This window comes from Sinohyriopsis cumingii, chromosome 3, assembly GCF_028554795.1.
Source record: "Sinohyriopsis cumingii isolate HCF-2022 chromosome 3, ASM2855479v2, whole genome shotgun sequence".
Classification (NCBI taxonomy): Eukaryota; Metazoa; Mollusca; class Bivalvia; order Unionida; family Unionidae; genus Sinohyriopsis; species Sinohyriopsis cumingii.
This window is the reverse complement of record NC_142963.1, coordinates 31,686,151-31,974,508: the sequence shown is the minus strand read 5'-3', so window position 1 is coordinate 31,974,508 and position 288,358 is coordinate 31,686,151. Positions and strand designations below refer to the sequence as shown.

The window sequence follows — 288,358 nt, the reverse complement described above, 5'->3', positions numbered from 1 at the left end:
TGTGTACCCTTCTATTTTGATTTTAAAACAAAATGCACCAAAGATATGAAAAATACACAAAAGTTAGTCGTGTCAAATTCCTTCCTTGACCTCTTCGGTGCCCTCTGCCAGAGTGTGATTGCAGAGGAGGAGGTCATAATTCAGTTTGTTTTGGATGGAGGCTGCAAGGCTTTGAAGACCTTAGCTGACATACCCAGGTGGGGGCAGTCATCCTGCTTTCTGGACAGTCATGATAGGTTAGGAACAGATGCTGGGTACCAGTATTTTTGGTCCCCTAGGTCATGAGAAGCCATAAAGGGAATGAAACCTCCAAAAAGGGTCTCTGACTCTAGTCATCAACACTCTGAAAGTTGTTAATATGCTTAAGACCTTGGAAGTGTCCAAAACAGCATCCCAGAAGAGGAAAAGCCCCAAAGATAAAGCCATGGGCATGGACAAGGCATGTTAAGCTGTCTTGGCCAGAAAAAGAGCATCATGTGAAGCTCTGGTCACCAGTTCCCTAGCCTTTAACTCTAAGAGCTCCAGCATCTTGATTAGAAGGTTGGCACAAGTCCCCAAAGAAATACCCACTTGTGATGATCCAGGATTCAGAGTAGGTGGTATAATGGATCACAAAGGAATGTGAACTTTATAGCTAGAAGCAAATACCAGAGGTTTCAGTGTAGATGGTGGGACAGACCACCCACTGCACTGCCTACCAAATCGTAGCCCTTACAAAATCTTTAAAAAAATTAAGATATTTCTGGAAGGCAGCAGAGAAAATTGTTTCTTCCAAGCCAAAGGACCAACACATCCTCCACCACCTGGGATAATGGTTGGGAGGAGGAAAGGGACTAGAAGGAAGGGGATCCCACTTAAATCTGTCCAGAGTCAAACTCATGAAAGTCCATGAGGACTGACATTGCATTATCATTATTCTTTCACTCCAGTGATGCAGGATGCTTGGGCCCCATGTCACACTGGTAGGAAATCTGAGGTAAAGGAAATCTTGTCCCACAACTCCTCATGCAGACCAATGGGAGTGTCCTTACTGAGTGCCTCTTGATCGTCCTGGGTTGTTTGGAAGAAGTGTGACAGAACATTTCCCTCTCTAGCATGAGGACAAGTGCCTGAAGTCTACTGAATCATAAAAGGGAAGGATCTATAATTTTCCTGCATTGGATGACCCCACATCCTCTAGGGATTGAGTGGAATAATAGCAGAGGGTGGATGCTGATCTGCTCCCCTTTCTAGTCTGGCACCTGATTTCTGACTCCCTTTCCTATTGCAATTAAGTGTAGTGCAGTGATTCAGCAATGGATACCTTAGTAGCTCCTTTAAGATGGGCCCTATTTGCCTTAAGAGTCTCCAGATAGACTGATTCAGTCCTGCTCTGAGCTCTGAGGGACTCACCAGTGGATACCTTACCAACTCCATTGGGCAGGGTTCTAGGAACCTTAAGTGTCTCGGAGAGACTGACTAATCTTATGCTGAGATCCAAGGGTTTCAGCAATTGAAAAACCTGAAAATTCTGAAGAGAAGGAGGAAGGTGCCTTTCTTCTCCTTTTGTAATGGATATGTTCATCTGTGTTTGGTGAGGTACCAGACCTCATCTGACAAGAGACAATAAAAATGAAAAAACTTGGCAAAGTAAAATGGACTACAAAGAAGTATTATCCTTTAAAAACAATAACAAATAAAAGGTGTGTGAATTACTAAATACAACAGAATATGCAACCTGCTGAGTGACCTACTGTAAGAAGAAGAACTAAGCATAAATGTACAAAATATAATGTACATTTTGGAGAGTAATATTCCAACAATTTAAATTAATGAAGGCCACAAAACCAGACCAGTAGGAAAATGGAGACTAATACCTACATGAAAACCAGAAAACAAAAAGAAGTCAGATGAACTTTATTTCTGGTATATAAGGTTACCTTAATGCTTATGGTTATGTTTAGGAGGGCAACCTAACAGCAAACTTAACAAAAACTAACTAAAATGTCAAGAACTCTCAAAAATTAATTCCAGCTATGAAAATACTTGCACTGGGGATAAATACAGTCAAGAATTATATTATACAATATGTACTTAAAAATGCTAAATTTGATCCAATACATACAAAGCAAAAGCAATTGTTCATGGAACATATATTTCTCAACCTTTAAATAAATGTCATCATCCAGAAAAATGATGAGGACTATTAGGCATCTGTTGAATCATAATGTCATCAGGTAGGTTTCTGGAATCGTCCAGAAAAATGATGAGGACTATTAGGCATCTGTTGAATCATAATGTCATCAGGTAGGTTTCTGGAATCGTCCAGAAAAATGATGAGGACTATTAGGCATCTGTTGAATCATAATGTCATCAGGTAGGTTTCTGGAATCGTCCAGAAAAATGATGAGGACTATTAGGCATCTGTTGAATCATAATGTCATCAGGTAGGTTTCTGGAATCGTCCAGAAAAATGATGAGGACTATTAGGCATCTGTTGGATCATAATGTCATCAGGTAGGTTTCTGGAATTGTCCAGAAAAATGATGAGGACTATTAGGCATCTGTTGAATCATAATGTCATCAGGTAGGTTTCTGGAATTGTCCAGAAAAATGATGAGGACTATTAGGCATCTGTTGAATCATAATGTCATCAGGTAGGTTTCTGGAATCGTCCAGAAAAATGATGAGGACTATTAGGCATCTGTTGAATCATAATGTCATCAGGTAGGTTTCTGGAATCGTCCAGAAAAATGATGAGGACTATTAGGCATCTGTTGAATCATAATGTCATCAGATAGGTTTCTGGAATCGTCCAGAAAAATGATGAGGACTATTAGGCATCTGTTGGATCATAATGTCATCAGGTAGGTTTCTGGAATCGTCCAGAAAAATGATGAGGACTATTAGGCATCTGTTGGATCATAATGTCATCAGGTAGGTTTCTGGAATCGTCCAGAAAAATGATGAGGACTATTAGGCATCTGTTGAATCATAATGTCATCAAGTAGGTTTCTGGAAATTCAGAAATTCAAATTCTCATCATACAGATGAGGGTAATTTCCAACCCAGAAAGATTAGCTACACAATAGCAACAAGTTACATGTTACTGACATAAAAATATATTTAACCTTTGCATTTTACTTCTGGATAAGTGGAATTCAGCTTCTAAATTAAACACTACTGACTTGAAAGCAATATAAGGTGGCAAGCTCCAATGCTACAACAATATTGATACTTGCAATGTGCATATAAAACATGCACTGGTGTCTAATATTGCAGTATGCGCTTAGAATCATGTATTTTAATTACAAAAAAGATCTATAACTGGATTAAGTCTTTCTTTATACTTCTGAACAGGTGGAATTATAACATTTTTATTTGTAGAATTGGTGATGTCATAAAAAACAACATGGTTACTTCATTTTTCAAAGTTTTTTTCTGCCATATGTTCAGCTGTGGTTTGTTTCCACCACTAGCTTGCAACTTATACATGGAATTTTCCTTTTATCTTAATTCCAAACATAAGCAGCATGTTGCTGTGAGGGAATGAAAAACCTGACTATAAACTTTGGCACACTGGTATTAGTTTACTAGTATACATTCATTTCCCTGTGCATGCAGTTTTATTCAGCACTGTGGTAATTATGTTGACTATTAAGTTAGTTATTACTAACATCTGGCATAAGTGCAGAGATCTGAAATAAAATGATGCAGACTTCTTTTTCCACATGTATGAGCTAAAACATTTAATACCACCATAATTGTAATCTTAAGTAATTAGGTTCTCATTTAATACCACCATAATTGTAATCTTAAGTAATTAGGTTCTCATTTAATACCAACATAATTGTAATATTAAGTAATTAGGTTCTCATTTAATACCACCATAATTGTAATCTTAAGTAATTAGGTTCTCATTTAATACCAACATAATTGTTATCTTAAGTAATTAGGTTCTCATGTGTTTTTAAAGACTGCTGTCTAAGCATAAAGTTCTCAACAGTTAGGGATTAAGTGCTTGAACAAAGCTAAACCTGACAAGCTTACCAACTTCACCACATGGGAACCCCTTTTTGCTGAGTTACCTTGATGTTGTGGTACAAAATTGAATCACTCAAGTTCCAGTGAATGGCGGTGTTATTAATACATGTATTGTGATGACTGACGTGGAATTTATTGTTACAAAATGTGACTTCATGAGTGGTATTCAACACAGGTGATTGATCAATTAAATGAACTGGAGGACAGTACAGATGTATATTAAAATCAAGTCTCAGATTATCTGAAAACATATACCCTTAACTTCACACAAAGTGGCTTATCTGCACACACAACATAGGAGCTAGCAATCTGGAGAGACCTGATTGAAATGAACTTTGAGAGAGAGGCTTTATTTATATTAACAACAATAATAGAATAAAGAAAATTGTATGCACTGTTAGTGCATCATAAATAAACATTACTGCCACATTTTGAAGTTCTGGATGCTAGCAAAACCCTTCTGGTAAATTCCCTCCTAACTGTAATAGGCTTAATATAAAATTTCTTGAAACCATGGTTATTATCCCAAGCAGGTGGCTTAAAGAACCTTCTAGCTGTACAACGTCAGTGCTGGCAGCTGAAACTGACGTGACTCTAGCATTATGTTGTATCAATATCAGACTTTCATAACAGCCTATATCCAGTTTTTTTATAATTTTTTGTTAAATTTCTGATGTGAGATGTAATCAGTAGAACAAGCAACATAGATCCTGATCTGCTGGTGAATTATGCTATGGCAGATCAGGATCTTTTTTGTTTTGTAGTTTGAGTCGATTTATGAATGAGTTCCAGCTTTCTTGCTCAATTCCATTTCTCTTGATATCACATTTTATGGACTTTCTGTGATGATATTTGTAGAGACAAAATAAAAGCAATTCAGTTCCTAGTGTTTCTTTTTAAGATTTTTCATTTCAGTCTAAAATACAAAATTTGATTGAAGAGAAATATTATATTGTGCAATGTTAATTAACCATGGAAACATTGCAAAGGTGAAAAATTAGGGCCAGCCATTTATTAACTTTATTTTACTGGCAATTTTAGATCTGTATTATGACTAGGTTATTAATGCATCATTTCCATATGATCTTTTTTTCTATGATGAAAGCAATTTTGAGCAAATAATAGGATGCAAGTGGAGACTAGACATCTATACAGTAGGCCCAAAATTCATAGGAAAATAAAATCTCAGAACATCTGAGATTTGACAGTTCTCCACATTATTATTCCCTTCAGCAATAAATTCAATTTAGGTTAAAGATGGATAAGTATTCAACTTTGATTGTTAATTGCAGGATGATAATTGGGGCCATTAAATATGATGCCCCAAGACAGATGGCTATGTGTCATACAAAAATACCTTTCCCCAAGCTGAAATTTACATACTTTTTTATGCTAACCCTTCGCCATATTTGTATACCTGTTGATGATGGTCATTGACTTAATTTCTGAAGAATATCAACTGAAATCACAAGTCTCTATTCAGATGAGACTATTTTATTTCCTAAAAGAGAAGAGGGACAACGAAATACTTGAAAACAATTTTCTTGCTCTGATTTGGAGTAAAAGCAAAAAAGATCTTCAATCTTTTCATTTACTTCAAGCAAAATATATCTTGTAATGAAATTAAAAAATATCTTGGTAGAAAAGATCATCCTATTTTCTATAAATGAAATGGTCAGTCCCCTACAAACAGTACAATAGTACTGAACTAGTTCAAAGTTTTGTACATTCAGCCTATTAATTCTAAAGGACCAAGAAATTGATTCATATTTCAGTGTAAACTCATTGTTTTCCATTTTGTTTCTTCTTAATTGGAAATAACAGTAGTTGTCATTTGGAATTGTACTGTCCATATTTCAGAAGATTCCCTTTCCTTTAAAGCATAAGAATAAATTAATGCTGTTCAGTAACACCCAGAAAGTATGCCTCATGTCAAGTATGTGTGCAACTTTGTTCAGATTTCTTTGAAAAAAGTAAGACAATAAAATGATTGGGATAAAAATCAATTAACCTTTGTTAAACACACATGAATATTATCATGATGTGGGATGATGTGGGATCTCCTACTCTTTATGATTTTTAGTTATTGTTATCTAGGAGATGATCGACCACAGTGTCATTGCCTGGACAGAGTAAACAATAAAATAAACTATGAAGTTAATGGATGGAATCACAGAGATCTGAGCAAAGACATAGAATAGAACACCACAAGCTCAATCATATAAATAAATTGAACATGACTTAAAATGATTCACCTTCTCTTAGAAACAGAGTCACAAAATTTATGTGAAATTTAATTAGCCATTCTGTCACACCAATAAAAGAAATTCATCATATAATGAAGTGACTGATTGAACTAAAATAATGGCATGTCAGCATCACCTGGTTGCTTCTGGTCTATTCCAAATCACTGTTGGTGATAGGTTGGTGTTGCCATATTTCTTTTCCTTCTCTCTCTCTCTCTTCCTCTAGCATCTTAGGGTCATCATTCATCTTGGTTATAGACTATGTTCTTTTCCACTGTGCAGTACAGGTTTGGAGCTATTTTTTCCCTTGTGTTTTATTGAGACTCACCTTTACTGTGTTGTTGAATTGCTCTCTTTCAGTGTCCTCAACTTTTTGACACACATCCCTAGGACAATCTAACAAAAAATACTTATTATTTTCTGGGTATAAATTCAAGCTTGCCTCACAAATTTAGACCATCTAATTTTGAGAGGGGAATTTCTAAAAAAATTGAATTCCATCTGGAACCCTCATTTAGCTTAGCTAATCAGGATTACTTCTTTAACTGCTAAAAAAAATTAACACTTCCATCAAAGCCAGAATAATTCTCTCTAGACCACCCTTATTAATAACTGTTCTGCAAAATATCATGCTATGACACGTGTTTCAAATGGCCCAAGATTTCCCAAAATTTGTGTTCTGGCTTTTCTCAGTTTTGGCATTCCCTCTATATGACCTTACACTGACGTATCTTCAAAACCATTATTGAATGGACTCTAATTAAAATTCAATTAATGCCCTAAAGAGAGCAGATCCATCCCTCACAGTCAACAATTTGTTGCAAGTCTAGCCCATATGTCAAACTTAAGGATTACATTTCATGCTGACCATGACTGAATGTTCTGCAAAAATCTAAAAAAAATTGTACCATACAAGACTGTTTTGAAATTATTTTTTTATTATCAAAATATGTAATCAATATGAAAAGATGACTAATTCTTCAAATGGTATCAATTGCAAATCTTTTTTCATGTCTTGTCTTTTCATGGGTGGTCTTCATGCTGTTGTTGTTGTTCAACCTTCAAGTTCAAAGATGACCATGATATCACTGACTGGTGATAAAGACAAATTTTGGCATTTATTACATCATCAATGTGGACTGCACATAACAGTGTGCTGCCATGATAGGTCAACTTGTCCACTGCCAGGATGGTTTGACCATTTACTGTGATAGTTTGCTCAATGTAAGCTTTTCTGGTACAGGTTAGTACATCACCAATCTTCTTGATACTAACTGGGATACAGAAATAATGTCACAAGTTTGGAGTTTACAATGACATGCCTTCTGATGTACAGTGATGATCTGTAGGTATTTATCCCTCCACTGCTGATCATAATCATGAAGCCAGTGTAGAGGGCATTATGTCCCCCATTGCAGCATGGAGAAGAAAAAAAATTGCACAAGCTGTACAGTATTGGTTACTTCTTCATTAGAGAACAGAATTTGGAATCCAAGCATCAGATATAGATTAACATTTTGTCATCCTTCCAGTAACTGACAGTATTTTGCCTGCAACAATATTACCAGTGGTATTGCTTATAGGACAAATACATGTATCTAATAATATTATGCACAATGCTGATGGGTTGAGAAGATCTTATTGATTATTTTGGCTGTTTGGGGAACCATCATTTTTGGTAGTTTTGATTCCAGCTGTGGTTGTCCTGACCTTGGAAGTTTCTGTTCTTGGAACATGATACCCATGACTATGGAAATGACAACTGATTTTGCTGCTCTTGGCTGATTTTCTTTCAGTTTCTCCTTTTGTTTCTTGCCAAACAGTTGTTTTCCAGTCTTTTGTGACTCATTAAGCTTGGTGATCTGCCAATGAGGTTGTCAGCAAATAGCCAGTCCATGAAAGGACTGAAGCAAATAGCCAGTCCATGATAGGATTGAAGCAAATAGCCAGTCCATGATAGGATTGAAGCAATTAGCCAGTCCATGACAGGATTGAAGCAAATAGCCAGTCCATGATAGGACTGAAGCAAATAGCACATCCATGATAGGATTGAAGCAAATAGCCAGTCCATGACAGGATTGAAGCAAATAGCCAGTCCATGATAGGATTGAAGCAAATAGCCAGTCCATGACAGGATTGAAGCAAATAGCCAGTCCATGATAGGATTGAAGCAAATAGCCAGTCCATGACAGGATTGAAGCAAATAGCCAGTCCACGACAGGATTGAAGCAAATAGCCAGTCCATGATAGGATTGAAGCAAATAACCAGTCCATGATAGGATTTGAAGGAAAAATGGGTTGAGACACATCATTTAGCTCTGGCTTTATGAGCTCAACAAGTCACTGAAAAGGAAGGACAATAAATTGAAAATGTCCAAAACAAATTCATGGATAAGATCTGTACATTGTTCTTATGTATTTTACATAATATTGCTTGGTAAATGCCACTTTGTCTCATCTTCTATTAGACCAGGATGATTATTTGTCTCTTGCTTACTTAAGCAATCATTGGACTCAATTTGTGGAAGCAGGAAATTCAAATTTTTGATGATATCTTAAAAGAAATATTTTGGTGGATAAACTTCTTGCCCAGTGACAATGGAATCTCTATGATGATACTAGAAAACTGTTCAATTCCGAATTTATGTGATGAATCAGTTTCAGTATGTAGAAAGTTATGTCCAGAAACTAATAAATTATTTCACTCTGTATTCCCAGAGCATACTTTAAACTCAGTGTATGCATTAACTGCTTGGAACAGCTCACTCTTGCAGTAGTTTAGGGAGCCATTGTAACTCAGTAGACACTCACCCAGGCCAGCATAAATTTATCCCATTACATGTATTACAAAGGAAAAGTCATCCTCTGAGATATAATCAAATAACTTTCAAATGACAACCACTGCCTTAAATAAAAACAACAAAATATGAAAAGAACAGAAAACACAAAATTTGCACTGAAATGGAAATTAAGTGTTTATAGTCCTTATGCAGTCCATGTGATAGCATCTAATTTGTGAGGTGATGTAGCATGGGGGGGGGGGGTCTTTTCAACTGGGATATTTATTTATATTTATCACAAGATAAAAAAAATTCAGCCAAAATGAGAGATAGAACATGGTCTTTTTCTACAAATCAAAGCAACACAAATGTTTTAAAACTTTTCCAAAAAATCCAGCCTTTTCCATGCCTAAAATAAAATGAAAAGGTCCGTTGTAATACAGACTTACCTTTAGTGGATGTTCTAAAGGAATCTTTGGGCAGCAGTTAATTCCAATGCTGTTATAAAATATTGAAAAGAATTAGCAACAAAAGAGGATGTAAATTTCCTTTGGGGAAAGGTGTCATTTATATTGCACAAAACCATCTGGCTTGGAGTATTGTATTTAACAGCCCCATTTATAAACCAGCAATTACCAGAAGTTTGATAACTGAGTGCAATTAAAGTGAATTTAGTGCTGAAATGAATAATAATGTGGGAAATGACGCCAAGACTAATCTTCAAGATAATTTCGACAAAGAAAGAAGAAAAACTCACAATATCAATTCTTGTTTGGCTACTGAAAGAAGAAAAAAAACTAATGCCTCTGAATAGTATTTGGCATAATTCTATTTGCTTTAATTGCCTTATTTGGCATTATTCTATTTGCTTTAATTGCATTATTTAGCATTATTCTATTTGCTTTAACTGCCTTATTTGGCATTATTCTATTTGCTTTAATTGCCTTATTTGGCATTATTCTATTTGCTTTAATTGCCTTATTTGGCATTATTCTATTTGCTTTAATTGCCTTATTTGGCATTATTCTATTTGCTTGAATTGCCTTATTTTAAAAATTGAAAGTTGGCATTGAACAGGGATGGGGAATTAAATGCATTTCAAGGCAGATAATGTCTATGAGGTATAAAAGAAACATACATATGACATGTGTTTTTCCTAAATCATTTATGTCAATAACTGATTATTGCATCCATTTCAATTATGTACCATACTGTATGTAGTCATATCAATTAATCCTTAGCTATTGATTTCATTGTATATGGGAGCCATTGCACATATGAATACATGTAAGTAAATCAGGTTAAAAATCTTTTGGGGGGATAAAACTGATTTTAATTATGCAATGGTTATCCACAGCAATTGCACAGGTTATTTTCCTTCATGTAGAAAAAAAACCCTTGTCCATTCAATGTGAATACACCCTCCCTCAGAGTGGAGAATTGTCATTAAGTCACAATCCACTCATGCATCTCACACATACATGCATAAAACATTCATCTTTTTCATAGACAACAATTACGAAAGGACATCAGAGTGGAGTGGGAGGAGGGCATTCAGCAATAACAAAGGGTAAGTGTTGCACAATTATAATTAATTTTACCCTGTTCCCTCCCCCTGAAAAGACTACATTTTAATAGCATCCCTAGCTTACCCATTGCTATTGCACAGCTGAATCATTTTAATAGCATCCCTAGCTTACCCATTGCTATTGCACAGCTGAACCATTTTAATAGCATCCCTAGCTTACCCATTGCTATTGCACAGCTGAATCATTTTAATAGCATCCCTAGCTTACCCATTGCTATTGCACAGCTGAATCATTTTAATAGCATCCCTAGCTTACCCATTGCTATTGCACAGCTGAATCATTTTAATTGCATCCCTAGCTTACCCATTGCTATTGCACAGCTGAATCATTTTAATAGCATCCCTAGCTTATCCATTGCTATTGCACAGCTGAATCATTTTAATAGCATCCCTAGCTTACCCATTGCTATTGCACAGCTGAATCTCTGTTAGATGGGAAGGTTGATGTGTTAGACTGATAAAGAAAAGGAAACAAATGGAAAGTACTGACCATTAAGGTAGAGATCAACTTTACCAAATTTTGCAGTCTCTCTAAGCCACATGTTGTGCCACAACTGTGGGTCTCAGACGGAGAAGGTCAATGCTTTGTTGTGCTAACAAGTAGAGGTCAAAGAAGGAGGAGAAGGTCAATGCTTTGTTGTGCTAACAAGTAGAGGTCAAAGAAGGAGGAGAAGGTCAATGCTTTGTTGTGCTAACAAGTAGAGGTCAAAGAAGAAGGAGAAGGTCAATGCTTTGTTGTGCTAACAAGTAGAGGTCAAAGAAGAAGGAGAAGGTCAGTGCTTTGTTGTGCTAACAAGTAGAGGTCAAAGAAGAAGGAGAAGGTCAGTGCTTTGTTGTGCTAACAAGTAGAGGTCAAAGAAGAAGGAGAAGGTCAATGCTTTGTTGTGCTAACAAGTAGAAGTCAAAGAAGGAGGAGAAGGTACTGTGGGATCATCAAAATGCTGCCTTCAAGACATCTTCTAAGGAAGAATGATTTATATAGGCCCATCACGCTGTGATGGCTCCCCTTCTGTAGCTTTTAGTTTCATAAAAGAGAGGTCTCTGTTGGTAAGGGATTGATAATCTCTTCTTATTGTGATGACATTCTACTGTGAGATAGTTGATTGTGATGACAATCTATTGTGAGACAGTGGATTGTGATGAAATCTACTGTGAGATAGTCGATTGGAATGACAATTTATATTGTTAGATAGTAGATAGTGGATTGGGATGACAATCTACTGTGAGATAGTGTATTATGATGACAATCTACTGTGAGATAGTGGAGGCCAAATTGTCCACAGAGCCCTTAAAAGGAAGAAAATTATGTTTCCCAAACTTTCTTTTTCCATCTGAGGCATTTAAATAGAAACACAGTGCATTAACTGGTCATGAAAGCATACCAGCTCCAGTAAAGATTTGGCTGAGACTGGGAATCTCTATAAGTCATGGAGTTACCAAAGGTAGCTGCCTTTTGGCTAACAATCCCAGTTGATAAAGGAAGGAAAGAGAGTTGCAACTGTCATTAAACCAGTGTCAACAGACACTGCATGAATTTCACTGCAAGTTCTGAAAAGAAGCCTCACTCAATTGTTCATAGGAGGTTCTGGCAAAGGACCAAAAAACACAAGGTCAATTCCATTTGAGGATAGCAGAGTGAGAGATGGATCTCTGTAGCCCAAAATACTTAATGAGGTCAGCAAAATATATTTCTGAACCTATTGCTGAGGCCTAGAGAATTTAAGTTTCTTAGAAATTGCATCTCTATTGCCCATGATAATGAATACTGAAAATATTAAAATATTTTGTTTGCAAAAAGGAATAAAAGGGTGCATAATAAGATGGACAAAGGGAACCAGATCCACTGCAGTACTCAAGGTCTGCAATAGGGATAGGTAAAAGTGAGCAGACAATGATGTTTATACTCATAGCATATCTAGAAGTGCCTGCATTTGATTTATGTGATCCATTGGAACCCAAACAAAGTTCAGGTTTGTGAGAAAGTTCATTCCAACATAAATTAAGTTCAGGTATGCAATGAGTTCTGACTTTTCATGGTTTAGTAAAAGACCAAACCATGTTACCATGGATCAACAACTACAGTGGAGCCTCATTAATCCAGACACATTCATTCCCAGCGAATATGTCCGGATTAACGAGTTTTCCGGATAATTGAATCATGCACATTTTTTATTTTACGATATCATCACACCATATATATGTACATGTATATGCTAGCTTTAAATGTAATGTACTGTATATTCAATAATGGTTGAAATAAATTAATGAATACATCTATTAATTTGTGTTTATTTCACATTATTATAACATGTGCTTGTACGTACATATACAGTAAATAGAAGTTTAGACAATTAACACATCGAACACATCACACTATGTTCATGTACATTTATGTACTGTACATACATTTATTATGTCAATTTCCTGAAGAAGTCTGTAACCCTTGTTTGCCTGGATTCTTTGAAGCCCTATACTGTCCACAGCTTAAAAATGTCAACTGTATTTGCACAGCAAACAATAAACTTTGATTGTTACATACAATTGGTAAACAACAAAGAGGCTTAATGACACTTTTAATTTATTTACCATATGTTATGTCAAAAAGCAATGGACGATTTGATCCCAGTGTGTTTATTTAATTATTAACACCCCCGTCGGCGACTAACTAAAACAGACATTGTTTATACAATCGCTGGTTACAATATGGTCACGCTACTTAGTTATTGATAGTGGCCATAGATTCTTAAGGGCTTCACTACTGTGTTTTATGCATTATTCTTCTGATTGTATTTTCACATACGATTTTTCGAATTTTCTTATTTTTGGACAGATTATTTCCGGATTATCGAGACAAGTTTTAATGTAATTTTACACTTTGGTCCCTGATTTTGATTTCCGGATCTGGAACGCGGATTTCTTGATTAACTGAGCAAATTAACATTTAGGAATTCCGTTCCTGTTGAATTATGTCTGGATAGTGAGGTTTCCGGATAAATGGAGTCCGGATTAACGAGGCTTCACTGTAAATGGATCTTTTTAGAAGGACTGAACCTGAACATTTTGGATCAGCCATTCGTCAAATAACTAGAGAATTGGTGTTACCAATATGCATAAATATATGGCTCCCATAACATGAGCAAAGATTCTGGGTACAAAAGCATTCCAAATGGCAAAACCCAGGATTTAAAAACCTCCTGGTCCAAGCAAAACTTCCAATGCGGAGGATAAATCTGAATATGCAAATAGGCATCCTGAAGGTCAGTAGAGATGGCACAATCTGAGGGACACTTCACGTTCCAAATTAAGAAAGTAGTTTTCATCTTAAAATGTTCCTCCTAATGGGAGAGATCAATTATGATATGAAATTTCATCCTTTTTATGGTGACTGGGAAATTTAAGCAAAATAATCTGGTAAATTGATCATTCAGGAGCCTCTCAACTATCCCTTTCTTGGTTACTCATTCTCTGCATGCATTAATCTTCTATAAGTCTAAGTGTAAACCTACATAAATCTAATCAGATATTTTTGTGATCATTTGTAAAAAAAAAGGAACCTCCATTACTTTGAATGAATTTTCTTTTTTCTCAATATCATGAAATTAAATAAGATAATGAATTTAAATTATTGTCATTATATTTTATGTGCGGTATAACTTCATGGAATAAATTTAGCTTTTATATCTAGCAACAACTGCTAGAACTACGCTTTCTCAAGTTTTAATAGCCCCACTATAATAATGTATTTGGATATGTCAAAAGAAATCAATACATTATCTTAATGAGAAAACATTGATGAATGGTGTAACTATCAGAACCTATGTGATTTTGTTTCAGTTCATTAAGGTGTGACTGCAATTTCGTTCTTAAATTGCTCAATATAAATTGTTTTTTTAAAACCAGGAGTACATGTTGTTGTTGTTGTTGTTCTAGAGCTTAACGCCATTTTTCAGCACAAGATAGGCTATACATGGCGGCCAGTATAACTGGTGGAGGAAGAACCCTGGAAACCCCAGGGAAGAACCATTAACCTACGAGAAGCTACTGGCAGGCTTTCCCACATACCCACGCTAGCACAAGATGTTAATGGCTTTCATAAAAATAATAATAATGATGATGACAAGAACTAACAAATCACATGATCTAACAGAAATAAAAGCATTGATGAATCTGTACAATATGATAAATTAGTTTTCAATTTAAAAAGAAATTGACATTTTGATTCTTTAGCCAAAATTGATAATATATTTAACAGTATTAGCGCAAACTAGCAAATATTTCTTAACATTAACTATATGATCATATTTTAAAAATATATATAAACAATTTCCAATTGTGCAATTTTGTTTCTGAAGCATGAATACAACATTAAATAGAAATGTTTTACAAAATTTCAAGGATGCAACTAGTGCAACATATCACTGATGTTCTCAAGGCTTTTCAAAAATAAATATGCATACACACACCAATAGAAATAAATGTATTAAGCATGCATTCCAATAATAAAAAAACCCTGAAATTTTGATGCATTGTGCAATTCTGAGCATTAATAATAATAATAATAATAATAATATAATAATAATAATAATAAAGACTTTATTTAGAGAAGGCAACTCAATTAGTTACAGAGCTAATCTACCTTGAGGCCTTCTATCTGTTATGCACAATATATACAGTATATACTGGTACGACATGATGTGAAGAATCGGGCTTGACACTAGATAATTAAGTGATTTTAAAAGTCAAAATATCAAGCCTAGAACACATGCACAGGCATTTGTGAACACATAAACATATAAAATATAAAATATTATACTGCATGGAAAAATTCAACTGTGAAAATTATGCAAAATTACAGAAAAACAGGTGTTATTTATTGTACTAAAACTGTTCAATTGTCTAAAGATTTCATCCATTTGAGACATTGATTATGAAAAGAAGAAATACTAGGAGCCTGTTATATGTAACTGGGAATGTTGTTCCATACCAATGGACCAGTATATAAAAACTTTTTTAAACAATTCCTTCTTTGGCCTTGGTGGGGGCCCCGAGTGGCCGAGTGGTCTAAAGTGCTCACCGTTCCGGATCACTGCCATCTCATCTCTGTCTGCGTGAGTTCGAGTCCAAGGCTCGGCTAGCGTGGATACGTGGGAAAGCCTGCCAGTAGCTTCTCGTGGGTCGGTGGTTCTTCCCTGGGTTTTCCAGGGTTCTTCCTCCACCAGTTATACTGGCCGCCATGTATAGCCTATCTTGTGCTGAAAAATGGCGTTAAACCATAGAACAACAACAACATCAACAACTTTGGCCTTGGCATAATGTAATTTTTACTTCTTATGGACCTTAAATTTGGTATACCATCAGAATCTCTTTGGTGAAAGATATTGCTTAGATAGACAGGAATGACTTTTCTGGATACTTTATACATCAATTTGGCCTTTCTAAGAAATAGTCTTTCATGCATTGTTAAAATCTTTATATTATTCATTGCATGCTAGAAATTGTCTATACACTGATCTAGAATTAAATGACAAGCCCTCTTTTGGAGTCTTAAAAGTGTTGTTATGTTTGAACTAGAGGTATTATCGCAAATTACATTACAGTAGTCCAGATATGGCTGAATATAACTTTTATAAAAGATGACCCTATTACTAAAGAGGAATGTATGTTTTGATTTTCCTCAGTAGCCAAAGATAAAAATTAACCTTTTGTGAAAGATATTTAATGTAAATAGACCAAGTAAGATTGTTATCTATGAATACACCAAGAATTCTATCTTGAGAGGTCATATTAAGGCTCACATTGTCAAAAAGAACATGGAGTTTGTTGCTATCTAGCCTTGCTCATTTTTGTTGTGTTGTAACTAATAGGGCTTTCATTTTTTCTGTATTGATGATCATACTGTTTTCCTTGCACCATACTTTAAGTCTGTTGAGAGCATCTTGTAAATTATTTTCAAGTGCCATTTTGGTTTTACCCATCTCAGACAGTGTAGTATCATCTGCATAGAGGTCAGTGGAAGAAATTGAAGTTCCAATCTTGAGAGATAAGTTGTTGATAAATAGAATGAATAATCAAGTTGACATCTCATTGGCATTATATTATCAAAACATTTGATGTGGAAAAACAAAAAAGAATGTGTCTGTTAATTTTTTAGGGTAATGATGCAAATAAATTAGTGTCCCAACATGCACACATGCTATCTCTTTTTCAATGAAATTCTTTAAAATGGTGTTAAACCCAACAACAACAACAACAATGAAATTCTTTACAATGGCGTTAAACCCAACAACAACAACAACAACAACGAAATTCTTTAAAATGGCATTAAACTCAACAACAACAACAACAACAACAATGAAATTCTTTAAAATGGCGTTAAACTCAACAACAACAACAACAATGAAATTCTTTAAAATGGCGTTAAACCCAACAACAACAACAATCAAACAAATTCTTTAGTACATGGGGCATAAACAGTAAACCATGCCTATTTAATATCACCACCTCAACTCTGCAGTGATCTGTGATTGCAACTCAGTGAGAAAGTGTGCTTGCATCACAAAAGCCAGTAATTCAGACACACATTATTTAGTACAAAAGGCATTAAAATAATAAATAAATAAATAAATAAATAAATAAATAAATAAATAAATAAATAAATAAATAAATAAATATATAAATAAAAAAATAAATAAATAAATAATAAACCTAGTCTTACTGTAAGGTATTTATTAGACATATAAGAAAAACTTCATCAGAAAATCTGGACCCTGGTGTCTGTATAAAATCACTGTACCAGTAATATATAATTATTGAGGTTGTAGCCATGCAAGAAATAGTCTGGCTACCTGTGGTGTTGGTTGAAAGATTTTCCTGCTTTTTACCTTTTGGCATGGGAAAAAAGGAAATCCCTGAAGATATTGTTTTCCATGGTAACCCCTCACTCTTAAACAGGAAGCTTTCTTAGAGTCTGAAGTATTGATTAATTTACAACTAGCCATATCACTCAAAGATATGATACGTTATTCTTGCTATTTTCATTCCTAATTGGTAAAATCAAAAACATTAATTCAAATGCAATACAAATCAGAGAAAACTGAAAACGTTTTTCTACTAAGTCAGGAAATCTTCAAAATATAGCTGATTGTGCACTACTGCAGAGCAAAAACAGGAAGAAGCATGTCTGATTTGAATAGATACATGTAATTCCTTTACTCCTACAAATTATATTGCTTAACAACATTATAGTGTTCAACAACAAAATAGCTGAAGATATAACTTTATTTAAGGTCACAATCAGATTTTAGGTATATGGGTGTAGCCACATGATCACTTCATACCTTACAGACAGCTATGGTCTCAAACTTTAGCAAGATTTTTGGTCAATCTTCAAGAAAATAACACATCTTGCCAAATTAGGAAATCAGACTCATTCATTTTGGCACTAAAGTTTTGTAGTAGTTAAAAAAAATTGTTAAATAAATGTAAAACTTTGGGAGCCATGCCACATCTGGGATACATCTGAATTCATTTCATAACAAAGTGTATTAGAGAGTTTCACTGTACATCAGTGGAGCTGATAAAAGCTCACATTAAGGCATGTCTCAAAAAACAATAAGAATAAACCAATTTATTGAAATTTAAACTAAAATATACATCAATCTCACAAGTGTGTATCAGATAAATCCATTATCTCTAGCTTTATTGGATCTTTGTTTTGAATGTAATGTCCTTCAACCATTAATTTCTCAATATGCTCCAGGCTGGTGAAAATCTAAGTCAACAACATCCATGAAGCAAAATCAATAATTCCCTACCGAAATGTCAACAATAGTGGTCAAAAAATAGCAAAATAGAATGAAAATGGAAGGAATTCACTGCATAATGCTGATCTCGTATAAGTGTGTCTGAGATAATTTCCTTTCAAAAACTAGGATCAGTTGCATGGATGAAAATTGGACGGCATGTTTTTAGCATAACTAACAAGAACAAACCCTGCACAAATTATTCTATAACTGTAAAGGGCTTTGCTACAATGTGCTGCTCATTCATTGTAACATCGTTATGGATGCCATTAATGTGTCCTGTATTATACCATGCTCCCTCAATATAATGCCCCTTGGTGTACTGTTTTGCTTCTCATAACAAAGGTATGGATCCAATTCAAATGATTCAATTTTATCACATTTGTAACACCTAAGATATTTTTACATACCATATATATTCACTTATAAGTCAAGACAAGCTACAAACAACAAAGATCATGATCTGCCATAGCATAATGCATGTGAAGATCAGGATCTATATTGTTTGTTCTACTGATTACTCCTAACAAACTGCATAGACCCAGATCTGCCACTGCATTATGCAATGGCAGATCAGGGTCTGTGCAGTTTGCAGTTGGACTCATAAGCTAGTGGATGTGGTATACATCAATATATAGTGAGTTATGTTATTAGGAACTCCCGTATGCAGGAGGTCATGGGTTTGATCCCTGTCTGAGTCATACCAAAGACTTATAAAAATGGTACTAACTGTTGCCCTGCTTAGGGCTCAGCATTAAGAGGTTAGAGTAAGGAATGGTTGGCTTGGTGTCAGGATAATGTGACTGTGTGGGACATCATGCTACATGTCCCAGGGCTAGACATCACTAAAAACTGCCACAATGCAGACATCGTAATGATATGACTGAAAAATTGTTAAAGCTACTTTAAAAATCCAAATCACACACACACACACAGGCACGCACGCACGCACGCACGCACGCATGCACGCACACACACACACACACACACACACACACACACACACACACACACACACACACACACACACACACACACACACACACACACACACACACACACACACACACACACACACACACACACACACACACACACACACACACACACACACACACACACACACACACACACATTAGGAACTCCATGTCTAACCTTGATTACCCTGCCAACTTTCAATTTTGTTGCTATGCAATGGGTAGTGAAACACACACACACACACACACACACATTAGGAACTCCATGTCTAACCTTGATTACCCTGCCAACTTTCAATTTTGTTGCTATGCAATGGGTAGTGAAACCTGAGCCTGGGGAAAAAAAATTAGCGAATTGAAAACAAGTTACCACAATTTTGGGTCATTAGGCAGGGCTGCAAATGTTGACTAAAATTAAATAAAATTAATAATGAAAATAAAAGATGCCTGTTCATGTGTTTAAGAAAAGTAAAATTAATCTCAATTGGGAAATATGTTGTAAGAAGAGCCTAGTTCTATACAAGCCTATTGCCTTAATCACATTATGAATACCATGATCTCACAATTATGACCTGACAAAAAGATTGATGTCAACAACCCTCAAATGAGAAACAATATTTGCCATTTTTTAACTCAAACTTCTATATGCAAATTTTCCATGTAGGTACAATCTATGTTAGCCAAGACTAGGCCATGTCTTAATATGGTATTATGTACAAGAAAGCCAAAAATGAGGGTATTTAACAACCTGACACCAGTTCATGTTTGGTTTTCATCAGTCAATAACTATGAGCGATATGCATTTAGTAACAGTGAAACCTGTTTAATTGACATCTTTATTTAAAGGACACCAGGAAACATTAAAACCTCATAAGAAATTTTCAAGCAACTTTCACAGGATTTGATTTTAAAGGTTTGAATTATTTAGACTAAATTATGATGCTGCAATTAGAAGAGTAGAATTCCAAATCAATGTGAGCCATCACTCTATCATTCTGTTATTAAACGGTGGTGAAAATTTCATCTGACACAGAGCTTTATAATGTAGCCTATTTATGGGTTCAAAAACAACCACTTCCTGAATGGGTGGCAAGAACTTGGCCAATCAAATGTAAGATATTCTTATTAATATGTATAGTTTCAACTCCGGATAAAATTCAGTGGACATATTGATGTTTTATAAGCCATTTTACTAAGTTTGAAGACAAAAAAACTAAAGCATTGACAATGTCAACCAATCAGGTGCAAGCTCACTAATTAATGTATGGATCCTGCTCCTTTTGAAAATCATGTATGATCCTGATCAAAAAGCCTATACTCCAAGTATAAAACAAAAATGGAACAGAAATAGGTTTTAGAGTCCAAAAGCTCAGCAAATCAGATGCAAGATGAACTCATTAAAACAAATGAATTTTGCTCATTACTGAATTTATTAAAAATCATCTTGATGATAAACCAATAATCAAAGTTTAATCACAATCAAATCAGAAAAATGGTTTTCATAGTAGTATACAATCTCAACGAATCGGATGCCAAATTAGATCATTATCATCCATGGATCTTCTTTATGACCTAATGCATCTTAGATCTTGGATTGACATAAACCCAAATTCCATGTTTGATCAAATCAGGAATATGACCTACAGAATAGAAACAAGAAAATGATGATGGACACATGATGGACAAAGCATGACAGATGCTGTGCCATATCACAAATTTCAAGCAAGTTAAAAGCTGCTTTCTAGATGGTGTTGTTAAAAACACCATTGCATTTATTCAGTTCTGATGAACAATGTGAAATAAACAATATATTAATTTACAATACATAACGTTAGACATGATTTCTGAAAAGTACTCATTACTAGAGTCCCTTGAATGGACTCACACTTTACTGCAGAGGTTGGCATGCGAGACTCTTGAAAAAGACATGCAGTGCAAGTTGTAATTTTGTATCATATATGTAATAAAAATAATAATTAAATTAAAGGGACTAATATGAATTGGCATGCAGCATTTCAACAATTGATAGGACCTGGCATAGCAGTTCTGAAAGGCTGCCAATGCCTGCTCTACTGACTGAAAATAATTTCCAGCAATCCAAGACCATTTCTTCTGTCATTTATTCATTTTAACTTGTGAGTATTGAAACTATGTCTTTAGACAAAACCAAACAAAAGGTCTTCATAATTGGTACATTCTGTAATGTTAGATCAAATTATATTCAGTAATTTGAAGAAAAAAAACAGCTGTTTCAATTTTTTTTATAGATATAGCAATATTGGCCATATTTGATGTTGAACTGGAAATGTATGTATGTATGTATGTATGTATGTATGTATGTATGTATATATATATATATATATATATATATATATATATATATATATATATATATATATATATATATATATATATATATATATATATATATATACTTGAAAAGTCTTCAAAGTCTTCATCCAAAGGCTGCTTTCTGACAAGATTGGTAAATTTATAGTCAGAAGAAGTTGTCCAAGTTTTTTCTATATTTAGTAATGGTGGTCATATTTGATGGTAGACTGGCATCATTTGTACAAGTCTTCATGCCAGTGTGTTTCTATCTAGTTTTATCAACCTTTGATCAGTGGTTAAGGAAAAGAAGTCTTTTAAGTATTTTTCCATTTTCAGTAATCATGGCTATATATGATGATGGATTGGCATTATTTTGTAAACTTGAAAGTCTGCTGATGCCAGAAAGCATTTTGTCAAATCTGATTAATTTTCTCTTCAACAGTTTTCAAGAGGTCATTTAAAGGTTCTTCTATTTTAAACAAAGGCAGCCATATAATTAGGGTGGGATCTGCATCATTTGTCTCAGACTGAAAGGCTTTTATGCCAGGATGCTCTCTGCCAAGTTTGACTGAAGCTGGTCTAGCGGTTTTTGAGAAGAAGTTGAAAATATCAATGTTTGACAGATGCTAGACACTGGATGACACAGAGATTAGCTAAAAATTGAACTTGTCTTAATGTCTAATAAAAAAGCTTACTGGAAGTGCAAAGGGCTACATTTTCATTTAACTAGACATAAGTAGTATTGCAGCAAAGCCCCATGTCAATATGATCATCAATTCATCGTGACCATCAATTACAAGAGTTACAAGATGGAGGCCATAGAATATCAGATTGGCACAATTTTTATTTAAAACCAATGTAACTTCTTAAGAAGTCCAAGTGAAAACACCCCCCGTCAGTAAGATATATTTATTTTTCCTTGTATCACACATGAGTCTGAAGTTTAGTCTAAATCTTTGAAATAAATCTTTCTTAAAGAGATTCTTTTCTGTATTGTAATTTTCTGGTTACATTACAAAACTTCTGTACAGTTTTCAAATCAAGTCATGTTGGTCCCATTAGGGTTTTATTTAAGTTTGCTTTTTTGTACTTTACTTATGTTCTTACAAATTGTGTTTTTTTTTCTTCATGTATAGAGTGAAGACTAACAAAAACCTACCAATTCCATAACACTTAAACAGACTGGCTGATGAATCCTATACACATCCCACCTTGTAACTTGTTGCAATTCCAAAGCTAGCTAGCATGCTACATAGCAAAACTAAGGATCATAGAGACCCTAACAACCACCACAACTGAACTACCAGATATTTGATCCTTGTACAACTGAATGATGTCAAGAAATTCGTTTTTAAAAACAACAAAACAAGCTAAGTCAGTGAATTTTTTGTCCCATCCCAGCTACTGGTAAGGTCACCAAAAGTATACAATGAAGTCAAACTGTGGCGTTTTGTGACATAGCTGTAGAATTATTACTGTATATACTCAAGTATAGGTTGAATCCAATAGCAAACAACATTAATGGAGACCCTAATATGCTGGTGCATTATGTGATGGCAGATCAGGGTCTATACAGTTCACAGTTAGATCATACTTATAAGTGAGCATGTATGGTAGGTGGACAGGGAAAGTAACCAGATAACCATGAATTCAAACTTGACCATGCCAAAAAATAATTGATCTAAGTTTGCAACCTTATACATAGTTATAATCAATTATATGGGATAGTGGTTTTTCAGTGAAGTTTCATTCATTTATTGTAGGTTTTTTGAACTATGCATATGGTTTTTGGACCCATGCAAGCTAACATAAACACATATTTTATCTACAATTGACCCATGCAAGCTAACATAAATACATATTTTATCTACAAGTGACAGTCAAAATAAATATCTACTGAATGAAAATCATGAGATAAACTGCAATTTTCAGAATATTGCAAAGTATTGACATACCAATTAAATGCAGATTTTTCTCAAGAAGTGATGGATAGGACGAAAACAGTATGATACATCATTATAGTTGAAATATATCTCAATGAGTGATGAAAAATCTCACAGAATTTTCGACTATCTCAAGGTCTCAGCCCTTAAAGCAATTTTAAATAGATAAAAAGGTATGCATCTTTTCATATGGTGTCTTTGAACTGAATTTTACAAAGACTATTGGCATGACTGGCATTCACCCACTGTAGCAAAATATGTCTGCATGGTGTCCAGTGAATACATTTGGGATGAGTCCAAATACTCAGAATGATCTTGCATCTGGAAAATGAAATTAATAGATAAAGGGATGAGGGTGTGTCCAATTGTGTCATGACATTATTCAAGGTTTGGATCACCCACCCACCCCATTTGTCATTCTATTAAATAACTTTCTTAACCGCAATTGTAACAAGCACCTGTGAAATGAAAGAATGTCACACTACCAGTTTTAACTAGATGGACTTGCAAATTCGGCATTAAGGGTACTTGGGGGCAAAAATTAATCTATTTTTATGGGACAGTAGGCTAAATGTATAATAATGTATAATAGCCTTGCAAAGTAAGTATGTATTGATAATAATGAACTTGCAAAGTAAGTATGTGTAGATAATAATGACCTTGAAATGCAAGTATGAGTTGATAACGACCTTGCAAAGTAAGTATGTGTAGATAATAATGACCTTGAAATGTAAGTATGAGTTAATAACGACCTTGCAAAGTAAGTATGTGCTGACAATAATGACCTTGCAAAGTTATTATGTGTTGATATAATGACCTTGCAAAATAAGTATGTTTTTGATAATAATGACCTTGCAAATTAAGCATGTGTTGATATAATTTATGATACAAGTCACGATTAGATAGCAGCAGTAGATTTTACAACAGTTTTCCTAATTTTGTGAATCAGTTTGTCATGCAATATGGCTGCAAAGTAAGGATGTATGAAAATTCTGTCAACTTAAATCTGTGAAGTTGATCATTTTTCATTTGCAGTGTGTTTCATATACTGTAATGAAAGAGAAAAATTAACATCCTGTTAAATCACCAGCCAATTAATGATTACAGTGTTCATATACGAATTTAATGTTCAATATAATAAAATAGATTGTTTCTTAAGTGTCTCTATTATCACACAGCCAAAACACCAACTGGATATTTTCATTTGAGAAACTTGTTTGACAATGATCCCATTGGTGTCTTATGTTATATCTTTTTCTGAACCCCCAAATGGGTATAAATTTTTTATGAGGAACTATCTACATTTCTTACAGAATTAAGTTGCCCTTAATCTGATGCTTTGTATTAAGCAACATGGGCAAGTTAAAATTAGCGTGACATTTTTTTGAAAACCTTTTCTAGGAGGTAACACATATTCTATGATACTGAATTCTGTTTCATATTGTGATTCAAGAAAATGTTTGCAACTGATTATTACCTGAGTATATTGCACAATTTATCTGGTAAAAGGCACCACACATCCTGATAAAGTACTATCCCATTACCAAATCACAGACGTGGTATGGACCTGAGGACAAGAGCTGGGAGATTGTGCATGCTGGTATAAGCAATTTGGAATCCTGAAAATTAATATAACTGAAGAAAAAAAATAAGAAAAAATATAGTATAAAATAAAATATTTTAGTATTAGCTCTTAGGAATTATCTTTGAAAAAGGAATTAATATGATCTAAAGAAATCAAAAGCACAGTGGCACTGATAGAGTCACAGTCATGAAAATTGTTTGAGCTTAAATGGATGGTTGCCACGACATTTTTACAAAAGGGTGAATCAGTTTTATTTAGGAATTTGAATCCATAAGTAATACCTTTATTTTCCCCCTTAAATTTAGAGTTACAGTAAAATAAAGACAACATCCAACTGACTATGATAACAAAATGTTTTATTCAACATCAATTTTCCAAGACTCTGGCTGCATGCAATGACCCCACCCACTCTTTCAGTCATAAAACCCCATTTTGGAAACTGAAAGGTTGAATGTTGGCATCAATGGGACACATCCATGTAAGAGAACATCTGATGATAATACCTGCTCATGTTTTCACAATATGCTAAAGCATGAGTAATGATAATAATAATAATGAGGACTATGTATAGCGCCTAATCTTTAGAAGCTCTAAGTGCTTTACAACATTAGACAACACCTATAAGATAAATAACATATATAATGATATGATTACAAAAACAAACACCATGAAATTAGAAAACCTATAAAACATGCTGAAATATTTCAGGTAGGAAATATTATTATGTCTTTAAGTTTGTTCTTGCAGTTGAAATAAGTGAGTTTTGAGAGCCCTCTTGAATGTGATCACCGTGTCTTTGTGTCTAAGTTCAGTGGGCAATTCATTCCACGTTGCTGGGCCATGGTATGCAAAAAAACACTGTCCATATGACTTTGTTTTCATAGTGGGAATAATGAGTATACGATTGTCAGAAGAGGAGCGTAAGTTTCTTGCTGGTGTGTACACGTGCGTGAGGTTGGATAGGTATGTTGGACTAGAAACGTAGCACAGAGAACAAATTTTGTGTTTGATTCTGGATTGAATGGATAGTTAGTGTAGAGTACAGAGCAGCAGGGAGGTGTGCTCTGATCGTGGCACTCTAAGTATGATCCGAGCAGCTGTGTTTTGAACTTTTTGAAGTTTCTGGAGTAGATATTGAGATGAACCAGACAGAATTGAGTTACAATAGTCCAGTCTTGAAAGTACTAATGAACACATAAGTGTTTTAGTGGCATCAACTGAGAGATATTTGCGAATGGAGCTGGTGCGTCTCTACTCAAGATATGCAGCCTTGCATATGTTCATGACATGTTGGTGCAATGTGAGAGTACTGTCCAGAATAACACCTAGGTTTTGTACTGATTGTGTGAATTTAATGTTGGTGTTGCTGATATTTATTGTTTGAGGTAAAGGATGTGAATAAGAAAGTCTTTGTGTTGTGATCAGAATGGCCTCAGTTTTATCATCATTCATCTGCAGCTTGTTACATGTCATCCATGATTTCACATCAGAAATGCACCTCTCTACACCTTGGATGGTAGCATCAACTTAGTTGGGTGGTTAGATTTGTATAATTGCATGTCATCAGTGTACTATTGGTGAGACACTGGATGATGATCTATGACACTTGAGAGTGGCTGAGTGTACAGAATGAAGAGAACAGGTCCAAGAACAGACCCCTGTGAAACACAACATAGATCAACTGGGCTGGAGTGTATTCCATTTCCAGACACAATCTGTGTCCTATTGACCAAGCAGGACTTGAACCACAGTAAGGCTGTATCATGAATGCCAAATACATGCTGGAGACGGTGAAGTAATATATCATGGTCTATTGTGTCAAATGCTGCAGACAAATCAAGAAAGGTGAGGACTGTAATCTTTCCACTATCCAAAGCAGAGAGAATGTCATTAACTACTTTTAGAAGAGTAGTTTAATGATAACCTGTAGATAAATGAAACATGATATTTACTTATAAATGTGAATCCCTTTGCACACAGAAGCACAATGGGAACATTCAATTAAATATGCAGACCCGTACAGAGAGTTGATAGAGAGGCAATGGGAGTTAGGTACTTTGCACATGTCAAATATGCCAATGCAGGTTAGTTCTATATGTCAGACATGCCAATGCAGGTTAGTTGCATATATGACGATGTAGGCTAGTTGAACTACATGTCAAACATGCCAGTGCAGGCTAGTTCTACATGTCAGACATGCCAGTGTAGACTAGTTCTACATGTCAGACATGCCAGTGTAGACTAGTTCTACATGTCAGACATGCCAGTGCAGGCTAGTTCTACATGTCAGACATGCCAATGTAGACTAGTTCTACATGTCAGACATGCCAGTGTAGACTAGTTCTACATGTCAGACATGCCAATGTAGACTAGTTCTACATGTCAGACATGCCAGTGTAGACTAGTTCTACATGTCAGACATGCCAATGCAGGTTAGTTGCATATATGATGATGTAGGCTAGTTGTACATGTCAAACATGCCAATGTAGGATAGTTGCACATATCAAAATATGCCAATGTTGCAAATGTCAAATATGCCAATGCAGGCTATTTGCACGTCAGATATGCCAATGTAGATTAGTGGTACATGTCAAATCTGCCAATGCTGTACATGTCAAAATATGCCAATGTACAGGCTTAGGTTAGTTGTATATGTCAAATATGCCAATGAAGGCTGGCCTTGTCAGGAATCAAACCCTGGTTACCACTGGTTGTGAGTCTAAGCTAATGACTTGGACTCTATATACAGGAGAGAAATATTAATGCAGGATATCACTTGCAAACAACAAATGAGATAATATTTAGTGTACTTGAGAAAGTATGTAAAGTTCAGACAGAAAACAAATGTGCTCCTGAACATTGTAGGATGGTTCACAGCACTATAATGGAATAAATAAACTTGACACAATCACATACACTAGTAAATAACTAAAACATGATACCTATTTTTCAGTTTGTTTTGTTTGGTTTCTTCATTATGAAATTTTTCAAAAACTTTGATTTGTACAAAATAGTTTTCATAACATTCCATTTGGCTGCCATGTTGGCATATATGAACAACATGTCCAACATGTGATTAAAGGATGATAAATACAATTATATTTGTAATATTAAATATTGATTTGTGACACTGATACCAGTAATACTGTGCACCTCAAACCCACATATTGCTAACTTTGGTTAAATTTATAATTCATATTTGTGGTGAATAAATGAAAGGTGTGATGGTGAAGGTACAACAAGATCAACCTCTATTGATATTTCTAGAACTGACCAATTAGCAATTGGGTTTACAATGTGGATATGACAAAATAAAATGTATGTAGCCTATATAGATATCTTTGATTTATGTGTTTCTTTTTCCAAACAAGAAAATACTTATATCAAACAAGAGTTCCTCAACAGGAATGACACTCAACTGGCTGAAGAATTTTCATGAATTCAATACCATTAACTGCAGAGTATTGAAACCATTTCTGATATTCTTGAACAACAAAAGTTTCAATTTAGCTATTGTGGCAGCAATACTGGATGTAATTTCAGCACCAATTTCATTTTGGGCAAACTGGACACCATTAGAAAATCGTTGGAGAAAAGCCAATGTTGATATGACCATCCATTCGGAAGAATTAGAAACAAGATTTCAGTATGTTCATTGTGGCACCTTTAATTGGTCAGAATGGAAGCATTTTCATTCAGAACAAACTAGATATGACAATTATTCTGGCAAAAACCCATGTTGATACGACTTTTTATTTAGAAAAAGTAGCAATAGCAAGATTTTCAAGATGGTTACCAGGATGGCCATACTGGATGTTAGAGCAATACCAGTTTTATCTATTGCCAACTTCATATGAAGTCTTATGGTGAAAACCCAATGTTGAAATGACTTTCCATTAAGGAGAAGGAGCACAAAGATTTAATAGATGACCACTGTGGTAACCATACTGCATATCAGATTGGCAAAGTTTTTACTTATGAAACCAGCTAATCACCATAAATAGTTTTCTGGTGAAAGCCGTAGCTCATTTGACTTTCCATTCAAGAAGAGTCAACAAACAAGACTCACTGAAAGTTGAAAGTTCATGTTCATTTTTTGGTATGTAGTTTATCATCATATTCAGGTCTATCATAGCTGGCAATACTAATGCTTGGCAGATTTTGTTGTAGCTGTCAATACCAGTGCTTGGCAGGTCTTGCTGTAACTGTCAATACCAGTTCTTGGCAGGTATTGTTGTAGCTGGAAATACCTATGTTTGACAGATTTTGTTGTAGCTGGCCATACAAATGCTTGGCAGATCTTGTTGTAGCTGGAAATACCTATTTTTGGCATACATTGTTGTAGCTGACAATACCAATGCTTGACAGATCTTGTTGTAGCTGGCAATATCAATGCTTGGCAGAACTTATTGTAGCTGGCAATATCAATGCTTGGTGAGTATAATTGGTGGATAAAATACAGTACTGGGAAGATCTTGTTGTAGCTGGCAATACCATGCTTGGCAGATCTTGATGTAGCTGGCAATACCTATGCTTGGCAGATCTTGTTGTTGCTGGAAATACCATGCTTGGCAGATCTTGATGTAGCTGGCAATACCTATGCTTGGCAGATCTTGTTGTAGCTGGCAATACCTATGCTTGGCAGATCTTGTTTTTGCTGGAAATACCATGCTTGGCAGATCTTGTTGATGCTGGCAATACCAATGCTGGGCAGATCTTGATGTAGCTGGCAATACCTATGTTTGGCAGATCTTGATGTAGCTGGCAATACCAATGCTTGGCAGATCTTATTGTAGCTGGCAATAAGCTCTGATTCATCCACAAAGCCACTGGTTCACTGTTATGACACTGAGAGGCAGAAATTCTCACTCCTTAATGGATTAGTGAAGGCTGGGGTTTTAGTGATCCATTGGCTGAATCACTGACTTTGGATTAGCAGATTAGCATTAATTTTGAGTCCTGCTATTTGTGGCAGACATATTGGATGTCCAGAGGACAGCAATTTTGTTATGTTACAGCACTTGCTGTCTGTTCCCAGAACAGAAAACAAGTCCAGTTTATTGTGCATGACATAAATAACTAATGACAAATGTTGTATTTCTTGTGCTTTCTTTAAACCTGCAAATACAATAAAATACACTTAATACAAAGAATATCTGTGTGGGTTCCACCTTGTGAGAAGGAGAAACTATAGAGGGCACTGTTAGTTTGTATTGTGATTTACCTTTGTCCATAATTGAGGGTAGGAGTTGGGCCTACCTGACTAGTGTAATTTCTTTTATAAACATCTTATTAATAGCCAGTTTGTATCTATGATTGTTGATTATATATCAAGATTATTATCTGTAGGTAAACATGTTTACCTGGATTTAAGTTCAGAACATTGGTTTTCCCCTTAGGAATTCCTGGTGTAATTCCTACTATGTCAGGGCCTGTGCTGTTTTGTACCTTAACACAAAAGACTTGTCTGAAATCAATTGTAAATTATAAGAATATGAATGTACCCTAACACCTAAAGGATGGGATATCACATGGTAACATAAGAGTCCATTAAAAAGCTCAATTCTAATGGATAGATTTAAATTGATAAACACATGTGGTTAACACCAATATTGTACTCAAGCTTATTTATGCATTTCTCAGCATTATTTAGATTGTGAATGTTTACAATGGTGCTGTATCTCTGAAACCTGTGAAACTGCAAAAGATGTTTTGATATTCATGATGTTTGGTCATTTATTTAGTATAATGTTCAATATTCATCTGTTAGATAAGGCATGAAGAAAAATAAAAATCAATCTGCTTGAAGATGTCTGGATGGACCAAACAATGATTAACCGTATCTCTCTGTTGCATATAAACTGAAAACAAGTTATATACCATATACACCGATAATAAGCCCATCCAAGAAATTATTTTAAAAAAATAAAACAACTTTTTATTAAATTAAGTCTTTTCCAATAACTCGAGGCTACCATTTTTTCAAAAACTATAAAGTATTTTTATCGGGATGAATCACAGATCATGATAGAAATCATTCATATCAGTCTGTCTATCAATTTTTATATTCCATATGGAGAGAAAGAACAAATACTGATGAAGGAGAAACAAGAGATTCAGGTGGGTTGACAAAACTCACCTATCTCACATTGCACTCTGTCAGACTTGTGAAATGGTCTCTTCAAATGCCATGGATTAAACATTATGCCTTTAAAATTCCATAATTTGTGAAGTATTTAGTATAAATATATTGATCTCAATAAAGTTGGAACATCCATTATCTCTCCCAGATTCCAGATACATGTGTATTGGTCATGCAGCAGTGGAATGGGCTGGAATAATTGCTAGAGGTTCAAAAACAAATACAAAATATATAGTGATTTTAAGGAAATTGAAGAAATTTAAATATATACTGCAATTACATATAAACTACCTACACACTACATAGCAACTGATGGCTAAGACATAAAATGAACAAGCAAACAAACAAAAAATCTAGACTCGTGTTCATTATTGGGAAGATACACACTGGTACATCAAAATAACCTTGACATTTACAAAGTGTATTTTCTAGCCTTTTCATTAGTAACAGATACTAGGCACATTCAAGATCCAGTCTGGTCAACAATTTGAACAACATTTGTCGGGATAAATTGCTTCAAGCGGGGACAGTAAAATGGAGAAAAAACTACGACATTACACACTTCTTACAACAATTTTTCACTATGTTCTTTAGCTATTAGGTAATGCAAGAGCAAAATCATGAAAAAGTCTGTTTTTTATTTTCAATTTTTAACCTTTATGGATGGTTGCAACTTCTTTGCCTTTCCTAAGTTCCATTAGCTTCCAATTACTTTTTCATTTTTCACTTATTATCTGCTAATAGGGTTTCTGTCATTCACTGCATATATATATATATATATATATATATATATATATATATATATATATATATATATATATATATATATATATATATATATATATATATATATGTGTGTGTGTGTGTGTGTGTGTGTGTGTGTGTGTGTATGTGTGTGTGTGTGTGTAATGTGCCTTTATTCCTCAAAAAATTATGTAAAGAAAATAAAACACATTTCTTGCTTACAAGTTTTGACCTAATACAGTATGTATATATATATATATATATATATATATATATATATATATATTTATACACATATATATATATATATCCTTTCATTTTTTAATAAAATGTCAAGTCTATCATTACACTGACTACACTGCTTCACTTTTCTCTACACACAAATTTTCATAAGATACCTCATGTGTACCAAGCCATCACAAATTTTGCTGAAGGTAAATGGTAGGCAACTGAATATATGAGCAAAAACATTTTTATTATTTCATTAATGAAAATGATGGCCAGCACTCTGACCTGAAACATTGGTAGGCTTTTTCCTTACCCCAAAAAGTCATCCACAAAGTTTGTCCAAGTATGTGATGGAGAACAATAAATCATTTTTCTTTTTCAGTGACCTGACCTTCGCCCAGTGCAAACAATCTGCATAGTTTGGTAAATATTAATGATAGAGAATACAAGTTATGGTTCAGAAAATGTTGAGCTACTTTCTATAAATTATTTTAACTATGACCCCAAAATTACATTTTGTTTTCCTTGCCATAAACACAAGCCATGCACAAAGATTGGAACCTAAAGATCATGGAAAACTTAATTTTTTTCATTGAGAACCATTTTTCTTCTTTCAGTCCTAATAACTAGGGCAAAAGATAAAAGGGTTCTTTCTTACTCAAAATGGAGCTGTCCACAAATTTTGGAAAATGTAAATGGTGGACAATTGGAGTTATTTTTCATTTTTCAATCCATGACCTTGACATTTGACCTTTTGAGTCCAAAATCAATATGTTTTTATTCTTACCTAAAGTGTAAGCCAGACACAAAATCTAGTTTTGGTCTCTGATGTAGAACTAAATGATACTATGCTGAGACTATTTTTCCTCTTCAGTCACATTTACTGTGACCTTTGACTTTTCAATTCTGAAATCAACTGAGTTCTTCCTTTCCCTGTGTGCAAGCTATTGACAAAGTTTGGTGGAGGTACATGATTTACAACTGAAATTATCATGGAGGGAGATGGAAAAGTCATATTTTAATAATTTAATCTTACGTCTCAATGAGACTGATAAATCTGTCTCTGTCACAAAATAAATATTTTGTTGTCAAGACAAATGTATTGATATATATTTCGTCCTGCTTGGCAAAGCAAACAAAAAAATGTCAGAAAATGAAATGTTGAATTTTGATATTTATATGTAATGTAATACATGAATGGGCATTTGCATGCATTCATTACCAATTTGATTTTTCATGAAGAACACTTTCATTAATACACTTTCAGATAAAGTAAAGTCTCTTTGTAAAAACAAAACAGCCTGCATAACTTGCATGCTCCAATACATCTTTCAAAATAACTTTTTTCTGTGTGAAGGAACAATTTTTACCACGAAGATCTGTCAAGTCAAGACTTTTCAAAGAAAGTAAACCCTGGAAGAATATTAAGACAATGATACAATTTGTCATGAAGAAACATGTTCTGATGTGTCTTTTTCTGTCAAAAAGTCACCAATCTTCAAGAAAATGTTACTTTCACGTTAGAAACGTTGTGAATTTTTCATGAAGAATGAACCTTTGTTCACAAAAAAGCAGTGTTTGAACCTTGAATGCAGCGATTGCCTATTCCCTGTTATTAATCCCATAATCCCCAAATCTTTACTCAAGCCTCTGTGCTTCTCTGCAGCACTCATTTTGGACCACTGCATTTAATGCAAATAATTATTTGTCCATTTTAAATTTTTCATGTATCCCAGAATGGGGGGGGGGGCAGGGAAGAACAGTGTCCCATGCCCATTGAATCTTACATACAACACATAAAAAAGTGTTTTCTTTGTGAAAAAATCTGCATGAACAATGAAAAGCACATGTGACATTCTTTTCCACCACTAACTTTGATAGACAACATCAATAGAAAATGAAGGTGAAAGCAGCCATTCATCAATGAATCTGGATCCAGGCAATACGAATATAAGGGGTTAATGTAACTCCCGATTGTGGTTTACTGGCTGACCTGCGGCTGAAGAGATGATGACTGTTGATAGAGTTGTCAGACAGATCTTGGTAAACTATTAAAAATAATTTGCAATAACACCTTCATTTTTGTCACTTTCTACCACTAAACTGATTTCTGCTCTCAATATTTAAAGCGATCAACTTTTTGCAGACTATCAGCCTAATATTAAAAAAATTCCTGCTTACATTTTTAGAGTTGCCTATAGCTACTGGAGTTTTGATAGGCGCTTGGATCGTAAGCACAAGTAAATACGTAATACTAGCCCCACCACTAACAATAGGAATTCAAGGGAAATTGCTCACCATTTGCTGTGAGCGAGAAATCTGTATGCACAATTCCAATGATAAATGGTAGAAAAGATAAATAGCAGAAAAACAGTAAATTAGTTTAATGAATGCAAGACATGCAGATCATCTCACTGCAATCTGTATTTCATACTAGTATTAAAAAAAGGCACACCGTGCTTGATCGTAATATATATGTTGAAGGATTTATAAGCATGTGTATTTACATCATTGAAATATCGATGATCTCTCACGTTCAAATTAACATAGAAGATTGCTTATCGTCTCAAGGAATAAGCGACATTAAATTATATTTTGTATATGTTGACAATTTGCCAGGAGCCGAAGAAAATTACAAAATAATGAATTTCCCTTTAAAAATGTCCCGGTTCACACAATAAAAATACTTCTGTCGTATCCTCATTCAAGACGAGTACGAGTACCTCTATTCAACGTTCAGACCAGGAGCGCACGCAGAATTAATTGGGAGTGTTTAGAGATGAAATTGGGGGTGGGGTGGGGTGAGTGCCCCCTTGCCCCTATGTGGGGATGCCCATGGTTCAGATAATGCTAAGCAAGTCAAGGCCGGATCAGGTTGGGGGGTTGAGGTTCCAAAGTTTTCAGTGGGCCATGACTTTCCTCGAAAGGACACCAAAACAAACGTCAGTGTGTATATTTACTCAAAGTGTGCATAGTACACAATAAACGTGCGCAAGAACAAAACTATGGTCAAATTTAAAGTGACAAGTGACTGTACGTTTGTGTATGTGTACAATTTTCTGTTGTTGTTTTGTTGGGTGGTTGGGGGGAGTGGGCCAGAAACCCCAGGACCCACCCCCAATCCGGCCCTGGTAGTCTATCAACTACTGCCAACGTCACTTCACGTGCTACCTTGCATCTTTAGAACTTTCTGTACAGTTCCAATAAAGATATGACTATTACTTGCTTCATACCAATCCTTCCAGTGATCATAAATTAAACTAGAGACAACTTTGTTTTTCAATTTTATGGCTAATGTTATTTTCCAGATTTTAAAAAGTCTTTACTATCCTTTATTTGACTCGAATCACCGCCCTTTCAATACAATACATGAATAAAATACTTTACAAATATAAGCAAGGTTCTTTTTAATTAAATAATTGTTTTGTGTTGATTTTGAAGCAATTCGCAGCTCATTTTTTGTGTTGCATTGATGTCAAGTATATTCAGTACAAACCATTTGCATAACGTTGCAAGTCAGTGGCGTCACTAGGGTTGGTGTCACCAAGTGCGGTAACTTATGGTGTCACCCCCATGGACCTCCTTCCTGCAAAAAAATTCAAAATGTTATAGACAGTCATTTTAGTGTCACCTCCTCTGATGGTGCCACCCGGTGCGGTCTGCACACCCCCGCCCACCCCCCCCCCAGACGCCACTGTTGCAAATGAATCTCGTACTCGGCATCTAACATCTTAATTGATCGAATTTTAATCGTTCGACATAAATGGTGCCCGATAATATTAATAATATTCGAATACATGAGTTAATAAATACGTCCGGTAAAAAATGACATAAGACACGAAGGCACGCGACTAAAGATGCTGAATTTTCCCGCCAATCAACGCTTGTCTAAAATTACAGTACAGACCAAAATTCTAGAAATTAATGCCCAAATATGGATACAACTTCAGAAAAGTATTTCACATTTTATAATTAGATTTGAATTTATTACATATTCTCGTTAAATCTGACTGAAAAATAAACGTCTTCCGTCTGTTACATCACTTATAATAGGTGACTTCAGCTTAGAGCAGAATCTCTTTAACGCTCTACTGCACCTATAGATTATATTAAGAATATTATAGTATATTCTTGTGGGCAACCTAGAACCCCTTGTCAGATATAGTACACGACACAGTTCAAATTTGATTGATTTTAACTTTCTTAAGTAATATGAAATATAAAACTCGCTTTGTTTGTATCCCCCCCCCCGCCACCATCGATTTTAAAAACCAAAAGCATAAAGGGTATTTTAAAAATGGACAAAACCCAGTCATTTCGTTCGTGTATTTATAATTTCTAACCTGACCTGGCCAGGAGGTCCCTAACACTCTCAGCTTCCGCGCGTTTAAACCAAACGGAGTTTTTTTTCTATTACAGCGCTATATTTGCGAAAGCGAGTCTTCTTTTCTTGTCAGAAAAGATACTTTACGTGGTTGGCTGTCTTCTACAAGTTCTGAATAATTCTTTACATTTCCGTAACTTTGGGAGTAAATCCCTTGGAAAATATAATGTAACAGCTATACTTTTTAATTTTATTAAATTCCTTTTAACATACGAAAACCAAATATAAAAAAATATTGGATGCAGGCGACATTTTTTCAATATGGACTGTTCTAGAAACTGGAGAAGGACAGCGAGCAGTCTCTCTGGTTGTTGACACCGATGGCGTCCATTTGATTTTAAACGTGAACAGTATGACAGTGTATTGGACCGCCTTGCGAAATGACTAAGTTTTGTGCATTTTTAGTTGTTTATTTATATACTTGCTGCTTTTCCCTTGTAAAATGGAGGGGGTTGGTGTACAAACAAATGGGATGATAAGTGAATACCATAAAATGACGTTATCTTTCAGAGAATAAAAACTACGTTCATTATTTTAATTTGTATCATTATTTAACTCATTGCAAATAAACTGATGAGAAAATGTGCTTATTCGTCTTCCTGCATTCGTTTTTAGATCGTGTTATTTTATACTTTTAATACTACTCTTAGAATCTTTTTGTTGTTTATTTTTATAATAATGTACTTGTGCATCTTGTATAATGTCAATAGAACTTAGAAGGCTGTGCTTGTGTGTGTAAGAACTCGTTCTCTTTTCTGTCTATTTCACTCCATGTACGATGGTGTGTACGTAAGTTTGTCTATCAAATATTTTTCTCTTAAATTTGCATATAGGGAACATACGCAGAGGAAGTGAAACTCATCTTAACAATATATGCTCTTCTATCTTGACAGCATGGTCAGTATCTCTTAGTTCTTTCAACTCCTTAATGTCGACGTTGTTTCATATTAAGAGGACAATTCTAACATATAATTTAGCTAGTGATTGTCTTAGGTAAATTGACAGTATTTAAGTCTTTGTACATTTGATAGAGGTTTAAATTGTCTGCTGCCAGTATTTTCTGGATATCAACGTATGTAGGCATGCCAGTTCTGCATTATATAATCTGGCTATAATTGCTTAAAACAATTCCAAAAATTTCCTCCTAAGCCTGATATTGGAGAAGAATAAGCGTTCACATGTATTTCAAATAACATAATAATTAATATATTCCAAAATATCGCATATCGTTTTAGTGCTAGTACTAGTAGCAAAAGTATTAAATGCTGTTGTTGTTTCTGTTGGCGGTGTAGTATTGATGGCATGATGATGATGATGACAATGAAGACAACGATGAAGATGACGAAGACAGCTACAAAGTCTTTTCAACTCAGGCCTTGAGTTGCATTCATACTGGGGATAGACCATTTAGTATACATTTCTTGTTATGTCATCACGTGATAAAATTCCAGCTCTGATAATGAGGTCGGTAGAAGGGCGGTGGAATAGATAATGAATTCGACACGCTTGAGAATCCAAAAGATGTTTAAAATTATATGTTTAAAGAAGATAAAATTCTTCATTGCAATGCTGTATATCGTATGCAACATTTATAGCTATTTGAATCTCTGAAAAATAGATGAATAAGAAATATGCTCCAACTTTGTACCACTAAATAAGAAAAGCACATCTCTAGGCTTGATCCTTCGACAACTGGCTCCAGAGCTACATGTCTCGTCCAACTATTTAATCTATTACGCTAAGAATTATTACATATTAATTTAAGGTGACAGTGACATGTATATTTTACTCTCCAGGAGGGTTGTGGGGGATACGCAATAAGCCCAAAATAATTATCTACAAAAAAGTGATATGATGCGCTTGTATTTCAAATTACTCATGCAACATGTAATATGAATCGTATACGCATACAATGTAATTAAAAAAATCATCATGACACGGTTATTTTTCTTTTTAGTTTAGACAAATTCATTGGTTCTGTATTGTAAATTCAATGTTCTCATTTTACTAAATGATGTTTCGTTGTTTTGTTAAACGCTAGATTGGCTAGTGGTGTATTGAGGGTAATACGGGAATTAGCATTAGCCATTGTGTTGGTGGGGCGATTAGGATCATACGAGAAATCATATATTTAAATTGTCCAAATATTTTAAATGGGGATAGTATTATGGTGTCAAACGTTTTAGAAGGACAAAAGGTGGAAAGTGTATGGGATAACAGAAACGGTAACGTTAATTTGTTTTTCTTACAATCCAATACACGCCTCTGCTATCCAGCATTCGCTTTTTATTATGATCCAACACACACCTCTACTATCCAACTAAAACGGCAGGTGTGATTATACAGACTCGCTACATTTACATGCATACAAACATACTATCACACAAGAAGAAAAGCCAGGTGTGAAGGTAGGGGGATAAAATATACACCAACTCTCGTACAAGCATATTATACAATCACACAAAAGTAAGAAGTGTTTATAGATATACTCTTATACACTCACAAATACAAAACGTAGAAATAGCAGTAAGCGAATTTAAGTTTTAGAATTCTTGGAAAGACATATACAAAACATTCATTAACACATACAAACACAAGTTTTTAGCAAATGAGTAGCATAAATTTTATCTAGAGATACTGATGTCCCTAAAATGGTCGGTCGGGGTTTGCTACCACTGCAAATAGTTTAGGCTGCAGTTGCGACACAGTATCAAATTCTACGAATTGGGATGCTTGCATCGTCATCATCATTGATGTTGGGGTAGGGAAGGGAACAAAGGGCATTTCCGATGTTGCAGATAGGCATAACTACTCGTCACAAAATAACAGCTAACTAAAACACCATTTCTGTGTTATAATTGCGGTTTACATGAAGTTCATCAAACAATAAAGAATCGAAATAATATTAAATAAACTAAAATATTCTAAGGAGTCTTTGTGTCAATCTATGCTATCAATCGATCGGTCTCGCAAATTCTACGCGTTTTATTAAATATTTCCTTGTTTGAAACCGAAACGTACGAAATCGGCTTACTAAAATAATATCAAACTTCCTTTATGATTAATAGACAGAAAAATAACCAAAAACTATTTCCCTCTTAGATGTATTTGCAATACCAACAACATACAAAGCAAGTTTGGTGAATTTCCAGAAGTAATTTATAATTTACAGACGGAACGTATGGATCATCAGAAGGAAAGAATCATTAAATCTCCCGACACTAAAGCGTGTCTATATCTTGCAATTATTCGAATTTGGTGAGATTGCAAATAAACAGTCCCTGATTCCCGATCAGTCTGCTAAGAGTAAATAAATAAATAAATAATAAATAAATTTTAAAGAAAGTGTATGCCATATTGCTAATATCGTTAGACTGATATTGCAAGTACGAAAAAATAATAAAAGTACTCTCTCTCTCTGTCTCGATAGATAGATACGGCAAGTTAACTAATGCTTTTTGTTGAGCAGGGTGCAGCCACATCTACGAAATTACGAATTCTGAAATTAATATCAACGATACAAGATATTTTATATTTTTTATGTTTTAGACACGTTTTAATGTTTTTCAAAATTGTAACAACAATAGTCCAAAAAATATATTTACATATCAGAGTACTTAAATTAAAATACGGAAACGCAAATTAGGCATAAATGATTATGCACGTCGATGTGGCAGCTGCATATAAACAAATAAGTGTCCGGCAGTTCCAGCTTTATTTGTGTCACATTGAATCTGAGCACACGCTCTAGCTGGCATCACTAGAATATATTGTCTCTAATCTCTCCGGGAATGTTACTTCTTCCCTCTTTATCTCTCAACAATACAACTGATACTACTAATCCGTGGACTTGTAGTATTTAGTCATCTATAGTGGGTTCTTATTAATCTGGCCATGTTTCTTAAATTGTTTTTAATTTTCGCTTCTGGACTGAAACCGCTCCGATGGCCTAGTCACAGTGGTTGGAGCATCCGCCTCGGATGCAGAAGGTCGCGGGTTTGAACCCCGGCAAAGTCATACCAAATACTTACAAAATTGGTACTAATAGCTGCCTCGCTAGGTGTTCAGCATTAAGAGGTAAGTGTAAAGACTGGTCGGCCTGGTGTCAGGATAATATGACTGGGTGGGACATCATGGTACTTGTCTGCGGTATGATACCCCAGTGCTAGGTATTACTATAAACTGTCACACCGCAGACATAGTAGCGATATGATTGAAAAATTGTTAAAGCTACGTTAAAAATCTAAATCACACACACACACACACACACACACACACACACGGACGCGCGCGCGCTTTTGGCTTGTCTTTCACTGACTCTGAGTCAATTCTTTCTTCGATCAGTCACACGGGTCTTTAGCATAATGAGCTACCTCTGGTATCCAAGCATCGCAGCCAAGACTTGTCCAGCCACGTATATCTTTCTAGTCATGTCTCTTTTGGTGTAGCCACAGACACTTCTTGGTAAGCATGAAGCGTTGATAAAAGTGTGACGAATCTTTCCTTCACAAATAGGTAGATAGAAGGTGTTGATCAGAAATCATAAAACGTTTAACAGAATGACTGTCGCGCACACATAAAGTTTGGTGGCCATGTCTATGCTGCGTTTTCTGTTACAAAATTGCCCACAACGAATATGCTGGTAGAAAAAGTTAGAGAAAAGTAGTCGCTAACATACACACACATACCACACGTTGTCCAAACTTCAGTGGAATCATACGTTGAAACTGTTCTTCTACGAGTTGGAAGTCCTCTAAGTCCAAAACACTTTCACTGACTTCCTTCAATGGAACTTGGTGCAACACTAATGACAAAAGACGTGTCATGATAAGCTTTTATATTTGTCCTTCACTGGAATGTGATTCATTTTGAGGAAATAGTCATACGTTTGCCAAACGAAATCTGGTTATAGAAGAAGTCTGTACTTGAGACGATAGTTCTAACGTTTTATATAACCTCTATGTCTACGTCCTCTGAAATTCTGTATGCAGAAGTAGTAGCATCTAAATTCTACTAAATTATGGGTATTTTATCAATGTCTGACGATTTGAACAATTTAAAAACAGTTAATCATCTTAAAACAGCCAGGTACCACTGGTAAACGCGTCTATGTCGAAAAGGATGCAGATGTTCTTTGTGTTTCACCTGAATCTTTACATCCTCGTAGCAGGATGTAAACTACGAATTCTGACTTTTAAGGTATCGATGGGAATAAAAATCACGCCCCACCAAAGGAAGGTAGTGACAGCAAGGAGACCACCTGGAACCTGTTCGTGGATCAGCTCATCAAAACTGAATCACTTTCCTTTGTCTCCTTGTCCCTAGCAGACGATACCGGCTCTGGTAAACATTTTGGTAACACATCTTTTGGCTATTGTTTGAACGTCTTAAGTCGACTTTCAATTGTATTTACAAACCTAAGGAACACACATAGGTGTATTTGATTTACTCCCTTTAACATTCGTCTACATTGTACAGCAGGTATGTCGCATTGGTTAGTCCTCCAAACAAAATTTACGTGGATTCATATGTTCGATATCCACCAAATCGTAATATTCAGCAAATCGTCTAAATTCTGAATCTGTTTTGTAACGTTTTCGCGCATTTCTATCACTTGGTATCCTTCACATTCTAATTTCAGGTGTTGTTTCTTCGTTTGCTAGGACAGCTCTTCAACGGTCAACTCTTCTAAAGGACTTTTCAGGTTTCGTTGAGGAAAACAAGGGGGGCATCTGTGAAATAAACATCATTGGAAGTAGTAGACAATCGGGATGGTTGGGTGAGGCTGACTCCCCGACATCCATAGAAAGGCTTCCAATTTTTTTCTCCACCGTTTCTGGCATGCTGTATCCATTTGCTTCTCGTTCTGTGCGCATACCATCCGGGTCACAGTAGAGACATTCTGGCAAATGCGGGAACACAACCTGTTGATTTACTTCGGTACTGAAAAAGGATGGAAAATAACCTCTGGCCATTTCTCTTATAGCAAATTTTTAGGACATCTACACAAAGGCATTGCTAAATAACTGATATAATCTTTAGATTGCACTTGCCCTACTTTCATGTAGACGATTTTAGCTCCATTCATAGTGACTATACGGTATTATGTACTTTGTCCGGAATAGTGTTTGAAAAGAAATTGTCCGTCGTATTCTGAGAAATTGTGAGCCATGACAAATATATATTGATGGCAGTCCCCTTAACGCTAAATATCCTCTTCGCTCTAATGTTGTCGGTTGCGTGTAAAATCCACTCGCCGAATTTATTAGGAGTACGAAACTTTGCAAGATTGTTCCTCGTCCTCTTGAAATTTGACTACAATGAAGACATTGAAAAATATAGGTTCTTGTGTATGCTTCTCACAAGCACATTGAGCTGCGCAATTTTTTTTATTTTTTTTGATGTGAATGCCAGTCTCTTGTGCACATTCAAAGTGAAATAGACAACGTCTTCAGTTTTGTCTTCCTTTAAATCTTCCTCGAGTTCATTCTCATACATAGATGCATACATACATACATACATACATACATACATACATACATACATACATACATACATACATCCATCCATCCATCCATCCATCCATCCATCCATCCATGCATGCATGCATCCATCCATCCATCCATCCTTCCATCCATCCATCCATCCATCCATCCATACATACATACATACATACATACATACATACATACATACATACATACATACATACATACATACATACATACATACATGTAACAATTATTCTCCAAGGCCATAACTTAGTCACAACAAGGTATCTTTTCTTTCCAAAACGTGTTGAGGTTTCTGCGTTTCAGGAATGCCACATAATGTCTCTTTTGGAAATAATGATTTTGATTCTCTTCGTTTCTTGGTTCTGTCCAGTTGTCAAATGCTCTCTCATATTTCACTTTTGATGTATCTTTCTTCTCGGCATACATTCAACACATGACGATGGCAATGGCATACGCTTCTGATCATGTGTGCTGATAATCTTGACAATAGTGAGTTTCGGAGGTGCGAATTTCACACACTAATAAGTTTTCTGCCTCCACCATCGGCGCCCCGCTCTGGGTTTCACCTCTAAACATGTTTTGGCCTACATCCGTAAAACTTAATAGCTGATCACTACTGCCCCCCCCCCCCCCCCCCCCGAAAATAATTCTACTGGCGCCCCTGGTGTCCTCTACTTTTAGGAGTTGAGGCGTAGGTAATTTAAAGAGTTGCTTTCCGTTTGATCATATTAAAGTCTACATTGGATTCCTGAATGTGTTGAATTTTTTTTCGGTAAGTTTGGAATCGGTTAATTATGCCGTGTGCTAAATTCGATCCAGACACGAGACTTCAAACTACCGATTGAAGGAGAGTATGAAACGATCGTCCTTTTTAGCTTAGCATTATCATTACAATGTCTCTGACAATGAATCCCACGAATATATAATGAAACCTGCAGCTTTTTCTGATGACACATGAGATTTGAACTCCATAAATTTCACAGTGTACTGTAAGCGAGATTTTCATCCTAAGAGAAAACATTAACTCATTTTTCAGTATGCGAAAATGGATGGGTCAAAACAAATCACCCTCCTTGTCAGAGATTGACAGAATCATTCGAAATTGATCCACTTTCAACAAGACTACGAACTAATTCACTCGAGAGAAAAGTCTAGATACTAACTGTGTCTGTCAAAAGAAAGGACGTAAAAGTATATAATGTTCACAGCGTCGTCGAAAAGGAAAGACAAGGGGAAATAAAGACAAATGTAGAGATATCTACTGTCATTGTCAAGCAAAGGGACACAGGTCTTCGTGAACTCCCAAGAAAAAAGAAAACAATGAGAAGGATGAGGAACAGAAATACGTTAGTGTATCTTGTCTTGAAATTTGTTGCTTTTAGTATTGGCAAGATATCGATGGAATGGCGAGCGATGTTGAAGGTCAGTAGAACTCACATCAGTCTGCTGATGAAGTCCTTATCGTGAGGACGAAAGCTACAGGTTAGCTTTCTCTATTTTGTGTTTATGTAACTGAAAAGTTAAATACATTGTTCAATATGAGTATTACTACATAGTTAAGCTTTCACTAAACTGTACCACTTCAGTTTGCGTTTTTTTCACAGTGTTCAAGAGGTCTTCGTAGGGTATGATGGCTCGTTGGATCCTGTTATGGACCTCTTTGTTGGTTACATGGTCAATGTATGCGATGCCTAAGATATTGCTGTATCATCTCATTTCGAAGGTTTGAATCATGTTTTGTAGATCTGATGTGTGCTTGATTCTCTCACAAGAATACAGAAAAATGAATATGACAATAGAGCGAATCAGCTTTATTTTTGAACCAAGAACAATGTTGTGTCCTTCGATATTGGTCTCAACCTTGTTATTGCTGTTGCTCTCTCGGCAATCTTGTAAAGTAGTTCTGATTTGGAACCCTCGTCTGTTATAACTGATCCCAAGAACTTGAAGCTTGTGACAGTTTTCAGTTTCTGTCCGCTGATCTTTATTTCTGCACTGATGTCATTGGTTTTCTTTCTCATCAGTTTGGTTTTTCGGCGCTAATCACTATACAGTATGCTGTGCAGGTTGTGTCGAGACGCTCAAACAAGTCAGCCATTTCTTGTTAATCTCCTGCTTAGCCCTCAATATTATCTGCAAAGCGAAGGCTGATGACTGTTCTTCTTCCAATGCTGACAGTGCCCTCGTGATCTCCGAGGCATTCTCCGTGAGCCTTTCCAGAAAAATGTTGAAGAATGTTGGTGACATTGTGACTCCAACTGTTGTTCAAAATCGATCTCCTTACTGCCGTTGATGAGGACAGCGCTGATGGTTTTGACACAGAGGTGCTCAGCAACCTGCACCAGGTTTGAGCTGTACTTCCTTATCGTTACTCAAAATGCCGCATGCCATACCCTATCAGAGGCCATCTTCTTATAAAGACGTGATATAGATTTTGCTGATGCTGAAGGTAATTCTCGCAGTGGAGTGTAAGATTGATGATTTGTTCTTTGGTGCTCCTTCCTGCTCGGAAGCCTGCCTGCTCTTCATTAATAATTTTCACTGCTTGATGCTTTAGTCATTGAGAATTATCTTCAGCATGACTTTGCTTAGGTGGCTGATCAGACTGGTGGTTCTGTGGTTTTGGCATAGCTGTAGATTTCCTTTCTTGGGGAGTACAACGACCAAAAATTGAGTCCATGTGGTTGGCCATTCTTCTGCTTGCTATATCTGGTTTCACATTGCTGTAAAGACTGTGACCAGTCCATCTTTCTCGTCCAGTTTGAATAAGCTATGCTGGTATGTTGTCACCTCCAGCCGTTTTTCCTTTCTTTGGTGACCTAACTGCAGTCTCTGCTTCCTGACAGATGATATTCAGTTTCAATGGCAAATAAAAATGAACTATTTACTCTTAAAAGTGAAGAGTCTCTTGGTTACGCATTAACATAAAGCAGAAGGATTACAATGAGGGATCATACGAAAGACGATGATGAACAAAAGAAAGAAGCTACAAGAGGTTGTCAGTTAAAATGTGAGCAGAGAGTTGAGAAAATAGAGAGAAGGGAATGGGAGAGGGTCCCAAAAATACATAAGGAGCAATAAAAAATAAGGTAAAAGGTGAAAAGGCTTCATTATATAGCAAGTTCCTGCGGATGCGATTGCGAATCATAAAAACAATAGGAGAACTTGTTGTTTGCAGCTGTTCAATGCACCGTGGAAGTGCATGCGTCATAGTAGCATGTGCGCTTACGTAAATCTTTATGACTCTTCAATAAATTTATGAACGGCAATGAAAATACGAATATTTACTTCATAGGAAGTGTTGTATCACCAGACAAGACGGCATTTAAAGTTAAATTACCATATGGTGTGAGGGACTGAAAGAGTTCAATTAGCTGTTCTAGATAGTAAATACACGAAGAAAGACGAGTTTTGTACTTGTTAAAAATTACAAATTCACATCATCAAAGAGATGATCCAATAAAATTTGTTGTATTCCATTTTATATTTTAATAGTTTGTGCTACGAGAAGTTATTTGAGAGAAAAACTTCAAGATAATTTATGTGCGTCGACTTCTTTAACCCTTTAGTTGAACATGTATCGTGGAGGATATAAGGGGTTTATTCATTTTCCTATAAACTGTCAATGATTCAGTTTTAGAAGGGCTGAAAAATGTTAGCCAATTATTTTCCCACTAAGATTTCAGAGTTTAGCTTATTAGATGCAACGACGGGATTATCTACGATTAGAATAGACTTGAATCATCTGCAAATAAACGTATATCATATGATATACATTATCATTTATGTACACCGAAAAAAGTAATGGACCTAAAACATTAAATCTATGGACAAATTTAACATAGGATTTCCAATATAACCCTCAACAGCCTCACCAGTGTAAGTCATGGGGCGAAGGTTAATTCCCGTATGATGACACCTAATACCTCCCATAACAGTACTAAAGCTTAAATATTTTTGACTTTTTGGCAAAACTCTGATAAAATATCGTTGGCTTATTAACATGAGATAAAATTAGACATTTAGAATACAAATGACTTTTAAAATGTGAAATTATTAACATAAGAATTGCAATTATAATAATAATTTGTCCTTTTTTAAAATTTTGTACCTACATTTCGTCTTTCGTTTCTTTGTTCGTATCTTTCCGCGTTGACATCGTTATCCGTTATCAAAAGTCTAACATACTCTAAGCGGAAGTCACATCTGGTCATGTGACTTTGTTGTCAAACGGCGGTAAACTTAGTTAACGAAATATTTATATAATGCGTTTTATGTAATTTTGACCATGATTTATCAATGTAAAATGATAATGGTTTTTGTTATATATTTGACTCAGCAGGAGATATAGTACAGTCAATACCAACAGTTTATTGCAACGATTAAGTGCCCTCCCCCAATCATTTTTTTCATAAAATACCATAATGACGGGTAATACTGTACACAAGTAGAAATTATGTTTTAAATTACTGCATAATCATTACAAAATTCTTATATACATACATGCATATATATATATATATATATATATATATATATATATATATATATATATATATATATATTCCCCATCTGAAATCACAATTTAGTAAACAACTGCTTTTTAGAATTAAATTGTGATAAGATAGTTTTGGTCGATTTTCATAGCTTTAAAATTAATGACAAAACGTAAACAAAAAATAACTTACATTGAATACTTCCACAGTTCTACAAAGGATGTCAGTCACATGGATACACTTCTTGGAAAATTCCCCATTGACTAGTGGTTAGAGCCTCAGATGTGGGAGGTCATGGGTTTGAACCCCGGTCAAGCCATACCAAAGACTTATAAAAATGGTACTAACACTATTAACAGCTGCCTTGCTAGGCACTCAGCATTAGGAGGTTAGTGTTAGGACTGGTCGGCCTGATGTCAGGATAATGTGGCTGGGTGGGACATAATGCTATATGTCTGCAGCATGATACCCCAGTGCTAGACAATACTATAAACTGCCACACTGCAGACATCATAGCGATATGACTGAAAAGTTGATAAAGCTGCATTAAAGAAACCAAATTACATATACTCATTCACTTTTTTATATTGTACAGGTTTTCCACTAATTTATTTTTATTGTAAATCTGCATTTCTCTAGTTTAAGTTGTGTATGTAATGCAACATTAAAGCTTGGATGTCCATTTGTTAATGCTTTCTTAATAAGTCTGATCAATTTTGAGCAGTATTATACAGTTCATGAAGTAGTATTAAATTATGAAATCAGAGAGCAAGAGGAGGAACTGGCACTGAGTTCTCACCTAATATTTATGATTATTTTATTTTTAAAATAAAGTGATTGTATGGTACAGGTTGTTTGTTCTTTGCAATGTCAATATTCAGAATAGATTGATATTCACAACAAAAACTATGACTTGGTTTTTGTTTCTTCAAAATAATTTAAACTTTACCTCTTTTTGCCTAAACTAGTCATGAAAGTTTGAAATCAAATAGGCATACATATGCCTCTAGATATCACCCATCATTTGTAAATACCAGTCCGAGTCTAACCTCAAAAATACATTACACACCAAATGTATAATAAATGAAAATGTGTGTTTAACCTGATTCCTTGGTATAAATGTCCATATTGTCATAAATAGAGCTTTTGTGTGTTTTTGAACTCAATTTATGCCATGTTGCTGCCATTATTTACATTTTTACAGACCCATGTGCTGGGAAGAGTTACTGTTTTTGCTAGCCTGGGGTGACCTATTAAAAGATGTAATTCAGAGGTTTTACGCAAATATCCTCACACATTGTAGCATTATTTTTGTAAAATGATCTCCATAGTATTTAGAAAGCAGTCGTAGGTCAGCATATATATTCGGTTATTTAGTTTGACAGCATTTTGAAAAATTATATTCTCGTTTATTTATGTTAATATTTTGTACAAAAGGCCCAGTGTCATATATGCTAAATATAGACATTATCTTGCATTGTTTGAATTGCTCTATAACATATATAGTCAACTACAGTGTCTTGATATACCAGAAGAAAATGACTGGATTGAGTACAGCACTCAAGGGTACTTGAGAAACTATCTTACTTATAGGCCATTTTTTTAACCATTTTCCACCTCGTGGGGCCCCGATTGGTCTAAAGCGCTCTCCATCATGAATCACTGCCATCTCACCTCTGCGTGGGTTTGAGTCTTGGGCTCTGCCAATGTGGATATGTGAGAAAGCTTGCTGGTAGCTTCTTGTGGGTCGGTGGTTCTTTCTAGGGTTTTCCCGGGTTCTTCCTCCACCATTAATACTCGCCGCCATGTAAAGCCTATCCTGTGCTGAAAAATGGCATTAAACCCTATAACAACATTTTCTGCCTCATTGTTTTCAGCTGAGAGTTTTTGTGTACAGTACCATAATGAAACTGATCTGATGTTAAAACAGAAACCTGCTAACCATTGCAGATAGCCATTAATTTCATCTAAATATGGACTGTGACGACTAAAAAATAATTTTAATGACAAAAAGATTTGAAGATATATATTTGACCCTCATCAGTACAATAAGTTATAAATTATCAAAGTATATAATGTAAATGACTATTAAACAGCAGGCATGTACCGCTTTCCAACTTTGTTTTTATTGTAATTTTTGTTTGTCTTGAAAATAAGAATCTCGTTTGTTTAGTGCAGTTTTCAGATATAAATGTGAGAAAAAAGAATCAAAATCATTGTCATGCTATTGCATATTTGTATAGTCTTGATAGTACAGAAGAAAAGTAGTATTATTATTGCAGATATCATTATAGCAGTACTAATTTTGTGTTCATTCCGTCTTTTTTATGACTGTTCGAAGATGTGATGATAATATATGTCTCTGGTGTGACATTAAAATTTTTTTGCAGAGTGATTTATTTAAAACTAACTTCTTTAAGAGGAAGCAATGTTAGCTCAGTTGTTTGAGTGTAGGGCTCTGTAATGTCCTTGCAAAGGCACATAACTCCCATTTTCTCTGCATGATCGAGCTTAATAAAGTGAAAATGATACAAAATATGACAGTGCAAATCTGCATAACCTAAACACTCAAAAACAGTGTTGATGAGCACATTTAATTTTTTTTTTCTTTTGCTCTTATGTACTAGGGTTTCCTTTCTTTTCGTTATTAAGATATTGTTCACAGGTGAGATAATGTGTTCCAAGGAACCATTGTTTTATGAACTTTTGCCATTTTATGAATATATTAAGATTGCAGAAGATGAAGAATTGGGATAGAAAACAACACAAACGCTGCAAATTCTGTGCAACTAGTTTCTCAATGAGGTACGAAATGTTTTGAAAGAAAACAGATGACGTCTTTTATTTTAAAATAACAATTACATCATTACATATCGTCATAAATGATATAATGAAGAGATATATTTTGTGATTGAAAATTATTTTCTTAATTTCAGAGTTGATATTGATTGACACGATGCATTGGAGTGAAATCTTCCAAAAATAAAACCACTCTATCATAGAGTTGACAGTTATGTCTGTTGAAAGAGAATTTGTGGTATGTATATTGATAATAATGATAATAATAATAATAATAATAATAATAATAATTTATTTTAAGAGCAATGTACTGTTAGTAAACACTAGTCTCCTTTGAGGCCTTGAACAAAATTGCAAAACATGTTAGTAAGGAAAAATATCACATACCACAATGCATGCTTCACAAATAAAATAGTTTGCTGCTACATGTAAAAATGTCCTAAATAAAATCTTTAAATATAAAATGTAATTGATGGCTGCTGAAGAAATTTACTACAGTACTGACTTAGGGGATAGCCAGTATGTGTGTGTTAGATAATGTGTTTACATGAAATAATGCATATGTTTACAGGAGATAGCTAAAGTATTTATGGGGGATAACTAATGTATTCACAGGAGATAGCTAATATGTTTGAAGGGGATAACTGAATGTATTCACAGGAGATAGCTAATATGTTTGAAGGGGATAACAACTAAAGTATTTATAGGAGATAGTGATATGTTTACAGGGGATAGTTTATAAATGTTTAAATGGGATAACGTTTTTTATTTTTAGATGGTATATATGCTCAAAAGAAATGGCTCATTTGTTTATATGGAATAACGAATGTGTTTATGGGGGATGACTAATATGTTTACATGGGATAGCTGATGTGTCTACAGAGGGTAGCAGATATGATTAAAGGGGATAACTATTGTGTTCACAGGAGGTAACTGATATGTTCACAGGGGATAGCTAATATCTTTATGTTTACAGGAGATAGTAATTTTGATGTAGGGGCCATCCATTTAATATGTGCAAGAAAAATTAGCCATTTTTGACCCATCCTCCTTTGTTCCATAGTTTATTTTTTCAACCACCTCCCCATACACGTTTGCCTAGTACTATAATCGGGACAGTTGATGTGATTTAACTGTTGCTAAATTTCTAGTCTTGTACGTAGTCACATTGTATAGAATCCACCTTTCAAGAAATGTTCTGCTTCTGCAGTCTAAAAAAATACAAGCAGAATCTTTACAGCACACTCACCCCATGGCCTTATGGACATTAATCATTTGGTCACAGAGCTCTGTCTCTGGCCTTTATTGCAGAAATAAGAACTGCTATGTGTGTTTATGTAGATTAATTAATGATTATTTTCAGTTCTTATAATAAACTTTGGATCCTGAAATTGCTGATATTAGGACAAGATAGTGGATTAAGTGGCTGTAATTAGCAACAGTAACTTGTATAAAGTTTTAAAGGAAATATATATTATGTTTGAACTCTTACAATCTTTGCCAGCACTTTACACATAAAATATATTTATTTAACATTTTATATTTTGCTATGGAGGTTGAAAATTAGTGTGAGTCCAATCAAATATGTAGAAATCATTTACATGTTCACAAATCAAATTCTGGATAACTCGTTCATGTAATAAAAATATAGTTTAACATAGGAAACAGATTTGTGGATCAGGAAAAAAATCAAGCCAGTTGGAGAAATTTGATATCAGGATGTCTCAGTGAAGTCCACTAGGTTGATATGTATATATATATATATATATATATATATATATATATATATATATATATATATATAGAGAGAGAGAGAGAGAGAGAGAGAGGTAACAGAGGTTATGAGAACTTTTGAATTTGAGGTGTAGTGAAAAGAAACCATTAAATATGCAGCCTAGAAGTTTGTTTGATCTACCTGCTAATTCCCCATGTAGCTGTCCCCACCCAAGATAGGTACAACAGTACCTTCCCTGCACACTTCATAGTTTTACAGTTTCAACTTTACAATCGGTGGTCATATCCTCAACTGTCATCAGTTTTGTCATGTGCACTTCTCATGAGGTGTTTAATGCCAGCTTGGGATGCATAATAAGTGCCACATACTAAGCATGTTATTTGAATATAACGGACAGTACAGGTCAAAGGAAGATTCCATTGGCACTTTTGCAGATAAATATCCTATACGCTGTGCCAGAGAACAAAAGTATGGACTGTTCTGGAAACCAGAACAGTGAGCATTCAGTCTGCTTATTTACTTCTAGGATTTCCATTTGATCTGAAATGCCACTAAGTTGAAAGTGTTATTGATCCCAGGGAACAATCAGGTTAAAAACTCTAAATTGATGAACGAAATGATGAAGTTTTATGCATTTTGTATATCCTTGATGCATTTTGTTTTTAAATCATAGGGGTATACAAACAGGAAGGTGTGTGAATTATTATAGGTCATTTGTTGTTGGCTGAGGCACATAGGTTTTACTTGTAATAGTAATAGTAATATATAGTTTCTGTTATTGTCACTGTATTGGTCACTTATTTCCAGACACACTATTCTGTGAATTTCCATGGAAATTCTTAAGCACTACCTGAAAAGTTAAAAAAGTCCTGTTTCATTCTGTCAGTGTGAATGAGTTCATCATGGTCTCCCATTTTCCCAGGCCATTCACTGATAATCTCCAAGTCTTGCTGTCCATGAATTTTCCCAGGCCATTCACTGATAATCTCCAAGTCTTGCTGTCCATGAATTTTCCCAGGCCATTCACAGATAATCTCCAAGTCTTGCTGTCCATGAATTTTCCTGGGCCATTGTGATTTAACAGTTCACAAATACATCAAATATATCAAAATTATTCTTGCTCGTTATTCAGTCTTCAAGTAATTCCAAAGCATGTTATAAATTATTGATGTTTGGTAAATTGTTACTGAATAATGAATTAAGAGAGACATTTTGAAACAGTTTGCCAGTTTAAGTAAATTAATTGCCCATAAAACACAATTAAGTTGGTCCACTTAGTTTTGACAACTGGCTCCTTGAACTGCAGTATTTTACAGTTTTGTCAAATTAATTATAATCTGAGGGGAAATGAAACAAATGCTGATGTTTGAACAAAAGTTAATCCAGTCATGTCATAACAGCATCTTTTTTAAAAACGTTTTGATGCTTGAAGCAAATTATTCACCAGTAAAACACAATTCAGGTTTGCCCACTATCTTTCACAACTGGCTATATGAACCACCATATTTTCCAGTTTTGTCAAATTATAATCTAATGGGCTGTAAAACTAATGCTGATATAGAAGAGAAATTAATCCAATCAAGTCATAATAGATTTCCACTTCCTCTATCATTAACATGAAGGATAATCTTAAAACAATCTAATCGGGACTCAATTACGCGCATGTGACTGTGCCATTGGTGACCTTTGCACTGCCTAGCAAATATTGATTTTATTGAAATAACACACAATGCATAGGTTCAATAGAAACTTTATTGTACATATAAAATAATCTTTGGCATAATTGGGGGCAAATCCTGTCACAGCACACTGCACCAGCTGAGCTCTGAATTTTCTTCTATAAGAATACCTCAGGAAGAGAGACTTGGGGAGTTTGTAGGATTGTGAAGAGCGTCTGATACCTCTATGTGGAGCCGCAAGGGGCTTATACAAGGTACATAGGGACAATGATAACCCAATCTGATTAAAATCAGATCTCCGCTGTCCTACGTGTAGATCTGATGATGACCGCTTAAGGGTCATGTTCTTGTGACCTTTGAATTAGCCAATGGAAATGCAGCTTTCAAATATCTGAATGTGAATTAAATCGTTCGATACAGATTCATGCTCTTCATCCACACTTTTTTGTCTCCAAATGCGAATATATAAGACTTCATCTGATTGCTTGCTAAATTTAGCGACTATGGTAGTAACATAGGTTACCAGAACATGACCCCTAAGCGGTCGCTGTCAGATCTTCATGTAGGACAGCAGAGATCTGATTTTAATCAGTTTGCTGATAACGAAACTCAGCAAGTCTGATCCTGAGGATTGCTATGATAACAAACATCAGCTGAAGTGGGTATGAAGTATATGGGCATATTAGTTGGGTATATTTAAGTACTGACACAACTTGAGGGTCAAAAGCAAAGTCATGAAACAACTCATGAAATTTGGCAAATTGATCCCAAAACAGAGCTGGAATGGTATGCTATGCAAGCATTGTCCCAAATAAACAACATGGTGGAAGCAGGGAAGGCAGGTGGTTCTTTCTGCAATCAATGTTAAGTTAAATGCAGCATCTACACTGAAAAGAACACATCTCTACTGGTGCCCCAGTTGCTGTATGAATGCAGCCCTAACTGACATAATGTTTGATCACATGCTCCAACTTAGTCATCTGATTGGTTCAATGTATCAAAATTTAGTTATTAGCTTATTAACATATATTGGCTGCAATGACATCATGTCTGGGCAGAGAAACCAAGGTAGACAAAGAGGGGTCCAGCAAGGGGCCAGAGAAGGATGCATTATGTATTACTTAAACTTCATTTAATCAATTAAATTATAACATTGGTACTATATTATTGGCTGATGAGGTGCAAACAGTAGTCTAGCAAATGTTGATCATGGGCACATACAGAAGATTTTTTATGGACAGTGCATGTTAAGTAGGAAGTTATGCCAGAGAGAAAACAAGGGTAATTAAGTCTGATGCCACAGTGGAAATCAGCTTGTGTTGTAAAAATGCTTATGTTGGAATTTCCATGCATCAGGAATGGGTCAAATTAAAATTCCAAACATCAAAACCAAAGGGTACAAGCCATTGAGCACCCTGACACCTGCATGATCTTATTGAAATACAACATTCAATGATTTTCTTTGTGTCCAGTCATGAATTTTTTTAGACATCTAATGTTTCCTGGTCTGTCTGGCCATCTAATGTAACATCATGATTAAGTTTTGCAGTAAAGTCATTTCAGGCACTGTGGTGGGGCATCTTAATTTGTTCCATAAACACTTTCTTACTCATTTTCTCTATGCTTTAATTGGAGGATGTTGTAGCATCCTCTGCCTATTAGTCCATCTTTTGTCAATAACTGCTTCTCCTAAACTGCTGGGTGGAAATTCACCAAACTTGGTTCATATGTTGCCCATATGTTGAGTGTCTGTGAGAGTGGTATGGTGGCCCCTACCTTGGGGTTCCTGTGCTGGGGTCAGTGGTCATATAAGCAAAAATTGAAATAACATTTGTGTCAGGAGGACACATGTGACAAATTAAGCATTAAAGGCACTAGGTCATTGAATGGGGATGGGGAGGTTATGTGTGTTTGGGACACATAATAAAAAGTGTGGGGATTTCCATGGAAGTAGCTTTTGTTTCATAATTTTGATTTTTTTTCAGGTTCTTTATACTCATCAAAAACAGAAGAAAGCTAAGACATGGCAGGATGGAGTCTTATGTATTCCTTCTCCAGGGAACAGGGTAATAATCCATCTATGACATGTTTGAATATGCTCAGTTCATTTTGAATAAACTAAATCTGACTTGTTTTAACACACTTGTTATGACTTGTTGGTCTTTAACTAAGGAACAGAAAAGAGACAAAACCAAGTTTTGTAAAATTCAAAATATAATTTATTTCCCTAAAATACAAATTGAAAAATTAAAAATAACTACAGTATGATGAATGACATCCTAAATAGTCATAAATGTTATATCACAAGTCCAAAGGTATCAGGTAATCCATATCAGTTCCACTGGTATTCCAAATGAAGTTTGGTCTTTTTTTATGGTCTTTTTTTTATGATGTGCCAATAGTTTTGATGTATCAAAATGATGCAATCCAAAATGTCTCTAAATGAATTCACAGTAATTCCAATACACCTACTAAATCCATAAAATCTGAGCATTTTGTGATTGAAATGAGTAATTGAAATAAATAAATCCTTGCAAATGATTACTGTTAAATTACTCATTTGAGGCTGGTGGATCTGCTAGGAATAACTAATTCTCTAGTAAACATATCTTATATAAATGACTAAGGTGTAGTTTCAGAACCAGAATAATGGTCTTATTCATTCTAGAACATTGAAACTTGCAAACAAGGTCAGGTACTTTAGCATTTAACCAATCAGGAATTAGGTCAGCCTGATTTTTCTTGAAAAGCCATGACCTATACTCAAATAACATAAAATTATATCTAACTATCTTTGAAACTATAAATGTTTTTACAAGAATGACCTCATCTTAAAGTACAAGCCCTTGATCATAGAGAAAATTAGTGTTTAAATTGTTATTAACTGAATGAACCTCACAATCTATTATCATGAAGATTAACACACATAATATAGATATGCATAACACATTAGATATAATGCGAATTAATGAAGGTCCTGTTCTGTTCTGTTGACTTTGAAAAATTCCTTTTCTACATATTTGTACTAACCAGTCAAAGTGTTTTGCACATTGTCAGAGAATGTCAATGACAGATTTTGTATGATTAAGTACTAAAGTATACCAAAAGATGCCTTTCACTTTCAGGTATGTGGAAGCCTTAATTTGATTAATAACAAAATCATCAGAACAAGACTGTTTTGCTCATCAGATTTCCTTGCTTCATAGGTCTGTGGAAGTGAGATTTTAATAAGATTGGGTCCAGTAGCATCTGAATAATAAAACATGCTTAAACAATCTGTAATCAGTCACATCCTTCATTTGTCCATGTGAAATCTATTCTTGTTAATTTGGCACTGTTGTACAATCATCAGATAAAGATAACTTTTAAATTAGCAGGTTTATTTTCAATGTTTTTCTTTAACAAGAAGCTCACCTTCATAATGGTATATTAAAGAGATTGTTAAATACAAGAATGTAATTCACATTAGGCTTAATGTTTGTGAGGAATAAATGTATATTATTCAAGTATATTTATGGATCAAATCAAGATACAGGAGCTTGTTAGCAATAACTTTTTCCATCTGTCTTTTCAATCTGTCAGTGGTAAGTTATATAGGTAGAACTTGGCAACCAGTTGACATAATTCAGTATAATTTGGTATGTGAACAGCCTTATACATGAACACGCATGTTTTAGAGGTTTCTTTCCATCTTAGTTTTTGACAGTTTAAATATCATTTAAATCAAATTTATGATGTATTTCATATCTTTTCTGACAGAATTTGGTCAGGAACGATTCAAGATATCTTTGTTCAATTCAGTGTGAATACTATCTAATAGATCTGTCTTTTAGATTTGCTGGATAATGAGCTTTTACTGCAACATATATCTTTCTGAAATACCTCAGTTTTTATTCCTCTTAGTTCACCTGGCCATAAGCCCAGCTGAGTAAATGTTTGCCCCTGCATCATCCATCGTGTGTCGTCAATCATTTTTCTATCCATCAACAATAGAGGCTACATTTCTGATCTGATTTTGTTCCAACTTAGAAAATAGGGTTCGTATTATCAAGATCTCCTACCAGTTCAATAATGAGTAAGATTCATGTCAATGAGTTGGTCTTGCATCCAATTAGCCGAGTTTGTTCTGGATGCCATATTTCTGACACTATTTTGATTAAACTTGAAATATGGGTTTATATCGTCAGGATCTCATATAAGTTCAGTAATGAGCAAGATTCATAGATATTAATTAGATATTCATGTACTTATCTGACTGACTGAGCATCTGCCATTTTCCAGTCTACATTTCTGATCTGATTTTGATTAAGCTTTGAACTTGGACTTATGTCATCAAGATATCAGGCAAGTTTGGAACATGGACTTATGTCATCAAGATATCAGACATGTTTGGAACATGGACTTATGTCATCAAGATGTCAGACAAGTTTGGAACATGGACTTGTGTCATCAATATATCAGACATGTTTGGAACATTCACTTATGTCATCAAGATATCAGACAAGTTTGGAACATGGACTTGTGTCATCAAGATATCAGACAAGTTTGGAACATGGACTTATGTCACCAAGATATCAGACAAGTTTGGAACATGGACTTGTGTCATCAATATATCAGACATGTTTGGAACATTCACTTATGTCATCAAGATATCAGACAAGTTTGGAACATGGACTTATGTCATCAAGATATCAGACAAGTTTGGAACATGGACTTGTGTCATCAAGATATCAGACAAGTTTGGAACATGGACTTATGTCATCAAGATATCAGACAAGTTTGGAACATGGACTTATGTCATCAATATATCAGACAAGTTTTATAATCATTGAGTCTATGCATATTAATGATTTGATCATGCACATTATTAAGATGATCTTGCATCTGATTGGCTGAGCTTATTAACACTCTGAAGCCATATTTACATTCCAGTTTTGATGGCCAAGTGGTCAAAGGCATTCACCATTACAGGTCACTGATATCTCACCTCTTTCAGCACCGCACTGGTTTGCATATCAGGCTCGGCTGAAGTAGGTATGTGAGAAAGCTTGCCCCAAGCCTCCCGTGTGTCAGTGTTTCTTTCTCCACCAGTTATACTGGTCACCATGTGTAGCTCATGATGTGCTTAAATATGGCATTTTGCCCACAACAACAGCAGCAAACATTCAGTTTTGATCAAGCATGGAATATAGCTTATTTCATCAAGATCTTTGGAAAATTTGATTATGAATGAATCTACGCTGAGTTATGATGTGATCTTGTACATGATTGGTTGAGCATACTACATGAGGGCGTTGATCGGACTTTCAGTATATGCTCACATCGTCAAGATCTTGCATGAATATAATAATGAGCAAAATCCAAGCTTATTACGAGGTGATCTTGCATCTGCTTGACTGAGTTGTTGTCACTCTTGAGACTGTATTTACAATCCACTTGTGATTAAACTTGCTATGTAGACTAGTATCATTAGGATTTCAAGTGAATAGATTTATGAGCAAGTATGTATGTATAGGTTTTAAAGGCGCACAAGCAAAATCCTTACTTTATAGAAAATTTTAAATATCACAAAAAAAACTTGCAAAACAAATGTAAAGGTGAGAAAATAATAAAATCCTTAAATTAAAAACATCAGCATGCACAAGATGGGTAAAAGGTTGCCTCTATTAGTAGCCTGTTACAGGAGGGTGCATATGAGGTGATCTTGGATCTGAAGGACTGAACATGTTAACACTCAAATGACTCTTATTTCTGATCAGATCAAATAAATAAGCTTTGATCATCAAGATGTGTAATGTGCTTTATTGTAAGCAAGATTTATGCATATTAATGATGTTACATTTAATTGACTATGCTTCTTACCACTCTGTATTTCTAATCTAGCTTTGGTAAATGAGCTAATATCATAAAGCTGTTGGATGAGTTTTCTTTTGAATGAGATCTATGGACATTAAAGTGGTGATCATGTATCTAATCAGCTGTTACATTTTTCCACTGTAGGGCTTTGATCAAACTTGATAAATAGATTTATATAATTTCAAGATCTCAGACATTTAGGATTATGAGTGATATCCATGCATATTAATAAGGTGACCTTCTGACTGATTGACTGAGCTGATAAAGTATTTAGCAACTCTTTGAGCAGAGTTGTTTAAAAGTGTTTAAATGTCTTGTATCATCAAGATGATGGATGAATTTGATTATGAGCAAGATGTATGCATATCGATCGTGTTACGTCTAGGCTCTTTAAAATGCAAGAAGAAAAGAGTGAAGACAACAAGCTTTGTAAAATTTAACAAATAATTTATTTCCCTAGAAAAACAAGATTAAAATGAGTAAAAGATCTGAAGGTTTTATGAATCTAATCCAAAAATAATCCAAGAATTAAAAAATAGAAGTCCTAGTAATAAAATGTCCTAATGAAACTGAGCTCGAATCTCTATAAAATCCAAACTGGAAGGCGATGACATATTCTGTGGTCAGCATCATACTGATGTGTCAGTAGTTCTATGTTGAATCACGGAAAACATATTCCAGTGTTTGATAGCTGTCTTTGTCCAAGAATTAATTTAGAGCACAAGTATTTGCAGGAAAGTCTCTTGGAATCCAAATAATTCGAAGAAAAATTAAAAAATTCAACTCAAACTGGTCACAGCAAAACACCTTTAAGTGTCAATGGTTTAAAGCCCATCTGCATTAATTTCATTTTTGGACTGAGTAGAGTGCAGATTCGCTCTTATAACCTATCAAGCCTTTGACAACTTATAATTGGAAACATAATTTAGAAGATTAATTTCAGTATCTTCATTAGAAAGAAGTTTCTCTTTAAACAACTTCAATGGTCCATGCACAGTGAGTCCAAAAAGCAGTTCAAAGCGACTGAATCCTAAAGATTCTTGAACTGATTCCCTAACAGAAAACAATACTAAATGAATGCCTTCATCCAAATCAAAGCAATATGATCAAATCATATTTTTCAAAGTCTGATGGCATCTTTCTAATGCCCCTTGGCTCTCAGGGTGATAGGTGGAAGATTTGAGTTGGATGCCTAATTTGTACATAACTTGGTAGAAAAATTCAGACATGAAATTTGACCCTTGATCAGATTGGACAGATTTGGGAAGCCCAAATTGAGTAAAAAACTTTATCAGAGCTTTTACTATTGTTTTAGATTTAATATTCCTCAAAGGAATTGCCCTGAAAACCTTGTTTATGCACACATTATGGTCAATAAGTATTGGTTACCTGACTTGGTCTTAGGTAAGGGACCAACACAGTCTACCATTATTCTGCTAAATGGTTCATCAAATGCAGGAATAGGTTGCAGATGAGCCTTAGGTATCTTCTGATTGGGTTTTCTACCATTTGACAAGTATGACAAGATCTACAGTATTTAGAAACATCACTTTTAATTTTTGGTCATTAAAAGTGAATCAAGATCTTGTGATTAAGTATGTATGATTTTAGAACTCCAGTTTGATAGTTCACTGACCACTTGTCACCAGCAGGTACCTTGGGAGGTCTCCATTTTCTCATAAGAATCCCATTTTTAATGAAATACCAGACAGGTACTTCAGTGGCTTCAGTTTCACTAATGGCCCTTTGAAACAAATAGGAGATCTCAGGATCTTTTTCCTGTTCAATGACAAGTGATTGTTGTTTGTCACTCTGATTCAGGGATGGTCCTGGCTTTTAAAAAGCTTTCGCCAAAATAATCGCCAACCTCAATATTTTGTCGCCAATTTTCAAAAAGTGTCGCCAAAAAAAGTAGTGTACATTTTTCCAAGTGTTAATTTAGTCTGTTAATGTAACAGGCAATGAAAATTACAAAAGATGGATTAGTTAATACTTTAATTACAACAAGCATTAACAAAATGTTACAAAGTGTTACATGAAGATCCGTCGCGATTTTAGGGCTGCCCACTTGTTGAATGCAGTTTCAGAGTCTGATTTTTCGCATCTGTACATGCTGATTCTCATTAAATTCTCGAGAGATGAGATGCAGAGCTTATTTCTGATGTCAGTTTTTATGAGGTTCATCTTACTGAGTCCACGTTCACAGTCCTCAGTGCTGACAGGTGACACCAGTAGTCTCTCAGCAGCCCCCCCCCCCCACCTTTATGGCTAGCTTCACAAAGCTTGTAGCGAATTGCTTCCTAAATCCCAAGAATGATCACTGAATGCTGTATAAATTTTCTCGACAAGAAAAATAGGATCTCCATTCCCACGAATGAAACTTACACGAGTCAACACCTGGCAATATTGGACCATATATATAAGCGTAAATTCACACCCAATTTAGGGATTCTTTCACTCCTGTATTTTGAGAAATAAATAATTATTATTAATTATGCAAAACTGTTTTTTTTTTTTTTTGCTATTTCTTGCTGCGGAGTTTAAGTCTCTGCAGCCGTAACACGGGACTGATGGCAAAAGGAAAAGATCAATGAGTAAAATGCTGCACTGGCGACAGATGTAATTGTGATTGAGATTTTTTCCATTTGCTTTGTATTTATACACAGTAGTCGGTACTTCAAAGGTTATCAGTTTTCTATGAAGGTTCAGCAAAACTATTGTATTGGTATATGTATAAAAAAAAAAAAAAACAGAAGGATTAGCCATACAATTAATTGTATCTGTTCTATTCGCGTCTTCAGAAGTGGGTCAGTTGTAGGTATAGTGCGGTAGCATGATTGACTGTATCGCAGCATACAGTACTCAGCCCAGATGTCAGCATAAGCAGATTATGATGTAACAATGCACTGTAAAGATAGGGTTGTCAATAAGAACAAAGGATCGTTTGTGTAACAGATTGATTCCAATGCATTGCTTAGTCAAGTTTATGGCTTCCTTTCGTTCTGGCTTTAAATTTATTCAGTCCAAATCCATGATTGTATGTACAAATTAAATAACCAAAAAGTATGTCGCCAAAAAAATTGCCAGATGGGATATTTTTGTTGCCAATAAGGAAAAGAAATCGCAATTTGCGACATTGGCGAAGCCCAGGACGATCCCTGTGATTAGAATAGAGAGAATGAGTAGTTAAAAGAGGATCACTGTGATCAGTACCTTCTGAATGATCCAAACAAGCAGTGAAAGTGACCTCATCTAAAGCCTGACCAATACATGTGTCAGCTAAAGGAATACTTTCCTGATCAACATCATTCTCAAGATCTTTCTTTGTCATAGCTCTAGTAACTGCACAAGCTGGGTATAAATCAGGGAATTCTTTTTCAGTATGACTGACTTTCTGATGCAGACTTCGTTTTTCAGTTACAAGTGGATTATCCACATCCTTATCTCCAGCTATGTTGTTGCCTAGTAATAAATGAATGCCCTCAACGGGTAAAGCAGGCGCTATTCCGACTGTCATGGGTCCTGAGACTAAGTCTGATGACAAGTTTACAAAATGGAGAGGAACATTAACAAAGCTGTACTCTACTCCTTGAATAAGAAGACTCTGAGAAGCTCCTGTGTCCCTTAAAATATTAATAGGAATGGGATTGGCTGAATCACTCAAGAGAACCCTTTGACATGAATGGTTCATAATTCAAAATAATAAAATCAGACTGGGGTTTATTAGACCCAACAAATGTATTGCTTTCAATACATGATTATGACCTTGACCTCTTAGAAACAAGAGCATTTGGAATAGGTCAGTCTTGATTCTGATGCTTATTTTTCAACTTGTAGCAATCAGAAATAATGTCTTTCTTGCAATAGGTACATGTAGGAAGAAACAAGGATTTTTTGATCAAGCTTTACAGAAGCTTGATCAGACATCCTTGTCTCTTCCTATAATACTCATCAGCAGCATGAGCAGCATTTTCCAAGGTTACGACCTTATGCTCATGAAGATAAGTTTTAATGTCAGCATGGACACAGTTCTTGAACTGTTCAAGTAATACAAGTTATCTAAGACTTTAATCTTGATCAGATTTTTTGGCTAAGCACCATCTGTCAAACAACTGCTCTTTTTCTTTAGCAAATTCAACATGAGTTTGTCCAGCTTCAGTTTTATAGCTTCTGAATTTTTGCTGATATGCCTCAGGGACTAACTCATAACCCTTTAAGATGCATTCCTTCACCAAATCATAGTCAGCACTCAGTTTGTCTGACAGGGATGCATGGATATCTCGGGCTTTGCCAAAAAGTGCACACTGTACTAATTGAGTTTAATGCTTTCTTGGCCATTTTAAATTTTCAGCAACTTTTTCAAAATAAGGAAAATATTTGTCTACATCTTTTTCTCTGATTCTAATTTGATATTCCCTCTCTTCCTTCAATATTTGCATTTGCATCTGTCTCTGTCTCTCCTCTTTCTCCGATTGTAACTGCATTTGCATGTTTCTCCTCTTTCTTTATCTGCATTTGTTTCTCTCTCTCTCTCCGGTAACTTCATTTGTTCTTTTTATAACTGCATTTGTCTTTCTCTCTACTCTTTCTCCGATTGTAAATGCATTTGCTCTTTCTGTAATTGCATTTGTTCTTTCTCTTTTTCCAGTTGCAACTGCATTTGTTGCTCTAGCTTCATTAACTCTAATTCCATCTTGTATTTTAATTTTAATTTCTTTACTTTTATGTCAGAGTCTGATACAGACTTACTGATTGAAACCAAAGCACTTTTACCCAAAACACTAATTTCTGGACCAATTTTTTAATTTTTTTCTTGCTTTGTTAAGGAAACTTTTGCCTCAAAAAGATCATATTTTCTGGCAAGTTGAATAAATTCATCTTTTTTCAAAAGGTATATTTATTCATGGGTAGGATTTGAAAGAAAGATTTCCACTTTTGATGACATTGTGAAAAAAGCTTGCTGATTTCACTAAAGATTTCTAAAATGTAAAATAATACTTGGGATTTAAAAATTTCAAAAACTAGGGGAATTAAAATTTCAAAAACAAAGTTTTCTGAAATATTTTAGCCCAAAATTTGTATATCCCAAGGATGAGTGCCTGATTTTCCTTGTTACATTTAGGCTCTTAGAAAACGCAACAAAGAGTGAAGACAACAAGCTTTGTAAAATTTAACAATTTATTTCCCTAGAAAAACAAGTAAAAATGAGAAAAAGAACTTATGCTTTTAGGAATCAATCCAAAAATAATCCAAGAATTGAAAAATAGAAGTCCTAGTAATAAAATGTTCCATTGAAACTAAGTTCGAATCCCGATGAAATCAAAAATTGAAGGTGATGATGTATGCTGTGATCATCGTTGTACTGATGTATCAACAGTTCTTTGTTGAATCACAGAAAATAATATCCCAGTGTTTGAATTCTGCGTAAATTTTGATAGCTGTTTTTGTCCAAGAATTAATTTAGAGCACAAGTATTTCCAAGAAAAATTAAATTACAAAATTCAACTCAAACTGGTCACAACAAAACACCTTTAAGTGTCAATGGTTTAAAGCCCATCTGCTCAAATTCTCTATAGAAAACAGTTATACACTAATTTGAGATGCAAAACAGATTCCCGTATGAGGGTCACATGATCACCCTTCTAGAACAACATAGAAGCTTTTACATGCCTAACATCACGTACTCCTAGTATGGCCATGACTAAAACCAATGAGTTTTACTCTGGAAAAGAATTTTTAAAATGTTGTTTACAAGAGCCCTAAAATGGTTCTGAATCAAGGTCAGGAACTAAGTCAACATTAGATACAATGTCTCTATAAAGTTGTTTACGTCAAAAATTTTTAAAAAAATCTGAACTCTATTCTAGACAACTTTAGAATAGCATGTAATGGAATAAAATTTTGTTAAACTAACCAACAAATAATTAAATCAAAAATAAATTAAATAAAAAATGCTTAACACTCATACATGGGAACCTCCTGAATGGGAGGATATTTCTCCTGACTTAAGGCATGTTTCTCATCCCTCCTGTCACCCACCAAAATCTTCAGTGTATGCAGAATTGTTATTGAAAAATTTAGTTTGTTTTATTTTGTCACACATTGATTTCAGTGTAGTATATATATATATATATATATATATATATATATATATATATATATATATATGGTAATGCTGTTTTGATCATGTGACTGGACTAACTTATGCAAGACAATTAATTTGCTAATTTAAGCAGCATCATACAATTAACATCCCTTTGATTCTCTCAGCAGAGTTGGTTGGCTTCAGTGTTTGAGGTTTATTGAGATGGATTATACTGTAGTTCCAAAGGATTAAAGATGCTAATTGATTAGTGTTGGGTTATTAAAGAGCTCAGTCAGCATAAATCAATTAACATTACTTTGATTCTATATGGAGGGTATGGTCTGCTTTGGAACTTAAAATTGCTGAGATGGATTAGTGTCTATACTATGTATTATCAAAAGTAGTTTGGACTGGATTGATGATGTTAGTTGATTATGGTTGGATTATTCATGAGCTTAGGTGATATAAAACAAGGTCTGTATCACTTCTATATTTAAAGTTTGTTGATATGTCTAAGCATGCATCATCTCCCAGTGCCAGTATGACAAAATCTCGGATGAACTACCCTATAGATAACACAAGGGACCATAAATAAATACCCCATTAAAATTTTAACTTAAAAATTTTTTTGGTTAAAATTCTTTTTATAACAATAACAAACAATACACTTTTGGGGGAAACATTCACACATAAAACACCTTTTCTTTTATTTTTGGCAAGTGGGGGCACTTCTGGCTGGTGCCACCCCCCCCCCCCAAGTTTAACGAAATCTAAGCAGCAGAAATATCACGCAGAATTCACTGATGGAAACAGGAATTTCAGTTGTTCATATCAAGTTTGAATGGACATGAATATGCATTCAGCTCTTCCTGTAAAGCTGATTTTAAAATCTGTTAATAGTGGCAAGAATGACATCACTTGTCATGCAGAAACCCTGAGTAATAAAAAACATATTACCTGCGGCAACAAATATGCCTTCACTGAAATCCATATTTTTTGGGGGATCTGCATCAAATGTGGATTATGTTACATGTACCGAGATAGTTTGCCAACTTTACAGCTGAACATAATTTCCTGTTACATGTACTGGTAGCAGATACTTTTTCAGATCTAAGACCTGTGATGAATGATGTTTTTGTCTTCATCTGTAATACTGGCAAGTTTTCAGGATTTGCTTGTCATGATTAACGAGTGGTAATAGTGATAATTGTGAAGACAACAAAGGTGTCTGCTGCAAATTAGGCTCAGGATACAACGGGTATGCTTGTATCATGTAAGAGTCTGTGCTTCATTTGGAGAATCTTCTGACATTGAAACTTTAGACCCAGACAGTACCAGTCTTGAGAATTTCTAGCAGTCCGTCAGCAATCTGAATCTACCCACAAGCATGAAACAATTTCAGCCTCTTGGTAGATTCACTTGAGTTGTACTAACACTGCCACATTCCAATGCAGACACTGAAAGGACATTTTACTGGTACATTGATACAATATTCTAATGCAATAATTCTTAAACAAAGAATAATTGAAGACAAAAAGGGATAGGTAACTGTTATAAATGCTTGCAGCAATCCACTAATACTCTTGTCATTGATCAGATTACATAGATTTGAATTGGTTAGAAATAATAAGGAAACAGTTGAAAAATAAATATATTTATTGACTTTTCAAACAAGTTGTATAAATTTATAACATTCCCATGTAATAATTCATGAATTTAGTCCCTTGACAACCATGGTCACATTTTCTTTAATGTTGTTATGATCAAAACAATACATTGATCAATTAATATTAAAAAAATGTTGAAGGTGTCCCAAGACTTATAGTACATGAAAAATTTGCTTTAATTTTGTGTCCCAATAGTTGTCATAAAAAATTACTTTTGAAAATAATTTAAGGTGTCCAAAGACTAATAGAGTCTGAAGATTTAGTCATTAAGATAATTGTGTCTCAGTTGTGATATGTTCAACTGATGTTGTTTGAACTAGGTGAGCAATACAAGGACCACATGGACCTCTTGTTTTTCATGATATTACTATAGTAAAAGTACATCTGGAAAAAAATACTTTCTTAAAAATAATCATTAATAATGGGAAGATTAATATTTACTTCTACAAAATCACACTTTAAAAATATGTTTTCAACAGTCATCCAATATGTTAAAGTATTCTTCCACTTTATCTCATTTCTTTGACGTTTTTACATTAATAAACCAATAGAATAATTGTTGGCTCTAACATCATGTAATAAGACGTTACAGAAGACATTATATTAGGATAAGATGTTATATAAAAAAAAACATCCACTTGCACTTCTTGGTAGTATCACTGTTCTGCAGTTGTATGCAATAAATAGATTCTTAAGGTTTTGTTTTCTGAAGCTGAAACATATGAAACTTGTTAAATACAATTTATTACTTGCCAAGTTTTGCAATGAAAGATAAATTTATTCTGCTTATTATATAAATTTCATTTGAAATTAACACTGTATGTAATGAGATGGTCTTTATATGGAGAACCATGTCAGTATGTGCATTATGTTCGTCAGTTATAGACATACACTAGGAGAACCATGTCAGTATGTGCATTATGTTCGTCAGTTATAGACATACACTGCTGCAGCTGATTTATCTACTGTAGATTGCACTGTATTAGAAATATGGAACATGTACATTCTATCCATTTACTTATTGTCTGATTTATTTGTTTTGTCTTGATGAGAATAAATGACTTTGATATCTGAACTGTAATGCTCGAGTGTCAGAATAGCTGTGCTTGTCTTGTCCAGTCTGATATGTACATTTGCATGATGCCATTCCAGTCTGATTTGTACATTTGCATGATGCCATTCCAGTCTGATTTGTACATTTGCATGATGCCATTCCAGTATTTTTGGCATGACTCTGTGACTGAAAAATGTTGGCAGAGAATTAGACAAAGTGTGGGTGGTATTTGGATGCAATGCTTTCCAAATATTCTAAATTTGTATTGTTTACAATAAGCAGAATGATGCTGTTTAATTGAAACAATTAGAACCTCCAATTTTCTCCCAATTTACCTCCAGGGCTTTTTGATCAGCCAGCAGCTATAATAATATTCAGGCTGTACCTTACTCTGTGTGTGATTGTTTCATTTGCTTTACATCTTTTACTTCACATGACAGGATTCACTTTGTAGGATAGATGTGTCTTTGATGAATATTTCTGACAAGCACCCTTGTTGGTTGAGTGAGGGAAAGTGCTTGGTTTCACTGGTCACTGCCATTTCACCTGTGTGAGTTTGAGTCTTCTGCACAGCCAGTGTGAGAAAGCATGCCTTTAGCTTCCTGTGGGTCGGTGGTTCTTAATGGTGTTTTCCTTTGTTTGTACTCCACCAGTTATACCGGCCACCATGTATAACCTATCTTATACTGAAAATGGCATTAAATCTACAACAACAATAACAATTTCAGTAAAACATCACAGGGACTGTAGTGATATTATTTTTTACTGTTATATATATATGATGAAAAAATGTATATTGAATCCAGATGTACACTCAGAGTGTGGGATGCATTTGTAAGGTCTGCAGTGACTGAGAAGTTGTTTACAAATTTGAAACTGTTTCCGTAAAATAAATGTTAACTAATTAAAGTTGCTGTTACTAAATATGCTGTTTAAAGGCAAATACTATATTTTAAATAAATTTGTATCAGTAAATCAACTTGATGTGTAATGTTGTGTAAGGAGTGCTATAACCAGTTGTTATATTCTCTTTCCATGTAATGTCAAATTTTATGTCAGAATCATCAATAAATACTTTAAGAAAAGATTTACTTTAAAAATCCCAATCAATAGTCCTCAGAAGCAAAGAAATGTATATAGTTTAATTGGAATGGCAAGTACCTGCTTCAGTGACAGTCATATGCATGTTAGTTTACATGTTTACTGATTTTCTAAATATTTGTAGAAAGTAAACTACACTAAGCATTTTACATGTGTAAACATTGCAGCCTAGTGTTGTTTACAGACTGTAACTGTGTTTTGGGTTCGAATTTGGACACTAACAGCTTGGATTTTACCCATTTGTGACTTTTAAAGAGCTGTAGGCTTCAAATAAATGTACATATTTCATACAGTTTATTGTAGTTATGACTTGTAATATGTAGATTACACCTTTTATGGTCAGGTTAATTTTATTGTCCATGTAGATTACACATGTACTTATCTGGCCTTTGGTTAGTATGCTACCCTCCTGCCATTCATGCAAGGTCAAGGTCATTTGAAACTGTAAACATCCTTCTCACGCAGGGTAGCATTAAAGACGTTATTCCTTTGAATGTCTTGTCCTTTTTGCAGGCTGAATGCAACTAATAAAATAGACAAAATATACAAAATTATCCTCACTTCATTTGTATAAATATCATAGGGAGGTATGGCAACAAAAGACCAAGCTGAAGATTTGTGATTTTTGGTTACGTGTTGTGCTGCTTTTAGTTACCTGATAACACAGTACCTAGCATGTCTTCTGTTTCAAGACACCGACATTGAATAGTTCTAACTGTATCATTAGATGTGTAGTTTTAAATGACAGTAGTGTGCTTTTTTTAATGTCAATTTATTGTTTCGTTTTACAATTCTTGTTTGCATTTGTTTTCAACAGAAGTTAAAATTTAAATCTGTCAAACCACAAAAATTGAAATTGCAAATTAAAGTACACTTTATCAAACAAAGAAAGAAAAAATCGAAAAGCAAAACCAGGCCATAGTGTACGAAAAATGTTGTCTTTTTATTACCCAGGCCATAGTGTATGTAAAATATTGTCTCTTTGATATCCAGGCCTTAGTGTATGTTAAATGTTGTTCATTATCCAAGCTATAGTATATATAAAATGTTGTCTCTTTGTTTTCCATTCTAAAGTGTATGTTGGGGCCCCGAGTGGCCGAGTGGTCTAAAGCACTCTCCGTTACGGATCACTGCCATCTCACCTCTGTCTGTGTGGGTTCGAGTCTTGGATTCAGCCAATGTGGGTATGTGAGAAAGCTTGCCAGTAGCTTCTCGTGGGTCGGTGGTTCTTTCCGGGGTTTCCCATGTTCTTCCTCCACCATTAATACTGGCTGCCATGTATAGCCTATCGTGTGCTGAAAAATGGTGTTAAACCCCACAACAACAACAACTAAAGTGTATGTTAAATGTTGTCTTTTTGTTATGAAGACTATAGTATATGTAAAATGTATTCCTCTGCTATCTAGGCTATAGTGCATGTAAATTGTATTACTCTTTGTTATCTATGCTATCGTGTATTTGTCTTTGTTATGCAGGCTACATTGTATGTAAAATGTATTTCTCTTTGTTATCCAGGCTATATTGTATGATGACAAGAAGACAAAATTAGATGCATTGTATGTAAAGGCTGAGGATGTCACCTCAGGAGAGCAGCTAGAGAGTGATAGATACCTGATATTAGTGGAGCAGGAGAAAAAGACAGACTGTAGTGGGAATCAAGATGGTATATGCCATAGACGATCACTATCATGTTTTTGCATATTGAGCTATTTAGGCCGTTACACCATTTTGGTGTTTATGAGGAATTCTTTATAAATTTATTTAAGCAAGATTTTCTCCTGTTGGGTACTCTTATTATTACTCGCGTATAAGCCTGTTCGCGTATAAGCCGATCCCAGAACTGAACAGGTATAAACACTAAAAAATGCATGACCCTTGTATAAGCCGACTTACCACTCCGGGCCGAGTGGTCTAAAGCGCTCTCCGTTACGGATCACTGCCATCTCACCTCTGTCTGCGTGGGTTCGAGTCTCGGATTTGGCTAATGTGGGTATGTGAGAAAGCTTGCCAGTAGCTTCTCGTGGGTCAGTTGTTCTTTCTGGGGTTTTCCCGGGTTCTTCCTCCACCATTAATACTGGCCGCCATGTATAGCCTAAGCAGCGGGGGGGGCGAATCGGACATTTTGTCCAATCGTTATTTTGCTTAATTATTACTTTCTGCACTCAACGATCTAGTGTCGTCAGCGCCTGGTAAAAAAAAAACGACGTCGGTCCATCCTACACGATGGTGACGTCATTTGGTTTAATTAACACCTTCTGCGCGCCGATCCCCAGCGTCGTCAGCGTCCGGTAAGCACATCGACGACCGCGTCGATGTCATCGCCCCCTCTGCTGCTAAGTGGTTATTTACAATGAAAATTATTTACAACTAACCGAATATTTGGTCAAGTCCGATACGATATCGTGTCCGAGGATCATGTAAATTTATCGTTACAAATCCATGTGGGGTCGACTGAGCATGACTAAAAAAGTTTCGAAAAACATTAAAGTCCATGTCACCGCCGCACCATGTCTGCCAAATATTTCGTAGCGTGTGTGTATCAACGCCGTTGAACACAGCAAGAATATTACAGTTGTCTCTAATTACTTTTGGAATCTGAGTGTATCGTTGAGTGACATATATCACGTCAGTGTTTTTATGCCTGCCTCTGGAAAATATCCTAGCTGGGTTTTTTTGATTATCTAACATAACATCATCGTACACGACTAGATTGTTAACGTCGCCATCAATATCATCAATACCCGGTGCATCATTGATATCCGTAATAAACTCAATAACATTTTTTTTAGCGATCGCTGATGCATTCTCGTTGAAATCTTTCAACACCTCGTAGCATCGTTGATCATCCACGCTAGGAGCAACCAAATACAACTTATCCCACTTCATCCATCTCATTATTAAATTGAGTAACAATTGCGTCTTGCCGGATCCAGATGGTCCGATGATAATCATCCGGATCGAGTTTGGTAACGCTGCAACATGCTTAACTGGTTCTCTTGTTTTAGTCGCCGAAAAATCAATTATATTCATATCTCTATACATAAATTATGGATCTATATTGTGTGAAGTGTAGAGTACGTACTGGCACAAATGATATGACAACCGCTACAACAAGAAATAACAGATCGGCGCTTACTGGCAAGTGTGTACAATGCGGTACAAAGAAATTTAGATTTATTTCTATTAGACCCGGAGATGTTTTAAAAAAAAGCGAGGAGGTGACATCGCAGCCAAATTGGCAAAACTCCCCGGAACACCGTGGGCAAAGTATCCAGGAGAAAAACACCTCCCAGGATATAGCTACTGTGGCCCCGGAACACGATTAGATATCAGACTCGATGATCAAAATCAGCCCAAACCCGGTGAGTATCCAATAAACGCTATCGATAAGGCGTGTCATGCTCATGATGTTGCTTACAAAAGTAGCGATCTGCAACAGCGTCATATCGCGGATGTAAAATTAATTCACGCATTAAATGCTATTCCTGATAAATCCGTCAAAGAAAAATTGGCCTCATGGTTGGTAAAATCGGCTATGAAAGGTAAATTAATGATTGGAAGCGGAGCTTCTCGCGCTGGTAATTGAAAACGCTAGCGTTTATAATAACAACATGGAATCCATCTATTATTCTCCGAGAGGATACTGGAAGGGGAAGGCCGCAATTGGTAAGCTTGCAAGCGCTGCAAAGGTAACAAAGACCACTGCGGCTAATTGGTTATCCAAACAGGCTATATGGCAAATCTATCTACCACCGCCTAAACAAATCAACTTCTCGCGCTTTGATGTCAGCGTACCTAATGAAGTTCATCAGGCTGATATATTATTTCTGCCGCATGACAACGGTTACAAATACGCGCTAACCGTAGTTGATGTTGCGAGTCGATACAAACAAGCGGAGCCGTTAAAAACAAAGTCGGCAACTGAAGTAGCCGCTGCGTTTGAAAGAATTTATCGAAGAGGCCCTCTGCGCTGGCCAAATCTATTACAAGTTGATCCCGGTAGTGAATTTCGCGGCGCTGTTTTATCAACGCTGAAACATCATAGCGTCGCGATACGACGAGGTCATACTGCGCTACATCGTGATCAGGCAATTGTTGAACGATTCAATCGGACTCTCGCTGAACGGTTATTTGGATATCAATACGCGAAGGAATTCATCCAAGAAAAACGATCTCGTGAATGGGTCAAAAGGTTGCCAGGCGTAATTGCAGCGTTAAATAACGAGATTACCCGAGCAATCAACATGAAGCCCAGCGACGCGATTAAATACGAGTATATACCCGGAAAATCAAAAATAAATAGCGTTTCCAAGCCGATTCTTGGCGATGTCACTGTTAGATATCTATATGAACCAGGAGAGCTTGAAGGCGGTAAAAAAAGAGCTACTGATCCTATTTGGAGTGTTACCACACATAACATATCAACGATAACACGATCAACTGGTAGACCACCGATCTACAGACTGGATTCAACTGCTCCTCAGCGCGGATTTACACGCGAGCAACTACAAGTGATACCTGACGATACTCAATTACCCCCGCGTAGTCTTAACTAGCGCCGTTGCGTCTATTGCACTCAAGACATGTCAACCTCACATTGTTTTTAACATGACCGAGACTGTTATCGATTCTGTCCACGGTAAATTGGCGAGCGTCTTTATCCGAATAACGCCAGCGCATTACACAATTACAACTCGCGCAGTGATTATTCTGTTGTTGTCGTAACGCAATTATTAATTCGGCATCAATATCAAAACGCCGCTGTTTTTTTTTATCCTGTTGGCGGTAACCCGAGAGTTTTCTATCAATGACGCTTGCATCGATAATGTCGTTGTCGTTGGTGACTCCGTCACTGGCTTCGTCAATAACAATTCTTCGAAGCTGATTTATTCTCCGTACTCGGGACACTGCAAGATAGACTAGATTCGACCATTCGATGCGATTATCAACCATCCAAACAATTGTGTCCGTGATGGTTAGTCCCTGCGAGGAATGTATTGTTGTTGCGTATCCTAGCGTCCACGGGGATTTATCAGCACGTATCCTAGCGTCCACGGGGATTTATCAGCACGTAGCGCGTCCTCGACGACACCGATATCAACGAGCACGATATCATTCAGCACGAGAATTTGTTTTTTTGAATTTCAACTTCAATGTTCTGCCGCCGTGTGTCCGCGGGTCTATAACATAACGGCACTGGACGCGTTGGAAACTTTTCCTTATGCAACGTAAACAACTTCCGCTGAAGTGTGTCTCTGACTATCTTTCTGCTCGCTACAATCAAATCGTTTGGTCTCCATGTTTCCCAGAATTCATTTAACGGCGTTTCCGGAATCACCTCGCGGATTATTTCACATTGAATTCTATCCGGCTGTAATCTGATTAATTTCTTAACCTCGCGCAGTTGTTCATCAAGTGCTCGGTAATCAGTATCGGTTTCTTCATAATAGTCCACAAAACCCCTTAACCAATCATGTGGACCCTCGCCGACAAATGGTGGTGGTTGGCCATGGTCGCCACACATGATCACCGCTGTATTCGCGCGCAGCAACCACTCAAGAAACATTTGTAAAGTATCTAACGAAACAGTACATATTTCGTCCCAGATGATAACCCCAGGAATAAATTTTTCACCCATTCGATCAGGAGTCCACTCACCGCCGCTGTATCGAAAAAAGCTGTGATAAGTAACGGCGTCAACATTTCGTTGTTTTATCTCTCGCGCTAGTCTATGGGTCGGTGTAAGCACGATTATACTTGCCCGCGTACGAAATAATTCAATTGCCCGAGTCGTCTTTCCTGACCCGCCACAGCCGCTTAAATAAACTGTTTTGTGTCTACAAATTGGATCAGAACACGATGGTGCATTAGACCATTCTGACAATTTATCACCGCGTAAGTAGTTGTTTTCAACGGTGACATCTGCTGACGGGGAATAATCGCGTCGTATTTCATTTTTAATTCTCCATGTACCCCAACTCTCGTCCGGACTAGTAAACTCGGCTACGTTTCCCTTATACGCTACGTCAACATAAAACGAATCAACGGCTACTCTAACCGCGGTATCGGGGAATCTATTTATCATCGAGAATAAATTAATAGCGGCGTAACCCAGCATAGACGCCCTCAAATGTGGATACGCCGGGCTGTCTCCATCGCTGTAGGTAACAACTGTACCCAACCTCGTTCCATTGGACAAGAAAGCTGTTTTGCAGTTCACGTATCTGTTTTTTGCCACTGCGTCCTTGATTACGAAATCATATTCTGCGTCATCTATAATCAGCCGTGAGCAATATCGTTTGTAGTCGTAGTTTTTTCCACCTTGTGTGAACTTACCGATTATTCTTCTACCGAGATCTTTTGCCTCGCGGTTTCGTTGGTTAAATATCCTCCTGGACCATTCGATGATATATTCCTCGTCGGCATCAATGTTTTTTCTGGACTTGTCAATTATGCTATCTAGACGCTCCGGTTCTGGTAACCAGACTTCAGTCTGTGCCCGGTATGATATAATCGCGTCACTGACAATCAACGAAACTAGCATGCTACAATCAATCATATACCGTAGCAGCGCTATTGGCAGCCACTTCTTTTCAGCCATGTGTCTACCGATCCAAATATAGCAACAGCGATGGAGTCCTGCCGCGAATTCAAATGATACTATGCGAGCGAATCCGGTTAAATCAAAATCAGGCAGTGGTCCATTAATAGCAACACGAGTCATTTCATGACTGGGGTGTCCAAATCGTCTAAAGTACTCGGCGGCGGATCCATACCCGAGAAAACTCGCTGGATAACAGGCAACCATATCAACCGAGATCATAGCGTCGCGGTTGTATTCAGTGTTCCATAATCCACCGTGATAATACTCCAAACAACTGGATTGTACATCCGGCAGAAATTCCTTGCGCGTTGGTCTCCACGCATTTTTCCTTGCTGCAACATGAGCTACAACCGATGGAATCGTAAAACAATTTGTTAGCAGTTGTTCATCATGCTCCTCAAATTCTATGGCGGTTTTTTCATCCTGTTGTGAAATGCTTCAGTGCGATATAATTCGCCGTTTGGTCTTACAAACTGATCAAAGGTATCCACATCGTTTTCAGCGCTGCGAAGTAACCACACTGATACAGGGTCGTTTTTACACAAGTAGGCAATAGCATCAAATAGTTTCCTCTCCGCGAGAAAACCATCCCTGGAGAATTGTTCTCCCAGGAATTCTTCGGGTATATACTTTACTGTTCTATCCCGTGGAAATATTGTGATCGCGGGCGTCCATGCGTGTTCGTTATGATCAATAATTTTGATTGGGGCTCCCTTCGATTTATACTTCGATTCGTATAATACTTCACCGGTTATCGTTGTAACGGTTATTGGAAATCTCAACGACGTTTCTAATCTCGCTATGTCGCTGATGGTTGCTCCACGCTCTTTTACGGTTAGTTCCCACTGGTTGATTTTGCTACGTCGTAAATCAGTCAATTTGTTTCCTCGACATGCATTTGTAAAATGCTCTATTATTCGTTCTGCTACACAATTTATCCCCGTTGACTGTTTCATCGGTTTCAGTTTTCCGATATCAGGTTTCTTATTTAACAGGTATATTCCATAAACAACTGCTGTTTCAGGATACGCTCGTTCATAGTATGGTCTGTCAATTCCGGTTAACAACCCCGGCTTGGAGTCGCGGCTGACAGTGACTGTTTTCTTGTCGCTGAAAACTGGTTCAAATTTATCACGTATGATCCAATCGCCTGATTCCACCCGGACAATGAATTTTACTCTGAAGAAATACCTTTTACCGTCAAGTTGTGATATTATCATTGCTGCGCGGTTGTCGTTCATGGTAGCATCAACAACACCATCAATTCGAAATGTTGACCAACTATGAGATGCACCATCACGTTTGAATTCATTGATACAATCGCGCATTTTATTCAACAGGGTTTTATCGTTTATTAACGCTTTTGGTGTGTCCTTGAGGACTCTATCGAGAATGAACTTAATATTTTTCCAGGGCTTAATTACTGCTAATCTCTCAAACTCATCCATATAATTAAAACAAGTATTTAAATAAAAGAATATAGTATAATGAATAAATGCAAATGGTTGATGATTGGGTCGACAACCCCGTGCAATAAATCATGTAGAGGTGAATTCTGCGGATATCATTTACAAAGCGTTCGTAATGGTTCTCTTGGCCCCCTCCCGTGCTTGGTTTGCCACGTCGGTGTAAGAGGAAAATCGCAGTTGTGTATTAATTGTGGCGGAAAGCGATACAGGGAACTAAAACGCTATTATGACAAGCGAATTAAAAACGCCGTCATTGACCCCACCGCTGACTTCGTCATCAAAACCCCCCAAGACTATGTTGAAAGATTCATAATTAAACCAAATAATAAATTAGACAAGTAGTATTATTATACAAATGAACCAAGAATTTCAGCCGCATCCTGTGCTCGTTAATTACGAGGCATCTCGCGATGGCATTGTTAGAAACCGCAAACTGAAGAAGCCGGTTGGTACCGTAAATAATCACGGGTATTTGATGTTTGGTGCCGGGGGAAAAATTTATCTTGTTCACAGGGTGGTATTTGAAGCATTTAACGGATTAATCGAGAATGGGCTTGTGATTGATCATATTAATAGTAATAAGACTGATAATTCTCTTACAAACCTGCAAGCCATCTCTCAGATTCAAAATACCAAAAAAGGCCAAACCGGTAAATACCCAAAGAAAGCAAAACCCGTAAAGTCATTTGATACAACAACTCACGAGGAAAAAATATTTCAGTCGATGAATGAAGCCAGTAGATACTTTGACATTTGTATCGCCTCAATACGAAAAGTAGCAGAACGAGTATATCAAACAGCGATCTCAAAAAAGACCGGGCATAGAATTCGATTTTCATATATAACAGAAATTAGCGAGTGACGAAGTCACCGTGACAAGGATATCATGACCGTGTGAAACGTTATTGTCTGTTCCGGAAGAAAACAAAGTATGAACACCTCGGAATTGATACACGGGGTTTCATTTTTTTTTTATTTAAAAACAAGATGTTCCATAAGAATAATGAATATCGAAGACATCAATAATATATTAGCCGAGATTTCAAAATTAAAAAATCAAGGAATTGAATTATCTGATGGTCTCGACAGTGAAAAAATATTATCTGATTATGAAATTATTAACGAACAATCGAAACGGGGGCGTTTTACCCTGGCCCGCGAGTACTTTTTTATAAAACGATTACAACATACGATCAATGAAAACTTGTACCACAATGACGCAAATGCATTCATTGGACTATTTACTGCCGTTGAAATAATACGAAAAAAACTTGGACGTGTTTATGAACGACGCCGGGAGATTTCTAGCAAGATCAAAAACATTAGAAGGATTATAGACGAAAACTTCGGCGAGAAATTAGAAATTGCTTTGCAATTGCAATAATGGTAGGCGAATCACTTACTACTCGGCTAGCCAGAGAGCGGCTAGCAGCGCTTAAAAAGTTCATACCGTTACGAGACAGGGTCCGAGAACAACTTCAAACGCGACAACAAATGCAAACCGATTTTACTGTTGGAAGCGAACAACTCTTTGCCCCGGTAACTAAAGCGACCAAAGATGTTACGGCGGCAACTGTGCCCGTCCTCGATGCGCTTGAAAAGATAGCGGCAGAGACAAAACAAACAAAAAGGTCTTTAGAAACACTCCCTGCAAAAATAGCGGCTGCTACAACACGGAGGCCACCACCACTCGCTATAACCGAACCACAAGAACCCTATGTTACAATGGCCGATGAAGAAGAACTAGGTGCTACTGCGAAAGAACCAGAAGAAGAAATACCGGAAGAAATACCAGAAAAAGAAACACCGGAAGAAAAAAAGAAAGAGGGGAATATACCCCGTAATGTTCTTAAAAAGTCCGCAATAGATCAAATTAGAGACATCGACGACGATGAAGAATTAGTTAATTTTGTTGCTACAACATCAACTAAAAGCATTCGAGATGAGTATATCAATGAAGGTTACAAGAAAAAAATAACCTCGACGGAGAACTGGGCAAGAATAGTGTATTTAGCGAGTAAACATAGAGAAGCATTACCACATCGTGGTGATCCCGATTACGATAAATTCCTCGAGAAAGTTAAGAGTAGAACACCAAAAAAAGGAAAAGGATACCCTGTTGGTAAAGAATCCTACGGCGTTACCTGCCCTAATAGTGTTCTCAGTGATATATCACGGCTGGAAGTACTAATTGGAGGAAAACGAGCCGGAAATAACTCTACGGAAATAATCAATGAGGCCGCTGATATTTGCAAGCGGTTATTTGCAGGCGGTATTATGGACATTAATGCATATCGAACGCTCATAGACGAACTCGTGGATGATTAATTGGAAAACTGGTGTTTTTAATAAGGATGATCATACACTACAACCATGATAAACCAGTACTCGTCTACGTGGTAAACTCGCAATTGCCTGTTTACCGCGCGTACTATGGAGATGGTCTCGGTAGCACCATTGCGGGGTTATTTACAAGAATGGCTCCAAAAGTAGCGCCGTTAGCCAAACAATTAGGAATGAAGGCTATTGATGTTATTCGTGATAAGGGTATTAGTGCCATTGGAGATGTTGCCGGAAGGGCGTTTTCAGCCGCGCGGGACAAACTAATGTCATTGGTGAAATTCAGGAGAAAAAAACAGAAACCACCGGTAATGCCATCAACGACAGTGATGCCTGCAAATGTCAGTAAAGTAATAAATAACGCCGTGGAAGAAAAATTAGAGTTGTTGGCGACGACTTCGCCATCCGCCGATGCGGCAACCAACGCGCTCATGAACGCGATAGCGGGGAGTGGTTTAAATTCAAAGAATTTACGACGAAAAAATCGCAATTGAAAACATCAACATGATAAATAATAGAATGTTTGCGCGAACCGCTGACCCCGCGTTTGATATGGACGCCCCAGTGCGCAGGGATGATTCTGTCCGTGATTATCAATATTATTCTTATTATGCAGCGCAACCTGACCTACGATCGCGAATTGAACTTCAAGTCCAAGATACCAGTAAATATTTTTTGCCGTGTGAAGCGTTTATCGAAATCGAGGGAGAACTCGTGACAAATGCCGCCGATAATGCACCATACGCAGATGACCATCGTGTTCGAGTTGGCTTCGTCAACAACGGTATCATGGCGTTATTTGAGAGCGCCAGATATCTTATTGACGGGCGAGAAATTGAATCAATAGAACGCGAGGTTGCAACGACGATAATTGGGTTGGCGAGATACTCGGATGATTATACAAGATCGGCGGGCCCATCTATAATGTTCGCAAAGGACTCCACCGATAACGCTGACCATCTTCAGTACGTTAACGTGCTGGTGGAAAGAGATACTTCAGTTCCTAATCAAGCTGAAGCAGCCAACCCAGACCGCAGAACAAGACCGGGTGCTGAGTTCAATATCATAAAAAGTACTAACGATAATTTTAATCTAGGGTTTGCAACACGAATAGGAATGTTGCAAGGACCACGCCGAAAGTTTTCATGCGCGATTCCACTCCATCACATATTTGGATTCTGCAGAAATGTTAGAAAAGTCATCTATGGGGCCAAGCATACAATCGCGCTGACGCGAAGGGGCGATGATAACAATGCAATATGGCATGCTGCTGGCGTCGCTGCCGGTAAAGTCATTTTAACTAAAATGGCATTGTGGATGCCGGTGCTGACTCCATCAGTTACCACGGAAGCACGATTGTTAGCATTTATGGAACAGGGGGGGAAATCGTTGTTGAGTTGGCTAGCGGTAACAACTGATGCTAAAGAGGATAACGTCGCCGATACGTTTACATGGCACTTGGCATCAAAACAGGGTGTTTCAGCCCCGCGTCATATATTCATAGCGCTACAGAATAGGGAACGATTGGGCAGTCAAGAACGCAGCCATATGATATTTGATCGATTAGGAGTCATGGAGGTTTCGCTGAGAATAAACGGACAACAGGAACCATCCGAGGATATACAGCTTAATTACGGTGACAACCATGTCGCACGTGTGTATCATCGATTGCTGTCATATATGGGTCGTGATCAAAACGTCGACACTGGTTTGCAAATATCACAACTTGATTTTAAAAACCTGTATCCGATTTATTACTTTTCGTTGGAACATCTTGATTTAACGAGACAATCCGTCGTTGATATACACTTCCGAGCTCGTATAGCCCCAGCTGGTGTTAATTACAGAGCGGTCGCTGTCATTCTCAGCGATAAATCAATGCTGCTAGAAGGTGTTGGTGGACGAATGAGAATCGTTGATGCGCCAGTGGAAAACATGTAATTGAAAGCATAAACGCGTTTACAATAAAATGTCGTATAGTGTCGTCAGTGTAGAGTTGACTGATGGTCAAGTCAAGAAATTACGATCAAAGTCGGCTAAACAATGCGGAACCACAATAACGCTGAAGCCGTCGCAGATGGCGGGTGGTAATCATAAGATATCGTTGACGGCGCGTCAAATAAAACATTTCAATGATGCGATGAAGAATAAAAAGGGTGTTCAAATAGATTTCTCGGCCGCAGCAATTAAAAACATGGAAAAGACCGGTGGGATATTTCCGCTGTTAGCTGCGATTCCGGCATTGATTGCCGCGGCCGCACCAGCAGTGGCTAAGGCGGCGGCGTTAGGAGCCGTTGGTACTGAGGCGGGGATGGCATTGAAGAAGGCAACCGGGAAAGGCTACAAAAAAAAACGACCCGTGGCCGGAAAGGGTCTAAGACTACCGGGAACCCCGTATTCATGGTACTCGGGAAAGGGTCTAAGACTACCGGGAACCGTTTATTAACGCAGGAGTCAATGACTCCCATGTCTAATTTTGATTTAATAGACGCCGCAAACGCGTTAGCGATAAAAAACTTCAGAGGTGTTTTTATGAGGGACCAATTAGCGGCACCAAGGAATATTGAAACAGGCATAATTAACCTCGATGGGTCCTCCGGAGCGGGAACTCATTGGGTTGCATACGCGATTGATCCGCGTGCAATCGTCTATTTTGATTCATACGGGTTAGCCCCGCCAAACGAGTTCATGCGGTATATCCGGGCGTGTTCAGCCCGGGCGTTTTATTCCACGTTGCCAACACAGCGATTAAGTGACCCACCGATATGTGGCCGTGAGGCATTGAACGTACTCGCGGCGATTTCATCATCGCGAAAACCACCTCGTGTAGTTGTAAACGAATACACTAGTGGGGTCGTAGAGGCCCGGCGGGTTAATTAGAAACGCTGGTTTTTTTTACAATAACGATGATTGATATCTGGGGACGACCGGTTTCGGCGCTGAAAAAGCCCACGGAAACGCCCGCCACCGATGACATAAAAAAACTAATTGAGGATGAAATCGCTGATACGTTGAACTTAACCAGTGTTGACCCAGATGAAATAGTTGTATTTCAAGACCGCCAGGGTAAATTGAAATCCAGTAATGTGTCGCTGAATGACGTTTTAATACGACAGCGTGATGCCGCCGAGGGCACTATCGCGTTGTATACCGGCGACGGACGACTCAAACCGGGTGAATCCATCTTGACAATAAATGGAAAAATAAGTACACTTGGCGACAATTATATAACCATGTCAAATTCGTTAAAGGGTTTACGTGGTGAATTTAACTTTCATGGAGAACAGTTCAGGTCGATGATAACGCACGTCAGCGAAATGCGAGACATTGTCGAAAGATTTTTTCGGGGATCCACGACGGCAGACGAACCAAATCTTGTAAAAATAAAAAATGCTATTTCGGATCTTATGGAGATGTCGGCCAATTTACCCCCGTTGCGAAAAAATGTTAACAGGATCGATGACAACTTTGATAAATTCTTTGGTAAAAAAAATACCAAGCCGGATGAGATTACAATAACTATAAATGATATCACTGCGTATGGACAGGAAATAAAAACAATCAAAACTGATGTTGCAACAAACAAAAGGAGTGTAGACGCGCATGAACGGGAAATAGAAATAATCGGCGCTAATGTTGCAACGATCATAAATAATGTAGACTCGCATGGACGGAAAATAGAAACAATCAAAACTGATGTTACAACGATCATAAATAATATGGACACGCATACACAGGAAATAGGAACAATCAAAACTGATATTGAAGCGAACAAAAAAAATATAGACGCGTATTGGCGGGGAATAGGATTAATCAAAACTGATGTTGCAGCGAACAAAAAGGGTATAGACGTGCATACATATGAAATAGGAACAATCAAACTTGATGTTGCAGCAAACAAAAAAAGTATGACCGAGAATACACGGGAAATAGAAACAATCAAAACTAATGTTGCAGCGAACAAGAATAATATAGACGCGCATTGGCAGGAAGTAGGAATAATCAGAACTGATGTTGAAGCGATTAAAGATGGGCTACCGAGAGTAGCAGAGCAATTCGAAAAAATAAAAACCCCTCATGAGAACATCATCAACACAGTATACACAATTCGGCATGGATCATTCGATTGGACTCCTACACAGAATACAGTAAATATCACCGCAACTGTTAAGGGTATTTATCGACTGACACTGGTTTCAATGATGCAGTTTAATATATTATCGTCGAGTTCATCCGGGTTTAACAATACAATATCAACAATTATAGACAAGAACGCAACTGAACTGTTTACAATTTATGCCGTTGATAGAAATCTAGCCGGGGCAAACATCACATGGTATGTGGAATTTGTAGCGAATCTAAGTAATTAAAAACACTAGCTCTTTTAAAATAAAAATGACCACCAAGGAAATTGAATCAGAGGTATCACCGACGTCACATCAATATCGATTCGATACCGCAAAAGAATTTTCCGCGAACTTGAAAACGCTTTCCGAACAATACCGTGCAAAAATAAAAAAATACCGCAGAAAAATAACCGCCATCGACGCGGTCGTGTACTCGGTGTCGGGTATAGTGGCCGGTACCGGCGTCGTTTTATCCACGGTGACCACGATAGCCCCGATCGCTGTTCCAATCGCCGTCTCCGCGATGACAACAATTGCTGGAGTCGCCAACGCAATCACTAGGAAGATATCATCGTGTTTTCAGAAAAAACTCAACGAGTATACAGTAAAACATCAAATAGTATCCGACGCGTACTCGAAATTATCCGGGTTGATCTCGTTGTCAATTGATAATTTGTTCGTATCCGATGTTGAATTCTCCACGATGGTCCAGTTGTATAGCTCCGCGATGTCAAAAATTGAGGATTTTCAACTGGAAGCCGGAACCACCTGGTTGTTGAAATTAGACACTAAAGACAACAAATAATAATAATGTCGCTGAACCCCGAAGGGTTTCAATTACTTCAGCGGATCGCGGAGAACACCACTCCGGTACAAACAAATATGATATCGATAACGTCAACGAAACCCGAATTCAGTGTGAACTTCCCATCGCCGGTTCCAGTGAAGGAAATAGCGCTGGCAAAATTGCGAGTATATCACAGTTGGCCTAATATTCGAGCGGACGCATTTAACGGACAACAACCTAATAACTCGCTGGTTTTTGCATGGACAAATAAACCCGATGGGACCCCAGACTGGGAGGAGGTTACAATACCAACTGGGTCATACCAAATAGAACAAATCAATAAAGAATTTCAACGCAGGATAAAATCGATCACAGGAAAGGAATCAAAAATCGCTATTACGGTTCATGAACCGACGTTATCGTCGACGATTGAAATAAGCACACCGGGGTATATGGTTGATATTTATAACAGTTCAATAAGAACCATACTAGGATGGCCTGAGAATCCACCTCATAAAACCCCCGCGGACAAGCAATCGTATCATGATATTAATCCCAATTATCAAAATAAATTGTATAATATGAAAAACGCGTTATTACCCAGTATATTTGCATTTCAAGACAGGAATAACATGCAATGGTATTTTCAGCATGGGGAAACTCCTAAATTGCACACCACATTCGTAATTAGTTTAAAGAATATCACTGATATGTTTACCGAAATTAATCATTATTACCAATTACAACTAGAACAGCTACGAGAGACAAAAGCACAAAAACACGTTGAGGTGTTAAATCAACTTATATCAGACATGGAATATATCAATGAACGAATCGTTAAAGTAATATCCGATAGCAGCGATGATAATAAACAAAAATTCCTAACCGAGTATAATATCACAGAAGCCGATTTACCTGATTTCAAGTTTCCAGGATACAACGCGCCAGAACTAAGAAAGTCTCTTAATGATTTTATCAGTTCATCAACTCATATCCTCAGACACGATAACGGAGATGATGGTAGGCATATTGCTCCATACAACGTAAATATCGCATCGGTGATAGCAATTAATCTAGTGTGTGATGCTATCGAAGGGAGTTACCAGGTGGATACCAATCAATCAAATCAAGCTCAACAGGGATATATCCTTTATTCATTTTCACCAACAGCCCCTCCGGGATATTTAATCGTTGAGAATCCGATTAATCCGGTCTATATGCGATGCCATGATCGGTTTTTAACGAGAATTAATTTTAAACTCACCGATCAGTCAAATAACCTAATTGATCTACAGGAGGAGGAGTTAGTGATCACTCTGTTTGTAAGATCATTGTAAATAACCACTTAGCAGCAGAGGGGGCGATGACATCGACGCGGTCGTCGATGTGCTTACCGGACGCTGACGACGCTGGGGATCGGCGCGCAGAAGGTGTTAATTAAACCAAATGACGTCACCATCGTGTAGGATGGACCGACGTCATTTTTTTTTTACCAGGCGCTGACGACACTAGATCGTTGAGTGCAGAAAGTAATAATTAAGCAAAATAACGATTGGACAAAATGTCCGATTCGCCCCCCCTGCTGCTGCCTATCGTGTGCTGAAAAATGGCGTTAAACCCTACAACAACAACAACAGCAACAACTTACCACTCCAAGGCATCTCAAGATACATGAGGTAAGTTCTAAATGCATTTATTTAGGCAAACTTGTATTTAAAAAAATTACATGTCTGCTTATCTCAAGGTTGGCGTGCAGGATTTTTAAAAAGAAATGGTATAAGCTTGTTTGAAAAGTAATTTAATTTTCGATCTTCTTATTGTTTCTGCCTGATTTAGATTTGTGTATAATTTGATCGAACAATGACAAGAATTTAGCAATCAGGAGTTCCTGTAACACTACCTCTCCCTTTCGACTTGATTATTGTTTGTTTATGCATTATTGCATTGGACATTTTATATCAGTGCACTGATAATTATGTTTTGCTTTGTTTGGAAATTAGAAATACCTAAACTCATTAAAATGTAATCCCAGTATGACAACACAACGAACAAACAATACGTTTAATTCAATGCTTGTAGTTAGGCAACTGAATGTATTGTAGGTTTGATTATGTGCTGAATTAAGTACAACCCTTGGAGTCGAATCATGGGCACTGTTGTTCTCAACTTTTATGATATATCCAAAATACAATAATAAAGTTTTGGAAATAATGCTTCAATAATTATGCTAATTCCGTAGAAGCTGAGTTGTAGTTTGTTTTGATGTAAGCGAGCTTACACCATACCTGTCAACTTTCATGCCAGAAGGAGAAAAAAAACCTCCCGATTTTTGGGGTCACTCCATGCCTACCTCCCGATTGCATAATATCTTCTGATTTTTGCAGAGAACTCCTGATTATTACATTGTCTTCGATTTTCATTTCTTCTAAACAAGAAAAGTCCTACATGTTCTGTTGTATCACCTGTGAATTATTGTTGTGACAAAATAATTATTTTAGTATAAAGAATTCGCTTCTTCACTAAATAGAAAGTTTAAACATTATTCACGTAAATTAATGATTTTTTTTACCTCTACAATAAACCAGAACAAAAAAATAAACCACAACAATAAAATCATCCACAATCAATTTCAGTTCCAAGAATGATCACTACGAATGCTGTAACTCCATATGCTATAGCTCCATTCCCATGAAAGAAACTTACACGAGTGAACACCTGGCATTTTTGTACCGTATATACCAATGTTAAACTGGTATAGTTACCGGTCAGAAGTCACTCTTATCACAAGCCAGTTTCAGGGTTTTAATGATTAACTGGCCTGTACTGCTGTTGCAGAATGGAAGATAAATTCGCCGACTATCAACATTGGAGATGCCAAAACATCAAGCTTTCCATTGTGTGGAAAGTTATGTTTATTCAGCTAAAACACAAAACTAAAATTGATTGATGTTGGTCTTAGTTGATCTCTATGAGAATTTTAGCCTTTATTATTACCACTCTTCATGAACATGTAAATTATGATGGTTATGTGTCTTGTACAAATAAACGTGCGTACCTTTTTAAAAATATTACCATAATTTGTAGGATCACTTATATCATTGAAAATGAGGAACTCATGAGCATGTGATTCAATGTAAATGAAACAGCTATTAAGGACTAGCTGAAATGTTATCTGGAAGAATGCAGTTTGGTCAAAACAATGAATAATGCCAAATCTGCTTCTATGTTTGGGAATAAAGAAGGATTTAAGTGATGCTATGCATGCTTTGTACTGTGTAAGTACTGTACATTATAGTTCAGCATGGTCACCCTGGTAAACTCAACTGGCATGCGAATTATGAAGTCTGTATTTACCTTTATTTAAGTTTTTGTCTTGGAGAAATAAGAAAATATGCACATGCAAAATAATAAAAAAATCAATCATAGTACTTTATAACAGTTTAATAATTATTGGGTCACTGAAAGTTACTTTTTTTTACATGCCTATGTCTTAGGACATGGAAAAATTATTGTTTCGTGTCCCAAGATATACATCCATTACAGTAGTCAACAAAAAGACCTAAAAACTGTAAAGTTTACACATTGGCCTGCATATAAGCCTAACCCCCCTTCTTCCAGGCATTTAGTTTTTCCTAAATTATTTGGCTTATACGCAAGTATATATGGTAAGCAGTGTTTTTTTTGTTTGTTTTATGGCTGTGAAAGGATTTCTTCTCCTTTTATCGACCTTCGAAAAGAGCTATTTATTTTCTTTTTAAATTAAATTTAATGTTGACCTCCATTGATATATTGTTGTCAATTGCTAGACTGTTCTCTTTGTATTTAAAGTACAAAGTATGATATGTAGATAAGCATGATGACATAGATACATAACAGATGTATTGGCTTTGTCCAGTTATCTTATATAGACTATATGTCCTGTGAATCCATTTATATTTAAGGGAAACCAGTTTTCATGGATTTTGTGGCTGAGGCAACAAAAGTGACCAACTCTGGTTTCATAGTGGAGAAGTCATGCACACTAAAAAAAATTCTTGCATGTTTGATATAATGATGCATGATATTTACAATAGAAATATTGTGAATTCTCTCTCAAACATAGTTAAGTCCCCATTTGTAAGCCATTACCATTCAGCATGGTTTATAAAGCTCTCCCTTTGTTATAACATGGCAGTCAGTTTCCATACTTCTTGGACTGTTATATACCAAACCACATTATAATGAGAACCATGGTAGGTTCAGAACTGTGATATATTGAGAACAGCATTATATACTGCTTTGTGGAATAATACAAAAAATAACTTGTTAATAAATGGTGTTTTGAAAAAGAAAAAGATATGGCTCTAAGCTTTACATTGTTTTTCTTTCAACCCATGTTGTTATACTTTGGTATAGTTGTGGTAATGGGGTCCATAGTGGTGACATACTATATACAAAATCATATTATAACGAAGTATGTTAAATTGAGCTGTATTTAAAAAGTAGCCAGTGTACATGTATGTAATTGTGCCTAGAGGGGTATTGCAATTTCTGCTACATCTGGGACTCACCAGTGTATTTACCTTGTACTTGTCAAGTACAATAACTCATTAAATGAAATGGATTTTATCTGTCAGAGATCTGACATGGGGTAGGATATGAATGTCCTTGTGATAATGTTGGTGCCTGTTCATTAAAGTAAAAAAATTAAGTTCATTCAGAGTTTTAATTAGCATGAATTTTCATATTTGAAATTGAACAAAAAAGGTGGCAAGACATGATTAGAAAGAAAAACATTTTCTGCTGATAATGGGTGTGTACTTTGCTTGAAATCGACATTACCTTGCTTGAGAAGAACTCCTATGAAATGTAACCTAAGAGAAGCAGTAGCAGTTTAGTGAGTCTTCCTTCTGGGGGATTTGCAGAGTTGTTAATTCCTGGATGTAGTACTAAACAATGAATTTGGCTGTATATACTCAATTTAAAAAGTTATTGCCATGAATTCCGTTTCTAAGAGAAGCATATTCTTCACTTTCAGTACCAATAAAACTTAAATGTAATTCCCAGATAATAAATACATTCACCATATCCACCACTTGTTAATTTATGACCCTAACTTAGAACCCATGATTCCAAATGACAGTCACAAAATCATTCAAAACTGCTTTGTTTTAAAAGGAAAGGCAAAGTTCATACTGTGGCCAAAATGTGAAAAATCAGTTACATTTGTTAAAAAATAGCTGTGAAAATAATTTTATGTGTGTGGTAAGTATTCATAGATAATTACCCTATTTGTTTGAACACCATAAATTAATTTTTAAAGTAATTTTGTTGTGCACTGTATGCTCTGGGACACTTGTTGTTTTTTCCAAGTCTTAAGTTGTATTACACATTTTAAATCATTAGAAAATTATATGTCGGAAAATGCACTCCAACATAAATTATGTTTTAAAAAATATAAAACTGTACTTGAGAAAAAACTCTTTAATCTGCTGTACCAACATCTCATCAACCCAACCCTTCTCCTGCACGTGTACGATCCATCCTTTTGGTGCATGAATATTTTTTAGCTTCCTCATGCTGTGAAAAATTATCATTGGAGGCATATGTATATATATTGTCACACTTAAAAGAATCCAAAGTTGGCTTCCAAGGTCAGCTTGCTTTGTAATAAAATAACCTTTGTATTGGATATCCTGTCAGTAAGTTCAAACAGTGAGTTTATTGCACACTGCTGGTTGCGTTTATTCACCACCTGGGCTTCTATTTGCTTGCTTGCTATCTGTAATCTTAACTGATACAAACAGTCATTAACCTGGATATGATACAGTCTTGGTTATTTACAGCTTACACCATGTCATGCATGAATGGCAGGTGCCATAAAGCAGTCAGTTGACATTTCCCTCTCTCGCTTTCTTGTTTGTTATTTCGGTGGCACTCTACAGTTTCGTAATTTGCATCGGGTTAGAATTTTAAAATTAAAGAATTTCCCTTGGTTTCCTCACTGGTTATATTGGCTATTTAAAAAAGACATTGCATATCTTAGGTATTGTTCCAAGAACCTTTAATTCCCATTATTTTGGTGTATGTTTGATGGGTGTAAAATAGATTATAGAGTGTACAGCTTGGCCTTACTCCAGATTTGCACCTTTCAAAAACCTGCTAGCTCCACTTGGTCATTTTCACTTCCTGGACTTCAGAGGTAAAGTGTTAAATAAAAGCTGATAACTTTTTTTACATTTTATATATTTGGTAATTCATCCTTTGCTCTTTCAGAAACTGGTATTCATTTTCCCTATATCAATAGATGCTAAGGATACAGTACTTTAGACTATTTCAGGCTGATTTTTGTAGCACAAGGGAGCAGTTATTTTAGTAAGCAGTGTGCTGAGATCATGTACAATTTCCAAAAGTACAGTATCCAAAGAAATGTCAGCCACATTACACTAAAATAGCATAGAGGTATGCCATCATTCTCTCCACTGTGCATGTTTCAAATGCAAAGAACTTCACCTTAAATATATTACTCTCTCAAAAGCACATAATAACTGGTGAGTGCCCCCTCTGTTTTCAGTCTGATACAATATTCAAACCTTTCAGTACAATCAAACGTGATTCTTTTCTCTATATTCATGTCATTGAACAATGTGTCATGTGTTATCTGACATATGTGATAGTATGGATGCATACGCTACATATATGAGTTTGTGGATATATATTTTTTTTAATGCTCATGTTGAAATAAGAGAGGAATAAATTTTTACAATGCAAGGTTAGATTCTTTCATTTTATAATCAAATAAGCATTTTGTTTATCTATTTTACTGCACCATGCAGTTGTGGGTGGTGTGCAGATTCAACACAAATTTATTTCATTTCTTAAATCATTGGACATGTGACCAAGGTGAAAAAATGTTCACCATAAGTTCTGGGACAGGAAAAAGAATTATTATTTTATCCTGTCTCAATATATGCAGTAAATATGGCACAATATATTTCATAGACATTTTCAAATATTTTACATTGGCAAGAACTATTTGATATTGTTGATTGACCTGTATATGCATGGTGAGACGCATATGTTATTTTCTGGTCATGATCATGGTATCAATGTTAAGGTTTGTGTCAAAGATTTTGCCAGTCAGAAATGGGGGTTGGGGTGGGTGGTGGTAGTGGTAGATGCAGGTGAAGTACTATATTCAGCAGAACACTTATGAATAGATTACAAACATATGATGAAAACACTGAAGGTGGAAAAATGGCATTAAAAAATAGAATTGAATAAAAAGACCAGACAACATAATACAGAATACTGTATTTTCATTTATTTTCATGCAAACAGTTTATCTTGTGTCAAAAATGACATTTTCATGTTTTTTTTGTTCAGTGCCTCAATAATAGTGATTTTTATTATTTTGATTAACTAAAGATAAGGTTTGTATTTCGGCTTTAATTTTCCTGAAATTTTGTTTCTCCTGTTTCTAGTGAATACCTAATAAATATTGATCTTGAAATCATTTAAAGAATTTAAAAAAATAATTGAGAAGTAGGAATTTTTGGGAAAATGCTCTAAATATTTTATCTGTGAAGAATCCATTTGTTATTGGTTTACTGTATTTTGCAACAACCCCCCAAACAAGTTGTTTAATTAATAAGTGACATTTTTTTCCATGTTTAATTTAGTTGTTTTTGCAAGGGAAACCATTTTGCACCCTGCTTATTTATATTAGTATTTGAACTTCTCGCACTGGACCTAAAGAAGAATATTGTATTACTGGTATTTTTTATAAGGAGTAGTAGTTAACATTAGTGCACTTTGCTCAGCTGTTCATGGTATTCAATTATTAGATGGTTCTTCATTGTCCTTCAGAACAACCATGCGGACTTTTAATGACTTTGCCTTGGTATCAGGTGTTTAGTGTAATAATTTTAAATCAAAACATCATTGGATAGGAAATTTATGATGTTCAAAAGAAAACTAGAAGTTGAAGTAAGCCAAGAAAATGCTTGACTGGTGGAATAGATAAAATGCTTGCATGGTGAGATGTAGGTATCACTTTTCTGTTAGTGAATGCAGTGGCATCAGTGTTAAAATTGTGTTACTTTGATAAAATACTTAATTTTGCATAAGCTCATTCATCTTTTTCAGCTCTACTAAATCCTCCAACTCATGGAAAATGAACTGAATTAAACATTTTTTCCAGTGTATTTGGGTCAATAAAACTGAAAGAGTTTTAAAAAACTTAAAGCTTTTTTTTAAAGAAAGGGGATTAAATATTATAGGGGTTCACTGATGTGGACTTTATTGGTTATACAGTTTCGATCCCTTCTGTGGCATGGGGCAAATTTTCAAAGTAAAGCATAAAGAATTATAAAAGATTAGAAGGAGTCCCCACCAACCCTTGAAAATTTTAGCTTGACGAAACGTTCTGCTTTACTGCAGAAGGATGGTTTCATCTTTGGGTGACCTGTTTTTAGATTTTCACCCAAATGCCAATTACATATTCTTGGATATGCACATTCAAAATTGCCCTAACAATGGAAGTTAATCTCAGAACAATAACTCTTGCACATGACACTTGGAATGATCTGGCATCTTTGTTCTTGTCATGCCCATTTTAGACATGGTGTGGGTTTCTCTGCCTGGAAATAAAGTTTGTGAAAAGTATTAAGAAGCTCAAAGATGACCATAGTTTGCTAACTTCAGATGTTTGCTAATGGATGAGAGAATGCTTTCCTGAGGGAACCAATTTATTTAGGACTTCGATCAAAATCGACACTTCACATGCCTCCTTGTAAGGGGCCATCCATTTAGTACATGTGCAAAAATCTGGCAAAGCTTGACCCCTCCCCCCTCTCTGTACAAATGCATACTTTTTTACACACCCCACCTGTGTACGTATGATTGATGCACCCCCCCCAATTCTATAGAATGGCCTATATTTAATTCATGCAGAAACCATGAAGGTTTAATAATATTAACGTGTTTAATAAAACAGATAGTCCACCGGCATTGAATGTCTGGTTGCATCAAAGAAATAAACTGTGTAAGTTTAAACAGTTTGTCTAGTGTCCGCTAAAATTCTAACGCCAACTGAACCCAGTTGAACAGGTTACGAATCATATTATTATTGAGGTTTCACCCCCCCCCCATTGCGCACATACATTATCAGTAGACCCCCCCGCCATACACAAGCGTATGCATTTGGGTTACCCCCCCTTCCCCCTCCATGTACATGTATTAAATGGATGGCCCCTAACTGTGCTAAGTAAATTTTTTAAAATAACCTGCCCCACATAATGTTTACATTCAGAGTTGTTGCCTGAAATAAAGTTGTACAAATATAATGTTCTCATTACATGATGTGATAGATGTATGACTAGATCTTGTTTTACATCCATGTTGTCTTGAGTTATCTACTTATATTACATGGACCATTCAGCCATGTGTACAGCAACAACTCTTGTCAAATAGCATGTGGGAGTTTTAATGTTGAAAACGATTTTTTGTTTATGTCTTGTCTGTGAATGGTGCAACATGAGCATCACTTTTCCAGTGGCAACTGCAATGGTTGACATCCTTTGTTATAGGTTTTAAAATCTGATATCAGCAAGATGAGCTGCTGTTTTCTACTGAAATATTACAGTAAGATAAGAACATGCATCAAGTTTATACCCTGATATGCTAGGATTTCCTGTTGCATGTGCTTAAGCAATAGCTGTGTCATCATAATACACAGGTGAGATGTCACCTTTAACAAAACTCTTTTATTTATTTCAGGTGAACTTAAAAGCAAAGCCACATTATCAGATCAGTATTTTGCTGGTTCTAAAACAGCAGTCAGCCTGAATTCTGTTTGTCCCTCGGCACATTCCCTTCCCATGTCAAGGGTCAGGACTGGATTGAAGAGGAGAAACACAGTAAGACATTCCTCCCATATTTTGTCCTCACAATGTAAATACTATGCATTGTTTTACTATTACAGTATTTGTATGCCCTCACAATATTCTCAGAAGGGTCATATAATGGCATCCCAGTAACACTGGAAATACTGAACAGATTTAAAGCAAATTTAGCATGAATATTAACAGCTCGTATATCAATTTTACCTCATTATTTTATTGTGTTATGGCTTCTTTTGGACTTCAAAGTTTGCCTTTGCATCATGAATTTTATTTCCATTCTGTCATTTTCAGAGATTTGATGGATTGAAATCAAACATGATAGAAGGCTTAACATCAACAAGATGTTGATTAAATTCACTATTCTCTTATTTCCATGAATATTTGACCCTGTTTAACCTTGAGGCTTGCTTTTGCATCTTAACGTTTCTTCAGTTATACCTTATTTGTAGCAGCATCCTTGTTATGTGCATGTACATAGTTTGATTAACTTTTCTTTTCTTGGAAAGATAGTTCATTTTCAAAAATTGAATCAGAAGTTTAATTTACTTTTCTTTTCTTGGAAAGATAGTTTATTTTCAAAAATTGAATCAGAACTTTAATTAACTTTTCTTTTCTTGGAAAGATAGTTGATTTTCAAAAATTGAATCAGAAGCTTGTTAACTGAAAAGATGATGCATATACAACACACACAAAACTATATATATATATATATATATATATATATATATATATATATATATATATATAGACACACACACACACAAAGACAAAACAGGCATTAAAATAAAGTTTTGTTCCATTTAGTGCATATACTTCAAATGTTATAGACCCTGATCTACTGTCACATAATGCACCAGCAGATCAGGGTCTCTGTTGTTTGTTCTGCTGATTATTCCTACAAACTGCAGAAATTCAGATCTGCTAGTGCATTATACAATGGCAGCTATGGGTCTGTGCCATTTTCAGTTGGATTCGACTTATAAGCTTGTGTGTGTGGGGTGAGGTTTAGGAGGTAGCAAATATTAGCTATTTCATTTCCAGCAGTGACAAGGTTAGTGTAAAAATTGTATGGTTATGTCTATTTGAAAGGCTTACTTGTGTTCAGAGGTGAGACAGTGCATTCTGAGGACCATTATGTTGGTTCTGTCAGGAAAGTACTCGAGTCTCATAACACTTGTTTCCTTGAATACTTTTACCAGGGCAGAAGACTCCTCAAAGAATTCACATCCATTCATAGTTACAACTCTCCCTCAATAACTTGCACACAGTGTGGTGCAAAAATATAGGCTGCACTAAAAGTGGGGCACAATTTGCTGAGGGGCATAACAAGAAGGGAATACCATCCCTGCAGGAATCAAAAAAATCTGGGAGATTGTAACAGACTGTCAAATGGCTGAATACTCTTTTTATTATTGCATTGGGAATAATTGTCAATAAAGAACTTTTTCTAATGAAGTTGTTGACTTTTTTTTGTATAAAATTACCTTTATTTTAAAGATATCCAACATCTAAAGATTGTTTACAATATCACTCCAAGAATATAACAGCCATAATGTATGTGTGAAAATATTGTATACTACATCACTACTTTTTCTAGTTGATTTACAACAAAAACATGATTCCTTTTTTTTATTTGACTTTTTTGTATAAAATTACCTTTATTTTAAAGATATCCAACATCTAAAGGTTGTTAACAATATCACTCCAAGAATTTAACAGTCATAATGTATGTGTGAAAATATTGTATACTACATCACTACTTTTTCTAGTTGATTTACAACAAAAACAAGATTCCTTTTTTTTAAAAACTGAAGACATTTATTTTGTTAATTAACCATCAGTGTCGCAACTTGAATTTTTAAAAAACAGTTATTCTGGTAGTAAAGTATTGATGACATGATTTCATTACAAGCAATAGTGAAATTTCTGCTTCTCCTTGAGAAAACTACCGAGTTCCAATTTGGAAATTTTAAGTCCACTACAAACTCTTGAACTTGCTTCTCCAAGTCCTCATTTTGCTTAGTTATCTTGCTGTCTTTGATCATATCTATGAATTAATAGGCTAAAGTTAGGTAGTTGAATTATATTACTTGCATGATAATATTTATAACTTTTCAACTGATCTGTTGAAGTGACTCGACCTGACACACGACCGTGACCGTTAGCTCTTAAGCAGGTAGGATTTTCATGCCTTTTAACTTTCTTTTCTTCCACCCATTTATTTGATTTGATACAAAAGATGTAATTAATGCGATAATACAACACAGATCTGCTTTTAGTTGAATGTAGCAATGCAACAAATACTTAAGCAAGTCAGTGATCAAAACATTGTCGGCGCTTAAATATGTTCTCACAGAAACACTTGTTGACATATTTGTGATGGTAGATTGATATTTTTCACATTTGAATGCAAGAGGGCATATTGCATTTATAATGAATACGCTGAAAGCAAATTAAAAGATAAAATTAAAATATGAATTTCTCTTGACCAAATTTATTTAATAGGTATTTAATTATTAAAGTATTGCCACCATGCAGTAGGCATTAGTGACATTTTCATTGATCAAATTTTTTTGAATATTGTTATTTACATTAAACTGATAAACAAATTTAAAAGAATATATAACTTATAACTAACCGTCGTTTTCATTGATAAAATGAGAAATATATTTAGGTTTTATTTACCATCTTTTATTGTGAATATCTTCACGTCCAACAAATAGGGACAAAATTTCTTATTTGAATATGTTCCTCAAACACATTACATTAGGAATATCAGCCTGCTACCTCGCAAATCCAGCCCTACTAAAAGATGAAAATTGATCTTTTCTGTCTTTTTCAATTGACAAATGGCAATGACTCTTGCCCATCATCTCCACTTGAAACTGTCTGGTGTCACTACTTCTCAGCTGAGTGAGAGACTAATGAGGATGCTCGCATGGAGAAACATAATTTACTTAAAATTTTGCTTTCTTCTTCCAATATGTTCCCCAGTCACATGTTATGTTAATAATTAATAGGAGGAGGAGATGCTGAGCATCTGACCTCTACCTCTGTATCTTTCTAGAGAAGAATAGCTGGATTCCCCATTTGAACAATAATAAACCATTCTTCTAATTATATAAGCAACACAGCCTGGGGTCACTTGACCTGTGACCCTAAGTATGTTAAGAAGATGAATATTGAAATCTTCTTACTTACAAAATTTATTTGGCTAATTCGATGAAGCTAACAGGTTGTGTTGATAGATCTAGTTGGGTCTGTTGGCCATCTCTTCTGCTGCCACTGGACCTACCAGATTCAAGGTTTGACTCTGCAACCCTCTGATCTGAACTGAAGGGGGCCCCGAGTGGCCGAGTGGTCTAAAGCGCTCACCGTTCCGGATCACTGCCATCTCACCTTTGCCTGCGTGGGTTCGAGTCCAAGGCTCGGCTAGCGTGGGTACGTGGGAAAGCCTGCCAGTAGCTTCTCGTGGGTCGGTGGTTCTTCCCTGGGTTTTCCAGGGTTCTTCCTCCACCAGTTATACTGGCCGCCATGTATAGCCTATCTTGTGCTGAAAAATGGCGTTAAACCCGAGAACAACAACAACAACAACTGATCTGAACTGAAGAGATTTCCGGTTGACATAAAGGGCTTGCAGCTTGCTTACCCTCATGCAGAAGCTAAAGCTATCAAGAAACATGATTGTATGATAGTGATTTAGTGAAGTGTGGGCTAGAGGTTCAATTGATTTTTTAATCGAGCCATGTTAAAACAAACGATTGGTTACATTTGGAAAATGTTTGAGGGATTTTGGTCAATAGAGACCATAATGGGCTAAAATATGCAATTGGTCTACTTCATGCCCCAGATTATGTCTGCCATGATGCCAGAAAGTGTTCATTCTTATGGGATGGTAGCCTTTGATAAAGATAGGGGCCAACTTTTTTTCCTCAAAGAGCTATACAAAAAAAGTTGGCAATTTGAGGGATTGGTGCACGCAGAGAGATGACATTTGTATGGAAACGGTCTCTAAAAACATGCTACATTCCAGCTTAAGCCATCAGAGAGGAGGGCCTTCTTGCTTTTGAGATTCTTACCACAATGAAGGCTGTCCTGATCAGAGCCAAGCATGTAGAAGAACAGTCCAGGCAGGGAATGACCACCGATGACCATGGTTGTCGGAGAAGATTCAGGATTGCCAGAATCTTTCTGGGCAGATCTGTTGTTAGAATGAGTAGATCAGTGACCAAGGACTTGTCCCATCTGAGAGGGGCTGTCAGAATCATCTTGCAATTCTAACCGTGTAACTTCTGGATTATTTCAGTATCAGCACCATGCGAGGGGAAACAAACGCCCACAACCCCCACCAAATGATTGACAATGTAGCCATGGCCCAAGCTTTTGTGCCTGGAACTGGAGAGACAAAGGTGGTAAACTTGTGATTTCACCTTGTCGCAGAGAGGTTGATCATTGGATGGCACCCAAAGTGCACAAATTCGAGTGAAGGTCAATTGATGGAGAGACCACTTGGTGTGAAGGACTTCGACTCTCCTGGATGAGTGTCAGCCAAGACAGAGTATGCTGGGAATGTGTCTGATTTGTACGTTGATATGGAGACAGTTGCACCAACATAGAAATTGCCAAACAGTTGGGTGATTTGGTGTCTCCATGTTTGAGAACCTAATGAGGACCATTTTTACCTGAGAGTCAATCTTTTGAAAAGCGAAAAACATTGTTGAAAGCTTTCATTTCTGGGTTGTTGATGTGTAGAGGCCATTTTCCTGGCTCTGAAATGTCACTGATAGTAGTGAAGGCCGGCAACAAATGGGTACCCCAACCATGCACACTAGCATCAGTATCTACTGTTATTTCCACTTGGGGCTTCTCCAGTGGGGTTCCGATGGTCAGCCAACCTGGGTTGCACCACAGATGCAGGAATGATTGCAAAAGCTCTTTTGCTGAAATCCAAGGCCTATTGGATATGGATTTGGCTACTTGTCGATTCAGATTACGTCAACATGAGGAAGTTGCACCAGATTCCGGTTAGTTAAAAATTCCATATCCAGATGGACAAAGTCTTGGGATGGACAGAAGTCTTGGGATGGACATAGTCTTGGGATGGACAGAAGTCTGACCTTTACCAGTTCACTATAAAGCATATATGATCTAATATATATCATTCCTGCCTTGGGGTAAAATAGAACTTACCATATATGTTTCTGGAGGCTGTCATCCAGGTACACTGTCGTCGTTGTAGATGACATCGGTCAGAACAGGGTGACAACATAATCCATAATCTTGGTAAATGCCCAAGTATTGATGTTGAGGCCAAAGGGAGAACTTTGAACTGATAAACTGTGTAGTGGTAAGCAAAACGGAAAAATGTTTATGACATAAGGTGGATAAGAATGTGAAAATATGCTTCTGTCAGATTGAGACTGATGACATACTTATCCTATCGAGCAGAGAGGCAGATTGAACTCACCATTTTCATCTTGAATTGGTTGAAATGACTCCAGTCAAAGATGGGTCTCAACTTGCTATTAGCTTTCTGAAAAAGAAACAGCCTTGAATAAAACCTTATGGATTCTGATCTTTGCTCAAGCTCTACTGCCTGTTGTTTCTTTTTTAACTGAGTAAACATAAACATTTTGCATAGAGTATTTCTTCTTAAGCTATAAGGTGTCTTCTGTACAGCTGACTGTACATGGATATTGAATAAATTGGCAGTTTCAGTTTTCAGTCCACCTGCCAAGGATCCCATCTATAGTATATTGTGTATATTGAGGCTTTATCTGATAACTGGCATGTGGTAGTACCATGGGGTGTTGTTATGACAGCTCCAGCTTTGTCTCCATCTTTTGAACAGTCTGTACACTGGAACATATGGTTGCAGTAGGAAACTCTGATTTCATTGGATTACTCTGAAGAAAAAAACAGAATGGATTTTTTGAGAACTTTTTAAATTGGCAAACATCAGATGTACTTAGGGGAGTATCAATGCTCCCCAAACTTATGTTTGATCTTTGTCAATTCAGAAAAGGGTGGGTGTCAATAGGCTCTTTAAAAATGAAGAAATAATCTCCTGTTGCGATAAAACATTACTGTTTATTGATCTCTAACACATTTAGACATCAAGGATGAGGGTTATTGGCCACAACAAGGACCTTTAGGACTTGCTGGTCAATTTCAATCTGAATGGACCATGATTACTGACCTTATTCCCCAGATGAAGCCTTCTTGTTGTTCTGACTTGGTTTAACTCTGATAAGTTAGAGCCTTTTTCTAGAAAATTACTTAACTATTTTCATACAAGACTTTTATCATGCGTCATTGGACCCAAACTATCTTCAGTTAAGATTGGATGGTTTGGTAATTCTAGTAACACATCACTGCTTTGTAGCTAAGAAAAATTGACAATTCACTTGCTCTCCTCAATTGATCCTTCCAAGACAGCAGCTATGCAAGACCCTATCCATTCTCCCAGGTGCTACTTGAAACACAGAAAACATTTGAGGACCCATCAAAGAGCCTTTATTCTAATAAAGGCAGGGAAGCAAAACATAACCTTAGCAGGTGGGTGATCGGCTCAGCATTCTATGTAATTTAAAAGATCAGATACGTGTTTGAAAAAGTCTGCTCATGAGATTTAAGCCTGATCTTTGAGACTTAATTTTGAAAGCAACATTTTGATAAATTCGTCATGGAGTCTGTTGGCTTACATGTGCAGATAACCTTTTCAGACATCTAACTTCATGATCTCGAGTCTTAGAAAAGGGAACTGAATCTGGTGGGACAACTGTCTTTGCCCAAGCAGTTACCATAGAGATCAGATGCTTTTGCATTTCTTCTTATTACCAACTCTCCTATTGAATGTGATTTGGTAATGTATTTAACAAAGGAAATTTTATTATGCCTTATGTTTCTTAGAGAATACTTGTCAGGTCGTACAGTGAAGCCTTCTCACACCATCCTTCAAATGGTAGCACTGTCATTGAGGTTTCTTTCAAGCTTAGACTGAAGAACATCAGTTAGACGGGTAACCACCTGTTGTTGCAAGGGGAGTTAATGATGATGGTATTTTGGAAGAGTATTTTCCCATAAATACTATTTTTATAGTCTATATGGTATATAGATGAAAAACATGGCATTTGTTTCTGGATTTGAGAGATAGCAGAGTTTAATTGCTAATGTTAATTTGATTGGGTGAGTAGTGTCTCAGAAAGATAACTTATAAAGAAAATTTCCTCTTTATACCAAGCATGCAGTGTAGGTACATTCTAAGGTAAAAGTGGGATTTCAAGGAGTTACTAGGAATGGCTTGTAATTTGTGTTTGGACTATATTTTCCTTGCCTCTTCCATCTTTTGCCACAAAACATACTGTGTAGATGCATTATAATTGGGTGAATGTGTGTTGCATATATCATTGAGGGTATGTTTTTGGTCTATCATTTTCATAATAATCCATATAAACTATTAAGCATAAATTTTTGACCTTTTTCAGATTAAATGTACAATATGCAACAGTAACTGTTAAATATTAATATCCTATTTCATTTAGGGATTTGTGCCACCAAGAATGGTAAAGCAGCCAAAACAGGATGAAGAGGACAGAGCATTATTATTACAGTTTCCGCCTATTTCTGAGAGGGAACAAGGTTTCGCATTTGCACAGCCACTGATTTCAGGAAAGTTCGAAAGCCTAAATATGTACCCCTCTAGAAGATGGAACTCAACATATTCTAGTCCTGAATGTCAAGATTCCAAACCAAGTGTTCAAGATAATTCCCAGAAGAATACATCTGCACAAGATTTCCAGAAGAAAAATGTACTTGTTGCAGATTTAATCAATGAACGTTGTAATGCTAGTCCGACTGGAGCAAGCTCTAATGTTTCTCCAAGGCAAAATTCTCCATGGACTTCATATGGTTCAGGACTTTCCTCTATGAAATTCAACAGTCCAATGAGACAGACATGTCTAATGGACAGACCTGCTCTTAGTCTTCCGCAGAGTTCAAATTTAATCAGTCTGTCTGAAAGTTCTCAGACATTTGATCATATACAAAGTGAAGGTGATGGTGGAATTGTTAATAACAACCACCGAATTAGTGATGTTTCCATTCCAAAGGATTCTTTTAATGATAGCTCATATAGCCATGAGGTGCCAATTCAGCAGAAGAGGACAGCTTCTCAAATCATGGCTTTATTAGGAGGTCAGAAAGCCTCTAAAAACGCCAACCTAACATCAAATTCTCAGAGCAGATACCCACATTATGGACATAATTCCGACGACATTGTGCCAAAGGATGAATCCAGAAATGCCCATATTAATGTATATGGTCAAAACAGAGATAAACTTGAGATGAAAACTTTGGGTAAGGTTGCCATGGATAGAGAAAGAATTCAATTAAATTACATTTCAAACAAAGTGTCTTATGATGTGCTACCCAAGTTGGGCAGTGGATCTGTTTATGAAATATCAAACTCTTGTCATAATACCTTGGGCTCAAAGCTGAGTGACAATTCTTATTCCAAGAGCTCTAAACAACTCTGCAATGAAAGTGATATTCCTATACAGAATCATATCAACATTGAAAAATTTCACTCAGGAAACACAGATTGCGATATGAGTGGGAATGGAAGATTATACAAGGAGCCATTGAATAAAAGAGAAGTAGATAGATTGAGAATTGAAACTGGAAACAAATATTTGAAGCCAGACAGTAGTCCAGAAATTACCAGTCAGACAGATATTGAAGATGTGAAGGACATTATCAGTCATAATGAAGACAATTCAGGCAAAAGTATTAATCAACAGAGGTCTGCTTCTGTACATCAAAACATCGAGGAACATTTATCAGATGAAATTAAATTGGATATATCAGAACCAGTGGTTAGGACTGACTTAAGTACAGCAATTAGCAGTCAGAGTGACAGTTTTGTAAAATGCAAGGAAAGTTATATAGATTTTTTAGATGCAAGTGTCCATAAAGAAAAGGAATATTGTGAGAACACTGAAATTGATACAGAGTTCGTTAGTGATGGAATCGGTCCAGATGAGAGAGATTTGTTCACAGCAAATTTTTCTATCAGTTTCTCGCCACTGTCTCAAGGAACTGACAGTGAGTCCGAAACTGAGAGCTTGCAGTTGTGTGGAATTCAGAGAAATGAAACAGGTTTAAAGGCAAAAACGGCAGAGCTGGATGAGAGTTTGAAGATTGGACTAGGCCTCATGGATGATAAAGTTTTAATACAGGACACCTTGCAAGTTGAACATAAATTTGAAGCTGGAAATATATTTGAAAGCAACAGTTTAAAAAGTGAACAAGAATTCAAGACAATGAATGCACAAATGAGTGATAGTTCAAAGATTGAAGAAGAATTTGCTGAAGAAAATTCGGGTATTTTGGAAAACATAGCACTTGTTAGAAACAATAAGGAAGAGAATATCAAAGCTATTGACAAATTAAGAAACTGCAGTGACCCAAAGTCTGAAAGCACTCATATTTGTCTCCCTTTAAAAAGGGAAAATGAAACAGAAACTGAAAATTTGCAAGTAGGCGAAATTTTGAGAAATGAAATTAAATCAGAGATCAAAAATATTCCAAGATCTAAAAACCCTGGATTTGATAATAAGGAAGTTGACAACACAGTATGTGAAATCATTAGAAATGGAAAGGACATGGAAATACAAAACATACAGTTACATAGTGTTTCAAATAGTGCAACAAAATTCAACATCTTTGGAACTGAAATTAAATCGGAATGTTCTGCTGAAAGTTATTTTGTGGACTGGGAAGATAATAAGTTACACAAGAAAGATTTGGAAACTCATCAACCAAAGAATACATTTGAAGAAAATGGTGAATTGCAGAATGTTTTAAAAGATAACATTCAGCTAAATGATATGGAAGTTTACAGTCAATCTCAGATAATCATGGAAACAGATATTCAATTGGAGATCAACGTAGAGGGCAGTTGTCAACAACAGAATACACTGGAAGCCTCAATGAATCAGTCGGGAAGTTCTGTGACCACTCCTGAAGGCCAAGATGGCTTGTTTAATAGCAGCTTGGAAAATAGCAGTCAGTCCAAGAACAGCTTCAATGGTAACAATCATCCTGATAACAATAGAGACAGTAGCAGTCAACTTAAAAACAATTGCAATGAACTGAGTAAAAGTAGTGCAGACTACTTATCTGGATTTACCAGTAATGTTTCATATTCGAATGAAGATTTGACAGGGAATGAAGGGATTTCAGCAGGTATTAAAAATGTCAATACACCGGACAATCTGGCTGGTTTAAATCAGAGGTGTACTGTGTTAGAAGGGCTAGAATTTAGTCAGGACAGCTGGAAATTATTCAGTACACAATCATCTGTCACAGAGGATGTTTTTGGTAAAGAGTTTCCTCTGATGAAAAAGTTTGATGATGACACATTAATGTCAGATTGGACCAAAGAATGTTCCCCAGGTATCGAAGATGGCCATTCAGAAGTTAAGGAAATTGACATAAAAAAAGAGGCAGATGCGATCAGTAATGGAAATGATAAATTCATGCCTGATAAGGAATTGGGTTCAGTTATGCATTGTTTTGGTTATGATTCAGAAACACAGCATACCATTGAAACACAGTCTTTAGTGCATACTGATGAGTCCCTATGTTCCACAGGCAAGGTCAGCAGTTCTTTAAAAGAGGAAAGAGTAAATATGAAATCCAGTTTGTTTATACAGAATGAAGATGTAGGCAATAGAACGTCTTGCACAATTGATGATGCATCTCAGTCATCAAGTCTTTTAGAGAACTCTTGGTTAGCCATTGGTTCACAAAGTTCTGTTCAGTCTGTTGATATGATACCAGAGCTTTTTGGTACAAGTTTTTCTTCATTGACATTTGAATCAGAAATGAGAGCAAAGTCAATGGATTCTTTATTTAAATATAACTTTCCAAAAGAATCGACTGAACAAAGAAAAGAAACATCATTTTCTGATTGTATTTCCTTGAAAGAAATATCCATAAAAAATGTATCTCAGGACTCCGCCAATGATTCCTGCAGAGACACAGAGGTCAGGAGACCAGCAAATTCCGGTGAGGAGTTGAGAAACATTTATGTCAATGATACTGATGATAGTAAATTGTCATCTCAAGAAAGTTCATCTACAAATGCCAGTGACATTCTCTGCCATCAGAGGGCACAAAAATATGATGAGGCAAATGATCTGGGATGTATTTATACAGATGATAGAGAAAGTTCAGTTTCATTCATCATCAAAAATCCTGATTTACCAGGAGATCCCATTGAAGATCAGACAAATGCAGTAGCAAAATCATCAGATGACAGGCAGGGTAGAACTGGGTTTACTTTGTGGAAAGAGGAAGATGTTTATGGCCTTGAGGCTGCATTTGCTCACAAACTATTGCATCAGCAAAATAGGAGGCCACCTAAGTTAGGTAAAGAGCATGATTAAAATTTTAACAATTTTGGTATAGTCTGGGAAATTCCCTATGTGTAGGTGTATACAATTGAATGTTAGTTTTGGGCCCGTCTCATTTTCAGACAGTTAATTTTGGACTCTCTCCCCTCTCTCTCACACACATACAAAGTAATAAGTCATTATTACAGCTTTCTTCAAAGTTGTCAAGCAAATGCATATAGAATGAACACAAAAATTGCATGATGCAACTTTTCTCATAAATTTGATCTTGCTACCTTTGCTAGTGCATATAATAGTACAGATTGATTCCCACTGTCCTGTGTGCAGGTAGGTTACATCTTTGAATCTGGTCCAAATTTGGGATTTAGGTACATGACAAATTAGAGAAGACAGCTCCTGCAGAAAATTTGGGAGACGTGTTACTTGATTTGTCTCCTTTAGGAAAATTTGCCTTACACTTTACAGCAGTCACATGGAGTCTAGTTCTTTCTTTGAAACTAAAAATAGATATCTTTCTGTAGTACTATAGATTATGACTCTAAAGCTTTTGATTCAAGTTTTCATATTGTATATATTTCCTAAAACTCCCAGCTAGATTTTCATCATTCTTGGTATGAATTGTTATGAGGCTGAGACAATCCATTCTGTGACAGACTCTCTCTATGAATTATTATGAAGTAGAGACAATCCATTCTGTGACAGACTATCTATGAATTGTTATGAAGTAGAGACAATCCATTCTGTGACAGACTCTCTATGAATTGTTATGAAGTAGAGACAATCCATTCTGTGACAGACTCTCTATGAATTGTTATGAAGTAGAGACAATCCATTCTGTGACAGACTCTCTATGAATTGTTATGAAGTAGAGACAATCCATTCTGTGACAGACTCTCTATGAATTGTTATGAAGTAGAGACAATCCATTCTGTGACAGACTCTTTCTATGAATTGTTATGAAGTAGACAATCCATTCTGTGACAGACTCTCTCTATGAATTGTTATGAAGTAGAGACAATCCATTCTGTGACAGACTCTCTCTATGAATTATTATGAAGCCGAGACAATCCATTCTGTGACAGACTCTCTCTTTGAATTATTATGAAGTAGAGACAATCCATTCTGTGACAGACTCTCTATGAATTGTTATGAAGTAGAGACAATCCATTCTGTGACAGACTCTCTATGAATTGTTATGAAGTAGAGACAATCCATTCTGTGACAGACTCTCTATGAATTGTTATGAAGTAGAGACAATCCATTCTGTGACAGACTCTCTATGAATTATTATGAAGTAGAGACAATCCATTCTGTGACAGACTGTCTCTGTGAATTATTATGAAGTAGAGACAATCCATTCTGTGACAGACTCTCTATGAATTGTTATGAAGTAGAGACAATCCATTCTGTGACAGACTCTCTATGAATTGTTATAAAGCCGAGGCAATCCATTCTGTGACAAACTCTTTCTATGAATTGTTATAAAGCCGAGACAATCCATTCTGTGACAGACTCTCTCTAGGAATTATTATGAAGCCGAGACAATCCATTCTGTGACAAACTCTTTCTATGAATTGTTATAAAGCCGAGACAATCCATTCTGTGACAAACTCTCTATGAATTGTTATAAAGCCGAGACAATCCATTCTGTGACAAACTCTTTCTATGAATTGTTATAAAGCCGAGACAATCCATTCTGTGACAGACTCTCTCTATGAATTATTATGAAGCCGAGACAATCCATTCTGTGACAAACTCTTTCTATGAATTGTTATGAAGCCGAGACAATCCATTCTGTGACAAACTCTTTCTATGAATTGTTATGAAGCCGAGACAATCCATTCTGTGACAGACTCTCTCTATGAATTATTATGAAGCCGAGACAATCCATTCTGTGACAAACTCTTTCTATGAATTGTTATAAAGCCGAGACAATCCATTCTGTGACAAACTCTCTATGAATTGTTATGAAGCCGAGACAATCCATTCTGTGACAAACTCTCTATGAATTATTATAAAGCCGAGACAATCCATTCTGTGACAAACTCTATGAATTGTTATGAAGCCAAGACAATCCATTCTGTGACAAACTCTCTATGAATTGTTATGAAGTAGAGACAATTCATTCTGTGACAAACTCTCTATGAATTGTTATAAAGCCGAGACAATCCATTCTGTGACAAACTCTCTTCCCTTTTGACTTTAGTCAAGGTAACAAATAAAAGCTAAATGTATGTTATGATTTGATTCAAGTTTTATTTCCATTTGCTTATATCTTCTAAACCACTACATGGATATTGTTAATACTTCAGATGAGTCATTATAAAGCTAAGACAATTCACTTCACAAGCTTGCTTGCCCCATTGACCATAGGTCAAGAACATTTATTTTATCATTTTGTATGAAAATTATTTCATTTGTTTATATTTCCTGGATTTTATTCATGCATACTTTAAATAATTATGAAGCTTTGAGAATTTATTCTTTTGCATGCATGCGTGTCCCATTACCGTCAAGGTCACCGTTATAGAAAATATTCTTAAGGTTTTGATTCAGGCTATTATCATTTGTTAATATTTAGTAAACTTTTTGATTGATGTTCACATTTTGGATGAAGCGTTATAAACCTAAGGTAATTCATTGAGTGACATGCCCCATTAATTTGTGCTCAGGGTCACAACAATAACAAATTTGCATTCAGATTTGGGTTGAAGTTTTTACATTTGTTTATATTTCTTAACCTCCCTTATTGATTGTGTTTATACTTGGAATGAATCATTATGAAGATATGACAGTTCATTGTGATGCAGTTATTTGCCACTTTGACTTGGCTGAAGGTTATTGGCATAGGAAATTATTGTCTAAACCTTTTGGAGGATTTTGTTCATACTTAGGATGAATCATTACAAATCTAAGATGATTCATTTTGCAACATGCTTGCACAACCTTTTGATCTTGGGGTCAAGGTCACATGTCTTATCAATGCTTCAGTCATGGGCTCAACATGCAGGCTCTGGTCTTGTTATTTCTTTAGACACTGATAAGACCAGGGTAAATTGCTTTCATGTTGAATCAATGAAACTAAAGCTTGGAAATTTTGATTCGAACTGTAATTAAAATATTCTCTTTTTGCAGAGTAATTGATTAAATTAATTACTCTTTATTAAGTAATAATTCTTTTTGATTGCTTTTGATCATCTTTCTATAATATGTGATAGTAATAACTTTAACTTCAAAACTTAAGGTATTTTAACTTTTTGAACTTTATTGAAGAGAAACCCCAGACATAAATATACTCCAAGTTTTGCCAGCTGTAGAGATTTATCACTGTGTTTGTTCATCGTTCATTTCTGAAGGAATTTTAAAATCAGTTCAAAGTTTGCATTAAGATTGTAATCATGCAGTGACTGGAAAGTACTCTTGATTGCACTATTGCACAGGTTTTTTAAAATTTGCGTAGACAGGTTGTTTATTTTTTAAACATCATATAAAGTGAATGTGATTTGTTTTTTACTATGATGAAAAAAGTGCTAAGGTTGGCAATGAGAAACACAGATGGTCAACTGACCCGAAACAAATATTTTTTTGGTCTTTCCAGGATATTTTGACTAATGGATTAAATGTTAAATTGTTTTCAACAAAATGTTGCCAGTTATTTAAAATCAGTTGACAGTTACAGATGACTGTTATTTCTGATTATGTTTACCCTAGGTCTGGCAATGAACTTCACAACTGGCTAACTTTGGAATATTGGAGTTGTTATTTATTGTGTTATACTCCGTCTTCTTACTTTTGGGTGTATTCATTTGTAATGTTTATAATATTGTATTAAAACGAGATACCTTGAGGAGATACAGTGTATTCGTTTGTAGCATTTATATATTGTATTAAGCTGAGATACCTTGAGGAGATACAGTGTATTCATTTGTAATGTTTATATACTGTATTAAGCTGAGGTACCTTGAGGAGATACACCATGTATGTTTTGTGCTGATGACAAAAGCATCAAACTTAGTTCCAATGTACATTTTTTCTTTCAGGAATCTCATGGAATTAAACATAACTGACAGTGTAGTGATCATTATATTGGCAGTGAATTTTATCAAAAGGCATGTAGCTATTCAGTAACACCTTTAATTAGTCTCATAATTATCAAGCCTCAGAGATTGAGGATATTTTTCTAAAGATCTTTAAAAATGAGTTAATTTATGATAATGATTTATAGTATTTACCTACTATAAATTAATGAAAGGCAGACTGATCTGCTAGTGCATTACATGCAGAGTCTGTTCAGGAGCTGAAAATTGGTACGAGTTTGGGAAATTACATTGTTTTTGGAAATTTCCAAAGGAAGAGGTTTTCCAAATATTTTAACATTCCTGGTGGTGAAAACAAATATCACAGTATGATTTGGTAGAAGTTATTGTGTGTCTTGCAGCTGTGCATCATGGAAAATAGACTGTGCATCATGGAAAATATGTCTGTGTTCATAGTTGATGATCATTATAACCAGAAAAATGCATGATAAGAAATGTTACTATATTATATGGAAAATAATGTTTTCTTCAGAGTTGGAAGAGAAAATCCAAAACAGAGACAATGTTTATCAACTGGTAACCAGTCTGCTACATCCATCAGAACTGCTGGGATCACAATCCATTGCTGGGGGCCAAAGACAATTCACAGTAAAGGACAAAAATATAACAGAGAAGGTAGCTTATTTTAGTGAATTGTGAGACAGCTGTCAATATCAAGCAGCAACATTTTTGTAACAATAATACAATTTTGTGTTAAATATTTTTAAAGGTCATATAATATTATAACATTGTTTTCAGGCATGAAATAACATTGCACAATGTACTGTATATTTATACAAGAAGTTAGAAACAGTATATCACTCACTGTCTGTATTGTACAAGTATGATAAATTAGATGCCAAACCAAATTGTCTGTCACAGTTCTCGCTTGAAAGAAGTCTGTGTTTATACTAATATAGTTGGTTTAATAAGGCATTGTGAATATTATACAGTGGTGCAAGTGTATTAAAGCAAAATACTTTAAAAAAAAGAAAATGTAAGTTCCTCATACATTTAATAATTCCATACTATTCTTTCTTCTTTTAGCACAAACGGCATGCATCCAGATTATTGTCTAATGATTACAGCACTTGTAATTTTAAAACTGTCCCTAAGTTGTTTCTCTGTGCAAAAATAAAATGATTGCCAGTAACAATCTTGTATAAAAGTGTAAATCTTATCTATTTCCAAAGGAAATTAACTTTTATATTTAGTTTTGTTTTTGTTAGATTGTGACTCAGTTAGAGGGGTACAAGATGCGTGGTAGCATTAGCGGAGTTGCAGCTATGCGGAACACATCAAGCATGTCAAAAGATTTCCCAGTTTTCGAACCACATCAAGGCTTTCAAATTGATCATTCTCCTCTTGCACAGAGTCCAGATGGTACCAGTATTAATTTTACTGATCTTTGTCTTCCATTATTACATTTTACTTTGATCTTCGAACCATTATGTTTTGTCTTTATTTGTTAAAGGTAATTCTTGCTGTTACAAATATTGTTGAATTATAATGATATTTTTTTATTTGGTATTTCTTGATTCATGTGACCATAGGGGTTTACAATTTATGTTCCATACCTTTGAAATTCATAAAAAGTTTTTAATACTTTGAGATGCTAAGCTTAAGAATTTACATGCATCTTTAGATTAGTCACCTTTACTTGTCAAGAGTTGTCAACCTTTGGAATATGCAACAAGCCCAAACAGTATCAAAACAATATATACTGCTTCACTTTTTCATTGGATGCTGCTTAAAGAAGCTAAACCAATCATATTGCTCATTGTATTTATTTAATATAATAGCTTAAATAATCAGTGTCCACTATAAACAATGATGCATGTCCCTCTGAGTCTTTCAATTTCACCTTTCGCACACAAGTTTTTATTGAGTCAAAGAACGGGATACTATATATATTGAATACCAAACAGATCATGTAAAGATTTCTCTCACTGGTCAATTGATTTTTAATGTTACAGGTAGTAATAGTCACTCTTTTTTGGTTCTTGCATATGCCAAGGGTTGATATGGAATGCAGTGGATTGATGACCCATGACTAGCAAAGATGTTGGTTGATGTACATTCCATCATATTGATAGATATTTACGATGGAATAAATTTACTGTATAGATTGTGTGCACATAATATCTTCATATCATTACTACTTGGTTGTGTAGGATGATTTCAAGGTTGGTTGCTGATGCAGTTTTTTTGAATGCTTCAGAAAACTGACACCATAACATGCAGGTGATGCTGTCATCAATGTTGAGTACATCATCAAATTGATTCAGCACCATAGGATATTGTACATACTGGCAGGTTAAGTAGCCATTCCATCTTAATATGACAAATGTTTCACTATTCTGTATTTATGCCATGCAGTGTTGCACCTGGAGTGCAGGAATTGTGGATTTCCCGCTGTATTTAGTTTTATATTCGCCAAAATATTTACTCTTCTGAGCCCTTAGGGTTGTCTGTTTTCATCACCACCTACAATTTGATTTGCTAGACATTTATGTTGTTGTTAGTAATTGCAGAATTTGCGGAAAGCAATCAAAATTTTCAGATGACAGGACATTTAGAGTAAAACTAAAAAAAGTAGTTGAATTATTCAAAGTTTTCGAGTTTTAAATAATGACACATGGACTAAGTTTTTATCAGAAGAAACTTGCAGAAATATATACTTGATCAATTAGTTATTAGCTTGGAAAGAAAACTAAATTGGAGCAAAAAGGGATTAATGTATAAAACAGTTGTAGATAATGGGTGAAGGTGAATTTAATGAGAGCAAGATCTATAATTGAAAATTCCTGTCTTTTTAGGTACACTAGATATTGGAACATGTTGATGTTTTTGGGTTACATGAATGCTTGTTGAAACTTTTAATACAATAATGGAAGTGTTCAAAGAAAAGATTTTAGTGCAGTGCAAGAAGCAATGTTAAGATGGCAAATTGAAGCTGCCAATGCATAACTTCATGGCACCACCTCAAGCATGTTACTGGATAAAGCCTAATCATTACTGCATAAATTATGGCCATACTAAAAGCTTTGAAATACATTGAAACCTCAGAAAAAACAAATGTTGTCATTTTTTCAGATTCACTTTTCAGGTTGAAAACCCTGGAAAACCTTAAATCTGACAACCTTTTAATATGAGAAATTACATAAACATGGTTTGCTCATACAGTTGGGGAAAAGTATTCTGTACTATTGGCTTCTTATTAGTTATATAAATGGTAATGGAAGGGCAGATAAAGCAGCCCCACGATCACCCATTTCTGAATAGAAGATTCCGTAGACTAACTTCAAATATTGTATGAATTAACTTGTTCATCATAATTGACAAAATATGTGGAATGAAAACTCTACAAGCTTTTAAAGATCAAACCCACTATAAGAGAACGGCATGATATTGAAAAAATGGCAGATATGATGTGGTATTGTGCTTGTTTTGTATTGGACACACCTACTTGTTTCATGAATAAAGTCCTGAACAGTGAACTATGACCAGAGTGCATACCATCCTGTGTCCATTGACAGTGGAACACATTGTATATTATATCTTCTTCCTGAAGTTATTTTTATTTTCATTTTTACATTTTTAGAACTTTACTATTAGTTGGTACTATACAGCCACTATTGTGCTGTGGTGGCATGAGATCACACACACACACACACACACACAATAGCAAAGCCTCCATAGCAAATTAAATTATCTAATTTTTTTGCAGCTCTTGGCACATCAAGTATTCTCTAATATATGTATTTTTCTTTGTCCCTCTGAAATGTTGTGTCTTCCAGATTTAGAGAACAGGGTGTTACACTGTCCCCATTGCCTGGCATACTCGGCACAACAATTCCCTGTCAGCAATAAATGACTGACCAATGGTCAAAATTTGTTCACACCATAGCATAGGAAAGAATTCAAAAGTATTTCTTTTTTTTATATCAGATGTTCAGTCTGTCATTGGATCCCCAAGTTTGTTTGTTGATTGGAATGAGGGTAAACCTAAGTTTATAGAAAAGAGAGACATCAGAAAACTACAAACAGAAGAGGTAGGTATGAAATCAGCTATAATAGCTTTATTTAAAAACCTGATTTGAATTTTATTATGTGGTTTTGTTAGTTAAAAAAAAATGCTCATATCAGTATTGTGAAAAATATTGTAAATATACTTTCAGAAAATGTTGAATTTTTTATTTTATCAGAGTTTCTTTTTGTTGATGTATAGAACTGACAGACATAAGCAAATATTGACCTAGTTCCTAACAAATTGAATTACATTTTAATCATTAACCCCTGGAGATTCTTTTAATTTTCTTCTGAAATGGGGATAGGAAACACATTTTGGGGGTTATTTATGAATGCTTCCAAAAGATCTGCTTCCAAGTCTTTTCTTTTAGCTAAGATACCTAGGTGTATAAAAAGATGTTTTCAATTGACTTGTTTGCTTGTGCATGTGCAGAATGGAAACAATTGGGCTTTTTTTCTTCCTTTTATTTTTTTGTGTTTAATGGACCGATGATATTCATGTCCTGGATTCATTGTCAAAGAGTAGTTTTATGAGTTTTATCATAAACATGTCAGTGATATAGGAAAATAGTGGGGTGGGAATGGTTTTCTTGTTTTAGATCAATTCATTCTGATGTGGCCAAAATTGAAACAGTGCCGTACAGTAATTTAATAATTATAGATCAAATGTAATAATAAAAATTAAGAAACATAAGCAACAGTAAATAAAAATATTTTAACTTTCAGTTACCTTTTCAACATGTACCAGAGCAGCACTTTCCTAGTCCTAGGGTTTCAGGTAAGTTGAAAATATCATCCTAATCTAACATATCTATGAAATGCAATAGAAATGTTTTGGTTTTAACTGCTGTTATGGTTAAAGAAAACTCAAGTTCTTTACACCCGGAAATTTTGGTCATAAAAGGGGGTAAGGTTTACAGATGTTGTTTTCTTACTGTTGGCTCTATGATAATGATAATGAAACCATCTTGATTAGAGTTAACATCAGATATATTGCGATTTTGACCAAACTGAGACATTTTTGCACATTTTATATATTATATTCTGACTTTTCAAACAATTTGCAGACATATCTTGATGGACATAAGCTTTGAAAAAGATAAATTCATAGGTCGCTATGCTTGAAATTAACCTACAATATTTTCATGATGAACATAATTCATTGTACATTAAAACCTGTCTAAAGAGACCACCCCTTCTGCCAACAAAAATCAGACTCACAAGACATGTGGTCTCTTATAACAGGGTTGTGCAAAATTTAACACTCTTTAAAAAGCAAAAATACCCACAATCACTGTACATATAATGTATTTTTTATTAATAGTTCTTGCTAAAATATCGCTTACATTCATCTGAAAATAATTTTATATAGCAGTACATCTATCATAAAATATTAACATTTATTTTAGAAGATGACATTTACATGTATTTAGCATACAAATTACAGTATTAAGGTAATATTTATTTATCATGTTTATAAGTTAACTTTGCTTTTTACATTAATTCTTTCCTCCACTGTGTTAGAATGTTTCTATTTTCATTGATTGTTCTGCTGCTGTTATCAAGGTATTGATGTTATTAGTGCATGACTGGTGGTTTTTATTAGGCTCTGGGTAAGTATAGAATATTCCATGTATAAGTGAATTAAATCAAAAGACATGATGAACTCATCCAGAAACAATAAATTTATATAGCAACAACAGCTGAAATTTTTATTCATGAGCGACATAAATGGATGAACTCTGTAACTCTATAAACAAGATGTGTAACTGGCTTTACTAAGGTGCACAGTTGATGACTTGATGTTTAATCATTGTTACATTAAAAACTGCAACAAAGAACACAACCCTTTGACAATGACAACCCAGTCGTGAAAACACTTATCACTAGTATTAATGACAAAGACGATGTTCTCATTCATCCCAGGCATTAGGGATTAATACCAAAGACAAATGATGTACTCTGCTGCAACTTTGAAGCCCTTTTAAAAGATTCATTATTGCATTCTTGGCATTGTGCAGATTTTCACAAAAGATAAAGAAACGGTACAAACCTTTGAACTATGTATGTCATGATTATTCCCTTTAAAGAAAGAATGGTTAATCTTAAAGGGTATTCACATGACTTTGGCACTACAGTAGCAGTTAGTAACATGTACTTTAGTCTGGTATACAATCTAATACAAATAAAACCACCTCTTTGACCAATAAAATTTAGGAAACTAGTTGCCAGCCTCATTTTTGTGTTTTGTTTAGTTTGTATTTACTTTTGAAGGGGTCATGGTAATATAGGATTAAATAAAGGTTAGTGGTGTTTGTTTCAGATTTGGCAATACAGTCAGTTGTAGCAGTGTTGTTTAGAACAGTCTGCACTTTTCATGTGAACCCTCCTAAGCAGCCATATGTACAAAGGATTGAATCAAGGTCAATGATGTTGATATATAATTTTGTGATGCAGTCATTCAGTGCCATGTTGAAATGCATATTTCAACTAAAATACAAGGTTTCTGCTCACATTCTTCAGTTGGTCACTCACGAGGGTACATTTATATTTTTTTTAAATCAATGTATTATGATTATGGTTGCAAATTACAGGTGGTCGCTCATAGGTGAGGTTGCTTAAGCAGGTTTTACTGTATATGTAGAGTTATGGGCACATAAACTTTATCATTTAATTGAATTCTATAAAAGTTAAATGGTGACCTTCTTCCTCCCCACCCATTTGTGATAGACTTTGATAGAGAAGAAGCATTTTTCACAATTCCCTTTAAATATATTGAACATATTTAGAATTATGGGCACATAAATGTAAACATTGCTTGCACAAAAACGTAAACTTGAGTGGACACTGCCACTGATGGACAACATCAAACTTGCTGTTTCTTATATTTTTCTTCTAAAAAGGCAAGACAGAAATGACACTCTTTAAGCACAGATAGAACGTTAAAAGGAGCAAATAAAATTTGGTGAGATTTGGAAAACATTTACAATAAAGATAGTTTTTATCAGTTCACGTGGGAATGGGAATTTTAGAATGTGATAACAAATAAACATTATATTCAGATTTATTATTTTTCAAAATGTTAATGTACTTGTCCATGTTGATGGCATTGGAATACCTTTTGTAAACAATTTATACTGGTATGAAAACTGTCAGAACTTGTGTTATGATAATAATGTTCTCAATCAACATACATTTGTATAAATACTGTACACCATGCACTGTTATCATGAAAAAGAATCTTATAAACCAGTAAGTTTTACCATCCGATGAAAGTGTCAACATCTGTTTGCAAGTACCAGCCTGTGGGTCATTTTCAAGTCAGGGACAGTGGTTTCACAAACCACTGCACTCTAGTCACTGAGCGACTCAGTTCATGATGTTATGTCTTTTTTTTAAATCTGTCCTTTTGTTATCTGCATTGAAATTTTGTATTCAAGTTTCTAAGCATATTCAAGTTTCTAAGCAGTTTCTTGGTCTTTCTATTGAATGATTACGGGAATCTTTCCATATCTGATTGCCCATAACAAATTCTGAAGACTTCCCTCTACTGCTGATTACATACTGGAAAACATTCTGTAAAAAAAGAATTTGACAATGTCTGGCTTAAATCTAGATTCCTTACAGTTGAAGACATAACATATACATTGTTGGCTTAGTGAGAGCTTCATACAAACAGTCTTGTAAATAACCTGAGCTTTCTACGTATTGTCAGACAGAGGTTTTCCAAAAATTTAGATTGGTGATTTGAGTGGCTGTATGAGTTGAGATGATGTCATTGTATTAATGGGAAGACATTTTTTGCATAGCCATAGACATTTACATTGGGTGATTGAGAGACATCAGCATTGGTGTCTGTTTACAAAGTGGTCGTTAATAATATCCGTTTAAGGTTACAATATAATTTCTCTTGAAAGATCACAGAGAATATGTCAGGATAACTTTTTAGATAGGGAATAATGTCTTTTTAGTTTCATTTCTAAACATTTTGATCAAAGCATTTTCTCTCTGTAACATTGATCCATGAAGTATTGTATCGTATTGTATGGTGGAGATGTCGCTAAGTGATGTAATAGTCTGTCTGAATGAGACTGATTAATATCATTTCATTGGCTTTTAAAGAAAATATAGAAATATTGCAAAGATAATGCCAAAGTAATACCTGATTTGTTACCTTTTTGCAAAGCAGTTCTAGTTTTTGGATTGTTGACTTCCTGTGTCTGGTGTTAACACTCAGGTTATGGATTCATTTAGGTTATTTTCTCAGACAAGTAAAACTTGTTGTTATTTAGATGTGTCATGTGCATATTTTAGTAAAAAGTTTAGAAAGTGATATTGGTTAACATTTAATTTAGCTCATTTTTCGTGTCAGTATACAGTGTAATGTAATTTTGTTTACTAGGAATTTGATATTTTCAAGAAAATTATGTTTGACCTGAGTTTTTTCTTAGATACCTAATAATAGAAACACTTGTTTTTATTTTTGACTTAGTTCCTGGCCATAATTGAGGGTCAAGTAAACAACTTTTTCTAGGAGTAAAATGATTGGCTCTTATCAAGGACATACAGGAGATATGTTACTTTAACCCTTTACCTCATAGAGCATAGTGACAAAGTGCAGCTCGCTATACATAGAACACAGGTTACCTAGTCGACCGCATACGCATAGCTTGCCTGTGAACTATTAAGCAATGTAGTGTATGTTACGTTTAACAGCAATTTTAACCATTTTACATTTTTGGTACACATCTATTACATGTGGAACAATTTAAGAGTAAAGTCCGATTGTTATAGCTGTGTAATTATTTATCACGGAAGAATTTGTTATGTGCTTTAAAATCTGGAGAGAATTCGTTCACCGTCATGTCAGTGCGGTCGTGTGACCAACCGTAGAGCTGCCATTTCTCATACTCGAAATTTACAAGTTTTTCATCTGTGTTCTACATCACTAAGTCATCTAAATTTGATAATTTATAAAAACTAATTGCAGCCTATATCAATATCAGAGCCTTTACCTAGGTTATTGAATCTTTCATTGTTGTGATTCTAATCATGAAAACTTCGTAAGTACTGAATGAAATCCGCGACCGCCATTTTGGAGAGTGGAGATTACGACCCAGTTACTTTAAATAGCAGATATCGACCAGTACATAAACAGTGACCATGTGATCTGACGTAATTGTCAGTCACAGAAATGAATGTAGTATCTAATAAGGGGTTTTCCCCGAAGGTGGCGCTACGAAAACCGGCTTAAAATGGCTGATATTTACAGCAGACGTCAAAAGGCGCTTCTATGGGACTTTTGTAGAAGCGTCAAAAGTCGCTTCGATGCGACTTTTGTAGAGGTGTCCAAAGACGGTTGTATGAGGTAATGGGTTAAATGTAAACATGATCACGTCATCCTGTATTTTACAATTAGGCATTTCCGAAATTTGGAAATACTTCGTATTAATAGTGATGTTTAGAGAGAGAGATCTCAGAGTCTGGGTTTATAAAGCACTTGATGTCAAGTTGTTTTCTTCTGCTGTGACCAGCATTGAAGCTTTGAGTTTTTGAGTTATTTGTTAAGTTTCTTCAGATTATTTGGACTCTTAGAGATTAATTCGTTTCTCAGGAATAATTATTGTATTCATACAGAACTCTTGAACAAGGACCTTTCTTGAGAATGTTATTTGTATTTCCAAGACTGGAGGATTAATTGTTATGTTTCTACAAGGAACTGTAGACGTCAGCACAGTACAGGCTACAGCATACATCATCCCCTTCCTTCTTGGATTCTTCGTTGGGACTCGAACTTGGAATCATTAGAACATTTCAATATCAGGACTGCAAAATTTTTATTTGTGGATTATTCTTGTATTATTTTTGGATTTGATTCTGGAAACTGTAAGTTCTCATTTTGTTCATTTTTACAGTATTTTTCCAGGGAAATAAATAATTTGTTATATTTTTTAAAGCTTGTTATTTTCACTCTTTTCTTGTGTTACTGTTTATTCGAGCCTAAACATGTAACATAAGAATGCAGCTACTTAACTTCATAAATTATTGTTGCAGAATCATGTAACTTGGTATGTATACACTACACTCTTCAGCTTAAACTAAGTCACTGTGACCTATACTTCATGCTGTAGTGATCTGCATTATCCTTTGTATTTAGCTCAGTTTTAGACAATATTACCTTAAAGTGATGTAATTTGAAACATAAATGCATCACAAAATGTTGCTTCACCACAAAACTTCATGATCTGGCCATTGATCGTTTTTCATATTTGTAAATCCTTCCATGGTCTGCAGAAATTTTCATGGTCTAAAATAAAAAAATAAAAACATGCTATCTGGATACTTTAATCAACTTCCATCATTCAGAATATTGCCCTTCTTGGAATTCATGCAGTTCATTTCTATTGTTGATTATATCATTTAATGTATTGTACTTCATATTTTTCTTTGCTAGTCCTTCCATAACTTTCATGTGTCTCTTTTAATCAACTTATTGAGTTCTTTTTTAGTATCTTGCTGGCTTCTTTCTTTTCATTTCTTTTGTAGTTAAAGGTGTTAGGTAAGTATTATCCACCATTTTTTGTTCCAGGTCATTCAGCATGCCTCAGGGTTTAGATAAATCAGTCATAATAGGCTCCCTGCCCCCCCCCCCCCCATGTCTTTTAGCAGACTATATGTACAGACTTTTGTACTTTATGTTTCCTATAGTCTGATGAAGTATGGAGGGGTCTACAACACTTCCCAGTTTAGGGTAGTTGCTAGCTTTTATAAGGAGGGGGTCCATAGCTATTTCTCAGGTATGGAAACTGCTCCCGCAAGGGTGGAATCACTGACACATGGAAGGAAATGGTCTGCACATGCGATTCAGGGATCCTCTGCACTTTCCAGTGTCACTATCATCACCCAGTAGTGTCTTCCTGCAGGGATCTTGTTCATTGGAGCCTAGTTTCCTGAATGGTGACCCCTCAGTAATATCTGTTTCATCTACTGGTCATTGTCCAGTAACTGGCCACCAGAAAATGGGTGCTGATCACTAGGTAGTCAAATGCATCAAATGACAGTCACAGTGTCTGTCACCAGTCATTGGGCACTAAAGACCATGCACTCAGCCACTGGGCACCAATCACCATTTTTTAGTGTTTTATACTGATCTACTATTTTCTGTCTCTGGTCACTGAATACTGTGCAATAAACACTGGCTTTTGGATGTTTACCTGGTTTTGACCATCAGTTTAGGGAAGGAGATCAGGTCTATGCCCCCCTTTCTCTTTGTTTCTTTTTAGCCCCAGTGGGAACATGTTCTGAGTTTTAATGAACCATCTAGGGGAAGTGATTGGGTTGACACCCCACCTTGTTTGATGTTCCCATTCAATCCTTATATAACTTGAGAAATCACACCACCTAGTGGTTAGTTGGCCATGTCTCCATTCCCTGTTTTGACACCATCATTGATTTTGCTGTGGCTCCATAGATCGGAAGACTGGGCAGGCTATACATCATCTGTACCTCCTCCAGCCATGTTAACAAAAAAAATGGATTGGGACAACCACTTGCCTCCTGCAACATAAAGAGGAAATCATGAATCCTTTTCTCCAATGAGAAAGGAATGATGGGTGAGTCCTGTCATCCACCTCATGAGTGAAGTCAAGATGGTGAACCCTCAGTCATAGAGTTCCTTTCTCGAAGGAGGGAGATAAGAAGGATCAGTTCTGCCTCACCCATATACCAAAGACAGGTCAACAACCTGTTAAGTTTGGTTCATGCTCATGATTTTCCACAAGAACCAGTTCAGTCAGGCCATTCTCTTTTTGGGTCTCCATCTTTGTCACACCTTTGGAAGCTTCAGATGCTTGTGTTCTCATCAGTTTGGAGATGCTCTCTGGGGCACAGCCAAGAGAGAGAAAACAAAAGGGGTGGTTGGTCCTCTTTTATGCTTCAAGCTTTGGTTTCAGCCCTCAGTTACAGGGTTCATTTTCCTACTTAGTTCCTTAAGCCACCACCACCGCACTTTTGACACAGGAGCTTTCCACAGTGGGATTATGGCAGTGACCAGGGCATGTCTCTCCATTTAATCTCTTGAGACTTTGGAGCTGATGGTTTGCACACTAGTTACTCTAGCCTCCCATGCTGATCTTTTTTTACTGCCTTATTCTGTCTGTCAAAGGAAGAATTGTTGTCTTTTGCTCTTTTACAGAGTTTGTCAGAGGCTGTTGCCAAAACATTGAGACAGATACACTTGATACAGAGATATTATTCAAAGGGCTAATCCATCTGGTGGCATTGCAAGACTTCAGGGATGAGCAACCCCAATCCCTGACTGCTGCACCAAGGCCCAACTGAGGTGGTGCTCTACAGTTTCATATTTTGCATAGGGTTAGAATTTTAAAGAAAAAGAAATTCCACGGCTTTCCTCACTGGTTATACTGGCTATTTAAAAAAGACCTTGTATGTCTTAGTTATAGTTCAAAGAACCATTAATTCACTTTATTTAGGTGTATGATTGATGGGTGTAATATGGGTTATAGAGTATACAGCTTGGCCTTACTCCAGATGTGCACCTTTCAAAAAAGTGCTAGCTCCACTTGGTCATTTTCAATTTCTGAACTTCAGAGGTAAATTGTATAAAAAAGAGCTGATAACTTTATTTACATTTTAATTTTATATATTTGGTTATTCATTCATTGCACTTTCAGAAGCTGGTATTGTCTAGTCTGGCAAAATTCATTTACCCTATTTTAATAGCTGCTATGGATAGTGTACTTTAGACTAATTTAGGCTGATTTTTTAGCACAAGGTATCAGTCATTTTAGTTAGCAGTGTGCTTAGATCATGTACAGTTTTCAAAAGTACAATATCCAAAGAAATATCATCCACATTACATTAATGTAGCATAGAGGTATACCAACATTCTCTCCATTGTGAATGTTTTAAATGCAAACAACTTCATCTTACATACATCACTCTCTCAAAAGTACATAATAACTGGTGAGCACCCCCTGAACTGGCTAAGAAATGCCTTCATTCCACAAATTTTGTGAGTCTCCCTCCTAAATGGTTTGAGCTGATGAATCAGCAGAACCATCAGATTTAGTTTAAAACTTATTCCACCTGTCTTTCTCAAAAGGAGGTGGCTGGAGGGGCCAGGTTTGGAAATCTGTAAACCCCTTCCCATCCCATGATTTCCTACAAAGTCCCCATGGAAATGGCATGTACACAAGTCAGTAGCATATACACATTTTCATCAGTGGAGAAAGTCAATGACAGACTTGTTAGCAGCAGTGTTGAATAAGTTCTCTCTTTATGTTTCTCCAGAGCAAGAGCAGAAGGGATGTGCATTGGATACCTTCAGTTTGAGGTGGAATCAACTGTATGCATAAGCATTCCCACCTTTCAGAATAATCTCCCAGGTTCTTCACAGAGTTAGGATGTCCAAGTCAAAACTCATTCTGAGAGCTCCCCTGTTACCCCATTAGTTGTGCTTCAGTGATCTCAGTTTGTTGATCAAGAATCCCAGGGAATTATTGGGGAGGGATCTGCTATTACAGCATAGAGGGTTCCTCTTGCATGATACTCATCAACTTCAACATCTTTGTGCCTCACACATATCAAATGATCTATCCACAAGGATCAGTTTTCAAGCAAGGTTACCAAAAACATCACTCAGACTAGATGGCAATTGACATCCAAAGTTTACAGTGCCAAGTGGAGAATTTTCTATAATTGGTGAAGAAGGAAACCCATTGATCCTATCTACTTATCATTAATTGCAGTTGCAATCTTCCTCTTTTTTTTTTGTTTAAAGGAAAAGATTGCTCAGTATTTGCCATTAAGAGCTATAGAGCATCACTGTCTAATACTCTTATTTTCCAATAGGCTCCATTATAGCAGTGAACCCACATCTTTCAGAATAGGTGGTTACTTTCAGCTCCTGAGATGAGTCTATCATAGTTTAATGACTATCTGTAATGTTTCTTTCATTATCTAAACCTCCTTATGAACCCTTGTGTGAAGCTTCCTTTGACAAACATTGTTTGAATATTTGACAACATTACCCATAACATTTGAAAATATTACCCTAGAATCGGTGATTTGTAGGAATGACATTCATGCCTTGTCAATGGAAAAGGGTTGCTTACGTTTCAGTGGTAATTGGGATTTGGTCTCTCATCTTGGCCAATGTGGGTTTCTTGCCAAAGAATCAGCTACCTTTGATAGCTCCAGTTCCTATTGAAATCTACAGCCTCATATGTGTATTCTTGATGATCTGTCTGTTAGATTCCTTTGACCAGTTGTAGTTTTATCTTTTTTCTAAATCAAAAGTGAGAAGAAAGAATACGAACCATCTTTTTCCTTTCAGAGGTAACTTTCTGCAGCTGCCAATTCATGGTGGATTGTTCAGGCTACTAAAAGAGCTTATTATTTCTCACCAAGAGAGATTGTTCTTTCATGAAAATTTAAAACCACGAGGTCGCAGCTGTTGCTGTATCTTGGGTTATTCTTAATTATTCTTCATCACATGATATCATGAAAACTGCATTCTTGCTGTCTCACCCAACATTGGTGGCACTTTACATTCAATCAATTTCACACCAGGGTGAAGACACATATGCATGGGGCCCAGTTGGGTCAGTCCAGCAAGTTGTCAAACCATCATCCAGTCTAGAGTAGAGCAGCACCCTACTGACAGCTAAACTTAGGCTCTCAGCATTCCACTGGGCTGGCAAATGTTACAGTTAAAATATTGTTTTTTGAGGAGTAAAACTAATTTAAGTATTTATTACTTATTATGGCCCTATTCCCTCTCTCCCTGCTCTAATAATATCCTTTCATTCTTGATTAAAGCCCAAGAATGATGATATTCTAATTGACAGAAACTGACTAAGGTATCAGACAGGGATAACGTTTTTTTTTTCTTTCAATTCTAAACCTCCAGTTACTAATTGAAGGAGATAGTGACAACCTTGGACTGGGAACTAACATCAGGAAAAGATGCTGCAATACAGTAATTGAAGGTAGATGTTACATAAATTAGATTTATCCTGAAATATCAACGTGTCCACACCTTTTAGTGAACTTAAACACTATTCCTGGTATTTCATTTGTCTGAATTCATTTTTTTTTTCTCCACAGGAGATGATGAAAACGATGACCAGATTTATCAAAGAATATTCCAACCCCGACATCTCCTCAGCAGGGATGAAGCAGATGAAATTGAAAATAGTAATACAAGGAGTTTCCACCAACGAATCTCAGAGCAAGTATGTCCTACACTGAGGAATTTGGCTGCATCAGGCAGTCATGATAATGAGGAGTCACCAGACCTTGGATTTAAAAACCAACAAGAACATTATTCTTTGGATACAAATATCTTTAACCACTGTAGCAAGTCTGTTGACAACAGGCTTTTTTCACCTAATTTGGAATGTGAAGAATCACCAAAATTTCACTGTAAAAATAATAAATCACATTTGCAATTTGAGCATATTGAATCAAATTTTCCAGATAATGAAAAATTGTTTCAGCACTTTAAAGTTAATTCTTCTGATGAGGATGCATGTTTCAGATTCAGGAAGCCTAGAGAGCACCATCTAGAGAGGAACCCAATAGTTACTACTCCTTTTGAAGTAGGAGCAGCTATTATTGTTGGGAATAATGATAGGATTTTACTTACACAATCAGATTCTCTGGTTCCCAGTGATTCCTTATTCCAGGAAATGACATTAAAGGTTGATAAAAATGGTCTAGATGAAGAAGGCAAATCACAGTCAAACACAGTTTGTGATAGAGATAATCATTCAGATGAGGCTTGCATGGATGCTGCTGATAAAATCCAGTTAGTGTCAGCATTACCAAAAAAGAGTGGGTTGCAAATGCAAATGTACCAGGGGCAGATATTAAGAGGTTTGCATGGTGCTGATAGAATCAATAGCAATAAAAAGTTGGAAGATTTTGAATTTTCATCAGGTTCTACAGAAGACACCTTACAGGGAATCAATTTTGAGCAAAAGTCATTTTTTGGGAAACTTTTCACATTTCGTGATTCACAAGTACAGTGTTTGGAACAAAATTCTTACTTCAAAAAACCGGCTTTAATCTCTGGTGCAGTCAGTACTGATTTTGATGAATGCCCCAAACAGTCTGAAAAGAACTCAGTTCCCGGTTCAAGATGGGGAAAGTACATTCCAGAAGAACCTGATGATGAGGTGGAGTTTGACAGCTTAATAAAAGAAGACAGGAAAGCATCAGCTATTGTGTCTTCAGACCACAGGAGTGCTTTAGTCAGAATTCTTTCACAAAGACCTGAGTACTGCAGTGGGCTAGATCAAAAGCAATTCAGCCAAGAAGATTCCAGAGTGAAGTCTTATCTTGATACTTCAACAGATTCTGTTGATGCAGAACTGGATTCTTTCAATGAGGATTTTCTTAATTCTTATCCAACTGATGTGCAAAGGGAGGAATTATGTTATAAAGATGATTTTGCTCATTGTACATTAAGCCAAACCCAGATATTTAGAAAATCATGTATATTTTCTAAACAGACTAGACCGGTCATAAATGACTTTCAAACTAGGACTCAAAGGCCGTTGGATTTCTTCTCTGATTCCAGCAGGACTTTAGATGTTTCAGATGGAAAGGGACAAAATTCTGTGACTCCAGAAGGTTCATACAAAATGTTACTTCAAGGAGGTTTGAATAGTACTTTGCCACAGGGAGGTTCAAAGGAAACTTTGCTTCAAGGAGGTCTGACTAGTACTTTGCTGCAGGGAGGTTCAAACAAAGCATTGCTTCAGAGTGGTTTAAATAGTACTTTGCCTCAGGGAAGTTCAGACAATGCTTTGCTTCAGGGATTTTCTAAAAATGCTTTGCCACTGGTTGGTTCAGACAGTACATTGCCTCAGGGAAGCTTGAGGAATATTTTGCCCAAGAAGGATTCAGATGATATCTTTAATCAAACAGAAGGCAGGTTTGAGGTTATGTCTAGACATTTTACTCCAAACGGTCAGTTTAGGAGTCCCATACTGTGTCATTCACCATATGATGAACAAAAGAGGGAAAAGGGGTAAGTTCAAATGTTTATTATCTTTAAGCACCGGTCGTTGGTTAAAATTGAAACTTGGTTACTAATTCCATGAACATGATTACAAGAATTAATTTTCAGAAAATCATTTATATGGGCATAGTTAGATCCTGAAAGTGAAAAGCATGTGTTAAATGTTGATGTGTTGCACATGAAAATGGCAGATGTAAAAAAAATTATTTACAGTTCTACAGTTACCCCCCAAAAAAGCTCAAACTAAAGTGTGGATATTTTAGCTTTAATGCCTGAAGTGGTTATGGGATGATTTGTTGCTTCATGTCATGTCCATTAGCATAAATATGTTATTGCTAATTCTCCTGAACTACTTTGAAGATTACCTTGAAAATTTACACACATTGTTTCTTGATTTTTTTGTTCATTCTCATGATATATAACTACTTTGAGGATTGCCTGACATTGATTTTGCATGTATGGCCACATCGCTTAACAGGCTTGAGGCAGCTGCTCCCGATTTTTGTGTTCTTTCTGATGGTATATGTTCTTTGACTGTCTTCGTCAGCATTATTGTGTTCACCCTGCATTGACTGTTCTGATAGAATATGTTTCTTCATCTACTTCATTCACTAATACCAGTACTGGCATTTAACTATCATTACCATGTTTTACCAATATTATCTGTTTGCCTGCACTTACTTCCAGTATGTAAATGTCACTTTTTTAATTCATATTTTGCAGATTTATAATAGTGGAAGTGATCAGTGCAAAAGCTATATCTTTGTCTTCCCAATTTAATTGTTCAACATTAAAATTATAAATTAATGTGAGTCATTTAAAGACTGGCAGTAGGTTATAGTTATTGTTTAAAACAGACTCTATGGGGTCTACATTGAGAGAATGGATCTTGGTCAACAGAAAGGGTCTCAATACCTTGATTGTAGTAAATTGTTTGCTGTATTACTATTCAAGGGTGGGGGGCCACGAGTGGCCGAGTGGTATAAAGTGCTTGACGTTACGGATCACTGTCATCTCACCTCTGTCTGCGTGGGTTTGAGTCTAGGATTCGGCCAGTGTGGGTATGTGAGAAAGCTTGCCAGTAGCTACTCATGGGTCGGTGGTTCTTCCGGAGGTTTCCTGGGTTTTTCCTCCACCATTAATACTGGCCACCATGCATAGCCTATTGTGTGCTGAAAAAAGGTGTTAAACCCCACAACAACAAGAACTATTCATTGGTGGACAAATATACTGCCAAATGTTTTAATGTCAGTAATAGCTTACCTGTTACTTTTATTAAACTTTATTAAACTTTGCGCTTCGAAAGACCTTGAAAATGTTTAATGCACCAACTCCATATGCCAGATATTTCTTAGAACATGTGCATTGACCCAGTCTGATCTACATCATCAGCCTGTGCTCTATAGGATGTCCTCTTTCTTTTCTGGATGATCACTGAGTCAACACAATGAACACTATGAAGAGAAAATGTCTACAAGTGCAATGGTTTCATGCTAATAACCAGGGCTTGTCATTAATAGTTCCTTATAGTGAACTTTAAACCTCTCTGCATATTTATCAAATTTGTAAAATTGATAAGATTAACATTGATAATTTTCCTTCTTGCATTGTTTGCACGATGAGTTATGCACCCTTTTCCCCCCCAGCATAAAGGCTTCCTACATTGTGATAGTAATAAGTACTCAGTAATTTGTGTTCTCAAAAATTATCCAATTATCAGATTTTACTATGATTATTGTTTATTAATGCAGTAAAGTGGTCACAACAAGAAATCTCATAACAGGTGTTTATTAAAGGCTCATGGGACACTCATGTAACTTGTTTATCATGTACAAAATGTACACGACTGTTTGATGTTGCATGTGTTGCCTATGGTCAGATTACACTTAGGACCTTGCTGAAAGTTGTAACAAGTATCTAAAGAGGCATGTTCTTCCTTCTGTATCAATTAAATTTCACGTAGACAAGGCAGTCTGGGCAGTTGATGCCTTCAGTCTAAATTGGGATCAACTCTTTGCTTAGTCATTCCCACCCTTCCTGTTGATTCCACAGGATCAGGATGTCCAGCTATTACTGACATTAAATGTTGTTTTTTTTTGTGGGGGGTACTAAAACTAATTTTAATTAGATAATACTTATCTGTCACTATTGGATGCCCTCCTCTCACCCCACACTGATGTCCAACATTAGCCACGTTTCCTGAATAGAATGAGGACACTAAAGAGCATGGGCAGATGATATTTATCATATTGGGACGATGTGATTGTTTTAGACAAATCTCTTGAACATGGAGTTGGTGCATCTAGCATTGAAGAGGTCTTTCCATGTGGAAACGTGAAGCTCAATAATATTGAGAGGTAAGTATTACATAAATTAAAATTTTACTCTTCCCCAAAAATTTACATTTTTAGATTACTTAACTACATGATTCTAAAGCCCATGGGTCAACTGGCCACATCTTATGCTTTTTCTTTAAATATATTTTCTAAGGTACCCCACCACCAGTTTGTTTGTACCTCCAGTATAGCTTGATGGATAAATTAATGCACAAAAATACCTATTTCATTTAGCTGAGTTATTCATTAATTTTGAATTATTAACTGATTCTTGGTAGGTTTAATTGTTTTTTATCAGTGTAATCTCATTTGTGTTCTGCACCAAGTTGAAGTATCCAATGCTAACGACCAGTATGCTGGAGTTTATTTTGCAGTTCAGGTCCATTTTAGTGAAAAGGTGGGATTTTTGAATAAACAAACATAGAAGCTAAACACTGTCATCTATATACAATATTTTCAGTTTCTAGTTTTAGTATTTTTCCAAAAAGAATTGGAAAATAGAAATTGAAGAAAATAAATGTCCTCAAATTTGAAAATATGCACAGTAATTAGTTTGAAGAATTGTACATTTATTGTACAAATTCATCAAATTAGACTTGCCCACACAAATATCAGTGCAGTACTAACCCATTTGGTTTGAAATAAAGTTAGCAACTGCCTGATATTAAGTAAGTTGGAAATTATGAATGAATGAAATGACTAAGTTTTACACTCTGTTTACATCCTTCAGGCTTTTCCTTTAACTCTGCCATTTATATCCAGGTTAACATTTTAATTGCATTTCATTTTTATTAAAGCTACACAATTCATTTCTCTTATTTATTTTACAAATATTAGATATTTGTCCTCCCTGGTTGAGATATGGTATTCCATAAATCTCTGTTTATTTTGGGTTTTTTAAGATTTAGTCATGGTACGTTTATTGAAGATAACAAAAGCTATCAAGATGATGATTCTGTTCAGGCTTTACCTTTTGGAAACCAGAATAATTGTCATGGTTAACTATAATGTAAAGTTGTTGATGCATTTCAGCCTTTTTTCCCTTTTGGAAACCAGACTAATTATTATGGTTGTAACATCAGTTGTTTGATGCACTTAAGGCTTTTATCCCATTTGGAAACCAGACTAATCATTATGGTTGTAACATCAGTTGGTTGATGCACTTAAGGCTTTTTTTTTCCTTTTGGAATCCAGACTAATCATTATGGTTGTAACATCAATTGGTTGATGCGTTTAAGGCTTTTTTCCCATTTGGAAACCAGACTAATCATTATGGTTGTAACATCAATTGGTTGATGCACTTAAGGCTTTTTCCCTTTTTCAAACCAGACTAATCATTATGGTTGTAACATCAATTGGTTGATGCGTTTAAGGCTTTTTTCCCATTTGGAAACCAGAATCATCATTATGGTTAAAAACATCAGATAATTGTCTACTCATCTGAACTTGGTATTTTTTTGAACTCACACAAAAATAAAAAATAAAAAATTCTATCTATTTTATAAAAAAATTCTGAGCATATTTTGGACTTTTGGACACAATCTTATTTTCAAGCCTGATCTTTTGCATTATTGATGTTTCTTCTCAGATTTCCCCTAAAGAGCCCGACTTTGAGGACAAGTTCAGCAAAGAGTTTTAGAAATCCATCGATCAGCAATTTATCTTGGAAGAATTCTATGGCTGGAACAGAGGTAAGCTGACTCAACTGAGTCACTGCTCCACCATACCAACAAAGTAGTGGCAAATGAAATTGGCCACGCTTATGGTGAATGTAAATGATGTGTTGGACATGAGCACAAGTTACAAAGTTATAATAAAAGTGGAAATGTGAACGCCAAGTACATACTTGACTAAAGTATCAACAGACTTCATGGCAGTAAGGAGTTGTTCGCACAAGATTTGGGTCGGTACTATCCATTCATGAGAGTAATTATAATCATTTGCATCTCTTTGACAGGACACAATATAATTTCTGTCATTGATGTTGATTGAGTCAGCTGAGAAAAGTGAGGATTTCTTTAGTTTACCATAAGGCCATGTGAGTTTATGGTATGGTTCTTAGTCTGCCTTGGGTTTTCAGTCATTCATCATCCATTTACTGCTCCCCGAGTGGCCGAGTGGTCTAAAGCGCTCACTGTTACAGATCACTGCTGTCTCACCTCTGTCTGCGTGGGTTTGAGTCTCAGATTCAACCAATGTGGGTATGTGAAGAAGCTTGCCAGTAGCTTCTTGTGGGTTGGTGGTTCTTTCCCGGGTTTCCCCGGTTCTTCCTCCACCATTAATACTGGCCGCCATGTATAGCCTATCTTGTGCTGAAAAATGGTGTTAAACCCTACAACAACAACAACAACAACCATTTACTGCTCACAATTACTATTTACAAATACTTGGTAACCACTTAGCAAAATTATACCAGATTTGAAAGTATCCTGGCATGAAACTCTTGAATTTGTTCACATGGTGCCAATCTACCATCGGATATGGCCATTGTTGCTAAAAATGGAAGGCCTTTAAATGACTTATCAAAACTGGTTCAAAAGAATTAGACTAAAGTTAAGGAAAAGAATCTTGGTATAGATTGCTTTCAGTTTTATAGTTATGGTGCTGATCTACCATCAGATATGGTAGCCATTACTAAATGTAGAGAGAAGCTGAAAAAATACTTTTTTATCAAACACTATTCAACAGAATGTCATAAAAATTGACAGAAAGAATCCCGACATAAAGGGCTTTCAAATTTTTACAGATGATACGAATCCACTATCAAATATGGCTGTCAGAACTTAAAATAGACACAATTTTAAATGACTTCTTTTTTTGAAACTACTTAGCAGAAATTTACCAAACTTTTTAGAAGGCATTCTGGTAAAAAAGGCTTTCAGATTTGCACAAATTATGCCAATTTGCCATCAATATTGCAACCAGTACTGAAAATGGAACATACATTAAATGCCTTCTTTTCAAAATGAAATCAATAGAAAAACCTTAAGCAATTTCTGAAAGACCATTTAACAGACTTTGATCAAATTTGATAAAAAGATTGAATACTTTTCAGATTTGTACAAATGATGTTGTTCACTTAAAAAACTTTATTTAAAAGAAAAACTGCTAACAGAATTTGGCCAACTTTGACTCAAAGTTTCATAGCATAGGGCCATTTTAATATTGGACAAATGATGTGTACCATCAATGTGGATGATAAACTAGAGAAACCTTGAATCAGTTGTTTTTATAACATTTGTAATAAACAGAATCTAAGTTATGAAACAGGGCCAAGTCCTTTGGCTGGGATAGATCCAGGGCACAATGCTTGTTGTATAAATAAATGACTTGTCCTTTTATGTTGACAGTGACTTTATGTGCATGGTTTAGGAAAAAAATCAATTGCACTGACATTATTAAATAGTGTAGCCTAATAAATAGGGTAGCATCTGTGTGTTCCAAGTTTTTCTTTTCCCTGAACAAATTCAACGCATGTGTGAATTGCATTCACAACCTGACATGTTTCATCTTTCCATGTGATCAGTTTCAGGTGCACTTGGGTCTCTTGGTTCACATAATGATTTTCACATCCCTTACTCTGCAGAACTGATAGTTAAGCATGTCCTTTGATAGATATTGAGGAGTTACAATAACACACTGATACACAAGAAGGAATATGAATACCATATGAATGGATGTCAATTGCCAGTCTGTGCTTTGATAATATGATTTCATGATGCATTGATTATTTTAGTCATTTCCACTTTGGCCATATCTTACTGACTGCATTATCAGCATCCTCCTCCTCATCATCATTAACAAGTGATGAGTGACTGTCTTGCCTTTATTTTTTTACATTTTTTTTTGCTTTAGCCTACCACTTTTCTGTTGGTTATTACAAGCGAGCTATGGTCTTGCACAAGAACATCTGTAATTACCAGGGGATAAGCAGTAGACCGAGGCCAGGAAAGTGAATTCAGTCATAAATTATCAGCAGATAGGTGTCTTCTGTGGAACCTTTTATAATAGGTGGCTTAGACAGTGTCTTCTGTGGAACATTTTATAAGCAATAAAAAATTATTGGTAATCAGATATTTTTAAGTACATGTAGTCATAATTTTATTGATTACAGTCAAAATAGCCCTGTAATCAAGTATACTTTATGCAGACTGCAAAATCAAATGTTAATGACATTCACATTGAATTTTAATAGTGATTTAAATTACCTTCATAACTGAATTAAAAAATGACATAAATTGGAGCTTTTTGCATTTTTTGATAATACAGAGATAGTTTTTTTTGACTAAATTTAGTCGTAACACTTTGCTGTTTATTGCAGTAACTTTGCAGAATGGTTTTGGAATCCATGTGAGGAATGATTTTAAAATTTTCAGACGAAACCAAAGAATTACTTTTATAAATGTTGGATTGAGACTTGTGTGGTCCTTGAACAACAAGTAAGATGTCTAAAGATTCAAACAGTACATATAACCTTGCTTAATTTTGCACACTGCAGATTGCATGTGCATGTACTGAATAGAATCATCAGATTGTAATAGAGATATAGTTGATAAAAACTAAATCCAGTATTTGCAATACAAAAGTATCAATCTATTATTTGTGTTAAACAAATGTAGTTTCTACTCAATAAGAATACACACACACACACACACACACACACACACACACACAGAGTGTAATCCCACTGTAATACAGTGGTTGGGGTCCACAGAACCAGGCTGTGTTATGTACCAAATCATGTTTTAACCAACCAAGTCGGGGCCCCGAGTGGCCGAGTGGTCTAAAGTTCTCTCTGTTACGGATCACTGTTGTCTCACCTCTGTCTGCCTAGTTTTGAGTCTCGGATTCAGCCAATGTGGGTATGTGAGAAAGCTTGCCAGTAGCTTCTATTGGGTTAGTGGTTCTTTCTGGGGTTTTCCCGGGTTCTTCCTCCACCAATAATACTGGCCACCATGTATAGCCTATCGTGTGCTGAAAAATGGCACTAAATCATACTACAACAACAACAACAACAACCAACCAAGTCAGCTGAAGAAAATGATGCATGTACCAAAAAACTTACCCACATGGTGGTGGTAATACAAAATTTGTGCTTTTGTTTAAATGAAGACAAAACTAGTTTGAAATACACATATATTGACAACTTACATTTGTGTAATACAATCCATAATGTGTTAAGTACTGTCCATGTATGTGAAAAATCCATGAATTTGGGTATTGATCACATTTTATACAATTCCTATATTAGCCACATCCCATTAGAAAACACAACATGTATAAAATTGGTAGTCCTCATTTGATCTATATCCCATTGTCAACAAGCACGTCAGTAAACAATTCACTACGATATTCATTGTTGACTGTAGCACTTGGCTATAATTGATTACATGCTACATGTACATGTACTTAAATTGGCCTAGATTTTGGTCAGCTGGAGACGGCTTTCATCTTGCCAAGGCTAACCAGGGGATGAGGCTATTCATAAGGAAATCAAAACATGAACAAATTAAAAGTTTAACAAAGAACTTTGTGAGATGCCTCACTTTCAATTAACTTGATGGCCAGATATTTATGAATTCAAAAGATTGGAAATTTAATTTATGTTTTATGTCACCATTAGTACTGATTGTAAGCATAAACTTTTTTCCTGCCAAAAGGAAACTTTCTTGGCATAATAAACATGTTCCAGTCACTTTGGAAAGTGCAATAATCCATTAGATTCTATTGCTTTTATTTAAGTTTGGTGTTGACTTCCTTTAATGAAAGATGCTTTAGGTTTTTGTTTTAACACATTAATCCCTGGAGCTTTTTGTCATTTTTGCCTGAAAATTGAGTAGGAAATGCATTTGGAAAGCTATTTCTGAATAGACTTGAAAACACCAAATCCCCAGTCATCTTTCAATAACATACTGCCTAGTTGTGTTAGAAACATCGTTTTTCGTTGGCTATTTGACTCGCGCATGAGCAGAAGGGTAAAAGTTGGACTTCTTTTTTTTGTTTTTTGCTAAACGGAGCCATTATTTTTGTATGGAGACCACTCTTTATTCCAAATGACCATCTTATCTTACTTTTTGCAAAGGCTCATCTGTCTGTTTGCAGTTCATACCGGTTTGCCTTAGATCTGAGACCAAAAGGTCTAAAATCCGGACACAAAATCGGATTCTGACCACGGGCGAATTTTGGGTAAAAAAAGTCGGGTCCAAAAATTGAGGTTTTTCTATCTATATTTTGTAGTGCAACTAGAAATTCCAGATTATTTGGTATTATTGTATAACTACATCTACGTTTCTATAATGCCACCCACTTTAGTGTATAATGCATGACCATGATGCTACAGAGCTCGGCAGTAGGCTACTACCTCCTGTTCCTTAAAGATGTTGATAGGGGTTAATGTGTTAAGATTGTACTTGGTTTGCTTTGAGGAAGGGTGAACATGTTATTGAAACCGACTTTGGAGAACCAAACAAATGCCTATTTGTTATTGTGGTGGCAGCATATAATACTTTTAGAACATTGATTGAGACTGAAATGTTTTTATATGCTTTGTATTTATACAGAATGATCATTGCTTCATAGGTTATCACTTTTCTTTGAAGTTTCAGCAAAACTATTTTTTTCTGGGTACATTTATAAAAAAAAGAATTAGCTGTCATTTGGTCTTTCATAGCCATTCTAGTTCCTGCCTTCAGAGGCTGGTTGATTATAGCTTGCCTGTTTGCATGACTGTATCACAGCATATGGTACTCAGGCCAGATGTCAGCTTAAGATTAAGGTTTGTTTTTTTTGCACAAAGGATTTGTTTATTTAACAATAGATAGATTCCATTGTTTTTTATATCCACGTTTGTGACATCTTTCATGGTGCCTTTGAATTTCTCCACTCCAAACCCAAAATTATCTATAAAATTTTAAGCAGCCAACAGTGTTGTGACACAAAAATCGCCAGATGATATATTTCACTGCCAGTATGGAAAAAAAAAATCATAATGTGCATTATTTTCAAAAGCTGGAGCGATCCCTGAATAAATGCTGTACCTGTTATTTTTCATACACTTAAAAATAAAAATATGTTTTCATGTACAAGAAGATTCCATGTATATGAAATTTCAGGAGCCACACCACACTCTTCTTATATTGGAATTCATACGCAATCTCTTCCCCAAAATGATAATAAACCTTTTACACATTTTAAGTACTTTTAAGAAGAAAAATGTATTATTTTGTGTACAAGAAAAATACATGTATATGAAATTTTACGGAGCTATGCGATGATCATGTTATATCCAAATTTGTGTTATAATGGAGTGTTCTATAGCAGTCGCACTATATATATATATATATATATATATATATATATATATATATATATATATATATATATATATATATATATATATAATTTAGGAACTATTATCATACATTCTTGTGGAGAGTAGTTGTAGTCAATCTGCATATCATTACCCCACTACCACGATCATCTTATTTTACTCTTATATATTTTCACATTTTGCCCTTTATTCAAGTTTAAATGGAGCTGTGGTATTACCAGTATGCTTAAAATCAGACACAACTCTTTTCTTTATTTTCTTAACATGTAGTCTGAAGCGTCTGTTATTAAGTCAGCAGAGCATTGGTCTTTGTAATCCAAGGATTGCAGGTTTCATACATGTCCAAACCAGCCCAGGTTGTCTGCCTTTGTATTTCCATTGGAACGGCACTTAGCTTCAATTTCCTCCGCATCATATGGCCAATAATGTGCTGGAAGTGCCATTAGAAAAAACAACCAATCACATTAAAATACAGTTGGTAATGTAGTTGTTGGAAGTTTTCTATCCTAAACCTTTACATAATGATGGATTCTTTTTATTCTGAACAAAACGTGTGGGCAGAAGTCAGAATAATGTATTGTGAATATTGCTTCAAAAGGCAAAACACCCATTGAAAATTTCCTTACCCTAAGATAGTGTAAAAAGTTAGTTTTTCATGCTGAAATATTCAGTGTAAACCCGAGGTTTCATTTTAAAAGATTTTAGCTTTCATAGAAAAGTAGTTAAAATTGCTATGGTCAGTGCAATACACAGCATTGAATTTTGTACAGATAGCTTGCACGATGATAAAAATGTAAACTGAACAGGTACAAAATAAAGTTAATTTTTTGTTTTCATAAGTAATTATGTAAGTACAGTAATGTTTATCTTGATTATTGTGAAAGACTGTTTAAGTGATGATTGAAATTGTCATGGTTTTGCTACTTTGTTTACCCTATGCTTGTAGAAGAAGGTCAAAATTGTCCACTAGTGAGGATAAAGGTCACATGTCAGGCAGTATAGAGCTATCCCACACTGGTGTTCCATACTGGAAAACATGATCAGACACGTACAGGAATGTGTGAAGTAGTGTTCTGCAAACCCTTGTGTGAAACCTAAAACATATGAAGCAGAGTTGGACCAAGCTGTGATTGTTTTATTTAGTACTTATAATCCTAGTGAAAGAACCATTATATTGTAAGTCCTGTGGTTGAAACCATGTTCTTTTAAGCAGAGACACATTCATACATGCTGTAAAATTCTGCTGGCAGTGTGAACATTGAGTATGAACAAAGAGCGATTGATTATATTTTGAAAAGTTCTGTAATAAAACCAGTTACTTTGTCCAAAAGTGAGTTCTGTAAATTATATTTGTGATCTTAATTCAGATTTTGTACTGCTGTTATAATTCAGTTGATTCAGTTTTCAAAGTAATTTCTCTTGGGTCTGATTGCAATTGGGAACTGATTTTTAATTTAACTTAATTAAAGTTTCATCAGTCAATTGTATGCACGGTACAATTTTATTGGGAAACAACAACACAAATTGGGCTTCTAATGTAGCTTCTTCCATGCCTTGATTAGGATGCCTCAGAAATTTAATCACATTCGATTTCATTTTCAGAAACTAATTGAAGCGTTAGCACTTTGCTGAATATTATTCAAATTGAGCTGACAAAAAGTACTGTTGATCAAGGACTTGGCAGCCTTGATGAGAGCAGGACAAAAATTTGTACTGTAAAACTGGGAAAAGTAGCAGAACAACAGATTAAAATTTGTTTTTTGGCTCCGAAGGTGACATCATATATTTCTATATTAGCTTTAAGATTTACAGCTTTGGAGGTGACACTAAACTACTGTACCAATGTACTGGGTGCAGTTTTTACAGTTTTGAAGGTGACATTGTAAACCACTTTCCTAGTTTTTACAGCTTTAAAGGTGAAATTGTAAATCACTTTCCTAATTTTTACAGCTTTGAAGGTGATAGTAAACTAAGGTACCAGCTGCAATTTATGCAGCTTTGAAGGTGGCATTATAAACTGCTTGACTAATTTCTACTGCTTTAAAGGTGACATCAAAATGGTGTATTGGCTGTTATTTTGATAATATTTTCATGACCGAAAATTAACTTGTTTCAGTAGCAGCATCATTTTGATAGTTGTAATATTTTCACTTAACAACGTTCAGGCTATTTCAGCGTCCACTAGCTTATCAAATAAAACTGAATTACAAAATATCACTAGAAAGATACTTTAAAATTTTCTAGCTAGCATTAACTGATTTGAATTAGCAAAATGCAAGCTAGCTAGCGTCATTTTGAGCCATGATTTTGAAGTTGTCATTGTAATAGTTTATTTTGTTGGCTGTAGTTTTGACAGCGTCGATGGTGACACTGTAAATTACTGTATTGGTTTTTTTTCATACATGTTTTATTATTTTTTTGGTGTGTATGAATAATTATAGATAATAAAATATTGCTTGTAATTTCATATGATTTTTAAATACAAGTATATTTTTTCAAAACTAAAAAAGATAATAGTTTTATTTTAGAGAAAGTAGAAGACAAAAATATATATTTATGATTTTATCAAATAAATTGTAGAAAAATTAAAATGCTGTAAAAATTACAGACAATGAATCATGTTAAACTCTACTTGTAATAAACCGGTGAGTTATGAATAGCATCAATTCTAATGTACTGTGACATATCAATTCTAATGTACTGTGACATATAATTTCTGATGTACTGTGACATTAGTTCTGATTTACTGTGACATATCAATTCTGATGTACTGTGACATATCAATTCTAATGTACTGTGACACATCAATTCTGATGTACTGTGACATATTAGTTCTGATGTACTGTGACATATCAATTCTGATGTACTGTGACATATCAATTCTGATGGACTGTGACATCAATTCTGATACATGGTGTCATTAATTCTTATAAATGGTGACATTAATTCTGATACATTGTGGCTTTATGTGTTTTCATATTTGGATATTCATGACACATATCTCCATTTCCTCTATTTTTTAAAGGATAATTTGTAGATGTTGGGCTTTCAACATTTTTTTGAATTCATATTCATAACTCAACTATAGGTATAGAGGAATGCTTTGTTCATTGTGTCTTCTACAAAGTAAATTGTTTATTTTAAAAAGGTAGTGTGAAGTTATTTATTTTCAGTAAGGGTGTCCTGTTTACATGCACATCACTGGTGGATTAGGGAGTCATTTATTTCACAATTGGATAAGGTTGTCCTGTTGATTTACACATGGATTGTTCTTGGTGGGTACTTTAATTTTGTGGTCCTGAGCTACTGTAATCTCCATAAAAATTGGTACCCTGCAGAATAAAATTAATTAAATGCAGTCTGCAAAACATGATCTGTATGGGCCTGCCTTTGTAGGGACAAGGTTTATTTTAATCCTCGTAACCATTCTTCCATCTGACACTCATTAGTCTTGTAGTTTTTGGGTTGCCATAAAACTTGATCGCTACACTCTTCCCTAGATAACTTGCACCTGGATAACTAATGAACCTGCTCATTATGTGTGTGAACCATGGATCCCATTTTTGTCTGGAAAATGCCCCCCAAAAATTACCCTTATTTGTTGAACATGAAGAAAATAACAATTGGTAAACATCACCTTTCATAAGTTTTGCCATTGCTAGCACCAGCAGAGACATGGATGGACATGGCATGTTTTTCGATTATTTTTTGACAACAGTGTCAAGTTTATGGGACATGTGGGACATACAGTTGTGAGTGCAACAGAGCTTGTTATGAATTGCAATGAAACTTGGTACCTATTATCTAAGATGTACATGTTGACACATCTTTTTGCATCCATGATTTTGTTTAAAAGTTACTGCACTTTGTGACTAGCATATGGATGCCCATGTGACATAATTTTCTGAATGCATCTACTTTTGGGATTTTTAGTGGATTGCTTTGAAACTTAGTAAATATTATAGCCATCATGCATGTTCACAAATCATTGACCTAAGTATTTTCTGTTTTATTCTAGATGCTTTGCATTGTTGGTTGGGGTTGGGTGCAGGAGAGGTGGGGATATATTTATGTGAGAAACTTTCTCACCATTCATTGAGTTCTTTTCATTGTTCAAATGAATTTCCCACATGATTGAAATTCTTGAGAGATCTGTTTATATTACATTTCAGTGATAAACTAATTAGAACTTGAACAATACTGAGTCGTTGTTTAACAAGAAGGCAATTTCTCATCCTTAATACTTTCTCTTTTTTTGTTGTAATTTAGTTTTTTGTGTTTGTTTTTTTAGTTGATTTATGCATCTTTCTAAGTGTTACTCCCCAGCTTAAATTGTATGTTTCCAGTAGTTTTTTTCTCCCTACAATTGTGAAGTAATTGACAGATTTATAGTTTTTGGAATTTCCTGTGTATTCTCACCTCATTTGGAGAAAGTTTAATGAAGCATTGCAGTTCTTTTCTGAATCTCAGTTGTTTTTATTGCTGACTTGTTATTTTGTGGGATTTCAGAAGTCACTGATAGCTGAACTGACTTGTTATTTTGTGGGATCTCAGAGATCACTGATAGCTGAACTGACTTGTTATTTTGTGGGATCTCAGAGATCACTGATAGCTGAACTGACTTGTTATTTTGTGGGATTTCAGAGATCACTGATAGCTGAACTGATTTTTCCCAGTAAATCAGAAGTTGAACAGAATAGCTCCTTGCTGAGAGAAATGAGAATTCCAGTTTCTTTTCCATCAGTTGCTGTGTATAAACAGGTCCTGACAGCCACAATCAAAGGTATTTGTGTTTTTATGCCCCCAGTGTAATAGTTAAAGAGGGTATTTTGTTGTGCTGCTGTCCATATGCCTGCATGTCTATGCATAAGTCTCGAATCCAATTTTGTATGATAGCACAAAAACTAATTCACTTTGAGGCATGAAATGTTATGCACTTTATCATGGTCATAAGTATCTGATAGACCACCTACCTTGAGAGACCATTTGTGGTGGGGGCAAAAGGGACATTCTTGTAGGACAGGTTCTACTGTGTTTGACTTGGACTTGTAATTTGTCAAATGTACTCGCTGATAAGTTGAGTCCAACTGCAAACTGCAGAGACCCAGATCTGCCATTGCATAATGTGCCAGCAAATCTGGGTGTATGCAGTTTGTAAGGAGTGTAATCAGTACAACAAACAAAATTGACCATGATCTACAGGTGCATAGTGCTACAACAGATCAGGACCTTTGTTGTTTGCAGTTTGAGTTGACTTATAAGCAAGTATGTATGATATTATATTTCACATCAAATAATGTAAAATTTCCAAGCGATAATTACTTAAATAAATGTTAAGATTTGTCTTTATTTACTAAAGTATCTATCTAATGAAATTCTGTTTCTTCAGAACACCTGAATCTTCTACTGTTTGAAGTCAGCAAGAAGTATCACTATAGCCTTGCTAAAGTGGACACCTCAGGTTACCAGCTTCAAGATTCAGGTAAAGTTTATGAGGTGTAACCTACTGCCATAAAGCTAATTGTTTGAACTGACCTCTTGACTGCATTATGGCTGTCAATCAATTATTGCTTAACAGAATTTATGTAATTTTATTTCTGTTTTGCTATGAATTAGAATGACATCACAGTGGAGTTGTTTTAGTAAGACAGGAGGAAATTGGATCACTTATTTAGTTTTCACTTTAAAACATAAAGTATTTTTGTTCCATTTTTAGGAAATGTTCTGTATATTTAAAATCCTTTCTGACTCGTCACATAATTTGTAAATAAGAATTTTTTAAAAATAGTTATTCAAAAGACATACAGTGCGACCCCGCTATAACAGGGTAGTTTGGAGCCATAGAACCCAACCATTTTATAGACAGAACTGTGTTATAAGCAACCAGGTCAGTTAGCTGAAGAAAATGATGCCTGTACCCCACAAAATTTGCGGGGGGGGGGGGGGGGGAGGTAAAAATCCGGGCAGTAAAATACATGCTTCATTGGCACAGTAACCATCTTAAATTGATGCATATTAAATGAGAAATACACCTGCAGTGAAAACAGAGAAGGCACATATAATGTTTTACTTTATTTAGAGAACCACTGAGTGGTACATATACTTGGATACTGTTTACAGATACGTGTCTAATGTATAGCATGAATAGAGTATCAACACTGTCTAATGTATAGCATGAATAGAGTATCAACACTGTCTAATGTATAGCATGAATAGAGTATCAACACTGTCTAATGTATAGCATGAATAGAGTATCAACACCATGTACTCACCCACAAATCCAATCACATGCACAGAAATCCACAATACAAGTGATTCCATCAAAAATATGCACACACACAGACTAAAATTATTCAATAATTTTGTCACAGGTCATATAGGTCAGGATTCAGTGGAAAAACAGCACAGTCATGTAATGAATGATGAAGCACATTTACTTGTCAGTATCTCCCAAGTCAGTCAAAGTTAGTTTGCATTTTAAGCTGCTATTGGTAGCGTTTGTAAGCATAAACTTTTTCCCTGCAAAAGGAAACTTTCATGGCACAGTAATTGTGTTCCAGTCACATTGGAAAATGAAAAAATCCATCAGATTCCATTGCTTTTAAGTGTGGTTCTGACTTCCTTTGAAGAAAGGTTCTTATTGTAGATTGTAGTTGGCTTTCTTTGATGAAAGGTGCATATGTTATTGAAGTCAATGCTAAAGGACAGCTTTCGAGAACCAAACAAATGTCCGTTTCTTATTGTGACGGCAACATTAAATAATTGTATTGCATGATTGATACTGATTTTTTTCCATTTGCTTAGTATGTTTTCATAACAATCGGTGCTTCAGAGGTTATGTATATGGATTACACTGGTACATTAAAAAGTAAATAAAAATAAAGCAATAAATAGTATTGTTTGTCATTTTATTATCCAGCTCATCATATAAATTTGAGAATATTCTAAAAAGAAAGATGCTGCATAAGAATAGTTGAGTTACTTTGTCCATCATACACCTACATGTACTTTCCTTATTTTCTATTTATAGCCACTGTATATGATCCATGTCCAAGAAAATAGACATGCTTCTTTAATATAAAGCTTGGCCTCGCTGATACATTATATAATCAAGTTAGTTAATGAACCAGTCAAGTTAGTTAATGGACCAGTCTGTACTTTTAAAGGAAGTGATGCCAGATGTTAAACGAAATGGGCTTTATGGTGTGACTTGTGGATGAAAATTTTAAGATCAGATAGATCTTATTAAACTTCAAAACATTTGACTGATCAAAAAATGGACAAATCAAAAATATAAGAGTGATGTAATACAACACTCAGATTGAGCACATTATCATGCTCATTGCAGAATTTATGGACTTCATGATTATCCAGAGAAAGACATGTAGAGTTCAAGTGAGTGCTGAATATAAATAATTTGTTGGTGTATTTTGTTTTTGTATTCCGGTTCTAATACACATTGAGTTTGCCCATGTTTTGTCAGAATTTGTACCAGATGCAAATCCAAGTTAGTAGCAAAAATAAATACATGTTTTTCATACAGTGTGCTGTAATCCCTCTGACCCTTGCCACCCCATTGTTGATATTTGGACATTTATTTTGAAATGTAGGGTCCCAAAGAATCCTTTTGTGAAACACACAAACAAATCCAGTGAATGCGCGTGTTTAGTTCCTTACAAATATCACATTATGCTGTCAGATGGGTCTCTGAAACTTGAGTGGATAAAGGCTTTAAAGAGAAAAATACTACTCAAAAAGGTTTTTGTTTGTTCAGAACAATTTTTGGATGGAAGGCCGACTGCAAGAAATCCATTTCCAAAGCATCAATACATTCATTTCTCATGCAAAAGCACAGCAGACGTTACTCATCCCAGTTAAAGGTTCATGAATATTTTCAATGCTTTATTTAGCATCATATGATCCTGTTCAAGTTCACTGACTAAACGTGGCATCATCATCTTCCTGTAATAAAATTCACAAAGGTGCAGGATCTGATTTTTCACAAAGTAATCATCATATTGAACATTTTACAAACTTGTGGCCATCTTCATTATGCCACATAAAATGTTTACACTTTCTCAACCCTGTGCAAAACATAGTCAGTTGAACTTGTAAATAAAATCCTCTGCATCCTTTAACTTTTAATACAACATTTCCATTTTCACTCTTTACATCATATTTGCCCTTGCAAAGAGTTGCTCTAACACTGTCCATTTAGAATAAAAAAACAGACTTTTAATTTCTAGCAAAGTATCTCCATTTAAAATCCCATCATGACTTGCACATAAACATTTTGTCCCCCACTGACACATACAATCCACAGTCACTTACAGTCTGTGTTTTATAAATTTGTTGCCAATAAATTTTACATGTAATGATCCCTTATGAAATTGATGCAATCAGTTGTCTCTTTAATGGGTACTTTGTATGCACTGCTAGTTGTAATTCACAGTTTTTGAGTCTCTCCACAAAGAACATTTACACTGACTGATAGTTTCATTTTGCAGTTTATTAATATGATCTGCATCCAGACATACATATTTCTGAAAAAATGTTAAACATTTCTCCCAAGAAGATAAGCTTCCATGATGGCTATGATCATGAAGTGATATATATCACCTGTACAGTTCAAAGGTTCACTTGTGAAACTTGTATTCATTGTTGTTCTTTAATTTGAAATAAAGCTTTAAGTGGTGAGTTGTCAATAGCCATTTTAAACTTGGCCTTTGTCAAATAAACTGGTGTATTTCGGGCAACAGGCACTACTTCTCTGTCATCTTTAATGGGGCTGTCACCCATTTTGGGTTTTTTGAATGTAATATTTGCAAGGGGTTTCGGTTCAACATTTCTCTTGTACCTCTGTTCCACTTATCTGTCTTGTCAGTACATCTGACCCCAGTAAGATTATTTCTCCCAGCATGATCAGTTTTCCACAACAATGCACCGACATGACTGCGTGAGTGTCCTTTCTCTGCCATATATGTACACCACCCATTCTCAACAATATGGTACAAATAACTTAAGCTTCATATACTTTTTTTACTGACTATGATGAGTATTTTTTTTTTCATGATAATTTATTTCTCCAAATTTGATGTATTGTGCAAAATTGTATACACATTTCCACTCTAGAAGTAGTTTTAACTTTGTGAGCTTTTAAAGTTCTTCATTTCTTTTCCATCTACTGCTTTTGATGAGATTAAATAGTTGTAAATATCACCATACATGACGTCTGGCCAGTGTCTCATGTCATCAGTCCATTATTTTATATTGCAAAATACATCAGGCATTAAACATCTTGCATCAGACATTTCACTATTCCATGTAAGTTTCAGTTTGATTATGGTGCTTCGCAGTTACGTAATGGCAGATGCAGCAGAGGCGCTCCAAGCGGACTCAATCGATTCAAAGGATTATAACTGAAAAAAAATCTGTTACTCTGGAAGGTATAAAGGTAAAAGAAACCTACTGTGTTTAGAGCCTAGCTGTCCAAAGACAAGGTGACTTGATTAAAATATAAGGGATATTGCTTCTGCATGATAATTTTAAATCTACTGCACCTACCAAAATTTTACAGGTGGTTTGCCTTTAACAATACAAAGAATCTTGTAAATTTTAGAATAAAAGTTTTAATAACAAGATCTTAATGATCCTGAAAAGGCAGGTGGAAAAGTATTCTGTACTGTTTGCAGTGCTTTATTTTCATCAGTCTCTGTTAAAGCCAGACAGCATGGTGGCAAGAGTTTCAAACAGAACCCTCCCTGTAACTGTCAGACTCCATCCAAAATGGTACAGGTGAAGAAAGAGGGGCCCAACAAAGGAAAATACTTTTATTCCTGCAGTGCTTCCAGAAATCAACAGTGCAAGGTAAGTGTATGAATACAGAATATAAATTGTTAATTTAGACTAGATAACCACAATCATAGCAAAATAACAGTACACCATGTAGTGCCACATTTTTAGTGGTGGAGAAATTTTAATGATTGAAAAGTAGGGCTGTGTGAATGTTCCGATAAACTGTATATAATAAATATTGCATGCTGTTACAAAAACAGGCAAACATTCTTAATGGTATTGATTCCATAAAATGTTTTAAAATTCAAAAAACACATGTTTCACGTGTAATTAAAAACTATGTTCACTAAATAGAATGAATAAATTAAACGTCTTCCATATGAATCACTGTATCACTCACAACAGTGAGGACGAAAAGAAGAACTAGGTACTTGGTCCTAGATTCTATTCTGTCTGTACACAGAGGGATGTAAAATATGTCTGATGTACACTGATGGATGTACAATAGGCCTGATGTACACTGAGGGATGTAGAATAGGTATGTTGCCTGATGTACACTGAGGGATGTAGAATAGGTATGTTGCCTGATGTACACTGAGGGACATAAAATAGGTCCGATGCCTGATATACACTGAGGTATGTCCATTAGGTCTTTTGCCTGATATACACTGTGGGATGTACAATAGGTCTTTTGCCTGATGTACACTGAGGGTTGTACGGCAGCACTGATACACTCTTCTGCATGTCATAAGCGGTTACTAATGGAAGCAACTTTTTTGCCCTTGGATGTATCCCATAATGATATTCATCCTGAAAAGGTTGTGAAATTTTTTAACGAGAGTAACTTACATATAGAACTGATTTATCTTTACCTTTTTTGTCTTTACTTTTGTGTATTGTGTCACTTTTTTAAAAACCTAAATTTATTTGGTATTTTGTAGCCAGGATTGTGCTGATGTGCCATTAAACACTACACATAAATATACTGTCTGCATAACTAATTTTTAAGCTGTGCAAATAAGTAGATTTTCATTTTCTTGAACATATGGTAGAAACATTATACCATTTATGTTTTAGTATTTGTTGGTTTTGATTAAAATGGCTGAGGGTTTTCCAAATTAGTGTTAATCCTATCTTTAGTATAATGCTGAAGAAGCTGTCTAAAAGTCTGAGGTGGAATATTCCAGTGTAATATGCAACATTAGAAGATGAAACTATATCTTTGCAGCACTCAAGGTTGCAACTAAAATGGCTGCATTTGCAACTGGCAATTAAGAATTGGCAAGCATAAATTTTCAACTGGTCTCCCACTGGCAACCTTCAGAATCATAATGCAGCAACTTAAAAAATGACAACTTTTTCTTGCAGCAGCTTAAAAAATGACAATTCTTGTTCTAACTACAATTATCACCATGTTTTATGCTAAATTATATGGCATTTGTAAATTTAATTCACAGCATAATCCCATGCTGATTTTGAGATTGCCAGTTTTAGCAGTAAGTTGTCATTTTGATATATGAATAGTCTGGTTTACAGTCTATAAGTGGGCATTCTAATACATGATCTGAGCAGTCAACCTCAGCTTATTGTATGGATCTTAAAAGGTGTTGTCATGGAAATTTAGTCATCAGTAAAATTATTGTCAGTGGAACTATCATAAATGCAAATATGACTACCACTTTATTATCATCAACTATCAGAAAAAGAAAATGATGGTTAATTCCCTTTATCACTGACTTTGAGTATAGGTAATGTGTAGAGAGATAACATCCTGGCATGAAGATGTTTCAAATTTATACAAGTGATGGTGATTCACCGGTCAAATATGGGCGTCATTACTAAAATCAGAAAAACCATTAAACAACATCTTCTCCAAAACCACTGAGCAGAATCTGATAAATTTTGACATCAGGTATGGTCACCATTATTAAAAATAGAAAAACTTTTCAATGACTTCAAAACTACAGAAATGACTGTGGGAAAATTGGATAGAAAGCATCTTTGCATGAAGACCTTTCAGATTTAAAGAAATTATGCCAATCCACTGTCATATATTGGCCACTTTTCCAAAAAGTAATACACCCCATTTGGACAACAAAAAATTTGACAACATCTGGGTACTGAGGGCATTCAGTTTTGTACAACTGATGGTGACCTGTCATCAAAATATGACCATCCTTACAAAATCTTCAAGCAGCTACTTCAAAATCACTGAACAGAATTTTATAATATCTTACAGAAAGCATCCTGGGATGAAGACCTTTCAAATTTACACAAATGGTGCCTATCCACCATCAAATCTGGCCACCATTACTGAAAATAGGCAAATCTTTAATGACTTCTTTAACAAAACTTTTGAATAGATGTTGAAAGCATCCTGACACAAATACCTTTTAGAATTTTTACAAAATACTGCTGATCAGTCATTAAATATGGCCACCACGGCTAAAAATAGAAAAACCTTAAAACTCCTAGCTCAGAACACTAAAGAATGTCATGAAACTTCATGGAAAGCATCCAGGCATGAAGACGTTTCAGATCTATGCAAATGATGCCAATCTGCCATCAAATATAGTTGTGTTTTAAAAAAATAGAAACTTCATTAAATGACTAATCAAAAACTGCCCAACAGAACCTGACCAATTTGACTAATAGCATGCTTGCATAGAAGGCTTTTAAATTTATATACAGTTAAGTCCACTATCAAATACAGCTGCCATTACTAAAAATAGAAAAACCTTAAAATGACATTTTATCCAAACTGCTTAATGTAATATAAGTGACAAAGCTTGACAGAAAGCATCCTGGCATGTGGATCTTTCAGATTTAAACAGATTATGCTAATTCACCATCAAATAAATATGCCCACTGATACTTAAAGTAGAAAATCCCCTTTTGTCAACTTGTCATAAAACACTCAACAGAATATGACCAAATGTGACAAAATATCCTGGCCTTGGGGACTTTCAGTTTTCTGTAGTTGATGGTAATCTGCCATCGAATACAGCTGTCCATATTAAAATATATTAAATCTCTAAATAACTTATAGAGTACCACCAGGCAGAATTTGATAATATTTGACAGAAAGCATCCTGGCATGAAGGCTTTTCATATTTACACAAATATAAGATTTGGCCCCTATGACTAAGAGTAGAAAAAGACTTCTTTTTCAAAATTTCTGAATCGAAGTTGACCAAATCTGACAAAACATCCTGGTATGAAGACCTTTCACATATTTACAGATGATGCTTATTTGCCATTCAATATTGCTACTATTATTAAAAATAGAAAAAACCCAACTAAAAATGACTTCATCAAAATCTTGGATAGAATTTCATAAAACTTGCCTTCTGGCTTGAAAACTTTTCATTTTTGTGCAAATGATGCCCATCTGTCCTTGAATAGCACTGGTTACTGAAAATAAACAAAATCTTCATAATACTTTTCAAAAACCACTAAAAAAAATTTCACTGAATTTGACAGAAGGTATCATGGCATAGAGGGCTTTATACAACTGATGGTGATTTGTCATAAAATATGCTGTTATTTATTGCAAACCCAACACCAGCTCCACATCGTTCTTATTTACTTGGTGCCATTCCAGAAGGTGTAGCCAGCTCCGACTTAAGTGAGTTGTCCTTTCTCTCCTATGCAAGTTTCACTCAGGGCTGTTATCTGGATGTTGAATATGGCTGTTTCTCTACCAACTGGAACTGTTCTATCTGTTGGTCTATTTGTTAGTTTACTGCCCATTAGTGTGTGTATGTTCCTTCACTTTTGTCTTCTTGTTAGGTTCTTGGCTGCTAAGATGGGATTCCCATCAGCTGCAGTGTGCTGATCAGGATTAAGGTGAAGCAGGCAATGTTTAGGGCACCTTTTCTAGCCTCTTCCTTAAGCTATGGAGGTGGGCATTGTCATCCTAAAATGGGCTGCTTAATCATGGGAGGGGGGCTGCCAAGTTCCACTGCTGCTTTGGTCCAGTGAAAAGTGACCCTATGCACTAAAGCTGCCCATGTGAAGGTCTGCAGCTTCAGCTCCCAGTGTATCCTCATCTGCTGCTTTAACACTTACCCGTAGCCACTTGACTTGAATGTGTCTTGTGGTGGGGGTAGGGGAGTAGTGTCATGACTTATGTGTGAATCCAGTGGTATATAACATATGCAATGAACAACACTGAAATATTTTAAAAGAAAGCATCCCAATGACCTAGGTTTCATGGCCAATTGCTCTTGCATTTGGTTGTTACATATATATCAGCCAGGTGATCAATCTCAGGCTCTCTTGGATCTCATGCTTCTGATTTCTCTTTTATTTGCCGTAACTATAACCTTTAGTTTCTTCATCTTCCATCATTAATTTCCCAGTAAAGTGACTTCCACTCAATGTCTAAGGTGATCGAATTAGGGCTTACTAAAATTTGGTAGGTACTTGGAAAAGTGTTATGTATCAGCACAATAAAATATAATACATAACACATCCATACAATGATTTGACACACTGGTTGACTGAATATCAAAGTTTGCAGCACTATAAGCTGGTAATTGTTAAAAGCTGGCTGGATATGTGACCTCATAATGTTTATTGTGACTTACTCCCAATAAAAAGTTTTTCTACAACATTTACATAAATATACTAAAATGTTTTAGAATTGTGAAACTCGCCTTTTAGACTTTTGGAACATCCATATTGCTTTCACTGTCATAATTATTTTATCAGCTCTTCAGAAGTGCTATTGTTAAATATTAATTTGCAAGCAGCGAAACATGGACCACCTATGCAAGACACGAGAGGAAACTCAACAGCTTCCACCTGAGATGTCTGCGGCGCATTCTGCACATCCAGTGGCAGGACAAAGTACCCAACACAGAGGTTCTTGAACGCGCCAACATGAACAGCATGTTCTCCATACTCAGCGAGAGGCGCCTTCGCTGGCTCGGCCATGTCAAGAGAATGGACCCAGGTCGCATTCCCAAGGACCTGTTATATGGGGAGTTAGCAGAAGGTGCACGACCAACTGGACGACCACATCTGCGCTACAAAGATGTTTGCAAGAAGGATATGAAGACAGCAAACATCAATGTCAACGACTGGGAGAGCTGTGCAAACAACCGTTTCAGCTGGCGTCTAGCTGTCAGGCAGGGAGTTCAAAACGCAGAGGAAAAGAGAAGAATAAAGCAAGCTGAAAAGAGAGCTAAAAAGAAGGATAAGCAAAAGCGTACTTTGGAGCTATGCCATCGTCTCTCGTAGACGGACGGATGCCAAGAACAAGAAATTTGCAACTGCAATTATCTTCATTCAGCTGTCAAATATGTGATCATTATTTTCTAATTTATTTTCATGTTAATGTTTTTCACAATGTGAGCTATGTATATTTTATGTCGACCTCATAAATTTGAAAGGGTGCATTACCAAGAGATTAATAATACAGTCATACCTGCCATAGTGGACATAGGAGAAATAATGTACCAATGTATAAAGGTCACCTGCTTACAAAGGCCATGTGGATGATGTTTATAGGCAGGTTTCACTGTATAAGAAGTATTGAAGACAACAGGATGAGTTATGTACAAGGTACACTGGTGAAAATCATATTTTGCTTTACTTTTCAGTTTTTCCAATGGGTTGATCAAGTTATTGATGGAAAATCCAAAGGATTAAGTTCACAAACCAACAATAAATTGCAACTCAGTGATGCTGAAAGTCTGATGACCTATTTTAGGGATCATAAAGTCATTTTCTTCTCTGAATGTATCTTCTTGAAAAGAGTCAGGGTGAGTATAAAACACTACTTCAAGGGAGTTCCAGTAAGTAAAAATGGCAATCATGTTATGATTTAAAGTTGCTTATAAATAAGACATTATTATTATTATTATTATTATTATTATTATTATTATTATTATTATTATTATTATTATCATTATTATTATATTATTATTAATATTATTATTATTATTATTATTATTACTGTAGGTTTAGTAAATGCTGCTTATTTGGATTGCTTAGTAAAGACATGGATTTAGAGACGATGATTGGTCAGTATGAAAAATAATTATAATTTATCACTGGCATTAATCTATTTCTAAAAAGTGATTAGTTATAATGGTTTGAGGAAAACTAAGTGTTTCATGTATATTCCTTGGTGAAACATAAATGTAATCAAGATTCGTGTCCCAGATTTGTTTAAAAGCTACTTTGACTTGCTTGGGCCCTGAGTAGCCGAGTGGTCTAAAGTGCTCACCGTCATGGATCACTGCCATCTCACCTCTGTCTGCATGGGTTCAAGTCTCGGGCTCGGCCAATGTGGATATGTGAGAAAGCTTGCCAGTAGCTTCTTGTGGGTTGGTGGTTCTTTCCGGGGTTTTCCCTGGTTCTTCCTCCATTAAAACTGGCCACCATGTATAGCCTATCTTGTGCTGAAAAATGGCGTTAAATCCCATAACAACAACAACAACAATAACTTTGACTTGCTTGAAAATGTCTGGAAACAAGAACTGTCAAGTTATTGACTTTTGTTTCTATCAAATATTTCAATACTGACTTTCTTTAACTCAGATTTTTTTTATAAAATTATTTTTCTTACAACTTTATTTTGTTGCCTGTGGTCAATCATGGAGTTTCATAATAGATTGTCAAAATTGATGGAATAAACAGTGTAATATTTACCTTTCTAGTTCAATAGTTACATGCAAAAAATTGAGAGGAATTGAACATTCTTGCTAATCAGCATTATGACTGACAATGGGCTTTGTTTACTGTTTGCCACTGTTCATCATTATGATGAACCATACACTGAATATTCCCTCATGTAATTATCAGCCTATTTGACCTTGAAACACAAATGTATGGCAATACATCTTTCTTTTTCTTTTCAAGATGAATGACAATTGTATTGTCTTGGAATCATTTGTTACAAGAAGAAATTAAATCAATAATAGTATTGATAATAGACTATCACATTTTAGATGACTCACCATTGCACATTCCTACCTGTTTTCCATTTTATATATGTGTTAGCCCACCCATTCCTGATTTGCGACACCAGGATTTTCGGTGTTTCCACAGCCATGGAAATTCCTGGAAAAAAATGTTGTAATGAAAAAGTCATGGAAAATGATTTTATCATGGAAAGGAATGCAAAAGTCACAGAAAATTGGTAAATAAAATTGAAAAGTCATTTAATTTCACCCCAGACAGCCATTTCTTCAAAGGAATGGATTTTCAGGATCATTGTTATGGCAGTCTTCCAGTTTGCTGATTCCTCTAGATCTGGAATCTGGATTTAAGCGCACATTAATCTCCCTTGCTTGTCAGTTTATTTTGTTCAAGTGGGTGGATCAGATGCTGTAAGAGGAGGAGGAGGAGGTCATTTTGACAAAATAACCTGTATATGGTTGTCTTTCCTATGACGTTGATCAATATTATCATTATTCCCTTTATAGCTTTTGAACTTTCTAGCCTTTTTCAACATAAACATTAAAGAATTTAGTTGTTGAAAATCAGAAATTTGTCATGGTGAAGTCCTAGAAAAGTCATGGGAAAAAAACAGATTTATGTAAGATCCCTGGGTTGTAACCTTCAATCCATCAAATATATTTTTATGTTTTACTGATATGACTACATGTATAAAGTTTGTTGACAAATATACTAAATGGCACTAATTAGAATGTTTGTGTGTTACACATTTTAACTTCCGATGTAACAGAAAGGGAGGAAATTTCTTGTGAATTGTTACAATGTACTCAAGTAAAAGACTAAATTTGGTGAAATTCTATGAAGTGTTTAAGAGATGGAGTAATGGGGTGGGTGGGGTAGTAATAATATGCATTATAATAGTGGTGGTACTGATGATGATGACAAGGATGATAACGACAGTATGACAGTGTCAGTTATGATATTAAGAACAACAATGTGAAAAAGTGTCAGTGGTTAATTGGATGTCAATGCCAGTGAGAGCAGATCAGACAGAAACATACTGACTGGTATTATTTAATAACATTTTCATTTGTACTGGCTTTTTTGTGTGCATTGGTCTTGCATTGGTGTAAACATGACACAGTTTGGCCTCAGAGTGCATGTCCATTCATCTGTGTACACCCTAGATTAACATCAAGGTTAATTTTTTTTAGATTAAACTTAAAGTTGGGGATTTTTCATTGAAGCTAATTAACAACAGGATTTACAACATGGAAATTTCTAATATCTTTTTCCAGTCATGGGTAAGAAAATGTGCTAAAGATAACTCTGAGCAGAAACCATGTATGTTAATCAAGCTACCAAAGAAGGACCCATCATCATTTTATTCAAAAGGTACTCTTTTATTATTACTGTATGACTCTGTATAACACATACTCTGCTATGAACATTGTAGACCCAGGACTGGTCTCACATAACATGCAACCGCATCAGTTTTTACAATTGATTCTTCCAATGAGTTCAAGCAAATATAATAAGTGATGAGAAAATTTGTTGTTTTCATGGAAAATCACAATTGGAAATTTCGCTTTCTGCATCTCTGTCTTTCACATATCCATTGTATTTGTACTCCATTTAGAATTCAGTCTAGTCTGTTCCCCCCCCCCCCCCCCAATGGCATGTCAGTCACAGCAATAATGGCGTTTTTGGGGAAGTCAAGCCAGAAAATACCTCAGATGTATGAGGTGGATCATGTCATGTGAAAGGTTCATTTTCATTAATGAAATTTGTTAAAATGTCCACATATTCCTACTTTTTTTTTTATTGCATCCTCTATTTTTGGCAAGACATTATCAAAATTCTATATTTTTGTAATCAAAAGACTATTACTGCTGGTAGTTCTTAAATACTCTTTCAGACATACAATGTTCCCTACAGAATAAAGGCTTGATCACCATTTCAAAAGCATTTGAATATCTGTATGACTGTGTTGGTCTTCTAGAAATCCCTCCATTTACTTCATAATGTATTCTTCATCAATACTTATTAATAAGTTTGGAAAACATTCATTTCCTTTGAATGCTTGTCAAAAGTATTTATTTCCAATGAAGAGACCTACCTGAGTGTGCATGTTCTTTACACATATATTGAAACAGTTCAAGACATATTTTGCAGTAAAGAAAGAAAAACAGTTTTGATACATGTCATAATTTAATGGTTTGACTTGCAGTCCAAGGAGAAAGAGAGAGATGTTCCATTGTCATATTTTATTAGATAATCCACTTTCGCTTTAAGTAGATAACCCACTTTAACTTCAAATAAATAACCCACTTTAGCTTTAAATAGATAACTCACTTTAGCTTTAAATAGATAACCCACTTTTGCTTTAAATAGATAACTCACTTTAGCTTTAGGTAGATAACCTACTTTAGCTTTAAATAGATAACCAACTTTAGCTTTAGGTGGATAACCCACTTTAGCTTTAAGTAGATAACCCACTTTAGCTTTAGGTAGATAACCAACTTTAGCTTTAGGTGGATAACCCACTTTAGCTTTAAGTAGATAACCCACTTTAGCTTTAGGTAGATAACCTACTTTAGCTTTAAATAGATAACCAACTTTAGCTTTAGGTGGATAACCCACTTTAGCTTTAAGTAGATAACCCACTTTAGCTTTAAATAGATAACTCACTTTCGCTTTAGGCAGATTATCCACTTTAGCTTCAAATATATAACCAACTTTAGCTTTAGGTAGATAACCCACTTTAGCTTTAAATAGATAACTCACTTTCGCTTTAGGCAGATTATCCACTTTAGCTTCAAATATATAACCAACTTTAGCTTTAAGTAGATAACCCACTTTAGCTTTAAGTAGATAACCCTCTTTAGCTTTAGGTAGATAACCTACTTTAGCTTTAAATAGATAACCAACTTTAGCTTTAGGTGGATAACCCACTTTAGCTTCAAATACATAACCCACTTTAGCTTTAGGTAGATAACCCACTTTAGCTTTAAGTAGATAACCCACTTTAGCTTTAAATAGATAACCCACTTTAGCTTCAAATATATAACCCACTTTAGCTTTAGGTAGATAACCCACTTTAGCTTTAAGTAGATAACCTACATTAGCTTTAGGTAGATAACCCACTTTAGCTTCAAATAGATAACCAGCTTTAGCTTTAGGTAGATAATCCACTTTAGCTTTAGGTAGATAACCCACTTTAGCTTTAAATAGATAACTCACTTTCGCTTTAGGCAGATTATCCACTTTAGCTTCAAATATATAACCAACTTTAGCTTTAAATAGATAACCAACTTTAGCTTTAGGTGGATAACCCACTTTAGCTTTAAGTAGATAACCCACTTTAGCTTTAGGTAGATAACCAACTTTAGCTTTAGGTGGATAACCCACTTTAGCTTTAAGTAGATAACCCACTTTAGCTTTAGGTAGATAACCTACTTTAGCTTTAAATAGATAACCAACTTTAGCTTTAGGTAGATAACCCACTTTAGCTTTAAGTAGATAACCCACTTTAGCTTTAGGTAGATAACCAACTTTAGCTTTAGGTGGATAACCCACTTTAGCTTTAAGTAGATAACCCACTTTAGCTTTAGGTAGATAACCAACTTTAGCTTTAAATAGATAACCAACTTTAGCTTTAGGTAGATAACCCACTTTAGCTTTAAGTAGATAACCAACTTTAGCTTTAGGTAGATAACCTACTTTAGCTTCAAATACATAACCCACTTTAGCTTTAAGTAGATAACCCACTTTAGCTTTAGGTAGATAACCCACTTTAGCTTTAAATAGATAACCAACTTTAGCTTTAGGTAGATAACCCACTTTAGCTTTAAGTAGATAACCCACTTTAGCTTTAAATAGATAACCTACTTTAGCTTCAAATACATAACCCACTTTAGCTTTAAGTAGATAACCCACTTTAGCTTTAAGTAGATAACCCACTTTAGCTTTAAATAGATAACCCACTTTAGCTTCAAATATGTAACCCACTTTAGCTTTAGGTAGATAACCCACTTTAGCTTTAAGTAGATAACCTACATTAGCTTTAGGTAGATAACCCACTTTAGCTTCAAATAGATAACCAGCTTTAGCTTTAGGTAGATAATCCACTTTAGCTTTAGGTAGATAACCCACTTTAGCTTCAAATAGATAACCAGCTTTAGCTTTAGGTAGATAATCCACTTTAGCTTTAGGTAGATAACCCACTTTAGCTTCAAATAGATAACCAGCTTTAGCTTTAGGTAGATAATCCACTTTAGTTTTAAGTAGATAACCAACTTAAGCTTTAGGTAGATCTGGGTCTGTGCCATTTGCAATTGTACTTAACATATAAGAGTGTATATATGGTATGTCCATGATGCCTTAGTTGTACGTTTTGATTAACATTGTCAAAAATGCCAGTTCTTTATTTTTACAGATAGAAACATGATTAACTGAATATTTCTTGCATGTCAGTAAGATTGTGCATGAAAAATAGTTTATATAATTTTTTAATACATTATGCACTGTCTTAATTTAAATGACATGTTTTATGATGATATTAAAAAATTAATACAAACTTTCAGGTAATGGTTTGATTTCTGGTAGACAGTCTATACAAATGGCATGTTATAACCATTCTTCTGTAGGGATTTGAAATGGTTATGATTTGTAGTAAGAGTTGAACGAGGTAAGGATTTATAACTTTGCTTCATAAATTCTGAAGTTTTTTTTATATACTTCCTCAATTAGCATGAAGAAGCATGAAGACCACCTACATGCCCTGTTATTTAGGTTTGTTTTTCCTGTATTTCCCTGAATTGGTAGAAATACCCCTATATGCTCATATAATTTGGGTATTCCCTAGTTTTACTGCTACATTTTGTCAAAATAAGCAGTTGGACACAATACAGTGATGTGATCAAACTAGATGCTGAAATCAGCAATCCCAGCTGATGGGAGATGCCAGAGAAGCATGTTGATAGCTATGATATAACCCCAAGTGATATTTTGGATATGTTGAGGACCCCATTGATGGAAGAGGTATGGGCACTAATAGTATCAGTTGATAGTGTGATATGAAAGACTGTGTTCAAGAAAACTGACAGTATATTTTTAGGGTAAAGCTTGCTAAAAAATATGCTATATTTAGAGAATCTGTATTATTTGAAATCTTTTTTTCTTTTGCAGTATTGAGTATAGTTTTTACTGGAGTAAACACTTTTTTAACATAAATTCCCTTAATTCTGTAGATAGCATACTTTTTATATTTAAGAGATTAAAGTGAATATTAAATACTTGTTATTGTCCAAATATTGTTTAAATATATTTGCTGTAATGTTTTTGGAAACATTTGTATTGAAAACTATTAGCAAATGGCATTTTATTTAGTTGAAAAGCCCTAAATTCAGTTAGAGACCCTCTACTGGAGCATTGTCTCTGGACCACTACTCTTCCAAGATGTAAAATAATATCATGTTTTTCCCTGGATGACTTCTTATCATGTCTAATTGGTACGAAATGAAAACGGTGTCGATCTGATATCCAATATGGCCACTATGACAGTCATCTTGAAAATCTTGTTATTATTACTCTGCCACAGTTGATATTCATATTGAAAGTTTTTTCATCAAAATTACTTCTTATGATATCTAGTTTTCCTGAATGAAAATAGTGCCAATTCAGTGTGTCTGCCAAAATCTTATTGCCAAAGTCTATCAGATATTGTCTCAACACTCATCTCTTCGAGGGGCTCTTGTTTATTTATGGTTTATGAAGAAAAGGTTTTACTATAAAACTAAACAATTCAGACTAGTTACTTTGGTTAATAAATTTCTGTTTGTTTTCTCTGCATACGACTTTTGATCATGTTGTAAATTTCAGATGACCTTTGGATTGTGTCCCAGCATCTAGAATTTGATCCTAACTATACATTTCTGGCCCGCAGCAGCTACTTTGGGCCAAATTCTAACAGTGAGGTGGAGATAGAACCACTCGCAGGATTCTTGCCTTCTAACTGGCCCAAAGATGGTATGTTCCAGAAGTATTTTCCTTCCATTTTAATGAATAGAGTAAATACAACAATCTTCCTCAGCTAGAACACAATTCGATATTACTGTAAATTAGTATATTTCTGTGGGTATAAATTATTGTGCCTTTTATTGAAAAATGACATTTTCATCAGTACATAATTTGTGGATTGGTGAACTGGTTGTTTCCACAGAAAGATAAAAGTACTTTTGGTCTTTTAAGTTCATGGTTTGTAGCTACCATGGAAATTTTTATCATGAAAAAAAATAGTTATGTCAGATTATTACATAATATCTGGTCACATTTAAAATGGATGTCAGACATAGTATCTGTACATGTGGCTGAACCTGGATTTCAAACTAGTAGATTTACAAATTTTGATCAGTAGATTGACTTATAAACCAGTTGATTTTTTTTTATTGGCTAAACTTTAGGTTCTTCAAGGAGATTGAAATCGAAACAAGTACAGTATTGCCATAATATGTATTCTCTTCGTAGTATGATAAAACAGCAAATTTTGAACTTAAATCAGATTTAGATTCTGATGGCACTGTTGCAGTAATGATTAATATGAGTCAATAAATAAGAAAGAAAGAGTTATTTAACTTATATATTTTGCTGCAAATTTAAAAAAACAAAATATCCAATTACATTTTTAGGTTCCTTCACAAGATCTCTGTCTGGTGACCATTGATGACATCCACTGTTATTAATAAGCTTCACATTTAACAGGGTTTCAGTAGTTTTCTGGTCCTCAGTTTTCCCTGAAGTGCTTTGTATTTTGCAAAGAATGGAGAATGTCCTCTCTGTATCAGCATTAGAATGTTGTAATGACAGGACAATGATACTCAGCCTGCCTAGAAGTTCTAACTTTGGTTTCTTATTGCTGGGTTTGTAAGGTTGTTCACTTCTCTCTATTACTCCACATTATGTTCATCCCACAGAATAAGTCTCATCTTCAAGGGATTCAATCTCTTCATGGCTCAGATCCAAAATCTGATGGCAGATTTCACCACTGTAAATTTAAAGAAAGTTTGATTTGGACTTGAAACAAACAATCAAAAAATACATTATGTATTTATGCTTTTATGAATAATTAATCCCAGAAATAAAAATCTTTTAAGATATTGTTAACTGATATTTGTTAACTGTTACATTGTATCTATGGATTGAACTTAATTTATGTTTAGTTTATGAAATACAAAAGATGTATTCCTTTGAAATACATTATAAAAACTTAAATTATGATATTCAAGCATTCTTAAACTTGTAATTTTATATTTCTTGGCTAGTGGTTTCTTAGCAATGAGAGAAAGGACATGTTTCGGCATTTTGCTATATACTCAACAGATATGTAAGAATTGTCTTAAATATTCCTCTGAAAACAGCTTGAACACTACAATAACAATTAAACATGACATAATAACAAAATGCTTATTCTAGTGTGCCTGGCAAGATCATTTATTATTATTGGTCTTTATCTGAACTCCCTACGCCAAAGGTCTGCCAATTTTTATCAAAGGATCAGAAGACATAGTGACCATCTTTTATTCCTCCAAAAACAGCCTGCATTTGGCCATAAACTCCTCAAATTCCAACACTACTGTAATGAATTAACAGTTTGTTGTGTAACACAAGTCAGTTGTTCTATTGCTCTGTCATGCATCATTACACTGGTCGATGTACTGGCAGAAGATTTGCAGTCCCCACCAGACTGATTCTCTCTGGTTTCTCTAATGTGTTGATAGGACTTGTACAGATACCATGTTTGTAGGAGCAGATAGTATTTTGTTTAAAATTCTTTTTATTTTCAAAAGTGCTAGATTTCCATTATTAAACAGTATGTGTGGTAGATGGGCTTTAAAATGGCATTTTTAGACTACCACATGTAGAATTACATGTACAAGTATCTTATATAAATAAATATGAAATTGCAGAACTGTATGTAATAATTTGTATCCTTTGGTAATAAGATGGAAATTTGTTATGGAGTACAAATGCAGGAATCTGTTTATGACAAAAATTATTTATGATACCATTTAGCCATTATTGTAATGATGTGCCATTAAATGATAATACATACATATTAAGCTTTGAAAAATGAATATTAATGTAGGAAATTGCATTCAGATATATGTATCCTTTGGATTTGTATGATATCATGACATTCTGTCTGGCACTTTTACAATTATTTTTCTCCGAAACATATTGAGATTAGGAAATAAACTCACTCCCACTTGAATGCAGCTCTCCCATAAAGATAAAACAGTCTGGATTTTTGTCTATATTTTATGTAGACAAACATGAGAAACTTCCATCGTTACATCCCCTTAACACCACTAGGATGCCTTCAGTATATCAGACATTACTTAGTTGATGTTTGAAAGCAACAATAAAGATGTTTTTATTTGATGGGTGTTGTGGATGGGCTTTAAGGTAATTCAATAAGGTAATTATTCTTGGAGAAATATAATTTACTATAAAATTCCCTTTCACTAATACATTACCCTATTACATTAATTTTAAGAGAATAGGTCATAGGAGGAGGAAATGCACAAACCTGCAACTCTTTCATGCATACCTTTCAAGGGAAATATGGCTGGAGCCCCTTTATGAACCATTTAATGCAAAGGCAGCCCAGCTGATGTGACACATAAAATCACCACACTGGTAATAAAAACTAGTGTCATTTTCTTACCAAGAAAAAAATCTGGTTGGATCAAGTAAAAGCTATAAAGTGACACACATGAGGAGGTGCTGTGATTAATGGGGTCTGATGGTCAGTTGTTTAACATCCATCAGACCTACCAGATTTAATTCTTTTCTACATGATGCTAAATGTTGAAGATAGAAGCTCAAGAAGGTTGATTATACAATGCAGAGGAGAGTGTCACAGCTTCACTCAGGTTTCACATTGAAATGTAATGTGAGGCTTGCAGAGATCAGTCGAATCTCATGTGATGAAATTGTGACATATCTTGTCCTATGAAATTAAGATTACACTGAGCGTATCATCCACATAAGCCTCACTTAAGGGGTTATGTCATATTTCCCAGCCTTTTCCTGAAGGAAAAGGTATTGTTGGCCCCATCATTGTTTTCCATACATTTCAAGCAGTGCCTGAGATTGCTGTCCAGATTTTGCAGCACTTCCTCACTTTACATAACGATTGAGCAGAACAAGTACCACCTTAATGTCCACAAACCTGTTCTTGACTATGAAACTTGCTTGTGTCATTAAGACAGTCACACCATCCAATCTGAATATTTATGTCCAAAGACATATTTCTTTAATTAGGTGTCCAAAAACAGCTAGACAAATACGATGCCCTGCTCCTCCCCCCACCCCATAAATAAGAAGACACAGTCACACATGTTTTAGTGTCATGATTTTATGTGTATTTTCCAGGAAAATCACCATATTGGTAATTGATCACCCACTGTTTAACTCTGCTGATCAGAAATGGTTAAAATCTACCTTACAGATGCACGCGTGCATGAAATCTGTGTAAATAAATGATAACAAACTGAATAAATTGATTCCAGAATTATAATTGTGAGGACATTTATGACAAATTGCATACATTTTGATATCGAGAGTGAAAATCCATGCATGACTGTTACTAAGGAACAAGAGTCAGAGACCAGTTAATACAATTGGGAATCCCACCTGTTAACCTACTTCACTTCAGTCATTTGCAACTGGAGCCCTTCATGTAAACCTTCTGGAAATGAAGGCCATAATAAAGGTCTTTCATTCCTGAAAGGATCTACATGCCAAGGAAGGGTAAATAACAAGCAAGAAGCAATATACTATTACTGGCTCATGTGTAAAGTCTACACTGACAAAAATTCACTTGTATGCAAACTGAATCAAGCTATTGAAAAAAAGGCTAGAGATGGAAGAAATAATGCATGATTTGGAAATATTTGGCAGTTTTTTGGTAGAACGTTTTAGGATTAGGTATGAATTCTGCAATCACACATCCTAGATTAAATCTGTACAATCTAAAATTTACATGTACTGCTGGTGGTAACTACACTAATACTTGTAATTTACTCTGCAGCATATGACTGCATATTTTTGCTAGTTTTTACACCAATCAAAAGATGTTTACTTCTTGAGTACCAAATTTAAGTATCAAGTAAGTAACAAGTAAGATTCATTTTATTTAAAATGTTTTACAAATTCTTGGCTAGAAAACTTGGCACTTGTTAGTTTTAGAAGAGAAAAATTTACATGATATAACTTAAAGATTTTGGACATCATTGTGCATAGAGTATCATACACATATTTGATCCACATTGTGGGAATTTTTTCAAATGAAAATTGACAAATGATTTAACAAAAAAATAGATGGAACATGAAAATACAATAAGCTATTTTCATGCGTTTGGTTGATTTTTCACCTGTATTTTTTTATGTATAGAAGTAACAAAATTTTTTATGACATTTGACTCAAGGAATCTAAAGGTAACATTAAATATTTACTGCTGACAAAATGAAGTAAACTTGTGTTTATTAAATTAACAGCAAACACACTGAGACTCTACTTGAAAACAACACAGCAGGTCTAAGATTGTGTCCACAAATTAAGTTCTAGAAAAGAGTTATAGTCAAACATTTTCTGCAAATTAAATGGCATTTTTTTAAATAAAAAAATTGCCAAAAAATTAAGGTGTCCAAAAACATGCCAAAAATGCAGTACTATGTGTTTCTGAAGCATATCATTTCTATATGCTTCAGTTGACAAATCGGACCTGAACAGGGTGATGACACAGTCAATAATCTTTGTAGAACATTGTGTGTTGAGCTCAAAATTGAAAGAGGTGCATGGAGTTTTACATCAGCTTTTGGCACCAAGGAAAGCCTGGAACAAAACCCCAAAGAGTTGATAGGAGAATAAAGAGCATATCTTCTGTAGAATTTCCGCTTTCTCATATCAGTCATAACCTCCGTCATGGAAATGACAGATGAAGGTGAAGATGAGCAAAACCTGAAACCCCTCAGACACAACTTGGATCACCCATTCATTTTGTGGAAAAAGGATTCATGCTTGCCAGAAATTGACAAAAGTCTGGCAGTTACTTGCTGGATGTTGGTGGAGAGTCTTTAGCGGTTGTTGGGGGGCCTAGGGAATGAAAACCTTTATTTCATGTCCCCTTGATTACATTGCCTCTTAAATTTGGGGCCTGTTACTACCAGAAGTTTGATTGTGAGCATAACTGCTGTTGTAGAGAAAGATTCAGTCTTCTCTTCTTCTGCCTGGGATCTTTACTGCTTTCTGGCTGCAATTGATGTGGACAGAAAACTGCAAGAGTTATAAGACCAGGTGGAGACATTGTTTTTGTGTTGACTGCATCCTCAGTACAACTGTCAAATCATCATTGGCAAACCAAAAGACAATGAACACAGGGTCAGTTAGCAATGTGGGTTGAATAAGGACTTAGTGGAAAAGGCATCTTATCTCACAAAGTCAAAGTTTTATGTAACTGTCAAAACTTTTTCCATGGAGTGATATGCAGCTTTGTTAGTTACCTTGGCAATGCAACAAGTCGACTCCCAAGCATGCTCAATGACTGATTTGTGAGCCAGAAAAAAAATCAGGCATCAACAAAGTAGCCACCATGTTCTGCACAAGTCTGAATGTCAATACATTATGATCAACTTGTAAAACTGCAGGGTTGTCATGTTAATCACTGCAGTCCCTTTAGCTAGAATTTGAACCACCATATGATATATGTCTGTCAGAGTATGCATGGTATCAGTTGAAGGAGAATGAAGCTGGCAACTGGCAGTCTGATAAAAAGGCCTTAGAGTTTCCAAGGTATCAGATTTTCTCTGACAGGCTGTTGGTGATCTCCTGAATCTTTGCAAACTGAAGCAGTAGATAGAAGGAGGGGTACTCATCATCATCATCAACATCTGCAGAGGCCTTCACCAGTCAGGCCTGATGGTAGTAGTGGGCACTAAGATTGTGACAAACTACATTAAACTCTTCAACCTCCACTTTAAAACTCCTTAACCACCACTTTAAAACTACATTAAACTCTTCAACCACCACTTTAAGACTACATTAAAACTCCTCAACCACCACTTTAAAACTACATTAAAACTCCTCAACCACCACTTTAAAATTACATTAAAACTCCTCAACCACCACTTTAAAACTACATTAAAACTCAACCACCACTTTAAAGCTCCTCAACCACCACTTTAAAACTGAGCTCATCTGCTCAGTCATGGAATTGGAATGAGCCAACTGATCAAGGTTTTCACCATGTCGCTGGCATGGAAGAAGTGCCATGGTCCATGGATATGTTGTGGTTTCTGTCTACAGTTACCAATCGGTCTATGCAATTGCTGCTTGAATGCAATAATGATCCCAGCATATTGTGATTTCTATCCACAGGATATGCCATAAACATGATATCTGCTGGCTGGAATAGCAGGCAGGCAACCAGCATGGTTTGTGTTGCCAGTACAAAAAGATGGATGGTTGGCTGGATGGTGAAATAGACTGATGAATTATGTGGTTCCCTATAAGATGCATTATATAATGGTACAGTCAGTCAGTATGCAAGTCAGTCATGGTTGTGAACATCAAGCAAGTAGTTGGGATGGTAGCAGATGGCAAAGATGACTGGTAATACAAGCCAGTGGAGTCTGCATTAAACCCCATGCACCAAGGCTTAAAGGCTCTGACCGAGCTTTTATTGGTGGGTGAATTTAATACCATCAACTCCAGGTCCCTATATGGAGAGACTTAATTAAAAGTGGGATACAGACTCCTCCATGAATCTAATAACTGTGACCCTCCCCCCTCCCGCTCTGGTCAGCAAATTTCCTATATAAATGTTTTGTATGTAACAGACACCTACCTGGTATAGACAGTGGTCAGGTGTTTCTTAAGCAGACAGTGGTTTCTTTCCGCCTTAAGTGGTCACTAGTGTTTATCTATACAAGCTAAAATTTTGCTTCACGAGGAAGGCATTATTTAAATAAAGGAATATGGTGTGAGTTGATGTTCAGACATTTCTTTTCTCAGATGTACTTACTACTTATATACTCCAGTCACAATGACAGTGTAACTCAAGATGTATGTACTAAGAAATATTTTTCCCAATTATATATTGGCAAATTTATTTTTTTTGGGGGGGGGTCATTCTAACAGATCCATGCTGGATTTCAATTTTAAGTTTGTTCGCTTAGCAATTTCATGTAGCTTTGTTAGGGGATAAGTAGTTTTCCTTAGTGTTTGTGTCTTTGAGAAGTGACTTCTTGCTTTTTCACCAGCATATTGACCCACCATGCTGAATAACTTTTTTCTGTAAAATAAATGTTTGGTAACAGGAAGCAGTTGCACTGACAACATTTTTTTAAAAGTTAAGATTTATTCCCATTGATATTTTTGAAAACTTAACACACTCAGTAAGTGGTTTTTAAGTGTGTCGAGTACATTTCAAAAGTATATGTCCATCACATGTGTATTTTTGAATGGGCCTGTCTTGCTAATCTTTCCTTTTTCATTTTTTTTAATGCTAGTAATGTGCCATGCAATATTAGCTGGAAATGCATCCACAGAGCTCGGATACCTGCAAAACATCCAGGAACATGTCCAGACTAACTGTCCACCTGTTTTGCCTTACCTATTATGCAGGTATGATGCTGTATAAATTAGGTGTAAATATTATTTACTTTACATATGCTGCTAAAAATAAACCTCTTGAAGTTTGGGAGCAATCACAAATTCATATCATTTTGTACAACCTCATCTGATGGCATATATCAAGGGTGGGCAAAATACTACCAGTGGGCCAGATCCAACCCCGACTGGGTTGTACCTATCAATTTACATCATATGATGTGGCTTTAAAAATCACTTACCCAGCCCATGCTGGAGAAAGTTGACCATGCCTAGTGTATACTGTTGTATAGAACATCTGTTGCACATGACATATTAGAAGTGGGTAATTTGCATTTATGTATGCAATCATTGACTGCTAAAGGGCATATTTTAGAGCTGAAAATTCAAGGAGGAAGACACCCCTATTTATTTTAAAACAAGGACAGTTTTTCAATGTTTTTCATTTGTGGGAAGTACATTGTGACAGATTTTATTGGTATTCATCCCACTCCAACTCACAGACTTGTTTTGGATGAGATTTTTCTTGCACAAGGAAATTGCACTATTTCTTTTGTTTTGAAGATAACACTACAATGTGTCTTCCAAGTTTAAGTGAAGACATACAATTGGTAATAACATGTTTTTAAAGCATTCATGCAGTGCTAAACTAGGCATGGTGGGCTAGATGATTCATGCATCTGTTGAAATGAGTCAGCCTGAAAAGACCGAAAGAGGTTCAGTTAAAATCATTGACAACTAACAGGTAGTCTGTCTGAAAAAATTTTTCTTATCTTGTCACAGATGAGAATGGCATTGAAATTGATGCTATATCTCCATCTGTCTGTAATCTTCAAATTGGAAATCTATATCAACACACATAAAGGGCACCACCTATAACTGACAGACCTACTAAAGATGAAAGCACCATCAAGTTGATATGTGTATTGATGATGTATCATGTCATTGGCTATGTATCAAATCAATATGTGGCACAAGTGTATTGTTTCACCACTAGTTGCTACATACGTCATGGTCAGTTCACCTGGTTCATATTAAAACTCTAAATTTCTTAGATATATGTCAATGATGAAAGTCATATCTTCACAATGTTTAGGAAAACATTCCATAAGCAGATTTAGTTGTTGTTGCTCTATATCACTATGATGGGAGGGAATATAGTCTTTTGTCTGTTCATTCATGTATTCATTCATACATTTCTTCCAGCATTCATGTGTTTATTTGCTACACCACAGTATGCAGTACTGCTCATGTGTATTTTTGGAGTACAATGGGGGACTTAATCCCCTCCACTTTCACTCCTCTATAACACTCCACAACAAAAATACTTACAAATTACCAACACACCTTGCATCACCAACATGGAGTGGCTGATCGGCATTACTGATTGACATATGATCAGCCAGTCACTGAAAACCACCCATGGAAGATCGAGACATCATGAGTGATTTACAGTCAAATACCATTTCAGCAATCAGTGATCTTTATTTGGATCATATATATGGGCAATAGAAATTAATTTTAAAAGTCTTGTATATTTTGTACATCTAGAAAGCCTATGCACATGACTTGACGAGAGGTCCACCTTGTGCTTCTGTTGCATATTGTAAATTTATCCTACAGTTTAAACATGGAAGGTAATCCTCAGAGGTATGGACAATTAAATTCAGATGCCACGGCTTCTGTTTAAAAACACAAACAAGAAAAAGAAAACACTGAATGTCCACTTAAATGTGAATCACATGTTTAGTCTCTAAGCAGAAATGGCCCAGTTATGAGACTGAATATTCATGTACTGTAAGGGACTGGCCATTTAATTTTATGGGGCTAAGTTATTATTTCCAACTCTGGTATTTTTTATTATTATTTCATTTATCAGAACGTAAGTTTGTTTCACATTAAGCAAGGAATGGCATAATGCCCTTTTTTATACCACAAATCAGAATAAGACAGTTTTTAAGGATTTCTCCTCCTCTTATAGAAATTTAAATGGTATCTCCCTAATAAAGACTTAGCTTCAGCAAATGTTCAGCATAATTCAAGGCAGTGGCCATTGTAAACACTTATAAAATGTTAACATCAGAAGAAGGTGTCAATTCCAGCACTTGCTACATGTAGCTCATTAACAATGGATGTTTTACTAATTGACATTTGAATAGTCAATGAATGATGACCACCAATGGAAAGACTAAGATGTCATTCATGATTTACAATCAGATACCATTTCAAGAACCAAGTGATGTTAATTTCTATCAAATATATTGGGACAATACAAAATAAAATTAAAAAAGTCTTGTATATGCTGTACATTTAGAGAAGGTTGATCAACTTCTTCCGCAATATGTTTACACTTTCACTATTAATAAAAATCTGAACAAACGTACACAGACTTGAGGAGAGGCACACTGTATTTAACTTCTCTTGAACAGTGTAAATTTATCTTGCTGTTTAAACATGAAAGATAATCATCTGAGGTTGAAACAATTAAATTCAAGTTGACAGCTCCTTTTGTTTTGTTTTTTTAATAATGAAAAAACTCACAACAGAAACGAGCAAATTCTGAATTACAAATCATGTAATGACCCATTTACAAGTCTGAATATACATACATGTTCAATTTTAACTACACATGTAATGCAAGGTACTGGCCATTTAATTTATGGGGCTGAATTGTTTTTTCTAATGGAGGATATTTTTTGTTGTTTTATTCATCACAAGATAAATTTATTTCAAATAAGAAAAGGTGTCCCTTTTATAGTACAAATCTCATGTTTATACAACCCCTGTGATAGGATGTCAGAAGAAATGGTACAATATATTACTGAGAACTCATCAGGGCCATACCAAGGCCCCAGCCCTGACACTAAAAAAAAACAATAACATACACATACATATACACAAACGTTCAGTCACTTGTCGCTTGAAATTTTACCATCATTTTATTCTTGTACACGTTTATTGGGTATAATGCATGCTTGGAGTAAATAGACACATAGATTTTGCTTTCGAGAAAAGTTAGGGCCCTTTGGGTATTTTGGACGTTCTCCAACACTTGACCAGATCATAATAATAATAATAATTAATAATAATCAGGACTTTGTATAGCACCTAATCTTTAGAAGCTCTAAGCACTTTGCAACATTAGACAACACCTATAACTTAAAAAACATATATAATGATACGATTACAAATAACAAACACAAAAAAACATAAAAAACATGCTGAAAATATTTAATGTAGGAAACATTAGTAGGTCTTTAAGTTTGTTCTTGCAGCTGAAATAAGTGAGTTTTAAGAGCACTCTTGAATGGGATCACTGTGTCTAAGTTCAATGGGCAATTCATTCCATGTTGCTGGGCCCTGGTATGCAGAAGAACGTTGTCCATATGACTTCGTGAGTGGGTGAGGTCGGATAGTTATGTTGGACTGGAGTCTGTGAGTGAAAAGTAGCATAGAGAACAAATGTTGTGTTTGATTCTGGATTGAATGGATAGCCAGTGTTGGGTACAGAGCAGCGGGGAGGTGTGCTCTGATCGTGGTACTCTAAGTATGATCCAGGCAGCTGTGTTTTGAACTTTTTGAAGTTTCTGGAGTAGATATTGAGATGAACCAGAAAGAATTGAGTTAAGTAGTCCAGTCTTGAAAATACTAATGAACACACAAGTGTTTTGTGGCATCAACTGAAAGATATTTGTGAATGGAGCTAATGCGTCTCAGCTCAAGATATGCAGCCTTGCATATGTTCATGACATGTTGGTGCAATGTGAGAGTACTGTCCAGAGTAACACCTAGGTTTTGTACCGATTGTGTGAATTTAATGTTGGCGTTGCTGATATTTATTGTTTTAGGTAAAGGATGTGAATAAGAAAGTCTTTGTGTTGTGATCAGAATGGCCTCAGTTTTATCATCATTCATCAGCAGCTTGTTACATGTCATCCATGATTTCACATCAGAAATGCACCTCTCTACACCTTGGATGGTAGCATCAACTTAGTTGGGTGGCTAGATTTGTACATTTTGATGTCATCAGTGTACAGTTGGTGAGACACTGGATGATGATCTATTACACTTGAGAGTGGCTGAGTGTATATAATGAAGAGAACAGGTCCAAGAAGAGACCCCTGTTTGTGCTTAGGGTAACTATCAAAACTTGTGCAATATTATTTCACATCAGTCAAGTATGAATGTGATTTTGTTGTAAAAATGTTTGATGTCTGTTGTTCGTTATCATTCTTTTCACTGTAGTGAGTGCAGTATTACTGAATTTCATATGATACATAACAAAGTATATTGCTCAAACTGTAAGGGAAATAAGGAAATGAATACGTCTATATTCCAATAACATAGTATTAAGAATTTTTAAAAAAATACTATTGAAAGAAATCTGTTTGCTTGTTTTAATTTTTTTTGTCTCAACAGCAAAATGCTCCAGTAGTCACAAATAGGAAACTGCATTGAAATATTTAAACGTCTTAGATTTGTATTACCATTTGGGTATTGTCACATCATTTCCTTATGACTGATTAGCTTTTTCTATCATGATAAAAATTTTGTTTTTATATTTTCTTAAAAGAATGGACAAATAATAGGACACTTGGATACAACCATGAAGAATGCCTTAAATTTGTTGAACATTTAAGATCAGAAGATTTTCCACATTTATAATTCATTTTAACAATACATTACAGTCAGATTCATTACAAACAATTGCCAAAATTCCTCTGGAAATGATAGGGTCATACATTGAGCTGCAAAGTACAACATGCCATGTCAGATGGCTTCATGTTAGAAATGCACCTTTCCAGGCTGAAATTAAAAGGAAAAAAAATACCCCAATCAGAAAGAACAATAAATTAAATGATGAGTCCCATACAGTATAAATGCAATCAGAATTGAACTAAATTTTGTAGCTGTGTACATGTATATTCAGCTTCATGACTGGGTCATTACTTTTCAAGGACTAAACACATGGTTTGCATTTAAGTGTAAATTCAGTGTTTTCTGCTATGTTGTTTGTTATTTAAAGAAGCAGTTGTCATTGAGAATGTAAGTGTGCACAACTCTGAGGATTACATTTCATGTTTAATGGTAGGATAATTTTATACTGTTCAAGAGAAGATCAACAAGGTCTCATCAAGTCTATGCATATATTTGTTCAGACTTCTTTGAATAAAAAAGGCATAAACTTTACGCAAAAGGTGTCAGTCAGCATTTTGTAAATGAAAAGAGTACAGTAGTATTAATACAATTTTTGAGGCATTGTGACTATGTTGATATTGTCTAAAATTTGATTTGGCATTATATTTTACCTGGTCTTCATACAAACTAGAAAGTGTGTATAAACATCTGATAACAATGTAAAGTAATTGGCGCCTCTCTATCGATCCATAAATCTCTAAAAGCGTGCTTATAGTGGTCACACATAGTAAACCATGCCTATTTGATAGAGACCACGTTCACTCCACAGTGGTCAGCCTTGACAACTCTGTGAAAAAGCATGGTGTGCAGAGCAGTTCTTGTTGAGCCACCATGGCAACTCTGTCAGGATGCGCAGAGAGATGTTAGAGGATCTTTTCCTTAATCCTGTAGGCTCTCTGTCTACCCCATTGTGATGCATGGGGTTCTGAAAATACATGTGAGCTGTACTGTAGCATACCCTATTTCACTTACACTCATGAAAATTGGTATGTTGATTTAGTAAGATTAGTATTGTCATTCCAAAACTAGGTCAGGGTCACCCAGTTTTCATATTTGAGTTATTTTTATTTTTATTTTTAGTGACTTGTATTTTCAATCTTCTGTTTTGTACACGAAAATTGGATTATCTCATCAACAGTAACTCAGTCTTACAAAAACTAGATCAGTGTGACAGATTTATTTTGTTTGAATTTCTTCATTTTTTTCAGCTATTTGTCCACAACATCCTCACAGTATTTTCAAACCTATTTCACCTTCACTTAGGAAAATTGGGATGTGGATGTATCTCAGCAAGTGTAACTCAGCCAGAGAAACTATGTCAATGTGACTTAGTTTTCACAATTGAGTGTCATTTGTATTTTCAACTTTTCTTTCATGACACTCTCATATCTTGGACACTATTTCAACCACACTCATGGAAATTTGTATGTAGATAGCTCTCATCAAGAAAAACTCAACCATTTCAAATTTAGGGCAATGTGACTTAATTTTCACACTTGATTGACTCAAGAATTTTAAGCTTTCAATTGACTTTACTCCCTGTCACAGATGAATTTTTTAATACTGTAAACATATTTTCCTTCCTCATATGAGATGCCTCTTGAACTAATGTAAAAAACAAACCTGGATTTAATACAGATCATGGAAAACTCAGATTTAAGAGCAAACTAGAAGTTCTTACCAAGGTTGTATGGGACTTTTGTAAGATCTGAACTTGACTTGGCTTAAATGTGTACATCCTGCAATTCTTACTGGCAGATTCTTCATCCAATATATGATCAGGGACTCGGAATTTATCTGAAGTATTTAGAACTTCCACTTCAGAAAGCTTCTGTGTTGAGGCAAATGAGCCAGCACTTTGTATCAGACAAACATAATTGGCTTTTCAGTATACTGCCCAGTCAGGGTTCAAAATTAGCATTAATCTTAAACCCTGAGGCTAATAAATTTTATTGGACTAATAGTCTAATAGTGATATTGCTGATATAGTTTCAGTTGTTGCCAGTCATGCTGTCATAGGTAACTTTTTAAAATCAAAATGATCCAATGAAATCCAAGTTCTCTCAAGCCTAATTGCGTAAATCCCTGTGATTTATTTGCTCCACAGAGGAGTAGAACCATTATGATTTGATTTATTATATTTCAAAACTAGACTTTATAGATCTTTACTAGTTTTGTTTGATTTATAAGGTACAGTTGTATGTCAAAGACTGCAAACCAGGCTTGATTATTTGTCAAACTGTTATTGTAGTGTCATGGTCACCAAAATCCTGATTATGTTTAACCATTCTCTCCAGTCTGGCTTGAGGGAAATTAATGTTAATTTCTAGCCTGAACATTATCTTGTAATAATCTTTTCCTACATGTGATATTGTCTTTAAGCCTAAATAACAAAGCCTTTATGCTCAAAAACCAAACTTTGTTCCACCTTTTGGTAAGCAAATTTTTCCTCATCTAGAAAACAGCAAAAATCAATCATGCAAATGCTGCAAAATGATATATTTCCAAATCACTACCTTGGTCATTTAAACACCTAACAGTAATATTTTATCATTGCCAATTCAAAAAAGCCTCAGCCAGTCTTTTCAGTTTTTAGAGAAAACAGCCTCCTATAATGGCCATTCATGCCTGTATATAGATGGTGCAAATGTTGAAGACAGTAGTGCAGCTGCTGTTGCAACAATCCGCAGCACCATCTTGATGTAGTTCCTGATAAAGCAAACATTTTTAAAGAAAATAATGGTTATTGTCATATATTTTAACAAAATCAAAACCTCTGAAAGAAAAACAAAATCATCTTTTATGATGCCTGTTCTGCAATGAAAGCCTTATAAAGCCCTAAATTGTACAACCTATTAATTTCCAAAAAGCATGATTTGTTTATAATATCTTGTGAATACTTTGATGAAAGAATCATGATATGTATGCTGTTAAAGCCAACAATGAACATTTTTTGAACTGGGGTTAGATATTATTAGCCACCATTTTTTAATAATAATTGAGAATCTTTAGCTTGGCTATAGGTTTAAAGAAATACTGCAATAAATGTATTGTCTGTAATTTTACTTCACATCCTTCACTGGAAACGAAAATTCATCCTGTCTGCAATTTGATGATAGTGTTCTCAATTGGGAATGGTATGACAATATGTATTGCTTTCATCACACCAGCAACAGCTATTGTGGCATCAACAATGCTATTTTTGTTAAAGTAGCTACTGTAGCATGAATAATGGCATTTTTGTTCAAGTAGATAATGTGGCATCCACAATGGCATTTTTGTTCAAGTAGATAATGTGGCATCGACAATGGCATTTTTGTTCAAGTAGATAATGTGGCATCAACAATGGCATTTTTGTTCAAGTAGCTACTGTGGCATCAACAATGGCATTTTTGTTCAATTAGCTACTGTGGCACCCACAATGGCATTTTTGTTCAAGTAGCTACTGTGGCACCAATAATGGCATTTTTGTTCAAGTAGCTACTGTGGCATCAACAATGGCATTTTTGTTCAATTAGCTACTGTGGCATCCACAATGGCATTTTTGTTCAAGTAGCTACTGTGGCACCAATAACGGCATTTTTGTTCAAGTAGCTACTGTGGCATCAACAATGGCATTTTTGTTCAAGTAGATAATGTGGCATCCACAATGGCATTTTTGTTTAATTAGCTACTGTGGCATGAGCAATTGCATTTTTTGTCAAGTCCTGTGTTTTAAAGACAATCTTAATAAATTGCTGTATTCAACTGAAGTTTTGGCAATAGGCATCGACATTGTACCTTAATATGCTATGATTCCAGGCATCATGTTTATTTTGTTATATAGCTGTTCTCAAGTGAGAAACACTTTGTCTGTGGAAGTCCTGTGATGGAATTAAGGGTAACAGCCTTTTATTTGATGATCAGAGGACATTAATGGTGGTTTACTGTCATAGATTACGTTTTAACAACAACACATCAGTGAAACCAGTAAAACATATTTGTGACAGTAAATCCTCAAAGCCTCAAGTACAAAACAGTTATCCTTATTCTAAGACAACATTGAAAATTTTGTCACAAGGAAAGCAATGGCATCAAACTGGCATCAAAATCTACAAAAGTTTATTGTGCATTCAGCCATAATTATAAAATGATTGGTTGTGAAAAAACACCACAGAACTTATCTATTATTAAAGAATTGTACTTAGCTATAATTTTAGAATGATTGGTTGTGGAAACCTCCACAGAACTCACCCATCATAATTAAAAATGATTGGTTGTGACGGCCTACACATAAATGAGCTATAATTATAAAATGATTGGTTGTGACAGCCTACACATAACTTAGCTATAGTTATAAAATGATTGGGTGTGACAGCCTACACATAATGTAGCTATAATTATAAAATGATTGGTTGTGACAGCCTACACATAACTTAACTATAGTTATAAAATGATTGGTTGTGACAGCCTGCATTAAACTTAGCTATAGTTATAAAATGATTGGTTGTGACAGCCTAGACATAAATTAGCTATAGTTATAAAATGATTGGTTGTGACAGCCTACACATAATTTAGCTTTAGTTATAAAATGGTTGGTTGTGACAGCCTACACATAACTTAGCCATGTATAGCCTATCTTGTGCTGAAAAATGGCGTTAAGCCCTACAACAATAACAACAACAACATCAAGCATTAAAAAAATTCAACAGAAAATACTTTGAATTTTCTTTTGATCATGAGTAAGTGTACTTTCATCTTATTTATAATATGGATTAGTAGTATTCCAAAAGGTTATTAAGAAGCTATCTACATGAATCTCATCTAGTCAAACATTAACTAGTTATTATTAATGTCATGCAGGGACCAAGCTGTAGCAAGGGCAACTAGATCTGCAGGCTTCCAGGTTCCACGCATGGTTAACTCCCCATTGAATAGAAATGTCCATGCTCCTGAGGAGTGTGTGGTAAGTCTTAATAATTTTTATAAAAGCTTTATATGAGAGAGGTAAAAGAAAATCATGCATGTTTTTATTCTGATGAGTCTAATTGACAAATTGTCGATGTAGCTGATTTAGAGAACTTTACAAACTTTACCTCCAAAATGATTAGATAGAATCATTGATGTTTGAAGATTTTCTCATCCTTGCTTGTTCAGTTTAAAGTGTAAACTTGGTAAACAAGTGAAAAGTTGAAAATTTTTGTATATGGAAAACAAGTGCACAAAGAACTTAATAGTTTTTATAGCAAAAATAAGGACGTGTGTCTATAAAAGAATGGTATTTTCTCAGTAATGATTGGTCATTTTAAGTGTATGTATAAGTGGTCAGTGCAGTTATTTATCATGTTCTGATTCTGTCTGTTTCTTCTTGCTATCCTACTTTCTTTAATATATTTAATCAGTTTGTCTTTAATACATTTCATGTCAATAAGTGCACAGAGAAAATCATACATATAGACCAAATAAAAAATGAGCACATACAGACCAAATAAATAATCAGTACATACAGACCAAATAAAATAATCAGTACATACAGATCAAATAAAATAATCAGTACATACAGACCAAATAAAAAGATAAACACATACAGACCAAATAAAAAAATAAGCACATACAGACTGACTAAAATAATCAGTACATACAGAGCAAATAAAATAATCGGTACATACAGAGCAAATACAATATTCAGTACATACAGACCAAATACAAAAATAAGCATATACAGACCAAATAAAAAATAAGCGCATTCATACCAAATAAAAATAAGCAGTACATACAGACCAAATAAAACAATAAGCACATACAGACCAAATAAAAAATAACCACATACAGACCAAATAAAATAATCAGTACATACAGACCAAATAAAATAATGAGTACATACAGACCAAACAAAAATATAAGCACATATATACCAAATAAAAAGATGAGCACATACAGTCCAAATAAAATAATCAGTACATACAGACTAAATAAAAACATAAGCACATACAGACCAAATAAAAAATAAGCACATAAAGACCAAATAAACAAATAAGAACATACAGACCAAATAAAATAATCAGTACATACAGACCAAATAAAAAATAAGCACATACAGACCAAATAAAAAATAAGCACATATCAAATAAAATAATCAGTACATACAGACCAAATAAAAAAATAAGCACATACAGACCAGATACAAACTAACATACTGACCAAATAAAATAATCAGTACATAAAGACCAAATAAAAAAATAAGCACATACAGGCAAAATAAAAAAATAAGCACATACAGACTGAACAAAATAATCAGTACATACAGAGCAAATAAAATAATCAGTACATACAGAGCAAATAAAATAATAAGTTCATACAGACCAAATAAAAAATAAGCACATACAGACCAAATACAGAAATAAGCACATACAGACCAAATATAAAAAACACATGTATACTAAATAAAATAATCAGTGCATGCAGACCAAATAAAAAAATAAGCACATACAGACCAAATAAAAAATAAGAACATATAGACCAAATAAAATAATCAGTACATACAGTCCATATAAACAAAATAATCATATACAGACCAAATACAATAATTAGTTCATACAGACCAAATAAAAAATGGGCACATGCAGACCAAATAAACAAATAAGCACCTAAAGACCAAATAAAATAATCATTACATACAGACCAAATAAAAAAAATTGCACATAAAGACCAAATAAACAAATAAGCACATAAAGACCAAATAAAATAATTAGTAGATACATACCAAATAAAAAAATAAGCACATACAGACCAAATAAAAAGATAAGCACATGCAAACCAAACAACATAATCAGTACATACAGACCAAATAAAAAATAAGCACATACAGACCCAATGAAAAATAAGCACATACAGACCAACAAAAAATAAGCATATACAGACCAAATAAAATAATTAGTGTATACAGACCAAATAAAAATATTAGCACATACAGACCAAATAAAAAAATAAGCACATGCAGACCAATTAAAAAATAAGCACATAGAGACCAAATAAAATAATCAATACATACAGTCCAAATAAAAAAAAAAGCACATACAGACCAAATAAAAAATAAGCACATACAGACCAAATAAAATAATCATTACATACAGATCAGATAAAACAATAATCACATGTAGACCAAATAAAAAATAAGCACATACAGACAGATGAGGATGTGCTATATGATGCACTACATGCAGTATCAATAGCCCTGGGGAAGGAAAGAAGAATTTATGTCATTTCTTACAAGGTCTATTGAAAGATAGCTGTTAGTGATGATTATTTTGTAGTTCAGGAGGATGATATATCTGCTACAGCTGAACCAAGACCATCAGCTTCCAGTGTTAATGCAATGTGTGACTTTCATTTGAATGAATCAAACCCAAAACTTTCAGAATGACATATTCCCATGGACCCAGAAATCCTGGAAATGGAACCATCATTTTTCCCAAAATAAAAGTTAAATCAGGGGTGTCAGACTCATTTTCAATGGAGGGCCAGATTTGATATAAATTTACTTCACTTGGGCCATACTTATTATGAATAAGACAAGCATACAAATTTGACACTAACAAAAGACCTGGTCTGCAGGCCAGACTAATGAGTAGGTAAAGGCCATATCTGGCCCGTGGACTGTATGTTTGATACCCTGAGTTAAATTGTCTCCAATTTTTGGGGTGATGTGGTTTAAAAAAATGTATAATGCCACCCATGTAAGACTTCAGGAATGTTTTGTTTAATAAAACTACAGCTGTTTCTAAAAATGTTGCTATTTTACAGAAAAGTTTAATAAAGTTATATAACTGCTCATTTTACTGTAATGTTAAGCTTCAGGCATCCTTACAAATTTTTTTGTCATTTTACAGAGCAGTTTGATAAAAGAATATATTGTGAAGCATAAATTAAACCCGGATCAGGCAGAGGCAATCAGAAGAATGGCTGCCATGTTTACTGGTACAGACGGCAGTGCTGAACCTATCCTTTTGATTCATGGTAAGCTAATAATGTTTATTGATGCCAGAATAATTTAATTTTGGAACAAATATTTAAGAGTTTAATGTTTTTGAATCATTAATTTATCATATTATAGCTTGTCATTAGCAGAATCTTGTCAGAAAATCATCAGTGGGCATTGAGTAACTGAAATGCTTTATATTTTCATACCCTGTTGTTAGCCATATACTTGAAATCTGAGATGTACCTTTATGTCCAAAATTACACCAATTCTTAGATTATAAAAAGGAACAGTTTATGCTTCAAGAGAAATTTGAAATAGAATTAAGTCAACTATAGCTGTCATTTGGCAATGGACCCCTTTCACAGTACGCAGATTGGACAAGTTGCTGTTCTGATATCGAGCTTTAAAAATCAAAACAGGGCTGTCAGTGCTGAGTGAATGTTCTTTATGTTGACTTGGAAGTGGCGGTTGGCATTAAAAAGTGAATAATATCATGACATCATATACATGTACTTTAGTGTTGATAAACCGAAAACTTAATATGAGCATTCAGAATATCTAACAATAATAATAATAATAATAATAATAATAATAATTAATAATAATAATAAAAATAATAAACCCTTTCCCTGCTATGTTTTTAAAAAAAAATAAATGCACACTCTGCCAAGCGAATGAAAAATTTCTCTTGGAAATTGGTTTTATACAAAAGATTTGTTTTAGAGTGTATTTTATCTAATTTTGTGCTAAACCAATTTAAGCAAGTTCTTTTTAAGGTTTAACGATATTTTTCAAATCATGTTTTTATCTATATACATTTTAGCTATCAAAGTATGTTTAGAAGTATGTAGTTTAAATAAACTGTCAGTGGAAAAACAATCACTGTCCGTGCAGATTCAGAAAGCAGCAGTTGTAACCACCCTTTCTTTTGAATTTAAATTTAAAATAAAATTTTCCTTGATACCATTGACTAATTGTGATGTACAGATTTTAGTCTTTAGCAAAGTCTAGTTGTCCTTCACAAAGGGACTATTGTTAGCTTGAAACCCTGAAAATTTCTACGTAAACCCATTTCCAGAATCCTGGATCTAAGTCTGACAATGATCTAAACATTTTTAATTAAAATAACTTATTCTAATGTTTGGTATTTTGAATTAAAATAACATTATTCGTTAGTGTGGTATTTTAATTAAAATAACTTATTCTAATGTTTGGTATTTTGAATTAAAATAACATTATTCGTTAGTGTGGTATTTTAATTAAAATAACTTATTCTAATGTTTGGTATTTTGAATTAAAATAACATTATTCGTTAGTGTGGTATTTTAAGTAAAATAACTTATTCTAATGTTTGGTATTTTGAATTAAAATAACATTATTCGTTAGTGTGGTATTTTAATTAAAATAATGAGATTCAGTATTTTGGTATTTTAATTAGAATAACATATTTCTGTTGTTTTATATTTTTAATTTATCTATAGTTTTGGTATTTTAATTTTAGATAAAATTATTCTATAGTTTTGGTATTTTATTTTAAATAACATTCTATAGTGTGGGTATTTTATTTTAAATAACATTTTTCTATAGTTTGGGTATTTTATTTTTCATGGATGCAATCACCTTTCAAGATACAAATAAGGTCTGTTCCTTATAATTTTAATCTCAATGACATGCCTTTCAGCAAAAAATGCAAATGCAATGTCATATTTTCAAAATTTGTTCCTTTCATCTCAGTTTTTGTTTTTCCGACTAAATAGTCATAAATCTTATATAAAGTCATTACTGCTGATTTTTATAAAAATCTACAGAGACAGTTATAACAGATTGCAAAATGATGGATGTCAACATCACACTTAACACATATTTTTTTAACTGTGAGAGATCCTTTTTCCTGCAAATTAGGGCATAGGTGCAAGATATGAGCATGGCTGTTTGTCTGTCTGTCTGCTGACACTATGATTGTTCAGATTTAAGATTTCTTTTAATTGTTTGACGGTTAAACACTGTAAATCCTCTAGGCTGTAATTGATATGCTTCTCACATTCTGAAATTTTGATTATAAATCTCCCAGTCATGAGCACCTCATTTTGGAATTGCGAGATAACTCAAGAGTGTTATTTTCAGGTATTTTGAAACTTGACCATTATACCTGGCAGCTATCAACTGTGACTCAGTGACCAACATCTGTTTGTTATCACCCCCACCACCCAAAAAAAATTCAAATATGCTAATATTCTGAGATTTGAAAAAGAATCTAGTAGAATGCTTTTTTTTTTTTCGCAGGAGTTTTTGGTGCTGGAAAAAGCTTCCTCTTATCTATTGCCATTTTGTTTCTTGTCCGCCTGTTTGAGATCAGTGACTCCTATTCACCAGGTGTTCCCTATCCATGGAAAATCCTCATTTCTTCAACCACTAATGTGGCAGTGGACAGAATATTGTTAGGGTAGGTGTTGACTTTAGACTTTTGATTTCATCTTAATTTTATAATTTTTTAAAAATCATTTTATATGATGTAGTCTGAAAGGGTTCAGATGCTGGTATAAGATGGTTTATCAGACGATAAAAATAAGAATATGGTAGAAACCACCATTGACGTGGAAGGGAGCCAGTTGTGTATCAGGACCAGCACAGAATGAATGACTTTCAATGTTACTGTATTACTTTGCTTGTAGATCTGGGTTTTGCCAGTCATATTTTATCACAAGACATATCATGACAGTTGTCTTCAATACAAAATGTTGTACAATATTATCACATAGATAAACTGGAGAATATATTGTTGATTCCACATTTTAAAAACAAAAGTTGTATCGTTTCATGAATCTAGTATAGTCTATGCTTGATTCCCAAATAAACCTAAATGAATTTTTATTTTTAATTTTTTTGTCTTTCTGTATATACAGTAGAATTGCAAAGGGCCAAATGGCATGGCACTTGTAGATATATTGCATGACAAATTTGCCAGTTAAAGGTTGTAAATTGTGCTTTCTTTGTTTAATTTGTCTTATTGTATGTAACTAATTTAAGATAGTTGGTTATATTTCAAAGTGTGTAGGTGTGGTGGGGGTGTTATTGAGATATGTGTGCTTATTAACTCATTAAGCCCTGGCGCTGTGTTTATGTGGCAGGAGGTATTAGCCTTCTGCCAAGCTCTGTAGCGTCAAGGTCATGTATGATACACTAAAGTGTGTGGTATTATAGAAAGGTAGACAGATATAGTTCTACAATGATGCCAAATAATCTGGGCATTTTAGTTGCACTACAAAATACAGGGGGGCCCCGAGTGGTCTAAAGCGCTCTTCATTACGGATCACTGCCATCTCACCTCTGTCTGCGGCGGTTCGAGTCTAAGATTCAGCCAATGTGGGGGCCCCGAGTGGCCGAGTGGTCTAAAGCGCTCTTCGTTACGGATCACTGCCATCTCACCTCTGTCTGCGGCGGTTCGAGTCTAAGATTCAGCCAATGTGGGCATGTGAGAAAGCTTGCCAGTAGCTTCTCATGGGTCGGTGGTTCTTTCCGGGGTTTTCCGGGTTCTTCCTCCACCATTAATACTGGCCGCCATGTATAGCCTATCGTGCTGAAAAATGGCGTTAAACCCCACAACAACAACAACAACAACAACAACAGCCAATGTGGGCATGTGAGAAAGCTTGCCAGTAGTTTCTCGTGGGTCGGTGGTTCTTTCCGGGGTTTTCCGGGTTCTTCCTCCACCATTACTACTGGCTGCCATGTATAGTCTATCGTGCTGAAAAATGGCGTTAAACCCCACAACAACAACAACAACAAAATACAGAGGGAAAAATCTAATTTTTTTGACCCATTTTTTTTCCACCCAAAATTCGCCTGTGGTCGGAATCCAATTTTGTGTCCGGATTTTAGACTTTTTGGCCTCAGGTCTAAAGCAGACCAGTCTGAACTGCACACAAACAGGTGAACCATTGCAAAAAGTAGGATAAGGTGGGCATTTGGAATAAAGAATGGTCTCGATACGAAAATGATGAGCCCCCTCCAAATAAAAAATACAACTAATTTTTTTGTGTGCAAAACCTTAAACTTTTACCCTTCTGCTCATGCGCAAGCAAAATGAACAATGGAAAACGATGTTTCTAACACAACTAGGCATTAGGCTAATGGAAAATCTCGTGGAAGTCAATATATTCGGATATATTCAGAAATCGCCCCCAAAATTTGTTTCCTACTCGTATTTCATGCGAAAAGGACAAAAACCTTCAGGAGTTAATGAGTTAAGTACAATACAGTATACATTTTTGGGAAGGTAGATTAATAATAAGTCTAATTTAGAGAAATTTATGAAAATGTTAATGGTTTGTGTTGCATTCTGCTGAAATCCTATATCAGTAGTCTGTATAATGATGCAGTATCCCCAGAGTAATTATTATTGCAATTTGTTGATGAATTGATAATATTGAAAGACCTATTTGCATATGGATGAAATCTTTGTCAGCATTTAACCTCTTCTTAGCCTTCATTTTGTTCTTTCATTTCTGAAATAAATGTAAGTCAACATATTTAAATTTGCAATAATTGTCACACTCAAAAACCATATTTCATTTATGCACAATCTTCTGATGCATCTTATCAATGTAGTTCTTGCTCATCATTGTAGTAGAGGTGCTTTGGTTCTGTGGTTAGTTTGCTGGATTGGTGACTGAAAGGGTCCAGGTTTGAATCCTACTATCAGAGAAGCTTGGGTTGATGACTCTTTTGTGTCTTTGTGCAAGGCACTTTAAACCAGTTGCTTTTGCACTAAATAACCTACTTGTGTTGTTTCATAAAACACCAACAACCAGCCAACCAACCAACATTTTAGAACAATAATTTGATTGGTTGGTTGGTCTTTAACAACAGTCTCACCACATTAGCTATATCATGCAGATGAAATGGGAGCTTAGTGCCTTTCCCAAAATGACACACAGAGACAGGCGACCTGTGCTGGTATCATGCTTGCAACCCTTTTACTTGGATGAAATGAATGACACGATATCAGCTTGTTTCTATGAAAACTGCAGGGATAATAAGTGCAACATCAGATTAACACCATGACATATAGGAGAATTTGGTTTTCTCTCAGACAGCTGCTATATGGGCATAGTTTGCCTTGTTTGAAAGAGACAAAACATTGTTTTACCTTAAAAGACCATGGACAGTGTTCTAGGGAGATTTTTTTCTTTTCTAGTTTGGGAGCTATCTTGTAAAATTTGATATATGATGATTGACACAAAATTCAGTAAGATTGTTTAAGTTGTAAATTATTTACATGTGTAAGTATATAAACTAGACTAGGTTTACCAAAACTGAACTTTAACATGTTTATGACAATAATGATAATGGATTAAATAAAATCCTAATTTAAATTGCAGATTGCTGGAACTTGGCTTTGAAGATTTTATTAGAGTTGGAAGTATCAAAAAGATAGCAAAGCCAGTTTTGCCTTACAGGTATGTTGGCTGGTGTTTCATTACATTGTACAGCATAACCTTCCATTACCTGCTACTTAAGAAATGAAGCATATTTGGCTGTTCAAGGGCGGTTGTGAAAACATACAGTTTGGATAGTCAGACATTTGCTGCATATGAGTGGTAATTGATAAAGGGAGGTAATTGCTTTGGATGTTGCTGTATATACTTGCTTATAAGTCGAGTCAAAATACAGATAACAAAGATCCAGATCAGATCTGTAGTGCCAGCAAATCAGGATCTGTGTTATTTATTCTACTGATTATTCATTACAAAATGCACAAACCCAGATTTCCTGGTGCATTATGTGATGGCATATCTGGGCCAGTACAGTTTGCAGTTGGACTAGTCTTATAAGTGAATATATTTGGTACCATTGATAACTTTAGTTCGTTTTTTAACACAAGTTAAGAATATCATTTATATTAACTTTATTGAGATATTTGCATCTTGACAGAACTGAATAGATAGTTTATTGAAAAATAGACTCGGCTTTATCTCCTGCTATTTTTTATCTATGTAAACACTGTATTTCCTGATGTTAATCATGTGGGCCAGTGAATCTGTAATTTTCATTGTAGAGTCAGTGTTAAGTGAATTAGAATAATATATACCAGTGAGGTGCATATATGGATGGAATTACTGTGTATGCCTCTGTAGAAAGTGCTTATTCATTTCTTTAAGGAATAACCATGAATTGGATTTAAATCGGCCGATGAGCTAAGTTGATCAGGCTTGGAGGTCACAACACTGAGTTCAAGCTTGAGGTTGAGTTATCACACTGACCCAATCAGCAGCAAAGTCTTGTATAATTGGTTGACATAATCTCAAACTTAACCTCAAGCTTGATAGTTTATGATCTCTAGGACTGGGTTAAAGATCTGAAACCAAGTAAATGTCCATTGTTTATGGTGTGTCTTGGTGAAATTAAATCACAGTACAAAATTTAGCATACTTTTACTAGGATTTAAATTATGCATTCATGTTTTTAAAAAAATCTTCTGTAATTTTTCAAAATAGTGTCCATGCCACAGGCACTGATAGTCAAGAGTTGCAGGAACTACAGAACATGTTGCGCAGTGGAGATCTCACTCCAGCTGAGAAGCAGTAAGTATGTTTCAATGTACCAGTATATAGAATCTTCAAAACTTCAGCATGTCAAAGACATTTCAGTGCATTTACTTATGTATGTCTATTTCTCTCTCTCCATGGTTACTCATGGCATTTATTCCATCTTCTAATTGAATTGTAAATGTTATATAAATTTTCTTTTGAGTATTGTTTGGTGGTTTGATACAGAGAAAAGCTTGTATAATGAGGTATTTGACTTAAATAATTTGTTTGAATGTATGTTCAAAGACTTGATTATAAACTTGTTTTGCATCTCTATCAATTTATGCTGCTTCCAGAGACTCCAAATTAGCAAACATTTTACATGTTAGTAATTAGTAAATACTAAAATTACTTTTTTTAAATACTGGGTATCTAATACTCTTCATGTTAAAAAATGAGAGAATTGTTCTTTGAGTAATTGTTCCTAACTGAAAGCATCTGCCCAGGGTTACAAATATGCTTTACTGAAACAGTCCTTAGTGTTATGGTTTTAACACCATTTGTCAGCACATGATAGGCTTTACATGGTGGCCCATACAGTAAGTGGAGGGAAAACTTGGGGAAACCCCCAATAAGAACCACCAACCCATGGAAAGCTACTGGCAAGCATTTTCACATACCCTGATTGGCTGAGCCTGAGACTCGAACCCACGTGGACAGAGATTAGATGACAGTGATCTGTAAAAGCAAGTGCTTGAGGCCACTCAGCAACCGACGGACCCAGAAAATGATAGAGGACTTTGTTCTATACTTTTGATGACATCTTGATTTGAAAATTCATGAATCTGTAACGATTTACTTACAGAAACACTTAATTTATTAATCTTAGAATCTGTTTATCACCTGTTAGACAAGGCATGTGCTACATATGGAGTCTGTGTGCCGAATCCAGCCCACATCCTGGTTTTATTGACTTATTTACATCATAAGGTGTGGCTCTAAAAACACAGCTTGCACCCAGGAGGAAGTTGCACATGCTTCTGTTAGACAAAAAAATGGTGAAAAATCTGTTCAAAATGGTCTTCAAGTTCATTTTTCTTAATAGTTTGTATTATTGTTTGTCTTCATACTTATCAATTTTTTTAATTAACAGCCATGTAAGACAGAGTATTGACAAGCACAGATTGGGAGAAAATAAAAAGGTAATTTAATATGTAAATTAGAACCATTGAAAATTATTATTTGTGTAATCAGATATCAAGATATGTATCACATTTGAGCTGATGTGGTAGCTGTAACAGTAGCAGCAAACTGAAGATCTTGTTTCAGATTTTTTTATAAAGGTTTTAAATAGTCATATACAGTGTGACCCTGCTATAACAATGGTTGGGGTACATAGAACCTGACTGTGTTGTGTATTGAACCATGTTATAACCAACCAAGTCATTTAGCTGAAGAAAATGATGCATGTACCCCAAAAAAATGGACCAGGGTGGGGTTGGGTGGGTGTTTTTATTTGTAAATCTAGGTTTAATGCTTAATTGGAAGGTTGGTAAATAAAACTGGATCTTAAAAAATGTACAAGTCTGTATCAACAGAGTCTTTCCACCAGTAAAGTTTAATAATGTTAATTTATAAAGTTTCTGTAACCTGGACATTTCCTCTCTCTATCTCTCTGTCTATCTGTCTCTCTCTCTCTCTCTCTCTCTCTCTCTCTCTCTCTCACACACACACACACACACACACACAAAAAAAAAAAAGTACTTTTAGCAGTTAGTTTAATCATTGGTCAAGGCCTGAATAAATGTGTCAGCTTAATACCTATTTCAGCTGGTGTAATTGATGCTTTTATTTTTTTTAAAAGGCTTTGATCAGAAATCCAGTAAACATGAATGCACATGGTGGCAGGAAAATTGCATCATCTTGCCCAGAATATAAAAATGTCAGTTTATAGGTCACTACTAAACTTTATATAAAAATGTCAGTTTATAGGTCACTACTAAACTTTATATAAAAATGTCAGTTTATAGGTCACTACTAAACTTTATATAAAAATGTCAGTTATAGGTCACTACTAAACTTTATATCGACTTTGATCTTGATTAATGTACTAAAAACCTAGCTTTATTTGTGGCAACTAAATTTCATTGTTTCCTGAATGTCAAAATTTTGCTGCCATTTAATTTTGTTTACCTATGTAACTAGCTTTGCCCCACAAACGTGTATTTGTGGTTCTTTCGTGGATATCATGCTAAGGTAGGATTGCAGTATTTGAAAAAGGAATGCAAGAAATTTAGTGGTACGAAATTCCAATTCTGTACAAAATCTATTCTGGTTTCAGAAACTGAACAGAGTGAGAGTAGTTGGTGTAACCTGCGCCTCCTGTGCATTTTCCTGTCTTGACAAAATGAAGTTCCCAGTAAGTAATGTAACAAAATACAATGTTTAATGTGCTAGTCGTTAACTAAAACACATTTAACAACCAGAATTTCATTTTCAGGTAAATGTTACCTCTCTTTAATAACAAATAAGTATGCTATCTGTATTGATCACAAAGAAGCATGTATGTTTTGTTAGTTTCATTGGTTATAGACCATGTGAGCATATGGTATTGCCTGTTTTATATAATCTGTGATATGTTATATAGCACTAATTGGTTATCACTACTCCTAAGTTAGTTGTAGAATCACCATGAAACTATACATCTAGATGGTCCTAAATGAAAATGGTGCTTCTTAGACATTCAGTATGGCTGCTTCTCAATGGATGGTCATATCAGCATGGGGTTTTCAGATACAAGACTTGTGATGTTTGGTTGGTCTAATTAAAAATGCTTCTGATCAGACATCCAATACAACCGCTGTGGCAGCCATTTTTAATATCTTGTTATTGCTACTCATTATTAATGGATGGTCATGTCACCATGGAGTTTTCTTTCAATGACTTGTTGTGATTAAAATGGTACCATTTTGTTGTCCAGTATGGTCACCATCTTTAAACTATTTTATTGCTACCCCTCCTAAATGGAAAGTCATATCAATGTGGTGTTTGTACCTATTTCTTTTTATGTCTTGTTGGTCTTGAATGAAAATAGTTCCACTCAGACATCCAGCATTGCCTCCACAGCCACCATCTTGAAAATATTATCATTACTCTTGAATGGATGCTTATATCAACATGGGGTTTCACCATCTTGAAAATCATATTACTACTCCTCAATGGATGCTCATATCAACAATGGGTTTCACCGTCTTAAAAATCTTATTACTACTCTTGAATGGATGCTTATATCAACATGGGGTTTCACCATCTTGAAAATCATATTACTACTCCTCAATGGATGCTCATATCAACCTGGGGTTTCACCATCTTGAAAATCATATTACTAATCCTCAATGCACACTCATATAAACCTGGGGTTTCACCATCTTGAAAATCATATTACTAGTCCTGAATGGATGTTCATATCAACCTGGGGTTTCACCATCTTGAAAATCATATTACTACTCCTGAATGGATGCTCATATCAACATGGGGTTTCACCATCTTGAAAATCATATTACTACTCCTGAATGGATGCTCATATCAACATGGGGTTTCACCATCTTGAAAATCTTATTACTACTCCTGAATGGATGCTCATATCAACATGGGGTTTCACCATCTTGAAAATCTTATTACTAGTCCTGAATGGATGCTCAGATCAGCATGGGGTTTCACCATCTTGAAAATCTTATTACTACTCCTGAATGGATGCTCATATCAACAGGGGGGTTTCACCATCTTGAAAATCTTATTACTACTCCTGAATGGATGCTCATATCAACAATGGGTTTCACCGTCTTAAAAATCTTATTACTACTCCTGAATGGATGCTCATATCAACATGGGGTTTCACCATCTTGAAAATCATATTACTACTCCTGAATGGATGCTCATATCAATATGGGGTTTCACCATCTTGAAAATCTTATTACTACTCCTGAATGGATGCTCATATCAACATGGGGTTTCACCATCTTGAAAATCTTATTACTAGTCCTGAATGGATGCTCAGATCAGCATGGGGTTTCACCATCTTGAAAATCTTGTTACTACTCCTGAATGGATGCTCATATCAACAGGGGGGTTTCACCATCTTGAAAATCATATTACTACTCCTGAATGGATGCTCATATCAACCTGGGGTTTCGCCATCTTGAAAATCATATTACTACTCCTGAATGGATGCTCATATCAACAATGGGTTTCACCGTCTTGAAAATCTTGTTACTAGTCCTGAATGGATGCTCATATCAACATGGGGTTTCACCATCTTGAAAATCACATTACTACTCCTGAATGGATGCTCATATCAACATGGGGTTTCACCATCTTGAAAATCTTATTACTACTCCTGAATGGATGCTCAGATCAGCATGGGGTTTCACCATCTTGAAAATCATATTACTAGTCCTGAATGGATGCTCATATCAGCATGGGGTTTCACCATCTTGAAAATCATATTACTACTCCTGAATGGATGCTCATATCAACATGGGGTTTCACCATCTTGAAAATCTTATTACTACTCCTGAATGGATGCTCATATCAGCATGGGGTTTCACCGTCCTGAAAATCATATTACTACTCCTCAATGGATGCTCATATCAGCATGGGGTTTCACCATCTTGAAAATCATATTACTAGTCCTGAATGGATGCTCATATCAGCATGGGGTTTCACCATCTTGAAAATCATATTACTACTCCTGAATGGATGCTCATATCAACCTGGGGTTTCACCATCTTGAAAATCATATTACTACTCCTGAATGGATGCTCATATCAACATGGGGTTTCACCATCTTGAAAATCTTATTACTACTCCTGAATGGATGCTCATATCAGCATGGGGTTTCACCGTCTTGAAAATCTTATTACTAGTCCTGAATGGATGCTCATATCAACATGGGGTTTCACCATCTTGAAAATCACATTACTACTCCTGAATGGATGCTCATATCAGCATGGGGTTTCACCGTCCTGAAAATCACATTACTACTCCTGAATGGATGCTCATATCAGCATGGGGTTTCACCATCTTGAAAATCATATTACTACTCCTGAATGGATGCTCATATCAACATGGGGTTTCACCATCTTGAAAATCATATTACTACTCCTGAATGGATGCTCATATCAACATGGGGTTTCACCATCTTGAAAATCACATTACTACTCCTGAATGGATGCTCATATCAACAATGGGTTTCACCGTCCTGAAAATCATATTGCTACTCCTGAATGGATGCTCATATCAACATGGGGTTTCACCATCTTGAAAATCTTATTACTACTCCTGAATGGATGCTCATATCAACATGGGGTTTCACCATCTTGAAAATCTTATTACTACTCCTGAATGGATGCTCAGATGAGCATGGGGTTTCACCATCTTGAAAATCATATTACTACTCCTCAATGGATGCTCATATCAACAGCGGGGTTTCACTTAAAAACTTGGTATGATGTTTTGTTGGTCCGAAATACCACACACCATTTTCATTTAGGACTTAATATAAATGAAACTTGTGCCACAATAAATGTATTGAAATCTTGTGATTTATACCAAATGTATTGTAATGGTGTCTAGTTTGCTTTACATAAAAAAACTGATGCCAGTCTTACATCCAGCATGGCTTACACAGCAGCAAATTTGAAAAACATATTTTTGAAGAATATCAAAGATGGTCTCAATACTCAATAGTTAAAAGAGTGAATAGTCTTATCTTGAATTCCTGGACATTCTTTTTGTTCAGTAGAGTACAGTCCCTTTGAGGGACCCTTGTTTTTTCTTTATGATTATGATAAATCAGTCTTTTGCAAAAGTAAACGTCATTAAAATTTTATAAAAGTAAAATATTGTAAGTTTAAACCAAATAAATGAAATCCAACAGGCAGCAGCACAAAATTAAAAACAATGAAAAGTGTAATAACGTTAGAAGTAAAAGTTGTTGTGCTGCAAAAATCACAGCTATAAAGTAAATAATGATGTAAAATCTGTTAAAAAAGGAAACTGTTTACATATTTATTTCCACTATCATGACTACTACTTCCATATTCACACGTGTGTACCTTATGCATGTAACTTATTGATGGAATACCATTCAGCTTTTGTTAGCTTTACAAACAGCTCCTGATTTATTATGCCTCCAGTGTAAGCAGAGGGGCATTGTGATTAGGGCCAGTTTGTATGCTTTTTATGTATGTCTGTACATACATCTGTCTCAAGAAACTTGTTAGCAGGAAAACACAAAAATTTAATGGAGATAAATCAGATATTGATTGGCATGTTTTTAACCATGTAGATGTTTTAGCAGCCAATGAAAAAAAAATAAAGAGTTTTGTTTATCCTTTTATCTGTTGTCATGTACATCAACCCCAAAATGATTTGGGAACCATGAAATAATAGGTTAGACCCTGATGTGAAATCCAGAGTTATTACAATTCAAACCACTATAACCATATGACAATCTCAGAGTAGCTTTTGATGAAAAGGAAGAAAGGATGGATAGAAAGGGTTGTGGAAAGGGAGACAACTCAGTGGATACTGGATCAAATTTACCATTATTACTCAAATGATAAATATATATCAATAACTCAAGTGCTGTCCCTACTATTCAGTCCAGTAAAGATTTTAGAACTTGTATACATTGTCAACATTTGATGAAATTTTGAAACACAATCTTGTACCACTAAAGCACGGGATTCATTTTGAGTAAACATCTGTTATACACCTGCCATGAGGGTTTATCTTGTCCATCCATCCACCTGTTTCCAGTTTTATTTCTGCATAATAACTTCAGTTCTCTACCATCTACAGTTACCAAGCTGTGTATAGCTAGCACTTGGGGTAAGGAAGAAACCCATTGATTTCAGGCTAAAAAGATCAAAGGTCAATGTCACTGTGACTGAAAGAAGAAAAATGTTTTATGGGGAATATCAAGATGCTGCCCCCAGCCCCAATGAAGATACCTAAAATAATGCCTACAGTGATGATTTCTTCAGTTGAACCTATGCCAAGCTATACTGGAATCTTTTATGATGTGCATGCTTTAACAAGCTCTTTTGACAAGCAGGAAAAACCCATGCATGGAATTAGTTTTGTTGAAGCCATGCATACAGAATCATCTTCTGACTTTTCCTAGTGGCTGGGCTTCAAATCAACATATGCCAACTCAATTGCTGACCAACTGTTCTAACTGTGTAGCCAATCAGTGTATTGTTTCATAATACCCATCAGATTGACTATATCCATAATACCAGTACAAGGTGCAATGGCATCACAATTAGAGGTGTCCATCCAGCCTTCTGGCCTGGCCATAACCGACCAGGCCAGACTGGCATTCCCTGGCTTGACCTCATTCTGTACTGGACATGGCTCGGCCAGTGCTACAAGCATATCTGACAGTTGGAGCCATTTTTATATGTGTTGATTCAGCATCATCACTGCAATGAAAAGAGCTATAAACGTAGATGCAAAGAATGCAGGATGAGGATGACTCCCATTTAACAAGGTGAGCAATACAAACTTACTAAACATTCCAATCCAACCACTGAAAGTATGGAATTAATTTTTGTGGCAGAGATATTCAGAATTTTGCCTGCATCTGAATGCCCTCCTTCACCAGCAGTTAACACTATATACAAGGTCAAATTCTTAGTTGATGTTGAAGAAGATAATGAACATTGATCCTTTATGATATTATCAGTTTGAAAATATTACTGGCAGTTTATCTGACAAAATACTTCATCCTGGTAATTTGAGGGCCTTTTTTCAGTGCCTACAACATTCTCACCACACTGGTACAAATTGCATACCAATGTCCATAATTCGGATGTACCTGGCCTAGAAAAAGATATTACTGCCATTAACATGTCTGCTGCACTCAGTTATAAAAGACATGGCATCTCTTGCAATCTTTCACCTAGCCAAAAAGACTGGAAGCAGTCATGCCTGGGCATGATTTTGCAGCTTTCACTGATGTGTTTAGGAAGTTAATGCATGTAAGTCAATAGCTAGGTGTGGGATCCCTTAGGGATAAACTTTGCACATGTTTCAGAGCATAGTCTTTGGTTTTGTTTCCTTCATGTTAGAAGTTTGGCCATTCATGAGAGCAGTCATCATGCTTCTACAGGGTGACATGGAGAGATGCTCAGTCATTTCCTCCTACTCTTGCCTATTCCCCTAATGATGATGTGATCTGATAAAGTATTTGACAGCTAAAGGAAATGTTTCAGTATATTATATTTATCTGAAAATTCTTATCCAATATATTACTATCAATCCCTCCCACTCTTATATGCAACTGCACACATCCATGATAGGTTTTCCTCAAGCTCCAACTAATAATATGGATAGCCACCTTGTGGGAACAAAGGGAGTAATCTGTGAGTTATTCCCCTTTATATGATATTTAGATAGAAAGCTGTTTGTTGTCTTTCAGTTAATGTGACCTGGCAAGTATCTTCAGAGAAACCAAAATGGTATCTTCAGATATGGCATCCATCTTTTAGATCTTCTTGTCATATCATCATGGAGTTTTCATCAGAAAACTTGTTATAGGGTCTAGTTGGTCCTGAATGAAAATCTTGTTATCTAATTCTACAGAATTGATGGTCATATTGTCGTAGTGTTTTCGCAAAAAAGATGGATATCTAGTTGAAAATGAACGAAAATAGTGCACTGCAGACCACCAATATAGCTGCTACAATGGACATATTAAAATTCTCCTGAATGGATGGTCATATTGGCATGGGTTTATCATGAAGTCTTCTTAAAAAGTCTTCTTATGATGTCTAATTCATTCTAAATAAAGATAATGCTGATCTTACATTCAGTACAGCTGCCACAGCAGCTAATTTGAAAACCTTATCATTGAAGAATATCAGAGCTGGTTTACATTTACTGCAGAGTATTCACCCATGGATACAAATTTAGAATTTGGTATCATTTTCATGTGATCTGAGTAAAGTAAGTACCCTGGCATATATTTTTATTTAAAACTGCCCTCCATGTGCACCATGTATATTTAGATGGGACAGCCCTTATCTTGAATTCCTTTATACAGTGGAGCATCAGTCCCTTCAAGGGACTATTCTTTTAATTGATTTTTCAACTCATTTACCTTTTGAACTGCAGTGGGCATATTTGTTTTACAAAAACAAATCTAGTTTTGTGTATATTTTTAGTTTGTGTTACTTGATGAATGCAGCCAGATGACGGAGCCAGCTTCTCTGCTGCCTATTGCAAGATTTGAATGTGAGAAGCTGATCCTAGTTGCAGATCCCAAGGTATGCTGTACACCTGGAAGTTTTTGTCATTTGTCAAATTTTAATTGTTTTATTTATCTATCAGAAACAGAGAAAAATAGCACACCCCCCCCCCCCAATATCCAATCCATAATAAGGCAGAGCATACTGTATATCATGTCCATATACAGTTACCAGACTTTGTAGATTCCTTGTTCTTGTGGTATTTTCAGTTTAGGGCTCAAAAGGGTTAAGAATGAGAACTTTCAGTTGGGGTCAAAACTGAAGGTCACTATGACTGAAGGAAAAAATATGATTTTGCACAATAACTCAAGTTCTCCACTATGTACAGTTACCAAGCTTTGTGGATGACTTGCACTTTGGTAAGGAAGAACACTATTGACTTTGGAGTCATGCTGTTAAAGGACAAGTTCAGTGACTGAAAGAAGAAAAATAGCTTCTGCATAATAATTTGTGATCTCCGCCAGCTCAGTCTCCAAACTTTGTGGATAACTTGTACTTGGAGTAAGGAAGCACTCTCATTGTTGGGGTCAGAAGGTCCAAGGTCAAGGTGACTGTGGCTGAATGAAACAAAAATGGTTTCTATAAAATATGATTAGTTCTACATAATAGATCTGGACCAAACGTTGTGCATAGCTTGCACTTGGCATAAAGAAGAAGCGTATGCATTTTGGGATCAAGGTCAAGGCCACTTAGACTGAAAGAAGAAACTGGTTTCTACTAAAAAAAATTAAGTTATCTAAATAGAGGACTGTTGAAAATGGAGATGGGTGTATAATGTGGCTTAATGGTACCTTGTTTTATGTTGTAACAGTATACTGATAGCAACTTGGCCATCAGTCGTATACACAAACTATAGAAGTTGCTGTTGACTAATCTATCATGTGTCTGGAGATGACAGGTTTATATATAATGTGTGCAGAAAGAAATAAAATCACTGCTTAACTAAATGCACAAAAATAGATCAACCCAAAAAATACATAAAACTTGTCAATAGGATCCAATGGGAAATGGCCATACTGGCCCCTGTACACAGAATACCGTTGAATGCAGGTTCACCTTTCAAACTGGGTTTTTGAACAAATGCCATTTAATGAATACCAATTTATTTATTTCTTTATTTATTTTTATTTATTTATTTATCACCATCATCATTTTTGTTATTATTATTATTATTATTATTTCAAGCAACTGACATAAATTCCTGTTAAAAGAATTCTCAGTATAAATTTATTATCCTCCCATTGTTTATCATGTTGCATACTATATATATATATATATATATATATATATATATGGAGGTAGCTAGCTCAGCTGCTTGCATAGTGCAGCTGGAGTATGCTGTCTCAGAAGTAACATATTGAGGTCAGATAACGAATTCACACTCACCTTTGTGATGACCTCTTCACTTGCTTAAGTGGTTAGCGCATCCACCTTGGATGCAGGAGGTTGCAGGTTCAAACCCCAGCTGAGTCATACCAAAGACTTATAAAAAATGGTACTAGCAGCTGCCTTATTTGGTGCTCAACATTAAGAGGTTAATGTTAGGACTGGTCAGCCTGGTGTCATGATAATGTGACTGGGTGGGAAATGACATCACTATATACTGCCATGCTGCAGACAATGTAGCGATATGATTGGAAATTTTTTAAAGCTATGTTAAAAATCCAAATTACACACACACTCACCTTTGTGATGACTTATGTTAAACACTGTTCCCATCTTGTATTTACTATCAAATGTGTATGTGTTTTCATTCTCAATCCTGTTGTTCTTGCAGAGCTTGGCATAGCATTCAGTGACAATTTTAAACTTATATGATATAGTGACTGTAATGTTGGACCACTGTTGGATTAAAAGGAGTATCCTAATGATTAAATGCCTGCTAACAGTTTCATCTCAAATATATTTAATGAAGATCTGGCAGGTTTATTATGACTATCAGTACAGTTTTCTTGAACCACAATGCATTTCGTGCACACTGATTTATGCAAACTTTTCCATATTCTTACAATGCTTTAGCTGTTTTTTAATTGTGATTTTTCTTTTCAATAATAAACAGTATGTAGAAAGAGGTTACCACAGTCTTGATCCCCAAACAATATGTATGCAGTAAACACTGACATATGCAATAAACACTGACATAATGCAGTTCAAAACTGACATATGCAATAAACACTGACATATGCAGTAAACAGACATATGCAGTAAACACTGACATATGCAGTAAACACTGACATGTGCAGTAAACACTGACATATGCACTTAACACTGACATATGCAATAAACACTGACATATGCAGTAATCAGACATATGCAGTAAACACTGACATATGCAATAAACACTGACATATGCAGTAATCAGACATATGCAGTAAACACTGACATATGCAGTAAACACTGACATGTGCAGTAAACACTGACATATGCAGTTAACACTGACATAAATTGTTTTATAGAATCAAATTTGATTAACTAAAGCAAATTTAGGCAAAATCTGTTCTCTATTAATCTTTTCTAATGAATGTATTCAGTATGGTAAATAGTGTATCCCCCCTGCAAGAAAAGGAGGAGGGGGCCATAAGAATGACAATATATCTTGAGTATTTACACCATCACAATTAAGCAAAATTGTTGCTGTATTCACATTCTTAAAATAACACTGGAGGAATTAGACAATTCAAAGTTAAACTGGTAGATTGATTTGAGTATGGGAAGAGATGCAAAATAAGGTATATTTAAACGTCAATTCACATATCTTTATCTAAACATTGCCTTTCTTGGGAGGGGAAAAAACTAAGTTTGCACTGTCGATATGCTATTCACGAGTTCAGATGTTAAGAAACCGCTGTTTTATTAGGAGATACCTCGCCATTTAAGGCATAGCTTTTATTGAGGACATTTCATGAGTGGGAAATTGGAATGGCCAGTTTACTGCTGTGTAAAGGCATAGCTTTTTATCGAGGACATTTCATGAGTGGGAAATTGGAATGGCCAGTTTACTGCTGTGTAAAGGCATAGCTTTTATCGAGGACATTTCATGAGTGGGAAATTGGAATGGCCAGTTTACTGCTGTGTAAAGGCATAGCTTTTATTGAGGAATTTCATGAGTGGGAAATTGGAATGGCCAGTTTACTGCTGTGTAAAGGCATAGCTTTTATCGAGGATATTTCATGAGTGGGAAATTGGAATGGCCAGTTTATTGCTGTGTAAAGGCATAGCTTTTATCGAGGACATTTCATGAGTGGGAAATTGGAATGGCCAGTTTATTGCTGTGTAAAGGTATAGCTTTTATTGAGGACATTTCATGAGTGGGAAATTGGAATGGCCAGTTTACTGCTGTGTAAAGGCATAGCTTTTATTGAGGACATTTCATGAGTGGGAAATTGGAATGGCCAGTTTACTGCTGTGTAAAGGCATAGCTTTTATCGAGGATATTTCATGAGTGGGAAATTGGAATGGCCAGTTTATTGCTGTGTAAAGGCATAGCTTTTATCGAGGACATTTCATGAGTGGGAAATTGGAATGGCCAGTTTATTGCTGTGTAAAGGTATAGCTTTTATTGAGGACATTTCATGAGTGGGAAATTGGAATGGCCAGTTTACTGCTGTGTAAAGGTATAGCTTTTATCGAGGACATTTCATGAGTGGGAAATTGGAATGGCCAGTTTACTGCTGTGTAAAGGCATAGCTTTTATTGAGGACATTTCATGAGTGGGAAATTGGAATGGCCAGTTTACTGCTTTTTAAAGGTATAGCTTTTATCGAGGACATTTCATGAGTGGGAAATTGGAATGGCCAGTTTACTGCTGTGTAAAGGCATAGCTTTTATTGAGGACATTTCATGAGTGGGAAATTGGAATGACCAGTTTACTGCTGTGTAAAGGTACAGCTTTTATTGAGGACATTTCATGAGTGGGAAATTGGAATGGCCAGTTTACTGCTGTGTAAAGGCGTAGCTTTTATCGAGGACATTTCATGAGTGGGAAATTGGAATGGCCAGTTTATTGCTGTGTAAAGGTACAGCTTTTATTGAGGACATTTCATGAGTGGGAAATTGGAATGGCCAGTTTACTGCTGTGTAAAGGCGTAGCTTTTATCGAGGACATTTCATGAGTGGGAAATTGGAATGGCCAGTTTACTGCTGTGTAAAGGCATAGCTTTTATCGAGGACATTTCATGAGTGGGAAATTGGAATGGCCAGTTTACTGCTGTGTAAAGGCATAGCTTTTATTGAGGACATTTCATGAGTGGGAAATTGGAATGGCCAGTTTACTGCTGTGTAAAGGCATAGCTTTTATCGAGGACATTTCATGAGTGGGAAATTGGAATGGCCAGTTTACTGCTGTGTAAAGGTACAGCTTTTATTGAGGACATTTCATAAGTGGGAAATTGGATTGGCCAGTTTACTGCTGTGTAAAGGTACAGCTTTTATTGAGGACATTTCATGAGTGGGAAATTGGAATGGCCAGTTTACTGCTGTGTAAAGGCATAGCTTTTATCGAGGACATTTCATGAGTGGGAAATTGGAATGGCCAGTTTACTGCTGTGTAAAGGCGTAGCTTTTATCGAGGACATTTCATGAGTGGGAAATTGGAATGGCCAGTTTACTGCTGTGTAAAGGCATAGCATTTATCGAGGACATTTCATGAGTGGGAAATTGGAATGGCCAGTTTACTGCTGTGTAAAGGCATAGCTTTTATTGAGGACATTTCATGAGTGGGAAATTGGAATGGCCAGTTTACTGCTGTGTAAAGGCGTAGCTTTTATCGAGGACATTTCATGAGTGGGAAATTGGAATGGCCAGTTTACTGCTGTGTAAAGGCGTAGCTTTTATCGAGGACATTTCATGAGTGGGAAATTGGAATGGCCAGTTTACTGCTGTGTAAAGGCATAGCTTTTATTGAGGACATTTCATGAGTGGGAAATTGGAATGGCCAGTTTACTGCTGTGTAAAGGCATAGCTTTTATTGAGGACATTTCATGAGTGGGAAATTGGAATGGCCAGTTTACTGCTGTGTAAAGGCATAGCTTTTATCGAGGATATTTCATGAGTGGGAAATTGGAATGGCCAGTTTATTGCTGTGTAAAGGCATAGCTTTTATCGAGGACCATTCATGAATGGGAAATTGGAATGGCCAGTTTATTGCTGTGTAAAGGTATAGCTTTTATTATGGACATTTCATGAGTGGGAAATTGGAATGGCCAGTTTACTGCTGTGTAAAGGTATAGCTTTTATCGAGGACATTTCATGAGTGGGAAATTGGAATGGCCAGTTTACTGCTGTGTAAAGGCATAGCTTTTATTGAGGACATTTCATGAGTGGGAAATTGGAATGGCCAGTTTACTGCTTTTTAAAGGTATAGCTTTTATCGAGGACATTTCATGAGTGGGAAATTGGAATGGCCAGTTTACTGCTGTGTAAAGGCATAGCTTTTATTGAGGACATTTCATGAGTGGGAAATTGGAATGGCCAGTTTACTGCTGTGTAAAGGTACAGCTTTTATTGAGGACATTTCATGAGTGGGAAATTGGAATGGCCAGTTTACTGCTGTGTAAAGGCGTAGCTTTTATCGAGGACATTTCATGAGTGGGAAATTGGAATGGCCAGTTTATTGCTGTGTAAAGGTACAGCTTTTATTGAGGACATTTCATGAGTGGGAAATTGGAATGGCCAGTTTACTGCTGTGTAAAGGCGTAGCTTTTATCGAGGACATTTCATGAGTGGGAAATTGGAATGGCCAGTTTACTGCTGTGTAAAGGCGTAGCTTTTATCGAGGACATTTCATGAGTGGGAAATTGGAATGGCCAGTTTACTGCTGTGTAAAGGCATAGCTTTTATTGAGGACATTTCATGAGTGGGAAATTGGAATGGCCAGTTTACTGCTGTGTAAAGGCATAGCTTTTATTGAGGACATTTCATGAGTGGGAAATTGGAATGGCCAGTTTACTGCTTTTTAAAGGTATAGCTTTTATCGAGGACATTTCATGAGTGGGAAATTGGAATGGCCAGTTTACTGCTGTGTAAAGGCATAGCTTTTATTGAGGACATTTCATGAGTGGGAAATTGGAATGGCCAGTTTACTGCTGTGTAAAGGTACAGCTTTTATTGAGGACATTTCATGAGTGGGAAATTGGAATGGCCAGTTTACTGCTGTGTAAAGGCGTAGCTTTTATCGAGGACATTTCATGAGTGGGAAATTGGAATGGCCAGTTTATTGCTGTGTAAAGGTACAGCTTTTATTGAGGACATTTCATGAGTGGGAAATTGGAATGGCCAGTTTACTGCTGTGTAAAGGCGTAGCTTTTATCGAGGACATTTCATGAGTGGGAAATTGGAATGGCCAGTTTACTGCTGTGTAAAGGCGTAGCTTTTATCGAGGACATTTCATGAGTGGGAAATTGGAATGGCCAGTTTACTGCTGTGTAAAGGCATAGCTTTTATTGAGGACATTTCATGAGTGGGAAATTGGAATGGCCAGTTTACTGCTGTGTAAAGGCATAGCTTTTATTGAGGACATTTCATGAGTGGGAAATTGGAATGGCCAGTTTACTGCTGTGTAAAGGCATAGCTTTTATCGAGGATATTTCATGAGTGGGAAATTGGAATGGCCAGTTTATTGCTGTGTAAAGGCATAGCTTTTATCGAGGACCATTCATGAATGGGAAATTGGAATGGCCAGTTTATTGCTGTGTAAAGGTATAGCTTTTATTATGGACATTTCATGAGTGGGAAATTGGAATGGCCAGTTTACTGCTGTGTAAAGGTATAGCTTTTATCGAGGACATTTCATGAGTGGGAAATTGGAATGGCCAGTTTACTGCTGTGTAAAGGCATAGCTTTTATTGAGGACATTTCATGAGTGGGAAATTGGAATGGCCAGTTTACTGCTTTTTAAAGGTATAGCTTTTATCGAGGACATTTCATGAGTGGGAAATTGGAATGGCCAGTTTACTGCTGTGTAAAGGCATAGCTTTTATTGAGGACATTTCATGAGTGGGAAATTGGAATGGCCAGTTTACTGCTGTGTAAAGGTACAGCTTTTATTGAGGACATTTCATGAGTGGGAAATTGGAATGGCCAGTTTACTGCTGTGTAAAGGCGTAGCTTTTATCGAGGACATTTCATGAGTGGGAAATTGGAATGGCCAGTTTATTGCTGTGTAAAGGTACAGCTTTTATTGAGGACATTTCATGAGTGGGAAATTGGAATGGCCAGTTTACTGCTGTGTAAAGGCGTAGCTTTTATCGAGGACATTTCATGAGTGGGAAATTGGAATGGCCAGTTTACTGCTGTGTAAAGGCATAGCTTTTATCGAGGACATTTCATGAGTGGGAAATTGGAATGGCCAGTTTACTGCTGTGTAAAGGCATAGCTTTTATTGAGGACATTTCATGAGTGGGAAATTGGAATGGCCAGTTTACTGCTGTGTAAAGGCATAGCTTTTATCGAGGACATTTCATGAGTGGGAAATTGGAATGGCCAGTTTACTGCTGTGTAAAGGTACAGCTTTTATTGAGGACATTTCATAAGTGGGAAATTGGATTGGCCAGTTTACTGCTGTGTAAAGGTACAGCTTTTATTGAGGACATTTCATGAGTGGGAAATTGGAATGGCCAGTTTACTGCTGTGTAAAGGCATAGCTTTTATCGAGGACATTTCATGAGTGGGAAATTGGAATGGCCAGTTTACTGCTGTGTAAAGGCGTAGCTTTTATCGAGGACATTTCATGAGTGGGAAATTGGAATGGCCAGTTTACTGCTGTGTAAAGGCATAGCTTTTATCGAGGACATTTCATGAGTGGGAAATTGGAATGGCCAGTTTACTGCTGTGTAAAGGCATAGCTTTTATTGAGGACATTTCATGAGTGGGAAATTGGAATGGCCAGTTTACTGCTGTGTAAAGGCGTAGCTTTTATCGAGGACATTTCATGAGTGGGAAATTGGAATGGCCAGTTTACTGCTGTGTAAAGGTATAGCTTTTATTGAGGACATTTCATGAGTGGGAAATTGGAATGGCCAGTTTACTGCTGTGTAAAGGCGTAGCTTTTATCGAGGACATTTCATGAGTGGGAAATTGGAATGGCCAGTTTACTGCTGTGTAAAGGCATAGCTTTTATTGAGGACATTTCATGAGTGGGAAATTGGAATGGCCAGTTTACTGCTGTGTAAAGGTATAGCTTTTATTGAGGACATTTCATGAGTGGGAAATTGGAATGGCCAGTTTACTGCTGTGTAAAGGCATAGCTTTTATTGAGGACATTTCATGAGTGGGAAATTGGAACAACAGTCTACCTATTTTCACTTTTATGTTTGGCTTATCTCAAGTGATCTAAGTAAAGTTTACAAGTGCATTGTTCAGGCCATACTCCACATCCAAGATTAATGACACTAATTAATCTTTTTATTGGTGCAGTTTGAAATAAATTGATTCATGCAGTTCCTCTGTGAGCACAGTGGCTGACTTCTATACCTATTTAAAATACGAGAGAGAATACTCAGTTGCTAATATTAAGAGCTATAGGGAAGCCTTATCCAACATACTAAATAATTTTAAAAAGCCTGGCCATTGGTTTGGATAGTCAGTTTTCTGACAAAACTATCTTGAGCTGCAGAGACTAGTGTCTTACTCACTAATGCCCAGATGAAATCTTATGTGTTTTAGTCTTTGACAATGCCTACTCCTTAGCATTGGATGAAGTTTCTTTGGAGAACTTTACCCTTAAGTCTGTTTTTCTGATCTCCTTAGTGTCTACAAGACAAAGTGAGCTTCATGCTCAGTCAATACCAGAAGGTTGTTTACAGTTCAGTGGCAATTATCAGTTAGTTTCTCTCTATGGCCAACCAGATTTTTTTATAAGGCCAAACATCAGCTTGCTTTGGTAGCTTTACTCTCAGTGGAGTTCCCCAATCTCAGTCATATCTGTGCTGAGGCTGATCAAGATTGATTCTTATGCCCAGTTTGGGCTTTACAGTTCTATCTTACTGCTTCTTCGGACGGTCCAGGTAACTAATGCATTTCCCTTGGAACTTAATTTTAATATAATAAAAATTAAAATGGGTTCTTTGTTAGTTTTGAATACAAACCACATGGTTCCATTCATTCAAGTTAGAGTATTTTTTTTCAGCCGTCATAAACAGGTGCTTTACAACACATTTTTTTTTAGCCTTTTGCTGCTGTACAGGGGACTGCCTGCTCTGCACTAAATAGCATAACCTTGCACCTAGAGTCTTTGTGCTATTTTGTATTGAAATTAAATACAGGATTTCAAAGTAAAAATAAATATTTTGTTGTCAGCTACATAGAATAAAGTTTATGAAAGTTTTTATAACCAAAATATCAGCAGAGCTCTATACAGAGAGGAACAGAAAATTATTACCATTCCTTCTGCCTTGGTATCATACCACTAATTAGTTTACAGTCTAAGAACCAGTCTACTAATGTGGGAATAAAAAATAGATCACTAAACATTTGGAAATGCACCCATGAAATTAATTTTTCCATTATAAATTGAATACACTTCATTCCTAGTTTGAGCCTGCTGGTTGGACTCCCAATGTTCATAATGAGGTGGTAGAGGGTTGAGAGGGGGGAACTTGGTCCAAAACCTATCCCCATACCATGAAGCCTTAGTGTGATGATCAAAGGATACAGGATCATCAACTAATGCATCACTAACGAAGGTGTGTTGTTCATCCCTTGCCATGGGAGGGTGCAGCACACTATCTCTAGGGTGGTGGTGTGGTGCATCTCCTGCTCAATGGGAGGAGTGACACGCTGTGAGAGGAGTGGTGCATCTCGGAGACAGCTCAGAGTGTCCTCATTGATGCTATCTCCATTGTAGTAGACTCGAATGAGTTTGACATAGAATAGACAGAAGTGATGCCTGTTCTTACACCTGCTCCTTCATCTTTGTTAGATGTGGAGGGGGTGGGGGGACAGCCCTAGGGATTTGAACCCTCTCCTGCCGCACATCCCTCCCTCAGGCATTCCCATAGGTGCTCACATATTCCTTTTTTCCATGACCTGGTCAAGCATTATGGACAATGGTTAGGTCTTTTCTATAGTGAACAAGGGGTACCAATTCCAGTTTCAGGAACTGCCTCCTCTATTCAGGACCCCAATCATTTTTCACCAATCTAATCTGGTGAAACTGAGGGAGGAAGTGCAAAAAGGGGCAGTTGAGAGGGTCATGAACGATCAGTCACATGCCTTATATTCCCATATCTTCCTAGTCATCTAGAAAAGTGGAAAGTTTTGCATTATAATCAACCTCTCTACTTTAAACCAGTTTCTTAGAACCTTTCCAGATAGAGACCACCTCCTCAATCCGGTATGTTCAAACACCAGGGATCTCTCCTCCACAGCAACCCAAAAATTCTCCACCTTCATGCTTGGCTCATCTCAAGTGATTTCTCCGCCAGAACAACTTTTCGGGCCAAGTTGCCAGTTGCATCATTCAGGCCAGGAGCGCTTTTACATCCAAGGTCTATGATTCCAGGTGGAAAATCTTCTGTGATTGTTGCAGTAGGCAACATGTTGATCCTAACTGCTCTTCTGTGCCTGATTTCCTTTTGTTTCTCTTTGAGAACAAAAAATGCTCTTTATCCACTATCAATGGCTATAGAGTTAAATTTTCTCAAGGCATGGTAATTGGTTTGGATTTGCATCTTGCCAATCTTATTAAGTATTTTGAGCTGCAGAGACCTGTCTCATGCTCTCTTATGCCTTGATGGACTTATTCATGTGTTTTTGACTGCTCTGGTGGCCTATCGGTTAGAGCATCCGCCCCGGATGTGGGAGGTCGTGGGTTCGAAGCCCAGCGAAGTCATACCAAAGACCTCTAAAACTGGTACTAACAGCTGCCTCACTAGGTGCTCAGCATTAAGAGGTTAGTGTTAGGACTGGTCAGCCTGGTGTCAGGATAATTTGACTGGGTGGGACATTATGCTACATGTCTGCGGCATGATGCCCCATTGCTAGACATCACTTTAAACTACAACACTGCAGACATCATAGTGATATGACTGAATTTTTGTCAAAGCTACGTTAAAAATCTAAATAACACACACACACACACACACACACACACACACACACACGCACTAAATCTTGTATTTTATGGTCATTAACCAAAACCTGCAATGAACCATTGAGTGAGGCTTCTTTTCAGGACCTCACTCTCAAGACTGTTTCTACTTGCCCTCACCTCAGCACGATGACAAAGTGAGATTCATGCCTTATTTATTGGCACTGGCTGTCTCTGGTTTAATGGGAATTATGATTCGGTTTCCTTCCTTTGTCAACCAAGATTTTATTGCTAAAACTGAATTACCTTCCATAACTCCAATACCAATAGAAATGCCCAGTCTTGGTTGAATCTGTGCTGTGGATGATACAGATAGACTTTTATGTCAGTGTGGGCATTCCGTTTCTATCTTAAGGCATCCAAAGGAAAAAGAAAGGTTAGGAAGCGTCTTTTTCCTCTATGTCAAGGGCTCCATAGACATTTCAGCTACCTATTTCACGATGGATTGTCACAACAGTTATGAGAACATACCAGTTCTTACTGATCAAGACCTTTCCTTGATGAGGTTCAAGGCATTGCTACTTCATGGGCCTACCGCAATCACTCCTTGGAGGACATCATGAAGGAAGCCTGTTGGCATACAAACTTTTACTCCTTTTACCTCAGCTCACAATAAAGCACAGGCATCTTTACTCTGGGTCTCATTGTTACAGCACAACATGTTGCCCCAAGAAATGCAAACCTTCCATAACAAGAACCTCTCCACCAATGGTGAGTGTTTTCCATTTTCTGTTTTTTTTATCAGTTTATTGGAACATCAGCCAACTGTCCTTACTGACAAATTCAGCTAAACAATAGCTATGGGTCAAATGCCCTCCTCCCGCCCTGCTCTGATGTCCTGATGTATCAGCCATCTTTGAAAAAGATGAACTAGCTGTGCTTGTTTTGCACATAACAAATCAGGGACAAACAAGCTGCATGAGGAATTGCATCATACTGACAATTCTTCAATCTAAGGGAGGATGTATGCACATCAAATGGAAGGTATGTTTTTTTCAGCATGAAAAAGAAAGCTTAACAATAGCCATGGGTAAGTATTGCTTAATTCAAATTAATTTTACCCCCCAGAAAACTACATATTTGAACTTTTTGGGAATTTTATGTTGTAGATTCTGAGACAAACCAGATAGAAGTGAATTACAAAATATTAAGTTCAGTCTTGAAAGTACTAAGGAACACAAAAGTGTTTTAGTGGCATCAAGCAAAACAAAGCTGTGAATGGAATTGATGCGTCTCTGCTTCAGATATGCAATCGTATATATTCACTACATGTTGGTATAATGAGAGCATACTGTCAAGAGTGACACTTAGTTTTGATATCGACTCTGTGAATTTAATGTTGGTATTGCTGATACTTATTGTTTGTGGTAAAGGATAGGAATGAGAAAGTTATTGCATTGTGATCAGGATGGCATCAGTTTTATCATCATTCATTTGCAGCTTGTTACATGTCATTCATAACTTCACATTGGAAATGCACCTCGCTATGAATTGGTTAATTTTAATTACATTCTTAAAATTAATTTTACACCCACCTACCCACCCCAACAACTACATTTTAATTATTGATATAATCTAATGTATCAAATGTATTAACTGCAAGAAAAATGTAAATTTAGCTAAAATTGTATTGTGCTTTCTTGTGCTTTTCAATATTTGCATACAATCACAAAAGCTTATAATTATTTTTTTAGTTTTAATATTTATGTAATTATAATTTCACAACTTTTGCACTTAAGAATAAGTTAAATTTTTTATTGTTAATTCATTTTCCAAATAAATAAGAAACAGCACACATAATATAAACAACAGCTTGGAAATTCATTGATAAATGTACACTTGTTTTAGAGGAATGCTGTAATTTTTTTAACATTTTGTACTTTTCGTCTGAGAACATAACTATACTTTCTGATTTTCAGGTTTTATTTCATTGATAGATAAAATTAGTTTTGAAAAAGTTTGGCAGAGAAATGCACTTCACAGAACACAACATACATGTACATCATATTATTATAATAGTATTGTAATTTGTGCTGATATTGTAGGAGAGTCAGCAATTCCTCACTGATCTATGTGTGTGTGTGTGTGTGTGTATATATATATATATATATATATATATATATAGAACAATAGTGTAAAGTCAGTTAAATTATTATTGCTTTTTTCGGGGTCAAAATACAGTTGTTTAAGGGCATCTAAATGACTGAACTTTATGAGGTAGAACTATGTTCTGCTTAATAGAATTGACAGCAGTCTAAGAAATTCATTATATTCTATATCTCGATGTAATCCTGCCATCCAAGTTCTTTATGGGCACATGGTCTTTATAGACATTTAAATAGATAACAATTTATGTATACATGAGGCATAAAGAACCTGGGCCTTACTTGCAAGTGGTCCTTATAATCATGTGCTCATTAAAACCAATTTTGCCATATTGTCCAGTCCATCATAAAATGTTTACAGATCGCTTAGATTGAAAAGGATATTTTAAGTAGAAAACTGTCCTAATGATTGGATTTTTGTGAATTAGTGTACACTCTGTCATATTTTTTCTTCCAGCAATTGGATCCCACAGTTCAGGGATCAGAGGCTGCACACCAAGAAGGGCTGGAGCAAACACTGTTTGATCGCTGTATGAAAATGGTATCAAATTTATCAAATTCTTTTGTATGTATGACAGATTGTCCATTTTAGTAAGTCATATGGGATAAATCTATCCCACATTAACGCATAGGATTAAAAGCTAATGAGGATGTTAACATCAACAACTTTTCTGGCCATTTTAGTATTGAAAAGGCTTATGAGAGCGGCAGATTTTAAATTAGACCTTTTAATCTATGTTGACTTGGCAGAATTTCCATCGCTCAGTACTTATTAAACATTCCCATAATTTAAAAAAATATGGCTGGGAAGCCTGCAGGAAGTAAAATATTTTGAAATTTGGACTAGATATTTAGCTTCATTGATTCCAGTGATCTATTATATTTTCAACAGCTATTTCCACTTAGAAATGAGAGAAAAAAATCCATAAATGGATTGATTTCAGATAAGGAAGTTACATAAGTGTGCATAAGAAGGATTTTGTTATTCTCTTAAATGAATAAGTGTGTGTGAGAGAGAGAGAGAGCAAGAGAGAGAATTAATGTATTTTAGCTTTACAATTCATCCCAGGACTTGAGACATGATTAGTCATACCAGTATTGGACAATATCAACCTATCAGATAGCTGGATTATTCAATTAAGGTTGTCCACTTTTGTATAATTGATATTAATTCTGCACCTGAAAATGACATAATTATTTCGTTATTATATCATCGTTATGACATCACTTATTACTGCTGTATTGGCTTGCACAGACTCTATGCTGAAATATCAATTTTTCACAGACTCCACTACAATATTATGGCAGTGAGCATTCTTAAGATTAATTTCTCACTAGAGTTCTGTCAATGAAATCCAGGCCTGTTTGATCTGGATTCGTCAGTTAAGAGACTGCTCTTTAGGCAGTGCAAACATGGAATAGGTGAAATGACCCATTTTATTGTCAGAAAGTACAACTAACTGTAAATTAATTTTCTTTTTGCAAATTTTTCAACATTTTTTTTTCATGTTTTGTACTGAAAACATTAATATTGTGGTTCATTTGAATCCATTTGAAGAGTGATCTGTGTCTTGACTAATCTCATCCATCCATCAGCATACACATTTAACTGGCTGCCAAGGTACTGTGTATACATGCATATAATTTGGTTTCACCTGCACTGCATAGATTCAGATCTGATGACATTTGTGTTGGCAGATCTGGGTTAATGCACATTGTTAGTAGTATTTCATAGAACAGACTACATAGACTCTGATAGGCTGGTGCAGTATATGACAACAGATCAGGGACTATGTTTGCAGTTGGATCCAACTTACAAGTAAGAACACATAGTACATAGCTGCCAAGTGTTGAGTTTTTTTCTGTATTTGTCCTGTATTTTGTACCTGAATATGGGTGTTCATTTTTCTTGTCACAAATCTGTTTTTTATTTTAAAAATTTCATTAAAAATTTCCTTGCAATTTTCTGTTTAGAATGGGCACCTGGTTCCATTCTGATAGAAATGTATCACATGTATATAGGAATATAGAGTTCTAAAATAAGATTGGTTCATTCAAAATTTATGCTATTATACCACCACCTTATTGCATTGTGCAAAGCAGTTGCTCCCTCACTGTTTCTCATCTTCATAATATTCAACTTTTAGTCATGTCGAAAAGGAAAGCAGAAGATTCAGAATTTTCTGGAAGGACAATTATGCCATCATGCTTGGATTTGTGAAACCATCTAGTAAAGGCAAAAACTTTGTGTTTTGCAAATTGTGTAATGTGATTTCACTATTGGGCATGGGGGTGCCCATGACAGTAAACAGCATGAAAAGCTAATACATCAGCTTGCTATTTCATCATCAACACTCAACCTGTACTTACAACTTTTATAAATACCAGAGAGAACCTAGACTTAATTCAATCAAAGTTCGAGATACTAAATTTCTCTTAGAAATGAACCTTCCTCCATCAGGTACTAGTGTTGCTGGCAATTTATTTTGCACACTTTTTACAGACAGTAAAATTGCAACGTATTACTCATGTGCTTTAACGAAAACAGTTCTGTAAGAAAAATCACACAGAATTCAGATCATCAATGAAAGACAGTACATTGGATTGGATAATGTTTGGGGAAAAAATAACAAGGTGTGGAAAAGACTGCTATAAACACGCAGTGTCTGAGTCAGTGTTGCACTTTTTCACCTTCTGCATGGGCACCCAAATAGAAAAGGGTGCCCATTCAGAGGATGTAAGAGCGCAACACATGCATCTTTGAAATCAAATGATTAAGTTACTATCCTACTTTGTTAATGTAAATAATTACATATGTATTAAAGTTTTTAAAATCAGTATTTTAGTCGTAAGCAGTCAGTATTCTTGTACTCAGGGCTTAGCAGCTATGATGATAATAATGAAAGAATCATAAGTGTAGAAAAGGTACAGATTAAATTGTTCTTAGTTGTAACCAGTATCAATTAATACAACAAAAACATATCAGCAGATTTTGTTATCAGATTCTAAATTAACAGTTTATACAATATAATCTTGGTAGTTTTGATGTTAGTGAAAGGTAAACTATGAAGTTGAGGTAACCAGAGAACCCTTGGAGTAATGAAACCTTGCTGGCTGGCCATTTTCCCTTGCGTATGCTGCCAAAACAACGACTTTAGAAGAACAAAGCAAGCATGTTCCCTATGCGCTATCAAAGCCACTATGTCATTATGTACATGGCATTTTAATTGCACATACGAATATGTATAGTCCATTATGTGTCTTATTTTCCCACCTGTTAACTGGTACTTCAGGGCTATGTACCCACTATGCTGAGGATACAGTACAGATGTCATCCGAAGATTAGTGCTGTCTCCAACCATCTCTTCTATAGTGGTCAGCTGAAAGATGGAGTCACAGAGGAGGACAGTGAACCAGTCATTGTAAGTCTTTGATTGGACTTTGAAACCACATTTTCATGCAGATTACCTCTTTTTGACAAATATATGTAAATCCTACAGATTAACTCTGTGAATCACCTCTCAAAATATTTACATAAAAGTATTGAAAATACTTCTCAAAGTATAATTTGGTAATTTGGTAACATAGTGTAGATTGTTTCACATAAATTATCACATAATAATGAGAATACAGAATTGATCTGCAAGACATTTTCATTGACATAATTCTTGTATATGGTATGTCCTGATGAAACAGCCCTTGCTTTGAGTATATTATTATTTTCTTAGTTTTAGGCCCTGACACCAGTTAATGGGTGGGTGGATTTGATTTTCTTTCTTATAAATTTCAGTTCATTATTTTGTTGGGTGATTATGAATCCTTTTTCTCTAAGCCTCATATAGGGATTTTTTTAAAGTTTGAGATAGTTTGGTGACTTGGATGGCTGGATTATTTTCAATGGGATGAGACATTGGACTTTTTTTCCTGATTATATTTATGCTCAGAGTTAGTTAGTTAGCAGTGTTACAGGATAGTGCACAAAATAATTATGTTACAATGTAGTACACAAAATAATTATGTCACAATGTAGTGCACAAAATAAATATGTCATAATGTAGTACACAAAATAAATGTCACAAGGTAGTACGCAAAATAAATATGTCACAGTGTGGTACACAAAATAAATATGTTACAATGTAATGCACAAAATAATTATGTTACAATGTAATGCACAAAATAAATATGTTACAATATAGTATACAAAAAAATGTCACAATGTGGTACACAAAATAAATATGTTACAATGTAGTGCACAAAATAAATATGTTACAATGTAATACACAGAATAATTATGTTACAATGTAGTGCACAAAATAAATATGTTACAATGCAGTACACAAAATAAATGTCAGAATGTAGTACACAAAATGAATATGTTACAATGTAGTACACAAAATAAATGTCACAATTTAGTACACAAAATAATTATGTTACAATGTAGTGCACAAAATAAATATGTCACTGTGTAGTACACAAAATAATTATGTTACAATGTAGTAAACAGAATTGTTGGGATCGCTCCAGTGGCCTTGTGGTTAGAGTGTCCGCCTCGGAAGCGGAAGGTCATGGGTTTGAACCCCAGCCAAGTCATACCAAACACTTACAGAAATGGTACTAACAGTTGCCTCACTAGGCACTCAGCATTAAGAGGTTAGTGTTAGGACTGGTCGGCCTGGTGTCAGGATAATGTGACTGGGTGGGGGACATCATGCTGCATGCCTGCGGCATGATGCCTCAGTGCTAGACATCACTATAAACTGCCACACTGCAGACATCGTAGTGATACGACTGAAAAATTGTTAAAGCTACGTTAAAAATCCTAATCACACACACAAAATGAATGTGCTTGGTATCTGCAGTTTGATACATTTTAAATAGTTAAACTATGGTACCATTCTTAGTGAACAGACCAGATCATTTGGAGTTGTCCATCTCTGTCCAAAAATCAAATTTAAAAAGAGCAGATTTTAATCATTTTATTTGTTATTATATGCAAACAACTTCTTGTTATATGAATGTATTTTGATACATGTATAATCAGAATATGTTTACTTCCTTACCATGGGCTTATCTCAGTGGTTAGCATACAACCATGGTGTGTTCTTTGGCCAGGCACTTTACTCTAATTGCCCTGACACTAAATAACCTACTTGTGTTACTCTTGTAAAACACCAAACTAAACCTAACCATCCTTGTAAGTTATAATTTATTAGCTTATTGCACAGACACTTACCTATTATGCCATTATATATGATACTTGACATTATTGGCATATACAAAATATAAGTAAGCAAAAAAAATACCAATACTCAATTTATGTCATTGGTATATTCATGGACACATGGCTACTTTAACTAAAGTATGTGCTTCTTGCGTGAAAAGACACTAAAATGCCTGATTGCTGTTTTAAATGATGGTCAGGGAACAAGCTATTGAAATGCCACTTACACAAAGAGTTGATGATAATGGTCAGTTGAGGTGAATTTTACATGATGTGAGAAAGTCACAAGAACATCATAACATTCCTTCTAAGTTAAAAGTTGCTTTTTTTTGTAAGTGATATACTTTGAAAATATGGATGCCAAAAATTAAGGATACATTGCCTCATTTTTTCAAGTCAACAAAAAATATTGCGTGAGAAATGTATGTTGTAACTTCTTTTTTGTTATTTTAACACTTAGGCATCCTTACAAATGATATTTTACACATGGAAACTTTATTGAAATGTTAGAACCTTAAGATCATAAAATAAAATTTAAGAATTGATAATGTCTTTTTTGTAATACAAGCAATGATTTTTCAGATATTTAACTAATTTTCATAGGAGGTCTGTTAGGAACTTTCACTGAAAGAAAATTGTCAATGAAAGGAATTTTTCTGCCATGAATCATACTGTTGTAGTTGCTTGATGTGTAAAATTGGCACTGCAGTTAAAGAGCGTCATACATTTGAAGTATTTTGAGACTTGTATACACCCCATCATATAATTGGCATAATAGTAACAGATGTTTTACTATATTTTAGACAGAATTTCCTGCTCTGTGTTTCATTGATGTCAGTGGTCAAGAGGTCAGTGATGGAGTGGCTAGTTTTTACAATGAAGCTGAAGCCAAGATGGTGGTCTTTCTGATTGAGGTGCTTGTCAACTGCAGAGTGGATCCTGCGTCGATAGGAGTCATCACACTCTACAAGTCACAGATGTCTAGAGTTCTTCGTTTGCTTCATAATAGCAAGTAAGAAACATTACAAGGTAAAAGGTAAAGTCTTAGAATCCCACTTTGATTTTCACTTGGTCCTTCACAACTAGTGCCCTGAGCTTAATGTAAGTATTAGCAAAACCTGGATGAAACTGGTTCAGTTGTTTTTAAACATTTTAAGTTTCACTTCATAAGCCTGTCAGGGTTTTGTTGGAGACCCAAAGAATGTGAAGGAGCATAGTCTGGACCATTTGTTACGTGCTGCTCGATAGCTTGGATAATTTACTTTGTACAGAGTGCTTTGTGGACATACCTTTCAAGGTATCCTGACATAATCATTGAACTTTATCAAGGTATTATGCAATATAGGGATTTACATGGCTGCAGTAAGCCTGATATAATCATTGAACTTTATCAAGGTATTATGCAATATTGGGATTTAGATGGCTGCAGTAGGCCTGATATGCTTCAGAATCTTAGAACTGAGAACATTGACATTTTCCGAAATGGCAAGTCAGTTCCTGCCAATGCTTAACTATTGACATTCAGCTGAACCACTTTACCTGCATTGATCATGGACATTTTAACTCATTTGACGATGTTTAGCACGATCAAAATTTGTTGAATGCAAAACTAATGCTGACATCGTCCAATTCCTTCAAGGTAGCAAAAGAGAAAATTTAGATCCTGATCAACAGGAAGCAGGATCTACTATTACCATGACCACTAGGACCTGCCGGAATCAAGCCATATTAGCATCCAAGAAAGGACTGCTGTAGCTAGAAATCTAGGACATTGAGACCTTGAAAATTACACAGCTGACAAATATAGACTTTGCTGGAAAATAATTAAGAACTATACAATCTATCAAATAAATCCTAAAAACATGAAATACTTTTAGTAGGAACTGCATATCATGTGAGTGAATACCATTTATTCTCTTTGGATTAATACTTTTTGTGAACAAACATGTTTGTTTCCTGTTTCATTGGATTTTAAATAGATTTTATATATATATATATATATATATATATATATATATATATATATATATATATATATATATATATATATATATATATATACATAGAACACAAATCATATAGCGAATAACAGTCCTTTCAAGTGCACTGGATCCAGCAAGGGATCACGTGTGTCAGGGATTGATTAAGATAAATCCAATAAACTGACTACAAACAGTGCAAAACTAGTATCTAACTAGCCTAAGTGCTTTCAACTCTTAATGAGTCTTTTTCAAGGGCAAATACAAAACGTAGACAAGACATACAAATAAAAAGATAAATAGTTATTTGTTTGTCTTGTTTATGTTTTATATCTGCCTTTGATAAAGACTCATTAGGAATTGAAAGCACTCAGGCTAGTTAGATACTAGTTTTGCTCTGTTCATAGTCAGTTTATTATATATATATATATATATATATATATATATAATTTATCATTTATTTGTTCTGGAATTGCTATTTTATTGATTAAAAGAATACCTTGACATTACTCAGTGTATTTGTTATATTTATTTAATTGCAAAATGGGTGAAGAAGTGATAAATATGTGAGTTTGATCTTCTGTTGAAAAGGAATGAAGCTTTTAATGTCAGGCTGCATTGTCCTGAAGAGCAACCAAACTTTAATCATTTTGTTTGTGCAAGTGATTACAAAATTTTTAATAACTTGAAGCTGCTGTATATAGAATTATAACTGGCAAGTATATTTGTTAAAATGAGGTGTTTATATCATTGTCTTTAATCATATGTATTGACAGAATGGGTTGAAAGAAAGCAATCTAAAGCTTGGTGTAGTTTTATTTACTTTGTAAAATATTATTATCAGTCAATTAAATGTGTAAATACTATGAAGAAAAAGCATGATTTACATAAACTAACAGTATTATTGTAGATTTGACTGCTGTTTGTTTATCCCCTCCCCCATCACACAAGTACACACCACATTTTTGATCATTTTTATATTATTGAACTCTTGCATAAAATTTACATTTTTTATTTATGGAGTTATGGCCCAATGTTGTTGGATATGCCCACATTTATATCCATAAAATTCTTCAGGGTAAAACACTCTGGATCAAGCCATCAAGCATAATCCTATGGGATGCATCCAGCAGTGTCAGCTCTAGTTTTTGTCAAGGCCTGTTTAATGTTGCTGATTTCAACTTTGTTTAACTAAAGTGAAGTCATGTAAGGCCTTTTTGTGTGTTTGTAATATGTCCTTAACTTTTGGTTATGAGCTATATATTACTCTCCTTGTGTATATTCTATTAAGTTTACATTTGCCTTTGGGGTGTTATCTGGTATAAAACTCTTGTCAATATTGAACATTATTCTTCTTCCTTTCTTACTCTTTTCACTATTTTCTCTTATTGCTAGCACTAGCATCATGGATACTTTGATTTAATTTCCAGGCATGCTGTTCACAAGGAGCTGAGATCTATTTTGGTCTCAACAGTGGATGCCTTTCAGGGTGGAGAAAGAGATGTCATCATTTTGTCCTGTGTCAGAACAGACTATGTTGGCTTCATTGATAATGACAAGTGAGTTACAAAGAAAGGTCACACTCTCAACTTTATCACTTAAGACCAACATCATTCATACTATGTTTGGTCATCTAATCTTGATTTTCTTTTTTTCTTGCACACCATCACATGACTCCACTAATTTTCATGAGGACTTGCTTTTGGGTTTGGAGGATATTTATTGATATGGTGGAAGCATACCTGCCAACCCTTACGATTTTGCCATAAGTTTTATGAATATATCCCTTAAAATACGGACTTACAGAATAAAAGCAAAAACTATGGAAATATGATTGTTGCAGTAAAATCCAGATAATTGGCTCATCCATGCTTGATTTTGATCTGGGTTTCAGATTTAGTGGAGTTGGTCATGGACCACACTATTTCAACAGAATATCTCAGATGCTTTAAACTACATATTTTTTCACACAAAACAGCTGCATGATCAAACTGTTTATCATAGAAGTGTCAAAAAATGGCAACCAGAAAGCAATACATGTTGAAGCCTCTTAAAAACTGTTAATAATCAGAGGAATCAAAAGGAATATTCTGATTGTTGTGAATAAAAGCAGGAATGGTAAGAATTAAGTTTGTTAGATATCACATGTCAATTTGAGTATGTCTCATGGTGGGTGTTATGATTGTCGTCATGTGAAATTGAATAAAATTTCCAAGAATTATATGAAGTTGAGAGATAGCAACAAGCCACTGAGGTCAATACAGTTTGGAACTAGAGTTTGTGCAACTGTACTAGAGGTAAATATTTTCCAACTTTACAGTAGCAGTAAATTATATTTTCTTATACTTACAGAAAACTGGTTAAACTTACAGAAAAAATCAACTACCTTACTGAGACAGTCTTGTTAGGGTTGGCACATCTGTAGAAGACAAGTAGCCATTGGCAGGGATACCTATCCTTATGAATTTCCATAATTTTTACAAATTTTGGACATCTTTTATAGAAACATTATGAATCAAGTCAAAATAAAAGAATTTTGAAATATGGTTAAGCTAGCTTTGATGCCTGGACCTCTAGATAAGCATCATATTTTTGCTTTTTCACAGAGTTCTGCTAAAGTTGTTGGCATATTGCTGCTGCCATATGTGCAGTCCACGTTATGTGATGGTATGGTCGGTAATTATAAACTATGCCTTTGGAACATATTCCAGATGTTCTGTGCTGTTTGAAATGATGGTACATGATTCCAGTGAAAACTCTTGCTCAGATATAATCAGATAATCAAACTCACCCAGATTTATTTTGTATCAATAGCCATATTCATAATGTGCATCCAATATCAGTTAACCAATCATCTCTCATCTATCTTCATCCTTTTACAATGTGCATGTGGCATTAAATCCCACAACAACAACAACAATGTGCATGACTCCTCCAATATGTGTTAACCAATCATCTCTCATCTGTCTTCATCCTTTTACAATGTGCATGTGGCATTAAACCCAACAACAACAACAACAATGTGTATGACTCCTCCAATGTGTTAACCAATCATCTCTCATCTATCTTCAAGCTTTTACAATATGCAAACAAGAGCAAAGACAGACATGGGCATGAAGAGTTGGAGCAAACTTCAAAAGATCTGATGTTTTTTAAAATCAATTACTTAGTGGTGATGGTGCAGATTGGAGAAGGTGTGTCCAGACTTGGCAAAATAGTCCTTCAAATATTCAGAACCAGGTTCACCCAAGAATTGCCATTTTTTATAATATCCCAAAAAGTGATTCACTGATATTGCAAGACGTACTGTGATGTCCTATTACCACAACATTTGAGCATTTCAGAGAACCTCTGTCATCACGTGTCACATATGAATGACTCATCTGTAAACATGTGTGCAAGGTCACATAGTTATCAAATTTTACAGTTGGAAGAAATACTCATTTTGTAATTTTTAAAAATCTTAGATTTCCATGCAAGCACACATTTATATGTGATCAAATCGAGTTCATGCCTTATAGCATCAAATCACTCTTTAATAAAATCATTCTGAGCCGTGTCAACAAATTGTCTGCAGCACAGTTTATGCAAAACAAGCAGAATTGGAGATTTGACTTGAGCTCGTTAATACAAAAATGTTATTTATGGGGTTGGGGTAGTTGAAGGTGTATTATCAAACATGTTAGTTTCATTTCTGTGTGAGTTGATAGATCAGTAGTGTAAGCAAGTTACTGAACCCTCTCATCCTATTAAATTCATCAAAGTTGTTTTATAGACATGGGACATGCAATTTAAGTTTACAAGACCTCACATGTTAATTCCTGGCATGATAGGATTAAATTGAAAAATAATGTATAAAGAAACTTTTTGGGGTATGTTTTCTAAATAGAAATACAGTAATAGGACATGCTAGCCTATATAACTCTTGACATTAACATCGGCCACAGCAGCAGATACAGACCTGCCAACTCTTACGATTTTGCCGTAAGTCTTAAGAAAATTACCCTTAAAATACAAACTTATGGCATACTAGTTAAAACTACAGAAAAGCAGTTGTTGCTGAAAAATTTGGATAATTGATTCATCTGTGTTTTATTTGGATCTGGGTTTCATCTTTGAATTAGTGAAATTAGTTAGGAAACCAGACTAACTTTACATCAACACCCCAGATACTCTAAACTGCACCTATTTGTACATGCAAGGTGTCTTCATGATCAGACTGTTTATTATAGAATTTTTTAAATGGTGTCCAGAAAGAGATACATGTTGAAGATGAAAGGAAAAATAAGCTTTTGAAAAGTGTTAATAATCAACACAGAAGAATACAAAGGAGTATTCAGATTCTTGTGAATAAAAGCTGGAAAGGACACAGCTGGAAAGGACACAATTACGTTTGTTGAACATCACATGCCAATTTGAGTCTGTCTTGTAGCAGGAGATATGATTGTCATCGTTATGTGAAATGGAAAAGAATTTCCAAAGAATTATGTCAAGTTGAGATATAGCAAAAAGCCATTGAGCAGCATCAGGTTTGGAACTAGAGTTTGTGAAACTGTACTAGTGGTAAATAAAGTCGACGCATACTTATCAAATTTTTCAGTTGGACATAATGTTTATCATTGATGCATCAAACTTTTAATTACATGTTCCAGCTTTATAATTACATGTTCCAACTTTATAATTACATGTTCCAGCTTTACAATAGCAGTTATTGATATTTTGTTATACCTTACTGAAAACTGGTCACTGTTACTAAGGTGGACTCTTCAGGGTTGGCAGATCTGCAGATATGAATACACACACACACATCATGCCATCTAGGTACACTACAAAACAACAAAACTACAAATATTGATCTGCTTCTTAGTAGACTGGCATTATCGAATAAAAGCTGTTACAAAGGCAAAATGCTTTGTACTAACTTTCTTGTGGAGAATAATATTCCATTTTTACTGCTACTGTATAGAAATAAGTAAAAACCTATTCAGTAAAAGATGCACATCAGACCTTCAAAAACAAAATGATCATCAATTCAAGTGAATTTTCATTTTTCTTGCTTGTCTAAGAATCTTATCATCACACTAAGGTATGTATAATTTATAACTGAATAATAACAAATTTTATTACAGATTTTTGTATTGAAAATGATGGAAATTGGTCTCAAAATAATGATTTTTGTCTTGCAAATAATGAAAATTGGTCTCAAAATATGATTTTTGTATTGAAAATGATGGAAATTGGTCTCACAATAATGATTTTTGTATTGAAAATAATTGATATTGGTCTCAAAATAATGATTTTTGTACTGAAAATGATGGAAATTGGTCTCAAAATAATGATTTTTGTATCGAAAATGATGGAAATTTGTCTCAAAATAATGATTTTTGTATTGAAATTGATGGAAATTGGTCTTGAAATAATGATTTTTGTTTTGAAAATGATAGAAATTGGTCTCAAAATAATGATTTTTGTATTGAAAATGATGGAAATTGGTCTCAAAAAAAATGATTTTTGTATTAAAAATGACAGAAATTGGTCCCAAATAAACTAACAGAAGTTGGTCCCAAATATAATGACAGCAGTTGTTCCCAAATTATAGATTTTTGTGCTGATGATTGCAGATTTTCAAAATTGAGTTCTTGATGGTATGCTTTATGATTTTTGAAAATGGCATTTTCTAAGCAGAGTCTGTGATATCTTGCATTGTATGACGACACTAAAAATATATTATGGAGCATGTATGCATCAACCCAGAAGTCACTTAAGCATTAAATAACTCCACTTGAGTGATAAAATGATGTTGTCCAAAAAATTTAATAATTAAGTTTATTGAATTTAACAGTAAACATTCAACTTTTTTCTCTCATTAATATCAAATATTTATGACATTCATTAACATGGACCTCTAGGCCTTCAGAACCAGAGAGAAAAAAATGAAAGTCTTCCACTCACCAGCAGTTTGTATTTTCAAAACTACTTAATAATCTTTTTCTTCAGATTCTTTATAAAATACTGAAAAGTGACATTTAATGGTTTTTTTTGTCTGAGAAAGCTTTTTAACTGATCCTAGGTTACTGGACAAAAGTTTTTTTTATCCAACCCCAACCCTTTTAAATGTATTTTGCAGGAGGACAAATGTGGCCCTCACTCGAGCTAAGAAGCACCTGTTGATTTTGGGGAATTATAATATCCTGTCCCATAACAAACTCTGGAGACAAATCCTACAGCACTGCCAAGGTAAATTTCTTGTATTTATTCATGGAATGATATCTATAAAAAAATTTTTTTTATCTTATAATCTGTTATTAGTCTGTGCTCTTAAAATAAGTAACAGAAAAGAGTGAAGACAACAAGCATTGTAAAGAATTTAACATCATTTATTTCCTTAGAATACAAAGTGAAAAATGAGAAAAAATAAAAAGTCAATCAGGTCAAGCAGAAATGCATTCAGTTTTGGACAAGGTCAAGTCCAGTAAACAATGCTGCTTTACAATAGCATGTAATGAAATAAAAAAAATTAAAACAGACAAACAATTAAATTAAATATACATAACAGATCTCATTAATAAAAAGTTTTGTAAACGTTCCAATGCTTTTTCTCACTTTATCCTTGTGTTGGATGAAGCCAACTTAAGCCCCTAGCCCAGGCTTCAGGAAGTGGACCAAAATTTTATTACCTTTTAACATGACTGCAAACCAAATAAATTGTTTAAAAAAAATGTTTGAAGTCTCCATTGTAAATGCTCCAGAATGAAATGCACAACACTGCATATTATTCACTCACTGATAGATCAACAACGTGTCCATAAGTTGAAAATTTGGGCACACATATTTTACATGGAGAAAAATTTGGGCACACATTTTACATGCAGAAAATAGATTTGATGTTAACAAAGCTTTGAAACTCTTATTCACACACTGGTACAGAAAGAGAGAGAGAGGGGGGATATATGTGTTATAAATTTGTAAATGGTATCATAAATAATAAATGAATGCTTTAAGTGGTAGATAAGATAGAAAGGCAGAAGAGGTAGAGATCAATTAAATTTGGTTCACTTGGACCGTACAAGTGTCATTGTATATGTATATCTTGATAGATAAATAGATCTTGTTTTTTCAGGAAATCCATTTAAATTCTGTTAATTATTGTCACAAATATTGTGCATTATCATTCAAAATATCAGAATTTAGTTATCTTAATATCTGTCAAGAGAGAGTGAAGGTATGTGAATACAGTGATTATTTATTGTAATGAAACCCGGTATTTTAATTACTAGGTATACACACCAATTTTCAACACATTATTTTAATTACTGAGTATATCATGAAGACCAATTTTCAACACATTATTTTAATTACTGAGTATATCATGAACACCAATTTTCAACACATTATTTTCATTACTGAGTATATCATGAACACCAATTTTCAACACAGTATTTAATTACTGAGTATATCGTGAACACCAATTTTCAACACATTATTTTCATTACTGAGTATATCATGAAGACCAATTTTCAACACAGTATTTAATTACTGAGTATATCGTGAACACCAATTTTCAACACATTATTTTAATTACTGAGTATATCATGAACACCAATTTTCAACACATTATTTTAATTACTGAGTATATCATGAAGACCAATTTTCAACACAGTATTTTAATTACTGAGTATATCATGAACACCAATTTTCAACACATTATTTTAATTACTGAGTATATCATGAACACCAATTTTCAACACATTATTTTCATTACTGAGTATATCATGAAGACCAATTTTCAACACAGTATTTAATTACTGAGTATATCGTGAACACCAATTTTCAACACATTATTTTAATTACTGAGTATATCATGAACACCAATTTTCAACACATTATTTTAATTACTGAGTATATCATGAAGACCAATTTTCAACACAGTATTTTAATTACTGAGTATATCTTGAACACCAATTTTCAACACATTATTTTAATTACTGAGTATATCATGAACACCAATTTTCAACACATTATTTTCATTACTGAGTATATCATGAACACCAATTTTCAACACAGTATTTAATTACTGAGTATATCGTGAACACCAATTTTCAACACATTATTTTAATTACTGAGTATATCATGAACACCAATTTTCAACACATTATTTTAATTACTGAGTATATCATGAACACCAATTTTCAACACAGTATGTTAATTACTGAGTATATCATGAACACCAATTTTCAACACATTATTTTAATTACTGAGTATATTATGAACACCAATGTTCAACCAAGTATTTTCATTACTGAGTATATCATGAAGACCAATTTTCAACACAGTATTTAATTACTGAGTATATCGTGAACACCAATTTTCAGCACAGTATTTTAATTACTGAGTATATCGTGAACACCAATTTTCAGCACAGTATTTTAATCACTGAGTATATCATGAACACCAATTTTCAGCACAGTATTTTAATCACTGAGTATATCATGACACCAATTTTCAACACAGTATTTTAATTACTGAGTATATCATAAACACCAGTTTTCAGCCTGGTATTTTAATTACTAGGTATGCACACACCAATTTTCAACCTGCTATTTTAAGTACTGAGTTTATTATGAACACCATTTTCAACCCAGTATTTTAATTACTAAGTATATCATGAACACCAACCAGGTGTTTTAATTACTAATTATATAATACACACCAATTTTTGAACCCAATATTTTAATTACAGAGAATCAATACACTTCAATTTTGAACCCAATATTTTTAATTAATAAGTATACACATCACTTTTGTACTCAATATTTTTAATTAATAAGTATGCACACTAATTATGAACCCAGTATTTTAATTACTAAATAATTGCAGTTTTATGAATGGACTACTTTTCTACAATTTGATTGGATGTAAACAGTGACATGATACTGATATTATATTGTTTTCATTGATAAATTTTGCAAACTATTTTTGGTTCCATGTCATTTTATGTGAAGTTTTATCTATATCATTGCCTTACACCACAATAATAGCATCAAGCCCCACCCCACCCCTGTGATTTCCATTATGATTTACAAACCCCAGATTACAATCACCCATTAGAAGTCAAAACAATGTAATTTCACAGACCTTCCAGCACTCCAGCACTCGCCTCTTTTGCCGAAGAAGGCATATGGCAGGCTTTACAAGCCAGTCTTCAAGAATGATTGCATTTCACTTTAATAACATGTTCCAGTAGCTGCTGTTAAAGGTTAGGGTTATATGACAAGCAAGGAATCTCACTAAAAATGGACACAAGCTTGCTTTTGAAAGATCAAAATGCACAGAAAGCAAGAACAACGAATGCTTTAACAACACATGCCGTATACAAGCATAATGTTAAAAACAGGAATAGCCAGGTTTAGACAGCATCAGCTCTTTTTAAAATTTACAAAAAAATCACATCAGGCTACTTATATAGCTGGCATGATCTACCTGACACTCTACCCTATATTACTGCATAAAAATTGACCACTCATGGCTAACGAAGATGGGTCTATGTATCATGTCACATTGAATAGGCTAATGAAAGAAAACTTAAAGCTACCTAAAAGTTAACACTTTTTTAATGAAATCATCTGATATGATGACAGAAAGAGTAAATTGGAATCATAAGGATTAAATAATCATAGTTGGGTATTTATCAGTGTGTAAATTTTACCTAATCACTCACAAAGTAAATAAATTTCAGATTACTTTATGTTAACTTTGTCAGTGATTAGGCAACAATTTACACATTGATAAATACCCAACCATGATCCTATAGTATACACACCAATTTTGAACCCAATATTTGTAATTACTTGTTATATAATACACACAATCTTGAACCCCAAATATAAACATAATGTTGGAACATGATAATAAAAATCTTGTAAGCATCAACTCAGTTTGACTTTGATTGCAAAGAACTACTAAATAGACATAAATTGATGACTTAATATGAGTGTAAATGAATGTATGATTTCAGCCTTGCCTGGAGGCATTCAGAAATCCACCGAGGTGAGATCTAATCTGTATTATCTCCACACACTGGAGGAACATACAGGATCCTGTCTGGATTCAGAAAATCCTAAGCAGTCCATATCTGAAAAGTCTGACAGAGACATTACACCAAAGAAAAAAAGAAAGAGATCCAAGAAGTCAGTCCAGGCACAGTCACCTAGTGGGTCAGAACTGTCAATCACTGAGATCAAGGATTTGACACCTTCTGGAAGTCAAGATTCATCACACAAGAAAAGAAGAAAAGTCAAGCATAAGACTGTTTTTTCAGATCAGTGCAGCATCCTGAACAGTCCCCCAATGTCTCTCTCTGGTAAGAAACTATACAGGTGTGGAAGACTTGTAATAATCCATGAATGTGGAAGGGGCATATAGAACTACCATTGTCTGTCTGTCTGTCTGTCTACTTAAGTATTGCATTAAGGTTACCGTTTTAGGGGCATTCAGTCTTTATGAACATGTGTATAGTTTATCCATGTGTACATCAGTCTGGTTTTCTGCTGCTGACATGAGGTTGCTGTTTAGGGACATTTATTCTTTGTGAGTGGCCCCGAGTGGCCTAAAGAGCTCTCTGTCACAGATCACTGCTATCTCACCTTTGTCTGCATGGGTTCGAGTCTCGGGCTCGGCAATGTGGATATGTAAGAAAGCTTGCTGGTAGCTTCTCATGGGTCGGTGGTTCTTTCTGGGGGTTTTCCGGGTTCTTCCTCCACCATTAATACTGGCCTCCATGTATAGCCTATCTTGTGCTGAAAAATGGCATTAAACCCTATAACAACAACTACAACAACTTGTTGTTAGAGCAAAAGGATCACAATGGTTTGTTTTTCATGAACCAGAGGCCCTGTCCCTGGATGGTTAGGAAAGACTTAATTTAAGATTTAATTCACACTACTGTAAGTTTTTTTAAAATTTTCACTTTGTATTCTAGGGAAATAAATTAGTTCTTGAATTTGATAAAGCTTGTTGAATTTTGCATTTTTTCTACTTAGTCTAAAACCATAAAGTTGTCACACATACCATAATCAGACCCATTACCTTAATGACAAGGCTGCAGAAAATGAACATGTAATTATGTTTTCTTTTTCCAAACTGGTTCTTTTGAACCAAAAAAGATAATTTGATAAATTTACCCAGATCTACATTATAGCTAAAGAATGTGCTGGTAAACCTATAGGCCATGGCCAGAGTAAGGAAAATTGCTTTCCTTGGCCAGGTTAAAATTTTAGAAGCACAGAAAATATTTTCATTAAATTTCCCCCATATATTTATGACATCAAGATGGTGTGTTACTTACTATTCATGTCCATCCCTCGGTGTGAATGAAGGTCACTGCAAGGGCAAATTTCTTTCAGATGTAACTTTAAAACATAGGATATTTTTTATGATACTATATCCAAATGTATATTTAGAAATACCACATTAATGCCTTCTTGATCAAAGTCACAGCAATGGAAATTGGCTGTCTGACCTGTTTCCTCATTTTGGCTGTAATTCATGAAGTACAGGAAGTATTTTAATGAAACTTTACCCAGTATTCATTATAACTCAATAGTGTCTTTTACCAGTCATGCCCCCTACTATTGATGTATCAATATGTCAATACAGTACATCATATCGCAAGTTGTATCAGTAGAAATTTTTCTGTATCAATATGTAACCCTAACTGGCTATTAGTTAGACTGGTTGTGGAACTATTTTTAGTTTTTGAAAATATTACTTGACATTATGAAAGAACACCATTACCAGTTGAATGAGTAGTATAGTAATGGCTAACAGTCAGTCATTGTTGAATAAATCTGAAATAGATCATACAGTAGTCCCCCTCTTGAACGGCCCCCCTGACCAGCGGCCACCCGTTCCTTACGGCCAGAATCCGTTGGCACCAACGAGTTTGTGTTCAAAAGTACCCCTCGTGAAAGGCCACCCGCCTAACGCGACCAGCGGCCAGCATATTAGTGCAAAATCATAAAATTTACCCCTCACAAGCGGCCACATTTTATTTGAATATGTATCCAGAACCAGTATTGTATTCATAACGTGTGTTAAGTAATCCGATTTCTGTTTCCCGATGTCAGGTTTTCGTTACTGAAAGAAGTGTTGAGTAAAGTACATTTACCACTAAAGTTAATATTATATCATTTACGCCTCACGAGAAGCCAAATTTATTCCATAAAAACCGAGAAAGACTCAAATTTTAATCCATACAAAAGGGTACGTACATGTAATCCAATTAGCCTTATTGCTGTGTTATCATAAGATGTCCGGTTTAGTCACTCTGATAATTGTTAAGAATACAGTAGTAACAGCTGAGAAGTGGCAGTATCGATGTACAATACCAAAGTCAGCAGGAAAATGGTTTAATAGCCTTTATGGCTTCCCTTAGTAAGATGTTGAGCTTGTTCACTTTGGTAATCAGTGGCTATTACTACTGACAATAATTGTCAAAATTACGAATCCTAGCGGCCGCGAGGTCAGATCTGCGTGATGTTAATGGTACATATCGAAGCCGTTTTGACTTCTCACCTAGTTTCAAGAAATGTATAAAAACAATAGGGTACCAGACTGCGACTAACGAATCACGTGACAAGATCACTTCCTTTAAAAACACAGGGCAATTTGTTTAGATGCATACAAAATTGTTTTATCAGTATTGTAGTTGGCAACATGAATAACTTACTGCAAAATGATCAACATGTCATGGAGGAAAATACAAATTCTCAGTTTAGAGGAGAACGTGAAAGTAATTCAACTGACCGGGGGGTGGGGTGTCGTCGAGGATCCTTGCAGAAAACTAACGTTGGGAAGACTCAGATAAACAATATCGTGAAAGATAATGAAACAATTCTGCAGAAGTGGAAAGGTGAAATGGACGGAGAAAGGAAGATTGTTTGAGCCAGGAGACGTTTGTATCCTGATTTGAAAGACAAGAAAAAGCAAAAATTTTGTCAGTTGAACTGGGATATGACGACTTTACCGCAAGTAACGGATGGTTGCACATATTTCAAGTGAGACACAATATCAAGTGTTCTGTCATTAGCGGCGAATCAGCTGATGTTAATAATAAAGTTGTCGAAGATTGGAACAAAAGACTAAACGATATATGCAGGGGATATGACAGCAAGGATATTTTTAATGTGATGAGACTGGTTTGTTTTTTAGACTATTACCAACAAAGTGATGTGATGTGAACTGTAACATAATTATAAAGACAGTTTTAAAACTGTATCATTGGTTATTCATGCATTCTTTTGCAAATGATGACAAAGTTTGTTTTACATTTATTTCACATCATGCATGTGATTTTTTAATTAAAATATTAAATATTTAAAATTAAATGTACTTGTGACTTTTTTCATGTGTTTACTATTCGCATTTGTCATCCCCCTCTAGAAAGGCCACCCGCATTATAAGGCCACTTCCCTGCTGCATTAGGGGTGGCCTTATAAGAGGGGGACTACTGTATTATACTTTGTAAGCAGGCAAAGAGCACTGTTTGGACTTGCTGTCATTTGCAACACAAGGAAGATGGTTAAATTAATAAATTGTACGCAGTATGCAATATATGCTTCAGTAGCATGAGTTATTCTTGAGGGACTGCTAGGAGTCTCACCACATACATTCAATCAATCTCATAATTTCCCAGAATAAATAGAAACACATCTGATAAAAAGAATTTATAATAAATCTTGAAAGCTCAGCAAATCACACAGACAGTTGGTATCATAGCAGTTTTCAGAATAGTTGACTTCATAGCAATACATAATGCAATACACAACTTTATATTTTAGTGGTTGACTTCATAGCAATACATAATGCAATACAAACTTTATATTGCATAGCAAAATATAATGCAATACATTATGTTACAATATGATTTCAGCTGGCAATACTCACCACTATCCCAACTTCAAAGGTCATGGTCATAATGGAGGGACAATCAAAGTCTCAGTATACACTGTCCACCACAAATTTTCTTTTTATTCTATAACTTTAGAAGAGCTTCTTGTATTGCAAATAAATATGGTGTACACCTTTATGTTTTGAAGGTCTTTCAATTTAATTTTCACCCTTTTCAGTACAATGGATAAACCATCTGTCTTTCACTTAGACTTTGCCTTTTTATCAAAAATTTTGTTATTGCTCGATGATCTATAGAGAAGTTCTTAGGTTGAAACCAAGTTTAATATAAATCTTAAAATTTTTTAAAAAAATGTTTAACTTCGTCATTTCACAAAATTTGACTAATGTTTTATTCATGCATTACTTGTATGTTTAAACTTATATATTAAATGGAATGTTTAAGAGATTCATTCTTTTAACTTGATGGATATTAATTTCATGGAAAATGTAAATAAAGTTTGAACCAATTCATGCCTTTGGAAATATTTTATTAGACTTGTCAAAATCTAGTTTATTTATGAAGTATTTGGCACCACCTTAGTGCAGTGATAAATGTATAAGTAATAAAAGCATCAGAGAATCTCCAAATGGTTTGTGGCATTTTAAAGTCATTTTGTGTTTACAGCATACTACATGCATCACAGCTAAGAATGTTGTTCAGGTGAACTATTTTCATAAAATCAAAAGTTATATGATGCAAAACTTCAAATTATGTTGTGCTTTTAAATTAGCTGTCCCCTTTTTCATAAAGATGGCTTAATTTATGCTGACTATGGACCCAAATAAAAATAAGATTATCACTTAAAAACAAATGAATTGCATTTTGCTAGGCTCAAAAATATTAAGCATTAGTTCCGATTTTAACTTCAGTGTCAGAAACATTTGACTAGTATGTAAAATAGTTTTGTTTGACAACAAACCAGCCTTCATAATCTGGCATAAGGGTCAGACCCACAAAGGGAGTTGCAGAACTTTAATTGGCAGTGAACAAATATCAAATTCTTGCCTCAGTCAATTACGAAAATGGCAAATATAAATCAAGTCTAAACTTTTATTGCAGCAAAGGCAAGCACTATTTATGCAGAAAAATATACAATATAATACATATGAAAGACACTTGAACTTACATGAAAATGGAGGCAGTATACTTACTAGTCAACACCCAGGAATAAAGAACAACTAATGTGATAATGCAGGTCTATTTTAATCAGTTGTTACTATGCAACAAACATATTCCCAAGTTGTAGATCAAAACACAGCCAGCACTTAATTACGTTCTCACAAAAGTATTCACGGGAATCAGTGTGGCAGTTGATTGACTTTTCATGTATGAATAGAAGAGAACATACCATGATATACTGATTATATTACAGTACAAAAGAAATAAAGCATGAATTTCACCTGAAAAACATCTTTAATTGATTTTTATTTCTTACAGTGTTGCCACCTGTTAGCATTTACCAAAAATTTTCATTGAGCACTATTTTGCTGCATAAAGTTATTTACAGTGTTTTGGAAAAAAAGCTTTTCCAAGGAAGTCTAACAAAATGTGTGCTTTCTCATTAAAACTTTTGAATTTCACATTATTGGTTCTAAATTTCCCAGCACTAATGTAACTGCAAGTTTTGACGATGTTAATAAAACCTTGACGAGTGTAACACCATCTTACCAAAAAAGTAACTTGAATAACTTTGGTTCTATTTTGCGGTTTAGATCAGTTTCTCATACACATTTGACTGGGGCTGTCATACAAAATGGGTAGGTTGATGTGGCATTCATTGTAGGAACATTTTGAATTCGCTGGAGTTTTTCTTTATGGTTGTATAGGTCCTATTACTTTTGTTCTTGTTCTTGAACTACAGAGTAAGTATTACATCATACCATAATGTAAATCACCTTGAAATACATATTGCAATAATTATAATAAATATTGACTATAACTTTTTCATTTTTGCATCACATCATAAATATGATATTATGAACCATAAACATCTCTGTCATATAAAGTCAACAGATAAAACAAAAAATATTCTGTGAAGTTCTTTTAGTGATACTTTCTGCAGACTGAATACTCTGTTATGGTGTGTTTCGTGATATAGAGTCAAATGCTTTCAAACCTGCATTAGAACTTTCTATGGAGCATTTTAAAAAACTGATTAAGTGACATTTTGATTACTTGAGAGTATTTTAAATTTAATTTTTTAATGTTTTGCCTTATGAATAGCATTCAAGAAAATCTGAAACTTGTATTGAAGCCTTCCAAACAAATTTGCAAAGACTAATTAGCTATTTTGTGGCCTCTCAGATTTTCAGAAAGTTGGTTGAAAGCTTCTTTCCATATTTCCTGCCATAAGGCAGCTGCATCCAGCCATCTGTTGTTTTGTTATTTCTGCACAATACTAGAGTTCCTCACAAAATATTATCACCAAACTGTGTGAGTAGCTTTTATTTTGTGCAAGAGGAAACCTTCAATTTTGGACTCAAAAAGTCAAAGTCTAAGGTCACACTTAATGAAAGAAAGAAAACTTTTCACATAACTTACCATATTCCTTTACCAAAGTTTGTAAGTGGCTTGCATTTCATCTTTGCTAGCCATGGTTCTGATATGTTAACCCTAACTACACACCTTGGTGGATCAGTCAGATATTTATGTGCTTCAGGTCTCTGAATTTCGTTGGATGCTGTGACAAGCCACTACATCCAATCAAAATCAAGCTGTTCAGATTTGAACACTGTTCCTATATAATCGAGACAAGGACAGCACACAACCGGAATGGACTCAGAAATAACCAATTTTCCACTGCTGGTCCGTGTTTGTACAAATACATCCTTTCACTCAAATACACCTGAAATGGCTTCTCTCTGGTACATTGTCATGCTTTCAGTGTTTAACTTACCATGTATACTAATGAAGTCAGTTGCCTCCACTGTTTTCAGCTGATGTACAATGCACTGCTGTTATACACTATGGTTAATTGGCATTACATGCTGAGGGATGCAACTCATGAAATCCGGTAGATGTTGGTAGAATAAAGCACTGATATATCTGATCAATCTGCCAAGGTGTAGATAGGGTTAACTTATCAAAACCTTGGCTAGCGAAGATGTTTTCATTTGCAATAAGACACCTTTTTCATTCGGGGTTCAAAGTTCAAGGTCACAGTGATTCAAAGAAGAGAAATACTTTCAGCACTTTGTGAATGGCATGCATTTGAGGCAAGGAAGACATCTATTTTGGAGTCCAAGGTCATTGTCATAGGGACTGAGAGGATGATTAACAATTTTTTTAAAAATTGTTACGGTCTGTACAACATGGTTGGACTAAACTATGTAGATGGCTTGCATTTGTAACAAGGAAGACACATATTGTTTTGGGGGTTAAAAGTTGAAAGGTCAAGGTTAGAGGGACTCCAGGAACGAAAATAGTTTCTACAAAATTTGTCAAGTCATATTCTTCAAACCATGACCAAACTTTGTGGATGGCTTACACTTGAGATAAAAAAGGCACCTATTAATTTTTTTTAAACTCTGTACAGCTGTGGGATGTACACTTCTATTAAGACATAATAAAGAAATGTTTGTTTGTTTTTTAATTTATAAAAAAAATGCTTTCTAGTTGAAAATGTCCCTTTTTTCAGACCTAGCAGAATACCTGTAGTTAAAGTTCTGTATATTCATTTCTGCATGTATTTATGCCACATGTATGTAGCATGATGGGTGGGGAAATAGCTATCTCTGTCTGTCTGTCCGTAAATATTTTCATTTCCTGAGCATCACACCAAAACCATTCCAGGTATTTCAACCAAACTTGGCTCACATTTCAAGCAAGTTGCATGGAGGTGCTATTTGATATTGGGATCTTTCTGTATTCAGTTTCTTTTTCTCTTCATTTTACCTTGGAAACAAAATGTAACATAAATATTATATCATACTCTCTACATTGACAATGCTGGACCTTAGGGTACTAGCAAGAGGTGCCAGAAAATAGAGAAAGTTGCATGAAAGAGAACTTTCAGCAGAAGTTTTTATTCTTGTTAAATTTCTGTAAAATATATTACTTTTATGGATTTTTTATTTAAATTTGTTTCAGGTGAACAGATAATTAGAGATAAAAACATTACTTAAAATTTCCTTTAATTCATAACCTCTATAAATCATTGATAAGAAAAGTTTCTTTTATTGTTCTTACTATTGAAGAACTAAAACAAAATATTTATGTAGGGTATACAATTTTACTATCATTAGAGTATATTTTTATATTTTCCCTTCTTGTTGTAGGGATCTTATGATATTTATTACTTTATATTTGTTTCTTCTACCACAGATGAAGAGAATCTGATAAACCCTTTGTCACAGTTGCAGCATCTATCAGGAATGTCCCCTGTATCCCCACAAGAGGGGCAGTCTGTGTTATCATTGATGGGGGAGACACAGAAGAAAAGGAATTTATCAGCTAAGAGAATGTGGAAATCAGATCAACTGGATCCCTGCTTGGAAACCTCTGACAAGGAAAACACAGATGATGAACTGCCTTCTTTTGATATGAATACATAGACATGTCATTTTGTAATAAGAATTTTCTGCATTGATGTAGAAATTTTGAGTTATGATATATTTTCTCTGTCTTTTTCTCCCTGGAAGAGAAAGTGAACTTGAAGAACTTACGATCAGAAGATGTTTCATGGAGTTCCTCTGTCTCCTTCACGGAGGGAAGTTTGCTTTCTCGTGGAAACAAGGGAGTTTTTGTTTTCAGGAATAAGATCTGCTGACACACCTCATCTTGGCACATATCAGCTTATTTTCATGTCATCTGACATAACATTCAAATACCACTGTACAATATTTGATTATATGGCTTTGCACATAAACATTTTGTATTCCCTTTCCATTATATGTTTAATTCCTGTGGGTTGACTTTGGGTGCACCGGGTAAAAGGAGACTCCCAATCTGCTTAGAAGAACTGCAATTTAGATTAGGTAGATTCATTCCAGGTTCTGTATAAATACATTAGACAAAGAAAATGTGAAGGATTTCCCTAGAGATTATGAAGTTTCTTTATGACATAATATTCAAACATATTCCATCAACTCATAGAATATCCACCTCATATGTCCTTATTTTATCATAAAGACTTTTTTGTGACTTATGTGCAGGTTTGAATGTGGATAGATAGCTGTTGATAATAATGTTATCTTCCTTATGTAGATCTATTGAAGAAAAGCAGCAGTGGACATGGTATATTACCAGCTTCCAGTTGGTGCTGCATATTACTTGTTTCCAGTATATTGCCTGTTTCCAATATTACCACATATTACCTGTTTCCAGTAATACTGTATATTGTTTGTTTCCATTTGATGCTGGTTATTATCTGTTTCCACTAATATGCCTGTTTCCAGTAATACTGCTTATTGCCTGTTTCCAGTAATACTTGTTATTGCCTATTTCCTGTTGATGCTGCATATTGCCTATTTTAAGTAAAACTGCATACTGCCTATTCCAAGAACACCGTGTATTGCCTGCTTCCAGTAATGTTGCATATTGCCTGTTTCCAGTTGATGCTGCATATTGCCCTTTTCTAGTAGATGGTACATCTTGCACATTTCTAACTTGTAAATATATTGTACAAAGATTGTTGATTTCACAGTCTAATTTATTCTTGTTTTGTATTCAATTTTTTTCTGTCAAAACTATAGATTAGCTGAATTGTTATATTACGATTGTTGATTTTATAATCTGATTTGTTCTTTGTATTCAATTTTTTCTATAAAAAGTATAGATTAGCTGAATTGTTATATTAGGATTGCTGATTTACTTATATTTAATTGACCTCTGTGACTTTGTTCCAGTTCTAGTTTTGGATGTATATATGTTAAACTAACAAATTTAAAGGAAATTCATGACACTATACATTCACTGGAAACTGGCGATGAATTTATATTTGTGTATTTTTATGTTTAAATTTATTGATTAAATGAATGAAATCATTCATAAATATTCTATAATAAAGAATGTGGAAACAGTGTATCTGTCTTTTCTTTATCAACATCTTTTTTCTGTCCTAAATTTTATTTCTGTGCAAGCAGATATCTGAAGTTCCCAGAAGTGAGACTTATAATAAATTTTGCATCTACAGCAGTTGTGTCTTTCCTGCAAATCATAGGCAATACCTTTGTATTTTTCAATGTTCCTAGTGTTGTTGGCATGGACATCAACATTAAGGATTTGCATTTAGCTAAATACATCAGAAATGTGTTCCTCTTACCATTATTTACTGTTTGGTGTTAGTTATGAAGTGTACCTATATGGGTGTTGGTGATGACAGGCATTGCTAATTATGGGCAGAATGTTATGATGGTGATCATTTCAGTAAAAATAACATTGGGAAAATTTAGACACGAGTGTCTCTGGATTTTTACCTTGAATTCATCAAAAATTTTGGTAGTGTTTAGTAATGTACAGTAATACCTCGAACATTCGCGAGGTTAGGGTCCAGAACCAGTCGCGGATCAGGAGGAATCGCGAATGTTTGGTACGAGTCACTAAAAATGCTAATAAATGCTTATTTCTAGGGTTTAAACCCTAAATATGACCCAAATCATGCTCCCAAAGCACTTTAATTTCATTTAAAAGTTAGCTTAATACATTACCCTTAAAAAGAGAAATAAATGGTTGACGTAAAAATAGAGTACAGTATCGCCTAATGGGTATTTGCCACACTAGCGCATTTACAGTACGGTACATCTATACATGTACTAATATTACCCCTATACTAATTCATTGGCTGCCGTTTTCTTTTGCACTCACAGTAAGGTAAAACCAAGTAACAAATGGGACTGTAAACTTAATGACTGACGTTTTCTTTGTCATTGTCAGGAAGGTAAACTAGGTAAACTTCATATGTCACAGAAGTCATGTAACGAAGGTACAATTCAATAAAATAAAGAAAACATGTACGTAGAGGGTACCAATGAAAATTTTGCGAATCCGTGAATTCGCGAATCCAGAAACGCAAATGCATGAGGTATTACTGTATTTTCAAAGTTGTATGTAGTGTTGTAAAGGAAAAAATATTCTCATTAAAGAAATATGTAGAAATAATACTTTCATTACTTTGGAAAGGAACATTTTAGACAAAGGGGTATTAATAAAGATAATACAAATTAAAAATGGTTAATGACTTAATTTTAAAAAAGACAACAAAAATTTCATAACCCTTCCGTCACAAGAACAATCATACAAGTCAATATCTTTTCAGGACAAAATTTTGGTGAATACTTGGAACATTCTAGCATCAAGCTGGATTGTTGCTAGACATTAGCTGAAGTCAATCACAGTTGCCTGTATTTTTGGTTTTAAGGTTAAGAATTGTGCAGTGGTTGAGAAAGTGACCATTTTGGTACATTTTGATGGATTGTGTCACAACTTCATTGATATCATCATTTCTCTTAAGATGTGTGTTTTGATCAGTCTTTGGAGTCAGTGATTTTTTTGTTCCCCACCTTTGGAAGAAAAGTACAGGACATGGTATTTGTACTTCTGCCTATCCCTCTATCTATTTGTCTGTCTGTCCATCCATCACAACTTTTGTTTCAGCTCCATAATTTGGTACACTTCTACATCTCATCATTAAAATGTGTGTTGCTGGGTATCCAGTCTCTAACATCAAGGTTGTAGCTCAATATTTGAAGTTTTTCTTTCCATGCGTTAATATTCAGTAATTTGAAATGAATGGATGAGAGTAAGCATACTTAGGGGAACTGACTTCAGAGTCACAGATCAGTATTTTTCATTTTTATGTCACTCTTTCCAATGCATCATAACTAACTTCACAGTCACAGATCAGTATTTTTCAATTTTATGTTACTCTTTCCAATGCATCATAACTTTCAAGCTTTTTGAAATTAAGGGATGATGTTTGTTGTAATCTATATATCATTGATTTGTTTGTTGTAATCTATATATCATTGATTTGTTTGTTATTTTCATGTATTTTAAGCACACTTTTAACACATTATATGCTATATCATATGGAGGAATGGGAGCTAAGTGCCTTTCACAAGAACATAACAAGGCAACCAACACAGGCAGTCACTGGATTACAAGTGAAATGCTCTGCCAACTGAGCTACCATGGCTCCACATTGTCATTAGAAGGATTATCATTTAACAGATGGGATGTCCTATTTTCAAAGTTGAAATAAAACATCAGTAGGAAGATATAGTACTAGATTCTGCACGAGGTCAGCTTCTACACCTATAAGCAAGATATGTTACTCTCATTGCTTAACACAATCAAAACCTCTCAGCAGAACACTTAAAGTGGGTTTATCCCATCCCAAACTTGTATCTCATGTACACCAATCATGTAACTGATGAATGATTAGATTCGTTGATGTTAGTAACTGGCAACAATTGCAGAAGCTCCTGATCTGGTATCTCACAAGCAGGAACTATCCACCATCACTTTCTAATCCAGCCATCAGTTATAAATAAAACCTTGTGATTCTCAGGGTTGTGCCGGTTGAGGTTCATATATCTCAACACCGCCAAGTTAACAAGATTGCCGTTAGTGTGAAGGGAGGAAAACAAAGATTGACACTTAATTCCTCCTTTTCACTCTTCTGCCTGTCATGCAGCTACCTTAATTCCTGTATTCTTGACCAAGCACCACTCGTTATTTAATGGTTAAGTGTGACTTCTTCAATGTACATCTAGATGGACATGCCAGAAGACCATTTGATACAAATGAAACTGGTTATCATTCTCTTCATTTTAAAAAATACAAAAGGTTCGATTTTTATTTGATGCTGCTGACTAGTTTGTTATTTGAGTACAAAGCCACTTGGCTGAACAGCGAATGAAGGAAATTGTGGGACGGAAGCATTACCACCTGCATTGATATTGTCAGCTTTGAGAACTTTGACTTTCAGGTACATGTGACTGTTATTCAGATTGATGTCGGTCTGTCCTTTGATTTCAGATTCGATAGGGGCTGAGGTAGTCAAAAATGTCACTGGATGAAATTCTACCAATGAGATTTTTGCATCATCATCATGGCGGGTGGCATGGTAAAGTTTCTAGTTCTGACTGAGAACATTTGCAGAAAAGTTAGTGCATCATTTTTTTCAGTTAGTAATCAAATATATCAATTTCTCTGGCTGTTCTTCTTTTCATATTCTTTTTAACAACATTTTATGTTGTCTCTTTCTGCCTCGTCTTTACTGTGGTTAGAAGTTGAAGCGAATTCATGTCTCGGCAACCCAAAATGTCTTTGCTAGTTTGAAGTAACATATTTTTGCCTGCTTTCACAATGGCTTCTTTACGACTTTGTCGAATAGGAAATTTTGAAGGATTATTTTCCTTGCATCAAAGCGGCATCTTCTAAAGCCTCAATTCACAATCGGTTTTAAGATGGGTGCTACTAAACGAAAGACTCGGTCTTCGTTGTGGAGCAACTCCTTGGTACACATGATAAATGAGTTACAGTTCACTAGAGAGGCATTTTCAAAACTAGTTTTATGTGATGTTTCCTTTCAGCAGTAGAATATTTTGTCTCAGATTTCCTTTTATACTAATGTTGAAACTGTCAAAGAACAACTTACTGACAGGAAGGTATTTAAGATGTAAAAATTCACTGTTAAAGTGATACGTGTTTCCACTTTCATTGTAAACTTCGATGGCAGAATCCACTTTGAAAGGAATGAGTAATGACATGGATGTATTTACCACTGCATTTTACTCCACCGTATCGGAGTATAAAAACAGATTCACTCCTTTGTTCAAATACATGGGGATGACGAAAATACTTGTAGAATCGATCGTTAGAGTTGATATGTTTTGAAAGTGGGCCATTTTGTGTTTCCAATTTTGTGATTCTCGATTAGTACACTTTTGTTTGTTTTAACTACCCCTGTGGCCTAGTGGTTAGAGTATCTTGCTTGGATGCAGGAGGTTACGGGTTCAAACCCCAGCAGGGTCATACCAAAGACTTACAAAAATGGTACTAACAGCTGCCTCGTTTGGCGCTCAGCATTAAGAGGTTTGTGTTAGGACTGGTTAGCCTGGTGTCAGGATAATGTGACTGGGTGAGACATCATGCTACACGTCTGCGGCATGAAGCCCCAGTGCTAGACATCACAATAAGCTGCCACACTGCAGACATCGTATTGATATGACTGAAATATTGTTCAAGCTAAGTTAAAAATCCAAATCACACAAACTTGTTTTCTCCAGGGTTTTTCCGAACTCATCAATGAAAATAGTGGCAATCGCTTCAAACTGATGTTGAGCATGAAAAAAATGCCCCACAAGAATTCTTATGGTATAGGTGCTTAATTGAGGAGGATTGGTGTGTTACTGGTTATTTTGGATTCATAAATTAATTTTTTTTATCCAACTTTTTTAAAACTTGGTCGCTTAGAATTTGGATGAATAAACTGTCTTGAACTTTGTTGATATTCATAACTTGCTTGTGATTTCTGCTGAAGCTACTTACAAATGAGCATCGTGATCCAATTGATGGCTTGAGTTAATTTGACCGTGAAACAACGTAGGGTGTAGTTGGGAAATGCATCCATAGAACTATCACTCAGTAAAGTTAAACAATACTGGCTATTCATGATTCATTGGTCTCCACAGAGTCACTCAATGTCTCCACGGAGTCACTCAGTGTCTCCACAGAGTTACTCAGTATCAAAGGAGACTGATTTTCCAAATTTGTCTCCACTGAGTCCCTCACTGTCAAAAGAGACTGATTTTCCAAATGTTTCAAAAGAGGGCTGTTGATGTAATTGGCATAGGCATTGGTCACAAGGCTGCCATTGTTACTGCCTGTAGAATATTTCTAGGAAGGATTGGGAAGAAGACAAATACATCTGCAAAGTAAAATGGTTCACAATTGTTTGTCTCCTTGTTGGAATTCAGGTTGGCAATGGCTGCTCCGATGATGTATTACACCACAAACATTTGGCATAAAAAGATGATTTGACACAATTCACTGTCTCTAATTTTTCCTTCGGGAATGGGGCCCCGAGTGGTCTAGAGCGCGCTCCGTTACGGATCACTGCCATCTTACCTCTGTCTTCGCCGGTTCGAGTCTCGGATTCAGCCAATGTGGGTATGTGAGAAAGCTTGCCAGTAGCTTCTCGTGGGTTGGTGGTTCTTTCCAGGGTTGTCCCGGGTTCTTCCTCCACCATTAATACTGGCCGCCATGTATAGCCTATTGTGTGCTGAAAAATGGCGTTAAACCCCACAACAACAAAAAAATCCTTCGGGAATGATTTGTCTTCCTCATTCTTTTTTGTATGTTTGACAGTTTTGATTTGATAATCCTCCAAGTTCTGAATTCTGTCATTGACTTCTTTCCACAGAATATGTTGCAACACTAAAGACAAAGGTCGTATCATGGATAAGCTTCTTATATGCCGGTCAGATTATGAATGTGCCTTTCTAAACTAGTCATTCACAGAAATGTTGTTCTTTTGGAGTTCTTATTCATATTTTGCCCCGTGGTATTGGGTTGTAAATTGCACCAAACCAGATCAGTCACTAATTTACACGCTACTAAGTCTGGTGTGTCCTTTGGAATTATGTGTACCATAGTCGATTGCTGTGTCAACTTTTTCAGTATTCTTGAAGGTGTTCTGGAGTCAAAATTACCCTTGGAGTGCATAATGAGCCCATCACTTTATTGATTTATTGAATTATTCATCATTCTAGGTCAGAGTTTTTATTCACAATGAAGTGTCAGCTTGGAACATTTCCATATTTTAAACTGAAGCTCAGCATATTCATATGGTAAAGAGTTGTGGTCTGGACGCTGCACTCTGTTCTGGTACATGATTTTATAAACTCTTCTTCTAAAGGAGGACTGACAATTTGGTTGTTTTGTACACGAATAGTTTTGTGTAGATCAAATGTGGTCACTCAAAGGTCTTGATATTCTCTGGACTGTAGAATTTCTTTCAAGATATCAAAGTTCACCACTTGATTCGATTGATAGTTCAGTGTCAATCCTTTGATTTGACTTTGCATTTGGTATGAATTTCACCCCCATCGGTCACGGTATTGGGATCCATAATTTTTGGGGCCACCGCTAGTAAAACTAAGGATAGTGTCCTCTGGGTTTCCGGGTGCTCATCTGTCCATCCACCTAAACAGTCCCTTGGGTATCTTGACGATGGATGTATATACAGCTGTTGGTGTTGAAGTAGGACTCAATCTATGAAAGTTCTAAGGCTTTGTACAATTTTAATCAAGCTCTGGCAGTCACATATGCAGAGATGATGTTTCCAAATGCATCAAGAGGTGCAAACTGTTGCTTCCTTGTAATTGACCAGGATCAAATCTTGAAGGACGATTTCCATGTGTTTTGAGTTTGCCTTTGTCGTCCAACAGTTGAAAGTAGCTACTTGGATCCCCCAAATATTCCGTCAGTTTTACCCATTAGCAATTTAACATGACTTTGGCAAACGAGCGTTTTCCTTCGTTCTTTTCTACATGTTCCAAAGTGATGCCTTCTGTTTCAGTTTGAGAAATTTGTTGAGTATCCAAGAAAAATTCCTTAATTGAATCTGTTCTCCTTTTGGTATTTTTCTATGGTTGGAAAATCTGCGGTTCCTTCACCTTACTTGAAATCCCTTCCCTAGAATTTATTTGTGACCTTTGCTAGAGGTCTCCTAAGTCCCATGTTTGCTATGTGTGTTTTGCTATATTGTGTGAGTGCTATATATAGTTTTCGTGTCGGGACAGCAGTATTCTTCAATCCCCCCAGTTGTCATACTGACCTATATTATTATTATATATAAGTATAATTTCGAATTTCGATGAGTGAGTGGTGCATTAATTATGATTAGAAAAAGAAAACTAATTGTTTTATGTGTGTGATCATGTGTGTCACTCCACGTAGACTTTGTTCTTAAAATGAGGTGGCTGTACTCGAGTTAGGGTCCATACGTTTTTTTATTTAGTTGTATATCTTTAGACTCGAGTTTGAGTGCTCTTAATTTAGGTTATTAGCCAAAGTGTTCCAAATGTTTTTTATTTAACTATACAGTACGGGAGCTGTATAGTTGTTCAGAGGAAATATAGAAAGTTATAAGGGTTTGAAAGGATTCCTAATGCCTCTATTTATGTTATGTTTGCATGCGTATGTTTGTGTTCTATGTGGGATGTTTTTCTTAGACTCTTTCATGGGCCTGTCCACTTCGTGTGGTGCCATGTGATATAGCCCCATGGCATCATTACCTCGTGCTTATCTCACATAGTTGCCCTGTCCCATCCCTCTTAAGGGGAAATGGTGAAGTAAGGAAAGTATTACTTAATAGATTTCAAATTAAATTATATATTATTTTATAGTTTAGCTTGAAGATATACTTTCGTTCTGTGCTAATATTTAATTTTTGTTTATGGCACTTACATTTTCTTTGTTTCCTCCAGGGTAGATGGGTGGGATCGGGGCCTCAGTCCGCATTTGCGTAGCACCCCATCTTGGGCGTTATACCAGTGTCTCTTTCCCACCCCCTGCACTGTTACGTAGCCCTGGCAGGCTATCAACCTATTGTGTCAACCTGACAACAGGCCATCATAGTAACCGTTATGTAATTTGTTATTTTATATAAGGGTTTTTTTTTTTTTTTTTTTTTTTTTTTTTTTTTTTTTTTAATAAAAATTTCCATCTAGAAAGAGTATATGGTTCCTCCGGTACCTTTTTTTTTTTTACATTTCCAAAATGACTTCTATCCCATGCTTTTGCATCTCTTCACGTAGCACCGTTTACTAAAGGGTTCCTTTTTACACAGTGGACTTTTTGGCAATACTCTGATCATATGCCATCGCATTGCCACCTATCCTGTCAACCACGCATTGTGCATGTTTTTGAAGCAGAGGCTTTGAATTTTTAGGGAGCCTAGTTTCGCCCAGTGCCCCCATGCTCTATCCCAATTTATATGTATATTTTCTTGCTCCACCTTAGATCTTACCATTTTTGTATTTTGTTTCCTTTACCATGTATATGTCAATTTTTCATCTTGTTCCCATAGTTCCCTCTCATCCCTGTATTTAATTAACAAGTATTTAATATATTTAAATTTGTTTGGTATTTCCAGCTTTTTCATTAGTTTATTATTCATATATTTATCTCCCCTATTTCACATTGTAAAATCAAACCAATATATGTATAACCCTTCCTTGGCCGATTTTGGTTCTGAGCTTAGTCTTTTGAATCTATTTATACAATTTACAGATTTAATTAATATCGGGTTCAGTAATCCTAGGCCCCCCCCTCCCCTTCCTTTACTCTATACAGAGTGTTTTTAGTCACGTAGTGTCTTAAAATTCCATATATAGTTTATAATATTGTTATCTATTTTATATAGTTTCTTGTTTTTATATATATATATATATATATATATATATATATATATATATATATATATATATATATATATATATATGTGTGTGTGTGTGTGTGTGTGTGTATATATATATATATATATATATATATATATATATATATATATATATATATATATATATATATATATATTAAAATAAAATTAATGTTCGCATACATATAAGTTTTGGCCACTTGTGCTTGCTCCATTAGACAAAGTGGCGTAAGTGCCCAGATATATACATTCTTTTCTACTTTGTTTCCTATATTTTTGCAGTTTTCTTGTTCCTCCGTTTCCCAAAAAAAATCCCTAATGCTTTCACTCGATTTTTATTAAATGCGGGGTGATTCCCCCGCCAGTTGCCTATTTTTAATATTTCAGTTTTATCATGGTTGATTTTTTACCCGGAAGCTTTACCGAATTTTTCATATTCCTTTTCAAGGTGCTTAAATGAGTTTGGGTCTCTTATAAAGTTTGTACAATCATCAGCGTGTTGGAGCGTTTTTATATTTTCCATTATATTTGGGATTTGGATACCATCTATACTTTTGTTTATCCTTACTTTTATGCTCAGAATTTTAATTCCTATTACGTATAATAGCATTGATAGTGTGCAACCGTGCCTCACCGATCTTTTACTGTCAAATTTTCCTATGGTAGCGCCATTTACCTGTACTTTTGCAGTGATTTCTTTGTACAGGACTTGAGTCCACGTTTGGAAAAAATTCCCAAACCAAATTTCTCTAGTACTTTTTGTACATAGTTTTGTTCCAATCTGTCAAAGGCCTTGTCTTGGTCAAAAATTACCATAGCACCTTTTTGGCCCGTTTCTTGTAATTAATCAATAATGGTTCTTATGCTTAGAATATTATTGTGTATGTCTCTACCTTCCGCCCCGCATGTCTGATTATAATTAATTATTTTATCCATTCCCTTTTTAACTCTATTAGCTAGAACTTTACTTAAAATTTTATAATCTATATTTAGGAGGGAGATGGGCCTTCAGTTTTTTAAATCCTGCCTCTCCCCCTTTTCTTTGTATAGTAATGTAATGATTCCCTCCCTCATTGATTTATTCATTGTTTCATTTCGTAAGAGTATATTATTATATAACCATTCTAGAATGGACAACTCACTTTGGAATTTTGATAGAATTCCGCAGAGTCCATCTCCACCTGGGGATTTCTTCTTAGATAATTGGTTTATAGTCTGTTTAATTTCTTGTGTGGAGATGAAATCATCACATAAGAGTTTATGTTCTGGCGATATCATCTCACATGGTATTCCGTCAAAATAATTGTCTATAATATCTTCTTCGAGTTCTTATGATTTGTACAGGTTACTATAAAATTCCCTGATGTAATCTAAAATGTCTGTTTTCCCCGATATTGTTCTCTCCCCATCCCTAAAATTTTCTACATGTTTTTCTCCTCCTCTCCTTAATTCTTCTCTTTTATATAGCCCTTCTGCCTTTTTTAATATATTTTTGTAAATTTTCTCGCTCAAATTTCTCTGCCATTCTTTTCCTCATTTAGGATTATGTTTAGTCTATCATTTAGATTTTGTTTTTCATCTTCAGTTAGATTGTTCTCAAGTCTTCTTTTTATAGATTTTTTCTCCATTTTTTGCTTTTCTCTCCTTATAGACGAGTAGCTGAAGGCTTTCTTTTAAAAATATTGTTTAAAGTGTCCCACTCATTATTAATATCCTTATTTCCTTTATTGGTAAAGTCTTTTATGATTGCTTTTATTTCCTCTACAAATTCTTTTTCTTCTAAAATTTTGTTGTTCATTTTCCACGAACCTTTTCCCCATTTATGTTTCTGTTTTTTAATTATTTCTTATACATCTTATTTAAGTTTAAATTCCAAAATGCATAGTGCTTCTACTCGAAAAAGACAAAACGAACTGGCCTTGTGCTGTATGTGGACTTAATCCTGCTGTTGGTTCCTTTACTTGTGAAAAGTGCAAGTGTTTGATGCATGCAAAAGTGTGATAGGTTGACATCTGATGATTTACAAATTATTTCTGGACAATACCCTTATGAGTGTCGTGCGTGCATTCGTACAGCCGACAGTCGAGTGTACGAGCATGAAAGCTCGATGAACAGTCCAAATACAGTTATTATAACTATTATCGTGTTGATTATCAAAAAGTGTTTGTCCGTATTGACATGACAGAAACTCACTTATCTTAAATTAGCAAACGCAAAATTGTAGTAAAATGCTTATTATACCAAAACCGATATATGCAAATGTTAAAGATTGTGCGAAAACGCCAGGTAAGGCAAGGTTGTGTTTTATCACATATTTTATTTGTATTATTTATGAACGATTTAAAGACACGTTTCTGACCAGAATAACGGTGTATTAGCAGAATCTATGTATAGTATGTATGCTGTGTCAATGATATACCACATAATCTATGTATAGTAGGTATGCTGTATCAATGATATACCACGAAATGTATACATTTTTCATTAAAAGGAAACGAGGCTTGCACAACGAGTAGTATATTGTAGATACAGCATACAGACTATGTTTGTATTTTATTTATATCACATACAATTACACATATTTGCCTTTTGAATGGAGTTTAGACTGACTACGGGCAACTGTGCATTAACTGAGTCAATGAACTCGCATCCCAGCCGAGTGTGTCCATTACAAAATGTAATGTTCTTTTGTGCCTATTCACAATCGCCTTTGTATATTGATAAGTTGATTGTTTACATTTTTTATTTTCTATTTTGTATTCACATTGATTAAATCGATATAAGTCACAATTATGATTTATACATGAAAGATGGTTTCTATGAGAGAAAAAATATGGCACCAAAAACACACAGATTCTTGAATAACGAACGCTCACCAATGCATTGACGTGCAGGCCCATGGGTATTAGCGTGGAAGAGAATCTAAGCGAAATAACGAGCCAACAATAGGCAATTAAAATATTTTAATATATTTAAAGTTGATCTAAGTCATTATTTGCCTTAATTAACATTGCTCTCTCTCTCTCTCTCTCTCTCTCTCTCTCTCTCTCTCTCTCTCTCTTGCTTTGGACGGTTTGACTTAACATTTACCATCATCCTTCATAGGTCTAGAGACATTGTGGTATTTCACAAGCCAAAATGTCGATCGGCAATTGCAACTCTGTATCATTGATTATATAAACACTTTAGATAGGCCCCAAGGGAAGTATACACATACTGTTATGACGAATGATATTCTTGTCGGTTACTTGGTGCAGTTTCAATGTTTCTTTTTATACAGCCTAATGTATTTCTCTCTCTCTCTCTCTCTGGACCCTGGTCGTCTTTTTAGATGAAATATGTTCTTTTCTTATTCTCAAGATAAATATTTTTCTCCAAATAATAGCAAGGATATAAGATTTTGTTTTGGTATACCCCTTTACAAAAAGTTTTCACGGTTATCAGCTCTAATTATTATCGCGTTGTTCTTTGACTACGGGCAATGTTGCCCCCAATAAGTTTCGTCACCAAGACGTATCGATCCTACTTAACACAACAGAGATGCGCAAAGACATATATAACTATTGTGAATTACGTTAAATATTAAATCATGCATTTTCTCAAACATTTTCTTCTTATCATTATTTGTACAATATTGTAACTTTTTAAAAATATTTAATTACGGTTAGTGTAAGTTTATACAAATATCTTCCCAAATGGAGGTTGAATTTTCTTATTTGTTAATTCTACTCGTTATCCTTTTGTTTGACAGTGAAACATCCTCGTGTCAGTTTATACAAATATTTAATTACGTTAAGTGTTGGGAGAAAAAATGACAGGATCACGACGGGCAAATACATGACAATTACTTACAATATTCGAAAATATATAGTGTTGATAAAAAAAAATTATATCAATAAATATAATAGAATTAGAAAATGTTTGCTTTCTCTATGATCATTATTTTTTATGATCTATTTAACTCAGTACAAGGATAGAAACGTTTTTAAACTTACAATACTGGAAATTATTTACTGTTGATATAAATTTTACGGCATATGGTATTGAAGTGCTACTGTATTCCATTAACACGTACCAACGCATGTTACAATCACAAGTAGGTGAGTAGGATCGTGCTACCTTTAACTCAATCAGCACATTTTTATTATGCCATTTTATGACATTGTGTGCCTGTGTGAAAAATGGCCATTTATGTCGATAGTTTATCATATGCAGACATTTTTAAATAATAAAAACTCCAGTTAAGACTTGGTCAGGCTCCGTGTGCCTTTTTTGAGATGCAGTGAAGCTGGAATTTGTCTCCCAATTCCCAGTTATCCATTATAATGTGCGTAGTAAATCCAACATTTTTCTTTTGTAATTTCTGCGGCAAAAACACCGTACAGCAATAATACACATTTTTATTATCACTTTGTATGACTTTGTCAAGCTGTTTATGCCTTTCTTATGAAACATCGAAAGGTTTGTTGAGTTTGTCAACCTATGTTTCGATAATCAGTCAAATAAACAGTGAATAAAATAACAAACATTTCAAATACGTTTTTTTTTTCTTCTTTAGATTTTATTATTACTTATAATTATGTTGAAACTAGTTCTTCCGTTTGGTTAATTTATTCGTTAATATAATTTACAATATACATTTGTCTGATATGACTTTTCACGACTGTCAGGCTTTGTATGACTTTGTGGGGCTTTGTATGACTTTGTCAGGCTTTGTTAATTAGGACATATTGAAATGTTGCATTTTCTTTCGATAATCATTCATATGAACAGTTTATCAAATAATAAACATTTTACATACCATTTTCGTATTATTCGAATTCGAGCTTTGCCTCCAAATTTCGGTTATTTAATTCGGCATAATTATGTTGAAAACTAATCCTTCAGTTTAGGTAATTTATTCGTCAATATAATTTAAAATATAAATACACTTGTCTAATATGATTTTTATGACTGTCAGGCTTTGTGAGGATTTGTCAGGCTTTGTGAGGATTTGTCAGGCTTTGTATGTCTTTGTCTGGCTTTGTGTGATTAGGATATATTGAAAAAATTGCGTTTTCTTTCGATAATACGTTAACGAACAATTTATGAAGTAATAAATAGTTTACATATGATTTTGTCAGACTTTGTTATTCCTTTGTCATTATTCAATTTCGAATTTGAACTCTTTCGCCCAATTTTCGGTCATTTAATTCTGAATAAATATGTTGAAAACTAGTCTTTTGGCTTGGTTAATTTATTCATCAATATAATTAACAATATAAATACATTTTTTTAAATTTGATTTTGCGTGGCTTTGTCAGGCTTTGTTGGGCTTTGTCAGGCTTTGTTGGACTTTGTGTGGCTTTGTCGGGCTTTGTCAGGCTTAGCAGTATTTAGTAGGACCCTTTCAAACACATGAGATATGAAGAAAACATCAGTTTTCCTTGGCAATGATGGGGTAAGACGGGATGGTAAAAGTGAATTATAGTCAAAACTTTGCATTTTATTAGTCCTTCGTATTGACGAATGTGTTCCACATCGATGTGTTTTGTCGGGATTTCAGAGTGTCCTGTAGGGAATCGAGCATATTTGCACACCCAATGATACAACGAACACACCTCGTTGTATTTATTTCCTCTCCCTGAGATTCGTACATGTTGTATATCAAGTGAGTCGCATTGGTTCGTCCTCCAAACAAACTGTCGCGTTGGTTCAATGTCGACCACTTCGTAACTTTCGGCAATGTTCGCCGTACTTGTGCTTATTTCCACCACTAGGTATTCTTGTTTTTATTACATCATCTATCAGACTATTTTATAGTTTCCTAATTTCCCTCATAAAATTTGCCTCCAGCCATAAAAAATATACCCTTCATTGTAACTATTTATTTAGCTATTTTAAATTAACCCCGTTATTTTCAATGGAATTTAATATTTGCCTCTTATTTTAGTAATATCTAAATTATATCACCAAATACTATCTGTAATCGAAACAAAACAGGGTTTGAATAACTGAAATACGTGGGAATTTCCTGAAGGCTTCACTCAATCTGTTCGTCGACTAACTTCACTGACGCGCATCAGCACACCCCATTCTATGTCAAAGGCTTAGTGAGGTGTAAAACCGATAAAGCCGTAATTAACTTTTATTATGAATAAATTGAAATAAAATACCGCAACGCTTACGGCTTGAAATACGTTGTTGTCACCAGAACATTCTGCTCAAAATAATACTAATTCTGGATGTGTCGGCCTTTCCTGCGTATGTCTTTGAAAAGACGTGATGTTTATGCAGTGGGCAATGAAAATGGACTACATTACTTTAGACTCATTCCGTCAGCATTTTAAACGATGAACTAGATCAGGCTTATAGTTATTTTTAGAAATTAAAATGCCACTAAATGGCAAGAGATAACATGTAAACTAAACCAATATATTGTTATGTATATTTGATTCATTTTATATTTGATTTCATTTAATTGTTTGTAAGTTTTTAAATCTTTTCATTTTTAATTTCATTACATGTCAAACTAATGTAATTTTGTTTACTAGGAATTTTATATTTTCCAGAAATTAGTTTGACCTGAATGTTTAGTCGTAAACACCTAAAGCTGACCTAGTTCCCGATCTTGTTTCAGAAATCAGTGAGTCAAATAAACAACTTTCTATTTTTATTTTATTCTCGGAGTAAAATGCTTGGTTTTTATCAAGGTCATACTGGGAATATGTGACTTTAGATCTGTAAACAGCCTCTTTGTCGCATTTCTGGGTTTTCTTAAATTGCGCAGTAGTTAGATTTAATAGTGACGTTTAGAGAGATATTTCTTAGTTTGGGCTTTTATCTTGGACACTGGAAAGTATTTCTTTGTAACCAGTTTGGGGTAACATCTTACATTGTATTCAAATTATTTGGATTAAAAAAGATTATTTCTTTTTCCTGGAAATATTTGAGTGCTCATGCAGAAATTTTATTCGGAAATTCAAACACCGGAATATTGTTTGTGGCTCAACAAAGAACTGTAGACACATCCGTAATATAAAGGTTACAGTATACGTCATCGCCTTCCATTTTGGATTTTTCGTCGGGACTCGAACTTGAATTCATTAGAACATTTAATTACTAGGACTTCTAAAGTTTAATTCGTGGATTATTCTTGGATTATTCTTGGATTATTTTTGGATTTGATTCTTAAAACCGTAAGTTCTCATTTTTTCTTCTTCATATTTTTCAAAGCTTGTTGTTTTCACTCTCTCTTTGTTACTGTTATTAGAGCCTAAACACGTAACATAAGTATATATATATATATATATATATATATATATATATATATATATATATATATATATATATATATATATATATATATATATATATATACTTTTCCAGATATGTAGGTGCGATTTATCCCAATGCGAGTTTTCCATGGGGAGAGTTCTCCATATATTTTGTGCCTTGTTCTGAATAATATTTCAGAAGAAAGTGTCTGTTGTATCTCTAGAAATTATGAGCCATCACCGTAGCATAATAGCATATTGATGGCAGACTCTTTAACACTGGATGGCCTCTTCGCTCCAAGTGTCATCTATAGGGTCTAAGATCCATTCGGCAAAGTCGGGAAGAGTACGGTGTCCCCGAATGATTTTTTCAAGTCCTCCTGGAATCTTACTACAATTTGGACAATGACGTATTATAGGTTATTGTGTGTACTTCTAGCATGCCCCATGAGCAAAGCAGATATTAGAGACGTGAATGCCAGTTTCCTGCATACATTCAAAGACAAAAAGGTAAAATCCACTAGTTTCTTTTGGGGTGGTTTTCCTTCAAGTCTTCGACCGGTTCAGTCTGGTTTACCCCTTATTTCATGTATTTTTTGTAGACCATTTCATTTTTGTTACACAATCCAGCTATCAAAATAATAATTATTTAAATGTATCATATATTTTCATACATATCACTTTGTATTTTTCGGAAAACCATTTAAATTGTCGAACATAAAAGTTATAGTAAGATGAGATCGAAGATACCATACTGTCATTTGTTTTAAAAAAATTAATAGGAGAATATAATCATGATCATATATAGTTAAGGTGGGTTTTATGGTTGTTTTGTTGGGGAGGTTTTTTATATTATTTTCCTTGTATTTTGTTGTGTTAAGACTGGAAAGGTTCCCATTTCAAACGCCTTCGAAAATATGCAAAGGTACGATATAGATAGGTCAAATGACGAAAGTATTGTTGTACTAAGCGTATGATATAAACTTTGATTAACTTTGGGTATATTTTTAAGTGAGGCAACGAATAATAAATCAAGTGATTAAGAAATAAAAGAATTACCATTTATAATCGTGCAGAAAGGTAACTTATCATTTCATTTATTAATTTTTAACCACGTACTTCTGTGGGTATTTTTCTTGAATCAAGAAGATAAGTTCGCATTTCAAACGGCTTGGAAAAAATATCGATGTACGACATAGATACGTCAAACTACCAATGTATTTTTCTTCTGAGCATAATCCCAAATGAAAAACAACTATATTTTGCCCCAATTAAAACTTATCCGACTTTTTGTTAGCTTCCCGTAAGTTTGTAATTGAGGCATCAAATAATGAAAGAGGTGATTAGGTAATCAAAGAATCACCATTTATAATTCATTTCATTCTTGTATTACATTTTAACCAAACATAATTTGACACTTTCTTTATTTTAGTCAAGAACACAAGTTAGCATTTCAAACGGCTGGGGAAAATACCGATGTAAGACATAGATATGTCAAACTACGACGTGAAGACAGGTCACTGATCATTTCATTCTTTTATTACTTTTTAACAACGTATTTTTATGTTTGTATTTTTTAATTTGCTCAAGGAGAAGTTCACATTTCAAACGGCTTTGAAAACATACCGATGTACGATATAGATAAGTCAAACTACATAGAATACATTTTGCTGAGAATAATTTTTCATATAATACCAAATGAAAAACATAACTATTTGTTGCCTCAAATAAAACTACCCAACCTATTTGTTAACTTCGCTCATCACATCGAATAATGAAACAGGAAATCACCATTTAGAATCATACGTATATGCCTTTTATCATCTCTCGTTTAAATGGCAATTATTTTGTTAATCTACTCACATTCATCGATCCATCCTTATTTGTATTCTTTGTTAGTGACAAAATAAAATGATTGACGCATAAGCTCTCTTATTGTCGTTGCATTATCTACTGGTGTTTATTAACAACTTTGACATCTGGACAAAGGCCTTTACAGAATATATCCTTAAATATTATCTTTAATTATTTCTCCTTTTTATGTACTTCGCCGTAACAGAGCACCATTTGCGTTTTAAAATGAGTTCAGAAGCCCTTTGATGTTTTCTTATCCAACAAAAATTACATCTCAGTACATGCTAAAGTGAACACAACGGACCATTGGTCAACTAGTCATATTGTTTTATTATAGTCATACAAAAATAAAGTATAAAAATCTTGTCTATTTCCATAGTAAATTTAAAAGTCACGGACTCCATTAAGTCGATTTGTACATATACTATCTTTTACGTGTTTGTACTATTTTGATTTGGATATAGTTAACATTATATTGCGAATGTATTCTACGACATACCCCTCTATTGGTATCTTTATTGGTGAGTTCGAATAACACGTAATGCATATAAGCGCTTTCCCTTACAACATCTGGCTTACGGACAATGGCCTTGATACTACATTGAAATATTTTCATTTTACTAAAGAGAGCCTTATTTCCCTACTGGCAGCCTTGCATGTTTACCTCTTCTGTCGACTCTTGCACTCTATCTGGTTTCAACTGGAATAACCAAAGCTCTAAGCATATTTAATTAGTGTGTTAATAACACTGCATAGCCATGTGGTTGTTGTGACACTATATCTTATACATAAAACAAGACTGAATTTGTTGATTTAGAGGCGCTAATTGATAATTGAAAATAGTAATGTCCTGGTACGTGAGGATAATCACAATCATCAGGCAACTGAAACTACAGATTACAATTGACATGTAACCTCTTTTTCTTCTCTTTCCAAAAACTACAAATAAAAACCGCCCTGAATAAATAATGCCCTGTACACTGACAATGTTGTTTCATCTCTCTCTCTTCCTTACACACACACACACACACACTCACACACACACACACACACGCACACTTGTGCGCAATAACTAAAATGGTTTTTCAAGTTCTTTACTTTCTTTATTGCAATTTGATAATACGGTTATTGCTGCTATAAGAATACAAGTTGTACTTAATTTCTTGACAACGTGGGCTCATATCGTTGCGTACAATTTACCAATAAATAATACCCATAACTACTACATGTTCAAACAATCCTAATAATTTTGCCAATATTACACACCGTAACAGATACAAAGAAGGATGCTCAACCTGTAGATGAGCATGCACTGAGGCATTATCCTCTCTCTCTCTCTCTCTCTCTCTCTCTCTCTCTCTCTCATAACAACACAAATCTTTTTGAGTACTTTTATTTTTATTGTAATTGGATTCTTGAGTTGAGAGCAGAATGAGACTCCAAAAAATACTTTTATTTACGTTTGTACAGTTAGGTTGTCGAGTAGCGTGTGTTCCGTACACCTTGTTCAGGTAAGATCCCTTTATTTTTCGTACACGATCAGTACGACAAAATGATAATTATTTATTTTACACATAATTTTTCGTACTCTGAAATTAATAATATTTTATGTATGAAAAATTATATGATATACGATATTTTTTGATGCAGTAATTTGTAGCATGATTTGGTCACAGAAGCGTTATCTTCTCTTTCCTGACAAAGGTGTGCCTTGGAATTACTGGTTTGAATAAGATGTTCCTTATCTGAGCGCAATCTCACTATTTTGCAAGCACTTTTCTGCTCTTGAACTTGTTTCTTGTTATGTTTTTCATAATAACTAGCGCTGACAAAGATTCGCTTGTAAGAAGAGCAATGAATTTGGGGTGGGTTTTTTCCTTCGAGAATGCATGGTTTGGGCGCTTAACAACCCCGACAGCTCTCTCCTCAATTAATATGGGGCTCCCGACTACCAAATCCTTGGTCACATTTGTTGCAATAATAACTGTATCCAATGAATCATGTAATGTTAATAATGGTATCGAAATGCTCTTGATGATGATGATACATGTAAATGTATTTTCCCATCTTGGAAAATCAGGGCCTCGAAACACCAGAGCTCCACAAACCACTCGAGGATACACTTTAAACGTATAGCGAGGAGCTAAGACGTTTTGACGTTTTTGCATGTCAGGAATACCACATCTCTTTTGATATGCCTGCCTCCTGCAACATGAGTTCTGCTATTTTGTTGCTTGGCTCTGTCCAGTTGTCGAATGCTCTCCCCACTCTTTTCCATTCTGCAGTCGCGTTCTCCTCATCATAAGGTCGACCCAAGACGATGATAAACACATCTGATCTTGGGAGTTGTTAATTTGGACGATACTACGTTTGGTACTGTGAATGTCGTCCACCAATAACAATTTTCCTTTAAGGAGGTCAAACTTGGGTCCTGTGAAATGTAGCTTTTCCATTCATCGTGTTAAACTCGTCACTGGATTGTTAGATGTATTGAATTTTGCAGATGACTTTGAATGGTGTTAATTCTGGCAATGTAATACACTCGATCCAGACGGGCGACTTCAAACTTTCGTAAAGGATGGAGAGTATAAAATGATCGTCCTCTTTAGCTGGCATTGTCGTTTCAATGTCTCTAGCAAGGAATCATACAATTCTGATGAAACCTTCTACTTACGTGGACGGCACTTCGGACTGTAGGTGTAAGCCGTGGTTCTAAATTTTCTTTAAGTCATTTTTTTATGTCTCTCGAATATGAACATCAATTTCGGGAGTTTACAAACGATTTCTTTTTGTGTGGGTATGACAAGTTTGATTTTATGGTAGAGGGGAAGGGTGTTCGTTCAGGCTCACTGAAATCGTCTTCGAAATCACTAGCATGTACTTCAGCTAGCGCATGAGGTGACACAGCACGTCATTGCCTCTTGGTTTGTTATGGTTTTTCATTGAAATGGACTTATCATTTCATCTTGATTTCTAACTTTCATTTAACTCAGTTTTAAGCTCAGTGGGTTCCTATATATAAGGCAGAGTGTCTACCCTACGAATAAATAGTATTCATTCAACTTTCAAACTGGGAAAATTGCAGAGTTAAAACAGGTAGCCCTTCTGGTCAGAGATTTGGAGATAGCCATTCGAATGTCTACTTCAGTGAAGACAACAGACTATTCCCCTCACGACATAAAAGTCAAGATACTTGCTATATCTATCAAGAGAAACTAATACTGGGCTCCAGAATGCCTATAACGTCAAAGCAACGGAAATATAGGAGAAACGAGATAAAACAGTAAAGATACCCGTTGTCATTGTCAGAAAAAAAAGTATATTCGTCTCCAGAGTGTCCTACAAAAATAGAGAGAAGAACCAAAATGAAAGACGACAAGAAGGTGTCTTCAGAAACAGAAGAAGAAAAAGCCATCTCCATCAAGAAAAGCAAGAAATCAAGGCCACTAATTGAAACTGCAGAAGAAGAAGAAGCCATGCCGCTGAAGCGATTAAAAGATGTTGAAGAAATTAAAAAACGAGACAGACAGTAAAAGAAGAAAAGAAAGAAGAAAATGAATTTTTGTGATGTGTTGTGAAATTTTCATTGTGATTCCAAAAGAGAATATACCAAAGACAACGTGTCTCTGTCTTAGTTTTTTATATTATGGCTACGTGATTTAAACACACACACACCATACAGTAATGGAGTAAACGAGTTTAAGTTTTACTTGATTTAGCAATCATAGACTAGTATTTCTTTTATAGAGATCAGGGTGGCTCTGATATGGACTGTTGGCTGTTTGCTTTTGACAAACTCATGGACTTGACATAATGAGGTTTAATTGCCTCAAGCCTCTTCCATGACCAAGTCATACCCATTCTCCTTGTACTGTTGTTGCTTGTGTAGTGGCTGTAGTAGCAACCTCTGCTGCTGGTATCTCAGTGGCGGTGGGCGTAGATATAGTGATGGATGGCTTTGTATTTTGAAAGCCTCTTTCTCTTGAGTTAATGAAGTCTGATTTATTTGTGTCAGACACTTTAACTATGCCAAAATGTATTGTAGCACACATAGCGTTTTGTTTCCATTGTCCCCCTTTTGTCCTCCTTCGCACCTCAAAGTTTTTATCTTCTCTTCTTCTTCTCATTTTCTTTTTTCCACTTCTTGTTATTACTAAATCAAAATACTTTTATGCTTCTTTCTGTCGTTGTAAAAACTCTCCCATCTTTCATTCGGTCTCTTTATAATGTCCTTCACCAAAGGCAACGATGGAGAATGTGATGAAGTTAGTACTATTGGCGCCTGCAAAATTCCTTGCGAAGACGACAGAAAATCAAAATTAAATCCATCCTCTTCTGGAAGCATTACAGTTGCATTCGTTGCTATCATTCATCATATATAAAGCAGGCGCAACTCAAAATATAGTCTTCGTGATTTGAGAAATACTCAAACTATGTCCGCAGTGATCAACTGAGTACTAACACTGTCATGCCTATATACTGAACGTGATTTCACGCGGCTGCTCTCTTCTGATTTGTATCGTACCTTTGGTTGTTGGGGATCTTTTCAATCCGTTTCGATCGGGTCGTATGCTATATAGCACACACACAGTATAGCATATATACACAGCACACACGGGACGTAGGAGACCTGTAGCCAAGGTTAACTAAGAACTCAGGGGAGGAATTTGGAGTAAGGTGATAGAAACCGAACTCGGATGAACAACCCAATACATAACACAAGGACATCCCCATCACAAATTAATTTTTTTTAAAAATATTTTTTTAAATCAAAATTCTTTTTATAAAGATAAACAAACAACATACCTGGGGGAAACAACAACACATGAAACACCTTTTTTATAAGTGGGGGGACCATCTGTCTGATCCCCCCCCCCCCGGTCATATGCTATATGCAAGTGCATTGTTCCATTGTTTCACTTGTTCTCAACACCAAACAAGACGTATACTATGTTGACTAGAGATGAAACATCATCGTATTTTCCCCTATGACCCTCAAGATGCCCCCTCATGTTGACCAACGGGATAATGTTCCCGTATGACCCCAAGTGGCCCATACAACTATATGTGCTCAATGTACCACATGTTCAAACTTTAATTGTAACGTAACCGTTAATGGTCTGTGTAATCTAAGTAGCTAGTACCGCAATCAGTTTTGAAAAAAGAAGTAGTACAGTACATGTTCAAATTGCAAAAATATATAATCTATTACTTCTCTTTTACATTGTCTATTAAATGCATTTGTGGTTTTAAATCAATTTGTCTGATTATATTAACACTAAATAAAATACCAGTCTCATACAACTTCTGGTTTCTTGTTACACATGCCAGATATATAGATCATTGAAAAACATGTATCCTCAAACTTATGACAGAAGTTACCATTTGTGTAATATACAATTTAAAAATTGCAGAAATGGTATTTATAAAATTACGAAAGAAGGTGGAACAAAATTAGGTTTTTGTTCGTACCGGGTTAGGTATTTCGGCCATAAGATGACATCCTATACGGAATTAGATGGACTACATAATATTTTAGTTATATTTTGAAAGTCAGCTTCGTTTATCCGAGATAAAGTAAATAATTTGCCTTAATGTGAGTAAACATAGAGGCCTACCGAATGGAATGTCCTACATATTCAAGACAAAGTCTTAATCCCAGAATGTTTATCGGACCAATCACCTACAAATAAGATTTGCAAGCTGATTTATACACATATCGAGTTTAGTTAGATTTTAGCAAAGTCATGCATAATCATAGTCAAACCTACCTTCCGGTATGTATTCCAATCTGTGTTTGCCATTTTTTCCCAAGCTATTTAATATGCGTAAGAAAAGTTAGATCATGGTCAAAATAAGTCTGAAATGTGTGACAACTTAACAACGAGGGTACGATAACCGTAAAGATATAGTTTTGGGTCAACACGATGTCTGTTTTCGACAGAAGCGCATACAAGCAGTTTTAGATGTGGAAAATTTGAAACAGTTTTCTTTCTGATCATTTCTGAACACTTTTGAAGAGTATCTCTAGCTGACGTACAATAGTATACGTTTTTTTAGTATGTATAAGTTTTTTTAGTATGTATACGTTTTTTTAGTATGTATACGGTTTGATTTACAGCAGATCAAAATCACGTCGACATGTAACAAACAGTCGGTTGCTGGATAAGCGTATTTTACTATGTTTTTAATTTTGAGGTATCAAAGGCTGCTCTGAGGAACAACACATATTCTGAGGGTAGTTTCATGTGGTTGTAGGACAGAAAGTAACAGACAAAAAGTCACAGGACGAAAAGTCATAATTTGAATTCTGTAATGTTAAAGGTTTTTATATGAACGGCACAACTAAATAAATTGAAAATTCTTGATTGAGATATCAAGATAATAAACAAGGTATGATCTTTCGAATATTTTCAAGACATTTTATAGTAATTTGTAAGAAAAGAAGAGTTAGCATAGTACTAACAAAATAATCACATTGTTGTAACTGTCACTGCAAAAGTTCATTAATGATTTAATTTAAATGGTTAATACAGTCTTAGTCTGATAACTCTTCATGCATTGCTGTATTTCTTGTCAATCAAATGTTTATAGCAATACCAGGAATAATCTCTAGAATGGTCATCCGCCCGACATATGGTCAGTACACAAATTATCTAGTCTCTTCTGTAATAAAACTAGGTCTGTATTTGAAGCCACGGAAATAAATGAAATTTAGCACATCAAAGGTTTGATTTTGTTAAAGTACTTATTTTAAAGCAACTAGAGTTTGAAAGCAAAACTTTACCTGTGTATCCTTATCAAATCTACCTCTCATTTCTAAGAGTAAGCCTTAAATAAACCAAAATTATCTCAATGTTTTATGCTCGTCTTTTCCCTTAAGACTTCAGTTGCTAAACAATGACCCTTTCCTGTGAAACATGAATGTGTGATCATTAATAGTAATATGTAAGAATAACAGAATATAATGATTTTAATACATTCTTTAAAAAATACATTTTTCAAGATTCAAAGTGTGACTTTTTGTCCTTTGACTTTCTGTTCATTTATCGCTAATGAAAGAGTGGTGCATACCTTCGCTCTAAAATTTCTGTCTTTAAAATAAACGGATATAAACACAAGTTGGCGGCCAATGCCATCTTGGATGAATATGTCATTTATTTTGCCGTGCTTCCATGTAGTGTAATAAGTTTTGTCCATGCAAAAGAAAGATATCCATTATATTGTCTTTCTTTGTGAAACTTCTCGAATAAATGTTTCAAGTTTGATTTGATGGACTAACGTCCTTTTCTGGAGTCTGAATCCACATTTTGAATGCCCGATAGTTATTTATTGGATTAAAACACAACAGAAGAGTCTGTCATTTATCGTTTTTTTAATGCTTTTCAAATACAGTTTGTTTCTGATATGAAGCCACATTTGGAAGTTCGGTATGGTCATTTCAAGACTTGGGTACTGGTATCACAGTTTCTTTTGGCGACGATGTAGGAAGCCACCGGCAAAACCTGTCATGTACTTTACAATAATGGCTTGATAAATTTTACCAAAATAAATAGTATCTGAAAGAAATGAACAAAATCTGCCTAACAAAATAGAAACAAGTTTAATGTATGTCACTCTTGCAGCACGATGTCAACTTGAAGGTAACTTGAGGCAGTTGTTACTGATTTTAAAGTGACATTTCTGTCACCACCTTTTAAAAAGCCCTGCAACAGACTTCAAATAAATTTATTTGGTCGAAAGGATTATAGTTTCAGGGTATCGCATATTCGCTCAAATGATGCTAACCTGCCATTGAATATATATATATATATATATATATATATATATATATATATATATATATATATATATATATATATATATATATATATATATATATATATATATACTTGTAAGCAACTTCACCCTAAGGCCACTGGACATAATTTAATTATATCTGAATGCGATTTCCTACCAAGTTTTGACCGATGGGTTGTAAAAGCAGACAGACAGGTACGCATTTAAGATTGCTGTTATAATGTCCAGAATCAATAAATAAACAAAATCTTAGGTTGTCAGCATATGTGGGGGATGTTCTTTACAACTCTATTTCCGGTGTGTAGGGAGAAGTTTATTCTCGATGCACTATATATCTGAGGATTAAAGATTCCTACTTTTTAAAATCTTGATACATTTTCCAGATTTTTTTGACACTCTTCACATGTTTTCTATCCCAGTCAAGTAATGGTTTGACGGTTATTCTTACTTGGAGAATCGGACTGACAAGATGACCGTCAATTGATTGAAGATTTTTTAAAATAAAAAATATACAATAAAAGTCCTGTTTTCGTACATTTCTGAATTTTGATGATTCACCGAACGTTTGTTTTCTCTAATACACAGTAAGTAAATCCATGCATATTCTTCTGCAACCTAGAGGCAGAATTAATATACTGATTTGGTTGACAACTTTGAAAGTTTGCATACGTGGCTATGTCGATCGTCAAAACAGACATCGTAAATGTGAAACTGTTTGGATTGCGGTGTTGTCAGACTACATGCTACTGAAATTTTTCTGATATTCTGTTTAATGTAAAAATGTACTTTCGTGGACTATAGAGTTTGGTTTGGTTTGGTGGTTTTAGGTAAACCAACCGAATAGTTTTTTCATAAGTGCCGATGCAGTTGTAATAAAGTGACGTGAACTAAAACACAATGCAGTAGCCGACCCAGGCTAAATCCAACTTTGTGAATTAAGAAGAATGGCCAATGGTCGAAGCGCCCTCTTTTTGCCATGATAGCTCTATATGGTCTTCTTACGGGTGACTTGATTGGCTGACACTAAGTGCTATACTAATTAACTTTTGATGCCCTTTATATTTGAGAAATACACACTACTACTTTTTAAACATCAGTAAATTTTCTAATATACTGCCTTTTCGACGTTTTTCCACATATTTCCCTCCAGTCAAATTGTGGTTATAATGCAAGTCATATGTGTCTGGGAAATCTTACTGAGAAGATAAACGTAATTTGATCAGAATAGAAAAATGTAATAAGCCAGCAGGGGTATCCAGGTTTGGTTGAAAACTTGACATATTGTTGATGTATAGATATCGAACATGAAAACAGCCATTTTCAATGGCAAACTCTTTTGACGGCGGGTTTGTCGATTACATTCAATTGATAGTACCTGGCCTTCAGGTATTGTGTTTCGCTATAATTCAAAGGTAACAGAATCTTTGTCACACTTTGATTTCTTTGTATAATATAATCACTTGTTTTCAAGTCATGTGTCAGTTTATATGAAAACATTTTACTGTTATCAAGAAGTCTGCCATTGAGTGCTGATCGATACTTTGATAGTCTAATGCCATTTAAGTTTGGTTTGGTTTGGTGTTTTACGGCACAGAAACACAAGTAGATTCTTTTTGGTCGCAAATAGGAAAGTGATTAGGACTGGGACACAACTCTGCAACTAATCCGTTCTGATTGGACTGATTGATTCCAAAATGCGCTCGTTTGGGTCGCGAGTCCGGCACATTAGCCAGTAAGCTAGAAAGACCCATGCCATCTGAGATAAAGCCACGAAACTTGTTTACTTTCTATGTATGTGCAGTAAATCTGAACTTTCTGTGCAGAGAGAGAGAGAGAGAGAGTATCAAAGGGAATGAAAGCAAGTAACCATTATCTGTTACACAGAGGATGGAGATTTACAAAATAGTCTGCACGTTTTATTGCTGCTTGAATATTTTAACGAAATGAATATATATGCCAATTCTAGACAGATGAAATGAAAATAAAAAAATAAAGGTATGTAAGACACACACACTCACACAAAAAATGAGAGAGAGAGAGAGAGAGAGAGAGAGATCACAGAGCATATATACATGACATGCCAAGGAGAGACAGGGAGATAGAGGTTTAATGTAATTAAAGGAAAATTAAAAGAAACGGCGAAAGAAAAAGAATGATAAAATGAGTATCTCTTAAAAAAGTCTCTGATCCCCTGCCTAACACTGACTTTGGATCCGGTAAACCATTTTAGTTATCATACAGTGGCATAGTGATAATAGAAACGCTAATGGAAATTTGTTATTGCAATTTACATACAAAAATTTGACCCTTCTTTGGCCCTGCAAAGAGACGTCAAAGTTAATAGTATAATACAAATTCAATGCAAATGTTTACCCCAACTGAACAACCTCCACACGAATATCAACTAAGTCACAAAGATTATTCCACAATGATAATCAGGGAAGACATATAACCAAATATCGTCTTTCAATGAACAATGCGTTATCGGCACATGAAAATGATCAGAATGTCTGAGGAGTTGCTTTGTCTTCAATACAATAAAAAAAAAATAATTGAACAGCATTCAATTTAACCATTTCATTCACTTTTGAATTGTCATAATTGATGGTCAGAGAGTTAAAAAAAAAGTGCTAGATGATTAAAATTTCATTGTAGAAAGAGCTTCATAATCTAACAAATTACATATTTAGATCTATTAATATGTAAACATGATATATGTTCCTCAGCCCCAAACATAAAACTGTTGTCTAAAAGGTGATCTCCATTCTATACGCACTTAGGACATAAAAGTTCAAAATTAGTTCAAGAAAATTCTGACTCCTCTTATAAAATGATACAATTATATTTTGGAATCTAAAACACACGTACCATTCAATTCGATCATTTATTTTATTTTATTATATTTTATGGACTAAATTTCGATTATTATTGGAGATCATTTGTGTACATAATAGCCATCATCCCGCTTTTACCTGTTCTAGATCTGGTTTATCTGTATTCAAAATCATGTTTACTTATTACTAGATCTAAATATGTAATTTGTTAGATTTTCACTGTAGGCATCCTGACTTTCATGAAATGTGACTTGGGCTCCGTGAATTAATTCCTTTAGATCACTTTAATAAAGTGATGGATTAGTAGGTATATGTCTTACCTTGTATAGTGAAGGTAGAGTCGGTTGCCTAAACTAACTATACTCATAAAAGTGCTGAGTTATGTACTTTGATAAGAGCACCGAGTATACAACTTGAGGAACAGAAAGTATTACGAAATGAACACATCTGATTTGCTCTGCTCTAGTTTTTCTACATTGACCGTGAGCAAGTACCTTCCAAACTTGAAACTGCCAGAACCGAGATTGAGCTTTTCCTAGCGTCGTGCAAAGGGGTATGTAATAGCCTGCAAGGGTTTACAAATGTTATGAAATTTCAGCTTGCCCAAGATAATATCCAGTTATAATGCAGATATAGTTGGAAAGTAACGGCAGACATGTACATGTATACAGACGGATTAAGGGATAGGTAGAAAAAAAATTATTTTGGAAAGGGCTAGATTTGAGAGAGAGAGAGAGAGAGAGAGAGAGAGAGAGAGACTGTACTGATTTAATTATACTCAAAACCCAATGATTTATGAACACTTATTTTCTCAGTTAACTTAACCATTATCCGGTAGTCATCTTCATATCAGTTACATGAATCAAACTATTTGATAATCCGACTATTGAGAACGATTAGGGAACACTTTTGTCCGTTTAATTGTTTGCCAAGCAGGGTGTATTGAGTCTCTTGTAATTATCGTATAAAACGTATCATAAACTCCACTTGTGGTTGCTACATTTTCCTCATATCAATCATGCTCTGAACAATATTTTCCTGATAGTTAATCGTTGTATGCTTTTTATTTCCAAACACACGACCATCAAAGAAATCGCACGAGTTGCAGTTGTAGCAATTACAACACCTACTCGATATAAAATCGGCGACATGCATCAAAACAATAATTGAAAAGCCATTGTTTAGACCCGGCAATTTGACAAACTGCCCGAGCTTAATTTATGTCCCAAAAGTTGGCAAATCACTGATACGTACAAATATTATGATTACAATCTAACTGAAAGTTAAAATATAAAATCTTTATTACTTATTTGTCAAAACTTGCTTTAGACTGTAATTATTCACCTTATCACGTCTGCGTAAGAAAATATGAGACTAGCCTTGACATTGAGTTCAAGATGGACATGACACATAAAGCAGATGATAGAAAGTGTAGCTAGGTAGGCAGGCGCTACATATAACGCTAAATAAAGGTACTGATGTATTTGTTGTGCCAAGATCGCAGGGTATACAAATTGCAGAGCATAAATCATTAGGAACTAAACATGACCCCTTAGTTCACACTGAGCTAATGTATTTTATCCAGACCACCAACATTAAATAAAATTTATTGTATCTTGTATCCCTCTCTCACTTGTGTGGACTTGCCCCTGGGTTAGGGCTTATGGTCAATCCGTACCCAAGCCGTTTCGTACCAAGTAGAAATTGTTCGTTTCGTACCCAAGGTGATGGTCAATTCGTATTCATTATTGTACACGGTGAAATATACCGTATTGTCACATTTACTGCTCATTCTCCAATAATTAACCTATCTTTTGTCTAATAAACTGTTCCTGCCATAAAAATTGCACGAGTAAAGCATATCCGGACAAAAAATTGACCAAGCGCTGATAAACAGTTGCATTGTTTTCACTGAATAATAGCATGAGCATATTAAGAACAAAAACTTCATTGCAAGTAAAAAGAAAAAGAAAACGTAGATCAGGTTAACATAATTGAACAAGTCTTTTCTTTTGCAGTCGTTCAAACCGACAAACATTGCCATTTTTCTTGGTTTTATTCAGTAATAACTAACTTGGCTGAAACAATTACAAATGTTTAGCCAATCAAGTCAAAGTAACTAGAACTTCGGCGATCTTTTAATAATGGGCTGAAAGCAGATAAAACGGTGTTGCTTAATTAAGTTTGTCGTCTCCAATGGGCAATACTGGTGTTAATTTCAACCTTTGTCATCTGTTACTCCCCGGTACTCAAACTGTAGACGCAATATACTATCCGGACCGCCAAGCCAGTTTTCTGTAGACTGCTGGCCGCAAAAACATAGTTGTGCAAAAGTTTTTGGTAAGTTCACCGATAACAAGAAGTTAACAAGTTAGTGATATAACTGAAATTCTCCTTTGAAATAACTGAAATTGGCTAGTGAAAATTTATTTTCATTGCTTGGCGTAATCTGTTTCATTTTGTTATCCTCCTAAATATAATGCACATAAATACTCTCGCGGGGGTGGTGTGTAAATTTAACTTGGCACCGCATTTTACATTTTACTTCTGTATTTTAAAGCTATATATTTAATGTTTTAAATAAATGATAAACTTTGGCATGCTTGGATTCTGTCAGCAATAAAACATCTATAATGCGCCCCAGGTAACACGGCATACTTTACTTAATATTTTCTAAACTCTTTTTGTTGTCTTGATGAAACATGATATGGTTTCCATCCTCACTAGACACTGTGTCCTGTCGATAAGTGGATTCTGTCTGAGCACCATCCTAAATTATCCTCGTGTTATTATAAATTATTTCCGTCCATCCTTTCGAACGTAACACATTAGTCCGGTATTATCTAAAGAACCGGTTGTTATATTTAGCAATCACTCCCCAACTTATATATGTATATTTAAAATGGTTGTTAGACAGACAATAAATTCAGTCTTGCATACAACATGCATACAACAAGTCGTTCAGCGTAGAAAAGTTGAGTCAATGTGACATATTTCCCTTTGTGTGGCGGAGAACAATAATTGCAAGGAACACCGATCAAGCTACATGCCCACATGTGGATATTTGCCCAAGTGGCAATAATTTTTAGAATAGGGTTATCCTGTAAACAGCAAAATCAATAATATAAAATCATTAATATAAGAAAAGGTAGATCAATGTAACCCACTTTCACTTGATATCATTTCGAATGATGTATGGAACATACTGACCATGTTAAATAAATACAAGGCCGCACACATTGTAATGTTTACTTAATTTATATTGTGTACTTGGATGTTGTTATGTTTCAGGGGTTGTGCCTACCTGATTTTTGTCATCATTCTAAGGAGCAAAAAAGATGTTTACTTAAATTGAAATTCAAGTCCAGAACACTCTATTGCGACATATTTCAAGTAAAATATGTATATAAAGGATTTGGTAAACAATTGTTCATTCCTTGTTTAATATCAGTCGTTGGGAGTATATTATCAGAATTTGTTATTGTGTTCAAATATAATTTGCCAGTAATTATTTATTGAAATTATTAATTGGAATTTGGAAATACAGTGCTCATTCACTATTTAGACTAAAACACTTCATTGGGACTATCGAAAACATATTCATGACATTCTGGAGTATATTATTGTGACACTTCAGGAAATTCAAGGCGATTGTACATCATGACATTCAAAATTATTTGATTTCATTTGGAACATTTTTGGATTTTCAAAGGAATATTTATGACTTTTGGGAATTTAATTCACAATAATGTAAGGGCCTCATGGAAAGTTTACTTTTTATTCTATGGAAAAAAAAATATTTGTTGATTTTTCTGTTACATAGTTTAAGACATAAAATCGTAACACCAGGCAGAGATTTGCCAGTACAACAAAACCTTTACATCCGTACACGAGTGTCATTTGTGTAAAAACATTCGGTTGTTTGAACCTAAATTTCTCTAAGGTTGATTAGAATGAAGTAATGCATACGCTGATCCAGTTTTGTAGACATATACTACCTAGAGCTGGAAATTTGCATGCATGACACATCTTTGAAACTCCGTGTCCTAATACAAGTAGGTTTCTGCCACTCACTTTCCTCTGGGGTTGTTTAGAATTAAGCGAGACTGATATTTGTGCGGATAAAGTTTTAATACAGGGTTTAACTTGTTAAAATAAAACAGTAGTTATTGTAAAACAGTAGGTCGCTGTGATCAGCTTTCATATGGCATGGATCATATTGATGATGTCATAAAGCCAAGTTCCATGAGCACGTCATTCCTATAGCCGGAGAGTGTCAAGTACGACAAGACGTTTACAGTGGATTTAACATGTAAAGAACGGTCTAATGAAAGTAAATCACTCTGACTTACCTTCCCCTAAGGATGGTTCGTAATGATGAAGAAACTATCCTGACTAAATTCCCCGAACAATTTCATGTCTACATTTGGATTTGGAAGAAAGACGGTTACACTGGGTTAACCCAAAGTGACACATTTATTTATATGTGGGTCATTGTGACTACTTTTCCTTGCGATTATTCAGAACATGCAAGGAACACGATAAATCCCATGAAGATATACTACTACTACTACTACTACTACTAATAATAATAATAATAATAATGACTTTTTTATGTGCTTAATCTTTTAAAAAGCTATAAGCGCTTTACAACATCAAGTTAAGACATTAAGGGATAAGAACAGTTTGTATACAGACGAAGTAAAACCCAAGAAAATGTCTCACAACCACAATAAAAACAAATGAATTATTACACAAAATAACAACAGGAAACATTAATGGGTTTACAACAATAACCTATAAACACAAAATGAGTTAATATTCCAGTTTCAATCCTAAACTATTGACCGGTGGATGAATGTCAAAACTTTTATTCTTGTTGGTGGAAACGAGGTGTCTTGAGAGCAGTTGGTTCTATTGCGAACAGGCAACCAGTGGAGTTTGTGAAGAAGGTGAGTAGTGTGATCAGTGTTTTTGGCTCTAAGAATGATCTTAGCTTTAGTGTTTTGGACTGTTTTGAGGTTTCTGCAGAATACGCAATGACAGACCAGAGCAAGAGTGCTACAATAGTCAGGTCTAGAGAGTACTGATGAACACACAATGCTTTTTGTGGCATCAACTGTGAGAGGAATGCGAATATTGCTGATGCGTCTCAGCTCCAGGCATGCTGTTCTACAGGTGTTCAAGACATGCTGGTGCAGTGTGTGTGTGTGTGTGTGTGTGTGTGTGTGCGCGTGCGCGTGCGTGTGTGTTTGTGTGTGAAAGAGAAAGAGAGAGAGTGTGTGTTATAATAGTAACACCTATATTTTTTAAGTGATTGTCTAAATTTAATAGGAGTGCCACTGATATTAATTGATTCTAGTAGATGCTGGGTTTGAGAAATTCTTTATAAGGCAACAAACTTGGCTTCAGTTTTATCATGGTTCATTTGTAGCTTATTAAACGTCATCCATGACTTAGCATCAGAGACGCGCTTCTCTATGCTATTGATGGTGGAAGCAACTTAATTTGGACAGCTACATTTGTACAGTTGAGTGTCGTCAGCATACAACTCGCTGCAGACAGAGAGTGCGGAAAAGTCAATGAGTGTGAGAACTAAAATCTACCATCATCCAAAGACGGCAGAATGTCATTAGCAACTTTCAGGAGTGAAGTTTCAGGCTGTGACAGAGGTGATAAACCGACTGGAAATTAATGAAGGAGTTATATGAATTAAGTGAGATGCTATCTGAGACAAAACAACTTTTACTAGACTTTTGACATGAAATGAGAGGTTAGAGAAAGGGCGAGAGTTTTTCAAGTCATTGGTATCAATGACTGGCATCTGCAAAAGGGTCTTTACAAAATATCAGTTTTAAAAAGTGATGAAAAAACACTAGCAGAAAGAGAAGTATTTATGACGCCAGTCAGAACAGGAAGTATGGTATCCAATCACTCAACTAGCATTGTATTAAGAATTGAATCAAGTTCACGTGACTTGGGGGAACACTTCTTTAGGACTAATGGTAGAAAATCCGTAGATATAGACTGAAATGTTGTGAATGAGAGATTTAGAAAATCTTGATCATAACTGTTTAAAAAAGATACTTAAATCTGTCAGGAGAGGCAGTAAAACAAAATATTCACTGTGGATTAGAGATTACTGATGCCAAACGCTTGGAATGTATGCCACAAGGTCTCCAATGATTTGTACAAGCGAAATAGCTCGATCAACGGCAATAGCCTGCCGTTAAAAATCACCATGCTTTTTATATTCTCTAATTTGAAAGTTTATTTTAGACCCCTCAGTCTCCAGATCACCATGATCTCACCAAGTTTATTTAAGACCCCTCAGTCTCCAGCCTGATCACCGTGATCTCACCAAGTTCATTTTAGACCCCTCAGTCTCCAGCCTAATCACCATGATCTCACCAAGTTCATTTTAGACCCCTCAGTCTCCAGCCTAATCACCATGATCTCACCAATTTTATTTTAGACCCCTCAGTCTCCAGCGTAATCAGCATGATCTCACCAAGTTTATTTAAGACCCTTCAGTCTCCGGCCTAATCACCATGATCTCATCAGTTTTATTTTAGACGTCTCAGTCTCCAGCCTAATCACCATGATCTCACCAAGTTCATTTTAGACCCCTCAGTCTCCAGCCTAATCGCCATGATCTCACCAATTTTATTTTAGACCCCTCAGTCTCCAGCGTAATCAGCATGATCTCATCAGTTTTATTTTAGACGTCTCAGTCTCCAGCCTAATCACCATGATCTCACCAAGTTCATTTTAGACCCCTCAGTCTCCAACTTAATCACCATGATCTCATCAAGTTTATTTTAGACCCCTCAGTCTCCAGCCTAATCACCGTGATTTCACCAATTTTTTTTAGACCCCTCAGTCTCCAGCCTAATCACCATGATTTCACCAAGTTTATTTTAGACCCCTCAGTCTCCAGCCTAATCACCATAATCTCACCAAGTTTATTTTAGACCCCTCAGTCTCCAGCCTAATCACCATGATTTCACCAAGGCTGGAGTGAGGCCTAATGGTCTTGATTTTAAGTTCGTTGCATATATTACGTGTCGGCTAGTTATGACAGCAGATGTAAAGTTTTGTATAAGAAAAAGAAGGAAATGTCGCTGTAATTTAAATTGTTGGTAGGAGGCTTGGTCGTGTGATACTCTATGTGGATCAAAAGATAATAACCCTCTTTCATATCGTTACCATATGGACAATAAAGAATCAAGGCACGTTATTTTAGGTTCAACTAATAGCTTAGGCAGATACTGCAAAAGACAGAGGGTAATTAAATATTACCGTGACTTCTTTTATAGTAAAAAAGCGTTAATTTAAAAAAACAATCATGCATAAATCTTATTTGAATGGAATATGTCTGAATTGAGTAAACGTTTTATTTAAACATTTTAACACAAACACACAAACACACACACATATACGCGCGCAATTTTTTTTGTTGGCAAACAGGCGTAACCAGTGGATAGTCGTTACAGTAGGGAATCAATAAGAGAGTTACCATTGAATTCATAGGTGTCGTATCATATTACAACTTCTGAATACTGTTTCACCTTGACAAGGTCATATTAATCGGAAAAAGTTTATCTTCTGTCAAATCCATTCAGTACATTCAAAACTTATCTAACATTACAAATTTGTTGATTGAGATCTCAGATTTTACAGTAGCAAGTTCTTCGTTTCTCAAGTAGGGATTTCAGCACAAAATCGTTCGACTTTTTGCGCACATCTCTTGGACAAATTCTTCAGGGAAGATATATTTAATTTACTGTTCTACAACTCAAAAAAACTAACAGATACCTTTAAGACAATATCTAATGAAAGGCTATTGAGACCGACACATAAACACCAATGGAGACTAGTATTATTCTAATACCTATACTAATTCTGGTTTCTATCAGGAGTTCTCTTGAAACTACTTGGAGTGAGGTTTCAAATGAGGCTGTTAATGTGGCTGATACATATGGTGGAGCGACTACCATAATTCCATTGCATGATCTCACACAAACCATGAACGTTTCGGTCGACATGGATCTGCTTTCAATCAATAATTTCAATGCGGCATCTGGGTACATAGACGTAAGTGGATATCTGTCTATAAAGTGGACAGAGGTGGTTTACAGTACATCAGCATCTGGTCTTGATACATCCGCTTTGGTCCTTGCCAGTACATTGTGGGTACCATCACTTGTGCTGATGAATTCAGTGGATGATGTGTCCGAAATTGGAGATAGCTCATCTAAAGTGAGAATATACTTTAAGACCGGAGAGTGTCTTTGGGAACAGAGAATGATTGTGAAGGCATTATGTACGGCCAATGTGCTTTATTATCCCTTCGACAAACAGGAATGTGTTTTAAAGTTTTCAACATGGACCTACACAGCAAATGAGCTTTTACTCTCTGTCACATCATCCACTGTAGGAACTCAATTTTACACTGACAATGTTGAGTGGACAATCAAGAAAACCGTTGCAAGGTCTACAATTCTGAACAGCAAATCATACGTGGAGTTTGTAATCTCCATAGAGCGGAAAAGTACGTACTTCATGATCAATATTTTACTTCCCTTAATTGTTTTGTCCGTTCTGAATATTTTCGTCTTTCTCATACCGGCCGAGTTGGGTGAGAGGATGGGCTTCGCTGTGACTTGCTTCTTGGCTTATGTCGTTTTCTTTTGCACGTTTGCATCTTCTTTTCCCAAATCATCCTCTCCTCTGCCCTTGCTTAGCTACTACACGATTATCATGATGGTCTTCAGCGCCGCTACCAGTGTCGTGGTCATGATCACCCTTAGGATTTATCACAAACCCGAGAACGAACCCGTTCCCAATTGGTTGAAGACGCTCTGTGAATGCTTACAATGTATCCCATGTGAATCGACTGTCAGTCCATCAAAAGAGTCAGAATTATCGTTTGTAGAAGACATCACGCAGCAGAAAGCAGTGTATAACGTCAAAAAGATTCGGATGCTTTCAGACCGCGAAGAGGGAAAACCCCAAGGCCAGGTGACGTGGAACTCGATCGGTCGGGTCTTGGACATGTTAAGTTTCATTGCCTTTTTGGTAGCAGAAATTGTGTTTAGTATCTCTTATCTGCTACCGATCGTTCTGAATGCCAATTACGCCAACTGATTTTCTGTATTTACATTTGGTTTCCATAGAAAGAGATAAGTAGCGTATCACTCAGACGCTCGATGGTAGTATTTATTCAACAACAGTCAACACTCGATTTCTTATGAATTTTTGAGAACACATACAAACGATGGTTCCAGGAGACAATTTGAGAGTGACGACAAATGTATCCATGACCTGCTATGGTTCGTGATTTTAAAGTGATTTATATTTTATGATTGCGTGAATTTTTTGAACTCGCCATAGAAAGTATCAAAGTATATCTGCTTAATTTATCCAAAGTTAAAAAATGTTTAAAATCTCTCCAAATTCATTGCCAGCCACAGCTTCTACTAACGTATCAAGATTTGTCTATTTCCGGAAGTACGTCCATTGTTCGTACCCCTGAAATAAGTTCTACGTGACGAAAGATTGGAATGTGACAATCAGACCAATATGTATATAATTCGATCGTTTATGATGTCCTGCATTACTAAATATTTGCATTTGTAGTGTATTTAATTTATTTTGCACGCATATGAACTGCAAATAAAACAACAATTACAACAATATGAAAGAAAAACTGAGATGCATTTTTAATTTTTTTCTGTCAAACTTTCGATAAAATTACTGTTTTTAGGCACGTGGAAAAATTGTATGAGATTTTGTCAATATTATTAAACAATAAAGATTTTTTTCCTTTATATTTAAATATTTCAGTGAAACATTTCATTCTGTATAGTTGTCCATTTGTTTCATTTTTCAAACTTGGTATAAAAAGTGCATGTTACGGTAACCAAGTCTTTGTGTTGCCTTTGCCGTGACAAATATATATATATATATATATATATATATATATATATATATATATATATATATATATATATATATATATGTCTTGGGTTGACCACTAATAAAAACGTCCAGTAAACGAACACGTGAACAGCGACCCTTTTTTGAACAGTAAAACTTGTTCCAAGGACACAAACTGGAGGCAAAAACGGCATTAGGTAAACTGTACATTTCTATTGTGCTTTCTTTTAATGGAACTGTAGTATGTATTCAAATTTTATTTAGCCAAATATTTGTAATCAGTCCTCACTGCCGCTGTCGTCGAAAGCTATTAACCCAGAGAATGTCAGCAGGATCTCAAAACAAGCGCGTGAATTCGCGAGAAAAATGGCGCAAGAACCAAGGACGGGTAAGAAGTTAAAACGGTCGACGATATATTATTTCAAATGGGTTCCTTTCACAATTACCTTTAAATAGTCACTCCCTCTACAGTTAGCGCACATACCCTCAAAAATAGGAGGTAATAGAGTAGTGGATATAAGGATTAGTGCGTAACAGACACACTCGCTGGCAACTCAGTAACTAACTCTTAAGCCATAAAAGCATATGTGTTTCCTATTGCACTAGTATTAAAATTAGGGTCTCTATGCAATAAACTAACAACGAACAGTGTGAAACTAGTATCTAGCTAGTCTGAGCGCTTTCGACTCTTTAATGAATCTTTTTCAAAAGCAAATTCAAAACATAGACCAGACAAACAAAGAAAACAGAAAAACTAACTATTACCGAAATTATCTTGTTGTACGGACAAGTTATTAAAATGTCGGGTATTAAATGCCGGAATATCGCATTTTTGTAGCTTCCAAGGTAAACCAATTTACTATTGAGCATGTAGTTGGCAGCGAGTCGTTTAAACAACAATTCAAGACAACAATTATGTAATTTCTTGAGATCGTTAAAATGTAACTATTTTTATGAAAATTTTTTTAATTGTAATTTAAATTTTGCATAAGAAATATAGTTTGTGTAATAAAGAAAGTGATTGTTAGAATGTTTGTATTATGTGATCATAATATGGCGTCTTAACAAAGTCTAACAGTGTCACAGCTGTATCATTGTAAAACAACAGCTGTATCATTGTAAAACTAATCTTCAGCAGAGGCCATGATTCACACCCGCATTCCCAGACATTGACGTAAGTTGGTATATTGACGAAAAGCTGGTTCAGAATCTGAGTTACGCACTGTAGGCAATTTGTGACTAGGCAGGTTGTCATTAGAAATTAAATAAAGGTTCTTCGTGGTTCTTCGGAAGTACGAGGGCCATGCGTGCTCCAAGGATGCATAAGCGAGGCTGAGTGTTGTAAGTCATGACCAAAACAAACGTATCCCATAATAGGAACAATTATTCATACACCCGCACTCACAGCTTGGTTAAGAATTGCTCTACTGCAGACGTAGATTCTGACTTCTTTTTCTTCAGGTAAGAATAATGTAATTAGTCTTAGAGATTTCTCCTAGGTATCTAATACATTGAGAAGTAACATATTTAGAAATTATTTCACCTACTTCTAAAGAACCTGTAACATGTTATTATTATCATTATTATTATTATTATTATTATTATTATTATTATTATACACTATGAATTTTTAAATATAGTGTGTCTCGGATTGTTTAAATTGATTTAGAACTTGTGTTAATGTATAATATTACCAACTTCATGCTACAAAATAATTTTTTTAGAAACAAAATACTTTTGAAATTACAGGAAGTAATATTTTAGTTTTTAGAGTAAACATTTCATAAAATACCTTGATTGAAAGTTACTTTGTTATTAGTTTGTGATATTTTATTCTTACGCATTTTAATATTATTGGCAATTTATTCGGCTTTTAATTCTAAAATAAGGAATTATAGAATCGTGTGAAGTTGGTTCGCTCTCTAATTAAATATAATATTTTTATTCTATATTTTAAATGATTTGTGTGTAATTTTTCTTCTAGATCTAGTAAAGTTTACTTTTAATAAAGAATTGCTGTACTGCATACTTAGATTCTGACTTCTTTTTTCCAGTTCGATCCCAGTACTTCTTCGCTTATACTAGCGATGTTACATTTATATCGCAAGGAGGCCAGCATGAGGTCTTTCTCTCTTTTTTCTATCCGAGAGTGTCTCATCAATACATTGGGAATGACGAAGAGAACTCTATATCCAATAATAATAGGTTAAATTTACCAATTAACAATTCATCTTCCTAAAAATTGCAATTCGTAAAATTTCATAGTAAGCCAAACAATCCCTAATCATAATTCATAATTAATACTATAGAATAAAAAAAGAAAAAAAAAAAGGATACAGCATGTTACAAGAGAAAACTAAAAATTACTTTCTATAATGTCTTTTAAACACAATCATCGAAGTCCTATTAGAATCTTGAGACTTAAATGAAAGCTATTGTTCTTATCTGCACGAGCAGGTCAGAAGTCTTGAAGCCCCAATGGCACAATACTTAATCTAGCTATTTGCGCTGCATATTTATCCTTTTTTCTTAGCGCACATCTGTGTTTCATATAGGTTATTTGTTTTGCACGCGCTTTCCATTCCCATAACTGGTTAGCCAATTACACAAATATCACGCCACCGGACTCTAGATCTTAAGACCTGTCTCTTGTTTGTGTACATTTTCAGCATACGTACGATACGAATGTATGTTCAGTTCTCTCATATTGTTATATGTTATTAGCCACGTATGATGTAAATATAGTTGCTGATACGTGCAGTTTTCCTAAACTAAAATTTCGTTTAGCTAGCGCAATATATTCGAAGGGATCCCTAATACGTTTCTACAGTGTGAAACATTGTATTATTTAGGTAATACCAGTCTAATTTTATTGAGAATAAAACTACGTTATAATGAAATATATTGCATCTTATATAAATCCCTAGAACATTCAGTCGTACCAAATCCATTTTCCATATCACAATCTTTGTCATGTAAGTTTTAAAATTCCAAATCCACAAAAGAATTATTAACAAAATATCTGCATATTCTGGAACACTGACTTGGAGTTCTTAACCAAAAGATGTGAAAGAAGCACCCGTTTTAGATGCTTTTCATCAAAATTAGAAAATGACTACATGATACATAAATAAATAAACATATATATATATAAGTTATTGATTAGTTTTTCCTTTCCTTCCAATTTAGCTGCTACATCGCGAAAATAACAAATGACCAAAATAAATTAACAGTCTTTTGAGAGATGCACATCAAATGTAAGGCCAAGCTGTATACTCTATAACCCAAATTACACTCATCAATTATACAACAAAATAAATGGTATTAAAAGTTATTTTATCAGTGCCTAAACTATACAAAGTCTTTTTCAAATAACCAAGATAACCAGTGAGTAAATCCTGCGAAATTCCGTTTCTTTAAGTTCAAACCCAGTTCATAGAATAAAACTGTAGAACGAAGCGTTTCCTGTTATGAAAAGAGTTGTCCGTTCAAAGTAACTCTGAGGTTTGATATCTGTTAGTCAGTTCGGAGATAGTTTGGATAGAATATGATTTCTTCTTATCATGCCGTCGTAAAATAAGAGTTTCCCGGATTAGGATGCCAATTGTCAATGATCTCCAATTCTTATGTTAGACATTTCTGTTAGGCATGTCAAGGAGGTCTGTTATGCATCGTCATATACTTTTCTCGAGAGTATAATAAAAATCAACCTATTGGAAATGCTGAATACTATAAAACTCAACCTATTGGAAATGCTGAATACTATAAAAAAACCAACCTATTGAAAATGCTGAATACTGTTAAAAAATCAAGCTATTGGAAATGCTAAATACTATCAAAATCAACCTAATGAAAATAATGAATGCTATAAAAATCAACAGATTGGAAATGCTGAAACTTTAAAACCCAACCTATTTGAAATGCTGAATGCTACAAAAGTATACCTATTGGAAATGCTAAATACTATAAACACCAACCTCTTTGATATGCTAAATAATATAAAAATAAACCTATTGAAAATCCTAAATATCATAAAATTCAACCTATCGGAAATACTAAATGCTATAAGAACCAACCGATTGGAAATGCTGAGTACTATAGAAATAAACATATTTAATTACTGAATGCTATGATATACCATTGGTCAAAAAATGTTATAATTATTTCTAAAACTTAATCCTACGCGATTTTAAAATGTTCGATTTTGCTCATGCGTGTGTGTGTCCATCCCCTTCGTTTGGAAGTTTGAACGACCCTTTGTAAAGGTTGTACAATCATTCTCTCACGTTCTTGAACAAATTTATTCCCCTTTTAAATATTGAGTTTGAATACTAGTTTCATGTTCATAAACGTTATTTGGATATTGCGACAGGTAATAGTTGACAAATGCAATTAAGGGTAATCGATACTCCACGAATAATCTAAAAGTGTCTTTCTACAAACCCATTAGGGATGATTATGCAAACGGTCTGCATTAATTAGGTCCATTAGGTATGACCTCTGGTATGACCTTCATAAGTGAAGATCTGACTGCAACCTCTTAGGGTGTCATGTTCTGGTGACCTTTGAATTAGCCAATGGAAATGTTCTGAAAATGCATCAGATCGTTCGGCACACATTAAAGCTCTTCAATCACACTGCTCAACTTACCAAAGGCTAAGATATAAGACTTCATCTGATTGGCTGATAAAATTAACGATTATGGTAATACCATGGGTTACCAAAATATGATTCTTTAGCAGTCATGTCAGATTTTTATATAGGGCAGATGAGGTCTGATTTTAATCAGATTAGAGAGCAAATACAATGCCAGATGGAAAATAAAATGTTGTATGTATTTAGAATCACAATGGTGGAAGAGGTCTGCATTCCACCACCACACAGAAATTATTATAATGCAAAATTGTAAGGCTAGAAACCAAAAGTGCCAGTGTCCTGATAGAAGCAAATAGTACTAAGTTTGCAGGGACAGGACGTTTAGTTGCTAGACTGGTAGTTGGCCCTAAGAAGAGTTCTGCACGATTAAGACTTCTTAACCTATTGCATTAGGCCATCTATCGGGAGATATCTCAGAAAAGCAGACTAAGCGTTTAGAAAGAAGCAGAATCAATAAAATGACTGAAACATAATAAACCATCAGAACATTTGCAAGTATTACTAACTTTATGCAGTGTTAACCTATCTGATTCACGATTGAATGAGATCGAGAAATTATTATGGAAATAAATGTAAGGATGGTTTCTCAGTCGGTAGCAATGATTTAGGCCACATTGACAAGGGTTAACCGTAAGATAAACACTGGTGATGCACTACCAATAAAACAACCCAAATTTGTTACTATTAACCATGACATAATTAGAGCTAGAGATAGAATAGTGTTGGGCCGTCACGATCTCACCATCACTTAGTAAAATACTTAAGATAAGGAGGGTGAATATTTGAGACAGGCGATAGTCACTCAAGAGACGAAGAAAAAACAAAGAAAATGCACGAATAATATTGCATTTATTGACATATAACACTAATTATGCACAAACTCACATATCCCAACTAACACTACCTTTCAGGATGATAAACTAAATAAAATAATTATAATCGATTCAACTATGCATCTCTCTTCATTATACAGTTCTAGCATTACGCTGCATTGGGAACTCACCAAAGTCACTTTTTTCACTTTCATCCTGGTCGGAATCTCATTCAACAGTATGACCTCATGAATATACACAATTTTTGCTTCCATAGGTCACCAATAAATATAACAACTAAACGTGGCCATAACTGAAAACCATTCAATGCTCTAAGTTTTTGCCCTCCCCCCTGCTTATATTTCCATTTTTCCCAGCACAGGCCAAATTGCTCGGTTGGGTTCCATGGAGTCGTGCACTCCCACACTTCTATCTCTCTGACTGACTGATTTATATTCTCATAAAACATCAATTTACATATGACAGTTTGCATTCAGTGCAGCACAGGTATCAATTCCAATTGTATTAATTTCAAGTAATGTGATTTCGAATGAACCAGAGAAGTTGAAAGCAGTTTAAAAAATGGCCTAGAATTTTTTCCCACGAGGTAAGAAGTTATTCAGAAACATGTTCCAATTGCAGACGGTTTATTGTTGGTTTTGCTAACAAAACACGACCTCTATACATTTACAGAAAAGAACGATAAATTTCTTTGGACCGACGAGTGTGAGGAAGCCTTCCGTGTGCTCAAAAAGGTTTTAACTACAGCATCTATTCTAGCGTTCCCATCTTTCACTCGGTGGCGTCACTAGGGGCGTGCGGAGGATGGGGGGGGTGGGGGTGCGGACCGCACCTGGTGACACCATGAGAGTGTGTGACACCAAAATGACTGTCAATAAAATTTTAGAATTTGTGTGCAGGAAGGAGGTCCGTGGGGGTGACACCATGGGTTACCGCACATGACTGTCTAGAAACGTTTTGAACTTTTGTGCTAGAAGGAGGTCTATGGGGCTGACACCATGAGTTACCGCATTGGGTAACACCAACCCTAGTGAGGCCACTGCCTTCACTAGAAGGACCAATCATAACGCTGATGGACTCACTAGGATACCTGGTTCTAGATGCAAATTCTGTGCTCACAAAAACGGAGGGACAAAAGGTTCCCTGTAGATGATATGAATGGAGATATCGCGGATCTTTTACTACGTATGTGCAGAGTGACGACGTGTTGCCGGACAAAGGGGGATAATCTCCATACTGTTCATGCTATAGACGTGTTTTCGCAGGATAACACTGTTGTTGACCATAACGAGAAACAAAGCAAAGAGCAAGCAGAAAGTAATTGATAAGTATCAATGAATCAAAAGGAAATATGAGATGCGCAATTTTCTGACCCAGTTCTGTCATTACTCCATAACTGGAATTTGCTTGGAAAGAGACAAGATTGGATTGAACTTAATTACACAATGGTGAGGTAAAGACACGGTGGTCTCAGTGGAACAGTATCAAAAGTACTGATGGTGCTTTGTATAGGGGATGGTCCCACACTATGTAAAAGAAACAAAAATTTCATTGCAATCAACAGCACCAAAGAGTGTCCAATCTGAAAATTTACAAATTATGCATAATGGATTTGGAGCCAGTCAAAATGGTTGTGACTGACACTCTCGAAAGACTACGCCAAACGTTTTATTGGCAAGGGTTGAGAGAGTCAGTGTCCAAATAGTGACAAAGTAGTAAAGAGTGTCAAGTTAGAAATGCACCCATATCCCGAAAGGTTACACAGCTTTAAGACAATACCATGAAGGATTTTCAATGTAGAGAATGGCTTTGGATATATTGGATCTGTAACCTAAGACAGAGAATGGTAATACATGCTTGTTAGCCATTACTGTCTATTTTACAAAATGGACAGAGGCCATCCCAGTTAAGAACCAAGAAGGTGTTTCATTAGTTCATGTATTTGCAACTCCTGTAAGCTCCCCAGAGGCAGTTCATTTGTGTAAGCTAAGAACGCCAGCTGACGGCCCCTTGGAGCTGTAAGTCTACCGAAGATTGATAAAATGTCGATGCCATGTTTAGCAATAAATGTCTAGTCCGTCTGCTACTCCAGGAGAGATCGTTGACGTGCTGGCTGATGTAGGTTTGCCCTATAATCATGTTTTAAATATATCCAGTGAATAAGTAAAATCTTCATGATTTTGAAATGCAAATTGTCCTCAAGTCTTTCAACACTAGAACTGAAGACAGTTGAGCCAGGCGAGTATCAAACTGTGACCATCACATCTCCAGACAGTGAAATAATTGAGTAAATATATGCCCTGTTTTCGCCATTGTCAGTGTCCATGTCGTCCTGTGAATGTTGTTTCACCACTACGTTGTTTCCAGCGAGACGTTCAGACCCTCAACTTAGAGCTGTGCTATTTATTCTCATGGAGGGGCATTCCAACAATTGTATTGGGCAGACTTATGAACAGATGTTCGAAGAACCAAGAATATGCTTCCTGGGTCCTCCAAGTACGTATAATGAGGGAACAACAAGCTTCAGTCGCACGGAGAAAATGTCGCCCAGCCCAGAGTTTCCAACCAGACATCTACCGCCTGGTTATGCTGAAGTAACAAAGGTAGAGTATACGAGTTAAGATAGACTTTTTCCGGAAACCAAAATCCCACGTATACCAGACGACTTCATTCCACAAGATGGACATTCCATGGACCATGACCATCGCCACACATTGTGGAATCATATCCTTGAACCTGGAACAAGTAATCAAATTGTTAGGTATAAAAAAGTAAGAGTCGGCGCGTGTTTCATTATTTCAGAAGGAAGTATTTTCATACACCAATATAGATCCTAGTGACAATGGGAGCGAGTCAGTGTATTGGCTTAGATAAATATTTAGGTTGTGAGAGGTGGATTTTATGATTTATCCTTTTCTGGGTTAATTAATTAATTATCCCAGGTAAAAAGGTTGTCCAACATGTTCAAATGTATATCAATCATTGCTAATATTTAGCACATTGTGAATATGTTATGCAATATATAATTGAATAAATATGCATTACTTATTTGTCTTATGCTAAATTACTAACCATAAACCGAAAAGATGCAGATATTCTGAAATCCGCTGGGTGAAAGTCATTTTTGTATGGCATAAAGTTAATGTTCGATATTCAAATACATATCTTTCTGTATGTTACAATAGTCATTATTTTACATAGACTCGCCTTGTGGGCAGAGTCTGGAAATTTTCATTCCGGGGACAGATTTTTATCAGTTAAGTAGTTTTTTTTTTATTGTTATTGCATTTTTATGTTTCTGTAACTAATATGACTTTTCTTTGTGGATTGCCACATACCGAAAGTTAATAGATCTGACAATGTATACAAGTGTCATTTATTATCATTATATACTCATTTTAAACTGCGAGTTTTATTAGTCAGACATGTTTAAAATGTAACGTTTTGGGCTCAAAGCATAATAATTAAAAATGAAATATAAATATATTAGGAATATACTGCATTAATGTGTTCATCATAAATATGGCAATTAATATTGGTGCTTTGTATTAATGCACATTCAATATTATTTTATCACACGGTCGATGCAGTCTGAGCTCATTAATTGTTATTGGTTCAGTGGAAGTTGTACTATCTCCAAGTAGAATGTTGATTTTATAACATTCAAGTTCATGTGTTCATATTTTTTAGAAGTTCGGTTCTTGCATTTTAGAAGTGCAACACATTTTCATATTACTTAATGTGGAATTTCGAACGTATTTTCAGTTGGTAAGGTGAGATTGAGGACGAATTCTTTTAAAAAAGGTAGGTGGTAATGTGGCATGTTATCGTACATGTACTGTTTGTATATATAGTCAAAGGCACACAGGTCCATTATGCGCGTTAATTCGTTTTAAATTAAATATTAATTGTTCTTCTAAAATTTAGCAATACGTTTCTTTAACCAAAGTCTGTTCAATCCTGATTACTGAATGCTCTGCACCTTAAATGTCACTAAGAAACTTCCAGACGAAAATTATCAATCTCTATGGTCTTTCACAATAGTGGCCATGTACTAAAGTTGTGTCAAGAGAAAGCGCTTCGAGTGGAATCGTCACAATAAAGCGTAGTATGAATTTGTTTATCAATATGTGTAGCTTTCATTGTGACATCACAGAGCGCGACCTTCAGTCCGGATTGTACCGGATCACACCTTTAGGTTCATTTCGTCCAAAACTGTCTACGTACTTTAACATTGATTATTCACTGCTCGGGGCGTCTAAATAATGACCTTCCAAAGGAAAGTGGATGTATAAGAATCCAAATAAAGTGAATACTTCTCATTCAAAGGTATGTAGAATCAAATTCTAAAAAATGACACCCATTACTGAAATAGTTGATGTCGAATACCTGCATGACCTGTGTGACTTATACCATATATAGCTTGAATCGAAGGCATGGTTTGTATCAAACCAAACCGTGAGATTTCTTCAATCGCTTGACGTTACGGCGAAATGGATTCAGCGAAAGCGTTACTCACCTAAAGTTATGTCCAGTGATAATATTTGTGTGATTTTTGCAGCCACTCATTGCTGGTTTTGTTATGGTCACTTTTGGACGGATGCCAAAGTTCGTGACTATTGTCCCATGACTGGTGTGTACAGAGGAGCTGCACACGGTACATGTAATTTACAATTACGAATTTATCAAAACAAAACAAGAATTCCTGTAGTACTATATAACTTGCGTGGGAATAATAGACACTTAATAATGTAAGCAGTAACATCAGCGTAAAATTCGCCAGTATGTGTTATTCCAAGCAACATGGAAAAATGCATGACTTTCCAGCTGCGACATTACAGTTCTTTGATTCCTTACAGTTTCTGAATTCTCGTCCAAGCAACCCAAACATAGACGCGCAACAATTACAGCATGTATCATGATGCCGATAAACTTTATTTCTTAGAAAAATAATCTGTCAGTGGATTTCATTGGATTGATCCACAGACGTTGATGTTCAAAACACATACGAGATTACAACAGCAACAGAGACAACGGATTATTATTTGAAGTTGATCTAGAATAACCTGAACTACTTCACCATACTGATAACTAGTATTCGCTGGCCCCATACACGTTGTCAGTGTCTGGATGGTGGTTATCACATCATCAGTGCTGAGTCGTGAATGAATCGGGGTGTAAATTTACTGAATGAAACAGGCTTGTTCCAAGTCTAAGGGCCAAACACATTTATGTATTACACGTACTAAATCTGCAGTTGTACTTGCAGTTGGAATATGTGTAAGCATTGGCCCCTTGCATTCCGAATAAATACTTCATGTTAACCAACACATTATTCTTCGGGGAAATCACCTGGTGGACGAATGCCTCCCAGCAGGACATTTGTGCGAGAGGAATTAAAAGTCATTCCAGTTAATACGGAATTAACACAGGATCTGTTTTAACACGTTGACGTATCAATGCACTAGTGTATGATTCAATAAGTTGATACACAGCTGCATGATGTCCAAATGCGTAAGTGTTAATGCCATCGGGTAATATCTATCGCTTGGCATCAAGCGGCGATAAACTCACTTTTGGTGCATTGGTATACACCCATGCGATGTTTCCGACACCGTATCAGATTTGCCTTGTGTGAGAATTCATGTCACATACATAATGTTATAGAAGGCCGCAAAGTGTCAAATACAAGTTACAGTCGCGACAAATTGTGCAAGAAGAACTCACGGTAGGCCTTGAACAAACATTGCATCGCTGATTAAACCCCAAAAAGGCATTTTTGAATACACTGAGGATATTAAAATGGCTACAAGAGCAACGGTGGAACGGATGAATGTGCTAAATGAAATAGAAGAAGAATCGGGTAAATTCCTAAAATAGTCAAATGCACCAGATATATTAAGCAAGCAATAAGAGCAGCTGCAGAAACTATTGCATACTTGCCACAGGCGATTGCTGAAGTCAAAGAAGACGTCAGAGTAATTGAAAAGCTTACAGAGGAGAGAACCATCTAAGAATTACTTCTAACGCCCAGGTACGAGTCAGCTATAAAAACACACCAAAGTAACATTTAAATGAAAAAGGTCGCCGGTTTATCTTTGAAAAATTATCCATGCATGTATGTATCTACACCCGCTATTGGAAAGATTTAGTAATCACAGAACCAACACAGAATATAAAAATATATGGGTCAAATAGGTATGCAGGAATCTTACTGGGTCTCAAGCCTCTGATAAGCTGTTTGGCCATTATGTTCAAATACTTACTATGGTTCGAGCTGGAGTCGTTTCCCAACCACGTGAAGCGATGACAAATTTTATGGAACAAGTACAAGGTACTAGATCGCTAGGATATCAACCAACCACTGAAAAATAGGCTAAAACCGAAACTTAATATTCATAGGATTACTCGGATCAAGCATATGTAGAACAACGACGGCGACAATAACCATAGAAACAAAATTTCTAAGACGTGCAACACGTGTGCACCAAAGACGATGAGTTAACTGTGCCTCCGCAGCCAAAACTTGTATCATCTTCGAAAACATCAGAAGAACAAGCCAAATATTAAAATGAACATGAAAAAAGAAAAAGTGGATAGAGCGACAACCTAGACCAGAATTTTGTTCCAAGAAAGAATATCTTGACTGTTTAAACGAACAAATAAGAAGGCGGTACCAGCAACAACCAAACTATGGAGAGGCCCATGGTGGACTGTGTCACCCTTGCACAATCTGCCCTTGGGATGATGGAGATAGTAGTGTCTCCTTCTCCTAGGATCCTATATGTAACACTTCTGCTTTTCCTGCCCTTAATTACCCTTAATTTCAACGTGACTAGGTAAACGGCAGTACAGAATAATTTTTCCAGATTCTCCAAGCAGATAATGTTTCTGCGAGATTTGAGATTTTAAGAGGCTGTCAAAGTTAAGGTTTTCCAAATCCATCTGTGTAGAAAGGGAATCAGAACGAATGATTAATTTGCTTTCTGAATTTCAACGTCGTTTAAAGATCTAAATATGGTTGTAATTCCTGTCGCAAAAATGGAACCTTAGGGTCTATCAATAACAGCCGCAGTCAAGGGGTTATATTATTTGTCTCCCCACGAGTCTTGCCCGAGTGGGTAGACATATAATATAACCCCGCGACTGGGATTTCCTTGTCTCGGTCATAACCCCAACGTAGATTATTTTTCTCACCAATGCGACAGAGAAATCCAGCTGTTTTGCTAACCCTACTTTTCTTATCTCAGTCTAGTCATCTCAGACCAGTCGTCTCAGTCAAGGTGTCCACGCGCTCACAACTACTTTTACTTGTTGTCTTCTGCTGTGCATGACGTAATTGTACTAAAATCAAACAACAAGAACAACAAATATATAACCAAAAATTAGTAACTTAAGGTAAATCTATCTTTGAGAGCACACCATACGAAAACATTTCGAGAGAGACAAAGACACAAACGCATACGATGTCGAGCTTTTTGGTAGTATGCTTGTTCGTTCCACACATCATGGTCAATTGTATCCTATATGCAGGCCTAGCTCAGCATATTTTCAGGTCAGCGTCATTAAATGTAGCTAAAGCTACCTAACTAGTTTTAAATACTTCGTGTTAAACAAATTATATACTTTTAGCTACATTTCATGACGCTGACCTGAAAAATAACTGTGCTACAGATAGGATAAAATGCCCAATGCTGTGTGAAATGAACAATAACAGAAAACACTGATCCATGCACATAGACTATAGACCTATACACTTCATAGCCTCCCAACTCTCTTAACAACTAGGGAAAACTTAGTAACAGCCAGAAAAGTGTTATATAAAACATGCTTTATTCTAATTTTGTTAAGCATCTCCATTGTGCCCCTGTTGAATCAAATGTATACCTACAATTAATGACAAATAATGCACTTACCAGCCAGATGGAATCATTTATCCGTCAACACAATAATCCATAAGCAAATTTCACTGTATCACTTGCCATATTTCCAGGACAGAAAAATAAATGTTCAAAGAATCCGTGAACTTGAAAGTTTAGCAGATGGTTATCCGCTAGAGTTCGTTTTTGGAGGGTCTATTATACACGGGGGTAATTTTACAATCAATATTAAGGACAAAACAAACAGTTTCACCTCCTCCAAAGAAAAGAATAGTTATGTACGATAGTGACTTAGATCTCTAATTACCCATGAATAATCTAAAGCAAGATGTTACTCTTCGTTACTGCTTGTACTAAGTATAACTACAGTAAAGCTGAGTAGCCAATATCGTTTTATTATTTACAGTATAACTTTTCAAAATTGGAACTAATGAAAATAAAACAGTTTCTTGTAATAAATATGAATTATTTA

At 35.2% G+C, this 288,358-nt stretch overlaps 2 protein-coding genes and 1 long non-coding RNA gene across 3 annotated transcripts; all 3 read left to right on the top strand.

Moving 5' to 3' along the window:
* The first annotated feature begins 114,425 nt into the window (after positions 1-114,425).
* Positions 114,426-125,809, top strand: LOC149802640 (uncharacterized). Its single transcript, XR_016420079.1, has 3 exons — positions 114,426-114,522; positions 115,226-115,277; positions 125,630-125,809. It is a non-coding gene; the product is annotated as an uncharacterized LOC149802640 (long non-coding RNA).
* Positions 125,810-125,832: 23 nt separating this feature from the next.
* On the top strand, positions 125,833-236,454 carry LOC149802639 (5'-3' DNA helicase ZGRF1-like). Its single transcript, XM_089951958.1, has 24 exons — positions 125,833-127,559; positions 131,475-131,577; positions 141,861-141,999; positions 142,606-142,698; positions 146,926-147,083; positions 152,621-152,782; positions 155,222-155,318; positions 159,807-159,953; positions 167,499-167,613; positions 177,139-177,241; positions 180,165-180,291; positions 182,540-182,699; positions 185,638-185,715; positions 186,754-186,840; positions 187,940-187,988; positions 189,128-189,205; positions 196,020-196,121; positions 209,752-209,835; positions 212,588-212,716; positions 215,319-215,527; positions 217,925-218,053; positions 222,622-222,731; positions 226,510-226,854; positions 234,769-236,454. Exons 1-24 carry the CDS (start codon positions 126,214-126,216, stop codon positions 234,996-234,998), a joined length of 4,380 nt encoding a protein of 1,459 aa, XP_089808084.1. The 5' UTR covers positions 125,833-126,213; the 3' UTR covers positions 234,999-236,454.
* A 20,852-nt stretch (positions 236,455-257,306) lies between these two features.
* Positions 257,307-273,725, top strand: LOC149802638 (acetylcholine receptor subunit beta-type lev-1-like). The gene is made up of 2 exons (XM_089953804.1): positions 257,307-257,470; positions 272,495-273,725. Exons 1-2 carry the CDS (start codon positions 257,307-257,309, stop codon positions 273,723-273,725), a joined length of 1,395 nt encoding a protein of 464 aa, XP_089809930.1.
* The last annotated feature ends 14,633 nt before the right edge of the window (positions 273,726-288,358 follow it).

What these genes read in the sequence shown, in the direction of transcription:
- LOC149802638 (XM_089953804.1), top strand. Translation starts at nt 257,307, where the DNA reads ATGAAAGACGACAAGAAGGTGTCTTCAGAAACAGAAGAAGAAAAAGCC. An exon ending in ATTAAAAAACGAGACAGACA is followed by an intron (nt 257,471 to 272,494) that starts GTAAAAGAAGAA and finishes GGTTTCTATCAG; the next exon opens with GAGTTCTCTTGAAACTACTT.
- LOC149802639 (XM_089951958.1), top strand. Translation starts at nt 126,214, where the DNA reads ATGACATTAAAGGTTGATAAAAATGGTCTAGATGAAGAAGGCAAATCA. An exon ending in CCTGACAGCCACAATCAAAG is followed by an intron (nt 142,000 to 142,605) that starts GTATTTGTGTTT and finishes CTGTTTCTTCAG; the next exon opens with AACACCTGAATCTTCTACTG. An exon ending in TTGCCTTACCTATTATGCAG is followed by an intron (nt 167,614 to 177,138) that starts GTATGATGCTGT and finishes AATGTCATGCAG; the next exon opens with GGACCAAGCTGTAGCAAGGG.